This window comes from Megalobrama amblycephala, linkage group LG7 (genome assembly GCF_018812025.1).
Source record: "Megalobrama amblycephala isolate DHTTF-2021 linkage group LG7, ASM1881202v1, whole genome shotgun sequence".
NCBI classification, from domain to species: Eukaryota; Metazoa; Chordata; class Actinopteri; order Cypriniformes; family Xenocyprididae; genus Megalobrama; species Megalobrama amblycephala.
Window position 1 is genome coordinate 12,650,003 of NC_063050.1, and position 288,358 is coordinate 12,938,360.

General features: G+C 36.9%; 14 protein-coding genes, 2 long non-coding RNA genes and 1 pseudogene across 35 annotated transcripts in view; 9 read left to right on the forward strand and 8 right to left on the reverse strand.

The window, feature by feature from the left end:
* Positions 1–310: 310 nt before the first annotated feature.
* LOC125271689 (macrophage mannose receptor 1-like) lies at positions 311–2,224 on the reverse strand. The gene has a single exon (XM_048195849.1). It carries the CDS (start codon positions 2,033–2,035, stop codon positions 1,283–1,285), a length of 753 nt encoding a protein of 250 aa, XP_048051806.1. The 5' UTR covers positions 2,036–2,224; the 3' UTR covers positions 311–1,282.
* Positions 2,225–8,415: 6,191 nt separating this feature from the next.
* Positions 8,416–113,982, forward strand: LOC125271688 (sialoadhesin-like). 4 transcript variants are annotated; one of them, XM_048195848.1, is made up of 17 exons: positions 8,416–9,517; positions 9,698–10,034; positions 10,198–10,241; positions 10,526–10,690; positions 11,024–11,086; positions 11,263–11,346; positions 11,440–11,610; positions 27,822–28,073; positions 31,501–31,842; positions 49,605–49,856; positions 50,173–50,508; positions 55,429–55,674; positions 58,829–59,092; positions 59,171–59,267; positions 59,382–59,427; positions 113,186–113,457; positions 113,605–113,982. In XM_048195848.1, exons 5-17 carry the CDS (start codon positions 11,032–11,034, stop codon positions 113,636–113,638), a joined length of 2,451 nt encoding a protein of 816 aa, XP_048051805.1. In that variant the 5' UTR covers positions 8,416–9,517; positions 9,698–10,034; positions 10,198–10,241; positions 10,526–10,690; positions 11,024–11,031; the 3' UTR covers positions 113,639–113,982. The 4 variants fall into 4 exon arrangements, 3 of the variants coding, with proteins under 3 accessions (XP_048051805.1, XP_048051804.1, XP_048051803.1); XR_007185692.1 differs by lacking the exons at positions 113,186–113,457; positions 113,605–113,982 and adding exons at positions 59,621–59,890; positions 60,005–60,979 and having other exon boundaries at positions 8,417–9,517; positions 11,263–11,610; XM_048195847.1 differs by having other exon boundaries at positions 8,418–9,517; positions 11,010–11,086; positions 11,263–11,610; positions 113,605–113,971.
* LOC125271693 lies at positions 52,949–54,722 on the reverse strand. 2 transcript variants are annotated; one of them, XR_007185695.1, is made up of 3 exons: positions 54,507–54,722; positions 53,426–53,569; positions 52,949–53,227 (listed from the first exon to the last, which is right to left on the reverse strand). It is a non-coding gene; the product is annotated as an uncharacterized LOC125271693 (long non-coding RNA). The 2 variants fall into 2 exon arrangements; XR_007185694.1 differs by having other exon boundaries at positions 53,426–54,519.
* LOC125271694 lies at positions 60,873–63,349 on the forward strand. Its single transcript, XR_007185696.1, has 3 exons — positions 60,873–61,644; positions 62,168–62,224; positions 62,353–63,349. It is a non-coding gene; the product is annotated as an uncharacterized LOC125271694 (long non-coding RNA).
* LOC125271690 (macrophage mannose receptor 1-like) lies at positions 68,054–69,304 on the reverse strand. Its single transcript, XM_048195850.1, has one exon. It carries the CDS (start codon positions 69,113–69,115, stop codon positions 68,363–68,365), a length of 753 nt encoding a protein of 250 aa, XP_048051807.1. The 5' UTR covers positions 69,116–69,304; the 3' UTR covers positions 68,054–68,362.
* On the forward strand, positions 80,531–112,681 carry LOC125271687 (B-cell receptor CD22-like). Of its 8 annotated transcripts, XM_048195840.1 has the most exons (15): positions 80,531–81,632; positions 81,813–82,149; positions 82,313–82,356; positions 82,641–82,805; positions 83,139–83,201; positions 83,378–83,461; positions 83,555–83,725; positions 85,960–86,208; positions 106,549–106,878; positions 108,437–108,682; positions 108,883–109,218; positions 109,415–109,669; positions 110,087–110,341; positions 112,003–112,260; positions 112,353–112,681. In XM_048195840.1, the coding sequence occupies exons 5-15, from the start codon at positions 83,147–83,149 to the stop codon at positions 112,664–112,666; spliced, it is 2,553 nt and encodes an 850-aa protein (XP_048051797.1). In that variant the 5' UTR covers positions 80,531–81,632; positions 81,813–82,149; positions 82,313–82,356; positions 82,641–82,805; positions 83,139–83,146; the 3' UTR covers positions 112,667–112,681. The 8 variants fall into 8 exon arrangements, with proteins under 8 accessions (XP_048051797.1, XP_048051801.1, XP_048051799.1 ...); XM_048195839.1 differs by having other exon boundaries at positions 80,533–81,632; positions 83,125–83,201; positions 83,378–83,725; XM_048195837.1 differs by having other exon boundaries at positions 80,536–81,632; positions 83,378–83,725.
* A 4,158-nt stretch (positions 113,983–118,140) lies between the features above and the next one.
* Positions 118,141–124,589, forward strand: LOC125271697 (B-cell receptor CD22-like). Its single transcript, XM_048195858.1, has 7 exons — positions 118,141–120,549; positions 120,643–120,876; positions 122,839–123,105; positions 123,177–123,258; positions 123,631–123,676; positions 123,793–123,873; positions 124,142–124,589. The coding sequence occupies exons 1-7, from the start codon at positions 120,282–120,284 to the stop codon at positions 124,160–124,162; spliced, it is 999 nt and encodes a 332-aa protein (XP_048051815.1). The 5' UTR covers positions 118,141–120,281; the 3' UTR covers positions 124,163–124,589.
* Positions 124,590–135,124: 10,535 nt separating this feature from the next.
* Positions 135,125–153,517, reverse strand: LOC125273116 (adhesion G protein-coupled receptor E1-like). The gene is made up of 14 exons (XM_048198385.1): positions 153,460–153,517; positions 147,742–148,119; positions 147,599–147,655; positions 141,462–141,808; positions 139,354–139,425; positions 139,023–139,218; positions 138,236–138,352; positions 136,911–137,092; positions 136,640–136,801; positions 136,358–136,564; positions 136,048–136,280; positions 135,804–135,870; positions 135,635–135,726; positions 135,125–135,557 (listed from the first exon to the last, which is right to left on the reverse strand). Exons 1-14 carry the CDS (start codon positions 153,515–153,517, stop codon positions 135,359–135,361), a joined length of 2,367 nt encoding a protein of 788 aa, XP_048054342.1. The 3' UTR covers positions 135,125–135,358.
* Positions 153,518–162,985: 9,468 nt separating this feature from the next.
* LOC125273117 lies at positions 162,986–167,110 on the reverse strand (annotated as a pseudogene).
* A 20,612-nt stretch (positions 167,111–187,722) lies between these two features.
* Positions 187,723–223,383, forward strand: LOC125271695 (B-cell receptor CD22-like). 3 transcript variants are annotated; one of them, XM_048195854.1, is made up of 19 exons: positions 187,723–188,021; positions 188,916–188,997; positions 189,826–190,164; positions 191,865–192,098; positions 192,881–193,138; positions 193,231–193,269; positions 203,542–203,766; positions 204,158–204,239; positions 204,622–204,667; positions 204,784–204,858; positions 206,762–206,843; positions 220,369–220,710; positions 220,800–221,033; positions 221,189–221,452; positions 221,531–221,569; positions 221,686–221,779; positions 222,057–222,102; positions 222,722–222,864; positions 223,080–223,383. In XM_048195854.1, the coding sequence occupies exons 1-19, from the start codon at positions 187,968–187,970 to the stop codon at positions 223,138–223,140; spliced, it is 2,739 nt and encodes a 912-aa protein (XP_048051811.1). In that variant the 5' UTR covers positions 187,723–187,967; the 3' UTR covers positions 223,141–223,383. The 3 variants fall into 3 exon arrangements, with proteins under 3 accessions (XP_048051811.1, XP_048051812.1, XP_048051810.1); XM_048195853.1 differs by lacking the exon at positions 187,723–188,021 and having other exon boundaries at positions 188,534–188,997; XM_048195855.1 differs by lacking the exons at positions 187,723–188,021; positions 221,531–221,569 and having other exon boundaries at positions 188,533–188,997.
* Positions 194,994–202,335, forward strand: LOC125271696 (B-cell receptor CD22-like). The gene is made up of 9 exons (XM_048195856.1): positions 194,994–196,781; positions 198,293–198,374; positions 198,909–199,250; positions 199,338–199,571; positions 199,731–199,994; positions 200,111–200,204; positions 200,500–200,545; positions 201,675–201,817; positions 202,032–202,335. The coding sequence occupies exons 2-9, from the start codon at positions 198,332–198,334 to the stop codon at positions 202,090–202,092; spliced, it is 1,227 nt and encodes a 408-aa protein (XP_048051813.1). The 5' UTR covers positions 194,994–196,781; positions 198,293–198,331; the 3' UTR covers positions 202,093–202,335.
* An 822-nt stretch (positions 223,384–224,205) lies between the features above and the next one.
* On the reverse strand, positions 224,206–229,274 carry LOC125271698 (CMRF35-like molecule 1). 5 transcript variants are annotated; one of them, XM_048195859.1, is made up of 7 exons: positions 229,043–229,274; positions 226,087–226,386; positions 225,707–225,856; positions 225,591–225,617; positions 225,272–225,379; positions 225,119–225,165; positions 224,206–224,998 (listed from the first exon to the last, which is right to left on the reverse strand). In XM_048195859.1, exons 1-7 carry the CDS (start codon positions 229,083–229,085, stop codon positions 224,834–224,836), a joined length of 840 nt encoding a protein of 279 aa, XP_048051816.1. In that variant the 5' UTR covers positions 229,086–229,274; the 3' UTR covers positions 224,206–224,833. The 5 variants fall into 5 exon arrangements, with proteins under 5 accessions (XP_048051816.1, XP_048051818.1, XP_048051819.1 ...); XM_048195861.1 differs by lacking the exon at positions 225,591–225,617 and having other exon boundaries at positions 225,272–225,316; positions 229,043–229,273; XM_048195862.1 differs by lacking the exon at positions 225,272–225,379 and having other exon boundaries at positions 229,043–229,273.
* A 2,006-nt stretch (positions 229,275–231,280) lies between these two features.
* On the reverse strand, positions 231,281–241,522 carry LOC125273119 (CMRF35-like molecule 1). Its single transcript, XM_048198386.1, has 7 exons — positions 241,450–241,522; positions 239,859–240,009; positions 239,052–239,058; positions 233,701–234,118; positions 231,684–231,797; positions 231,532–231,584; positions 231,281–231,382 (listed from the first exon to the last, which is right to left on the reverse strand). Exons 1-7 carry the CDS (start codon positions 241,520–241,522, stop codon positions 231,281–231,283), a joined length of 918 nt encoding a protein of 305 aa, XP_048054343.1.
* A 295-nt stretch (positions 241,523–241,817) lies between these two features.
* Positions 241,818–250,132, reverse strand: LOC125271706 (CMRF35-like molecule 1). Of its 3 annotated transcripts, none has more exons than XM_048195873.1 (7): positions 249,884–250,132; positions 248,679–248,978; positions 248,469–248,564; positions 248,345–248,368; positions 245,107–245,211; positions 244,991–245,028; positions 241,818–242,231 (listed from the first exon to the last, which is right to left on the reverse strand). In XM_048195873.1, the coding sequence occupies exons 1-7, from the start codon at positions 249,921–249,923 to the stop codon at positions 241,920–241,922; spliced, it is 915 nt and encodes a 304-aa protein (XP_048051830.1). In that variant the 5' UTR covers positions 249,924–250,132; the 3' UTR covers positions 241,818–241,919. The 3 variants fall into 3 exon arrangements, with proteins under 3 accessions (XP_048051830.1, XP_048051828.1, XP_048051829.1); XM_048195871.1 differs by having other exon boundaries at positions 248,345–248,392; XM_048195872.1 differs by having other exon boundaries at positions 248,345–248,392; positions 248,679–248,975; positions 249,884–250,094.
* A 174-nt stretch (positions 250,133–250,306) lies between these two features.
* adgre9 (adhesion G protein-coupled receptor E9) lies at positions 250,307–268,409 on the forward strand. Its single transcript, XM_048195866.1, has 14 exons — positions 250,307–251,495; positions 253,858–254,136; positions 254,210–254,235; positions 254,372–254,440; positions 257,296–257,485; positions 265,662–265,778; positions 265,887–266,068; positions 266,203–266,361; positions 266,437–266,643; positions 266,721–266,953; positions 267,154–267,220; positions 267,305–267,396; positions 267,478–267,640; positions 268,169–268,409. The coding sequence occupies exons 1-14, from the start codon at positions 251,471–251,473 to the stop codon at positions 268,265–268,267; spliced, it is 1,908 nt and encodes a 635-aa protein (XP_048051823.1). The 5' UTR covers positions 250,307–251,470; the 3' UTR covers positions 268,268–268,409.
* An 8,502-nt stretch (positions 268,410–276,911) lies between these two features.
* On the forward strand, positions 276,912–279,496 carry LOC125271708 (adhesion G protein-coupled receptor E3-like). Its single transcript, XM_048195874.1, has 4 exons — positions 276,912–277,132; positions 277,242–277,403; positions 277,479–277,685; positions 279,019–279,496. Exons 1-4 carry the CDS (start codon positions 276,971–276,973, stop codon positions 279,118–279,120), a joined length of 633 nt encoding a protein of 210 aa, XP_048051831.1. The 5' UTR covers positions 276,912–276,970; the 3' UTR covers positions 279,121–279,496.
* Positions 279,497–280,129: 633 nt separating this feature from the next.
* Positions 280,130–288,358, forward strand: part of LOC125271700 (adhesion G protein-coupled receptor E3-like) — a 30,304-nt gene continuing 22,075 nt past the window's right edge. The window contains exons 1-4 of the mRNA XM_048195865.1: positions 280,130–280,436; positions 280,885–280,966; positions 281,864–281,920; positions 286,073–286,444. Of these exons, the coding sequence (XP_048051822.1) occupies positions 280,948–280,966; positions 281,864–281,920; positions 286,073–286,444 (448 nt within the window). The 5' untranslated portion in view covers positions 280,130–280,436; positions 280,885–280,947. The remainder of the gene's footprint in view (positions 280,437–280,884; positions 280,967–281,863; positions 281,921–286,072; positions 286,445–288,358) is intronic.

A 288,358-nucleotide genomic window follows, 5' to 3' on the forward strand; every position in this document is an offset into this window, starting at 1 on the left:
CAACATTGTTAGGATGATCTTTGATTGTGTGTTCATAGTTTTTTTTTTTTTTTTTTTTTTTTTTTGCACAGTGAAATATTTATGTAAAAATTCTGTGCAAAAAGTGGTGGTTCAAAACCCAACAACAGAGAATATGCTGCTGTGTAGTGAGAATACAATCCTGATATCCAAAGCAGTCGACCTGACCTGTCAAAGTACATGCAAATATGGGAATAGTGTACAGAAAAGCTGAACAAAACAAAGTGGAGGAACATTTGTGGTGAGGTAAACATAACATACAAGTGAGCAATTCCTGTTATAGTCCATCAGATTGTATTGTTTTGTTTATTTCCATTTATTTGGAAAGGGACAGATACAATAAACATTGACAAAACTGAGATAACAGCCATCCAGTGCAAGTATCATAGTGCTTTTAGCTAAAGCTAATTTACAACACTCATCTGTAGAAAGGGCTTTTATTGACTACAATTACATCAACACTAAAAATAAACAATAAAATAAAAATAAACATGAATGAAAGTTTGTTATTAAAACTTGCAGCAGATTTTAAATGATCAGGGAGCGAATTCCAACTTTTTGCACCTTTCACTGAATCTGAACAAAAGATGTTTTACAGAATAAAATGTTTCAGTTGCTGCCAGAAGCCGCTCTGGTGAATCTGAACCACTGCAATCTCTTGAAAAATGACATAACGGCTGAGGGGCAAAACCATTTAAACATTTGAATACAAGATTTACATACTGAAAATAAACAAAATGAGCAAAACTTACAATCTTATTTTACAATGATAATATCTTATTTGCTTCCTAGCCAAAATAAATATAAAGACATTAAATCTGATAAATTACAGACGGGTTAGTCTGAGACTAAATTGTTAATCCATATGATTTGTGAAAATATCACTGAGTTTAAAAACAACAAAGCATGATCAAAAGTTAAACAATTTTTTATCATAAAGCTAATAAGACTGAGCTTGATTGTTTTACATATCTTTTATGGCTATTAAAATCTAACTGACAATCTAAATCTTTATTTTTATAATAAATCAAACATATAATTTATAATGTCTCTGCAAGCCCATAAAAGATTTTGACTAAACATTGTTTTACAAGACAATGTATATGTTGACACGACTAAAATGAATGATTAAAAAACATTATTTTTAACAACCATACATACTACTGTAAAGCAATAGATTTCTATTGATTCATGATTTATAAATGAATCAGTATCATATATAGGCCTACATGAAGAAATGTATGTAATGCAACATGAAGCACATTTATAGCTTTTTAAGACAGACAAAGTTGAGTTTATCCTCACAATTTTTGGGTGTCCAAATATTATTTTGTCTCTCCAGAGCTCCACAGCGCAGGTTTCTGGCAGGACACTGGAGCTCCCCCTCCACAGACCAGGCTTTATATTGAAGATTGTGTCCACTGACCCAGAACCAATGACCAGCCATGAAGCGCAGGCCGGTCCACACAGAAGCTGTCTGGGATGATGTAGCGTTATTTATCACCTCTGCCATAATCATCTCAGATCTTAGACTCACCAGGTCAATGTAGTTCTGTCTGCAGTAGTCCAGGGCTTCATCCCACGTCTTGTTCTGATGCACCAGAATGGGCTCAAAGACCCGCATACAGTAAAATGGCAGAGTCGCTGAGCACGGAAGATTGTGCAGTTTATAATTATATTTTCTTACAACGCAACACTCTTGAGTGATCCTGTCTGGTTCCCCAGTGTCCCAATTGTCAATTTGTTCATCCTCACCTCCAGACCAAATCCATTTTTCTGGGTTGTTAGGACTCATGTGCAGTCCAATCCAAAAATATAAATGATTGACTTCTGGATTTCTAGAGAGCAGTTGTGCCTCTTCTTTATTGACGGTGGACAGGTCATCATGGTGTTCTCTGCAGTACGTCTGTGCATCTTTCCAGGTCATTAATTTATTCACAAACACATGTTTTCTGTGGAGACTGAAGCTCAGTCCAGAGAGACTCAAAAACAGGAGCAGAGTGACGACAGCCTTCATTTCTCCACAGATGATCTACTCAGCGCAGAGTTTGTGTGATCTCAGTGATGAAGGGGCAGTTTTTATTTCTGTGAGAGACAATAAAAAAACTGGAAGGCACTGACCAACCAGATGGCCAGACTCTTCAAGTATTTGTGTAGTAAATATCCAAACCAAATGAGCTGAAACACACACACACACACACACACACACACACACACACACACACACACAAGCAGAGATACTAGTTTTTTTGCAGAATTTGAAGAAACACTTTCATTTTGACTCTTCAGTCCTCTGATTTTTTTATTTTACTCGCCAGATTTTTATACATGGAATGCAAGAACAATGGGGGAAAAACTATAGAAATATAATATAAAATATAAATATGAAACATCATTTTTAAACATACTCTGTAATATAAAAAGAACAAATAATTAAACTACGAGCAATAGCACAAATAAACACAAAGATACAAATTAAATAAACAGCTTTTCAGGTAAATATAACAGTAGTTAGACACAAATAAGGTACAGAAATTGAATTAAGTAATCAGTAACACTTTACATTAAGGTCCCCTTTTTTTAAACATGGCATTAATGCTGAGCATTCACAAAGCTGGTGAGACGGAAACAAGTGTCAGCTGGGACAACGAAGAATCAAACAGTGTATATTTCATTCATACAGTGAAGTTAATGCAGTGTTATTTTACATTTAACACTTTACATTAAGTTACCTTTGTAAAGGGTTTATAAAGGTGTTTGTTAATGAGCAATAAGTCATTTACAAATTCATTATAAATCATTAATAATGCAGTTATAAGTGCATGAATAAAAAGGGCGACTTTAACGCAATACCTGCCAAATAGTGAGCCGTTTTTAACTCACATGTTATAAATGCAGTGTTAAATGTAAAATAACACTGCATTAACTTCACTGTATGAATGAAATATACACTGTTTGATTCTCCATTGTCCCAGCTGACACTTGTTTCCGTCTCACCTCCTTTGTGAATGCTCAGCATTAATGCCATGTTCGGAGGGTGAGGCTTTTAGTATTTGAGTAGCAAATGTTCTGTCACGAATGCAGGACAATCTGCTGATCCATTCAAACAAATACAAGAATAACAAACTGAGTGACATCCTGATACAACACTTTTAAAGCTGGGTTAGGAAGCCCAAATTTGAGCAAAACCCTTTGATCTGCCCTGAAACAGACTGGTTCAACCATGGTCAGATTCAGAGAAGAGTGTGAAATATATATTCAAATCAATAATATTGAATCAATAATCAAAATTCAGTTTCAGTGTTGTGTATTATGTTTTGATCTACTGCATCGGCGGCAGAGCTGACAAGATTCAAGAAGAGGGAAAGAGGGGGGAAAAGTCAAACATTAATAGATAAACTCATTAATTAAAGTGAAGAAAACACAGCTTTATTCAGACCTCAGTATTTGTTATTTTAAAAACAATTCTTAAAGACTTGCAAAATGCCAAGTCAGTCTTTTTGTCTGCAATGCAGCAGTCCTGAGCTGAAGAAACATGAGACCTGGACTTCATTTATAAAACGTTGATTTAAACACTAAAATCCTAAAATCCATGCCAACTTTCATATATATATATATATATATTTAAAAAAAGTGCTGTATGTCACAACTTGGGGTTTGTTAGTCTTGTTTTTGCTTGAATGCATCAGCAGATTTGCCTGAGGGGGAAATGTGACAGATCTGTGACCATTTGTTACTCAAATACTAAAAGCCTCACACCATATCAGGTTCTAACAGATGTACACATTTTTCCTCACGGCAGAGAGTCGGAGTGATTGGAAATATAAGCAGTTCATGCTGCTAACCTTTCTCAAGTAGCCTAAAGCATGATGACTGGTGCTCTTTTATATGTTAAAGGGATAGTTTTTACTCACCTTCATCTTGTTCCTGTATGAGTTTCTTTCTTCTGTTGAACACAAAAGAAGATATTTTAAAGAATATCAGCTAGACAGTTGGCGGCGTCCATTTATGTCCATAGTATTTTTTTTTTTTTTTTCTCACTGGAAGTCAATGGGTGCCATCAACTTTCTAGTTACCAATATTCTTTAAAATATCTTCTCTTGTGTTCAACAGAAGAAAGAAACTCAAACATGATTGGAACCACTTGAGGATGATTAAGAAATGACAAATGTTTCATTTTTGGGTTAACTATCCCTTTAAAGACATTAGGATTTATGAGGCGGAGATCGGAAACCACTCAGCTGCGCACAAGATTATTTATTTCACATCTGGAAAACATGTTTTTATGCATACGTTCATTCTCTGAATTACAGGAAGGATGTACTGGAAAATTTTGAGAAATGATCATACACTGTAAAAAAAAAATGTTGTTTCAATGTAAAAAAAAAAAAAGTATTCACACTGCCATAAAATGTTAAGTGTGGTCAACTTGAAATGTAAAGCTGTACTAAGTGACAACTTGGTTATTTGAGTTGACTAAACTTAACATTTTAAGGCAGCATGAACACTATCTTTCACAGCAACAAAACCACAGTCTACCAAGCAGTATTCTCATGGACACGTCTCTTTCTTAACAAACACCCCTCCTTCTTCTCAACAGACTGCCACTGTAATGGAAAGAGCAGAATTCTGCTTCATAAACAGTGTAGAATTGTGTGATAAGAACTAGATGTGATTGCACACATGTGTATTAACAACATTAATTGTGCATTAACTCTAATAAAATAATGTTAACATAAATCAGTCAACTGGCGGCCCGCAGGCCAAATCCGGCCCGGCAATCATCTTCATCCGGCTCGAGGGAACCCCAGTCTCCCTCCTCCTCTTTTCCTGGCAGTGCGGCTAAATGTGGTTAGATATGTGGCCGCAGTGGCGCCTGCAGCTGTACGGATATATACGGCTGTTTGTGACATGCATGCTCCTCCGACTGACCTGAGAAACGTTTTCCGTGCGGATATTTCAGCAATTATGTGTGTCCCGTATCATAAACCAGTGATTCCAATCATTTGTGAATGAATCATTCTTTTGTCTCGATTCTTTTCTGTGAATTGGCCAAACGCGCTTGCATAACAATCTGAAAAGATTTGGATTTAGTCTGATTGTTTCTCAGTCAGTAACATAGACTGTAAAAAACATATGGACGCACCTTCACTCTCTTCCATTGTAGTAAATGAAGCCGCCAGTGTGTCTATACAGTGTGTCATCTTGAGTCTCGAGTCTGCGCATAGTGAACTCGAAACCCGAGTCTGCGCAGTACTGAGCGCAAAGTGGAGCCGCGATATCAAGGTCCCGCCCAAACTCAAAACAACTCATTATTTCATAATTATTTTGAAATAAACAGTTATGGCAATGTAGTAATTAAAGTTAAAGCTCCAATCTCCTCCCGAAGATCCAGAAAAAAGTCAGTTGGTGCTTCCGTCACTACTTCACTCAAAGAAGCGTGATGACGTCTCACCCCCCATTTTTATAGCATCAAATAATTAACTAAAACCAAACTTATTTAAAGAACCAGGGACGTGCACAGACATTTTGGGGGGCAGGGGCTCAAGTGGAAAAAAGGGCACTTCTCATTATTATTTATTCAAAAAATAATAAACCCTTAAATATATTAAGACAACTCTGACTTCCCTCACACTCACGCAATTGTTTTATACTCCACAGATTTCTACAAAATAATCAGTTCACACAGAGACCATGGTCTTCTTTAGTATTCACTAGGTTTATCACAAGAGAAGTCAACAGCAACTATTTTCAAGTAGCTATATTTGGAATAAATGACTGGACCAAGGAGAGAGCCATAGTTTCACTAAAAACTGGTTTATTTTGCACAAATCAATAAATCGTTTTAATTTTTTTGGTGTTATTGGAATACTTCTTTCATGAAGTGGACAATTTTAAGATAGTGGTCCATTTTTGCTTCCATGTCTTTTACCCTAATGGAAAGAAAACTTTTAACCCTAACCCTACACATTTAGATTGAGTTTGTTTTAAGCCTACTACCCTCTGTCTGTTTGCATCTGTAGATTTCTTCTAAATTAACCAAAATAAGCTAATCTGTATATTTAAACACATCAAGAATTTTTTTCCCTGAACTGTTAATACATTATATATTATAACAAATGCCTACAGAGGGCGCTGAAAAAGCCTGCTGATTTTTGTTGTTAGACAGCACAGCACGATCAAAGCCAACCACCATGATTAAAAATATATTATTAGTTAAATAATAATATTCGGTCACTTCTTTGTGATAGAAATGCTACAGCCACGGTAATTTCTTCAACAAGAATATGTGGACATCAAACATGCAAAGACAGAGCAAGGTTTTAAACTTCTGTTGATGTATTATCCTTTGTAAGCGTAGATTTAAGAATAGCATTATGTAGCTAATGCTGTATTGTGATTTTTAAATAGTTTTAATAAACCATGCATCCTTAGAAAACTGTCTAATAATGTGGTTCATGGATGTGCGTCCATGGATGCTCCTCTTCTGATATTGACAGCCCAACTGATATCTTTACCATGGTTCAAAACGCAATGCATAGCACAATAAAATAATTGAAATTATAATATGACATATTTCATTAGTATCAAATCAGGCAGATGTGTTGATGGTGGTCAAACTATTAATGCAGCGTTAAATGTACATAAATAACCCTTAAATAGACAAAACTTTCAGGTTTGTAAACATAGGCTAGCCTACCTGAAAGAAATGCACGGTATGCATCCATCTAGGGCTTTTTTTCTTTTTCGCTTCTCATCGCCAGACAGCAGTTGCATTTTCGCGGGAATAGTTGTCACAAGTTTTCAGCCAGCAGCAAACTCGAGGTGAGGTGAGGTGAGGTGGGGCGCGCGGGCATGAGTGAGGGCATCTGAACTCGACAAAGCCGACCTGATACAGTATTTTTTTTAATTTGTTTTATTCAGTAAATATATTTCTTTGAAAGGGAAGCTGTGCGCAAACAGGAATATATATATTCATTTATTAAAAAAAAAAAAAAAAAAAAATCCTTCTCGAGGAAGAAAAAGGGCAGGTGCTCAAGCCCCTTTTTTGTCTATTTGTGCACGTGCCTGTAAAGAACGAACACCAGCATGATTAAAACTGCCTAATATGACAGAAATTGTCTTGGTAAAAAAATATCTGAAGTATAATTTAATTGTTTAGTTTGTCTCACGCCCCACTCGAATACATGGAGAGGCTGGGGTTTATGACCTATACTGCATCCAGCCACCTGGGGGCGATAGAGACGCTTTGGCTTCCCTTTTCAGGACTTGTGTGGCACACTTGGTCAGTAACAACAAATACAGGACAAATAGTGCTGTTTCATGCGTTTCACTAGTTTATTTTGAACTATGCAGCACGGCCCAGTGGATAACGGACGAAAGCTTAAAGGAGCCGCGTTTATTCCCGGTCACCATTATTAAACAGCGTTGCGACATCTAGTGAGAAGCGTTTCAATTCGACACACACCTCTTGTTTACAAACTACAAATCACTCGATGATTAAACTAGTTTTAAATCGGATGAAACCGCCTCAACATTCCCAACAAGACTGATGAGGAAACAAGAGAAACACTGTGTCATGAATGAAGACTTTTATATACGAAAATCACCACCCTTACAAACATTTACCATGAATGAACTGTAGTAAATTACCATGGCGTGTGCTGATCCACTTGCAGACTTTCTTTATTTTCTTGTTGGAAACAGCGTTTCTTCTCCTGTGGCGTTTATCAACTTATTCAACCATTTATCGTGTAAGGGTGGACCTCCTACAGGGCTTCAGGCTGTAAGCCGAGCGACTAAAGAAACTTTATCAGCAGGATGGTAGAAAACTGTACATTTCTTGTCTATTACCACCTACTGCAACTTATACCAATGACGGAAATAAGCGCAGTTACAATAGCAAAATATGTGGGAGAGCGTTGCTATAGTGTGACAATATTGTATTGCAATAGGGAGCACATTAATGTTAATACTAAATCTAAACTAGCACATCATTTGTAATTGAAAGGGTTTAATGACAATATCTGATTATGGTTACACTTAAAATAATTACAAAATAGATGTATGAGATGATAAAATCATATACCGATAATCGTTCCCAGCATGTATGTAAAGAGTTACACTTAACATAACTGAACTTTATTGAACACTGGCACAGTGTCAAACCCTGCTTAGAGTCGTGGCTCCTCAGTAGCGACCTCACTAAAGGCAGGCATACACTGTGCGAACTTTGCGCAAGAGTTATGCCGATGAAGACGTCTCAATCCCTTGTCAATTATTCACCAGCCTTTACAAAAAAAAAAAAAAAAGTAAAACCGACGAGCTTTCGGTGCATATTCTCTCAGAGACAACGAGAGATAAATCCTACTTCAACCTGATAACGGTATGCTATATATCATAATTTATTTTCTTAATATTTCTCTTGTGGCCCATAAACTGTATGTAGTGGGTGAAAAAATGAGAAGAGAAGTATTTCGTATTAAACAGGTTGTTTTTGAAGTGAAGCTGCTTTTCATTGACTGATTATTGCAGTCTGCGAACACATAGGCTACTGTTAATAATTTTAATTAAATGCCTTAAATTCATTTTATAAATGTCTTTAAATAATTTTCATTGAGGTGTAATTATAAGCTAATCAAATCTTGTATTATCCTCGCAGCGCGTCAGTTATGCGGTGATGCGCTATGAAATATTGCGGGCCAAATGAATTGTAGCTAATATCAATTTAATATTAAATAGGCCTACCCTATACTACTACTACTACTACTACTACTAATAATAATAGGCTAATTATTATTATTATTATTTAATATATGAATTGGAAATGCTAAATCCTCTTGATATCCATAGCTGATGCTTTTGACAATATCTCTGGAAACATATTGTCTATCGGCGCATCCCAGTACATGGGTTTATCGTGCATATTTCAAACGCATAGTGTGAGCAGTGGAGTCACGTCTCGACCATCGGACCGCATAGTGTGAGCACATAAATCGTGCGTTTTGGCTTTCCATCGCACGCGATCTACTCGTACAGTGTGAGTTGGTAACCTTGCTGAAATCGCACAGATATCGCACAGTGTATGCTCGCCTTAATCAGATATCGCTACAATGTGCAGTTACATGTATCTTCCTCTAGAGGGCGCTCAGGTCGGTGAGGCTGTAGAGGTGTGCAGTGACGCGCTGTCCGAGGTGCTGATCATTCACACAGTGTTTGTGTGGAAAGATCAGAGTCCTTGAGATGCCAGTAGACCTATAAGAGTAAACTATAAAAACATTTGTTTTTTTTTTAAATAAAGTGATTAATGATTTCAGTATAAGAAGAATGTCACTGCAACTTTGTCTTTCATCTCATAGTGTTTTTGCACCATCTTTGTAACCTACAAAGTCTTGTTCTGAAAGAGCTGGTGAAACTGGTGAAGAGCTTCTTCTTTTCGTTCAGCACATTGAGCTTCAGTTCACACGCCTCATGACATCAAACCCCAGAAACACCTTCTGTAAGAGCCCGTTTGACTTTACACTGTGAGAGCACCTTGAGCTCAATATAGTTAAACACATTCACTAAATTACAGTATAGCTGTAGGATTACAGTCAATTATCAGTTATTAAATCCTCAAAACTTTGACTCTGTTTATGTGAAATATCTGCTGATTTGTGTTTGTGTTGATGATGTTTAGATGAAGTCAAAGAGTTTCTCAAGAGCTCCAGATGTTGGATCAGGATTTATCCTGCATCAGCATAAAAAGAAAGAAAAAGAGGAAGTACAGAGGAACGTCACATTGTCTGAGTTTCGATAGTATTTCAGCAAACTCATGATGAATAATGTGTTCAGTTCAGCTCCTCTGACTACATAATGTGTGTGTGTGTGTAAATCTGCACAAGTGTCATGTGACTGTGAGGGTTTTGCACTCATTCAGAGGAAGTGAAGAGAGACAGGATGTGTGAAAACAGTTAAACTACTGCATTCAGATCATAGAGTCATTTTTACACACAAACACTGCAGATGAAAGTAAGGTAGGACAGATATATTTTACAATGCAAAAAACAAGTATTTCTACAGTTCCAAAAGAAAGATTATTGAATATGATATATTAAGTACTTGTTTCATATGTATCTCCTCATGCAAACAAAAGTTTTACATTTTTGTAATTGTAACAATCTTCCTCGTGTCTTCCAGAATGTTTCGTCTTATCTCTCTGATTTCTCTGCTTATGATTCCTGGTGAGTCTGAACATAATTCATATTTTCACACACACACTGAAGAAACCTCCATCTTTCAGCATGTTTTGTCTGTATTTCTGTATTTAATGACAGTTTAATGCCAAGAAAGTGTAGAGTTCACAGTTCTGCTAAACTGATACAGACACTTCAATGTGAACATCTTTAACTGTTCTTTCTCAAAGCAAACATCTTTCACATATTCTCTCACAAAGATTTAACAATAGTGAGCTCTACAGAGATAAAGCTTGTGTTTGACATCTGGAGACATTAACTCTCTTCTCCAGTTGTTCTTGTGTAGTTGAGATGACGGTCACACATAACCAGGAAGAGGAAGACCAACATTTAGCTTGCACTTTATAAAGTGTGAAAACTGCAGGCGTTTGACGGCTTAAACTGATGATGATTTTGTCATTTGTGCGTCGACACTGACACACTGACACTGCAGAGCGGTAAGAACATTTTCACCATTATTGTTTATGAGTTAAAATAATTCAGTAGGGCTACGACTGATATTTATCAAACTGTTTTAGGTGAATGTTGATTTGATGAAGTGATTTGAACTCCAGAAGCTCAATATCTGTTGTAGATTCATGTGTAAATATTGTGTGAAGCTCTTTAGACACACGAGGCCTGACATGAGAAACATCATCAGTTCACGTCAAGCCTTCAATGAGCCGTGAATTATTCTGAAATCATCATGTGCTTTATCTGTCAAATAGAGTTTGTGATGTTGTATAGAGATGAGGCTCATAATGTGATAATCGTCAGTTTTCTGATTGCAGAAGTCACTATGGTGTCGTCTCTCATAAAGTCTCTTCCTCTGATCGTAGTGATCATGACTGCGGGTGAGTCTTCAGTTTCACTCACTATACAGATATTTGAACAAAAGATGATTGAGATCTTCACACTTACAAACTGACATCAGTGTTTTACTGTCAGCTGACATAAAAATGGTCAAAAGTGAAAAGTTATTTGTTTAAAACACCTGAAAGTCTCTTCATTTCTCATCTCTGTGTTTCAGGGGTTGATGGTCAGCAGGATTGGGGAGTGAATTACAGCCCTTCATATGTTTGTGCATTAAAGGGAACAAAAGTGAAAATATCCTGTACTTTAAAATATCCTCATGGTCATGTGATCAGAACAGCCTTCTGGACCAAACATGTTGTAACTGATGGAGAATCACCTGATCTGTGTTCAGATCCAGAGGAGAGAGGAGGGATTCAGTGTTTGAGTGAAGATAAAGACACTCACAGCATCACTTTGACGAAAGTAACAGAAGCTGATAAACACGTCTACTACTGCAGATTTACTACAAACATTGATGGTGGAAATTGGACGGGGATTCCTGGAGTTCAGCTTGACGTCACAGGTAAAACTAGTGAAGTCTCAGAAATAGACCACAGAAACACACACACACACACACACACACACACACACACACACACACACACACACACACACACACACACACACACACACACACACACACACACATATTACCCATTCAACAAATTGAATTCACAGTGATCTAACAGTGTAACCTCACAACACACTCACTGTGTGCTCATACTATGGTCACAATGTGAGGTCACCACAGACAGAAATTCTATTGTTCTAGAATGTTCTGAGAACATTATATTAAGTTCTTGTAATGTTTTGAGCCGCTAGTTTTTGTTACCAAAATGTTCTCCTGAAAGGTAAGATAACATCCTCTAAAAAACATTCTAAACATGTTTAGTGATAACATTGATAGAACATCATCCCCTCACATTCTTATAAAGTTTTAGCGGGAAGTTTCCCAGCAGAGACTGGACTCCAACATTGTTCAGATGTCAAATTTTGGTTAAAAGTGAACATCGTGTTGAAGTCAAGCTCCATCGCCATTAAACAACTCCAAAAACAGCATTAGCAGCTTCAATTATTACAAACAAGATGGACTTTATTTTCATCATATGTGTACAGAAGTTCTTACTGACATTAAAATAGGTTTAGATGTTGAAGTTTGTTTGAAAGTAATAGTGTGGTTTGTGGTTAGACTTGTCGTTTTTAATGTTAGTTTTTCTCTGACTGCTGTAACTGTTTGTTATTGCAAGTGATCAAGTATGTTGGCTACTCTGGAGGATTCAATATATATATATACTGAGCACAGTAAGTTTTAAATGACTTCACCAAGACAAACACAAACCTCAAGAATCAGTGTTTGAATCTCAATAACAGTGACATTCTTCATGCCGCAATGCATTCTGGGTGCATCATACAAAACTCATCAGTGGCTCCCAGAATGCATTGCGGCATGAAGCACGTCATCACTGTTGAGATTCATACGCTGGATCTTGATGTCTGAGTGTGTCTAACTGAATCAGTAGTTCAAAATGTTTAGTGTGTTTTTAAAAGCATACAGATTTTCTTATTAAATCACTGGATCTCATGCTGTAGAAACATGTAATCAATTAAATGAAATAAACAATATATAATGATCTAGATCAGCTGATCAGAACACTACATGATTATTATATTTGTATCATCATCAGCATCTTCATCAAGTAGCTAATATCATCTGATCACATTTTCTCTTGCTTTTCTTGCTATAACAAACAGTTACAGCAGCCAGAGAAAAACTAACATTAAAACATCAACTGAATAAAACTAAATAAAACACTGACCACCATAATGGTAACATCAAATCAAACTATTATTTTCAATAAATCATCAACATCTAAACCTCTGTTAATTTTCAATAAGAACTTTTGTACACATATAACAGAAATGAAGTCAGTCTGGTTAGTAATAAGTGAAGCTGGTAATGCTGTTTGTGGAGTTGTTTAATCAGATCTTCAGAGATTTAATGTCTTTTATCTTCAGTTGATTTCATCTTTTTTCTGTTCTTGTTGTTTCTCTTTCCTTCATTGATTCTGCTTGTTAACAGCAGGTGTTCATCAGTGTCTGAATTCACTCACTTCTTTTCATTCACTCTGTCAAGTGAACTATATTAGTGAACTAATGTAGGGAATAGTGAATGAGGGTATAGGGTGTGATTTAGAACACAGCCTCTGAGTGTCGACTTTGAGCGCTGTTAACTCACAGTATATTGCTGTAGTATACTTTCTCGAAAATGTCAAATATTACCCAGAATGCATTGTTTTCTATGGTATATTTCTGTTTTCATGGAAAATAGCATGTTACTGTCTTTTTACAGATTTTTTTTAACAGTGTAGCAGTATTAGTATCAGTGAGAGTGGCCTTCATTCATATGAGGGTGCTCAACCACCAAAAAAAAAAAAAAAAGGAGAGTAAAAAAGTCTGAACTGCTAGTTCTGTAGTTGAACTGCTGTTCTCAAAAACTCTCATGCAAAGTCAAGATTTTCACTCAGTAATAAACTGCACTAAGTTTTCTCATCAAACAAAAAAGTTGTGAGGGAATGTTTTCTGATGTCTGAAGAACATCACCGTTCACATCTTCACATTTTGTGTTCAGTTTAACTGCTATTAAACATTTGCAAGCAGGATTTTTTTGTTGTTGCAATTTTTCTCCTTTTGCGTTCTGAAAAAAAAGGAGGTTGTGTGGCTTTAGAACAACACAAGGGTGACTGATTATTATTGAGTCTCACTTTAAGCTGACAGTGAATCAGTTGTTGTTGTTGTTGTTGTGTCAGACCTGCAGGTGGAGACACAGCAGAGAGTGAAATTGGGAGATTCAGTCACTCTGACATGTAAAAGCAGCTGCTCTCTGACTGAACAAACAACATTCATCTGGTACAGAAGCAGAGAGATATTAACTGATCGAACAGTGAATCAGCTTCATCTTCAGTCAGTCAGTCGTTATGATGCTGGAAACTACAGATGTGCTGTAAGAGGAAATGAACATCTTCGCTCTCCACCTGTTTATCTCAAAGTAGATTGTGAGTACAAACTGATTCATTAACAGTGAAATATTTCACACACTTGGAATTTCTAAATTCCATTTATTGAATATGTAAATCTATTGTAGGCCCACAGAAATTGGGAAAATAATATTTAGTAGTGTGTTGTAAAAAGTGCAGAAGAAAATGAAAGTTTTCTGTGTTTGTTGCTGAAACTGTCTTTTATGGAGTCAAATTAATGCCTTAAAGTTTTGCACAAAAATAAAGTTTTGCAAAACACAAAAAAGAATTGAGCAATAAAAAAATGTTTTGCAAACAAAAATAAAGAATTGCAAAGGAAAAATAAAGTATTGAGCAGAAAAAAATAAGTTTTGCAAACAAAAATAATAAATTGCAAAATAAAATAACGTAGTGCAAAAATAAAAATATAATCAATTACAAAAATCAATGACAGCTGTAATCCTATTTTATCTTTGCCACATATTTTTCATGCTCAAACCTACTAAATCATTTGCAACGCTCATTTTATTCTGCGTTTCAGTCAAGCGTGCGCTCACGATACTGGTTTTCTTTTGCGCTGCATTTTTCTGTGCGGTTCTCTTTATGGCACTGGTTTGACGTGGGGGTGGAGTCAAGAAACGGGGGCACGCCCCCGCGAAATGCATTGGAGGGGAACGTAATCAGCGACAGGTGAAATAATTCTTTGACATGGTTAAAAATAATGAATGGTTTGTTTTTGTTGGTTTGTTTAGCATATGTTGTCGCCAATTACGACCCCCTCCAATGCATTTCTTATAGTAATATGACCTGTTGTGCTCTGTCTCACTGCCTGTATCCACTTTTGTGTCCTTAAACATTCGTTTTTTGGGGTCGACAGCTTATAAAAACTTATTTCTGGGTTTTTTAGCTTGTTAGCTGTACACCTTGTCACACAGCAGCTTTTAGGCATTGTTCTGTTTTTTGTAATGAGTCAGAAAAGACAAGGAGGCAGCCTCACGCATTACAAAGTCAATAGAGACGGTTGGATTGTTTTTCCCCCGGTGGGCGTGGTTTTCAGATTATAATAAATGCGCTCTGTCTCTATGCTTGATCTGTTCTGTTGCGATCTGCGTCTCCTGCCGATGACGTGTTTCGCGGGGGCGTGCCCCCGTTTCTTGACTCCACCCCCACGTCAAACCAGTGCCATAAAGAGAACCGCACAGAACAGTGCAGCGCAAACGAAAGCCGGTATCGTGAGCGCACGCTTGACTGAAACGCAGAATAAAATGAGCGTTGCAAATGATTTAGTAGGTTTGAGCATGAAAAATATGTGGCAAAGATAAAATAGGATTACAGCTGTCATTGATTTTTGTAATTGATTATATTTTTATTTTTGCACTACGTTATTTTATTTTGCAATTTATTATTTTTGCTTGCAAAACTTATTTTTTTCTGCTCAATACTTTATTTTTCCTTTGCAATTCTTTATTTTTGTTTGCAAAACATTTTTTTATTGCTCAATTCTTTTTTTTGTTTTGCAAAACTTTATTTTTGTGCAAAACTTTAAGGCATTAATTTGACTCCATAGTCTTTCCTTATCTCTGTGTTTCAGGGGTTGATGGTCAGCAGGATTGGGGAGTGAATTACAGCCCTTCATATGTTTGTGCATTAAAGGGATCAACAGTGAAAATATCCTGTACTTTAAAATATCCTCCTGGTCATGTGATCAGTACAGTCTACTGGACCAAACCTGCTATAACTGATGGAGAACTACCTGACCTGAAAAATGACCCAGGAAAAATAGGAAGAGTTCAGTATCACAGTGAAGATAAAAACACTCACAGCATCACTTTGACGAAGGTAACAGAAGCTGATAAACACGTCTACTACTGCAGATTTACTACAAACGCTGCTGGTGGAAAATGGACGGGGATTCCTGGAGCTCAGCTTGACGTCACAGGTAAAACTAGTGAAGTCTCAGAAATAGACCACAGAAACACACACACACACACACACACACACACACACACACAGAGATCATTTGTTATGTAACTGCCACCTTATTCATTCTTTATCACACTGAAGTGAGTCTGAGTTCACACTGTCCGTTTTTGGGAATGACGACTGGATTTACTTGTGTGAGTGTGGAAATGTCCCGTTCTCACAGCAGCTTACAGTAGCGCCTCAAATACTGTCTGTATGAATGAGAGTCAAGCCGTATACAGTGCTGTGTAGTAACTGATACATGTGACCAGAGGGTGGTTTCAAAAAACAAGATTAGAAAACAAGCCAGGGAAAACTGTGAAAAAAGCTGGGGAACTAGCCTGGTCCAGAGCAGGCTAACCATCAGGCTAAACTGAGCTCCTCTAACACTGACCAATAGGAACGCAATGATATTACAGCTGACTCTCTCACATACAGTTGCAAGAAAAAGTATGTGAACCACTTGCAGAATCTGTGAAAATGTGCAAAATTTTAACAAAATAAGAAAGATCATACAAAACGCATGCTATTTTTTTATTTAGTACTGTCCTGAGTAAGATATTTTACATAAAAGATGTTTACATATAATCCATAAGACAAAAAAAAGCTGAATTTATTAAAATAACCCCATTCATAAGTTTGTGAACCCTTGATTCTTAATACTGTGTGTAGTTACCTGATGATCCACGACTGTTTTTATGTTTTGTGATGGTTGTTCATGAGTCTCTTGTTTGTCCTGAGCAGTTAAACTGAGCTCTGTTCTTCAGGAAAATCCTCCAGGTCCTGCAGATTCTTCAGTTTTCAAGCATTTTTGCATATTTGAACCCTTTCCAGCAGTTACTGAATGATTTTGAGATCCGTCTTTTCACACTGAGGACAATTGAGGGACTCAAACACAACTATTAAAAAAGGTTCAAACATTCAATGATGCTCCAGAAGGAAACACGATGCATTAAGAGTCGGGGGGTGAAAACTTTTGGAATTTGAAGATCAAGGTCCAAATTTTTGTATTCGCTTATTTGTCTTCATTGGGAAACATGCAAGCATCTTCTGTTGCTTCCGAAGATGCTTGCAGTACTAAATGAAAAAAAATAAGCGAAATAAGAAAAATTTGGACCTCTGATCATCCTGTTCAAAAGTTTTCACCCCCCGACTCTTAATGCATCGTGTTTCCTTCTGAAGCATCATTGAATGTTTGAACCTTTTTTAAAGTTGTGTTTGAGTCCCTCAATTGTCCTCAGTGTGAAAAGACGGATCTCAAAATCATTCAGTAACTGCTGGAAAGGGTTCAAATATGCAAAAAATGCTTGAAAACTGAAGAATCTGCAGGACCTGGAGGATTTTTCTGAAGAACAGAGCTCAGTTTAACTGCTCAGGACAAACAAGAGACTCATGAACAACCATCACAAAACATAAAAACAGTCGTGGATCATCAGGTAACCACACACAGTATTGAGAATCAATGGTTCACATACTTATGAATGGGGTATTTTAATAAATTCAGCTATTTTTTTTTTTTTTGTCTTGTGGATTATATGTAAACATCTTTTATGTAAAATATCTTACTCAGGAGAGTACTAAATAAAAAACAACATATTGTATTATCTCCCTTATTTTGTTAAAATTATTCACATTTTCACAGATTCTGCAAGTGGTTCACATACTTTTTCATGCCACTGTAAAATTATTTGACTTTACTAACCACTATCAGTCCAATATATATATATATATATATATATATATATATATATATATATATATATATACAGTGTTGGGGGTAACGCATTACAAGTAACTGGAGTTACGTAATCAGATTACTTTTTCAAGTAACTAGTAAAGTAACGCATTACTTTTTCAATTTACAACAAAATATCTAAGTTACTTTTTCAAATAAGTAACCCAAGTTACTTTTTCACATTTATTGACTGACATGTTGTCCCCATGTTGAGAGGAATACAGTGCAAAGATATTGTGTGCGCTGTGTAAGCAATGATGGTTATTGTAGTTCTAGACTAAATGTGAACATGCATTTACTCATCTCACTTGCACAAAAACATTCAGTATTCCTCAAAATGAATAAAAACAGTGAAATGCAATCTCAGAATTTTTGCAAACCTGTAATAATTAACTATATTAAATTACACAAATATACTTTATGTATTTAATCTCAATTATTAACCAATGTCTTTGCTGCTGACCTTCAATTCAACCATACTAATAAGCAAAAAATACTTTAGATTAGATTTAGAAATAAGAACTAGAACTTCCTTCTCCTGTATCCTATTCTTCTTAAATCCAGAACGACAGAACATCTGAAAGGTTTGTTTGAGCTGCGCCCTCTACTGTACAGGTGTAAATATGCTTTTCCTTCAGCCTAAGGCTTATTAATTTCACTTTTGGTGTGAAAGGGCCTTTTTGCCAAAAATAGAACTTTTTTGTTGTTATTAAAAAACAAACAAACAAGCCCAGCCCCGGTGAGAAAAAGTAACGCAAAAGTAAAGTAACGCATTACTTTTCATAAAAAGTAACGAAGTAACGCAATTAGTTACTTTTTTAGGGAGTAACGCAATATTGTAATGCATTACTTTTAAAAGTAACTTTCCCCAACACTGTATATATATATATATATATATATATATATATATATATATATATATATATATATATATAATTAAAATAATAATAAAGAAAAACATAATTAAATTAAGTTCACGGTTCTCTGATGTCAGTTAATGGTCACATGACATACAGGTAAACAAATAATAAATTTCTTCTTTTATTAGTAAGTGTTTTATTTTGAATTTTGCATCTGAGCATCTGTGGGATCCTCAAACAGAAGGTGGAGGAGCGCAAGGTCTCTAACATCCACCGGCTCCGTGATGTCGTCATCAGTGGAAGAGGATCCAGTGGAAACCTGTGAAGCTCTGGTGAACTCCATGACCAAGAGAGTTACGGCAGTGCTGGAAAATAATGGTGGCCACACAGAATATTGACACTTTGGGCCCAATTTGGATATTTTCACTCACATCAGGGATGTACTCACTTTTGTGGCCAGCGGTTTAGACATTAATGGCTGTGTGTTGAGTTATTTTGAGGGGACAACAAATTTACAAGCTGTGCACTCACTACTTTACATTGTAGCATTTCTAGTGTCATTTCTTCAGTGTTGTCACATGAAAAGATATAATAAAATATTTACAAAAATGTGAGGGGTGTACTCACTTCTGTGAGATACTGTATATACCTTTAATTTGGAGAAGGAGAAACTGGAGAAGTGTCTTTAATGCATCAGACATGTGTCACTTTGCTCACAGCTGATTGGTCCAGTTTCAGTTTGAGATGTCTTACCCAGAACACACGGTTATGAACGCCCGTGAACGCATTTTAATGATGGGTTCATTAATGATGAGTTCATTATTATTCTTAATAAAAAACACAACAACACAAAACAATACAAATGACAAACTCGCTTAAATAGGCGCTTTTACATTTCTCTTTGAAACCAAATTTTCCTCCATCATCTTGTCAGTCAAAGGTGAGGCGAAATGGGCAAAGTGAGGTGCGACTCTCGTTCAGCCCACTTTGAATTGAGCAGACGCGTTTAGTTCTGTAACTGAATAGTCACATGCAGAATAAAGAAATAAAATATTAAGTTTTATTTCAATATTATTTAGTCTATTTGTTTGATTTTTAATGATTTAATTATAATTTAATTAATTGCTTGTCATCAACTTGCAATTCCCTCGCAAACCCCCGTTTGGTAAACCCTGTTTTGTTATTTTAAATTCATTCCTTGGTGACGCGTCATGCAGCCAAGCTACATCGCGTTTATTTTGTTTTTCTTTTTTTATTTAAAATATTCACAAACTTGTTAACTATATCATGAATTATAAGATATTTTCCGATTGTCAAATATGTGGAAGTGAATGTGTTTTGTTTAAACGCCTTTACTGATCAGGTTAGTTGACAAAACAGAGGATCTGTCGGATTTACATTACATAAATTCATCCATTTTTCCCGAAATAAACGTAAGTGGCTGGTGAACTGGGATAAGAGAGTAAACTTTGTTTCACACGCATTGTATCTGATATGAATAAACAACTTTGTCAAATTATAATTTAAAGCATTATCGCAGCTTCCATATGAGTGTATGGAATCTGCATTTAACAAACTATAAATGTCGTTTTTATATATAGCCTAGACCTCATTCAGACGTCTGAAACCTCAAATAAACATGTGGTTGAAAACTGAATAGTTGTGAAATATGAAAAGCACAGAGCGCGTCAATCTCTGGCTCAGCGAAAGCAGGTTTGAATTTAGCAGTGGCGTATTGAACGTTCTCATCACACCGGTGTTATGTTAACGTTAAAAAAAGTTAAAATAGATCGGGTGAATGGGGACAAATTGAAACTGAGGGGGCACAAATCAGATCTGCGGGGGCAATGCCCCCCTTTGCCCCCTCGTGGCGCCAGGCCTCTATGGGCAGAGTAATGTATGGCCAGGCTTATTAACTTTATTAATTGCTTATCTCCTGAAGTGCCATTTTTCAGCATGCTATTCAGCACATGCTTTCCTCCCATTTCACTGGATAAGGTTGGAGTGTAGGGTAGGTTTAGGGTTTAGCATTGGCTGTAGCATTGCGTAGGAAATCAGCACTGTGATTGACATGACCAATGAAATCTTTAGAATTGGCTGCAGGGTGGAGTTTATGCTGAACTGGATTGTGGGAAAAAAAACATGCATGTGTGTCATGTGCCTCTCTGTCAATTGGAGGAAGTTACGCCCTATTTTGGAGCTCCAACAAATATTAAGAAATCTCAAGGCTGCAGCGATACTCTTCTAAAAAACTGACTACTTTCTTGGTGCCTAAAACCCAGGGTTGGCAGAAACTAAACTGAATACCTGGCTAGCCCTGGTTTACATTGTTATAACTTTGTTATTATTCTAAATTGGTTGTTGTTGTTGTGTCAGACCTGCAGGTGGAGACACAGCAGAGAGTGAAAGAGGGAGATTCAGTCACTCTGACATGTAAAAGCAGCTGCTCTCTGACTGAAAAAACAACATTCATCTGGTACAGAAACACACAGAGATTCACTGAAGGAATTGTGAAAGAGAATCAGCTTCATCTGCAGTCAGTCAGTCGTTCTGATACTGGAAACTACAGATGTGCTGTAAGAGGACATGATCATCTGATCTCTCCACCTGTTTATCTTAAAGTTGAATGTGAGTACAAACTGATTCAAGAGTCTGTGTTTAAAGATTCTTCATGAATCCAAGGTTGATACATCAGTAAATATAAAAGTCAAAACATAATACAGAAAACAATACATAATGGCTCACAAGAATGATTTAAAAATATATTAATGAATAAAGACAAAGAAAAGTAACGGTAATCAGGTAGGGCAGCTAGAGAAACACCTGTTCAAAATGACAATGGAGAACATTAAATACAAGATTATTTAACAGCCAATGAGAGAGAACGCCATTGAGGCCAGTTTATCAGAAATCCCTGATGATGTCACACTGCTCCCATGGATTGGGGATCCTCTCTCACGGCCACCTAAAGACTCAAAATAAATATTACACAGACACTCTTTCAGGTTCATCTGTCTCACGTGTGAAATGATCTTCATGATCTTCTTGTTTCAGGGGTTCAGAGAGCTGCTCTGCACTCAGTTTCTGGGATCATGGCGGGATGTGGAGGATTGATCTTCATCATCATCATCATCATCATCATCATTGTGTTCATAAAGTGAGTGAATGTTGAGCAGCTCCTGAATTAAATTACTTAAAAAAAATGAACATGAATGAAGAATTTGTTGAACTTTGCACAATCAAAAATTTTAAATATAACATGACATTTTTAGTACTTTCTTTTATTTATTTTTTCTTCAGGAAGAAGAGGAGAGATGGTGGAACTGAAATTATTGGACAAAATCAGGCAAGTTTGATGATTCATATCTGAATCTACAATGACATGGATATTATATTTAACTAGAAAATACAAGACTTGTAAGATCATGTACTGCTGCTTGACAAATATTTGACATGAAGACAATCTGTAACTCACAGTCACATGTGTTTCTGAATGATTGATCTGTTGTTATATTTCTGTGATATTTTATGTGATGAAACTGCAGGAGGATCGCTCTGACAGATCAGCAGAAACGGCTCTGACCAATGACACTGCACTGTATTCACTCGTATCAGCCAATCAGAGGGATGATCTGTATGCCAACGTTAAAGCAAAGAAACCCGAACGCTCCGGGAGAAAACAAGCAGAAACAGACTCTGGAGATGTTGGAGAGGTTCAGTATGCCAGTGTCCATCACTTCAAGAACAAAGACATGAAGAAGACTGAAGAGAACGACTGTCAGACCATTGAGACGCATCATCCATCTGAAGCCAACAGGTGAGAAACCATTCATTCATCTGAACCCCAATAAAACATGATCAGTGCTGAATCAGAGCTCACATTTTGTTGAGATGTTGGATTGTCATCTGCTGGTGGGACTTTCTGAAATGCCATATTGATATATTTATTTCTCCCCAGATCTGAGGACATCATCTACAGCTCAGTCAAATGAAGAACATGTGATCAGAGCCACAGTCTGTTAATGTTGAGTCCAGGTCATGTTTCCATCTCCCGCTCCTTTTGATTTCACCAATTTACACTTTTATGGGACCATTTTGCTGTCGCTGCCTGTTTAGCCCCATCCACAGATTCATGCATCTATGCAGAAACCAAACGATAAAGATGGCACCAAAGACAACAAGACGCTGTGCAGTGCCAAGTTCTGGAAAAATGTAGTTCCAAACGTAGGATCGGGAGGAGCCTCAACATTCAGACCTGTCAATCATCATTACGAGTGTTTATAAAGGCTTTTAGGATAGATTTTAAAGTCCTACTCATCACATACAAAGCTCATAATAGACAAGGACATAACTATATTACTATCTCTCTCATGAATTATATTCCACCAATAACTTTACTGGAGGTCCAGAACTATTAACGAAAGAAAACTGGTGATGCGGCCTTTGCTAATTATGCCCACAAACTGTGGAAAATCAAGCTGAACACGCAATAATCTGAGATGAACAGCTGCTTCATCACGGACACATGAACAGCAGAAGACATTTGTGAGTTTAGTTTAGACTGAATGTAAATATCACTTCATCCAGGACTGTTTTTTGTTTTCTGTGTAATAAAGTATCACAATATAATATGAAAAACCGCTTCAGTGCATGAGTGAACTGTCTGAATGAATCAAACTGAATCGCAAACAATTTCAGGCATTTTTTTCCCAAAGCCGAATTAGATCAATAGCAATTAATTCACAAATGGCGTGTTCTGATTCAAAACAGCTCATAGAAAACACACATTATATGATTGCTGAAATTAAAAGCAAAAATGTAAAAAAACTAATGATAAAAATTCAAGGGTCAAGAGCCAAACTAAAACAAACACTGATCTCCAAACGATGAGTTAAATTAAATAATTAAATCTCAATATCTAAATCTCTGTTAATTCATAATAAGAGTTTCTGTTAACGTGTGACAGAAATAAAGTCAGTCTGGTTAGTATAGGCTGTAATGCTGTTTTGGAGTGGGAAACTTCCCGCTAACAGTGTTTCACTGAACATTATTAGACTGTTTTTAGAGAATGAAAATCAATTTAGTAGAACAAAATCAAAACTTGCCACTAAAAAAAATACTAGAACAAAAACATTTCTAGCTGGGTTTGCTTGATCTTAAAAGACTGTATTTATTTTAAAATAATTTATATCTTTGTTCAAATTTCAATAGCATGTGTTGTGCTGTAGTTCTGTGAATAAAACCAACATCTAAATCTTCTTCTAGAAACCAGAAACTCATTGGGATAGAAGAATACATAATGTTTAACTCATTTATTACCAGGTTTGAATTTAATTCAATGGTGTGTGTCCTGAATTACATGAGAGAGTAAAACTTGCATGTAAATGTTGTTCTATAACAAGACACACACTTTGAAAATTGACATGTCAAACCAGTGGCGGCACAATGCCGGGGCTTGACCCACCAGAAATCTGCTCTACTCTCAGTGTAACTTTCATTAGAAATAATAAAGTCATTAAAAACCTTAAAAAAAAAACCTAAAAAAAACCCTAACAAACAAACAAAAAAAAACAAGTATTAATAAACGTGCCTTTAAAAATGTTTTTTAATGGGGAAGTCAATCACACGCTCAGGTACGGCACACAGGAATAGCTATTATATTAAACTCCTCATCAACGGTGATCATTTGAAAAACAGAATTTAGAAAATCTTCCTTGTATTTCATTTTCTTCTCACTCCGGCACAGTGGGTGGTTACATGAGAATACCTGGACTTATTTGTAATATTATGTTCATTGTTTGTTTTAATACCAGTGTCTGATCTTGTTAGTTGTGTTTTATGCAATCAGGGAAAAACTGAGTTTCAAGTCACTAGGATTCATTTTCACCTTCAGTATTTTAAACTTTAAGAGCAAAATGACCACATTTTAAACATTTTATCATCATTTACTCAATGTTTCTGAAGTGTGACATGATAACATATTTTATATGAATATGTAACAGTTAAATGTGTTTTAGCTTATTGTGTAAGATTTAAGCCTCATTCTTACTGAAATCATCCAATGAATTTTATAATAAATAGATAAAATAAACATATTTTACAGTCAGTTGGTTTTAAGTTTACATAAAATATTTGTTTTGTTTTTGCTTCCCATTTTGCTTTGGCCTCAAAAGTGGATTAGATGAATTTGGCAGATGTTAATCTCCCATCCTGACTGTGTAACACGTGACTCGTGCATTTAAATACATTATATTTATAATTCATATGACGTATCATCATATATTCTATTAACATGATTGGTTTATAAACACATAGTGAACAATACAGAAAAAATACAACTTTGATAACCTTTATTGCTTCTAAAATCAGCATGTAAAAGAATCAGATGAAAAAGCAGCTGCTGTAATGGGCAATAATGTGCACTACATCTTTTTAGCCACTAGATGTCAGTAAAGTCAATGGAAGTCTAGAAAAGGTTTGAGTAATGAATCTAGTTCCTCCATTTTGAGAGGCTGTTCACAGCAGAGCCATGGGTGGAGCGTGAAGTCCAGCTCCTCCTCTCTGAATGTAATTTGGTGTAATGGGCGGAGCTAGAAGGTCAAACCACACCCTAACCCGACCCATTACTCCATCCCTCCACCCATTAGATCCACAGAGCTGGAGATGGAGGTCATTTGGCTCTCCAGTGAGCACCACTTGTCCATTTTTGGGAGTTAAATAGATCCGTTAGTGATGTACTAATGTTTTTGAAGACTATTTTTCCTGTATCTGTCATCAGTCTGGTGTCTCAGTGCTTGTGTTTTCTGTCAGAAACTGGCACTGACCCACTTAAACACAATGTAGTTGCTGATAGTTAAGACTGTTATTCATGGGTGTGTGTGTCACCCACTGCTGTATGTGTTAAACACAGAGTTTGTGTGAGAAAGAGGAAGTGAAACTAAGAGTGGTAAAGCTTGACCTCTGATGCTGCTCAGACGCTCCTGCAGACATGATGAACATCTTTAACTGTTCTTTCTCAAAGCAAACATCTTTCACATATTCTCTCACAAAGATTTAACAATAGTGAGCTCTACAGAGATAAAGCTTGTGTTTGACATCTGGAGACATTAACTCTCTTCTCCAGTTGTTCTTGTGTAGTTGAGATGACGGTCACACATCACCAGGAAGAGGAAGACCAACATTTAGCTTGCACTTTATAAAGTGTGAAAACTGCAGGCGTTTGACGGCTTAAACTGATGATGATTTTGTCATTTGTGCGTCGACACTGACACACTGACACTGCAGAGCGGTAAGAACATTTTCACCATTATTGTTTATGAGTTAAAATCATTCAGTAGGGCTACGACTGATATTTATCAAACTGTTTTAGGTGAATGTTGATTCTGATGAAGTGATTTGAACTCCAGAAGCTCAATATCTGTTGTAGATTCATGTGTAAATATTGTGTGAAGCTCTTTAGACACACGAGGCCTGACATGAGAAACATCATCAGTTCACGTCAAGCCTTCAATGAGCCGTGAATTATTCTGAAATCATCATGTGCTTTATCTGTCAAATAGAGTTTGTGATGTTGTATAGAGATGAGGCTCATAATGTGATAATTGTCAGTTTTCTGATTGCAGAAGTCACTATGGTGTCGTCTCTCATAAAGTCTCTTCCTCTGATCGTAGTGATCATGACTGCGGGTGAGTCTTCAGTTTCACTCACTATACAGATATTTGAACAAAAGATGATTGAGATCTTCACACTTACAAACTGACATCAGTGTTTTACTGTCAGCTGACATAAAAATATGGTCAAAAGTGAAAAGTTATTTGTCTAAAACACCAGAAAGCCTCTTAATTTCTCATTTCTGTGTTTCAGAGGTTGATGCTCTGAAGGATTGGGGAGTGAATTACAGCACTTCATATGTTTGTGCATTAAAGGGATCAACAGTGAAAATATCCTGTACTTTAAAATATCCTTCGTGGTCATGAGATCAGAACAGCCTTTCTGGACCAAACCTGCTGTAACTGCTGATGGAGAATCACCTGATGTGTGTTAAATGATCCAGGAGAAGAGACAGGAAGAGTTTCAGTATCAGAGTAAATATAAAGACACTTCCAGCATCACTTTGACGGATGTAACAGAAGCTGATAAACACGTCTACTACTGCAGATTTACTACAAACACTGCTGGTGGAAAATGGACGGGGATTCCTGGAGTTCAGCTTGACGTCACAGGTAAAACTAGTGAACTCTCAGAAATAGACCAGAGAAACACACAAACACACAAACACTTTCTTTTGTTACTGAATCTGACGAATGACCTTCTTTATTTGTTGGAACACAAAAGGAGATATTTTATAAAATGTCCTGATCGCTCTTGTTCATATAATGACAGCAAGCCGGCAGAGGCAGTGTGATGCTTTGGGCAATGTTCTGCTGAGAAACCTTGGGTCCTGCCATCCATGTGGATGTTACTTTGACACATATCACCTTCCTAAGCACTGTTGCAGACCATGTACACCCTTTCATGATCACGGTATTTCCTGGTGGCTGTGGTCTCTTTCAGCAGGATAATGCTCCCTAGATTTCTGCTTCATTAGGGCCCAAAAACATCGTATCATTGAAACATTCATTTGCCGTTAAGTTGCTTTGAAACAATGGCTGTGTTCACACTCTCAGTTTTGGGAATGACAACCACATTTACTTACAGGTGTGAGTCTGGAAATGTCCCGTTCACACAGCAGCGTCTCGAATACTGTCTGTATGAATGACAAATTAAGCCCATATTCTCTTACCAGTAACCACAGTGACAGTCACCGAAGTAATGTCAAAGTTGGTGATGGTTAAAACTGAATTTGGTTATCACTCCCATAAATAACCAAACTGTGTGTGTACATAACTGTAATAAGGATTCAAATACAAGATTGACAGCCGTATTCTGTTGCTGAGTGAACATGGCCTACATGAACTGTGAAAAGATCTATACATGAGAGAATTATAAAACATGAATTTAAATGAACAATCATGAACAGGATGTTTTTTTCCTCCTTTGGTGTCCTGGAAAAGAAAGTCGTGCTGCCTTACATCAAAACCATAAATAATGACTGGATTTTTATTATTGTGTGAACTCTCACTTTAAGCTGACAGTGAATCAGATGTTGTTGTTGTTGTGTCAGACCTGCAGGTGGAGACACAGCAGAGAGTGAAAGAGGGAGATTCAGTCACTCTGACATGTAAAAGCAGCTGCTCTCTGACTGAACAAACAACATTCATCTGGTACAGAAACACACAGAGATTCACTGAAGGAATTGTGAAAGAGAATCAGCTTCATCTGTGGTCAGTCAGTCGTTCTGATGCTGGAAACTATCAGTGTGAAATAAGAGGACATGAACATCTGCTCTCTCCTGCTGTTTATCTTCATGTTGATTGTGAGTACAAACTGATTCATTCACATCAATGAAATATTTTACGATTTTTTTTTTTAATTTTTAAATCCCAACAAGTTATGATAACTCATATTAATTTTGGAAGCCGATTGCCTCTATCCATTTAAGTAACCATTAATTATGAGAACTGTGAACATATTTCATTTGAGTTTACTATGAAAAGTATTGTCCTAATATACAGTTTATCTCCATTCAAATACTTTCATTAGCTGAAATTTATACCTGCTAATGCTAAAAATATTAATAAAAAACTTGTATGCTGAACTAAGTCGGATACATTTTTATGCAAAAAGAAAGAAAACATGCGCATAAACTGCAATGGAAACACCAAATAAATTCCTTGATGCAAGTCATAAAAACCATAACTTTGTGATAGGACGGCATAACTGGACCAACCAGTAGGGTTGCCACCTTCAATACAGAAAAATAAGGGACGCCTGCCGCAGCGGGGGCCACACCCCTCTGGGCCACGATGACCACAGTCCCGATGGCGTGCCAGTGGTGGTATATCATAACTTAAAATATGTTTTCATAAAAATATTAAGATTGATACCATTGGACATTATAATAAGATATCTGCTATTGAAATCAGTGTGAACAGATGCAGTCTCTCACTATCACAACTTAAGTGGTCATATTGAATACACAGCTATGACAATAATAAACATAGGCCAACAAAGTGTGACTGAGACCACAAAAAATAAGCTTTTGGAGGAACTTGTGAGATGTGAACCATATTTTATTAACTTATTAAATTAACAGATCCATAACTTCGTAATTATAAATTAAACAAATTGTAAATTGTCATTTGTTGTGAACAAAGATTTTGGCTAAAATATTTGTCATTGTTTGCAGTAACACCATCCAAACAGTGAAACCACACCTAAATAACAGTAAATGACATAATATCTACAAACATTTCTTATTTAAGTAAAACACTTAACAACATTTTTATTATTGGTAAGTAAATATATTTATGTATTTATTTATTCCATTTTATTGTCTATTGTTAATTCTATAGTATTGAATGATGCAATTATTTAAATTGTTTAAGCATAACAAATAGTTGTTTATTTTATTCACATAGGTACTATATTTTGATTAAATATGTATTAAATATATATCTCTTATCTCTTATTAAAGTAATGCTTATGTGTCTGACTGTACAAATTAACCTTAATAAACAAATCATACCATAACATGATTAATGTACATTATTAACATTATTTCTTAATAGGCAGCATATGAAATCTAACGTTATCAATCAAAAACTTGAGTTGATAAAAAACAAAACAAAAATAAAACATTACACTATCTGCCTCAGGAGAGAACCGGCGAGACGGCGTCCCGCCCTCCTCTGACTCTGATTGGCCGTGATTCACGGCCCGTGAACCTGAAACAAACCAATCAAACCATGATGGCAGCGAGTATTACCCAATCAGGGGCAGAATAGGACACGTCTTCACACAATGATTTGCATGGGATGCTGCATAATATGGACCTATGTAAAATACGGGACAAATCGCGTCCCGTATTGATTATTTGATACGGGACGCGTCATTTTGGCTGTAAATACGGGACGAATCCGTATTTCACGGGACGGGTGGCAACCCTACCAACCAGCCGACTGATCTAATTTCACTGCATCTGAAATGCTGTTTTGGTCGTTCTGTAACGCCTGAACAAATCTGTGGTTTTGTGTAATTTTTGTGTAAAACACCAGCATCTGAATGCAAGATATCATGACAGCGTTTATTGTGTTTCATCTGCGCACTCTGAGGCGCAAATTATTTATTATATATGAAAATTATTATATGCAGTGGCTTCTACTGCAGCAACTTCCATTTTTCTTAGTGATAGCTATTTAGCGCCAGTTTATCAGGAAGTGATGATTTTGTTTTCTTCGGCTCACTGGATGTTAAAGCTGCTGTAGGTAACTTTTGTAAAAAAATTTTTTTTACATATTTGTTAAACCTGACATTATGTCCTGACAGTAGAATATGAGACAGATAATCTGTGAAAAAATCAAGCTCCTCTGGCTCCTCCCAGTGGTCCTATTGCCATTTGCAGAAATACACCGCTCCCGGTAAGAAACAACCAATCAGAGCCAGGAGGAGTGTCTTAGCAGTGTCAATCAATCAAGCTCGCGTGCGCGCTGATCTCACCCCTCCCATGCACAGCGCCAGCGCATACAGGCTTCAAGATTACCGGTGTGCCGCAGCTTTGCTTATGGCGGAAAAACAATCCAAACTGTCAATTCCTCGAGTGGCACCTGCTCATAAAATAAAGACGGGTAAACGGAAAAAGACATATGACGATGATAAAAAAGCCAAAAAGAAAGAATTAGATAGAGCCCGAAATAAAACGAGGGTAAATATCGGAGCGGCTTTTCCGAGGTGGAGGGAGCTACGTGTCCTGAACGGATTAAAAACCGATGCAGAGTCAGCCACATTTCTGCTTGACAAGTAAGTATCCCTGCTTGATTTGTTTAATTTTTTAAGAACTACACAACTAAGATAATTTCAAAACAGGACTGACAAATTATGTATGGCGTGGTTTCTTGTAGATTTCAGGGTGGTCCTTTGCATATAACATCGTTTTATTTCGCCATAAGCAAAGCTGCGGCACACCGGTAATCTTGAATTTGACGCCTGTACACTGTGCATGAGAGGAGTGTGATCAGCGCGCACGAGAGCTTGATTGATTGACACTGCTAAGACACTCCTCCTGGCTCTGATTGGTTGTTTCTTACCGGGAGCGGTGTATTTCTGCAAATGGCAATAGGACCACTGGGAGGAGCCAGAGGAGCTTGATTTTTTCACAGATTATCTGTCTCATATTCTACTGTCAGGACATAATGTCAGGTTTAACAAATATGTAAAAAATATTTTTTTACAAAAGTTACCTACAGCAGCTTTAACGCTGCTTTATTCGCAAATGTTTTATGAGATATTCCAAATTTGCGTGTGAGAAGGAATAGCGACTGTAGAAAGCAAAAGCCAAATCCCAGACATTTTGGGAGATATAGAAATCCTGGCCAGATGCGTTTTTGGGTCCAAAAAGAGGACATATCCAGGGAAAAAGAGGACATATGGTCACCCTAGTTATCCCCCTAAAACTCAGACACAACAGAAACCCTTTTAAATCCCAATAACATTAAACACTATCAGATCTGTCCCTAGATTGATCTTGTGCAAAACATAAAATAACACTTAATTTGAACATTTACTCTCCTTTCAGAGGGTGAAGCAAAGCATGCTGGGAACTAGAAACAGTTTGAGTCCTGCACACCCCTACTAGACACAAACTGAAATCTCTGATAGTGTGTTTGAAAGTGCAGAAGAAAATGAAAGATTTCAGTTTTTGTTGCTGAAAGTCTTTAATTATTTTCCTCATTTCTGTGTTTCAGGGGTTTATGGTCAGCGGTATCAGGGAGTGAATTACAGCCCTTCATATGTTTGTGCATTAAAGGGATCAACAGTGAAAATATCCTGTACTTTAACATATCCTCAGAGTTATAAGATCAAAACAGTCATGTGGACCAAAACTGTTACTGATGGAGAATCACCTGATCTGTGTTCAGATCCAGAGAAGAGAGGAGGGATTGAGTGTTTGAGTAATGATAAAGACACTTCCAGCATCACTTTGACGAATGTAAGAGAAGCTGATAAACACGTCTACTACTGCAGATTTACAGATTATTGGAATAAAAGATGGACAGTGATTCCTGGAGCTTGGCTTGATGTCACAGGTACAGTGACCTTGCAGAAATAGGAACATTTTTATGTAAGGCCCGCCCAATCGGCCCAACGACGGTTTCCCACAGGACGGGGAAGGTTTCTTGTGCGTTCAGTCTTTTCAGCGTGGCAAAGTAGTTTAATTCCAAGTAATCTTTTATCTGACTCCATGTTATTATGACCTCGAATTTAGTTTAGAATGTCAGTTGATTATTGGTCATTTGTATAATAATTTGGCTTTACATTTGAATATTCTATTTAACTCTTTACTCTTACTGTACTTGTTCATTCGGTTCTCAGAGTTGCACAGGGTCCTTGCACTGGCCATTCATTAATATGCGGGCCCATGATCACAAACTCGCCAGTCTTGGTCACTAGACAGAGGTAATTGACTATACTGTTTAGAAGGCCGCTTTCATGCTTGCTCTATCTAAAAGTATTTGTTTAGTCCCCATAGATCTGTATACACTTGAATTAGAGTAACACTAACTTCTAGTCAGAGGTCACAACCACTACTACAGATAAGCCGACCAATATTACTTCTCTGATAGTAGCTTTGGTTTAGTTATGCCATGGTTTCCCATGTACACTTAGCTAGAGTAACATTACATTAAACAGAGGTAAGGCTCACCCTATTTAGGCTGGTCGATCAACATTTTGTTGTCCTAAACGGAAATTCCCTTTTTAGCCTTTACAGTCTAAGTACACTTGAACTAATGTTGAGCGTTAGAATGCCAAACTCTTAAAACCTTTAATACCTTTGATTTACTTCCATGTAGATGAGACCATTGTACCAGTTACACTGAGACATTTCAAACGATACAAAACATGTATAGCATTCTGTGATGATTGTTCACATTACACCATATATATTGTGGGTGAATTTCAGGTCATCTCTGCATGTAGAGAGAAGAGATGGGGGAAGAGGGGGTGAAGGAAGGCAAATGTAGATTAAGGCAATGCTGAGGTGTGATTGCATCAGTGTGATTGCATCGCGGATGGGGATGCTAATTTTGCAAGAGAGAGTTCAAATGTTAATTTCCTTTGTTTTCTCAAAGAGTAGCCCTTTCTTGGTCCAGGCACTCCGACATCAGTCTTACATTTATTATCTTTTGAATAAACTATCATCTGTGCCACAGAAACATAAAGCTTTATATTATATGAATGCTGTCTGAAGTGCTTCGGTTTAGTGTTTTAATATTATTATATTAGTATTATCACAATGAATCAGTTGTTGTTGTTGTTGTGTCAGACCTGCAGGTGGAGACACAGCAGAGAGTGAAAGAGGGAGATTTAGTCACTCTGACATGTAAAAGCAGCTGCTCTCTGACTGAACAAACAATATTCATCTGGTATATAAGCACATACAGATTCACTGAAGGAATTGAGAAAGAGAATCAGCTTCATCTGCAGTCAGTCAGTCGTTCTGATGCTGGATACTATCAGTGTGCTGTAAGAGGATATGATCATCTGATCTCTCCTGCTGTTTATCTTAATGTTGAATGTGAGTACAAACTGATTCACTAATATTTACTGGTGGACAGTAACGACCAGCTAACAGAATTTTGTTATAAGAATGTTCTCCAAATATTCAATATCTGGGAACATAAAAAAAAATCCAATTTTCTTGATGTTAGAATAACATTTTTTTTAAAAGGTATATTAAGGTGAAAGAACTCAAAAATTAAAATTACAGGTGTCCTTGAATTAAATATTGAATTTACCTCGGCATAGCTGAATAACAAGAGTTCAGTACATGGAAAAGACATACAGTGAGTCTCAAACTCCATTGTTTCCTCCTTCTTATATAAATCTCATTTGTTTAAATGACCTAAATGACGTAACAGTCGGGGTGTACGCCCCCAATATTTGCATATGCCAGCTCATGTTCAAGCATTAGACAAGGGCAGAACGTCTGGATCTGTGCACAGCTGAATCATCAGACTAGGTAAGCAAGCAAGAACAATAGCGAAAAATGGCAGATGGAGCAATAATAACTGACATGATCCATGATAACATGATATTTTTAGTGATATTTGTGAATTGTCTTTCTAAATGTTTCGTTAGCATGTTGCTAATGTACTGTTAAATGTGGTTAAAGTTACCATCGTTTATTACTGTATTCTAGGGCTGGGCGATATGGCTGAAAACTGTATCACGATATCAGTGTTTCATATCGGTCGATATCGATAATTATTGATATTTTTTATGACCCATTTAAAATATGGACCAGGAGAAAAATATATTACATTTAAACATTTTTATTTTAAACTTAACCTTCCTCTGATCATAATCCCCTCAGTTATTAAGACAGAAATGTCAACAACCATGGAAAACTCAAATAATTAAAATGTAAACATAAGTCTAAAGTAGGGTGACTGACCACCCGTCCCGCATTTTGCGGGACAGTCCCGAAATTAGGAGCTTTGTCCCGCAAGACATAAGTAGTGTCCCGCATTTCATTTATGTCTATAATTTTTTAATCCCTGAAATTACAATACCACAGTAAGAAATATAATAAAAACTGTGAGAATTTATATCTATTAAATCTATTTGTGCCGTCATATTCTAGCTGTGAAAATAACCAACCAGCGCAATCATAGAGAGAGGTTTTCCCGCTGATGACAACTGAGTGGACAGCGCAAAGAGCAGGCCTCATCAGAGTCAGTAAACACAACTACACCAGAAAGGATTTCATCTTCCGTACTGGATAAGAACCTCAAGAGCTGCTCAAAGCTGCCCAAATCGATGATTTAAAGCATGTAATCATCCATCCTGATGTTAAATATTTCCAACGAACGGCGGCGATCAAGCGCCACACACGGAAATGGTCGAGCACCTACAGAAAAATGAGATATTCTCCATTTGTTTTAACCAATACAAAATTGCAAAATTCAGACACGACTTTCTTCTCACGTTAATATTTCATTTAATGCGAGTTCTATGGCGTTATTATATTGAAAAATGTCGAGCGCGCATTAAATGCGCGAGCAATCTCTCTCACAGGCGGATTCCCTTCCACAAAACTGAACGCGCGCGCTCTCGCTCAGATATCAAATCTGCGCGCTCAAACTTTTGTCCTCCTGCATGTGCAGCCGTGAATCTAGAATGGTCTTCTCTCCAGGATTTAATGTTGCCATAAGCGCAACATTATAGTGTGGGCACCCACCGGCAGAAACATTAATCGGCGCATATGCCAAGTTTGCCAACACAATGTAAATCAATATTTACACAGTGTAATGTAAATTTATCTGTCTCATGTGTCCCGCAAAATCACATCTACTGTCCTGCAACAGATCAATAGTCAGGTGGTCACCCTAGTCTAAAGTCACAATGAATACTTTTCCTCTTTTATTTACAATTGCCTCGCTCGCTGCTGCACTCATTTTCTGCTTATCAGTCGCCGGTTACTGAAGAGGAATCCAGCATGAGACAATGATATGGCGCAACCAAAATTGATACTGTTACATGATTGGCTGTTAGCGTGTCACTCCTTACGTTTCTAGGTTACCATAGAGCGAGTGCCTTTGTTAATGCAACCAAACATGCTTTGCAACATCTGTTTTCTTCAGTGCCCAAGGAAGTCGACCGGAAGTTGAAGTCGGCCGGGTGCCGCCATCTTGTAGCAGAACTTCACTTGCGTTAGCATCCCCATTGACTCCCATTCATTTTGGCGTCACTTTGACAGTGAATAACTTTACATCTGAGGCGTTTAAAGACTCCATTTGTCCATTATTTATTTCTAAAGATACACAACAATGTATAAAGGGCTCCATTACCTTCTATGTTACATTATGGCCCCGTAGAAACAGTTTTTTGTAAAAATAGGCTAACGATTGCGTCATAACCACTCGACTCTCTGTCGCACAGTAGAGAAATTACCGTACAGACAGGAGGAGAAGCTCGCAGGCAATAGTATGCATTAACTTAATATGGCGTACTGGCGTTACATTTTAAAATACTATACAAAATAATTAATCAGAATACTTACTCCTGCTCACTCACGCCAAAGAACTCCCCGCTCAAGCTCGCCGTCTCTGCAAGATTAACGATGGCAGTTTGCACGCACAGCTACTAGAAGATTTACATCTGTCAGACAGGTTGCTGACGTCATCAAGCTTAGTTTGAGTCTGCGCGTCAGAAACGGAAGTGCTAAAAATCGCTAAAAATGGGCTTCACTTGTCTCAATTGAGTTCCAATGGGGTCGCTGTGTCCATTTCTTTTACTGTCTATGGTTTTCTTCCGACGAAGAATAAAAAATATGGAACGTTTTATCGAACACATTTTTTATTGATATCGATCGTTATCGTTTTATCGCCCAGCCCTACTGTATTCACGGAGACAAGAGAGTCATCGCTATTTTCATTTTTAAACACTTGCAGTCTGTATAATTCATAAACACAACTTCATTCTTTATAAATCTCTCCAACAGTGTGTAATGTTAGCTTTAGCCACGGAGCACTATCAAACTCATGCAGAATCAAATGTAAACATCCAAATAAATACTATACTCACATGATCCAATGTATGCATGCAGCATGCATGACTAACACTTTGTAAAGATCCATTTTGAGGGTTTTATTAGCTGTGTGAACTTTGTTTATGCACTGTTTAAGGCAAGCGCGAGCTCCGGGGGCGGGGGGAGCACGAGAATTAAAGGGGCCGTAACCTATATATCGGTGCATAGTTAATGATGCCCCAAAATAGGCAGTTAAAAAAATGAATTAAAAAAAAATCTATGGGGTATTTTGAGCTGAAACTTCACAGACACATTCGGGGGACACCTTAGACTTGTATTACATCTTTTAAAAAGAAGTTCTAGGGCACCTTTAAACATTGTAGGAACGTTGATTTGTAACATTCCAAGAACATGAAAATGTTCAGTTTCCTTAATGTTAGTAGAATGTTATTTAAAGGTTAGTATGATGTTCCTGAAACATTCTTTCAATCATTCAAACACCTGCTGTGAACAAGCACTGAAACCTTATTCTGAAATGAAGAAATCATCACATGCTCTGAAAAGCAAAAGCAGTGTCCAATTTATGAATGAACTGATTCTTTTCAATGAACCTGATAAATTACTTCGCACCAAAAAATTCTTTCACGAATTGAACTGATCCACAGATGTTCTCGAGTCAACAACTCATTGATTTGTGTGTTTCCACAGGTGGGGTAAAATGCCCCACTCTGACAAAGCCATTTGCTTTATACATTTAAGCAGTTTTAGCTTAAATTGAAAAAGACAAGCCAAAATAGCAGTAGATAAATATGAATGTTTATTTATAACCATACCAGTCAATATTGTAAGTTGATGCTAGTTGAGTTAGTTGATGCTAACTGTCTAGCTATATAGATAGACTTCACATGAAGTCAGTTTTCTCTCAGGTACTTCCCCAGTTAAGGCTTCATAGTGAATACTTCAACATCACACTTGTCCAGTGGTGTATAAAGTACTCGAAAACCATACTTGAGTAAAAGTATAGATATCTTACCAGAAAATGACTGAGTCACAAAAAGTCAAAGTCACAATTTAGAATGTTACTTGAGTAAAAGTTTTAAAGCATGTGATATTTTTTTTTCTTAAGTACGAAAAGTATTTTTTTATATATATATTAAACACTTAAACACTTATATTAAATACTTAAGTATTGAAAGTAAAAGTACAGGTAAATGTAAAATATAAAAGGAGCAAAAAAAATATATATATTAAAAATTGTTCTATACACAGTTTGAGCAAGATTGTGTTCAGTTTTAACTCTCTTACATTTTGTTTCTTTGTATTAAAAAAATGGCTAAATGTTTATTATAATTTTAAAATATAAAAAATACTATTATTAATTATATATTGATCGTTCATGCTAATTCATAGTTCATTATAACTAATGTAAGAGACATCTTCAAAATGTTAAAATATAAATGTTGAAATTAAAAATGAACAATACTTTTATTAACCTTATTTAATGTTACAAATGGACTCTTATTGCAAAGTGTTACCATTTCATATAAATCCAAACAGTCATGCTTAAAAATTACCATCTTTACACACAAAAGCTCCCACCCTTTTCTCTCTTTATTTACTTCCTTTGGGCTCCATCTTTAGGAAACATGGTGTTTCTTTCCATTGTTACGCAGATGATATGCAAATCTATCTGCCTGTAACAAGGAAAGAAACATGTGCTCTACATACTCTATTAGCGTGTCTATACGATGTTAAATCATGGCTTTCCAAAAAATGTTCTTCTCCTGAACTCAGATAAAATAGAAGTTATTGTCTTCAGCCCCTCTGACTCCAGAACACAAAATCCAATTGATCTTGAGTCATTAAATTAGTTTATCTCTCCCCAAATGAGGAATCTGGGAGTGGTAATTGACAACTGCTTGAAATTTGACAAATAAGTACTGTTGTTGGTTCAAGTTTTTTCTATCTTCGTTCTCTATCGAAAATCAAATCCTTGCTTTTGGAGGGCTCTTTAGAGACTGCAATCCATGCCTTCATTACATCACGACTGGACTATTGCAACTCCCTATATTACGGGATCTCAAAGACCCAAATTTCTAGATTACAAGTAATTCAAAATGCTGCAGCTAGATTTCTGAATAGGCGTAAAAGATTCGATCACATTACGCCCCTCCTGAGATCACATTGGTTACCTACCCATTACAGAATTGAGTATAAAATCCTACTACTTGTTTATAAATCTTTGAATAATCTAGTTTCTTCCTATCTGACTAATTTACTTCACCCTTACACTCCTGTGAGAGGACTAAGATCGGAGGGAAAATTACTCCTAAAAATCCCCAGAACCCACCTAAAGACAAGGGGTAATCAAGCTTTTAAAGTGGCTGGCTCCACACTCTGGAACAATCTTCCTAATTTTAACTTCCGCATTTTGTATGTAATATGTAGGCATGTGTGTGTATGTATGTATGTGTATAATATTTTTGTATTGACTTCCAGACATGTTGATCTGGTTTATCAATGAAGAAATGTTTTCTGGAAACACCCAAAATTGCTGATAAAGAAGCAACTCAACAGAAGTCAAGAGCTCAACTAAAACAAACATTGATCTCCATGGTGACAACCTCAAACATTTTTCATAAGATAACATCTAAACTTCTTTTAATTCTCAATAAGAGCTTGTAGACGTATCACAGAAATAAAGTAGGTATGTTAGTAAGAATTGAAGCTGGTTGTGGCGTCATTTCACCAGAAGCCAGCGTATGGCAGACCCTGATGACGTCATCCAATCTTACTCCGTCGACATGACAGTCCCACTTTCTTCACACAACTTTTTCCAGCACTTAGTTCAAAGCTCAAATAATATGATTTTTGTTCATCCTGCAAAGATTGTACTCGTTTGTAAAACTAAAAGTCAATCAATCAAAAATCGCAACCAATCAGAACACAGTGTGCGCAGGCTCTCGTGGTATTTGCATGGCACCAGAGATTAAAGGTGCCCTAGAATGCTTTTTCACAAGATGTAATATAAGTCTAAGGTGCCCCCTGAATGTGTCTGTGAAGTTTCAGCTCAAAATACCCCATAGATTTTTTTAATTCATTTTTTAACTGCCTATTTTGGGGCGTCATTAAATATGCGCCGATTCAGCGTGTGTCCCCTTTAAATGTTCGCTCTCCCCGCCCCCAAGCTTGCAACTCTATAATACATTGCATAAACAAAGTTCACGCAGCTAATATAACCCTCTAAAGGCATCTTTACACAGAAAAAGCGGCACAGAAACCAACTCTGAAGCGGCATAAAATCACAAAAATGTGCATTTACACAGACTGTTTAATGCTCCTCTGAAGCGGCATAAATGCATTTACACAGGAATTAAAATCGCGGGAAACAATGCTTTGAACATAAGTTTTTCAAAACTAACAGTTTTAACAAAATTAATTTAAAAATAATTAAATAATAAACAATGAAATATAACTCGAAATAAAAAAAAAATATGAAAATTTAAAGTAGTAAACTGCGTGCTATATCTCACGCTTTGATGTTTGTCATAATACAAATTGAACGATGCAACAAAAAATTATTCATTATTACACCGGGTAGTTCACAACAGGATTAAAAGAGGTCGAACATTTTTTTTTTCTTTTTCAAAGAGACAGAAACAACAAATGATGCTAGCATTTGCGTATATCAGGCAGCAGCAGATCACCAGATAGACCGTCGTGTGTGGGTGAAATATCGTCCTCAAGGAGATGATTTTTGGAATATAATATAACAGTAGCCTACACAATCACAGTGACGCCGATTGTGTTAAGCATTTACCTTATCTGGGAAAAATGTAGCAGCGCGTTGATCTGACAGTCTCCTCATGGGAAGATTACAAACGGCGAAAGCCAATTGATGCCCCCGGAAGCTGGTAATGCTGTTTGTGGAGTTGTTTAATCAGATCTTCAGAGATTTAATGTCTTTTATCTTCAGTTCATCTAAGGCTGTGGCTGAAGAAAGTTGTAGTTTGGAGAATATTTAGAGAATGTTCTTAAAATCAAAGTCTGTTAGCTGTGTTGACACCAGTTTAGATGTAGATTTGCTCTTTTTTCATCGCTGTTTTATATATATATTTCATGTAGATCCTCCAAAGAGTGTCTCAGTGTCCATCAGTCCGTCTGGTGAAATAGTGTCAGGAGATTCAGTGACTCTGAACTGCAGCAGTGATTCAAACCCTCCTGCTCTGAACTTCAGCTGGTTTAAGGAGGATGAAACCTCAGCTGTTGGATCTGGACAGAGTTTCAGCATCTCCAGCTTTAGCTCCAGTTTCAGTGGACGCTTCTACTGTGAGGCTCAGAATAAATATGGATCTCAGAGATCAGCGTCTGTTTCTCTCACTGTTAAAGGTATTTTCTATAAACAGACACTCTTTCAGGTTCATCTGTCTCACGTGTGAAATGATCTTCATGATCCTCTTGTTTCAGGGGTTCAGAGAGCTGCTCTGCACTCAGTTTCTGGGATTGTGGCAGGATGTGGAGGATTGATCTTCATCATCATCATCATCATCATCATTGTGTTCATAAAGTGAGTGAAGTTTATCTGCTCACTAAATCTATTCACTAAAAAATCTACAAAAATCAATCTCACATCTAAAGTAAATGGACTCTATTTAAATCCTTTTCTTTTTTAAATATATTTTTACTTTTTTACTTTTTTAATAGTTTTCTGTCTGTTTTCAGGATGAAGAAGAGGAGAGAAGGTGGAAATGAAGACGTGAATCAAAAGCAGGCGAGTCGACAAACACACTCCATCTACAACTGAAACACAGTGTGATTGTATTGTTGTATTGAACTATGAATACAATAGTGTACATGAAGCAATATAAGTGTAGAAATCTCTCTCTATAGATGGCTGACGCGAGTGACGATACATACACAGCTCTGGATCCAGCGTCCAGAACATCTGCTGACATTTACAGCACAATCACAGTCAGTAAATGTCTCCAACACTTTTTACAGTCAGATTCAGCAGATCCACACATAAACAGGCTGTTTGTTGATCTGTCTCTCACAGTCTGTTCAGTCCAGAGCTCCTGATGACACCTACACGGCTCTTGAGCTTCAGTCCAGATCTTCTGAATATGAGACTCTAGCAGTGACTTCAGCAGATCCACATTAAACTCTCCTCACTGTATTACTGCTAATATGAAACAACTGAAGCTCCTCAGAAACTGCCCATCATTATCAGCTCATGAACATCATTTCATCATCAATAACATTCTGATTTATTAAACTGTGTATATTGTAATTGAGCTTATAAGAGTTTGCAGAATATTTTTTTTTTCTATTAGTCTTGTAAATCTATATTTTAGCCTGCATGTCACATTTTATGTTTGTGCTTCATAAGCAAATGCATTTTAGGAGAAAATTTGTGCAATTCAAATATTTAAAGTAACATCATAATAACTTGTAATCATACTTTAGTTTCTGCTTCACTGGAGTATTAAAATTGAATTTATGTTTGGTAATTTCACAGCTAAGCAGTATTTTCATGTTAAACTCAGTTCAGTCTGAATCTGATTGTATTAAAGTCTCAGTTTCTCTGTCATGTCTGACGCTCTGTTGACTGGATTTTATTCTACTGTATCTTTACTGGAGGAACTTAATCATTTTTGTAGTGTTTAAAAGACTGAGATCTCAAATAAACATTTCTCTCATAGCTGCTGTTTATTTTATTATTATAACTGACATTATAACTGATATTTCATGTGTGACATCTAGAGTCATACTAATAAACTCAGCCAACAGGTTTTATAAAGTGGACAAAATGTAAAAGTTTGAACAAAATGTAAATACTCAAACAGTGAACCAGAATAGTTAATAATTAATATTAATTGTAAAGTTACATCAGCAGAGACAAGCGATTATCACATGAAGAAAGAGAAAGATTATGAGATCAAATAATATACATGCATGAATCTTGCACAGTAAAACCAGTACCATGGATCAAGAAAATTAACCAGTTTTTCGATTACATCCCGACTTCAAACCCGTTTCTCTCCCTATGATAATGTGGTGCAGTTACATGTATCTTCCTCTAGATGGCGCTCAGGTCGGTGAGGCTGTAGAGGTGTGCAGAGACGCGCTGTCCGAGGTGCTGATCATTCACTCTTCAACTGCTGGAAAGATCATCTGTTACATAAAAAAGAGGGGCACAAACATGTCGGACTCGATTAAGTTCCCTCGGACTGCTTAATAAAACACTTCTATTAAAAGCAGAGTAAGTGGAGTTGAGTTGGTGAAGACGCCGGAAGTATTTTCACACAAGTTTAGGTATTTCCTCCAGTTTTGACTGACAGCATAAGATTAATAAACTTCAATTTACAGACTTTCAATTTACACCTTCTGTGAGTCTTCTTACCAATGTATCTATCATCATGTGCATTGGTATCTTGATCTCTGTAGCCAAACATATTTGCTTGAGTTTGACTGTATATATAGCAAAAACGGAAAGAGAAAGAGGAAGGAGCACATTGACGCAGAGAAGTGTTAAATGTTCTCCAGTGGGTCACATCTGTAGCTTCAGCAGGATTTCAGTGTTCTATTGTATTCTCTGTGTTCGAACGAATGCATCAGAACGCGTTTGTGTTTTTATTTGAACTTGACACGCGTCTTAATAACAGTTGTGTTCATGTGTTCATCTAACGCACGTGTACACTAGAGTCATGTGACTGGAGGAGGAGCATTTACACCCAAACTGAGGAAATGAAGAGAGACAGGAAGTCAAACAAACTTTGAAATAAAGTTCTCACGGTCCAGCCTGATCGGTTCTCTTTCATTTGATCTTATTTGAGTCCTGCAGGTTCCAGTAAATCAAGGTAGGACAGTTCTCTGAATATTTCAAATAGATTAATCTACAGTTTCAGAGCAGACTGACTTTGACTGATTGTTGTTTCTCTCTGATGAAAATGATCAATGTTTCTGAAATCACACAAAAACACTTCAGTCTTACATGTGTGTGATTTTAATCATCTGCTCGATGTCTTCCAGAATGTTTCGTCTTTTCTCTCTGATTTCTCTGATTGTGATTCCTGGTGAGTCTGAAGCAAAACCTTATTAGAAATGATTGAGTTCTTGCTCTGATTATAAACATGTTGAATATCCACAATATCATGTTGCTGTTGTTTTAGTATTATTATAGTGATGAATATGCATTTTAAAATCTGTATTTGCCCGTTTTATATTTTCCAGGGATTTGCAGTCAGAGATGGGAGGTTCAGTACTCAAATATGTTGAAATATGTCCTAAAGGGCTCAACAACAAGTTTCGCAGGCACTTATAGACAGCCAGATCTTCTCACTGTGACTGAGACATTTTGGACCATAAACCCAGTTAAAGACAAGGAATTAATCAATCTGTTGACTCTTCCAGATTACAGAGACAGAGTTCAGTACTTCGACAATAAAAACAAAACAGCCTTTCTCACTCTCAGTAATGTGAGACATGATGAAGGATGAAGGAATGTACTATCTCAGATTCATGACAAATAAAGAAAGAGAAAAATATCTTGGTTATCCTGGGATTGAGCTCAGAGTCACAGGTACAGTCAAACTGATATTGCACTGACAGATTTGACTCTGTTCTTTCATATAAATATAAAATCTGTTTGTCTGTGATTTCAGAGCTCAGAGTGGAGATTCCTGAAGAAGTCGTTGAGAAAGATTCACCTGTTTTATTCTGTAACACCACCTGTATCCTCTCAGGAACAGACTTTATCTGGTATAAAAACGGCAAGCGTTTATCAGAACGGAGCGGCACGAATCAGCTGTTGCTGCAGTCGGTCAGCAGTGATGATACGGGAAACTACAGCTGTGCAGCGAGAGATCAGGAACATCTGCCGTCTCCTGCCGTCACTCTCAGCGTCAGATGTACCGCACACTTTCACCTTTCAGTTCAATCCAGACTGATCAAATGATCGACTGTAAGTCATTCTTACTCTTTTTCAGATCCTCCAAAGAGCGTCTCAGTGTCCATCAGTCCGTCTGGTGAAATAGTGTCAGGAGATTCAGTGACTCTGAACTGCAGCAGTGATTCAAACCCTCCTGCTCTGAACTTCAGCTGGTTTAAGGAGGATGAAACCTCAGCTGTTGGATCTGGACAGAGTTTCAGCATCTCCAGCTTTAGCTCCAGTTTCAGTGGACGCTTCTACTGTGAGGCTCAGAATAAATATGGATCTCAGAGATCAGCGTCTGTGTCTCTTTCTGTATCATCTGCAGGTATTGATTTGTGCCGTTGGCTCTTATGCTGGTGTCTTTATCAGTCGTGTGAATGATGTTTCTCTTCACTCAGGTGGACGGACCGCAGGTCTCTATGCAGCTGCTGGAATCGGGGCTGCGCTCATCTGCATCTGCATTATTGTTGTAGTAATAAAGATCATAAGGTACGAGAAAACTGCTGTGGAACATACATATTTATAACTTATATAAATCACAAGTCATATTAATTACTTTTATGACACTTTTATGTCATATTTTCACTTTTAATCTTCACATTTCCATGACATTGATACTGTATGTTTCTATAAATCTTGTTCTTCTCTCCAGTAGAAAAACAGGAGATTCTGGTGTCAGAGGTGGCGTTTCAAAACAGGTGTCTGTTTTCAGCACTTTTTCAGGCAATTATCCCAATGGGTGATAACAAAATTACAACATATTCCTGGATCAACATTCCCATCAATCATTCAGATTTGAGGAACAAGTTTACAGTTTATGTGAAGTTCAGGCTTAAGATCAGTGTTAGGAGCTTCTACATCAGTGTTATTCACCATCATTTCCCTCTGATTTTAGGGATAACTTATAGGTAGGGTTAAGTTTAGGAATAGGGATATGGTTAGGACTACATTTTTTAGTCAGGAATTTTGCTTCATGTCTTACGTGGCAGAATCCCAACATGATGATCTGGACTGTGTTTATTCAGGAGAACAGCAGCGCAGCGGTGACGGATCAGATGAGCACGAGTGATTCAGGCGTTCAGAATGACGTGATCTACTCAAGCATCGATCACAAGAGACCCAGGAAGCATCAGAGCGCTGGAGATGAAAACGAGCTTCAGTACGCCAGCGTCCATCACCACAGAAACACAGGGAACACGAGTGTGAAGGCTGAAGGTCCGTCTGGAGATGTGAGGGATCTCTGTCCTGCTGACTCTGTCAGGTGAGGCGCACTTCATTATTTACACTTCACTCGATACGGTTTCAGATGTGAACGAACCCTAAACTCAGAGGAACAGTGTTTCATGTGTACGCATTCATCTGGTTCATCTTATTTAGTGTTTTTCACATTTATTGAACAGATCGGATGATTCCTCTGTGATCTACAGCAGCTTCAATGTCGCATGAAGAATTTGAGCATCTGATCACAAACATCTGAACTGCTGAAAACATGAAATTTCTGTCATTAATTACTCACCCTCATGTCGTTCCACACCTGTAAGACTTTCGTTCATCTTCAGAACACAAATTAAGATATTTTTGATGACAGAATGCTGTCAGATTTAATTTCCATTGTAACTGAAACTTTGACGCTTCAAAATCAGTCGCTTGGTATAATGAAGAGATTTAATTTAGGCTTTTACTTGCATGTAAACATTGATGAGCGAACACAAGCAGAAGCTCAACTGAACCTGAATGACGCACAAGAACAAACCTGTACAAACGTTGTGTAACCAATGAGGTTCATTCTCGTGTTTCGCATTTCTGAGAAGATTTATACAGACGAGTCCAGATGTGAAAGCAGCTGCAGTGATGGGCAGTAAAGTGCACTTCATCTTTATGGCCACTAGATGACAGTAAAGTCAATGGAAGTGCAGAAAAGATTTGAGCAATGAATTCAATTCCACCATATGTGTGTATATATATATATATATATATATATATATATATATATATATATATATATATATATATATATATATATATATATATATATATATATATGTATCTGTTGTTGGTCTGATGTTTCAGTGCTTGAGAAACTGGCACTGACCCACTTAAACACAATGTAGTTGCTGATGGTTCAGACTGTGGTACGAGTGTGTGTGTCGTCCACCACTTAATGTGTTAAACAGAGTTTTTGTCAGAAAGAGGAAGTGAAACTAAGAGCTGTAAAGATGCTGCTCAGACGCTCCTGCAGACATGATGAACATCTTTAACTGTTCTTTCTCAAAGCAAACATCTGACGAATGACCTTCTTTATTTGTTGGAACACAAAAGGAGATATTTTATAAAATGTCCTGATCGCTCTTGTTCATATAATGACAGCAGGTTTCTTCTTCAAAAAATTGCAGAATTGTCTTAAAATCATGTGACTTTTGACTGATATTTGACACTGATATTCAAGTGTTGTGAAGGTGTGCAATATAATCGAGAAACAAAGTAACAAACCACAATGTAATGTCGTATTTAGCACAAATCTTCACGTCGGTCAGGGTGAACTGCTGTTCTCAAACACTCAAACATGAAAGATCAAGATTTGTACTCAATAATAAACTGCACTGGTTTCTTTCTCATCAGAGATTGTCGTTTGCCTTCAGAACACATGAATATACGCACGAGTTTCATACGAGTGTTTTGATGTTTTCGTATTCTTATTAAATCTTGAGGAAGGTCATCATTCACATCTCATTTTACTGTTTAACTGAACAAGTGACTTGTATTATCTTAGAGCCATATATTATTGTCATTTATTAGACTCTGAAATGCTTAATTCTGATTGGTCAGTTACAACATTGTCAGTTATAGAGGGTATGCATTGACGTCACTTTCCCGCGGGAACACGCTCAGCTGGACTGAGTGGCAAAAGAACCTGCTGCATGACTGGATTAAATAGGGAAAACTGCGAAAACACGAGTAAAACAAACAATTGCACTAAAGGTTTGGCTCGAAAGTGTTTCTTATAACATGTCAAAGAAACCTAATCCATGGATATTGACATGCAGACAGGAGTCGTGTTTCCTGACATTTTTATGTGCCTGATTTCGACGTCGGGGAAATACATAAAGCAAATCTGCCTGTGAATATTTCATATAACCACAATATAGCAGTGGTGTGCGGTCCATATAAGCTGTGAATGCTCTACCCAAGACATTTGTGGACTTGGCACAACTAATATTAACATTAAAAGAAAATATTATTAAATCCCTTGTTTGAGGTGTACCATAAAGCCTACAGGATTGGTAATGCATGTAACTGTCCGTAATTTATTTATTTGCCAAACGACGGTAATTTTCCTTAAATCTGCCAGTTACGGAGACTTCCGGGTAATCTGATCTAGTGCAGCTTTTTTTAAAAAGCCAGCCTTTATGGAGACAAAAGTGGTTAAGGCAATAAGAAGTGAAGCATCAGCAGGAAGAATGGGTAAATTTTGGGATCCTGACACTCATTAAGCCCACGTGTGCAGTAAACATTTAGTCACTGATAAGTCAAATATCCAAATGTCAGTTTTATATATTATATGTCCTGTCGTTTATTACGTTCCCCTCCAGTGGACGTAGTTCTCAGTGTAATATAACATGTCACGCTCTGTCTCAGTCGCCTGTATCCACTTTTGTGTCCTTAAATGCTCGTTTTTTTGGGTCGACAGCTTATAAAAATGTGTGGGTTTTTGGTTCTGGGTTTTTTAGCTTGTTTGCTGCACACTTTGTCACATAGCAGCCTTCAGACTTTGTTCTGTTTTTTGTTATAAGTCAGTGACAATGACAAGCAGGCAGCCTCACGCAATACAAATCAATGGAGACGGTTGGATTGTTTCCCCCCGGTGGGCGTGGTTTTCAGATTATGATGCGTGTCGCTCTGTCTCTATTCCCCGATAATGTCCGTCGTCAATAGAGTGCCCCAGGGATGACGCGTTTTTGTAGGCCAACCCGGAAGTTAGCGGCGCGCGGGTTCCCTCGACTGAAAGCCTATTCATTTTTCCCATAGACTTTTGGAAAATCGCAGAAAATAAGCTCTGTGTTTAACAAAGGGTTATGACACTTACACGTTTTGTCTATCAAGATAATCTTTACAAGTTAACACAACATTTATAGATTTTGAAGCCTAAATAAAGTCGTCAGATATAAAAGGCTAACAGTAGGCTATAAACGGACTACAGCACACCATGGTCGCGGATCAACGCCGTCACCACCAAGCGTCCTCAAACTTTATTTAGAAAACAACTCTATTTAAAAACATGCTCGCTGATTATGATCTGCGCTGTGTATGAATACTTATCCACTTTTTCATGAGAAATGCTGTCCAAATGTCCCGTTTTTAATGATGACGTCTAAAGTCCCCGCCAAAGGAAGTAGTCCCTTTTAACAATTTGTTAGCAACCGCCGATTTGAAAACGCAGTAAAAGTTTAAAAAATCACAAGTGGGTTATAACTGGTGTGTTTTATGTCATAGATCAAAACGTGAAAATATTTAGAGGCTTTGTTAACCACAGACCTTATTTCAGGCGATTTAGCAAAAACCCATTCAAAAAACCCATAGACTTTATGGCGTTGGAACCGGAAGTCCTAAAATGCTAACTCGCTTCCGGGTTTTGCCTACAAAAACGCGTCATCCCTGGGGCACTCTATAGCAACACTGTAATAGTAGACCTACGGTAATATTGTTGAAGTGATTTTGTTGTTTCTAGAATGATTGTTTGTTCACTGTAATGGATTATAAGATAATAATCAGAAATAATGATGAAATTTAAGTTAGTTATGATTTTAAAAGTTTCTTCTCAAATCAATATTTCATGTCTCCATCATTATTAATGTGGTGTAAAGCTGTGTAATAGCCTAAGTGATATGACTGTACATTATCTTTAAATGTCCATCTTGTTTGATCTTGTTTGTTGGTCTCGGCTCAAAGCTGATGCTATTTTGTTTTTCTTCACAGAAGCTTTGTGTTTAATGAAGTGATAAAATATTTCAATTTAAATCAATATTTTGTGTCTAATTTTTATTTTTTTTAAATTTTATTTACTTATGTGTCAAGTATCTGTGAAATAAGTGGGATAATGTAGATCCAGCCGGTTGTTATCCCAGAATAATCCCTGACTGTCACACGTCCTGATCACCCTGATGAAGATTATTTTGCAAAAACAACCGGCTGGATGTACGAGCAGGATGTTTTTTTCTTTTTTTTCAATTTTCTCCATTTGTGTTTTGAAAAAAAAAAAAAAAAAAAAAAAAAAAGATTTGCAGCTTTAGAAAAAAACTCATAAATAATGATAAAAATGACTGATTTTAATTTGTGAACTCTCTAAACTGACAGTGAATCAGATGTTGTTGTTGTTGTTGTGTCAGACCTGCAGGTGGAGACACAGCAGAGAGTGAAAGAGGGAGATTCAGTCACTCTGACATGTAAAAGCAGCTGCTCTCTGACTGAACAAACAACATTCATCTGGTACAGAAACACACAGAGATTCACTGAAGGAATTGTGAAAGAGAATCAGCTTCATCTGCAGTCAGTCAGTCGTTCTGATACTGGAAACTACAGATGTGCTGTAAGAGGAAATGAACATCTGATCTCTCCACCTGTTCATCTTGATGTTGAATGTGAGTACAAACTGATTCATTAATATTAATTAAATAATTAAATATTTCACACTATAATTACGAGAGAACACAAAAGCATTGAAATATATTTTTTTCCTCCCATGTCATATTTTTTTTCCATCACCATGTCCCTTTAGGCGCTCCGTAGAGTACATAATTTCCTTTCCGAACATAGTATTCGGCTTCAGACTCATCCATTCTAGACACCAACTGAAATCTCTGATAATGTTTTATAAAAAGTGTAGAAGAAAATTAAAGATTTCTGTGTTTGTTGCTGAAAGTCTCTTTAATTATTTTCCTCATTTCTGTGTTTCAGGGGTTGATGGTCTGTGGGATCCGGGAGTGAATTACAGCCCTTCATATGTTTGTGCATTAAAGGGATCAACAGTGAAAATATCCTGTACTTTAAAATATCCTCAATATCATAAACTCATAAAAGGTTTCTGGACCAAACCTGTTGGAGAATCACCTGATCTGTGTTCAGATCCAGAGAAGAGAGGAAGAGTTCAGTGTTTGAGTGAAGATAAAGACACTCACAGCATCACTTTGACGAATGTAACAGAAGCTGATAAACACGTCTACTACTGCAGATTTACATATAAATGGGATAAAAGATGGACAGTTATTCCTGGAGCTTGGCTTGATGTCACAGGTAAAGTGAACTCCAAGAAGTAGAAACATTTTTATTATCTTTTGAATAAACTATCATCTGTGCCTCAGAAACATCAAGCTGTTTATTATAACTGCTGTCTGAAGTGCTTGAGTTTAGTGTTTTAATGTTATTTCAGTATTATCACATGATGCTGGGGGTTTTCCAGAAGCAAGTTTAACTTATCGTCACATAAACCCTGAACTCTCGTTGATTAACACACCTTGATACTCAAGGTCTGGAGTAATTCAGCAACCTGCACTGAAAAAATGTTTTCATTCATCCACATAAAAAAATTAGGTTAATGGTTCACATCTATATTTTATAACTTGAGCCAATAAAAAAATAAATTCATATTATTTCTTAAATTATAATTTTTGTTTTGATTAAATCTATATCTTTTTGTTTAGATCAAAACCAGAATTTAAATTAATTGACTTTCTTCAACAAGAAAAATATACTTTGAGCCAGGTTTTAGAAAATAGTTTTCAAAGGCATAGAAAATATTGTTTAGAGCAAGTTATTAATTTTCATTGGTTCAAGTTATTGTCACAGTTCCCTTCTGTCCTGGACTCCATTTCCCATCATCCTCCTTGTTTCCACACCTGCATTCACTTCCTCGTCATCTCCCCATCATCACTGATCACCTGCACCTGGACTTCATCATCTGCACACCCTTTATAATGGACTCACTCCCTTTTTATTGTTAGTAAAGTGTGTTTTGGTTGTGTTCCTTCTCCTTCGTTTAATAAATAATCCTATTTTGTAGAAGTCCGTGTAAGCTTCGTCTCTGCAACAACCTACACCGTAACAGTTAAAAAATATAGATGTGAAGCATTAACCTAATTTTTTTTTTAATTGGATGAATGAAAATATTTTTTCAGTGCAGAGTATGAAACTCAGAGATAACGGTGACCATATGAAGACATTCTCAACCTAGAGCGAATCCAGGAGTCACCATGGAAACGGACTCTAAGAAGAAGTTTTCCCAGAGATTGTATATAATGGGGAGATAAGAGGGTCTGTATCTCTTACCATTGGAGAAAGCGTAACGGCTAACTTAATCACGTGTGGCTCCTCTCAGCCTATCATGTAGTCGCAACATTCCCTAGTCTGCCTTCTCTTAAAAAAATACATTTTTATCAAGCTAAAATCTGCATATAGTTCCCAACGAAAGTATAGTTTAGTGTAAAACATGATGAAGATTGGCAAACAGGCTGTCGATTAATTAAATGATTAGCTATTTCCCCACAAAAGCTGCACTGTTAAAAAATTACTGTAAATTTTACAGTAAAATACTGGCAGCAGGGTTGCCAGCCAGTTACTGTAATTTTTACAGTAGTTTATTGTAATTTAATGTACAGAATTTTACTGTAAACGAGAATACAGTAAAATTCTGTAAATTAAATTACAGAAACACTACTGTAAAAGTTACAGTAACTGGCTGGCAACCCTGCTGCCAGTATTTTACTGTAAAATTTACAGTAATTTATATATTTTGTATACTGCATTTTTACAAAAAATATATTGTATACTGCATTTAAAGGGATAGTTCACCCAAAAATGAAAATGTGATGTTTATCTGCTTACCCCCAGCGCATCCAAGATGTAGATGTCTTTGTTTCTTCAGTAGAACACAAATGATGATTTTTAACTCCAAACGCTGCCGTCTGTCAGTGGTACAATGCAAGTCAGCGGGAACTTCGGACTATAAAAGTAAATAAAACACGACAGACAAATCCAAACGAAACCCTGCGGCTCGTGACGACACATTGATGTCTTAAGACACGAAACGATCGGTTTGTGTGAGAAACCGAACAGTATTTATATCATTTTTTACCTCTAATACACCACTATGTCCAACTGTGTTCAGCACTCGATTCGTGAGGTCTGATCGCGCTCCGACAACGACAGTGATGTCTCACGTACATACTTCAATGAGTGCTAAACATCACTGTCGTTGTCAGAGCGCGATCAGACCTCACTAATCGAGTCATCATCAAAAATCATCATTTGTGTTCTACTGAAGAAACAAAGACATCTACATCTTGGATGCGCTGGGGGTAAGCAGATAAACATCACATTTTCATTTTTGGGTGAACTATCCCTTTAACATACTTCTTTAAATAGCAAATACACACATTTATTAAAAAGCTGTATTTTTCACATTAAACTACTTGAATGTGTGTATTTGCTACATTTAAAGAATATGTAAAATGCAGTATACAATATTTTCCCTATTGCTCACTTAATGACTGGCAGCTGAATTATAAATTTAAACTATTAACTGCATAAGCTTTAAACAAATTTGAACTGCATGAAGTGTTGTGTAATGTATAACTTAATTCACAAAAAAATAATAGTAATAATTTTGAGGTCAAAATGTAATATGTAACTTTCAAATTTACATGAAAAATGCCATAAAAAGTGTATTTCGAATTTATTTTTTATTTAGAAAATCATTTTATTTTTTAAATGGACATAAAATTGTCATGAAAACATTTTTAAATTACTTATTGGCCATCATGGCCCTTCACACAAAGAAATATGCAAACTGCGTTATAACTATAACTTGAGCAACATGGTCATATAAAAACATTTCTTAAAAACCAGATCACTTTCATCACTTTATGAACAGACCAACATGGCCAAACAACAAGTCCAACAAACTTGTGATCAAAAATGCTCCAGATGATGTTCCATCCCAGGATTCAAAGAGAGGCTAGAAATATTGAAAGGAACAAAGAGGACAATACATTAGATATATTAAACATAATAATACTTTCAGAGACTGATAGAGGGATGACAGATACAGTCAGTGACAGATAGAGGGACGATAGATACAGTCAGATACAGATATAGAATAATAACAGTGTATAATAAAAGGAAAAATCGATCTTGGTGTGTGTGTATTTCTTACATTTCAGAAATTCCACTGAAAATCTATCACTTTGCACTGAAGAGTGGCAACATGTAGGTTGACCGCAACCCGTTTCTTCTGAACTGTCTGGCTTGTTAGATGGCACTTTTCCTTTCGTCTTTGTTCCTCTCTCCGGATAAATACCTACGAAGTGCATAAAGGGTCAGGAAACAGACATTTCAGATTGGTTTTAGCTTTTGAGGCATGTAATCATGTTTTGGAAATTGTACCAAGTGGTAGAGCAGTAGCTATCACAACTCCAGTCCTGAAGACCTACCTCCCAGAAAGTTTTAGATGTCCCACTAATCAAAACACCTTATTTAACTAATTTGTTTGCCAGCATCAAACAGAGAGACATCTAAAACATTCAACCTAAAAAATAAATGTCTAATCTAGTTGAGAAACACAGTGTTAAAGGCCTCAATGGATATAAAATGAATATCTAAAAGGCAGGTACACGATGATCAGTTTGTTCAAGTGTCAACAAACACACATATTGTAAATAGCACATTTCATTTCAAGTTAAAAAAGATTTCGTTTTGGTATGGTAATAAATTAACTATAGTACAAGGCAAACCTTATCAAACAGAGATGTTAAAGTGTTTGCATTACCTTAAGTTAGCAAATGTCCACAAATGCATCACATTGGTTATGTTAACAGCATGAAGCAGCACCATTTTGCGTGACACATCCTCCGTGAGCGGCCTGATCGCGTTGCGACTTGCGAGGCTTTTTCGTTTCGGCCCGTGTTAACAGATGACTGTCTGCCTGTACAAATGTGATTTCCGCCATAAAATAATCACAACCAAATGTGCTGATGAACACGAAGTTCCCGTGAATTCCAACTGTTTGTAATTATTAAATTTTGGCCCATAGCCGAATTATATCCTATAGCGCCGGGGAATGTGTGAGATCTTACCGCGACCGCGATGAGGAAGAACCCCGCGCAAGTCTGCTTCGCGCCCCGCGGACGGAGGATGCGTCAATCCGGGGTTAACGTTACCAATATGAATCGCGAATGTAGATACATACATATAGTTACCAAAGACTGAGGGGGAAAATGAAATAATAAGTCACTTACCACAGTTGTAAGTCAATCCTCTTGCTGCTACACGAATCTCGACCGTTGAAGATCCCACAATGCCTCTGTATATTTGAAATTTACAGCAATATTCTGTAAATTTGATTTAAACCGCCACGCCCCCGGAATGCATTGCAGTTTACAGCAATATGCTGTATTATCAAAATACAGCCAGCGGCTGTAAAATATTGCTGTAATTTTTACAGCAATTCATTACAGTGTGTTTATTCAGCATAGTGAAGCCTCTCATCCACTGACATCCATTCAAAAACAGCCTCTGGTCTCATTCCCTGTGTACCGCCGGGGGTCAGAGCGTTAGCTTTAGCCGTTACGCTTTTTTTTGCTAAAGCTTGCAGGCTTGCCTTCCAGTGGCTTTGAGTGTTCCATAGAACTTCTTTCTTCTTCTTTTGTTTAATGGCAATTTACATTCTTAGTGCATATCGCCACCTACTGGGTGTTTTTTACATATTTTTTTAATCTTATCTTTTAATTTTAATCTTTCATGAATCAGTTTTTTATTACTGTGAACAATAATTATAATGTTTGTTTGATGCTAAATATATACATTAAAAAAAGATGAATTGACCTAAAAAAACAGTCTGTGCTTTCAAAGTTAATATGGCTGTATACGTTTTTATGAATGCACATCTATGATCATCATGCGCTGAACACCTCTGAAAGAAACTAACGCTGAAACACGAGCTGCTCCAGAGCAGGTTTTGTTCAGAGAGTAAGTTATTTATGGTTACTTACATACCCTGAAAGTGACCTTTCTGGAACTGAAAGCTGAGGTTATCCGTTTACTCTGAGTAAACTTACCCGGATATGTTGGATAACCTGCTTTCTGGAAAACTGCCCTGATGTTGTGATGATGACAGTCAATCAGTTGTTGTTGTTGTTGTTGTTGTTGTTGTTGTGTCAGACCTGCAGGTGGAGACACAGCAGAGAGTGAAAGAGGGAGATTCAGTCACTCTGACATGTAAAAGCAGCTGCTCTCTGACTGAACAAACAACATTCATCTGGTTCAGAAACACACAGAGATTAACTGATCGAACAGTGAATCAGTTTCAGCTGAAGTCAGTCAGTCGTTCTGATGAAGGAAACTATCAGTGTGAAATAAGAAGAAATAATCATCTGATCTCTCCTGCTGTTCATCTTCATGTTGAATGTGAGTACAAACTGATTCATTAATATTAGTGAAATATTTCAGTTTGATAAATTCAGACCCAATCATACAGACTTCCTGACATTTTTGTTTATTAAACATGATTTATTTGTATTAACTGATTAAAATGCAAAATTAATGCAAAGCATGAATCTGTTTAGTGATTCTTTTTATGAATCCTGGGTTGAAAAATATAATATTGTTTTATTGACTTTAGACTAGAGGTCTACAAAGAAGACCCGAGACCCGAGGACCCGGGACCCGACCATTTCAGTCTTGTGTCTGACATTTAATTACACGTTTTATATTGCAAATTCTGGTAATAATAACATATAAAGAATGTGTAAATGATGGTAATTAAATTACGAGCACATGACGTTGCTGTTACGTTGCCAGTAAGTCATGGAATGACCATTATATTAGGAATAGAGGACGTATCTGGAACGTCCTTGGTAATCTTGTAACGTTAGGAGAACGTACTGACGACGTTGTGATATGGTAATTTGATGGTAATATTATTACGGGCATACAACGTTGTAGTTACGTTACTAGTAAGTCATGGAATTGCCAATATATTACGAATAGAGGACGTATCTGGAACGTTCTTGGTAAACTTATAACGTTAGGAGAACGTACTGACGACGTTGTGAGATGGTAATCTGAAGGTAATGAAATTACTGGCATGCGACGTCGTAGTTACGTTGTCAGTTAGTAAGTCATGACATTACCAAAAAGTACGAATACATTACGTAACTGTTACGTCGTGTGTTAGCTGGGCGGGTTCGGGGCTATATTTTAAATGGTCAGCCGGGTCCGAGCCGGGTCCTAATCTATTATTTCGGTTCCCGGGTCTGATTAACATTGTGTGTATACCCGAGCCGATTTGATTCGGAGATCACCCGGCCGTGTTGGGAGTCAGTCAGCGCTGTGCGTATTTTGTAACTTGAAAAGTATGAGCCGGGAAATAAGGTGAAAAAACACGAGTGACCGCAGCCATCAGAAGCAGAGCGGGCGGAGTTAATGCAAGCGAACGGTGATCATCGAGTTTTACTATTCCTATCGTGTGCAACAGTAATGCAAACAAACTTCAAATCTCAAGAATTGCTTGTAGCCTTGCACATTCGCATTTAAATAACATAGCCTATCAACATAGCCTTCAAATCATTAACAAAATATGAACTATCACACGAACTTCTGTGACGCTTAAAGCGTATGTTTCAGGTTGCTCCAGCTAACGCGCATGTCTCATGCGAGCGCACTTTCTTTCTCATGTTTTTATAATAACATTATGCCATCTTGTTATATCTAAAGTTTTGGTCAGACTCGGCTCAGAAAGCACAGAAATGACCGCAAATAAGTAATGCTAACGTCAGCGGCCATGTCATTGAACAAGCAATTGTTATTATAGTTCAAAAGGACAAACAGTCAAAGTTATTTTATTATGTGAGTTGACTCGAGTCACGAGATACAACGAAATAATGCAAAACTGCAAAGTCGCATTGGTCATCGTGACAGCAAGTGAACTTTTAAAGCTGGAATAATGAGTGGATTAAGCATTTCAATCAGCAAGAGTAATAAAGAGGAATAACGGATGAACTTTCTTGGCAAGTGCATCACAGTCAGGTACAAGGGAGAAAGCTATAGCCTACTAATATTAGGTAAGACAACACGTTTTATTTTCGCAACTTGTTTATTGACTTATTAATAGCAATTTGCTGTGGAATAGACCTATGTGCCGATCGGGTCCAGACGGGTCCGGGTAGTACATTTATGGCATTTCTCGGTTCTGCACGGGTTCGGGTCCAACTTTGAAAATAATAGTCGGGCCGGCCGGTTCCGTGTAGCACATTTACGGGTCTCTTCGGGTTCGGGTTAGCCTGACGTGGTCATACTCAATTCTAGTCAGAATATGAGTCTGATACTGCTCCATTGGGCTTTGATTATGGGGGCGTATTTCAACCGATCCAGGAAAGACCTCAATTGGATAGACCTACAACCAATCAGAGCTACAGAGTAAGTGACGTATGTTGAGCGACGCATAGTTGTCAACAGAACTCTTCTTAGCGACCATCGGGGCCAGCTGATAAATCAAACTTTTGCCGAATCCCGTAGGAAGGACGGCAAAGGCATCTTTCCCATCGACAAATGCCTTGATCGCGGTCCTGTTCCTCTTTTAAAATTAATGCGCTGTCGATATCTTCTATAACGGACGCGATGGCGGAATCTACACATCTCAGTTCTTCAACAGCCATCATTGTTGTAAACTAATTGACCTTTCGCAAAGACTCGCCCCCCTTAGTTACTGTTGCTTTGTCCGACAAGCCGTGGCGCTGTCACGCCACACAGAGTGGAAAATACATCGCGGAGCAAAGAGGAAACTGACAACACATCGACAGACGAGACAGAGCAGGTTACTTATGATATTAAACAAAGTCTCAGCTTTCAAACTGTGTAGTTATTAAAAAATTCAAACAATAAAAAACGTTTTGTGGCTCTTTAATGGGTTGTGACCATGATCGTGACAGATTGCTGTAGCGCCTCAGCTCAAGAGGCTCGTGAACCGATCATCTCTTTCTACTAGTCCATTTATAGCATCAAATAAACATGAATGAACATGAGAATGAATGTTGTTTCAAACGCGGAAAGACGTCAATATGCACAATTTTTCAAGTTTAACTCCACCGATGTTAATCTTCTAACTCCTGACTGCTTTGTCGGACAAAATGGCGGATGCGGTGTTCTGATTGGTTAGATCGCTTGTCAATCAAACTCCCCAAGCGCTCTTTGATGACGTAGGTGGTTACGTAACCGCAGATAGCCTGTCCATCATCGATTAAAGCCCGCCCTGGCAATTTGATTGGCTCGGCCTTCTGGGAGCCGAGCATAATTACTCCACAATGGATCGAGTCCAGACCGAACTTCCCGTCCAAAAAATGTTGTGGGCGGGGTTCGGGCTGGCACCCAGGCTAGGTTCGGGTATGAATTTTTGGACCCGTGAAGACCTCTACTTTAGACCAGTTCAGATGTAGATTTGCACCTTTTTCATCACTTTTGATTTCTACTTACAGATACACTTCAGTAATCGTTAATAATGATTATGGAAGGTCATGGCATTAATAAAATAATTATTTTTCTGTTTTATATATATTTCATGTAGATCCTCCAAAGAGCGTCTCAGTGTCCATCAGTCCGTCTGGTGAAATAGTGTCAGGAGATTCAGTGACTCTGAACTGCAGCAGTGATTCAAACCCTCCTGCTCTGAACTTCAGTTGGTTTAAGGAGAATGAAACCTCAGCTGTTGGATCTGGACAGAGTTTCAGCATCTCCAGCTTTAACTCCAGTTTCAGTGGACGCTTCTACTGTGAGGCTCAGAATAAATATGGATCTCAGAGATCAGCGTCTGTTTCTCTCACTGTTAAAGGTATTTTCTATAAACAGACACTCTTTCAGGTTCATCTGTCTCACGTGTGAAATGATCTTCATGATCATCTTGTTTCAGGGGTTCAGAGAGCTGCTCTGCACACAGTTTCTGGGATCGTGGCGGGATGTGGAGGTTTGATCTTCATCATCATCATCATCATCATTGTGTTCATAAAGTGAGTGAATGTTGAGCAGCTCCTGAATTAATTACTTTTGCAAAATTTGTTGAACTTAAACCACTATAAATGAAACTTTTCAGTACTTTCTAAAAAAAAACATTTTTTCTCCAGGAAGAAGAGGAGAGATGGTGGAGCTGAAGTTATCAGACAAAATCAGGCAAGTTTAGTGATTCATGCCTGAATCTACAATGACATGGATATTATATTTAACTAGAAAATACAAATATTGACAAATATTTGACATGAAGACAATCTGGAGAACAACGTACAAGTAACTCACAGTCACATGTGTTTCTGAATGATTGATCTGTTGTTATATTTCTGTGATATTTTATGTGATGAAACTGCAGGAGGATCGCTCTGACAGATCAGCAGAAACGGCTCTGACCAATGACACTGCACTGTATTCACTCGTATCAGCCAATCAGAGAGATGATCTGTATGATGACATTAAAGCAAAGAAACCCGAACACTCCGGGAGAAAACAAGCAGAAAGACTCTGGAGATGTTGAAGAGGTTCAGTATGCCAGTGTCCATCACTTCAAGAACAAAGACATGAAGAAGACTGAAGAGAACGACTGTCAGACCATTGAGACGCATCATCCATCTGAAGCCAACAGGTGAGAAACCATCATTCATCTGAACCCCAATAAAACATGATCAGTGCTGAATCAGAGCTCACCTGCTGATGGGACTTTCTTAAATGCCACATTAATATATTTATTTCTCTCCAGGTCTGAGGATGTGATCTACAGCTCATGCAAGTAAAGATCGTGTGGTTTATTGATGCTGGAGAACTGGATTTGAGTCCAGCACAGGTCATGTTCTCATTTCCCTCTTCTCTTGATTTCACCTGCACATTTATGGGACTGTTTTTCTGTTTGGATATGGATGGATTTAGATTTATAATCAGCTCTTTTATTATGATCTTAATTGATTGTCAGTATCACACACACACACACACACTGATACCTGTAATAGTCAAAGGTCTTTTAGCTCTCGCTTTGTACAGTCAGAGCAGAACAGATGTTTCCTCTCGTCTCGTCAAACTGTGTGATTTTATTGATAAATTCATTAAATCTGAACATTGTCAGAAAGTCTCATTATGACATCATTCTCATGACAATATAACACATTTTACACCAAACTCTCATTACTGTAATGTGCCGGGTATTGTATTTTTCATGTTTTTCACATCTGTAATACGGTAAAAAAAACTCTTTGTGTACTATGTTAACTAACAAATTTAATGAAAAATTAAATGAGGAAAACATTGTAAATCCATCTTCCAAACCGTGTTTTTGCTTTAAATCATTATGGTCTGTAATAATTATTTATATTTTAGAGCTGTCAGGACAAGGTTCACAAAACATGTTGATAATGCCAATCTTTACACCAGTTTCTACTTTGTCTATAAATAGGCTAGCCAAGTTATAATAACTTACATTTACCTGCTCACATTTTTCAGATCCATATTTATTTTCTTATTGAGAGTTTTGATGTCATTAGTGACATTCACATAAGGCGATCACCTGTAACCATGAACACATCGGTAATTACCAAAATAATGTTCCTCTGTACAGTGTTGTCAACTATTTCAATGGAAAGCAGCTAAAGTCACTCAAAAAGTCGCTAAATGCCGCTAATGTCAGCATTATGTTCTGTTCAGTGTGTTTTTTCCTGTCAAAATAAACTGACCTAGTTTCCAAGTCTGTGTCAGTTTCATTTTGTTCACCTGGTGTTCATTAATTACCTCATTAGTTCCCTCATTTAGTGTGGTTTATTTTCTCTCTGTGTTCAGTTCTTTGTCCCGTCTTGTCAATGTTAAGTGGTTGTGTTTTCCCATTCTCCTGTGATTCCCCTGCTGGATTTAATAAAGACTGTTTGTGTTTTGATATTCTCCTGTCGTGTTTATACCCAGCCACACGTGACTTTACATGTGTTTTATTCATAAAGCATGAGAGGAGAGCACTGGGACTGTTAGGCTGCGTCCGAAACCGCCTACTTCTCTACTATTTAGTAGGGGAAAAGCAGTAGGCGAGCGAATAAGTATGTCTGAAGCAAAAAGAGTAGGTGAAAATTACCTGCGTGACGTACTAATTCTCGCGAGATTCGGACGTGCGCCTACTTAAAGTGCGTCCGAAACCGCCTACTTACCTAATATATAATAGGGGAAAGCAGTAGGCGAGCAATAAAGTATGTCAGAAACCTCAGTAATCATAAAATAGTAGTCGAGGAGTTCCCGAATGGCCTACTGCTTCCGCCCAGATTCTGAAGTATTCCTTGCTGGATACTTTTCTATCCCAGCAGGCCACGGGAGAGGATACGTCATAATCGAACACGGAGGAGAAAAGCGGCGCGGATGCTGTCAAATGTGAGTATTGAAAACCAAAAACACATTTGCTGAACTACTGTAGAGTAAACTGCTGAATGTGTAAAGATGCTAGACACTATTGTTGTGATTTTGCAGTAAAAATACAATTTATTATGTATAGATAACGGGATAAACACACCTTAATTCTCCAAAGTGGATTTACATATTCTAAACCATATACATCTTAAAGATGCTTACTAAATGTTTATTTAACATCTGACACGAACATCTTCTTCAAATATTATGACTTATGAGTGCTGGATTATGTATTATGAGTGATGTGTGTGTGCTATTATTCACTGTTGTCAACACTGTTTACATTACATGAATGAAAATAATGTAAATAAACAAATCTACAGTAACTACACATAAGTTTAATCTATTTTATTTGTCCATTAGTATTGTTAATAAATTAAGGAACATTTGTATTGGATAAGAAGTGAGTTAACACATCATCAACATGTGAATGTAGATTTGAGCACATAAATCTCAGAGGAAACGTGAATCTTGTCTGATGTTACAGGGACAGATGATCACGTGTGTTTATCCGGTGGAGGAATGATGCCATCAAAGGCTTTGAGTGAGGATACTACAGAAATGAATACAAAGTGTATTTAAATCTAAAGTCTAGTTTATTTTAATTATTGGAATTTAAACAGACTTATTACAGCACTTTTCTGATTCTTGATGTCTGTGCATTTGCTTCAGAGCTTTTGTGGAGCAGGACCTGCAAGAAAAGCTGACGACAGTATTTGTTATAAAAAAAAAGAGGAAAACCTGAAACAAAATAAAAATATATATAAAGTAAGTAACAAAATATAAAGTAAGATCATTTTGTTATTTCTAATACAGTGAATGCCCTCAGACTGGTGAGAGCACTGAGGATGGAGAGCCACAGCAGATCCTGGGAATGGTTCAGTGTTATGGACGAGATCCTCCATCACTCCTCCTTCCAAGTGACTCGACCAAGGACACACTGGAGGAGACGCTGCAGAGATCGAACCAGCAACCTTCTGCTGACCAGCTCAGTGGTTTAGACCACCACACCACAAAACTAATGAAGCCATGACAAGAATTAGCAATTGAAAAATATGAAATGAAATATGCAAGAAACAGAATGCTGACATGAATTAATTGTAAAATGTTTTAATCTGCTGATGGAGAGCACATGAATGTTTGCAGCAGCAGATTGTCCCACACATCTTCTCCCACTACTGCTCCAAGGTTGAGGGGTTCAGGGTTCCATCATCATCATCATCATCATCATCATCATCATCATCATCATCATCTTCAGCAGTGAGGAACATGATGATGAAGGTGTTCATCAGCTGCTTGATCAGAATACAGCTGCAGAATTGGCACAGCTGTGTTGAGATGACAACAGGACTGTAAATACCTGATTGTTAGATCAATACATTTGAATAAAGCTTTGTTTCGTGTGTTGTTGACTTGTATATGCATTTATTTGTCATTATTACTTTTATTAATTCTTTACTTATTAATTATGCTATTATCAGTAAATGTATATATTTTAATAAGCAATGAATTAATGCATGAATTGACTGTAAATGGAGATGTATTCACATCAGCTGTATTTGTCTAGTGTGTGTTCATGCACAGCTGTCATATAACTAAACATTACATTTTGCTTGTTTTATTAAAGAAGTAAAATGAAAAGTAATATAATTAAGTTTTGGTCAGCATTTATCATCATTATTGTGTGTAAGTGTTGGGGTGTGTTAGAAAAGCAGTTAATTCTGGTGTAATCTTAATTTTAAGTACTTTTTACTACTTTGAGTATAAAATCAGTCTTCTCCAAAGACGAGATCTTCGAGCAGCTGCTGATGTCTTCTTTGGCTGCAGACATCGCTAACACTGAGGAAAACCGCACTAGGGTTCAGTTACTGGTGCTGTGAGGTGTTGGTGCACCTGTTGCTCATATCTTTATTTTTATTGCAGGATCTACAATTTACATACAAGAGCATGGAAAATACCATAGTGTATCTTTAACAATGAACAATAATAATGACAACAACAACAACAACAAAAAAATATGGGTTTGTATACATCATAGTTTGCGATTATATACACAGACATAAAGCATGATGACAAGATTAAATATTTTGAATACATCATAATGCATAAAAGTTATTTATTTTTAATTTATAAGCCTGAGGGATGAAACTAAGCTAATTCAACAAGAAAAAGAGGAAAACAAATATGCCACCTTTGCTTGTGGATGGACATTTTTGCATGTAAAATAAAGAAATTAACAATATATTCACGCGAATTTGGGTTTTTGTAACAAAAAATAAATCACATTAGTCATATCTTTTAAGTTGTTGCGCTTGCGATAACGTCGTAGGTCACATGATAACGTCAACATGGCGGATTATTCTCGGATCTCATTCATACTCAACGAGATTTGGCTGTTAAGTACCTACTCTTTTAGCGCTCGTTAAGTAAGTACTTATTGAAATTAAGTACCTACTCATTGAGTAGGCGGTTTCGGACGCAGCCTTAGTCGTCTTTTAATGCTGCACACAAACACACACAGGATGTAACAACTTGCCTCCTTAAACTTTCTAACACTGCTCTCTAGTGGGAACTTTTATGTAATAGCATCAATAATCACAGACGAAGTTACTTTAATAGCCTATATGTACCTGCATATACTACATTCCCCCCCTTTTTATTACATTTAAGAGAAAATGCAGGAAAAGAAAAATACTGATTCACCAACATGTAATAAAAAAAGTAAAAGTATGACCACTCAATTATTATACAGTTCAAAACAACTGGAATAATAAACAGCACCTGTTTACATGTTTGTTATTGTATCTTTCAACAAAAAACACTCAGAACACAAACATAATTTATTTTCTTAAACTTCCCTTTTTCTTCTTCTTCTTCTTCTTCTTCTTAGCCCATTTCAAAATCACTGAATCTAATTGGCTTTTTCACAAGCCTCCTCACTCCTAGTACAATATCCTTGCTCAGTGTTTTCATCCACCACAGTTTGATCTTGCACATTGTCCTCCTGGATTGACCGCTCTGTATCATCTCTTCAACTTCCTCCACAACATCTGGTAGAGCTTGTTCTTTGCTTGCACACAAGTGTCTGCTGTTCCTTCTGTATGTTGACCAGAATCCGTCACAATGTTGAAGGAACGTGTCTCCGGCCTTTGTTCTGTCACCATTGCCGGCTTCCAACCCTGTGATGTTTCCACCCTAACGACTGATCAACAGTAAAGAGAAATGACCTGACCTTTGAGCTTGAATATATCCACACCCTACTTGTACCATGGAAGCTCTGGCAGTTCATGGGGTTTCAATGGCTCTTTTTGGTTCTTTGGCATTAGCTGCTGGCACACTGTACATCTTTCAACCATGTTCTGGATCTCTACAGACACACCTGGCCAGTACAAGTCTCTCCTCGCATGTTCCTTGGTTGCGTTGTACTCTTTGATGAGTAGCATGTAGTCTTTCCAGTATTACTGGCCGCATACCTCTTGGGATGATGAATTTGTCATTATCAGTCCGTCACAGATTCTTATCATGTCTTTGAAGGGCCAGTAACTCCTCAGATCTTTGTCGAGCTGTTTCTTGTGGACAGGCCATCCTCGCTGGTGCACTTCTCTTAGCTTTGAAGATGTTTCATCTGCTTTTGTCTCTGACTTGAGCCTTTCAAGCATTTCAGTGCCCATGACCTCAGTGGCTTCCATTGCATAAACTACTCTCTCCTCACCATCCATGTTTTCATCATGCAGTCTGTCTTCAGACAGAAATGCCCTAGACAGAGCGTCGGCTATCAGCATGTGTTTTCCTGGTGTGTGGCTCACCTGCAGATTCTAGCGCTGCAGCTGCAGAAGCTTTCTTTGCAGACGGGCTGGAGCTTGACTCAGAGGCTTTGTGAAATTTGCCTCCAGCGGCTTGTGATCAGATTGTAACAATCACAGATGCTCCAAAAACGTACAGATGGAAAAACCACCGTCGAGCAACTCTATAATCTGCGAGTAATTGCGATCAGCATCTGTCAGTGCTCTTGAGGGATATGTGACTGGGCGTTCCTGTTGCAGTAAACATGCACCGAGGCCATCTTTTGATATGTCACCTTGAAGCACAATTTGCTGGTCCGGGTCAAAAAACCTGAACACGAGAGCCTCAGTGAGTGTTTTTTTTAATCTGTCCAGTGCTGCATCATGCTCAGGCATCTGCAACCATTGTGAGTCTTTTCTCAGCAACCGTCTTAATGGAGCCGTCAAAACTGCTTTGTTTCTTATGTACTGTAACAAGTATTTTGTCATGCCCAGCAGTCTCTTAGGTCTTCTGGAGCGGGCATGTTGGACAATTGCTTCTACCTTTTCACTGTCCAGTTGAACACCCTCTGCACTCTTATTATGTGGCTCATGTATCTCACTTTTGTGACTTTGTACTGTATTTTGTTCGCATTGAACTTGATGTTCAGTTCTTTGGCTGTCCATCACTTTCTGTGTGCTCCTTCTCATCAACCGCTGCAATGATCATATCATCAGCAATCACACTAATTGTGAAAAAAACTAATCACACCACTAATGTCACCAAAAGCCTCACTGAACACCTCACTGGAGGATTTTAGGCCAAATGGAAGACATTTGAACCTGAAGCGTCCCCAAGGTGAGTTAAAAGTACACAGCAATGATGAAGCTTTGTCTAGCTTAATCTGCCAGTACCCATCCTTTTCGTTCAAAATTGTGAACAGTTTGTTAGCGACCAGTTTGCTCTGTACATCCTCTGGTGTTGGTATGGAGTAGTGCTGGCATCTGTTTAGTTCACGAGGATCAAGACATAAGCGAGCCATTTTTCTTTTCAGTTTCCACCAGACTGTTGACCCATTTTGTTGGCTCTGGCGCAGTGACATCATTCTGCACTAACTGATCCAGAGTTTCTTTAGTCTGTTCATTATGGCCAGGGGAATCTTTCTACATCCATGAACCACTAAGGAACCTCTGGATCAATGTATATGTGTAATTCTCCAAGCCCTTGGAACACCTCTGTGTGGCTTTAAGTCAGTTGTAGTTGTTTCATTTTCTGAGAGAGCAAGCATGATGTTAAACCAACATCACATTGTAACAATGATTCAATGCCATTTCCATTGATAACATTGATAACTAATTGTTGTCATTGAAAACTAAAAAAGTAGTGCTTGAAATGAATTTCATTTTACAGATCTGTACGAACGCTGTAAGGAGATTCATGTTCATTTTGCTTAAAATTTCAATATTATCTTACGCAAAATTAATAAGTTGCCATTATGTGTCAGCAAATGTTTCCCAAGCTATGAACAAGAGTAAAATATTGTTTTACTCACTTCTCTTATTTCATGTTGAGACAGATGTTTTGTTCTAAGATAAGGATTTTTTTTTTTTTACTATCATGCAAGATGTTTATAAAAACAACATTGTTAGGATGATCTTTGATTGTGTGTTCATAGTTTTTTTTTTTTTTTTTTTTTTTTTTTTTTGCACAGTGAAATATTTATGTAAAAATTCTGTGCAAAAAGTGGTGGTTCAAAACCCAACAACAGAGAATATGCTGCTGTGTAGTGAGAATACAATCCTGATATCCAAAGCAGTCGACCTGACCTGTCAAAGTACATGCAAATATGGGAATAGTGTACAGAAAAGCTGAACAAAACAAAGTGGAGGAACATTTGTGGTGAGGTAAACATAACATACAAGTGAGCAATTCCTGTTATAGTCCATCAAATTGTATTGTTTTGTTTATTTCCATTTATTTGGAAAGGGACAGATCCAATAAACATTGACAAAACTGAGACAACAGCCATCCAATGCAAGTATCATAGTGCTTTTAGCTAAAGCTAATTTACAACACTCATCCATAGAAAGAGTTTTTATTGACTACAATTACAACAACACTAAAAATAAACAATAAAATAAAAATAAACATGAATGAAAGTTTATTAAAACTTGCAGCAGATTTTAAATGATCAGGGAGCGAATTTCCAACTTTTTGCACCTTTCACTGAATCTGAACAAAAGATGTTTTACAGAATAAAATGTTTCAGTTGCTGCCAGAAGCCGCTCTGGTGAATCTGAACCACTGCAATCTCTTGAAAAATGACATAACGGTGAGGGGCAAAACCATTTAAACATTTGAATACAAGATTTACATACTGAAAATAAACAAAATGAGCAAAACTTACAATCTTATTTTACAATGATAATATCTTATTTGCTTCCTAGCCAAAATAAATATAAAGACATTAAATCTGATAAATTACAGACGGGTTAGTCTGAGACTAAATTGTTAATCCATATGATTTGTGAAAATATCACTGAGTTTAAAAACAACAAAGCATGATCAAAAGTTAAACAATTTTTTATCATAAAAGCTAATAAGACTGAGCTTGATTGTTTTACATATCTTTTATGGCTATTAAAATCTAACTGACAATCTAAATCTTTATTTTTATAATAAATCAAACATATAATTTATAATGTCTCTGCAAGCCCATAAAAGATTTTGACTAAACATTGTTTTACAAGACAATGTATATGTTGACACGACTAAAATGAATGATTAAAAAACATTATTTTTAACAACCATACATACTACTGTAAAGCAATAGATTTCTATTGATTCATGATTTATAAATGAATCAGTATCATATATAGGCCTACATGAAGAAATGTATGTAATGCAACATGAAGCACATTTATAGCTTTTTAAGACAGACAAAGTTGAGTTTATCCTCACAATTTTTGGGTGTCCAAATATTATTTTGTCTCTCCAGAGCTCCACAGCGCAGGTTTCTGGCAGGACACTGGAGCTCCCCCTCCACAGACCAGGCTTTATATTGAAGATTGTGTCCACTGACCCAGAACCAATGACCAGCCATGAAGCGCAGGCCGGTCCACACAGAAGCTGTCTGGGATGATGTAGCGTTATTTATCACCTCTGCCATAATCATCTCAGATCTTAGACTCACCAGGTCAATGTAGTTCTGTCTGCAGTAGTCCAGGGCTTCATCCCACGTCTTGTTCTGATGCACCAGAATGGGCTCAAAGACCCGCATACAGTAAAATGGCAGAGTCGCTGAGCACGGAAGATTGTGCAGTTTATAATTATATTTTCTTACAACGCAACACTCTTGAGTGATCCTGTCTGGTTCCCCAGTGTCCCAATTGTCAATTTGTTCATCCTCACCTCCAGACCAAATCCATTTTTCTGGGTTGTTAGGACTCATGTGCAGTCCAATCCAAAAATATAAATGATTGACTTCTGGATTTCTAGAGAGCAGTTGTGCCTCTTCTTTATTGACGGTGGACAGGTCATCATGGTGTTCTCTGCAGTACGTCTGTGCATCTTTCCAGGTCATTAATTTATTCACAAACACATGTTTTCTGTGGAGACTGAAGCTCAGTCCAGAGAGACTCAAAAACAGGAGCAGAGTGACGACAGCCTTCATTTCTCCACAGATGATCTACTCAGCGCAGAGTTTGTGTGATCTCAGTGATGAAGGGGCAGTTTTTATTTCTGTGAGAGACAATAAAAAAACTGGAAGGCACTGACCAACCAGATGGCCAGACTCTTCAAGTATTTGTGTAGTAAATATCCAAACCAAATGAGCTGAAACACACACACACACACACACACACACACACACACACACACACAAGCAGAGATACTAGTTTTTTTGCAGAATTTGAAGAAACACTTTCATTTTGACTCTTCAGTCCTCTGATTTTTTTATTTTACTCGCCAGATTTTTATACATGGAATGCAAGAACAATGGGGGAAAAACTATAGAAATATAATATAAAATATAAATATGAAACATCATTTTTAAACATACTCTGTAATATAAAAAGAACAAATAATTAAACTACGAGCAATAGCACAAATAAACACAAAGATACAAATTAAATAAACAGCTTTTCAGGTAAATATAACAGTAGTTAGACACAAATAAGGTACAGAAATTGAATTAAGTAATCAGTAACACTTTACATTAAGGTCCCCTTTTTTTAAACATGGCATTAATGCTGAGCATTCACAAAGCTGGTGAGACGGAAACAAGTGTCAGCTGGGACAACGAAGAATCAAACAGTGTATATTTCATTCATACAGTGAAGTTAATGCAGTGTTATTTTACATTTAACACTTTACATTAAGTTACCTTTGTAAAGGGTTTATAAAGGTGTTTGTTAATGAGCAATAAGTCATTTACAAATTCATTATAAATCATTAATAATGCAGTTATAAGTGCATGAATAAAAAGGGCGACTTTAACGCAATACCTGCCAAATAGTGAGCCGTTTTTAACTCACATGTTATAAATGCAGTGTTAAATGTAAAATAACACTGCATTAATCTTCACTGTATGAATGAAATATACACTGTTTGATTCTCCATTGTCCCAGCTGACACTTGTTTCCGTCTCACCTCCTTTGTGAATGCTCAGCATTAATGCCATGTTCGGAGGGTGAGGCTTTTAGTATTTGAGTAGCAAATGTTCTGTCACGAATGCAGGACAATCTGCTGATCCATTCAAACAAATACAAGAATAACAAACTGAGTGACATCCTGATACAACACTTTTAAAGCTGGGTTAGGAAGCCCAAATTTGAGCAAAACCCTTTGATCTGCCCTGAAACAGACTGGTTCAACCATGGTCAGATTCAGAGAAGAGTGTGAAATATATATTCAAATCAATAATATTGAATCAAGTAATCAAAATTCAGTTTCAGTGTTGTGTATTATGTTTTGATCTACTGCATCGGCGGCAGAGCTGACAAGATTCAAGAAGAGGGAAAGAGAGGGGGAAAAGTCAAACATTAATAGATAAACTCATTAATTAAAGTGAAGAAAACACAGCTTTATTCAGACCTCAGTATTTGTTATTTTAAAAACAATTCTTAAAGACTTGCAAAATGCCAAGTCAGTCTTTTTGTCTGCAATGCAGCAGTCCTGAGCTGAAGAAACATGAGACCTGGACTTCATTTATAAAACGTTGATTTAAACACTAAAATCCTAAAATCCATGCCAACTTTCATATATAATATATATATATATTTAAAAAAAGTGCTCTATGTCACAACTTGGGGTTTGTTAGTCTTGTTTTTGCTTGAATGCATCAGCAGATTTGCCTGCATGGGGAAATGTGACAGATCTGTGACCATTTGTTACTCAAATACTAAAAGCCTCACACCATATCAGGTTCTAACAGATGTACACATTTTTCCTCACGGCAGAGAGTCGGAGTGATTGGAAATATAAGCAGTTCATTCTGCTAACCTTTCTCAAGTAGCCTAAAGCATGATGACTGGTGCTCTTTTATATGTTAAAGGGATAGTTTTTACTCACCTTCATCTTGTTCCTGTATGAGTTTCTTTCTTCTGTTGAACACAAAAGAAGATATTTTAAAGAATATCAGCTAGACAGTTGGCGGCATCCATTTATGTCCATAGTATTTTTTTATTTTTTTTTCTCACTGGAAGTCAATGGGTGCCATCAACTTTCTAGTTACCAATATTCTTTAAAATATCTTCTCTTGTGTTCAACAGAAGAAAGAAACTCAAACATGTTTGGAACCACTTGAGGATGATTAAGAAATGACAAATGTTTCATTTTTGGGTTAACTATCCCTTTAAAGACATTAGGATTTATGAGGCGGAGATCGGAAACCACTCAGCTGCGCACAAGATTATTTATTTCACATCTGGAAAACATGTTTTTATGCATACGTTCATTCTCTGAATTACAGGAAGGATGTACTGGAAAATTTTGAGAAATGATCATACACTGTAAAAAAAAAATGTTGTTTCAATGTAAAAAAAAAAAAGTATTCACACTGCCATAAAATGTTAAGTGTGGTCAACTTGAAATGTAAAGCTGTACTAAGTGACAACTTGGTTATTTGAGTTGACTAAACTTAACATTTTAAGGCAGCATGAACACTATCTTTCACAGCAACAAAACCACAGTCTACCAAGCAGTATTCTCATGGACACGTCTCTTTCTTAACAAACACCCCTCCTTCTTCTCAACAGACTGCCACTGTAATGGAAAGAGCAGAATTCTGCTTCATAAACAGTGTAGAATTGTGTGATAAGAACTAGATGTGATTGCACACATGTGTATTAACAACATTAATTGTGCATTAACTCTAATAAAATAATGTTAACATAAATCAGTCAACTGGCGGCCCGCAGGCCAAATCCGGCCCGGCAATCATCTTCATCCGGCTCGTGGGAACCCCAGTCTCCCTCCTCCTCTTTTCCTGGCAGTGCGGCTAAATGTGGTTAGATATGTGGCCGCAGTGGCGCCTGCAGCTGTACGGATATATACGGCTGTTTGTGACATGCATGCTCCTCCGACTGACCTGAGAAACGTTTTCCGTGCGGATATTTCAGCAATTATGTGTGTCCCGTATCATAAACCAGTGATTCCAATCATTTGTGAATGAATCATTCTTTTGTCTCGATTCTTTTCTGTGAATTGGCCAAACGCGCTTGCATAACAATCTGAAAAGATTTGGATTTAGTCTGATTGTTTCTCAGTCAGTAACATAGACTGTAAAAAACATATGGACGCACCTTCACTCTCTTCCATTGTAGTAAATGAAGCCGCCAGTGTGTCTATACAGTGTGTCATCTTGAGTCTCGAGTCTGCACATAGTGAACTCGAAACCCGAGTCTGCGCAGTACTGAGCGCAAAGTGGAGCCGCGATATCAAGGTCCCGCCCAAACTCAAAACAACTCATTATTTCATAATTATTTTGAAATAAACAGTTATGGCAATGTAGTAATTAAAGTTAAAGCTCCAATCTCCTCCCGAAGATCCAGAAAAAAGTCAGTTGGTGCTTCCGTCACTACTTCACTCAAAGAAGCGTGATGACGTCTCACCCCCCATTTTTATAGCATCAAATAATTAACTAAAACCAAACTTATTTAAAGAACCAGGGACGTGCACAGACATTTTGGGGGGCAGGGGCTCAAGTGGAAAAAAGGGCACTTCTCATAATTATTTATTCAAAAAATAATAAACCCTTAAATATATTAAGACAACTCTGACTTTCCTCACACTCACGCAATTGTTTTATACTCCACAGATTTCTACAAAATAATCAGTTCACACAGAGACCATGGTCTTCTTTAGTATTCACTAGGTTTATCACAAGAGAAGTCAACAGCAACTATTTTCAAGTAGCTATATTTGGAATAAATGACTGGACCAAGGAGAGAGCCATAGTTTCACTAAAAACTGGTTTATTTTGCACAAATCAATAAATCGTTTTAATTTTTTTGGTGTTATTGGAATACTTCTTTCATGAAGTGGACAATTTTAAGATAGTGGTCCATTTTTGCTTCCATGTCTTTTACCCTAATGGAAAGAAAACTTTTAACCCTAACCCTACACATTTAGATTGAGTTTGTTTTAAGCCTACTACCCTCTGTCTGTTTGCATCTGTAGATTTCTTCTAAATTAACCAAAATAAGCTAATCTGTATATTTAAACACATCAAGAATTTTTTTCCCTGAACTGTTAATACATTATATATTATAACAAATGCCTACAGAGGGCGCTGAAAAAGCCTGCTGATTTTTGTTGTTAGACAGCACAGCACGATCAAAGCCAACCACCATGATTAAAAATATATTATTAGTTAAATAATAATATTCGGTCACTTCTTTGTGATAGAAATGCTACAGCCACGGTAATTTCTTCAACAAGAATATGTGGACATCAAACATGCAAAGACAGAGCAAGGTTTTAAACTTCTGTTGATGTATTATCCTTTGTAAGCGTAGATTTAAGAATAGCATTATGTAGCTAATGCTGTATTGTGATTTTTAAATAGTTTTAATAAACCATGCATCCTTAGAAAACTGTCTAATAATGTGGTTCATGGATGTGCGTCCATGGATGCTCCTCTTCTGATATTGACAGCCCAACTGATATCTTTACCATGGTTCAAAACGCAATGCATAGCACAATAAAATAATTGAAATTATAATATGACATATTTCATTAGTATCAAATCAGGCAGATGTGTTGATGGTGGTCAAACTATTAATGCAGCGTTAAATGTACATAAATAACCCTTAAATAGACAAAACTTTCAGGTTTGTAAACATAGGCTAGCCTACCTGAAAGAAATGCACGGTATGCATCCATCTAGGGCTTTTTTTCTTTTTCGCTTCTCATCGCCAGACAGCAGTTGCATTTTCGCGGGAATAGTTGTCACAAGTTTTCAGCCAGCAGCAAACTCGAGGTGAGGTGAGGTGAGGTGGGGCGCGCGGGCATGAGTGAGGGCATCTGAACTCGACAAAGCCGACCTGATACAGTATTTTTTTTAATTTGTTTTATTCAGTAAATATATTTCTTTGAAAGGGAAGCTGTGCGCAAACAGGAATATATATATTCATTTATTAAAAAAAAAAAAAAAAAAAAAATCCTTCTCGAGGAAGAAAAAGGGCAGGTGCTCAAGCCCCTTTTTTGTCTATTTGTGCACGTGCCTGTAAAGAACGAACACCAGCATGATTAAAACTGCCTAATATGACAGAAATTGTCTTGGTAAAAAAATATCTGAAGTATAATTTAATTGTTTAGTTTGTCTCACGCCCCACTCGAATACATGGAGAGGCTGGGGTTTATGACCTATACTGCATCCAGCCACCTGGGGGCGATAGAGACGCTTTGGCTTCCCTTTTCAGGACTTGAAACCTCCTACAGGGCTTCAGGCTGTAAGCCGAGCGACTAAAGAAACTTTATCAGCAGGATGGTAGAAAACTGTACATTTCTTGTCTATTACCACCTACTGCAACTTATACCAATGACGGAAATAAGCGCAGTTACAATAGCAAAATATGTGGGAGAGCGTTGCTATAGTGTGACAATATTGTATTGCAATAGGGAGCACATTAATGTTAATACTAAATCTAAACTAGCACATCATTTGTAATTGAAAGGGTTTAATGACAATATCTGATTATGGTTACACTTAAAATAATTACAAAATAGATGTATGAGATGATAAAATCATATACCGATAATCGTTCCCAGCATGTATGTAAAGAGTTACACTTAACATAACTGAACTTTATTGAACACTGGCACAGTGTCAAACCCTGCTTAGAGTCGTGGCTCCTCAGTAGCGACCTCACTAAAGGCAGGCATACACTGTGCGAACTTTGCGCAAGAGTTATGCCGATGAAGACGTCTCAATCCCTTGTCAATTATTCACCAGCCTTTACAAAAAAAAAAAAAAAAGTAAAACCGACGAGCTTTCGGTGCATATTCTCTCAGAGACAACGAGAGATAAATCCTACTTCAACCTGATAACGGTATGCTATATATCATAATTTATTTTCTTAATATTTCTCTTGTGGCCCATAAACTGTATGTAGTGGGTGAAAAAATGAGAAGAGAAGTATTTCGTATTAAACAGGTTGTTTTTGAAGTGAAGCTGCTTTTCATTGACTGATTATTGCAGTCTGCGAACACATAGGCTACTGTTAATAATTTTAATTAAATGCCTTAAATTCATTTTATAAATGTCTTTAAATAATTTTCATTGAGGTGTAATTATAAGCTAATCAAATCTTGTATTATCCTCGCAGCGCGTCAGTTATGCGGTGATGCGCTATGAAATATTGCGGGCCAAATGAATTGTAGCTAATATCAATTTAATATTAAATAGGCCTACCCTATACTACTACTACTACTACTACTACTAATAATAATAGGCTAATTATTATTATTATTATTTAATATATGAATTGGAAATGCTAAATCCTCTTGATATCCATAGCTGATGCTTTTGACAATATCTCTGGAAACATATTGTCTATCGGCGCATCCCAGTACATGGGTTTATCGTGCATATTTCAAACGCATAGTGTGAGCAGTGGAGTCACGTCTCGACCATCGGACCGCATAGTGTGAGCACATAAATCGTGCGTTTTGGCTTTCCATCGCACGCGATCTACTCGTACAGTGTGAGTTGGTAACCTTGCTGAAATCGCACAGATATCGCACAGTGTATGCTCGCCTTAATCAGATATCGCTACAATGTGCAGTTACATGTATCTTCCTCTAGAGGGCGCTCAGGTCGGTGAGGCTGTAGAGGTGTGCAGTGACGCGCTGTCCGAGGTGCTGATCATTCACACAGTGTTTGTGTGGAAAGATCAGAGTCCTTGAGATGCCAGTAGACCTATAAGAGTAAACTATAAAAACATTTGTTTTTTTTTTAAATAAAGTGATTAATGATTTCAGTATAAGAAGAATGTCACTGCAACTTTGTCTTTCATCTCATAGTGTTTTTGCACCATCTTTGTAACCTACAAAGTCTTGTTCTGAAAGAGCTGGTGAAACTGGTCAAGAGCTTCTTCTTTTCGTTCAGCACATTGAGCTTCAGTTCACACGCCTCATGACATCAAACCCAGAAACACCTTCTGTAAGAGCCCGTTTGACTTTACACCGTGAGAGCATCTTGAGCTCAATATAGTTAAACACATTCACTAAATTACAGTATAGCTGTAGGATTACAGTCAATTATCAGTTATTAAATCCTCAAAACTTTGACTCTGTTTATGTGAAATATCTGCTGATTTGTGTTTGTGTTGATGATGTTTAGATGAAGTCAAAGAGTTTCTCAAGAGCTCCAGATGTTGGATCAGGATTTATCCTAAATCAGCATAAAAAGAAAGAAAAAGAGGAAGTACAGAGGAACGTCACATTGTCTGAGTTTCGATAGTATTTCAGCAAACTCATGATGAATAATGTGTTCAGTTCAGCTCCTCTGACTACATAATGTGTGTGTGTGTGTAAATCTGCACAAGTGTCATGTGACTGTGAGGGTTTTGCACTCATTCAGAGGAATTGCCATAAAATGTTAAGTGTGGTCAACTTGAAATGTAAAGCTGTACTAAGTGACAACTTGGTTATTTGAGTTGACTAAACTTAACATTTTAAGGCAGCATGAACACTATCTTTCACAGCAACAAAACCACAGTCTACCAAGCAGTATTCTCATGGACACGTCTCTTTCTTAACAAACACCCCTCCTTCTTCTCAACAGACTGCCACTGTAATGGAAAGAGCAGAATTCTGCTTCATAAACAGTGTAGAATTGTGTGATAAGAACTAGATGTGATTGCACACATGTGTATTAACAACATTAATTGTGCATTAACTCTAATAAAATAATGTTAACATAAATCAGTCAACTGGCGGCCCGCAGGCCAAATCCGGCCCGGCAATCATCTTCATCCGGCTCGAGGGAACCCCAGTCTCCCTCCTCCTCTTTTCCTGGCAGTGCGGCTAAATGTGGTTAGATATGTGGCCGCAGTGGCGCCTGCAGCTGTACGGATATATACGGCTGTTTGTGACATGCATGCTCCTCCGACTGACCTGAGAAACGTTTTCCGTGCGGATATTTCAGCAATTATGTGTGTCCCGTATCATAAACCAGTGATTCCAATCATTTGTGAATGAATCATTCTTTTGTCTCGATTCTTTTCTGTGAATTGGCCAAACGCGCTTGCATAACAATCTGAAAAGATTTGGATTTAGTCTGATTGTTTCTCAGTCAGTAACATAGACTGTAAAAAACATATGGACGCACCTTCACTCTCTTCCATTGTAGTAAATGAAGCCGCCAGTGTGTCTATACAGTGTGTCATCTTGAGTCTCGAGTCTGCGCATAGTGAACTCGAAACCCGAGTCTGCGCAGTACTGAGCGCAAAGTGGAGCCGCGATATCAAGGTCCCGCCCAAACTCAAAACAACTCATTATTTCATAATTATTTTGAAATAAACAGTTATGGCAATGTAGTAATTAAAGTTAAAGCTCCAATCTCCTCCCGAAGATCCAGAAAAAAGTCAGTTGGTGCTTCCGTCACTACTTCACTCAAAGAAGCGTGATGACGTCTCACCCCCCATTTTTATAGCATCAAATAATTAACTAAAACCAAACTTATTTAAAGAACCAGGGACGTGCACAGACATTTTGGGGGGCAGGGGCTCAAGTGGAAAAAAGGGCACTTCTCATAATTATTTATTCAAAAAATAATAAACCCTTAAATATATTAAGACAACTCTGACTTTCCCTCACACTCACGCAATTGTTTTATACTCCACAGATTTCTACAAAATAATCAGTTCACACAGAGACCATGGTCTTCTTTAGTATTCACTAGGTTTATCACAAGAGAAGTCAACAGCAACTATTTTCAAGTAGCTATATTTGGAATAAATGACTGGACCAAGGAGAGAGCCATAGTTTCACTAAAAACTGGTTTATTTTGCACAAATCAATAAATCGTTTTAATTTTTTTGGTGTTATTGGAATACTTCTTTCATGAAGTGGACAATTTTAAGATAGTGGTCCATTTTTGCTTCCATGTCTTTTACCCTAATGGAAAGAAAACTTTTAACCCTAACCCTACACATTTAGATTGAGTTTGTTTTAAGCCTACTACCCTCTGTCTGTTTGCATCTGTAGATTTCTTCTAAATTAACCAAAATAAGCTAATCTGTATATTTAAACACATCAAGAATTTTTTTCCCTGAACTGTTAATACATTATATATTATAACAAATGCCTACAGAGGGCGCTGAAAAAGCCTGCTGATTTTTGTTGTTAGACAGCACAGCACGATCAAAGCCAACCACCATGATTAAAAATATATTATTAGTTAAATAATAATATTCGGTCACTTCTTTGTGATAGAAATGCTACAGCCACGGTAATTTCTTCAACAAGAATATGTGGACATCAAACATGCAAAGACAGAGCAAGGTTTTAAACTTCTGTTGATGTATTATCCTTTGTAAGCGTAGATTTAAGAATAGCATTATGTAGCTAATGCTGTATTGTGATTTTTAAATAGTTTTAATAAACCATGCATCCTTAGAAAACTGTCTAATAATGTGGTTCATGGATGTGCGTCCATGGATGCTCCTCTTCTGATATTGACAGCCCAACTGATATCTTTACCATGGTTCAAAACGCAATGCATAGCACAATAAAATAATTGAAATTATAATATGACATATTTCATTAGTATCAAATCAGGCAGATGTGTTGATGGTGGTCAAACTATTAATGCAGCGTTAAATGTACATAAATAACCCTTAAATAGACAAAACTTTCAGGTTTGTAAACATAGGCTAGCCTACCTGAAAGAAATGCACGGTATGCATCCATCTAGGGCTTTTTTTCTTTTTCGCTTCTCATCGCCAGACAGCAGTTGCATTTTCGCGGGAATAGTTGTCACAAGTTTTCAGCCAGCAGCAAACTCGAGGTGAGGTGAGGTGAGGTGGGGCGCGCGGGCATGAGTGAGGGCATCTGAACTCGACAAAGCCGACCTGATACAGTATTTTTTTTAATTTGTTTTATTCAGTAAATATATTTCTTTGAAAGGGAAGCTGTGCGCAAACAGGAATATATATATTCATTTATTAAAAAAAAAAAAAAAAAAAAATCCTTCTCGAGGAAGAAAAAGGGCAGGTGCTCAAGCCCCTTTTTTGTCTATTTGTGCACGTGCCTGTAAAGAACGAACACCAGCATGATTAAAACTGCCTAATATGACAGAAATTGTCTTGGTAAAAAAATATCTGAAGTATAATTTAATTGTTTAGTTTGTCTCACGCCCCACTCGAATACATGGAGAGGCTGGGGTTTATGACCTATACTGCATCCAGCCACCTGGGGGCGATAGAGACGCTTTGGCTTCCCTTTTCAGGACTTGTGTGGCACACTTGGTCAGTAACAACAAATACAGGACAAATAGTGCTGTTTCATGCGTTTCACTAGTTTATTTTGAACTATGCAGCACGGCCCAGTGGATAACGGACGAAAGCTTAAAGGAGCCGCGTTTATTCCCGGTCACCATTATTAAACAGCGTTGCGACATCTAGTGAGAAGCGTTTCAATTCGACACACACCTCTTGTTTACAAACTACAAATCACTCGATGATTAAACTAGTTTTAAATCGGATGAAACCGCCTCAACATTCCCAACAAGACTGATGAGGAAACAAGAGAAACACTGTGTCATGAATGAAGACTTTTATATACGAAAATCACCACCCTTACAAACATTTACCATGAATGAACTGTAGTAAATTACCATGGCGTGTGCTGATCCACTTGCAGACTTTCTTTATTTTCTTGTTGGAAACAGCGTTTCTTCTCCTGTGGCGTTTATCAACTTATTCAACCATTTATCGTGTAAGGGTGGACCTCCTACAGGGCTTCAGGCTGTAAGCCGAGCGACTAAAGAAACTTTATCAGCAGGATGGTAGAAAACTGTACATTTCTTGTCTATTACCACCTACTGCAACTTATACCAATGACGGAAATAAGCGCAGTTACAATAGCAAAATATGTGGGAGAGCGTTGCTATAGTGTGACAATATTGTATTGCAATAGGGAGCACATTAATGTTAATACTAAATCTAAACTAGCACATCATTTGTAATTGAAAGGGTTTAATGACAATATCTGATTATGGTTACACTTAAAATAATTACAAAATAGATGTATGAGATGATAAAATCATATACCGATAATCGTTCCCAGCATGTATGTAAAGAGTTACACTTAACATAACTGAACTTTATTGAACACTGGCACAGTGTCAAACCCTGCTTAGAGTCGTGGCTCCTCAGTAGCGACCTCACTAAAGGCAGGCATACACTGTGCGAACTTTGCGCAAGAGTTATGCCGATGAAGACGTCTCAATCCCTTGTCAATTATTCACCAGCCTTTACAAAAAAAAAAAAAAAAGTAAAACCGACGAGCTTTCGGTGCATATTCTCTCAGAGACAACGAGAGATAAATCCTACTTCAACCTGATAACGGTATGCTATATATCATAATTTATTTTCTTAATATTTCTCTTGTGGCCCATAAACTGTATGTAGTGGGTGAAAAAATGAGAAGAGAAGTATTTCGTATTAAACAGGTTGTTTTTGAAGTGAAGCTGCTTTTCATTGACTGATTATTGCAGTCTGCGAACACATAGGCTACTGTTAATAATTTTAATTAAATGCCTTAAATTCATTTTATAAATGTCTTTAAATAATTTTCATTGAGGTGTAATTATAAGCTAATCAAATCTTGTATTATCCTCGCAGCGCGTCAGTTATGCGGTGATGCGCTATGAAATATTGCGGGCCAAATGAATTGTAGCTAATATCAATTTAATATTAAATAGGCCTACCCTATACTACTACTACTACTACTACTACTAATAATAATAGGCTAATTATTATTATTATTATTTAATATATGAATTGGAAATGCTAAATCCTCTTGATATCCATAGCTGATGCTTTTGACAATATCTCTGGAAACATATTGTCTATCGGCGCATCCCAGTACATGGGTTTATCGTGCATATTTCAAACGCATAGTGTGAGCAGTGGAGTCACGTCTCGACCATCGGACCGCATAGTGTGAGCACATAAATCGTGCGTTTTGGCTTTCCATCGCACGCGATCTACTCGTACAGTGTGAGTTGGTAACCTTGCTGAAATCGCACAGATATCGCACAGTGTATGCTCGCCTTAATCAGATATCGCTACAATGTGCAGTTACATGTATCTTCCTCTAGAGGGCGCTCAGGTCGGTGAGGCTGTAGAGGTGTGCAGTGACGCGCTGTCCGAGGTGCTGATCATTCACACAGTGTTTGTGTGGAAAGATCAGAGTCCTTGAGATGCCAGTAGACCTATAAGAGTAAACTATAAAAACATTTGTTTTTTTTTTAAATAAAGTGATTAATGATTTCAGTATAAGAAGAATGTCACTGCAACTTTGTCTTTCATCTCATAGTGTTTTTGCACCATCTTTGTAACCTACAAAGTCTTGTTCTGAAAGAGCTGGTGAAACTGGTGAAGAGCTTCTTCTTTTCGTTCAGCACATTGAGCTTCAGTTCACACGCCTCATGACATCAAACCCCAGAAACACCTTCTGTAAGAGCCCGTTTGACTTTACACTGTGAGAGCACCTTGAGCTCAATATAGTTAAACACATTCACTAAATTACAGTATAGCTGTAGGATTACAGTCAATTATCAGTTATTAAATCCTCAAAACTTTGACTCTGTTTATGTGAAATATCTGCTGATTTGTGTTTGTGTTGATGATGTTTAGATGAAGTCAAAGAGTTTCTCAAGAGCTCCAGATGTTGGATCAGGATTTATCCTGCATCAGCATAAAAAGAAAGAAAAAGAGGAAGTACAGAGGAACGTCACATTGTCTGAGTTTCGATAGTATTTCAGCAAACTCATGATGAATAATGTGTTCAGTTCAGCTCCTCTGACTACATAATGTGTGTGTGTGTGTAAATCTGCACAAGTGTCATGTGACTGTGAGGGTTTTGCACTCATTCAGAGGAAGTGAAGAGAGACAGGATGTGTGAAAACAGTTAAACTACTGCATTCAGATCATAGAGTCATTTTTACACACAAACACTGCAGATGAAAGTAAGGTAGGACAGATATATTTTACAATGCAAAAAACAAGTATTTCTACAGTTCCAAAAGAAAGATTATTGAATATGATATATTAAGTACTTGTTTCATATGTATCTCCTCATGCAAACAAAAGTTTTACATTTTTGTAATTGTAACAATCTTCCTCGTGTCTTCCAGAATGTTTCGTCTTATCTCTCTGATTTCTCTGCTTATGATTCCTGGTGAGTCTGAACATAATTCATATTTTCACACACACACTGAAGAAACCTCCATCTTTCAGCATGTTTTGTCTGTATTTCTGTATTTAATGACAGTTTAATGCCAAGAAAGTGTAGAGTTCACAGTTCTGCTAAACTGATACAGACACTTCAATGTGAACATCTTTAACTGTTCTTTCTCAAAGCAAACATCTTTCACATATTCTCTCACAAAGATTTAACAATAGTGAGCTCTACAGAGATAAAGCTTGTGTTTGACATCTGGAGACATTAACTCTCTTCTCCAGTTGTTCTTGTGTAGTTGAGATGACGGTCACACATAACCAGGAAGAGGAAGACCAACATTTAGCTTGCACTTTATAAAGTGTGAAAACTGCAGGCGTTTGACGGCTTAAACTGATGATGATTTTGTCATTTGTGCGTCGACACTGACACACTGACACTGCAGAGCGGTAAGAACATTTTCACCATTATTGTTTATGAGTTAAAATAATTCAGTAGGGCTACGACTGATATTTATCAAACTGTTTTAGGTGAATGTTGATTTGATGAAGTGATTTGAACTCCAGAAGCTCAATATCTGTTGTAGATTCATGTGTAAATATTGTGTGAAGCTCTTTAGACACACGAGGCCTGACATGAGAAACATCATCAGTTCACGTCAAGCCTTCAATGAGCCGTGAATTATTCTGAAATCATCATGTGCTTTATCTGTCAAATAGAGTTTGTGATGTTGTATAGAGATGAGGCTCATAATGTGATAATCGTCAGTTTTCTGATTGCAGAAGTCACTATGGTGTCGTCTCTCATAAAGTCTCTTCCTCTGATCGTAGTGATCATGACTGCGGGTGAGTCTTCAGTTTCACTCACTATACAGATATTTGAACAAAAGATGATTGAGATCTTCACACTTACAAACTGACATCAGTGTTTTACTGTCAGCTGACATAAAAATGGTCAAAAGTGAAAAGTTATTTGTTTAAAACACCTGAAAGTCTCTTCATTTCTCATCTCTGTGTTTCAGGGGTTGATGGTCAGCAGGATTGGGGAGTGAATTACAGCCCTTCATATGTTTGTGCATTAAAGGGAACAAAAGTGAAAATATCCTGTACTTTAAAATATCCTCATGGTCATGTGATCAGAACAGCCTTCTGGACCAAACATGTTGTAACTGATGGAGAATCACCTGATCTGTGTTCAGATCCAGAGGAGAGAGGAGGGATTCAGTGTTTGAGTGAAGATAAAGACACTCACAGCATCACTTTGACGAAAGTAACAGAAGCTGATAAACACGTCTACTACTGCAGATTTACTACAAACATTGATGGTGGAAATTGGACGGGGATTCCTGGAGTTCAGCTTGACGTCACAGGTAAAACTAGTGAAGTCTCAGAAATAGACCACAGAAACACACACACACACACACACACACACACACACACACACACACACACACACACACACACACACACACACACACACACACACACACACACATATTACCCATTCAACAAATTGAATTCACAGTGATCTAACAGTGTAACCTCACAACACACTCACTGTGTGCTCATACTATGGTCACAATGTGAGGTCACCACAGACAGAAATTCTATTGTTCTAGAATGTTCTGAGAACATTATATTAAGTTCTTGTAATGTTTTGAGCCGCTAGTTTTTGTTACCAAAATGTTCTCCTGAAAGGTAAGATAACATCCTCTAAAAAACATTCTAAACATGTTTAGTGATAACATTGATAGAACATCATCCCCTCACATTCTTATAAAGTTTTAGCGGGAAGTTTCCCAGCAGAGACTGGACTCCAACATTGTTCAGATGTCAAATTTTGGTTAAAAGTGAACATCGTGTTGAAGTCAAGCTCCATCGCCATTAAACAACTCCAAAAACAGCATTAGCAGCTTCAATTATTACAAACAAGATGGACTTTATTTTCATCATATGTGTACAGAAGTTCTTACTGACATTAAAATAGGTTTAGATGTTGAAGTTTGTTTGAAAGTAATAGTGTGGTTTGTGGTTAGACTTGTCGTTTTTAATGTTAGTTTTTCTCTGACTGCTGTAACTGTTTGTTATTGCAAGTGATCAAGTATGTTGGCTACTCTGGAGGATTCAATATATATATATACTGAGCACAGTAAGTTTTAAATGACTTCACCAAGACAAACACAAACCTCAAGAATCAGTGTTTGAATCTCAATAACAGTGACATTCTTCATGCCGCAATGCATTCTGGGTGCATCATACAAAACTCATCAGTGGCTCCCAGAATGCATTGCGGCATGAAGCACGTCATCACTGTTGAGATTCATACGCTGGATCTTGATGTCTGAGTGTGTCTAACTGAATCAGTAGTTCAAAATGTTTAGTGTGTTTTTAAAAGCATACAGATTTTCTTATTAAATCACTGGATCTCATGCTGTAGAAACATGTAATCAATTAAATGAAATAAACAATATATAATGATCTAGATCAGCTGATCAGAACACTACATGATTATTATATTTGTATCATCATCAGCATCAGCATCAAGTAGCTAATATCATCTGATCACATTTTCTCTTGCTTTTCTTGCTATAACAAACAGTTACAGCAGCCAGAGAAAAACTAACATTAAAACATCAACTGAATAAAACTAAATAAAACACTGACCACCATAATGGTAACATCAAATCAAACTATTATTTTCAATAAATCATCAACATCTAAACCTCTGTTAATTTTCAATAAGAACTTTTGTACACATATAACAGAAATGAAGTCAGTCTGGTTAGTAATAAGTGAAGCTGGTAATGCTGTTTGTGGAGTTGTTTAATCAGATCTTCAGAGATTTAATGTCTTTTATCTTCAGTTGATTTCATCTTTTTTCTGTTCTTGTTGTTTCTCTTTCCTTCATTGATTCTGCTTGTTAACAGCAGGTGTTCATCAGTGTCTGAATTCACTCACTTCTTTTCATTCACTCTGTCAAGTGAACTATATTAGTGAACTAATGTAGGGAATAGTGAATGAGGGTATAGGGTGTGATTTAGAACACAGCCTCTGAGTGTCGACTTTGAGCGCTGTTAACTCACAGTATATTGCTGTAGTATACTTTCTCGAAAATGTCAAATATTACCCAGAATGCATTGTTTTCTATGGTATATTTTTTTTAACAGTGTAGCAGTATTAGTATCAGTGAGAGTGGCCTTCATTCATATGAGGGTGCTCAACCACCAAAAAAAAAAGGAAAGTAAAAAAGTCTGAACTGCTAGTTCTGTAGTTGAACTGCTGTTCTCAAAAACTCTCATGCAAAGTCAAGATTTTCACTCAGTAATAAACTGCACTAAGTTTTCTCATCAAACAAAAAAGTTGTGAGGGAATGTTTTCTGATGTCTGAAGAACATCACCGTTCACATCTTCACATTTTGTGTTCAGTTTAACTGCTATTAAACATTTGCAAGCAGGATTTTTTTGTTGTTGCAATTTTTCTCCTTTTGCGTTCTGAAAAAAAAGGAGGTTGTGTGGCTTTAGAACAACACAAGGGTGACTGATTATTATTGAGTCTCACTTTAAGCTGACAGTGAATCAGTTGTTGTTGTTGTTGTTGTGTCAGACCTGCAGGTGGAGACACAGCAGAGAGTGAAATTGGGAGATTCAGTCACTCTGACATGTAAAAGCAGCTGCTCTCTGACTGAACAAACAACATTCATCTGGTACAGAAGCAGAGAGATATTAACTGATCGAACAGTGAATCAGCTTCATCTTCAGTCAGTCAGTCGTTATGATGCTGGAAACTACAGATGTGGTGCTGTAAGAGGAAATGAACATCTTCGCTCTCCACCTGTTTATCTCAAAGTAGATTGTGAGTACAAACTGATTCATTAACAGTGAAATATTTCACACACTTGGAATTTCTAAATTCCATTTATTGAATATGTAAATCTATTGTAGGCCCACAGAAATTGGGAAAATAATATTTAGTAGTGTGTTGTAAAAAGTGCAGAAGAAAATGAAAGTTTTCTGTGTTTGTTGCTGAAACTGTCTTTTATGGAGTCAAATTAATGCCTTAAAGTTTTGCACAAAAATAAAGTTTTGCAAAACACAAAAAAGAATTGAGCAATAAAAAAATGTTTTGCAAACAAAAATAAAGAATTGCAAAGGAAAAATAAAGTATTGAGCAGAAAAAAATAAGTTTTGCAAACAAAAATAATAAATTGCAAAATAAAATAACGTAGTGCAAAAATAAAAATATAATCAATTACAAAAATCAATGACAGCTGTAATCCTATTTTATCTTTGCCACATATTTTTCATGCTCAAACCTACTAAATCATTTGCAACGCTCATTTTATTCTGCGTTTCAGTCAAGCGTGCGCTCACGATACTGGTTTTCTTTTGCGCTGCATTTTTCTGTGCGGTTCTCTTTATGGCACTGGTTTGACGTGGGGGTGGAGTCAAGAAACGGGGGCACGCCCCCGCGAAATGCATTGGAGGGGAACGTAATCAGCGACAGGTGAAATAATTCTTTGACATGGTTAAAAATAATGAATGGTTTGTTTTTGTTGGTTTGTTTAGCATATGTTGTCGCCAATTACGACCCCCTCCAATGCATTTCTTATAGTAATATGACCTGTTGTGCTCTGTCTCACTGCCTGTATCCACTTTTGTGTCCTTAAACATTCGTTTTTTGGGGTCGACAGCTTATAAAAACTTATTTCTGGGTTTTTTAGCTTGTTAGCTGTACACCTTGTCACACAGCAGCTTTTAGGCATTGTTCTGTTTTTTGTAATGAGTCAGAAAAGACAAGGAGGCAGCCTCACGCATTACAAAGTCAATAGAGACGGTTGGATTGTTTTTCCCCCGGTGGGCGTGGTTTTCAGATTATAATAAATGCGCTCTGTCTCTATGCTTGATCTGTTCTGTTGCGATCTGCGTCTCCTGCCGATGACGTGTTTCGCGGGGGCGTGCCCCCGTTTCTTGACTCCACCCCCACGTCAAACCAGTGCCATAAAGAGAACCGCACAGAACAGTGCAGCGCAAACGAAAGCCGGTATCGTGAGCGCACGCTTGACTGAAACGCAGAATAAAATGAGCGTTGCAAATGATTTAGTAGGTTTGAGCATGAAAAATATGTGGCAAAGATAAAATAGGATTACAGCTGTCATTGATTTTTGTAATTGATTATATTTTTATTTTTGCACTACGTTATTTTATTTTGCAATTTATTATTTTTGCTTGCAAAACTTATTTTTTTCTGCTCAATACTTTATTTTTCCTTTGCAATTCTTTATTTTTGTTTGCAAAACATTTTTTTATTGCTCAATTCTTTTTTTTGTTTTGCAAAACTTTATTTTTGTGCAAAACTTTAAGGCATTAATTTGACTCCATAGTCTTTCCTTATCTCTGTGTTTCAGGGGTTGATGGTCAGCAGGATTGGGGAGTGAATTACAGCCCTTCATATGTTTGTGCATTAAAGGGATCAACAGTGAAAATATCCTGTACTTTAAAATATCCTCCTGGTCATGTGATCAGTACAGTCTACTGGACCAAACCTGCTATAACTGATGGAGAACTACCTGACCTGAAAAATGACCCAGGAAAAATAGGAAGAGTTCAGTATCACAGTGAAGATAAAAACACTCACAGCATCACTTTGACGAAGGTAACAGAAGCTGATAAACACGTCTACTACTGCAGATTTACTACAAACGCTGCTGGTGGAAAATGGACGGGGATTCCTGGAGCTCAGCTTGACGTCACAGGTAAAACTAGTGAAGTCTCAGAAATAGACCACAGAAACACACACACACACACACACACACACACACACACACAGAGATCATTTGTTATGTAACTGCCACCTTATTCATTCTTTATCACACTGAAGTGAGTCTGAGTTCACACTGTCCGTTTTTGGGAATGACGACTGGATTTACTTGTGTGAGTGTGGAAATGTCCCGTTCTCACAGCAGCTTACAGTAGCGCCTCAAATACTGTCTGTATGAATGAGAGTCAAGCCGTATACAGTGCTGTGTAGTAACTGATACATGTGACCAGAGGGTGGTTTCAAAAAACAAGATTAGAAAACAAGCCAGGGAAAACTGTGAAAAAAGCTGGGGAACTAGCCTGGTCCAGAGCAGGCTAACCATCAGGCTAAACTGAGCTCCTCTAACACTGACCAATAGGAACGCAATGATATTACAGCTGACTCTCTCACATACAGTTGCAAGAAAAAGTATGTGAACCACTTGCAGAATCTGTGAAAATGTGCAAAATTTTAACAAAATAAGAAAGATCATACAAAACGCATGCTATTTTTTTATTTAGTACTGTCCTGAGTAAGATATTTTACATAAAAGATGTTTACATATAATCCATAAGACAAAAAAAAGCTGAATTTATTAAAATAACCCCATTCATAAGTTTGTGAACCCTTGATTCTTAATACTGTGTGTAGTTACCTGATGATCCACGACTGTTTTTATGTTTTGTGATGGTTGTTCATGAGTCTCTTGTTTGTCCTGAGCAGTTAAACTGAGCTCTGTTCTTCAGGAAAATCCTCCAGGTCCTGCAGATTCTTCAGTTTTCAAGCATTTTTGCATATTTGAACCCTTTCCAGCAGTTACTGAATGATTTTGAGATCCGTCTTTTCACACTGAGGACAATTGAGGGACTCAAACACAACTATTAAAAAAGGTTCAAACATTCACTGATGCTCCAGAAGGAAACACGATGCATTAAGAGTCGGGGGGTGAAAACTTTTGGAATTTGAAGATCAAGGTAAATTGTATTTTATTTGTCTTCTGGGAAACATGCAAGCATCTTCTGTTGCTTCCGAAGATGCTTGCAGTACTAAATGAAAAAAAATAAGCGAAATAAGAAAAATTTGGACCTCTTCATCCTGTTCAAAAGTTTTCACCCCCCGACTCTTAATGCATCGTGTTTCCTTCTGAAGCATCATTGAATGTTTGAACCTTTTTTAAAAGTTGAGTTTGAATTCCCTCCCTGGAAAGGGTTCAAATATGCAAAAAATGCTTGAAAACTGAAGAATCTGCAGGACCTGGAGGATTTTTCTGAAGAACAGAGCTCAGTTTAACTGCTCAGGACAAACAAGAGACTCATGAACAACCATCACAAAACATAAAAACAGTCGTGGATCATCAGGTAACCACACACAGTATTGAGAATCAATGGTTCACATACTTATGAATGGGGTATTTTAATAAATTCAGCTATTTTTTTTTTTTTTGTCTTGTGGATTATATGTAAACATCTTTTATGTAAAATATCTTACTCAGGAGAGTACTAAATAAAAAACAACATATTGTATTATCTCCCTTATTTTGTTAAAATTATTCACATTTTCACAGATTCTGCAAGTGGTTCACATACTTTTTCATGCCACTGTAAAATTATTTGACTTTACTAACCACTATCAGTCCAATATATATATATATATATATATATATATATATATATATATATATATATATACAGTGTTGGGGGTAACGCATTACAAGTAACTGGAGTTACGTAATCAGATTACTTTTTCAAGTAACTAGTAAAGTAACGCATTACTTTTTCAATTTACAACAAAATATCTAAGTTACTTTTTCAAATAAGTAACCCAAGTTACTTTTTCACATTTATTGACTGACATGTTGTCCCCATGTTGAGAGGAATACAGTGCAAAGATATTGTGTGCGCTGTGTAAGCAATGATGGTTATTGTAGTTCTAGACTAAATGTGAACATGCATTTACTCATCTCACTTGCACAAAAACATTCAGTATTCCTCAAAATGAATAAAAACAGTGAAATGCAATCTCAGAATTTTTGCAAACCTGTAATAATTAACTATATTAAATTACACAAATATACTTTATGTATTTAATCTCAATTATTAACCAATGTCTTTGCTGCTGACCTTCAATTCAACCATACTAATAAGCAAAAAATACTTTAGATTAGATTTAGAAATAAGAACTAGAACTTCCTTCTCCTGTATCCTATTCTTCTTAAATCCAGAACGACAGAACATCTGAAAGGTTTGTTTGAGCTGCGCCCTCTACTGTACAGGTGTAAATATGCTTTTCCTTCAGCCTAAGGCTTATTAATTTCACTTTTGGTGTGAAAGGGCCTTTTTGCCAAAAATAGAACTTTTTTGTTGTTATTAAAAAACAAACAAACAAGCCCAGCCCCGGTGAGAAAAAGTAACGCAAAAGTAAAGTAACGCATTACTTTTCATAAAAAGTAACGAAGTAACGCAATTAGTTACTTTTTTAGGGAGTAACGCAATATTGTAATGCATTACTTTTAAAAGTAACTTTCCCCAACACTGTATATATATATATATATATATATATATATATATATATATATATATATATATATATATATAATTAAAATAATAATAAAGAAAAACATAATTAAATTAAGTTCACGGTTCTCTGATGTCAGTTAATGGTCACATGACATACAGGTAAACAAATAATAAATTTCTTCTTTTATTAGTAAGTGTTTTATTTTGAATTTTGCATCTGAGCATCTGTGGGATCCTCAAACAGAAGGTGGAGGAGCGCAAGGTCTCTAACATCCACCGGCTCCGTGATGTCGTCATCAGTGGAAGAGGATCCAGTGGAAACCTGTGAAGCTCTGGTGAACTCCATGACCAAGAGAGTTACGGCAGTGCTGGAAAATAATGGTGGCCACACAGAATATTGACACTTTGGGCCCAATTTGGATATTTTCACTCACATCAGGGATGTACTCACTTTTGTGGCCAGCGGTTTAGACATTAATGGCTGTGTGTTGAGTTATTTTGAGGGGACAACAAATTTACAAGCTGTGCACTCACTACTTTACATTGTAGCATTTCTAGTGTCATTTCTTCAGTGTTGTCACATGAAAAGATATAATAAAATATTTACAAAAATGTGAGGGGTGTACTCACTTCTGTGAGATACTGTATATACCTTTAATTTGGAGAAGGAGAAACTGGAGAAGTGTCTTTAATGCATCAGACATGTGTCACTTTGCTCACAGCTGATTGGTCCAGTTTCAGTTTGAGATGTCTTACCCAGAACACACGGTTATGAACGCCCGTGAACGCATTTTAATGATGGGTTCATTAATGATGAGTTCATTATTATTCTTAATAAAAAACACAACAACACAAAACAATACAAATGACAAACTCGCTTAAATAGGCGCTTTTACATTTCTCTTTGAAACCAAATTTTCCTCCATCATCTTGTCAGTCAAAGGTGAGGCGAAATGGGCAAAGTGAGGTGCGACTCTCGTTCAGCCCACTTTGAATTGAGCAGACGCGTTTAGTTCTGTAACTGAATAGTCACATGCAGAATAAAGAAATAAAATATTAAGTTTTATTTCAATATTATTTAGTCTATTTGTTTGATTTTTAATGATTTAATTATAATTTAATTAATTGCTTGTCATCAACTTGCAATTCCCTCGCAAACCCCCGTTTGGTAAACCCTGTTTTGTTATTTTAAATTCATTCCTTGGTGACGCGTCATGCAGCCAAGCTACATCGCGTTTATTTTGTTTTTCTTTTTTTATTTAAAATATTCACAAACTTGTTAACTATATCATGAATTATAAGATATTTTCCGATTGTCAAATATGTGGAAGTGAATGTGTTTTGTTTAAACGCCTTTACTGATCAGGTTAGTTGACAAAACAGAGGATCTGTCGGATTTACATTACATAAATTCATCCATTTTTCCCGAAATAAACGTAAGTGGCTGGTGAACTGGGATAAGAGAGTAAACTTTGTTTCACACGCATTGTATCTGATATGAATAAACAACTTTGTCAAATTATAATTTAAAGCATTATCGCAGCTTCCATATGAGTGTATGGAATCTGCATTTAACAAACTATAAATGTCGTTTTTATATATAGCCTAGACCTCATTCAGACGTCTGAAACCTCAAATAAACATGTGGTTGAAAACTGAATAGTTGTGAAATATGAAAAGCACAGAGCGCGTCAATCTCTGGCTCAGCGAAAGCAGGTTTGAATTTAGCAGTGGCGTATTGAACGTTCTCATCACACCGGTGTTATGTTAACGTTAAAAAAAGTTAAAATAGATCGGGTGAATGGGGACAAATTGAAACTGAGGGGGCACAAATCAGATCTGCGGGGGCAATGCCCCCCTTTGCCCCCTCGTGGCGCCAGGCCTCTATGGGCAGAGTAATGTATGGCCAGGCTTATTAACTTTATTAATTGCTTATCTCCTGAAGTGCCATTTTTCAGCATGCTATTCAGCACATGCTTTCCTCCCATTTCACTGGATAAGGTTGGAGTGTAGGGTAGGTTTAGGGTTTAGCATTGGCTGTAGCATTGCGTAGGAAATCAGCACTGTGATTGACATGACCAATGAAATCTTTAGAATTGGCTGCAGGGTGGAGTTTATGCTGAACTGGATTGTGGGAAAAAAAACATGCATGTGTGTCATGTGCCTCTCTGTCAATTGGAGGAAGTTACGCCCTATTTTGGAGCTCCAACAAATATTAAGAAATCTCAAGGCTGCAGCGATACTCTTCTAAAAAACTGACTACTTTCTTGGTGCCTAAAACCCAGGGTTGGCAGAAACTAAACTGAATACCTGGCTAGCCCTGGTTTACATTGTTATAACTTTGTTATTATTCTAAATTGGTTGTTGTTGTTGTGTCAGACCTGCAGGTGGAGACACAGCAGAGAGTGAAAGAGGGAGATTCAGTCACTCTGACATGTAAAAGCAGCTGCTCTCTGACTGAAAAAACAACATTCATCTGGTACAGAAACACACAGAGATTCACTGAAGGAATTGTGAAAGAGAATCAGCTTCATCTGCAGTCAGTCAGTCGTTCTGATACTGGAAACTACAGATGTGCTGTAAGAGGACATGATCATCTGATCTCTCCACCTGTTTATCTTAAAGTTGAATGTGAGTACAAACTGATTCAAGAGTCTGTGTTTAAAGATTCTTCATGAATCCAAGGTTGATACATCAGTAAATATAAAAGTCAAAACATAATACAGAAAACAATACATAATGGCTCACAAGAATGATTTAAAAATATATTAATGAATAAAGACAAAGAAAAGTAACGGTAATCAGGTAGGGCAGCTAGAGAAACACCTGTTCAAAATGACAATGGAGAACATTAAATACAAGATTATTTAACAGCCAATGAGAGAGAACGCCATTGAGGCCAGTTTATCAGAAATCCCTGATGATGTCACACTGCTCCCATGGATTGGGGATCCTCTCTCACGGCCACCTAAAGACTCAAAATAAATATTACACAGACACTCTTTCAGGTTCATCTGTCTCACGTGTGAAATGATCTTCATGATCTTCTTGTTTCAGGGGTTCAGAGAGCTGCTCTGCACTCAGTTTCTGGGATCATGGCGGGATGTGGAGGATTGATCTTCATCATCATCATCATCATCATCATCATTGTGTTCATAAAGTGAGTGAATGTTGAGCAGCTCCTGAATTAAATTGAAATGAACATGAATGAAGAATTTGTTGACCTTTGCACAATCAAAAATTTTAAATATAACATGACATTTTTAGTACTTTCTTTTATTTATTTTTTCTTCAGGAAGAAGAGGAGAGATGGTGGAACTGAAATTATTGGACAAAATCAGGCAAGTTTGATGATTCATATCTGAATCTACAATGACATGGATATTATATTTAACTAGAAAATACAAGACTTGTAAGATCATGTACTGCTGCTTGACAAATATTTGACATGAAGACAATCTGTAACTCACAGTCACATGTGTTTCTGAATGATTGATCTGTTGTTATATTTCTGTGATATTTTATGTGATGAAACTGCAGGAGGATCGCTCTGACAGATCAGCAGAAACGGCTCTGACCAATGACACTGCACTGTATTCACTCGTATCAGCCAATCAGAGGGATGATCTGTATGCCAACGTTAAAGCAAAGAAACCCGAACGCTCCGGGAGAAAACAAGCAGAAACAGACTCTGGAGATGTTGGAGAGGTTCAGTATGCCAGTGTCCATCACTTCAAGAACAAAGACATGAAGAAGACTGAAGAGAACGACTGTCAGACCATTGAGACGCATCATCCATCTGAAGCCAACAGGTGAGAAACCATTCATTCATCTGAACCCCAATAAAACATGATCAGTGCTGAATCAGAGCTCACATTTTTGTGTTGTTGAGATGTTGGATTGTCATCTGCTGGTGGGACTTTCTGAAATGCCATATTGATATATTTATTTCTCCCCAGATCTGAGGACATCATCTACAGCTCAGTCAAATGAAGAACATGTGATCAGAGCCACAGTCTGTTAATGTTGAGTCCAGGTCATGTTTCCATCTCCCGCTCCTTTTGATTTCACCAATTTACACTTTTATGGGACCATTTTGCTGTCGCTGCCTGTTTAGCCCCATCCACAGATTCATGCATCTATGCAGAAACCAAACGATAAAGATGGCACCAAAGACAACAAGATGCTGTGCAGTGCCAAGTTCTGGAAAAATGTAGTTCCAAACGTAGGATCGGGAGGAGCCTCAACATTCAGACCTGTCAATCATCATTACGAGTGTATATTTAGGATAGATTTTAAAGTCCTACTCGTCACATACAAAGCTCATAATAGACAAGGACATAACTATATTGTCAACTCTCAAATATATTATATTTCACCAATAACTTTAAGATTGTCTAATGCAGGTTTACTGGAGGTCCAGAACTATTAACGAAAGAAAACTGGTGATGCGGCCTTTGCTAATTATGCCCACAAACTGTGGAATATCAAGATGAACACGCAATAATCTGAGATGAACAGCTGCTTCATCACGGACACATGAACAGCAGAAGACATTTGTGAGTTTTGTTTCATATTGTGGACTGAATGTAAATATCACTTCATCCAGGACTGTTTTTTGTTTTCTGTGTAATAAAGTATCACAATATAATATGAAAAAACGCTTCAGTGCATGAGTGAACTGTCTGAATGAATCAAACTGAATCGCAAACAATTTCAGGCATTTTTTTCCCAAAGCCGAATTAGATCAATAGCAATTAATTCACAAATGGCGTGTTCTGATTCAAAACAGCTCATAGAAAACACACATTATATGATTGTGGGAAACTTCCCGCTAACAGTGTTTCACTGAACATTCTTAGACTGTTTTTAGAGAATGAAAATCAATTTAGTAGAACAAAATCAAAACTTGCCACTAAAAAAAATACTAGAACAAAAACATTTCTAGCTGGGTTTGCTTGATCTTAAAAGACTGTATTTATTTTAAAATAATTTATATCTTTGTTCAAATTTCAATAGCATGTGTTGTGCTGTAGTTCTGTGAATAAAACCAACATCTAAATCTTCTTCTAGAAACCAGAAACTCATTGGGATAGAAGAATACATAATGTTTAACTCATTTATTACCAGGTTTGAATTTAATTCAATGGTGTGTGTCCTGAATTACATGAGAGAGTAAAACTTGCATGTAAATGTTGTTCTATAACAAGACACACACTTTGAAAATTGACATGTCAAACCAGTGGCGGCACAATGCCGGGGCTTGACCCACCAGAAATCTGCTCTACTCTCAGTGTAACTTTCATTAGAAATAATAAAGTCATTAAAAACCTTAAAAAAAAAACCTAAAAAAAACCCTAACAAACAAACAAAAAAAAACAAGTATTAATAAACGTGCCTTTAAAAATGTTTTTTAATGGGGAAGTCAATCACACGCTCAGGTACGGCACACAGGAATAGCTATTATATTAAACTCCTCATCAACGGTGATCATTTGAAAAACAGAATTTAGAAAATCTTCCTTGTATTTCATTTTCTTCTCACTCCGGCACAGTGGGTGGTTACATGAGAATACCTGGACTTATTTGTAATATTATGTTCATTGTTTGTTTTAATACCAGTGTCTGATCTTGTTAGTTGTGTTTTATGCAATCAGGGAAAAACTGAGTTTCAAGTCACTAGGATTCATTTTCACCTTCAGTATTTTAAACTTTAAGAGCAAAATGACCACATTTTAAACATTTTATCATCATTTACTCAATGTTTCTGAAGTGTGACATGATAACATATTTTATATGAATATGTAACAGTTAAATGTGTTTTAGCTTATTGTGTAAGATTTAAGCCTCATTCTTACTGAAATCATCCAATGAATTTTATAATAAATAGATAAAATAAACATATTTTACAGTCAGTTGGTTTTAAGTTTACATAAAATATTTGTTTTGTTTTTGCTTCCCATTTTGCTTTGGCCTCAAAAGTGGATTAAGATGAATTTGGCAGATGTTAATCTCCCATCCTGACTGTGTAACACGTGACTCGTGCATTTAAATACATTATATTTATAATTCATATGACGTATCATCATATATTCTATTAACATGATTGGTTTATAAACACATAGTGAACAATACAGAAAAAATACAACTTTGATAACCTTTATTGCTTCTAAAATCAGCATGTAAAAGAATCAGATGAAAAAGCAGCTGCTGTAATGGGCAATAATGTGCACTACATCTTTTTAGCCACTAGATGTCAGTAAAGTCAATGGAAGTCTAGAAAAGGTTTGAGTAATGAATCTAGTTCCTCCATTTTGAGAGGCTGTTCACAGCAGAGCCATGGGTGGAGCGTGAAGTCCAGCTCCTCCTCTCTGAATGTAATTTGGTGTAATGGGCGGAGCTAGAAGGTCAAACCACACCCTAACCCGACCCATTACTCCATCCCTCCACCCATTAGATCCACAGAGCTGGAGATGGAGGTCATTTGGCTCTTCGTTGAGCACCACTTGTCCATTTTAGGGAGTTAAATAGATCCGTTAGTGATGTACTAATGTTTTTGAAGACTATTTTTCCTGTATCTGTCATCAGTCTGGTATCGCAGTGCTTGTGTTTTCTGTCAGAAACTGGCACTGACCCACTTAAACACAATGTAGTTGCTGATAGTTAAGACTGTTATTCATGATTGTGTGTGTCACCCACTGCTTCATGTGTTAAACAGAGTTTGTGCGAGAAAGAGGAAGTGAAACTAAGAGGTGTAAAGCTTGACCTCTGATGCTGCTCAATCGCTCCTGCAGACATGATGAACATCTTTAACTGTTCTTTCTCAAAGCAAACATCTTTCACATATTCTCTCACAAAGATTTAACAATAGTGAGCTCTACAGAGATAAAGCTTGTGTTTGACATCTGGAGACATTAACTCTCTTCTCCAGTTGTTCTTGTGTAGTTGAGATGACGGTCACACATCACCAGGAAGAGGAAGACCAACATTTAGCTGCACTTTATAAAGTGTGAAAACTGCAGGCGTTTGACGGCTTAAACTGATGATGATTTTGTCATTTGTGCGTCGACACTGACACACTGACACTGCAGAGCGGTAAGAACATTGTTACCATTATTGTTTATGAGTTAAAATAATTCAGTAGGGCTACGACTGATATTTATCAAACTGTTTTAGGTGAATGTTGATCTGATGAAGTGATTTGAACTCCAGAAGCTCAATATCTGTTGTAGATTCATGTGTAAATATTGTGTGAAGCTCTTTAGACACACGAGGCCTGACATGAGAAACATCATCAGTTCACGTCAAGCCTTCAATGAGCCGTGAATTATTCTGAAATCATCATGTGCTTTATCTGTCAAATAGAGTTTGTGATGTTGTATAGAGATGATGTTCATAATGTGATAATTGTCAGTTTTCTGATTGCAGAAGTCACTATGGTGTCGTCTCTCATAAAGTCTCTTCCTCTGATCGTAGTGATCATGACTGCGGGTGAGTCTTCAGTTTCACTCACTATACAGATATTTGAACTAAAGATGATTGAGATCTTCACACTTACAAACTGACATCAGTGTTTTACTGTCAGCTGACATAAAAATGGTCAAAAGTGAAAAGTTATTTGTTTAAAACACCTGAAAGTCTCTTCATTTCTCATCTCTGTGTTTCAGGGGTTGATGGTCAGCAGGATTGGGGAGTGAATTACAGCCATTCAAATGTTTGTGCATTAAAGGGATCAAGAGTGAAAATATCCTGTACTTTAACATATCCTTATGGCTATGAGATCAGAACAGCCTTCTGGACCAAACCTGCTGTAACTGATGGAGAATCACCTGATCTGATAAATGATCCAGGAAAAACAGGAAGAGTTCAGTATCACTGGGAATATAAAGACACTTACAGCATCACTTTGACGGATGTAACAGAAGCTGATAAACACGTCTACTACTGCAGATTTACTACAAACATTGATGGTGGAAAATGGACGGGGATTCCTGGAGTTCAGCTTGACGTCACAGGTAAAACTAGTGAACTATCAGAAATAGACCAGAGAAACACACACACACACATCAAACACCAACCAACTAAGCAAAGTTCTGTCCAGTAGACGTCTTTTCAACATCTTTGTCACAAAAGTCGTACGTTGAAATGACATCCACTGAGGAGACAGAATGAAAGTTTTTATGACGTCTTTTTTTGACGTCATCTGAACATCCAATATAAATGTTCATGGAACCCCCGTACAAGGTGTAAAAAATAAAATCTCAGCCACGGATCCATCCATAGGCAGTAAAACACACGTTCACACCTCTAGTCAATTTATCATCTGTAATTCACACATCTTTGGATTGTGAGGGAGACCAGATCTGAAGGAAAGGTTTTCCGGCTCAGCTGAGACTCGAACCAGAGACCTTCTTGTTGTGAGGAGACTGTGGCCACGTTTACATGGACACTTTTTTATCATTCCTATTAAATTAATTCTGATTGAAAGATTTGGTGGAGTGTTTACATGAGATGTTATCTAATCCAATATGTTGGCGTTTTCAATCTGAATGACTTTGTGACATGCGCACATTAGCGTATGTCCTGTTTGCCGCCTTTTATTTCTGTCAAGATGGAGTTCCATGATTTCTTATGAATGCTATTTTTATGTAAAGTGTTGCTCTTAATCTCAATTCTACCCCTCCCTCCTCCAAACAGCAGAAGTGTGTGGATGAAGGTCCATAATAATGATACACTAAGTTCCTTCAGTGAATTTAATTAATGTGTTTCAGTTTTACTCGTTTAATTTTCATTGTTGAGAGTTAAAATATTCAGTGTTGGTTCTGGGAACGTAAAAAACGTCCAGTTTTCTTGACATTAGAGGAACGTTTTTTATAACTTATAATGTTCCTCAAACGTTCTTTCAACTTAATTAGGGCCCGGGCACCGATGGTGTGAGGACCCTATTGTAATTGCTCGGTCAAATATTCTTCTTCTCCGAAATGAATCGCATTTTTGAAGGCCTAAACATGCTCAAAAACTCAAGAAACTTTGCACACACATAAGTGAACGTGAAAATTTATGTCTGATTTGAGTTTCAGAATTACGTGTGGCAAAATGTTTCCATAGCGCCACCTACAAAATTTCAATTAAGTGCCTTACGCGCTACGTAAAATAAGTATGAAATTCAGTAGAAACATGTAACAGCCCAATACCTACAAAAAAGTCCCTGGGTGCAAAATCTGTAAACCCAACAGGAAGTGGGATATTTTGAGTTTTCTCTGCAAAATTTTTGCAGTTTTGACCATTTCCAGACATTGTACTTTAATGAACTCCACCTAGAGCTTTAATCAGATCAACATCATATATGGTCAGTCTAATCTTAAGGCCTTAGTAATGCTAATTTGTGAAGGTCTTGAGTTTTCGCTGAAGGGCGTGTCCGTGGCGGTCATGTTTCGCCATGAGAGAGGAAGCTGTAGTAACTCAGACATGCAGTGTCCAATCTGCCCCAAACTTTACATGTGTGATAAGAGTCCTGACCTGAAGACATCTACATACAAATATTCAGTTAGTCATAGCGCCACCTGCTGGCAACAGGAAATAGCACGCTTTACACTGTAATTCACTCCCAGAAACACATTTAAAAATGCCATTAAGTGCCAAAAATGCTAGTAACACTTTAAATCATGCAACACTTGGAAGTTGTTGTAAACCAAAATTCACATGTTTAATAATAATCCTGGCCTGAAGACATCTTCATGGCAACATTCAGTTATAGTCAAAGACGAACCCTTTCATCGCTGCTGGCAGCTTTAATTTTGATTTGAAAATTCAACATTCTAGGAACGTTGTTTTGTAACATTCAAAGAACATGAAATTGTTCAGTTTTCTTAATGTTAGTAGAATGTTATTTAAAGGTTAGTATGATGTTCCTGAAACATTCTTTCAATCATTCAAACACCTGCTGTGAACAAACACTGAAAGAAAGAGAAATAAGAACACAAACTACAACTTTCTTCAATCTTAGATGAACTGAAGATAAAAGACATTAAATCTCTGAAGATCTGATGAAACAACTCCACAAACAGCATTACCAGCTTCACTTATTACTATTCTGATTACTAAATTGATCAATTAGCATTTATTGAATTGAAAGCATTTATTGTCGTTGTATTTGCCTACAATGAAATTAAGAGCACTGCTCCTGACTGATGTTTGAAAACCTATAATGACAACAAAACAGGCTCTAAACTAAACAGTACAATTTTATAATTATATATGACAAATGACAATCAAAAAAAAAAAAAGAAGAAAAAGAAAAAATTCACTCTTCGGGGTCATGGCCCACATGCTGCAATGAATTACGGTCCTTAGGTGGGCCGTTTCTGTTTGCCAGATCTGAGCCACAAGCAGGCCGCAGCAATGCCACATGTCAGTCAAGAGCAAAGACCTTATTTGAGCCACAAAATCTATGTATATTAAATATAGAGTCATCATAAGCCTGATAACAAACTGAATCTTCAGTTGAAATCTTCTGTCTGTTAAAATCTTCTAAGTGATTTCTGCAGGAACTCATGCTGTAGTATTGCAGGGTTTGTAAACACATCAATGGAACAACACAACTGTTAGATTCAAATGACATCAGGGGCCTGTTTCAGAAAGGAGGTTAAATGAAAACTGTTAACCCTGAAATGAGGGACACTGGGTTTTCTGTTTCAGAATGGGAGGTATGTCAAACCCGAGAAAGCAGTGAAAGTCAAGCCCATTTCTGAAAGAGAGGTAACTTCTACTCAGAGTCAGTTATCATGGTAACTTACTCCGTGAACCTAACCTGGTCGGGAGCAGGTTTTCTTCGGTAAACCCAGAGTTTTGTTCGGTCTCCTCCCCCTTTTTTAAAGTGCAAGTGATGTTTAAATAGTTCATTCATTCACGCTGCAAAAATGCTTTTCTTACTTAGTATTTTTTGTCCTATTTCAAGTACAAAAAAAAAAATTCCTTTAAAAATTCTTAAATCAAGATGGATTTTTTTATATAAGAAAATGATATAAGATATTTAGTCATGTTTCTAGTCATATTTAGTGCATTTTACTTAAGTAAAATGATCAATATCTGCCAGTGTTGTAATAAAAATAATCTTAATGCAAACAGAAGACCAGATTTTTCTGAGTGTCTATTACTAAGTGCAAATTTACAGTAGCTTCACCCACCAATGTCACACAAGGTTAAAAACAACAGATGTGTTTAATGGCTTCAGTGGTGTAGGCAGTATGTTGGTAGCTGACTTGTGAAGCGATTGACCGGGTTTTAATCCGCCTTCTGCCGAGCTCGATCTTCTCCCTTTTCCCATCACATATCACATCAGAAAGGCAATTATTTTCAATAAAAATGTACAACAATACTAAGGTGCAAATAGTATCTGCCAGTATAAAATATGAATAGCATCTAATTACTATTTACACTTATTGCAAAGAACTACTACTTTTAGCCTACATGATAAATAAAACAACATAATTTGCAAAATAAAAAAATTTAATAACTTTTTTTTTGCTTATGGGATACCATAAAAATGAATATTAGTTCAATAACTTTCCGTTCTGCCAGTTTTCACTTCTGATATTATAACAGTGATAAAAAATTAAACTTGCATTATCTCAGAAGTATGCAGACATCCTTTTGTCACGTGCTGTTGCCATGGTGAATCGTAATATCGGAGCTCCATTGATCATGACTTTTCATAGTCGTGGTGCACGTGCTTAACTCAGAGTCGATTGAACTAACTCAATTCAGCTTTTCTGACACTGAAAATTCAGAGTTTCCCATTTCAGGGTAAGTCACCTCAGAGTTTGTTGAACCTCCTTATTGAAACGGGGCCCAGGCCATTTCATGATGACTACAAAACAATCTACAAACAACCATCATCACCTGATGTCATTTTACTTTAGCTTCCTTTGCTACTGCAAATGTGTTTCACAAACACACTGTCACAACACCAGCCAAAAAAGACAAATGTGAAATAAGAGTTAAGAGCCCAACTAATGGAAACACTATTCACTATTATGGTGACTTCAAATGAAACACATTAGAGTTAAACCATTGTTAATTCTCAATAACAACTTTAGATGTCTAAAGCCTGGGATACACTGCACGATTTTTGGATGTCCCAGATGAAAGATTGCCACCGTGAAACAATCGTGACGATTTCTGTGATCATGGCTCTTAATCGGTGGTCCTATGTCGAACAGTGAGAGAGGGTCAAGATGTTTTCCCGGTCTTGTGACCAAAGATAGCCTACAATCATTTTCTGACAGTGTGAGAAACTCAGCATGATCATCGCACAGTGTTTGCTGCTACAACCTACGTCTACTGACCAGCCAATAAAAATTCAACATGAAATCAACGCGACATGGCACTAAAACTTACACTTGCTTACCTCAAGCTCTTTTCCCTTCTTCTTTCGCCACTTGAAAAAACTACAAAAACTACAACTGCTAAAGTGTGATTCAGCACGGTCTTTTTGTTCACCACTATCGCATGTTTTATTCTTATATAGAAACTTGTATCGTAGCCTACGAGTCAATAGGTGTCATCAAAGTACAGTCTACATGCATGTCGTACCCAAGTTTAGTAGATCCATGTCGCACAGTGTGATAAAGTAATGATCTTATAGGATTGCTAAAGTCGTGCAGTGTATCCTGGGCTTAACATAAATAAAGTCGATCTGGTTAGTAACAAGTGAAGCTGGTAATGTTTTTTGTGGAGTTGTTTAATCATCCTCTGTTGAGATCTTGAGAGATTAAATGTATTTCATCTTCAGTTGATTTCATCTAAGGCTGTGGCTGAAGTCAGTTGTAGTTCTTGTGTTTCTGCTCGTCTCTTTTTCTGTTCTCTTCTTTCCTTCAGTGATTCTGCTTGATAACAGGCTTATTAAGGCTGAGATGACTCTATATTTAATATACACAGATTTTGTGGCTCAGATAAGGTCCAGTTCTGGTTTATTTCTTTGCTCTTGGCTGACATGTGGCATTGCTGCGGCCTGCTTGTGGCTCAGATCTGGCAAACAGAAGCGGCCCACACAAGGACCATAATTCAGTGCAGCATGTGGGCCAGATCATCATGCCACATGTGCCAGATGTGGGCCGGATCTGGGCCAACATAATGTTGCTATCTGGGAAGTTACCATAGTATTTCACATGAATATCCCATTTAGTGCATTTATTTAAAGTCCTGATAATTAGAATATAGAAGAGATTAGAATAAAATAAATAGATGTAATTGAATAACGTGACTGGAATAGTATTTTAACACGGACCTTTGCCTGCATTAGTGCATTTTTGAGTTTAAAGTCCAGATTTCAACTGGAAAGAAACTGTCCTTTAATCTTGTGGTCCTTGTTCTTAAAGGGATACTCCACCGTTTTTTCATATTAAACTATGTTATTCCCTTAACTAAGACGAGTTGATACATACCTCTCTCGTCTCAGTGCGTGCACTAAATCGCTCTGTCTTGCGGCGAAACTTTGTTAGCACTTAGCTTAGCCCAGTTCATTCAATAGGGGCCAAGCAGAGAAGCTACCAAACACCTCCACGTTTTCCCTATTTAAATACAGTTACTCGAGTAGTGTAACTCGACCTAGGACGGTGACACAAAACAAAACGTTGCACTTTTCTAAGCGTGTAAAATGGATAACTATATTGTATGGCGGAATACCATAGCAAGTGCTCGGGAGCACTTTGACTTGGCGCAGTAATATCTTCACTCGTGAAAAGTCCTCTCACCGGCCCCCGCTCCCTCTCCTCCTCCCTCTCATTTCCGTCAATAGAACCAACGTGACTTTTACCACCTGTGCTATTAGCAAACTGCAAGATATCATTTGCAATGGCGGACTTTGTAGATGATTATGACTTGTTTGTAGCAGACCCAGAGCCATATCTGTTTGAACCCGAGTACACGGAGGAGGAATTAGCTCTTATGGACCGTGAGAGGGAAAAAAGATACGAACCAGAACAGACCGGAGCCGGCGAAAGAACACGGCAAACAGCAATTGGTGGTGCAAGTGTGACTGTTGCGAACAGCAACGGTGTTTTTGGATTCTTGTTCAAAGCAGCTAACCAAGCTCTCCGCTGTATGTGGTGAGTTGGAATTCTGTGAAACATGACGGCACTATATACCTTCTCCTTGTTATCACAACCCTTTACGATGCACGTTATAACCATGATTGTCCACAAACTATCTTCCTACAACCTGATACTTCGTCAACTCTAATCAAACTATTACTACTGGTGCAGGTCACGTTGGTTCTATTGACGGAAATGAGAGGGAGCGGGGGCCGGTGAGAGGACTTTTCACGAGTGAAGATATTACTGCGCCAAGGTCAAAGTGCTCCCGAGCACTTGCTATGGTATTCCGCCATACAATATAGTTATCCATTTTACACGCTTAGAAAAGTGCAACGTTTTGTTTTGTGTCACCGTCCTAGGTCGAGTTACACTACTCGAGTAACTGTATTTAAATAGGGAAAACGTGGAGGTGTTTGGTAGCTTCTCTGCTTGGCCCCTATTGAATGAACTGGGCTAAGCTAAGTGCTAACAAAGTTTCGCCGCAAGACGGAGCGATTTAGTGCACGCACTGAGACGAGAGAGGTATGTATCAACTCGTCTTAGTTAAGGGAATAACATAGTTTAATATGAAAAAACGGTGGAGTATCCCTTTAAGGATATCTTTCTGAGGGCAGAATAAACAGGTGGTGCCCTGGTGTGATGTATGATCCTTGATGGTGTTATTGGCCTTTGAAGGATAGTGGGAGCGAGCAATGCTTTCCAGGGAGAGTAGTGAGCAGCCAGTGATTTTTTAGGCTGTATTAATTATCCTTTGGAGATCTGCCTTTTCTCTGACATCGGGATCTGATTGGCAGCTTATGCAAAGATGATGTTTTTCCACAGCCAGGAACAGCACAACATCTGTGTGGCTTCACAGTCTTGTTATTATCACAATCTTATCGTAAACAACTGCCTACTTTAGATCCACTGCTGCTCATTGGCTGAACACATGTGGGCGGGGCCAACGATGCAGTGATGTAAAAGAAGGTGTTGTTGATTTGCTCCAGAGGCAGTCGTATGCAAATGATTGTGCCCCTGTGACGTCACATGCCACCTCAGATTCAGACGAAGTATTTTTACAGCTTGATTATATAAATGCTTTTTTATTGATGATGAGGACGTTTTAAGTTATGGATCCTGCATGGTGTATTAATGATACAAAGACCTCTTATATGCCAAAAGATCAAGGAAAATTTGATTTCTCATGGCGTTAATATGCTGTAAAGATGCTCTGAAACAATATGCATTTTTATGTTTTTTTTTCCCCCTTTTTGTGTTCTGAAAAAGAAAGTCATTTAGAACAAAAAATAAATAATGATAAAAAAATATTTTTTTGAACTCTCACTTTGCTGACAATGAATCAGTTGTTTTTGTTGTTGTTGTTGTTGTGTCAGACCTGCAGGTGGAGACACAGCAGAGAGCAGAAGTGGGAGATTCAGTCACTCTGACATGTAAAAGCAGCTGCTCTCTGACTGAACAAACAACATTCATCTGGTACAGAAACAGAAAGATATTAACTGATCGAACAGAGAATCAGCTTCATCTGCAGTCAGTCAGTCAGTCGTTCTGATACTGGATACTACAGTTGTGCCGTTACAGGACATGATCATCTGATCTCTCCTGCTGTTTATCTCAAAGTAGGATGTGAGTACAAACTGATTCATTAATATTAGTGAAATATTTCACACACTTGGAATTTCCAAATTTCATTTGGAAGGTACAACAATCTTTGGTGTGTGTTGAAAAAAATACAGAAGAAAATGAAAGATTTCTGCTTTAATTATTTTCCTCATTTCTGTGTTTCAGGGGTTGATGGTCTGCAGGATCGGGGAGTGAATTACAGCCCTTCATATGTTTGTGCATTAAAGGGATCAACAGTGAAAATATCCTGTACTTTAACACATAATTATAAACTCATAAAAGGTTTCTGGACCAAACCTGTTGGAGAATCACCTGATCTGTGTTCAGATCAGGAGAAGAGAGGAGGGATTCAGTGTCAGAGTGAATATGAACACACTCACAGCATCACTTTGGTGAATGTAAGAGAAGCTGATAAACACGTCTACTACTGCAGATTTACAGGTTATCAGAATAAAAGATGGACAGTGATTCCTGGATCTTGGCTTGATGTCACAGGTAAAACCAGTGAACTCTTGGCTTTATGCATTTATTATATAGAGTAGTGCATAAGTGAAGTTCCTAAGTGTAATTTCAGGAGGAGTGAATCCATCTAATCTTTTTAAATGAACTGCCGGAGCATAAGCAGCGGTTCACCTTGCTCCGGCATCATCTGTATTGTAATCTCTCTTCCCCCCATCTCCACCAACATAATTCAGACATCTTGCTACAGACTCATCTTCTAAGCATTAGAAATCCCACTGGAGGGTTTATCTAAGCTCGAGTTGAAGCTGCTTCCTCGAGCCCCTCCACTGCAGACAGCAAACAAAATACTGTAAATGACGGGAAAATACAGGGAGAGACAGGAATGAAATGAGGACATGGTCCAGGGCACAACAGCTCTTTAATGAGTTTGTTTGCCCATATAATCTTTGGGGTATTAGGTTAGCTAATTTGGCTTTCTGTCCACTGAGGAGGGGCTCGATGAAGCAGCTTCAACTCGAGCTCTGATACACCCCCAAAAAGTGCTGAATAAATTTGGGACAGCAAGTTGGATTTAGCATGGTCCAAAATATAGTAGTATACAGGATATCCAGCAGATGCTTGATGACCCCCCAAAAAGGAGTGAAAGATTGAAGCGGTATGAAGAATAGAGGTGAGAGGTGTCGAGTGGCACTAGTGTTTCCTGTGCTGGAACAGCTGAGACTGAAGAGAGGTAAGCAGCTGCTTATAAACTCTGGCTGTTGACTGGAAGATCCTCCCTAAATTACGTTCAGGAACTTCACTTATATCAGAGAAGTTTGTCAGAAGTGATGAAACTGACAACATTAAGCATTATATTATGTAACTGTTTCTGTTTCATGTTTTTTATATTATCATTTTAATATTATCACATGATTCTAGGGCTGGACGATTAATCGAAAAGTAATCGAAACCGAAATTCAAATTTTCCCATGTCGGTTATTTCATTTTTTTAAATCCTGTTAATACTTCCCCCTTAAAACACTCAAGCTGAGCAAACGTGAAGATCGCACACACTGAGAGGAATGCAGAAACTAGTTGTCCTGTGATTATCACTAAAGTAGCTTAGAAACTCAAAACTTATAGCATATATTTTTCTACATTTGAAGGAACTATTTACAACCCACAGCTTCACAATTAATAGAGAGACTGTGTGACTAATTCACACATGCAATCACTCGTACTGGTACTGTGCTAATTTATCTTTATCTGATTTACAACGAGCAGAAATATGTAAGAAATGTTACAAACATAGATAAAATAACTGCTGATAGTGAGCTGTGATGTCAGATCGCTCTTTCAATAGGAAAAAATATCCCACCTTTAATAGTCAATAATATTTACAGTACAAACCATGTCAGTGAGCTATGAGGGCAAAAAAAAAAAGAAAAAGAAAGAAACAAACAAAATAATCGTTCATTAATTGTAATCGAGGTAAAATGTTCAGTTAATTGAGGTTTTGATTTTAGGCCATAATCGTCCAGCCCTACATGATTCTGATGTTGTGATGATGACAGTCAATCAGTTGTTGTTGTTGTTGTTGTTGTTGTGTCAGACCTGCAGGTGGAGACACAGCAGAGAGTGAAAGAGGGAGATTCAGTCACTCTGACATGTAAAAGCAGCTGCTCTCTGACTGAACAAACAACATTCATCTGGTACAGAAGCAGAGAGATATTAACTGATCAAACAGTGAATCAGCTTCATCTGCAGTCAGTCAAACATTCTGATGACGGAAACTACAGATGTGCTGTAAGAGGACATGATTATCTTCGCTCTCCACCTGTTTATCTTAAAGTTTATTGTGAGTACAATTTAATTAATAATAATGAAATATTTCACACTTTTTAAAACCCAACAAGTTAGAATAACTCATTTTAATTGAGGAAGCAAATTGCCTCGATCCAGTAAGTAACCATTAGTTATATGAATACTGTGAGAGAGAGAGAGAGAGAGAATGTTAGTTGCTTGAAAGACTTTATTTTCCTAATTTCTGTGTTTCAGCGGTTGATGGTCAGCAGGATTGGGGAGTGAATTACAGCCCTTCATATGTTTGTGCATTAAAGGGATCAACAGTGAAAATATCCTGTACTTTAAAATATCCTAATAATCATAAGCTCATAAAAGCTTTCTGGACCAAACCTGCTGGAAAATCACCTGATGTGTGTTCAGATCAGGAGAAGAGAGGAAGAGTTTGGTGTCACAGTGAATATGAACACACTCACAGCATCACTTTGACGAATGTAAGAGAAGCTGATAAACACGTCTATTACTGCAGATTTACAGATGATCAGAATAAAAGATGGGCAGTTATTCATGGAGCTCGTCTTGATGTCACAGGTAAAACTAGTAAACTCACAGAAATTGACCACAGAACATTTTTATGAACTTTTAAGTAAACTACTATCTGTGCGTCAGAAACATCAAGCTGTTTATTATAACTGCTGTCTGAAGTGCTTTAGTGTTTTAATGTTATTATTTCAGTATTATCACCATGACAGTCAATCAGTTGTTGTTGTTGTTGTTGTTGTGTCAGACCTGCAGGTGGAGACACAGCAGAGAGTGAAAGAGGGAGATTCAGTCACTCTGACATGTAAAAGCAGCTGCTCTCTGACTGAACAAACAACATTCATCTGGTCCAGAAACACACAGAGATTCACTAAAGGAATTGAGAAAGAGAATCAGCTTCATCTGCAGTCAGTCAGTAGTTCTGATGAAGGAAACTATCAGTGTGAAATAAGAGGAAATAATGATCATCTGATCTCTCCTGCTGTTCATCTTGATGTTGAATGTGAGTACAAACTGATTCATTAATATTAGTGAAATATTTCACAGATTATTCAGAATTTAGTTCAGATTTGTTTGATAATTTCAGACCCAATCATAAAGACTGCATGACATTTTTTGTTTATTAGACATGATTTATTGTTATTCATTTATCATTATGCAAAATTAATTGAAAGCATGAATCTGTGTTTAATGATCTTTTTCATTAGGGTTGATAAATCTGTAAATATAAAATTGTTTTATTGACTTTGCACCAGTTCAGATGTAGATTAGCACCTTTTTAATCAAAATAGTCATGATCAAAATAGATTTCTACACAGATCGACTTCAGTAATTTAATAATGATAATGGAATTAATGGCATAAATATATATATATATAAATAATTATTTTATTTTCTGTTTTACATGTATTTCATGTAGATCCTCCAAAGAGCGTCTCAGTGTCCATCAGTCCGTCTGGTGAAATAGTGTCAGGAGATTCAGTGACTCTGAACTGCAGCAGTGATTCAAACCCTCCTGCAGAAATCAGCTGGTTTAAGGAAGGAAAGTCTGTAGGATCTGGAAGAATCTTCAGCATCTCAAACATCAGCTCTGATCACAGTGGAGAATACAAGTGCAGATCCAGAAATAAACATGGAGAGGAAAACTCTGATACTGTGATGCTGAATGTCACGTGTGAGTGAACGCTTCTGCAGAAACTGACAATAATTTAATAATAATTGTAACAAATTACAACAGATGGATAAATTAGCTCAAATTATGTCTGAAATATATATATATAATTAAATCATAACACGTTATGATCAATTATAATATAAATCAACCAAAAAGGGAATTATGCACATATATTGTGAATTATTTACAACGGATTTTAATTAATTACATATATGGTTCAGGATTAGTTCCAGTTTAATAGTTAATTTAGAAAGACTGGTCTAGTTTGTCCAGCAAACTATCAGTTTCCTTATCGACTATTATAAAAGGGAATTATTCCTCTGGCCACGAGAAATAACTTCCTATTACAGCATTAAAGTGTAAAGCAGTTTGCAGAATCGAAACGTAGAAGTGACTTGATTTGCTGAATGAGCAAAAGAAACAATCAAGCATGAATATAATGGATTTAATATATGAAACTAAGAAAACATAGGCTAAATATACACAAAGAATATACAGAAGCGAAAGTAAAGACAGGAAAAGAGAGAAGACAAAGAGTAGCAAAACTTGCAGACAGTCTTTAAGAGCCAGCAAAGCATCAGTCTCACTTGGAAGATAGATAGAAGCGGTACTTGCATGAGTTTGCGTGCTGAGTTTCAAAAAGATACATGTGAAGATTCGGTGCATCCGTGGCTGCAGTTCGTTCTTCCGTCTCCGCGGGAAGTTTGAACTCCCCAGCTAACAGAATTCTGTTATAAGAACGTTCTCTAAATATTCAGTGTTGGTTCTGGGAACATTAAAAACATCCAGTTTTCTTGACATTATAGGAACATTTTTATAAGGTATAATGTTCCTCAAACATTCTTTCAATTTAATTTTGATCTAAAATTCAACATTGTAGGAACGTTGATTTGTAACATTCCAAGAACATGAAAATGTTCAGTTTCCTTAATGTTAGTAAAATGTTATTTAAAGGTTAGTATGATGTTCCTGAAACATTCTTTCAATCATTCAAACACCTGCTGTGAACAAACACTGAAAGAAAGAGAAATAAGAACACAAACTACAACTTTCTTCAGCCACAGCCTTAGATGAACTGAAGATAAAAGACATTAAATCTCTGAAGATCTGATTCAACAACTCCACAAACAGCATTACCAGCTTCACTTATTACTAACCAGACTGACTTTATTTCTGTCACACGTCTACAGAAGATCTTACTGAGAATTAACAGAAGTTTAGATGTTTAGTTTGAGGTCACCATCATGGAGGTTGGTGGTTGCTTTAGTTGAGCTCTTGACCCCTGATTGTGATGAATGTGACTTACAGAGAGTCCTGGTATGTTCTTCTGAGTGTGCGCGTAAGTGTATTGGAGTTTGACGACGTCTGGAATGTGGCCACATGGCTTGCAGTAATTTGATCTGAGTTGATCGCGATCGTTTGAAGTCACAAAGAAGAGATTCGTGGTTGTCAGTGGTCCATTGACACGGCCATAAAATGTGTCAAGTGGGTTAATGTCAGCCAGGTCGGAGTTAATGTGAGATTTACAAACAAAGTTCAAGAAGTTAAAACTTTATCGAAATTTACAGACTTGCTAATCTGATCCTGTGCAGATGCTACATAATCTACTTCCAGTGAGTTTTGTGATTGTTGATGAGACCTTTTTTTTATTGTCTTTTCAGATCCTCCAAAGAGCGTCTCAGTGTCCATCAGTCCGTCTGGTGAAATAGTGTCAGGAGATTCAGTGACTCTGAACTGCAGCAGTGATTCAAACCCTCCTGCTCTGAACTTCAGCTGGTTTAAGGAAGGAAAGTCTGTAGGATCTGGAAGAATCTTCAGCATCTCAAACATCAGCTCTGATCACAGTGGAGAATACAAGTGCAGATCCAGAAATAAACATGGAGAGAAAAACTCTGATACTGTGATGCTGAATGTCATGTGTGAGTGAACGCTTCTGCAGAAACTGACAACAGATCCTCTAGTTCCAGTGAGTTTTGTGATTGTTGATGAGACATTTTTTATTGTATTTCAGATCCTCCAAAGAGCGTGTCAGTGTCCATCAGTCCGTCTGGTGAAATAGTGTCAGGAGATTCAGTGACTCTGAACTGCAGCAGTGATTCAAACCCTCCTGCTCTGAACTTCAGCTGGTTTAAGGAGGATGAAACCTCAGCTGTTGGATCTGGACAGAGTTTCAGCATCTCCAGCTTTAACTCCAGTTTCAGTGGACGCTTCTACTGTGAGGCTCAGAATAAATATGGATCTCAGAGATCAGCGTCTGTTTCTCTCACTGTTAAAGGTATTTTCTATAAACAGACACTCTTTCAGGTTCATCTGTCTCACGTATGAAATGATCTTCATGATCATCTTGTTTCAGGGTTTCAGAGAGCTGCTCTGCACACAGTTTCTGGGATCGTGGCGGGATGTGGAGGATTGATCTTCATCATCATCATCATCATCTTGTTCATAAGGTGAGTGAATGATGAGCAGCTCCTGCATTAAATTATTTAAAAAAATTAACATGAATCCAAAATTTGTTGAACTTAAACCACTATCAAAAATATTAAAAGTTTCTTTCAATAAATTATTTTTCAGTACTTTCTAAAAAAACATTTTTTCTCCAGGAAGAAGAGGAGAGACAGTGGAGCTGAAGTTATCAGACAAAATCAGGCAAGTTTGATGATTCATATCTGAATCTACAATGACATGGATATTATATTTAACTAGAAAATACAAGACTTGTAAGATCATGTACTGCTGCTTGACAAATATTTGACATGAAGACAATCTGTAACTCACAGTCACATGTGTTTCTGAATGATTGATCTGTTGTTATATTTCTGTGATATTTTATGTGATAAACTGCAGGAGGATCGCTCTGACAGATCAGCAGAAACGGCTCTGACCAATGACGTTCCACTGTATTCACTCGTATCAGCCAATCAGAGGGATGATCTGTATGCCAACATTAAACCAAAGAAACCCGAACGCTCCGGGAGAAAACAAGCAGAAACAGACTCTGGAGATGTTGGAGAGGTTCAGTATGCCAGTGTCCATCACTTCAAGAACAAAGACATGAAGAAGACTGAAGAGAACGACTGTCAGACCATTGAGACGCATCATCCATCTGAAGCCAACAGGTGAGAAACCATTCATTCATCTGAACCCCAATAAAACATGATCAGTGCTGAATCAGAGCTCACATTTTTGTGTTGTTGAGATGTTGGATTGTCATCTGCTGGTGGGACTTTCTGAAATGCCACATTAACATATTTATTTCTCCCCAGATCTGAGGACATCATCTACAGCTCAGTCAAATGAAGAACATGTGATCAGAGCCACAGCCTGTTGATACTGATGGGAGACCTGGATTTGAGTCCAGCACAGGTCATGTTCCCATATCCTTTGATTTCATCTATTTACACATTTATGGGACTGTTTTTCTGTTTAGATATGGATGGATTTAGATTTATAATCAGCTCTTTTATTATGATCGTAATTGATTGTCAGTATCACACACACACACACACACTGATACCTGTAATAGTCAAAGGTCTTTTAGCTCTCGCTTTGTACAGTCAGAGCAGAACAGATGTTTCCTCTCGTCTCGTCAAACTGTGTGATTTTATTGATAAATTAATTAAATCTGATCATTGTCAGAAAGTCTTTAGTTTTATTATGACATCATTGTCAGGACAATTTAGCACATTTCAACTCTCATTACTGTAATGTGTCGAATAATGTATTTTCTATTACTGTAATACTGTAAAAAATACTGAAATTCTCTTTTGCAATGATGTTATTAAATTTAAAGCTATACTATACTATGTAACTTATTTTTGTTCAAATTTAATAAAATTTAAATAATGGGGGGATACATTGTAAAACCATTTTCCAAACCGTGTTTTTGCCTTGCATTAAAACATTATGGTAATTATTTATATTTCAGAGCTGTCAGGACTAGATTCACAAAACAGTGTTTTTGTTGATAATGCCAATCTTTAAACCAATTACTTTGGTCTGTTTGCCTATGATTATCTTAACCAAGTTATAATAATTCCCAGCTACCTGCTGATAAGACATATTTTCATATTTATTTTGTTATTGAGAGTTTTGATGTCTTTAATGACATTCACATAAAGCGATCACCTGTAACCATGGACACATCTGTAATTACTAAAACAATGTTCCTCTGTACAGTATTATGAACTATTTTCAATGGAAAGTAGATAAAGCCAGCTCAAAAAGTCTGGAAATTTTATAATGCGCCATCTGTCGGCACATCTGTTTTCTCATCTAATCTGTGTTCACATACTGTATTTTAATATAATACATAGCCTGATGTTCAATAAAGCTGTTCTCATTTACATATAGTGACTGACTACGTTAACCAGCTGTCCAAAAAGCCACTAGATTTAACGCTAGTTGCTTTTTTTAAAATCTAAATTAAAATCTAAATCTAAATTGGCAACACTGCCCCCACAAGTTACTTGTAGTTTTATGCTTTAACAGCTAGGTGGCCAAAATTTACATACATTTTTAAGCAATTACTTAACTTTAAAATGATTAAAGTGTTAAAAATCTTTCTAGTTTCCTTTCTTGCATATTAAGAAACAGAGCACACTTGTAATTTAGAATTGGGGTTAGCATGTACTGACTGAATGCCCTAATGGCATTGTGGTGCCAAACTTGTACAGTGTAAAACGATGTGTTAGAATGTTACAGCTAGATGCTTAAAAACCGACAGCCAATCATGTGCCTCATATTCACGTGCTTTGGACAGTCACGGAAAGACAGTGTGTTATATAACAGTCCTTTCAGCGTTTGATGATGTCAACGGCAATGTAAAATGCACCAATAGACCACTTTGGAGCAGACGTCACAATTACGTCACTTGCAGCTGCGCGCGCATACTGGTTGCAGAAAAATAGCGGTAGCAATTGAAGGAAAATGTGCAAAATCCACAGAATAAGAGAAAAATGTTTTGTTGTGCCTCTGGATGTTGGAATCGGAATGCAAAAAATATAGTCTTCATTTTTAAAGAAAACCATCGTTGAAAACGTCCTTTGAAGCTAAATGGAGACGTTTCACAGACTGGACTGATGACACCTGCAAGGATTAGTCTACTATTAAAGCAGGAATTTGATGTAAACAGTAAGTCTACATAATTCACACATGCAGTTCAGAGGACATACATACATAGCAGTTACACGGCATGAAATAATTATAATTAAAATAATTTAAACCTATAATATTTTACATAGATAACTTTTAAACATAATAATTTTTATTTCACAATTCTACTTTTTTCTTCTTCTTGCATTTGTGTGTTTATTACTCCCAGTTTGGACTTTATAACTCACAATTTTGAGTTTATTTCACAATTCTGAGGGGGGAAAAGTCAGAATTGCGGGATAAATTGCAATTCAGAAAAGACAGAATAACGAGTATATCTCACAATTCTGTTTTTCTTTGTAAGAAATGTGAGATGTAAACTCAGATTTGCGAGAAATAAAAGTCAGAATTGTGAGATAACAACTCGAAATTAACTTTTTTTATTCTTTTATTTCGTGGCTTCCATAGACTTCTACTGCTCAACTGTCATTTTCTGCAACCAGCTAGGCTCCGCCCACAAAAAAACGTCATCGCTGTTTGCAAACACCAAATTGGTCTATTGGAGCGAATAAGAGACCATTTCATTCTTACCTTTATAGTCTGAAAAGTTAATTCAGAGAGAAAAAAACTTTTTAGTACTTTTGGCAGTGTAGGATTTCATAATTGCCGTAATTATGATTTCAACTTGTAAAAAGCTTCCACGTCCTCATACAGCTCGTAATTACAATTTGTAAGCTGGAATTTTCTGAGAGCCCCTACTTGTACCATGTGACCACTGTACCACCTGACCTCTGCAGATTTATTCAGGCGTTGATAGTGTTGCCACATAAACGCATTATTCCCAGTCGACATTAACGGCTCCAAGTACAGCGTCACATGTTGTCATCTTGAAATTACAGTAATTGTGACATGGCGTGAAAGCAGCATGTGTAACATGAGGACACACAATGCTAGAGCAGGTCACGTGCAGCATTCTGATACTGCAAATATGCAAAAGGAACTTAACCCAGGGTTGACATCGATTTTTTACTGTCTGAGCCAGAGAAAGCAAGTGAACCACACAGTATTGTTTTTTCTGTGTTACAAATATCCAAATTATCACTGAAGTACTTAAATAAAAGTTTATAGTTTGGATATAAACTCAGAAGTCTACATTAGCAATTAAAACAGAGCAAATCACTTTTTAAAACTAACTTGGCGTTTCAAATAACGATTGTGTCAAGTACATTATTACGCCACTAGGTGGCGACAAGTGACAGTAAAAATGTATTTGACATTGAAAGATTCATTCAAAAAAATTGTTGAAAAATATTGATTCATACAATAATAGAGAGGTGCAGGTATGACATCACTGTAGGCCAAAATACAGAAACAAATTAGCATTTTAGCACTTCTGGTTCCATCGTGCCGAAGTTAATGTTTTTTTTTATGGGATTTTGGTTAAATGGCTGAACAAGGTCTGTGGAGAACACAAGCTCAAGACACTTTCAAGTTTTATTCTACGAAATAAAATGCATCAGTATTAACCTGTTTTATACTCTTTTTTTAACCCTTATAGGGTCTTCAGGGTCTTTTTGACCCCATATGACATTTGCTAAAATAATAAAAAAAAAACAAAAAAAAAACAGAAGTTCTCTTTGTCCAAATGGCACGATTTTTTTCATTTAGCAGTTTTTGAAGGATTTATAATAATTTTTAAATTTGAATAAATTAAAAAAAAAATTTTTAAAATAGATTTTTATATAAAAACAGCTTTTTATGTAAAATTCACTTTATAGAAGACCCACATTTCTACCTTTCATTCATGGGGAAAACATGGATAATTTGACATGGTTTAGTGTAAGATTTTTGCCCATCTTTTGGAAAATGCAGTTTTAAAAGTAAAAAAAGATCACTTTTACCAGAAGATGCTGCAGAGCTCCACTATGTGCTATTTGACCGACTGAAACACATCTTTTCACAAGTATTTTTCAGTTGGATTCATAAAATATTATGAAATCACAATTGTAAAAAATAAAAATGACTTTTTGTCAAAGTTCAGCATTTTTTGTACTAAAAAAATATTTTTTTTCAATATTGTTACATTATGAGACCCCGCTTAGAAAATGGACAAAATTCATCCTCAAAATCAACATTATTGAAAGAAAAAAAAGCTAAACTTTGACAAAAAAGTAATTTTTATTGTTACAATTGTGATATAAAGTGAATTTTACAAAAATGCTCTTTTTTGTATAAAAACCTATTTAAAAATATTTTTAATTTATTTATATAAATTTATAATAATAATAATAATAATAATAATTTATGTAGTGCTTTTCTGGGTACTCAAAACGCTTTTACATATGGAAGGGGGAATCTCCTCAACCACCACCAATGTGCAGCATCCACCTGGATGATGCGACGGCAGCCATATTACACCAGAACGTCCACCACACACCAGCTTATTGGTGGAGAAGAGAGAGTGATGAAGCCAATCAGTGTATGGGGATGATTAGGACTCCATGATGGACAGAGGCCAATGGCCAAATTTGGCCACGATGTCGGGGTTACACCCCTACTCTTTTCGAAGGACATCCTGGGATTTTTAACAACCACAGAGAGTCAGGACCTCAGTTTAACGTCTCATCCGAAGGACGGTGTTTTTTGACAGTATAGTGTCCCCATCACTATAGTGGGGTGTTAGGACCCACACAGACCACAGGGTGAGCACCCCCTGGAGGTCTCCCATCCAGATACTAACCAGTCTCAGCCCTGCTTAGCTTTAGTGGGCAACCAGTCTTGGGCTACAGGGTGATATGACTGCTGGCCGATGGTGGTTAAATGGAACTACAGAGGACGTTGGGGACATTAAATGTCATGACGCCGAACAGGTAAACTCAGTCCGCTTTTATAGCCTCCTCATGCTCATAATTGTACTCTTATAAACTCAAATTTTCTGGGAAAATGTTTTTATATAAAAACTGAAAGAGTTTTCAGAAGCTAGTGATGGTGGCCCTAGTGTGGTTCGTTTATAGCCCTCCTTTAAGGTTTTTACTTCTGCCAACTGCATTTAGTCTTCAAAATTCACAAAAGTTGTGTTTATCTATGAAAATGAACTCAATGGACAAAACATGCAGATATCATAAACTTTTGCTGATCGCAGAGCTTGTTTTTTGCGATAATCCAAAAGCTTAAGGAAAAATCCTTTTGGGTGTTTGTCAAGGGAACCAGTGTGATACGAACTGCCAGTTGGCCTATAAAGTGACGTCATGCACCACTCTATAAAACAAGTGAAGTAGTTATGAATTTATGAGTACTGAGTCATTGAATCATTCACTTTAAACAATTCAATTAAATGAAATAGTTTTAAATAGACTGCAGCAATTAATATTTTGTCCTCTAGAGGCTCTAGTAAATAATTTGTAGTTGTCTGTTCAGAATCATGATCTCTATTTGAAACAAACAAAAAATCTTCTCATTTTATCCAGAATCATGCAGCTCTAAAACAAAATTGTGTACTTCGTCCACCACTGCCCTATTATGTGTACAAGGTTTTTTTAATCTCATGAAACTTTAGTCTTATTATGCATTGACACAGGAAATGTGATCATTTATAACCCCCACTTAATACATCTGTTCAGTCTTCAAACTCACAATTTGCACTTTGAGTACTAATGAAGAAAGCTACTGCAAACAAGGTATGAGAGTTTTTACATATTACTTGATGAATTTGTAAAATGTATAGGGGTGTGAAAGAGAACAAATTTTGGGGCATTTTGTTTTTCCCCCTTTCTTTACCCATGTTATACCAAACAGGACCTTAGTGGACCCTTATATCTCAGAGGACGCTGCACTTTAAGCTTGGCAAGTAAGTGCAGGAGACAAAATGATGCAAACATGCAGTATGTAATATTATGATGAATATTTTTGGTGCCAATGTAAGAAGCTTTAAAGCCCTCATTTATTAGTGTTCAAATCCTGACTTTTCATTTTTGCACTAATTCTGACATGAAGGACAAATGGTTTTGGCAATAGTCGCTTTGTCATGTCCAGTGTAGACAGTCTCAAACCGGTGTAGACAGGCTGTTTTATTTCTGCAAAAAAAAAACAAAAAAACAAGTGCAGTCTAGAGCAAAAGACATAAGCTTGATTGAGACTAATTCTTAGCATGCATGAGCAATGACCAGCTCAGCAGTGCAACACCTCGACGCCACTGATCTTATCAGTCGTTTGGTGTTGGCGAGTCACTAAAACTATTTCTGAGCAGCACTTTTTTTTGTTTTTTGTTCTTTTTATACTTAAACAAAGACACTTTCAGAAGCTTTATTGTGAGTTTTGCAGTGTATAAAGTGGATGTGTGTATTTATGTTTGTTTATAGAGCCGTGATGGTTCCCGTGGTGATGAGCACCAAAGTGACTCTTCATTCCCTAATGTCTCTGCTCTTGACTTCTGGTGAGTCACAGATGTTATAGAGCTTGTTTTGTGTTTTTTAAAGCATGCATTAACTATCTATTCTACAGTCCACCTATCAGAAACACTCTCTGCCTGTCAATCATTTTTGCTGACTTTGGGTTGGTTGGCGAGAGAGGACATGTGGTTACGCCTTTAAACTGTTGATGTGTTCGCTTTTCACAGTTCTGTGTCAGCGTGATCATTTCTGCCACACCCTTCAGCAGGACCTTTTACACTTCTCACACTGTGCCATCTCTCCAGCAACAAGTGATAGATATTATTAAGCTGCATTTACACAACTCATACTTGACCATTTGTCTTCTATGTGTTTTGTGTGTTTCAGGAGTTTTTGGAGAAAACTGGAATGTGACTTATGAAAATAATTCAATATGTGCTGTCAAACGATCCACAGTAAACATGTCATGCACATACAGATACCCTCAGCAGTATCCACTGACAGAAACCTTTTGGATCAAGAAACCAGATGAAAAGATTAAAAGTTTAAAAGAATATCAGGAGTATAAAGACAGGGCTGAATACATTGAAGACAGACAAAACAAAACGGCTGTTCTCAGACTGCACAACGTCACTGAAGATGATGAGAAAGAGTATTGTTTCAGATTAGTAACTGCAACTGAAGGACAAAGATGGTTTGGTCAACCAGGAATTCAACTTAAAGTTTCTGGTAATCCACTTCTGTCCTTCATTTCAATTATTTATTTATTTAACAAACTGTTAGTAGTTTTAGGTCATGGTTAGAAGGATTTGTGTCCTCCAGCCCTTCAGGTTCAGGCTCCACAGCAGGTGCTGGAGAAACAAACGGTCAATCTGACATGTAGAACTACCTGCGATCTGACAGACAGATTCATCTGGTACAAAAATGGACAGGCTTTAAACTTCCACAGAGATATCCTGCAGCTTCAGTCAGTCCGCAGTGATTCTGGCAGTTACAGCTGTGCCGTCAGAGGACAAGAACATCTGCCCTCTCCTGCTGTCAGCCTCAGCGTCATGTGTGAGTAGGTCTAGGTCTGTAAACAACAGCAGTAAAGTGTTAGAAGAGTTTCCTGCATGTCTTTAACCTGAAAACCCAGCCAATCAGAGAGCAGTTTGGCTGTTTAGCTTTGTCTCGTCTGCCCCCTGCTGGAGGAAGCTGTAACTACACAAAGATAAGACACCCATCCATTCATTAACCATGATTTCTAACTGAAACATAGATACTGCAAATATTTTATTATAGTATAGATGTTTTTACACAGTCTAATTGTTTTTGTAAAGCTCTTGAAAGTGGATGTATAGCTTTCTTCAGGTCCTGGTGTGAATCAGGGCATGTGGTTGAAGTTAGCAAAATGGCTTTAATCCTTTTAAATCAGTTAAATCTTTTAGCTTTGTAACTGTATAGAGGTACAGTTTTGAGAGTTATAATTAACATTTTCAATTAATTACAAAAGAATTAAAATATACTCAATGTGGAGGAAAACATCCCCACCTTGCGGTGAACATGTGAACTCAATAAGAATAAACAATTAATCAATTAAACACATTAGAACATCACATTCCACAACACACCTGCACAATGGAGACGCATAAAGTGGAAATAAGGAGCACAAGGAATTAGGTAAATTTTCAATAAAACAGATATTTATGTGTTTTGAACACTTCTAACTGATTATTCCCGCCTGTGTAACTTACCCACAGCATCTCTCATAACTCTATTGGCTGTCCCTATTCATTCCACTCACTAAATGCCATCATTTACCAGATAGATGGCGCTGTCACCATTTATGCAATAATTTAACAATATATTTACACGCGTTACACTTACAATAGCTTTTAAAGGTGCCCTAGATTCAAAAATTGAATTTACCTCGGCATAGTTGAATAACAAGAGTTCAGTACATGGAAATGACATACAGTGAGTCTCAAACTCCATTGTTTCCTCCTTCTTATATAAATCTCATTTGTTTAAGCGACCTCTGAAGAACAGGCGAATCTCAACATAACACCGACTGTTACGCAACAGTCGGGGTGTACGCCCCCAATATTTGCATATGCCAGCCCATGATTGAGTCATTACACAAGGGCAGCCAGTATTAACGTCTGGATGAAAGGCATTAGACAAGGGCAGAATGTCTGGATCTGTGCACAGCTGAATCAACAGACTAGGTAAGCAAGCAAGGACAATAGCAAAAAATGGCAGATGGAGCAATAATAACTGACATGATTCATGATAACATGATATTTTTAGTGATATTTGTATATTGTCTTTCTAAATGTTTCCTTAGCATTTTGCTAATGTACTGTTAAATGTGGTTAAAGTTACCATCGTTTCTTACTGTATTCACGGAGACATGAGCCATCGCTATTTTCATTATTAAACACTTGCAGTCTGTATAATTCATAAACACAACTTCATTCTTTATAAATCTCTCCAACAGTGTGTAATGTTAGCTTTAGCCACGGAGCATAGCCTCAAACTCATTCAGAATCAAATGTAAACATCAAAATAAATACCATACTTACGCGATTAGACATGCTGCATGACGAACATTTTGTAAAGATCCATTTTGAGGGTTATATTAGCTGTGTGAACTTTTTTTATGTTGTTTAAGGCAAGCGCGAGCTCTTGGGGCATGGAGCACCAGATTTAAAGGGCCACACACCCTGAATCGGCTCATTTCTTCTGAATCGGCTCATTTTGAAACTTCACAGACACATTCAGGGGACACCTTAGACTTATATTACATCTTTTTAAAAAAAGTTCTAGGGCACCTTTAAAATCTAGATTCTAAATCTAAACTCTGTTGTTTTGAAATGCAATCAATAGTTTTTGTAATACCAGATGAATAAAAACATTTATGACATTTTTTTCCTTCAAGTTCAATTTTGGGAAAGCGATTCAGTGCAGTATACAAATGTATCAGTTTTTGATGATGGAGGTATGAACAATAATAAAAGCATGTTGTTTTACCTCTAGATTCCCCCCAAAATACATCAGTGTCCATCATCAGTCCGTCTGGTGAAATAGTGTCAGGAGATTCAGTGACTCTGAACTGCAGCAGTGATTCAAACCCTCCTGCTCTGAACTTCAGCTGGTTTAAGGAGGATGAAACCTCAGCTGTTGGATCTGGACAGAGTTTCAGCATCTCCAGCTTTAGCTCCAGTTTCAGTGGACGCTTCTACTGTGAGGCTCAGAATAAATATGGATCTCAGAGATCAGCGTCTGTTTCTCTCACTGTTAAAGGTATTACTCTTTCTGAAGTGAAGCAGATGATGAATCTTTTTGGATGTTTTAAATATATATATATATTTCAGAGGTAGGACGTCTGGGGATATTATACATATCCATTGGAGTGATCTGTGGAGCTGCAGTGATCATCATGCTGTTGCTGATTTGGTAAGATGTGTGTTTGGTGTTTGATATGCAATTAACTGCATTTATAACAAATTTATTTATTTATGTTTCAACGTCCAGTAGGAAAACTAACTTCAGTTTGTTCCACAAGTCTGACACCTGCAGAAATACAAAATATTGTGCAGACAAACTATACAGACTTGAGTCAAATACCCCCCAAATTACAACCTTTACAACCTTTGTTGGGTGTCTAACCTCAAATAATTTTTTAATTGCTCTCTTATAATTTTTTTTATTACTCTCCATGAAAATAGCCAAGGATACTGGCATGCTATTAAAACACCAACCAAACAAAACTTTGTTCAACAAGAACATATTAATTCTATCTACTGTTAACATATTCATTGTTTTTAGGAGAAGCAGGAGGATGAAAAAGAGAAACGACACAATGGAGTCTGAGGTGAGAAAAAGTACTTATTATCATTAGTTGAACAAGTAACTCCAAAATTCATGACTCGTGCTGTTTTTAGACATTAGTTATTTATTATCTCTCTATTCTGTTTTTTAATGGTGAAGATGAATCATTCCAGCCCTCATCATGACAGACGTAAAGCTTGTGATGTTGAGTTGAGTGAACCGGTGTATGAGAATGTAAAGGTAAGTATTCCTCGTTCATAAAAGACTAAACTCTCCTCACCTTCAGCCAGAAGTCATTAATGCTCTTCAGTGTCAGAGTGAAAATATCAGACATCTGTTGACTAAATATGGAAATTCAAATAAGAACAAGCTTTTTTTTCAAATTTAAACAGAATTTAATTGAATGTTTTAGTTTAAGATTTTATACCACATTATACCAAGCATAAATTTGAAGTAAATTAATTATTAATGTATTAATTCACAGTCTTTCTTTCTTTCTTTCTTTCAGAATGACAGGAAGAATCAATAGAAAATGAGCTTAAGAAAAGACACAGCTTCGTGGATTTAGAGATCATCGCCCCCTAGCGGTGAACCATTGCAATATTGAAATCAAGTGACTGTTAGTTTGGTACACGCTCCAAACCACTGGTTCGAAACAAATGATTCTCAAATGCTTTAAAGCTTCACAAAGTGTGTTTTGAAACTTATACATTTTTATGGCATTAATCCATTCTAACTTATTTTTGCTTGTGAAAAGAGAAAAACAGTTGCTTTTCTGTTTATAATTAGAAGAATAGAAAATATGCTTTTCTGGAAGCTAAATGTAGACCGTTCTAGTCTGGTTTGCTGAGGAAGGAAAGGTAATGTTGTGCAGTGCTGTTGCTGGAATTAATTGTTCATGACATTTGATCTGTTCTGAACTATAAATTGTAATTAAATAATGAACTGGTCATGTGCACATAGTTTTATTCTATAAACACACATAAAATACAAAGTTTATGTTAAAAAATTATCTTTTTTATTTAGCCAAAGCTTAGTCAAATGTTTCCCTACATTTAATTCTCAGTAGTCAAAATATGCCATCAGGGGCGCAGGAGACATTTTCAAAGTGAGGGGGACCAAACTACTTTCCGGGGCCGGGGGGGGTGGGGGGGGGGGGGGGGGGGCGGTTGTTATGACAACTCCTTACCTTAAAGTGTCAAATTTCTCGGTTTCTGAATGGACGGTTTGGCTTGATTGACAAACGCTAACGTTCGGGCATGATTTATATACCATCGACCTGTCCTAAAACGTTAGCACGCTTTGATCGATAGTTTGGAGATCGCGTGTTTCTCTGTTCGAGAGCGCATTTCCTGTTCACATCCACGTCAAAACAGCTGATTATTTACGAACGGAAGCTCACAGAAACGTGAAAATGGTCTCATTTGAAAGAAAATATCCTAAGCTAAAAGATGATATAGTGTGACTAATTGAAGCATTCCTTATCAAAAGTGTGGGAGTCAATTTCTGTCTTTTCAAAACTGCAGGGGTCCTGACCCCCCGTCCCCCGTGCCAACAGCGACCCTGTATGCCATACATTTGTTCTAAATTAAACCAGGAAAAGAAAAATACTTTTAACCCTCTACCGCACGCATTATGATAAATTTATATAAAAAAAAATTTGACTCTTTTTCTTTTCTTAGAATGGCTTAACTTGAAAAAACTTGGAAAAAAAATTTATAAAAAAAAATTACATAAAGTAAAATTTAAGGTACTTTATGTTGCCATATGGCAACAACACGCAATAGTGGAAATAACTTAAAGGTCCCGTTTTTCGTGGTTTTTTGAAGCTTTGATTGTGTTTATAGTGTGCAATATAACATGTGTTCATGTTTCGCGTGTAAAAAAACACAGTATTTTTCACATAATTTACTTATCTGTATACCGCTGTTTCCACTGTCATAAAAACGGGCTGATGACTTCCTTGTTCTATGAAGTCCCTCCTTCAGAAACACGTAACGAGTTCTGATTGTGCCAGCGGTTCCTGTGTTGTGATTCGACAGCTCTGAGCGCTCCTTGCCCGAAAAGGTCACGCCTCTTACCATAACGTGGAGATGCACGCGCTCAGTGTTATTGTAAACATGCCTTTAATTTTACCCTATCAATGTGAGCCGGAATCAGACCCGGTGATTGGACTGCGGGATGAAAATAACATCGTTTCGACGACATGGCGACAAACGCAACTCTTGTGTATTCCTGTGGGCGGAGGTTAGTCAAAAAACTGTTTTAGTGACGTCATTAAAGAAGGAAGTAGAGGGATGTAGTCCAAACTGGCCGTTCAATGTAGGCGACTTCTGTTAAATAAAATATCTCGCTTGGCATTGAACTTTGAGCTTTAAATTTTACAGATTTTATTTATACTCTAACAACAACATTACACACGAACTAAAGTTTGAAACATGGGATCACGAAGAACGGGACCTTTAAAATAAGTGTAAGTGTATATAGTTAATATTTTTCCTCACAAATGTTGTTTATATTGAATAAATTGGTGCTATTATAAGCTTTAGCAGTAAATATAAATAACACCTTATACTTATTTTCCAACATCTTGTGCTTTTATTTATGGAATTTATTATTTTGCTGAATAATGCTTTATATTCTTTGAATTTCATTACGTTTTTCATGAATATTATTTAAATTGCAAATGTAGACAGTTAAAAATAAATCTAATACTGTTCATCATGTATCATAAAACATTGACATAAAACCAAAAATATTGTAGTTCATGAAAATTCAACATTACGCAATCTTATGAGAGGAAGGTTATGAACATAAACCCCCCATAATCCTTTTTTCTGTATGAAAGTTCAAAAAGCAGTTTTTTTCAGAGGTGAGGCACAGGTACACATCACATTTGGTGCACTTCACCCTAACAATACACTTACATCCACTTGCACCTGCCTTTTTGAGACACTGTGGTAGGCCAGTGGTAGGTCTGGGCCAGTATACTGGCTGTGGTGGCAGATCTCCGATGTTGATTTAATCCATAATATAAATGCCATGGCAGTCCTTAACATACGACTAATCAACATTATATCTCTAGCATTAATGTTGTTATAGTTACAGCTTAACAGACTGCAGCTGGCCTTTGCTAGCTATCTAACCTATTATAATAATGTCATTCCATTATTGCACAGTGTTGCCATATGGCAACACAGACATTTTATCGATTTACCAAAAACTAATTTCATAATTTTTTTTTTTTGAGTGGTGAATATGTCATCATAACTTACCTGAGATGATGTTAACAATTTTTTTTGTGAATGTGACATGGGCGGGTCCTTGTTTGTTACTGACGTTTTAATTTGCTTTCAGCAACTACATACAAGAGACGGCAGTCTGTCAGAAAATCGCGCCACAGAAAAAAATTGCATGTCATGTGACTTAACTAAAGCACATAATTGGCTAAACTAAGGTCTTCTCTTACCAACAAAAAAAACGAGAATGTTCTGTTAAAGAGACAGTGGCAAGGAAATGAACACAAAGTGTATGTTGCCATATGGCAACACTATGCGGTAGAGGGTTAAGTACTTTGTACTTATAGTTCATTTGAACCCATAGTGTACTACAAGTGGTAACTAAATATATATTTTTAAATACAGAGATAGTATATTAAAATGACATTTTAGTTCATATGTCATGGTGTCTCAAAATAGCACAGTTGAGTACACTTAGATTTTCTTAAGATTATCTTAAGTACTAAAGAAGAATTTTTAGTATATTAAGTACAAAATTAGTGCGCAAAAAAGAGCACTTTAAGTACATTATAGAAATGTACTTTTTTCACCTGGGTTACCTCACTGATCATTCCCATTTTGTTTCTTTGGGAAACAACATGGTCTGCCATGGTGCCAGCCCAGGGTCCCATATTGTTTAGCATTTATATGCGTCCTTTGGGGGTAAATCATTAGTAAATATGGTTTGGGGTATCGCTTTTATGCTGATGATAATACCCAAATTTACATCAGCTCCATATCTGATCCTACTGTCAGCTCTATAGTTCTCTCATAGTGTGTGCAGGAAATAGAAACATAGATCACCATCATTTTTTTAAAGGTGCCCTAGATTCAAAAATTGAATTTACCTTGGCATAGTTGAATAACAGGAGTTCAGTACATGGAAATGACATACATTGAGTCTCAAACCCCATTGTTTCCTCCTTCTTATATAAATCTCATTTGTTTAAACGACCTCCGAAGAACAGACGAATCTCAACATAACACCGACTGTTACGTAACAGTCGGGGTGTACACCCCAATATTTGCATAATGCCAGCCCATGTTCAAGGGATTACACAAGCCAGTATTAACATCTGGAGCTGCACACAGCCGAATCATCAGACTAGGTAAGCAAGAATAACAGCGAAAAATGGCAGATGGAGCAATAATAACTGACATAATCCATGATAGCATGATATTTTTACTGATATTTGTAAATTGTCTTTCTAAATGTTTCGTTAGCATGTTGCTAATGTACTGTTAAATGTGGTTAAAGTTATCATTTATTACTGTATTCACGGAGACAAGAGCCGTCGTTATTTTCATTTTTTAAACACTTGCAGTCTGTATAATTCATAAACACATCTTCATTCTTTATAAATCTCTCCAACAGTGTAGCATAAGCCGTTAGCCACGGAGGACAGCCTCAAGAATAAAACGTTAACATCCAAATAAATACTTTACTCACATAATTCGAAGCATGCATGCAGCATGCATGACGAACATCTTGTAAAGATCCATTTGAGGGTTATATTAGCTGTGTGAACTTTGTAAATGCGCTGTAATATAGTCGACAGCTCATGTGGCAGGGAGCACGCAATTTAAGGGGGCGGCGCAGAGTGTAAATCAGTGCATAGTTAATGATGCCCCAAAATATGCAGTTAAAAAAATTAATTAAAAAAAATCTATGGGGTATTTTGAGCTGAAACTTCACAGACACATTCAGGAGACACCTTAGACTTATATTACATCTTGTGAAAAAGCGTTCTTGGGCACCTTTAAAACTGAATTGTTCTGATAAAGTTCTACTCATTGGCACACCAGCGGCTATTCACAAAGGTAACAATTTTAATTTGATTATGGATGATATTGTCATATTTCCATCTGCTCAAGCTCGTAACCTTGTAGTGATTTTTGACACTCATCTGACACTAGACTCTGTATTACAAAATCTGTATTCAATCATCTCAGAAACACCGCAAGAATTAGGCCTTTCCTCACTCCACCTGACACTGAAACACACACCCTCGTCCAAGGTGGCACCACGACTGAGCCCTCGTCCAAGATGGCGCCACGACTGAGCCCTCGTCCAAGATGGCGCCACAACTGAGCCCTCGTCCAAGATGGCGCCACGACTGAGCCCTCGTCCAAGATGGCCGCCACGACTGAGCCCTCGTCCAAGATGGACGATATGATCCACTCGACATAGGATCCATTTAGCAGGCTTTATTGAAGTACTCGTGGTCGTACAGGCAGGGGTCAGAATCAGCAAACACAGCAATGTAGAACAGGCAGAATCGTAATCAGAGGCAGGCAGAAGATCAGGGTCACAAGCAAGTATCACAGTCCAGGAAACAGGCAACAGGTCAAAAGGTAGGCAGCGATGGGTCAATGCACGGTAAACAGACAGGAATGGCAACGGGAGAACAAACAGGGTATAAACGCTCAGAAATGACAGCCGGGGCAATAATCAAGACTTCGCGTAGGTCTGAGTGAAATGGCAGCTTAAATAGCAGTCCTAACAAGCTGCAGCTGGATGAGGATCAGAGTCCAAGGAACGGGGCTTGTGGGAGATGTAGTGTGAGTCAGTATAGGTGAGTGACTGGATGCGTGAATGTCAGTATTCCGGTGATGGAGCCCTCTGCTGGCCAGTGGGAGGAATCACGGGGTTCGTCTCCGTGACAGAGCCCCCCCCCCGCGAGCGACTCCTGGCGCGAGGTGGTGCACGACGTCGGGGTCTACCACGTGGTCGAGGGGCCGGTCTCTCTGGGTGGTTGCGGTGGAATTCGTCGATCAAGTTGGGGTCAAGTATATCCTCGGCGCTGACCCAGGATTGCTCCTCTGGACCGTACCCCTCCCAATCGACCAGATATTGAAGGATGCGTCCCCGACGTCTGGAGTTAAGCAGTTCTCGCACCTGGTACGTCTCCTCTCCCTCCACTAGCACGGTCTGGGGACTCTGCTCACGGGACCTCCCCTCTCCCTCCTCACTGGGGTCAGCAGCGGGCTTGAGCACAGTTCTGTTCAACATGTCCCTGAATACGTCGTTGATGAATGATTGGAAGATTGAAGGACTATTGACCAGGCCGAACGGCATAACCCGGTATTCGTAGTGCCCATTGGTTGTGGAGAAAGCCGTCTTCCATTCATCCCCCTCTCTGATGCGAATAAGATTGTACGCGCAGCGTAGATCCAGCTTGGTGAAGTACTGGGCAGTACGCAGCTGTTCGAGGGCGGACGGCACCAGAGGAAGTGGGTACCGGAATTTTACGGTGATTTCGTTGAGACCTCGGTAGTCGATGCATGGTCGAAGACCTCCATCCTTCTTCCGCACGAAGAAGAATCCAGCGGATGCGGGTGAGGTCGATGGTCGAATAAACCCCTTTTCCAACTCCTCCACGATATAGTTAGACATGGCCTCCGATTCTGGTTGGGATAGAGGGAAGATGCGGCCTCTGGGTGGTGTGTGGCCTGGGAGGAGGTCAATGGCACAGTCGTGGGTGCGGTGTGGTGGTAGGATGCTAGCTTGCTCCTTACTGAATGCGGTGGCGAGGTCATGGTATTCTTCGGGCAGGTTGGGGATGACTGGGAGATCCGGTTTGAACAACACGGCGTGAACAGGCATGGGTGTGATGGTGGACAGACATGTTTTCTGACACTGGGAGCTCCATTTGGTAATTTGTCCCTCTCTCCACGAGATATGTGGATCATGGAGCCGTAGCCAGGGTAATCCTAGAATTATGGGAGCGTTTGACACAGGTAGGACGTAGAATTGAATGCGTTCATTATGAAGTAATCCTGTGGACATCGGAAGTTCCTGGGATAGTTGATCAATCAGTCCAGTTCCCAGAGGGCGACCATCTATCGTGGCTACAGAAAGAGAGGTGGAACATGGAATGAGAGACACGTTATGGGTTCTGGCGAATTCCTCTGATATGAAATTACCAGCTGCGCTGGAATCTACCAGAGCAGCGGTAACCACCCGGACTCCATTCATCCATAATGTGATCGGAACAGTTACACAGTTAATTGGACTGACAGAGCTTATGGTAGCACTCACCGACTTATTTACTGCAGATGGACGTGAGGGGCATGAGATCCGCTGATGACCAGGCAGTCCGCAGTACAGACACAAACGATGAGTGAGACGCCGATTTCTCTCCTCAGCGGACAGGCGGTAGGTGTTGACTTGCATGGGTTCGGAGGTTTCCTCGAAAACCGTTGATCTGGCCGCTGAGACACGTTGTGCGTCAACACGACGAGCACGCTGCAGGTTATCGATGGAAATAGCCAATTCGATGAAGCTGTTAAGGTCTCTGCCCTCATCTCGGCATGCTAGTTCCGTCTGCAGTTCATGACTAAGGCCCTTTCGAAACAGAATCTTTAGCGTGTCACTCACCCAGTTAGTCTGCGCTGCCAGTGTGCGAAAGTTCATGGCGTATTCCGCTGCCGTTAGTTTCCCCTGAGATAATTCCAATAAGCGTTCTCCAGCTCCTCTACCCTCTCTGGGGTGATCAAAGACCTCACGGAAACGACTGAGAAAGTCATTAAACGAAGCGAACGCTGTGCCGTCCGTGCGCCATACAGCGGTAATCCAATCCAAAGCCCTTCCCGTCAATAGTGAGCATACGAAGGCGATCTTACCCGTCTCCGTGTTGTAAAGAGTGGGTTGTTGTTCCACGAACAGAGAGCATTGAAGCAGAAAGCCTTTACACTTGGTAGCGTCACCATCAAACTTCTCCGGGAAAGCCAGGCGAGGGTTAACGTGCGACGGCGTCTCTGCCGCGTGGGTAATGGCGACCGCCGCGGGTGGTGGCGTCGCAGCGGCGGTGCTAGCGGCCGTGCTGTGGAGACTTTGAACGGCCTTGACCAACTCCTCTGTTATAGAAGTCAAGCGGTTAAGCTGGTGTTGGTTGGCAGCAATCTGACTTGCCTGAGCAGCCATGTTGGCACACAGATGATCGTAAGCCGCTGGATCTTGTGAAGGCGAAGTCTTCTGTAACATTTCATCACTCGACATAGGATCCATTTAGCAGGCTTTATTGAAGTACTCGTGGTCGTACAGGCAGGGGTCAGAATCAGCAAACACAGCAATGTAGAACAGGCAGAATCGTAATCAGAGGCAGGCAGAAGATCAGGGTCACAAGCAAGTATCACAGTCCAGGAAACAGGCAACAGGTCAAAAGGTAGGCAGCGATGGGTCAATGCACGGTAAACAGACAGGAATGGCAACGGGAGAACAAACAGGGTATAAACGCTCAGAAATGACAGCCGGGGCAATAATCAAGACTTCGCGTAGGTCTGAGTGAAATGGCAGCTTAAATAGCAGTCCTAACAAGCTGCAGCTGGATGAGGATCAGAGTCCAAGGAACGGGGCTTGTGGGAGATGTAGTGTGAGTCAGTATAGGTGAGTGACTGGATGCGTGAATGTCAGTATTCCGGTGATGGAGCCCTCTGCTGGCCAGTGGGAGGAATCACGGGGTTCGTCTCCGTGACAATAATAAAGAGGTAAAAGAGACTAGATGTGCATTTTCAGAAATAAATACTGATGCTTTACTTTTCCTCTCTTCCATATTGTCACATAACATGATGTATATAAACTGGCAAGATCAGGAATTCTTCAAGGAGACAGGCTTTAATAACATATACTCAGGAAACAGGATCAAATTAGTAGAAATACACATATACATAGACTCTAACATGAACAAGAACAGACGTAGACTGAGGGAGAACACGGACTAAATACATGGAGCAAACAAAGAAGCTTAATGAGTAAATTAAAAGGGCTCTGCCTAATTTCTTCCTCTGTGTATTCCGGTTCAAAAAGGTAGGGCAGGGCGAAAAACTCATCTTCTCCTCGAAGTTCAAAATCGTCCGACATTGTTGTTTTACCTTTTTTTGTAAACGGCGTTTGACTTAGTATTTGCACGTTCAACTTGTAAACACCGACTCGGTACTTCCGCCTACATCAAGCATGACCTTTTCAACGTAATTGCGTATTACGTGACGTCACGAACGCGCATCGAAGAACAGAGCAAGGTGAGCATTTGTGCTTATACAAATGCTTTTTTATTTTTTTTTAAATGACTGATCGTTTGGCAAGATAAGACCCTTATTCATCGTCTGTTATCGTTTAAAGCTTTTTGAAGCTGCACTGTGTAGGAACTGTGGACGAACCAGACAAATGAATCATTCAGATGATTCTTTCAAAACATAATTCTAATTCAGAATTGAGGTTCCGGCTCCGGCCCATCTGCAGATAAAGCCAGGCTGATTACTTTTACGACACATGCTTCCTGATAGTAGAAGAAGCGACATACCAAAGGGTCACCCAAGAAGACAGAGAGACAATCCAGACCCTTTTGTTTCCTTACTTCACAGGAAAGCCAAAGAGACTGTTGAACAAATAAAATTGCTTCAAAATTGTTCCAACAATTTTAATGGACTTATCAAACATCTTTTAACTACATACATTTTGCATTATGTGTCCACAAGTACTACCTGTAAACAGTTAGGCTTTAGAACACTCACAATTCATGTAAATGTGTTAACTCTTGACTGAATGACTGAAAGTATGCCTTATTTGGACTTAATTTGATTTTTTCCCCCTTTCCTATATCCTGACTTGAATGAAATCTGTTTAAAATGTATTGTATTCCATTTAATAGAAATTATGTTAAAATGGCACTCTCTGCTGAAGCAGAAACAGGACGTAACACTTATGTTTTATTGGGGGCAGAGGAAGGCCCGCTTGAAACAGGACAATGTCTGATTGGCCAGGACTCCTCAGAGGTGTGACAAACAACTAAGTTTAAATGATCATATTGCAAGATAGTGAAGGGGGAGAAGTTGGTTAGTAAACGAGAAAGGAGTTGGTTCTGTTCTGGTAAGAGAAGTCAAGACAAGTACCAAGAACAATGGAGTAACAAGAAAGAACAGACAAGCTGCTCATTCAAGCCATCCGACCTTCACTCACTTTTCTTTTCTTTTACTTAATTTTCCTTTACCGCTGAAAGTCTTGTGTTCTAAGTTTTGCCGCAAAAGTTCAACCAACTACTTCTGCCGCTTCAACTTTAACTCCAGCGACAAAGAGACTTCCCTTCAATTTTTCAGCAAGCTCAAACGTGATTGGGTTCTACCGAACACAACACGGACCTTGAAGACCCTGCGACAAATCATCGACTTGGAAAACCCTTCTCTACACGCCAACGAGGGATATTCACATTTAAAGTCAACACAAGCAAGTACCTCCAGATTAAACTGAACTGGTGCATTTAAATTGATTCAGGGTTCGTTCAGGTCAGATCTTTGAAATGCATTGATAGGAATTCTGTTAATCAGATCACTCTCTCTCTCTCTCTCCCTCTCTCTCAAAACTCTTTCTCTCTCATTTCCTTCTTACTGCAACGCGTATGAATGTATGTGTGTGTGTGTGTGTATGTGCGTGCCTTTGTGTTAGATTAGTTTGTGTTAGAATAAATAAAATCTCTTGTAGATTTTAAAAAGAAAGTGTCTTGTATTATGTGCTTTATGATTTAATGTCTTAAACTGTCGATTTCAAGTTACCGTGCTCTAATCAGTGTTTTCACGATTGTTGGATATTTATATCCGTTACAAGAGCTTATTACGGCTCGAGCAAATGAACGCTGGACGAATCAGTTGCTCAGTCGTAATCTAAACAACTCTTTATTCATTTGAGCTAATTTTACTTCCTAGGGTGTTTTCCCTACAACTGAAACTGTCATTTGGACCTTGAACCGTTTGGTGCCCATTGAAGTCCATTATATGGAGAAAAATCCTGGAATGTTTTCATCAAAAACCTTAATTTCTTTTCGACTGAAGAAAAAAAGACATGAACATCTTGGATGACATAGGGGTGAGTAAATTATCAGCAAAAGTTTATTTAAAAGTGAACTAATCCTTTAAGCTAGTCTAGAGTGCATGTTTGAGCTGTTTTAACTGAAAGAAACTTGTACTGACAAGTCTAAAAATTTTGTCAGTGCCATTGTTTTGTCTCAAGATTCACAACATTAATGTTTTTTTTCTAGGGCATGTTTATAGAAGCTACTTAAATACCCTAATTGAAATAAGGCCTAATCCTGGCTTAGCCTAAGCCCTGTCTGTGAAACCAGGCCATTCTGTTTCTGGAAAGAGTGAAAGACAAACTTTGAGAAAGCCTAAAAATTTATTGTTTTATAAGCTGGGAGTTTGAAATGATTAATGCCATGCATTCAGACAGACAGTAGATCAAATGAATTCGGTGTCCTTTTGAATTTTAGAATTTCTGACAGCTGTTTGATTGAACAGTTTTGGCCCATTTGAACATTCCATCACAGGAAGGAAATGGAACAATAGTAACAGATTAAACAATTTCCTCTGACATTCCTCTATAAAATACATGGATTTCCAAAATAAAACAGAACCTGCATGAAAACAACTGTAATAGTCTTTCATATTCTGATTTCTCATGGATTATGATGGTAAATTGAGTGATGTCTGACCTCATTATTGAGGACACAATAGACCAGGAAGATGAAGGTTCCCTGCTGGGAGTTCAAGATCAGGAAGAGGATCTCCAACACCTTACTGTCATTAGTGAAGAAACCCAGAATCCAGGAGCAACCAAGAACCACAAACTGAGCCAGTGTTTTAAATACCATAATCCTGTAGAGGAACAGAGAGAGTTAATGTCTTTATTTATTATATATTTTATGCAGGGTTTAAATCTGAATGTTTGTTACTTGGTTTGTTTCATCTGTGAAACTTCAGCATTCAGATTTTTGAGAGTTGAGTTCAGATTGATGAAGATGTTGATGAAGAGAATCATGTTTAACTGAAAAGTAGAAAAAGAAGAATTAATCACCTTATTTCCCCTTTATTAAAATAATGAAAATGACGAAATGTGCTTACCGCTAGTATGACACAAACAGGACCCAGAAAACTCCAGATAAAACCTTTATCCATTTTAATCCAGCAGCTGTTTAGAGGAAAACACTAGATAGATCAAAAATACTATTTTTTGGTGTTAATTTGAAATATTTCAATTTTTAATCTTGTAGGTGACTTTGATATATATTTTATTTTATCAGATGGTAGAAATGTCACATTGCTGCTTCATTTTCTTCCAATCAAATTAACTAAAACACCAACTCACTGTTTGCTACCGTAGCCTTCAGGAAGCAGCCCGACAGACACGGCCACCACAACCAGAGCAACCGTATATCCAATCACACACAGGAATCCACTGCTAAGCACCTCCCTCTTTTTGGAGCTGATCTGTGATAGGTTCTTCACACAGATGAAGAGCAGCACAGCTTCAATGAACATCCACACAAAGCCGGAGAGAAAGAGGAACTGCAGCACCCCTGATATCACGGCACACAACACCTGGAGACCAAGAGAGACGGTTATGATGATTCTCAGTGAGGCTGTGCTGAACTGTAGGGCTCCTTCATCATTCTCACCTGATGACGGCGTATGAGTCTCAGGAACTGTTGTGTGAGCAGGAACAGAAGGTGAGCCAGCAGAAGACTGATGCAGATGTTGATTCGAGCCACATTATTCACTCCAGGACTCCACTGACAAAGGGCAAATGTCAACAGAGCCAAACTGAAGAACACCAGCCCCACGATCACACACACCAAATTCAACATCTCCAGCAGTGAATCGTTCTGAGAAAACATGTCAGAGTACATGAGTGCCAAATCTGTGCTGTTCTTCAGTGGTCACTATAAATGTTCTCGTACCTCTGGTGGTCTGCTGGTTTGCATGATGAGAGCGAATGTCGACAGATGAACACAGGAACACACAGTGTAGCTGCTGTTGGTCTCTAAAACAGAACAACCATCTACAATCCACTCGCTGATATTCCAGTACACACAGGACAGAGAACCGCTGGGGTCGAACTCCTGCAGAAAGAAGAAAGATCATGCAGAAAATATTACAAAACTGAATATTAGATGTTTTCAGATGTTTATCAGTTCTCAGGTTGGACAGAAACACATTTCAGTCTCTCACTCTGATGTGTTTGAGGGTGAAGTTGACTGGTTTGGTGAGTTTAGTGTTGGTGGTTTTGGGAAGAGTAGCTGAGATCACAGTGGACATCATGGTTTTAATCGTGTCATTTGATGTGTTGAAGAAGTCAGGCTTCAGTAGATTCTCCATTGTGTTGTAGCTCATGAAAGCCACAGCAGCTGATCCTGTGTGACAGAAACAGAAATGCAAAACTACCCTTACAAAAAAGTAGTATACTTCAAGTTAATTTTATTAAGTATACTTAAGTAATGTTGAAGTATTTTTTTTGAAGTATACTTTATTTAGTAAGTATAGTAGTATCAATGTACTAGTAGTAAACTTGTAAGTGTACTATTTTAATACCGCTTGGGACTAAAGTGGCCCAACTGAAGTGTTTAAGTGTACTATAAGTGTAACAGTAGTAAAACTTTAAGTACACAACCAGTTCACAGCTATGTTTCTCATTTGTACTACTGCATCTGTACTACAAGTATACTAGTAGTTTACTATTTTAATACTAGTAGTACATTTTTAGTATATGAAAATACACATTGAAATATACTCAGTAAACTACTAGTTTGGTGCAAGTATACTTGTAAGTTTTCTTTAAGTGAACATGACATCCCACTTACAGTTTACTTTTTGTGTATTATTTTTGAACTTTAAGTATACTACTATGTTCCTATTTAGGTATTATTTTTATATCGAAATATGTTTAACTGTACTTTAACTCTTTCTATTTTAAAAACATTTTATTCTAGCTTCATGAATCATTTTTGATCAACACTGGGTAAGTTTCTTTTCTTTTCTTTTTTTTAAAAAGGAAACATTTTAAACAAAAAGCTGAGATGTGGAGTAGAATGAGTCCATAAACACCCCCAAATCTTCATAGTCCTCCTCTTTCAGTAACAATAGGCAGTTTTGATTTATATGCTGTTTTAATGTTTGATGATTTTTACATTTGTTTATTTTACATTTGTGTGAGTAATCTTCTATCGCTTGTTTCAGCTTCTTCTTCTCCTGCATTTTGATCCAGAGATTCTGTACTCTTTCAGAATATACTTAGACTTTCTGTCAGTATAAGTCAAGTATACTTAAGTGCAATTTTAGGTATATTTCTCAGAAGTACATAAAGTATATTTCTGAGAAGTTTGTAAAAAGTAGACTTATTTTTAGTTTAAAAGAAGTATACTAATAGCACACTTGAATGAACTTATTTTTCATAAGGGTATGTAAAAACAACAATGAAAACAAAACCTATAAGTGTAGATTAGTGGTATGATGTCTCTTTCTTTTCTTATTAAATCAAACTAAAACATTTCACATACTTGTTTCACTGTTGTTAGCGATCCCAATGAGATCAATGTCCACAGAAGATTTTGTCGTGTCAAGTCGAGGGATTTTATCTAAGGTGACCTGTGGTCCAACCATGAAGACTTGTCCCTCTTAAAATAAACATTCTGTTATGTGCTATATTAATTTATTTACTAATTTATATATATATATATATATATATATATATATATATATATATATATATATATATATATATATATATAAAGTAAATTTCAATCATTCCATTTGCACAAACGACAAACAAATAAAATGACTATTCACTTTTTTTCATCTCTGATGAAGTTTAAACACTTCAGGTTTACTTTCATTTATTCTGCTCAGTGAATAAATGTAAGCACTATTAACTGTTAGGTCATCAGGAGGTCAAAGGTTAGATCTTACAGTACACTGTAAGTTTCTTTGTTTCCAAATCCACATGTCCAAACTGTCCTTAAAATCAAAGATTTTTTATGTTTTTTCAGGATGTGTTATTTTCAGGACACAACCATTCCATCTGGTGTGTCTAATTTGACGAGCTTCTACCAAATGATGAATAAATTTGCACTAAAATTCTGACCTTTGACATCAATGACAAAAGATAGAAAAAGTGTTTTCTGCTCTCTTTTAAAACATTTGTATCTCTTCACAATTATATACAGTAGTTACTGAAGCTGCATTAATTATTGTTGCCGTCGGTCACCTGCTGCTCTCAAGACTATAAAAACTCCCTGACATCATATATAATTTTTCATCATCAATAATAACTGTTTCTCCACTTACCTACAGCTGCAAGAGTAAAACTGATATTGTCACTTGTGTCTGTCGGCTTCACCAATGTAGAGATGAGTTTCTCACTGGTTTTTAACATACTGTTTCCTTGGGAGGCGAGTTTAGCTGGGCTGACTGATGATGATGATGATGACTCTAAAATCTTCTCTGAAGCGTTGAAGGCCATGGTCAAAATGTTGGTCACAGTCTAGTTTATTGATCACATAAATAAAGTCACAGTAAATGTCAACAGAGCTAAGAAGTCAGCACTGTTTTGTCACTCATCTATTATCTACAGTCTGTAACTGACAAATATTTTATCATTTTTCTCTTGAAGACTTACAGTCACAGAGAGCACTTGAGATGCAGAGATGTTCTCGATCTGCTCAATTAGATTTTGGAAACAGTTCTGACTCTGAAATCACAATTGTGAAAGCAGTATTTGTTGATTTTGATCATGTTTTTCAATATTAACAGGGAACCAAACATGTATTGTTACTGTACTGAAGAACACTGTGAAGATCCTTCAGTGATGTTATATAGACACACAACACACATGTATCAAAAATAAATAGAAAAGCACATTCATATTTCACATAACAGTTATGCACATTTAATTGCACTTTGTACTAATTAGCTGTTTATAATCCAAAGTTGTGAATTTCACTTGAGCAAAAAATAAAATATTGCATAAAATATCACCATTTCCATTCCATGTGTTCAATAGAACAAAATGGCCACTTCCTGAAAAACTGGCTCAAAACATCAGTAATAAAAATGGAAGCTGCTGCAACCAGAGATGAAACACAATAATAAAACGCTGTCATGTCATCTTTTGGATGCCTGATGTTTATGATTGAGTGTTACAGGTCTGGGAGGTAATTATACCAAATGGCTATTGATAGAAGCTGTGAGTTCAACTCTAAAAAAATCAATTTCAGAAACTCAACTTACGTCACATCCAGCTGGCAGTGTTATATTTATACCTGCAATGAGAGAAATCAGCATGAAGACAATAATACAATACAGCTGTGAAACTTTGAAAAATAACCAATCTCTTAAAGTCCTTGAATCCATTTGTAGTGTTTCATTATTTTGAACTTAGTCCAGAGTGAATGTCAGTCATTGTCTCACTTTAAGGCTGTTATGATGTTGCTCCATTAGGAGCAGAACTCATGTTACCAGCCCATAAAACTATCAGTAAGAAATCACTGTGTTAAACAATATTAAAGGTGCCCTAGAACCCTTTTTCACAAGATGTAATATACGTCTAAGGTGTCCCCTGAATGTGTTTGTGAAGTTTCAGTTCAAAATACCCCATAGATTTTTTATTATTCAATTTTTTAACTGCCTATATTTTGGGGCATAATTAGAAATGCACTGATTCTGTGCGTGTCTATATACATTGCATAAACAAAGTTCACAAAGCTAATATAACCCTCTAAATGGATCTTTACAAAGTGTTAGTCATGCAGCATGTCTAATTGTGTGAGTACAGTATTTATTTGGATGTTTACATTTGATTCTGAATGAGTTTGATGGTAGCCCATGCTCAGGCTAATGGGGCTAAAGCTAACATTGCACACTGTTGGAGAGATTTATAGAGAATGAAGTTGTGTTTATGAATTATACAGACTGCAAGTGTTTAAAAATGAAATTAACGACATGGCTCTGGTCTCCGTGAATACAGTAAGAAATGATGGTAAATTTAACCACATTTAACAGTACATTAGCAACATGCTAACGAAACATTTAGAAAGACAATTTACAAATATCACTAAAAATATCATGATATCATGGATCATGTCAGTTATTATCCCTCCATCTGCCATGTTTTCACTATTGGCCTTGCTTGATTACCTGCATAAATCTGTTGATTCGGCTGTGCTGCTCCAGACGTTAATAATGGCTTGTCTAATGCCTTGAACATGTGCTGGTATATGCAAAATTTGAGGCGTACATATTAATGATCCCGACTGTTGCGTCACAGTTGGTGTTATGTTGAGATTCACTGTATGTCATTTCCATGTACAGAACTCTAATTATTTAACTATGCCGAGTTAAATTCAATTTTCAATTCTAGGGCACCTTTAATAGATTAGCAGCAGTCAGAATCAGTCACATTATAAAAAAATTGTATGCAGTGATCTGCAACTGCACATTTCACACTTTCTTATCCCTTGTCTTTACCTAGAAACACACTCACACACATCTGTTCAATTCTACAGATCCACAAACATTCAGCCAAAACACAATCCAACAGAGGAAACATCAGACTACATTACCAGCTGAGGTCGTCTCTGGTGTGACTGTTGTATCAGTGCTGCTAATGTTAGTAACAGCTGAAAAAAAAAAGACTGATGACTATGAATCAACAAGCACACAGTAAAAAGTGCTTGTGTACATATAATTACCTGCACAGTATGTTGAATTACAGAGAGTTGGACTAACCAGCTCATAGACATAGTAATTGCCTGGACAGGCTTTGACTTTAATGGGAAAAGACCCAATATAGCAGCAGTAATTTTTCCAGTGACCACAGACATCTCGAGTGACGACTCCATCATTTACTGTTGGGTGTCCACCACGTATCCACAGTGGGATATCAGTGCCACAGCTATACTTCTCAACACACGTGTCTGGGATCTGAGCTCTCTGACCGTTAATGAAGAGACGATACCAGCCGCTCCAAGTGACAGAGTAGTCACACATATGGGAGTTTGGATATTGACTGATGTTGGCTCTCCATGGATCGTCCAGCACAGTGTAGTTGTAGCAGGGGTCAACAGAGAGATTAACTGTAATGAAAAAAGAAAGAAAAAAATTTGACTCTATAGGTCAAAAAAGAAGCCATATCTAAATATGATCCAGAAGCGCAGACATTTTCTCTGGGCCAAGGCTCATTTAAAATAGACTGTGGCAAAGTGGAAAACTGTTCTGTGGTCAGACAAATCAAAATTTGAAGTTCTTTTTGGAAAACTGGGACACCATGTCATCCGGACTAAAGAGGACAAGGACAACCCAAGTTGTTATCAGCGCTCAGTTCAGAAGCCTGCATCTCTGATGGTATGGGGTTGCATGAGTGCGTGTGGCATGGGCAGCTTACACATCTGGAAGGGCACCATCAATGCTGAAAGGTATATCCAAGTTCTAGAACAATATATTGTAGCAATCTGTACAGTTATTAATCAATTTATGGGTTAGATATAAGAATGTAATTAATCATAAAGCTTTATGTTTAATTATGATGCACATACCGACCCAAGGGGGAATTAAACATATATTGTGAATTAATTACAACGAATTATAATCAATTACATATATGATTAGTTCTGGTTTAATAATTATTTAGAGAAACTATCAGTTTGTCCAGCAAACCGGTAAGATTTCCACTGACTATTATAACGGAAATGTTATCCTCTGGGCACGAGGATAAATTCCTATGATAGCATCAAAAATAGAGCGATTGTATTAGAATCGAAACGTTAAAGTGACCTGGTTTTTGTTGAATGAGCAAAAGAACAAAAAGCATGGATATAATGTATTTAATATATGAAAACTACTAATACAGAGGTTATGCGTCTAAATATATATACAAGAATATACACATATATACAAGAGCGGATGTAAAGACAGGAAAAGAGAGATGGTCAAAGAATGGCAAATTACAAGTTAACCCTTTGAAAGCCAGCACAGAAATCAGTTTAAACGAATTTCAGGAAATTAATATGTGCGTATTGGTTCAAGTCGATGTGCAGTAGAGTTTCAGTGCGCTTGGCTTGGTTGGTCCTTTCCGAGAGGGTTTCTCCAGGTCGTTGCTTTTATGGAAAACCAAGCTAACACACCTCCTGAGTTGGAACGGCCAATAGATGTGTAGCACTATTTGGCGGGCAAAGTTTCTTTGTCTTGTCTCCTGGCTGAATTTGCATAATTTAAGAGTATCAGTTTGGGTAGTACTTTCTTCACAGTACCATTAAACAAATAGAACAATGCATTTGACAGCCATGTGATATACATAGGTGAATGAGACGTGGAAATAGCTTTAAAACGAATCTAAACTTGACATATAAGAAAAGCATGTAGAAGTAGTTATGGTTTACAGACAAAATTCCATCATTAAAACGAACACAAGCATACATGCACTTGACATACGTGACGGGTACACTTTGGCACAGTCATATTTTAAGAACAGCTGTACATACAATCTCTAAGCATGTTTGTGTGTTTTTGTGTGTGTGTGTGTGTGTGGTGTGTATTGGAATGTGATCTGGCACCAGGGTTGGGAAGGTTACTTTTAGAATGTATTTCACTACAGATTACAAAACAGATTAAAAAGTAATCTGTAACGTATTTCGTTACATTACTCAAGTTTAATAACTTAATCTAAATACTTTGGAATACTTTGAAATACTTAACACAAAGGACCATATTAACTCGATGCTCTGTTTTAAGTTTACAACCTGTAATTAAAAATGACCTCTACCCATCAGGATTTGGTTTTCCACTAAATTGTATTTTTAACATCAGTTAGCCTACAAAATATATATCTGCAGTGTATTAGACATAACCTATGTGTTGGTAAAGAATTTCAATATCTTTTAAGAAAATATATAAATATAATTCTTTTAACATCACATCCATATATAATTACTATTGATATATCATTCCTAAATTATATTTTTATATTTGTAAAAATGTGCATCAGAGGGATAACAAAATATTAAATAACAATAAAATAATGTTAGTAATATAAGTTGTTTTATAAGTGTATAGAGTTTAATTGACACAGTGGTTTAAATTGTTTTATTAACAATTTAAACCACTCTATCAATTACAACATTTTTTAAAATAATCCTTTATTTAATTCTTTAAATTATTATTAGTGATGCACCTATTTTGATTTTTCATAGCCAACAGAAGCAAATTGGCTGATTCTGATACTGGTTGCAGATTATATTTTAAAGTAAATTTATTTGTTGTTTATTTGTTCAAAAAATGTGTAGCTCTTTAATATTACAGGCAAACACTGGATTTTTATCACAATCTTAACAAAGATGTTATGAACATGAGCATGATCAGTTGTTTTCATTTAAATTATTGTATAATTTTAAGATTAACAGCAAAAACAGCATGGTCTGACTATAGCTTTGTGAAATTATGCTACATAAGACACCTGCATGAAATGTAAATTCACTCTCTGACAGTAGATGGCGCTTATGGAACAGCAGTGATATAGCGTTTCCATGGTTACCACTATATACAAACTAAGCAGTTGTGCTGGAGATAAGAGCAAAAGCCATCAAAACTTTTCTGAAGACAGTTCCCTTCAGAGATACATTCATATCAACCCCAATTTAATATTTAGATTATTCTTCCTATATTTGGCGAACAGTGAGCTTGTGCATGTATTTTCTCTGTTGGCGCGTCCGTTTTCAGCGCGTACACGTGTTAATGTTCTGTTGACAGGCTTAGTAAATATTTCCTGAAATTTTGGGAAATTATTACAAAGCTGTTTGTTTGCAAGCCCGGAATAAAGATCAAAATAAAACTAAAAAACTTCTGGATTTATGACCAGTGGACTACTGTATCTCTATTTTGTTCATGAACCATGAACTCGCGCACGCGCCATATACCTAAACATTTGGAGTGAATTATTAAGATTTAAAGTTTGTCTGTAAAGTCCACAAAGAAATTGGCTTTATAAAACATTATTTAACGCATGATTAAGTGGATGTTAATTCTATGAGGAGTGTGTGTTATTTTTCAAAGACCTAATAAATTCTTATAAATATTATACGTAGGCTAATGATAACCATACAAAGCTCAACGTAAATAGGAAAATAAGGAGTAAATAAGGAAAATAACATTTTCGAAGACCAAGAACAGCTTAGGCCTACCTCAAGATGCTTTTTCAGATTAGATGTTGAATCCTTTGAAGCCGATAGAAGTTTTGTTGCAGGTAGACATAGCTTGCACTGCACTATGATGTTACTGTACGTCCTTTTTCATGTTTATAAGTAAAACTGTCTTTGAATGTCCACTAGAGAAATGCATTATTCCGTTTCCCTGTCCATTTTCTGCATGCGATCTCATGTCTGCACTCTGCAGGTTGCTAATATCTGAACAGGCTGCGCGCGGGGTTTTTTAAATCAGAGTCGGAGAATCATCAACATTGGCTCGTTGGTTAAAAATCCTCAAACAGCTTACGTTAATAGCCAATGAAATTAAATAAATGACATAAAAATTCAAAGTAATCCCTTTGGTAATCCAAAATACTTTTTGAATGTAACTGTAATTTGATTACCATCTATTTAAAATGTAACTGTAACGAAATACAGTTACTCAAATTTTGTATTTTAAATACGTAACGTCGTTACATGTATTTCGTTACTCCCCAACACACTGTCCTGCAAAATTAATTTCCAACCAGCTTCAACACGTTTAAAGAAGATCTTCAAACAGTCCTGAACACCTTGTTTAGCTGGTTCAGGTGAGCATTTGTCAAACTCTGGAGGACAATGGATCTCCAGGAGCAGGATTAAAGTTCAGGGCAGTAAAGCATTCAACAGCTGAGGCACTTCTCATTTCTTATTTGTGCATACTTGTTTCCTTTCCTCGCTTCCTTTCCTTGCATCTTAGATCTTAGGATGTGAGGGAAGGATTCACCTGTGTATCCTCACTCAGGACTCCTCAGGAAGCTTCCTCGCTCCTCATTCCTCGCCTCCTTTGGGTGCAATTAGAGAATTGAGATGCCCTTCAAGATGGCTGAGTTCAATCAGTTTCTGGGTCACAGACTGGACGATGGAGGAGCGAGGAAACGAGGAAGCATCAGTTTGAGGATTGAGAAGCACCTTTGTAACATCCCCTGTTTTGTTTTGTGTTCCCTGCGATTTTGTCTATGGACTTTTAGTTTTTATTGTTGTCCTGTTCCTGTTTTATGTTTTAGTCTCACAGTTACTTTGTAGTTTTCTTGCATGTTTTGTTCCTGATTGTTCAAAGGTGTGTCTTGGTAATCAGTTTGCTCTTGTGTATACAAGCCCTAGTGTTTCCTGTGTTCTTTGTCAGGTCTTGTCCTTCCATGGTTGTGACGTTAAGGATGAGTTCCTATGGTTTCATGACCCCTAGAGCTATGAAATACTCTTAACATCTTAACAATATCTCTTAGCATTATGGGTTACATTACCTACAGTACAACTCTTTTTATTTAAAGATCAAAGTAATATGATTTGTTACTTCTGTACTTTTGTTAAAAAAAATTAAAAAAGCTGTAAAAAACTCATCTGATATGAATCATTTGCAAATCATTTGTAACACTAAAGTGATTTGTGTAAGATTGTCCAAAACTATTTAAAAAGTCAAAACACACTTAGACATCAGCACTCATCACACAAACCTCAACAATGGTGACAATCCAAAAATTCAGCTGCATAATTTATTCATGCTGCAATGCATGCTGTTTTTTTTTTTTTTTTTGTACTTTCTTTACTTTCTTTTAAAATAACATTTCAATTCCAAAAGAAAATTGCTGACAAAGAAGCAACTCAAAAGTCAAGGGTCAAGAACTCAACTAAAGTGAACACTGATCTCTGTTATGGTGACCTCAAATTAAACATTTTCAGTAAGATATCCACATCTAAACCTCTGTTAATTCTCAATAAGAGTTTCTGTAGATGTGTAACAGAACCAACACTGAATATTTAGAGAAGGTTCTTATAACAAAATTCTTGTTATTCTAACTTAGATTGAAACAAGCCTTCTGTTTTATCACTCAATACACTGAAAGATAATAAAAAAAGTAACTTGCGCAGGAAACAAAGTCTTTCACTGAGTTCCCTGCTCAAATCCTTGGTATGTTTTATGAATAGAATTGGTTGCAAAGTGTATAGAATTGTGATTTTATTGTGGCATAGAGCTTGCAATTCTTTAGCACATGTTGTAATTGTTGATTATAACTAATTGTTGCTAGAATTATAGCATATAGATTTGACTGTACCAATCTTTTTAAATGACCATAAATTACTTTAAAAGCAATAAATGCAGTTGAAGCGTTTATAAAAAAAGATTGGAATAGTAAACAATTTTCAAATTTGGATTTCGTAGGAACAGTTATGTTAATAAGATAATATATGCTGCATGAAGATAGAACAGGTATAGTTTAGTTTGTTCTCAGGGGGCGGGGTTTATGTAAATTTTAGGGTTAGCGATGTCACCAACCCGGGAAGAAGCTTGTTGTAGTCCCTACCAGCCATTTGTTGTAGTCCTTAAACAGAGAATTCTTTAAAAGAAAATATCTCCCTTTGCATTGAACTTTGAGCGCCGTAACTTTGCAGATGTTTGTGCTCTAACAGCAACATTACACACTAACTAAAGTTAAAAAAAAAGGAAAATAATGAACCACCTCTTTAACTTTAACAAACCGTTTAGTGGCCGAGAAAGGAATGGCAACATTTTAGTTGTGCTGTGGCTAGATTCTATGGTTGTTAATTTATTTTTGCTTCTTAAATTTAATTTTAGTTGTGCACTGCTGAGCCACCATTCATTCATCAGACTAGAAAATAAGCCAATAGAGACAAAGTGTGTTACATTACCTGTTGAGATGGTCACTGGTGTCACAGATTTAGAGCTGGTGTTAATGCTGCCAGTGTCTGAAAGTTTGGATGAATAGTGATTAATGAACAGAAACATAAATATCATGAATGTGTAGAAAGAGCTCATATACATATATAACTACCTGCACAGTATCCTGAACAGAACACAGCTGGACTAACCAGCTCATAGACATAGTAATTGCCTGGACAGGCTTTGACTCTAATGGGAAAAGACCCGAAAAAGCAGCAGTAATTGTCCCAGTGACCACAGACATCTCGAGTGACGACTCCATCCTCAACTGTTGGGTGTCCATCAGGTATCCACAGTGTGGCAGTAGTGCCACAGTACCACTTTGCAATGCACGTTTGTGGAATATGAGCGCTTGTGCCATTAATGAAGAGACGATACCAGCCGCTCCACATGAAAGATGTGTCACACTTATATTGTACATCTGTATAATTGATGGATCTCCATGGATCGTCCAGCACAGTGTAGTTGTAGCAGGGGTCAGACAGATTAGCTGTCAATGAAAAAATAGTTTTAAAAATTAACATTCTTTTTATTTTATTCTAAAATCTAACTAGAAGTGCTGCTGAAGACATTTACATCTCTATTTATTGTTAGAAAAATATTACACCATGAATAGGAAGCAGAGCTGCCATTCCAACAGCAATTCCAGAGCAACATTACAAAATGATTTTTACAGCACGAATGAGCATTACTAGCTGCCGTTCATTTACAGTATCCTTTAAAAAAATATAGACAATATTACTACAATCACCAGAAACAATGTTCATTTCCCAAGATTTATTGTTACAATTCTTGTTTCGTTTTCCCGTTTTGTGTTTTAGGACTCTTATGTTTTTATTTTTATTATTTTTATTATTATTTTTATTTCTGTTTTTCACTTCATTCCACTTCCACTTCCATTACTCTTGTTTTTCACTTCCTGTGTTTGCCCTTTTCCCTAGCTCCTTGGTTTGTTTCCATAGTTACCCTTGTTTGTTGTTATTCTGATTAATTACCATCACCTGTCCCTTGTTATCTTGTTTATTTAAAACCTAATGTTTGTCTGGGGGTATTTCAGAAAGCAAGGTTGACTTACTGATACATACACCCTGAACTCCTAGTTGATTAACCCAAACCTTGCTTACTCGTATGTTTGGTTAGAGAGAAGCATGGCCTCCTCTTGTGCTAACCTTGTGTTTAGAGTCTGGGTTGGAAAACTGTTGTTTTAAGTTCATCCAAGGAAGTGTTTTATGCTCATTTTGTGTTGTTAACATTGTATATATCTTGTATTTGGTGAGTACTTTTTGTTCATCCCAGATCCACAATGTTGATCATTCTCTTTCTACTGGGTTGAGACAAAAAAATCTGAATGCAAATCTAAATGTGAGATGACAATATAATAAATGAATATATTTTTTATATGTATGTGCTTTATATATAATATATTACCCTGAAAGTTAAATCTGTTTTTGGAACCTGTCTGTAAACCTGCTTTCTGGAATACCCCCGCTGTCAATGGAGGCCTCACTGAGCCACTGGATTTTATCAAAAGTATCTTAATTTGTGTCCTGAAGATGAACGAAGGTCTTACAGGTGTGGAACAACATGAGGGCGAGTGATTAATGACAGAAATTTAATTTTTGGGTGAACTAACCATTTAATAGGTGTATTGTGTGTTGCTTTGGTTCAGTTTTTTCCCCAATGTCTGGATTTACTTTTTGTCAGTTTTCCTGTGCTTGGAATTACTTTTGTTGTTTATGTTAATCAAATTATATTGCTACATTTATGCCCTACTTGTTGTCTTCTCAGAAACATCACACCTTTCATTTACTTTATATTTTAATAAGGATCCAACTTTAATTCTCTGAAGACATGAAGGATGCAAATCTACTGACACGCATATCCAGGCAAAAAGCCAACAGATCAATTTAAAGAACAACACATTACCAACTACAGTCGTCTCTGGAGTGACAGCTGAAATGGCCAAATGAAGTCTCAAGACATCTGAAAATTATAATTATACAAATTAATTAACAAATCACAAAAGGCACAATTAACTAAGTCAAGTGACCTAAAAAAAAAAGAAGAAAAGAAGACCAAACACTTTCAAATGCTTTAACAAACATGTAACGCAAACAGCATAATTACATATGCAGCTTTCTCTCATTCTGTGTCAGCATACAGAAGTGAAGTGTAGCAGTCAATGTGAAGCAACAAAAGCAAAAACACTATTTAAGTATAGTATATAAATATACCACATAACACTATATAGTTTATACTTACACAACAAGATGATAGTCCGTGCTCTTATAAAACCTGTGATGAAATATGAAGATTTTATTATTATTATTATTATTATTATTAACAAAAACAATGTATTGGATTATACTGCATTTTTGAGTTTGAGAAAACTAGATTCATATATTCTGTGTTCATAAATAATTTTTGGGTAGCATGAAGTAGTCTTAATCATGACAAGAAAAATCACCTTTATGAAGAGGAAGCCATTGACAATGATCAAGTTTCCTTTACAGTTCTGAGGAAAAACAAAATGAGAAAAAAACAAATGAGCTTTGGCACTGATGCATGACATGTTTGTTTCTCCTCTGTTTTAAACACACATGGAAAATTCCACTGAAAAGTTGCTATTGAGGAATTTTGTTTTATGGTAAGCAATTAAATACTGAATGAAATTTTCCAAAAACATAGTAAGCCTAAACAGATTGCAGAAATGTCATCTCAAAACCAAAATACTTTAAAAATTGTAGATTTATGAGTACACTGAGAAAAAAAAAAAAAAAAAAAAAAAAACTTTAGAATTTGCCAGTGAAGTTCATAAATAATTACAAAGGATTAAGTAACACACTGAATTAAAAAAAATTTTTTTGAAGACTGAACTAGTATTTTCTTGTAAAACACACTGCAATGATCTCTTTATTTTTACAACTTTGAATTTAATGTCTTTTATCTTCAGTTCATCTAAGGCTTTGGCTGAAGAAAGTTGTAGTTTGTGTTCTTATTTCTCTTTCTTTCAGTGTTTGTTCACAGCAGGTGTTTGAATGATTGAAAGAATGATTCAGGAACATCATACTAACCTTTAAATAACATTCTACTAAAATTAAGGAAACTGAACATTTTTGTGTTCTTGGAATGTTACAAATCAACGTTCCTAGAATGTTGAATTTTAAATCAAAATTAAGGGTAACACTTTATAATAACGTTCAGTTATTAGTCACTTATAAATTATTAGATAATGTTGAACAAATCATTTACAAAACATGAAAATACATTCATAAATGATTAATAAGTGATATACTAACATTTTATGAATGTTTTATTAATTTGGTTATAAGTCATTTATAATTTATTAGTTAATGATCAGTGATTAGTAAATGAGTATTAATAAATTAGTAAATGATCAGTATATGATTTATTGATGAAATTGTAAGCTGGTCTGTGTTCAAAAGCACAAACATGCAGGTATGCTAAAGCACTATTTTTAAGAGGAGTAATTTATTTGTTTTGAAGTGGATAAACATTTATAAATGCCTTACAGTCAGGTGATTTCAGTGGGTTGTGTTAAATCCTTTCACTCATCAGCACAGACTTGTGTTCTGTGTGTGGGATCTAGTGATGAAGTGAACCTCTGAACCGGTTTTACCTTCTACTGAAGCTCACATCAGGTGCACAGAGTTAAACAGTCCATGTGTGTCAGAGAAGACAGCTGTCTATACCCTCACCAGTCAGCACTCACACTGCAGTACACACTACAAAGTGTTCAACATCTGTTATAGATGATGTGTAAACGCATGAATAAATCATTTGCAAAGCTTTCTGCATTCCCTGTTCTAGTGTAAACTATTCATCACTTGTAAATGTGTTACGTATCATTTGTAGATCTTTCTTTCCTATTACAAATTATTTGTATATGTATACAAGTCATTTACAACACTTTCTGCATCCCCTATTCTAAAGTGTAAACTATTCATCAGTTATAAATGTGTTACATATCATTTTCAGATCTTCCTGTTACATGATCCATCTCATTCCATCACTTTACCCAAGCCTAAACTTTACATTATTTAAAAAAACAAATAAATAACACTCTGCCACCGTTTAACCAGCACTTAATCATTTACCTTAATTTTTATTTTGTTTTTCATGGAACAGCTCCTCACCATAACATGAAAATGCACCATAAACTGATAATAAACGTAGTCCATTATTTTGAGCATTTTAGTCTTCAGAAGTCATACGATGCCATCGTGTGAGGAAAAGATTCTTATAATGTATAATGGGTCCGTGTACGTTTTGATAGTTTGTTTTCCAATTTGAAATGAAATACGCAGAAACGAGAAAACGGTCGTTTCCCGTTTTTTCGTTTGTTAAAAAAAACGGAAAAACGAGATTTTGACTCGATTTTCGTTTTTTTCGGGTCACGGATAGAAAACGGAAACACGACTTCAAAACTCGTTTTCCACATGTGGGCGGTCATTACACGCCCCTTTCAGCCGATTGGTCAATCAAATCTGAGCCAGTGACGTCATCTTCAGTTCGTTCAACAAAATAATAGTCATCTGCCGCTATATCAGTATGTCATAAATCGGCTTTCTTCTGTGCAACCTAACGCGTATTTCACAGAAATATGTTTGCACAGATAAAAAAAAGTTTTAAAAAACACATATTTTTTTTTACATATATTTGACCATAAATGTCTAAGTATTAAGTTGTTTCCGCTTTTATAAGAAAATTCAAGAGAACGCGTCGGCGCCTCACGCACACACAACATCAGTTTTAGGAACTTGACACCACAGCCTGTTAACTGTCAAAATATGTACATTCAACCAAATATATAAAACGTTATAGGCCTACTGCTCATTTTAAGTAGTCTGTGTAGGCTACAATAAAAGCGTTTAAATAATAAATATAGTTTAGCCTCCAAATCGTGAATATTGAAACATTTGGATTTGTGTCAAATTAGAGAGGTAGTTATAACGCCGGTTTCTGTTTCAGTTCAGCTTTAAATTAATTCGTTTTGGCTTAACATTTATATATTATTTTTGTCATAACTAAAAAGGCTATGTAGCTGTAATTTTGATCTTTAATGTTTGATCTTTACATATTCCCTCAATCTTTTAACCAAAGGGTTATTAACATTTCAGCAGGCAATTAGGCTATATAAAATAAATAAATAGAGATGAGCGATTGTTCGTTTTTCAAAATTGCTATTTATTTATTGTGATTTATTCTATTTATTCAAAATAGAATAAAATAAAACCTGTAGGTTTTTTTTTTTTTTTTTTTTTTAATCTCTGCTTTTCATCCGCTCCTCTGTGTGGGTAGTTTCACTATTAAACTACAAACAGCATTACAACAGTCTGTGTGCTGATTAACATTTCTGAAATAAATATTTCTGTGAAATACGCGTTAGGTTGCACAGAAGAAAGCCGATTTATGACATACTGATATAGCGGCAGAGGACTGTTATTTTGTTGAACGAACTGAAGATGACGTCACTGGCTCAGATTTGATTGACCAATCGGCTGAAAGGGGCGTGTAATGACCGCCCACATGTGGAAAACGAGTTTTGAAGTCGTGTTTCCATTTTCTATCCTTGACCCGAAAAAACGAAAATCGAGTCAAAATCTCGTTTTTCCGTTTTTTTTAACAAACGAAAAAACGGGAAACGACCGTTTTCTCGTTTCTGCGTATTTCATTTCAAATTGGAAAACAAACTATCAAAACGTACACGGACCATAATGGTTATATTACGTTAATAATCGTACCAATCCGCCGTTTCATAACTTTCAAAATTGGCACTTCTAACAGGTTTGCGGCAGTGACGTCAAACCTCGCTCCTTATTGGCTGTCACATTTGATTTGCGACTACCATAGAGTGTTTGCGACATGCCGAATTTGAGTTGCTGTGTTGAGTTTAGCACAATGCTTTGGAGGATGGACATGCAGATCAGGGGAATGTTTACACTTTAATTTCATTCTGTAACTCATACAAAATTATTTTTTGCTGTCATTTCGCTGTCATTTTTTGTCATACTGCTTTTTGTAATGTTTTAAATAAATTATTGTGACTAACGTACATTTATCTGCCTGATACACTGCGTATATTGTCAAAATGGTTATGCTTAAGGTTATATGGTGGAGTAGGGAGCTTAAAATTATTCATTTTATACAACAGTATATCAACTAAGATAACAGTCACTGTAAATATATCTATATTGCGTTTTTATTTTTGTGAAGTGGCTAAAAAGTGGTCATGTTTAGGTATAAGGGGTGAGTTAAGGCCTCGGTATACTTCAAACTAAGTTCTTTTTCGTTCTTCGTTTAGGGATAAAATAAAGTTCGAAATGCATGACCAGCGATATCCCAGCAAACAAGGGACGTCCCCCGGACGTTGTGAACGTCCATTAAGGTCCGCGTTTGGTCCGCTTTGTAACGTTCGCTGACTGACGTTCGGAGGACATTCAAGTCCTTGCCAGTTTGCGAAAGTCCTACTGACGTCCCTCATCTGGTATTTCCATAACAACACTTGTAAAAAAAAAAAACAGCGTTGCCTTTTATCAACAGACCTTACACCTTGAAACTCAGACAAAGGGCAAATGAAACTAAACCTACTGGATTTAAAGGAGGTTGTGTTCCTTAAAAATCCCTTTAAACATAATAATGGATTTACAGAAACCATGATTGTTTTGTTGTGCAGGTTGATATTATGGTTTTACTTCAAGTAAAAATAGTAGTTGAATTCGGGTCATTCTACAGAAAAGTCCACTTTTGGTATGACAAAATGTCTTAAAATGTATTTCTTTTTCTAACGTTTAAACTTAGACCACATTATTATATTACACATTGACTTTATGAATACAAATGACAGCTTTATGATTTATTATTATTATTATTATTATTATTATTTTGTGCATTTAAAGACAGCATGTACCATTTTTTTGTCACTGGTGTTACCATACTTCTCTGGCATTTTAAACATTTTTATGAAATGATATTTCTCATTTTTTTTCAGCACATGCAGTCAGAGTTACAGAAAAAAAGATAATGAAAAAAATAAGGAAATTATGTGTTTTTTTTGTTTTTGTTTTTTTCAATCAGGTTAGTTAAAAGTGATTGAATTATGCTAATTTAATTATGCATGTATTTGCTATAACAATGGAAATATTTGAAAAACAGTTATAAACAAGTAATGCAATCCTTTACATCTTAATTCTTGAGTTTAGCAGAATTCAATGAATGTAAAAGTATTATCATGTCACATATGACACATTTTATTTAATGAGACAGACAAAAAACAGTAACAACAGTGACACAATGAATCACCAGTGACAGATACGACCAAAGATAGCCTACTTATTCTTCAACTATAATCAAGGAGAGGAGACTAAATTTTTTACATTTTTTATACAATCAAAGACTTTTCATTGACACTTAGTGAAAGCAGTCAGTAAAAGATCATAAACAACATTTTAAAAATGTCTGTAAAATACGCTGTCCGTAAAGTCGCTGCTTCTCAGCTTCTCAGTTTAGCCAAATACCCTCAATTTAGCCATATCTGACCAAAGGAGGATTAACAATGGGAAAAAAAGTTAGAATCACATTATTTAGTGCTATTTTATGCAAAATAACTAAATAAATAGCTTTGAATAAAGTTTTTTTTTCTATAAACAACACCAGTGACAGTAACACCAGTGACATTTTTCATGAAAAATGCATTTTATGGCTGCTGCAAGGTATCAATCCACATGTTGTCAATCATGGTATATTCACTAAATTAAGTAGTTTAATCCATTTGTATTCTAGTTTTTAAAAATTCCCTAATAATAAAGTAGGTCACACCAGTGACTTCAACTAAAAGCTTCATATGAAATTATGATTTTCTAATTAAAATTTCTGATAACTGAAAAGAGATAGTGGACTTTCCATGTGTCTTTCTTCATGGATCTTCAGGAAATAGGAAGAAGGTAGTCAATTGATGTCAACAGTGTGATTTTTATTTCAAAATAAGAGATTTTTGTTAAAGGTAACACCAGTGACACAACACCAGGGTTTTTTTTTATATATATATTTTATAATATTTATTCAGTATTTGTTTTTGTTTTTTTATGTCATTTACATAATATATTTGACAGTTATGCATACATTATTGTATTTAAACCCTGGTTCTGAGCTCAAAATAAAGCACTTTCCCACATGACTGTGGGGACGAGCACTTCTGTGCTGTTTGGAATTTTTATAATTAAAAAACAAATACTGCCACAGTGATGCGCAAGAAGGTTTAATTGTTCAAATATTGTTTCATATTAAAATATATAATAAAAAAAATGTTTTCAATATAAAAAAATTGTTTTCAAGTGTAATATTTCTGTAAAGGGACAGAAAAGTTGACTTTTCTGTAGAATGACCCATTCATTGTAAAATGAAGTAAATATTAAAAATGAACAACTTTCATGTTAGCCTATGGGAAAAAATAATGGAGTAACTTCAACCTACTAACTAATTAAAGATGTCATCAGATCATGTGTGCTTTCAGCAGTTATCATTTTAAACATCAAAATCATGATGCCCCCCAATAGTAGGCTACTGAATATAAGATGTGGGATAATATAAGAATGGGACATTTTATCCAAGTCATCTCAATGGTAAAAAGTGTCCCAATCCCCCTGAACTGGAGCTCTAAAATAATGTTATTGACTTCAACTGATGAATGCAGCCAAAGAAAAGATGAAGAATGGAAAAGCACTTTGCTGGCAAAGAAATGGGAAAATAACACAGGTAAGACAATTCCTATACCCATAAATACCTGTCAAACATGGTTTTATTAAAGAAAAGTTATTTTAAAAAAATTACTTTAATTTTTACACATAAGAAAGGTATAGCATGTGGCAAAAAGTGTAATATAGCCACACTGTGAGATACAAGCAAGTGACGATCGAGTGACGTCATTCTTTAGGTTACGCGCATGTATCCATGGCAACGCTCGGCTGCGTCGACAGTTGACGGTCCTGCCGGTGATTTTCTCAGATGAGGCCTTGAGTTTTCTCTTTCGTCGGTCGAAAAGGTATTTTAAATTTTAGTTTAGCAGACATTAGCTACCATAACCACTGTTTATCTTGTAAAGTTTAAATTATATGACAAGATTACATTTACAAACGTTTGCTGAAGTTGTTGTCCGTCGCGGCTGACCGTTACGGCCTATCTTCAAATGTACGCTAATCTTGGTCTCACGAATCCAAATTGTCAGTAACAAATGTTTCTTAATAGACAAACGATACCTGAAACATTATTGAATGTGTTCATTTTGTCGTTTTAGGTTAGAAGCCATCGAAAAAACTGCCATCGGACTACCACAGCTGACAACGAGAGACGCGCGTGCACTGCATAACACACACACACACACACACACACACACACACACACACACACGGAAAGAGCACAACAATTATGAAACTGCTCATTTATTATAAATAAATAAATGTATTTTTCTCCTTACAACGTGTTTGTGTTCTTTTGTTAACCTAGAAGTAAAATAAAAAACAATAAGAGGACTTAATCGAAAGTCCCCTAAACGTCCCGAATGGCCGCTGAACGTCCTGTGAACGTCCCCGTGAACGTCCGGAGGACGTCTTTGCGGACGTCCCCGGGACAGCCAGAGGACCCTACACATGGACGTTCGGGGGACGTTCGCAGAGGCCATTCAGGGGACGTTCTGGGGACCTTTTTTTGTTAGCTGGGATTGTAAACGAACATCTGACGCCACCCACACTGCTGAGAGTGACGTTTAGATGAATATGTAAATATGTGCAATGTACTTTCTTCTCAGCAACAAAATAAACACAACAAAAATGAGAAAACAGCAAGCATTTATTATAGAAAGCATAAGAAAAACGTCTAATCATAACAACATGGGTATGTTAGCATGAGCTCTGCAAATTAGCACTCCAGTCACGTCTATATGTAGCACTTTATTCAACAGATTGCTTAAAATCAAGCAGCTTTACAGTATCATAAATGAAAAACAGTGTTAGTGCCTCATTTTTTTTACAAGCACAACTTCATTTTGTACTATAAAGCGGCTATCCAGTGTGTTCATGTTTTCATCCGCGGAGCTCTTACCTCGACAAACTCAAACACACAAAATGATTCAGAGGCGCGTTCCACGCGAGTGAATGCGGAGCTTCAGCGCACACCTCCTATTACATTATCGTCACTGACAAATGGTAGTACGAAGGTGTTTTGCAGTTGGAGCGAACTTTTCCTGAAAGTTCGCTTTGGCAAGCTGTTTCAAACTTCCAAAAATAACACAAAACGAACTTCGTTTTAGCCTGATTTTGTTCGAAATTATGTCACATCAGTTCATTCTTCGATTTTGTTTGAAGTATACCGGGGCCTTTAGAGGCTCAAAGATATCTATATAATAGTAAAATATATTTGCATAAAAAATATTTTAATTTTTATATAAAAATATATAATTTGAATATCAGGATTCATATAGATTATTATATCCTGTAACTGAAATGTATACTTTGCATACGGCAAATAAATGGTAAATTTACAAATTGCAGTTTGTACAAAATTTATAAAGAAGATCTGCAAATGATATATAAAACATTTACAAGTGATGAATACTTTACACTTTAGAATAGGGGATGCAGAAAGCTTTGTAAATGATTTATTCATGCATTTACACATCATCTACAGGTGCTGGTCATATAATTAGAATATAATCAAAAAGTTGATTTATTTCACAAATTCTATTGAAAAAAGTGAATATTATATTCATTCATTACACACAGACTGATATATTTCAAATGTTTATTTCTTTTAATTTTGATGATTATAACTGACAACTAAGGAAAATCCCAAATTCAGTATCTCAGGAAATTAGAATATTACTTAAGACCAATACAAAGAAAGGATTTTTAGAAATCTTGGCCAACTGAAAAGTATGAACATGAAAAGTATGAGCATGTACAGCACTCAATACTTAGTTGGGGCTCCTTTTGCCTGAAATACTGCAGTAATGTGGCGTGGCATGGAGTCGATCTGTCTGTGGCACTGCTCAGGTGTTATGAGAGCCCAGGTTGCTCTGATAGTGGCCTTCAGCTCTTCTGCATTGTTGGGTCTGGCATATCGCATCTTCCTCTTCACAATCCCCATAGATTTTCTATGGGGTTAAGGTCAGGCAAGTTTGCTGGCCAATTAAGAACAGGGATACCATAGTCCTTAAACCAGGTACTGGTAGCTTTGGCACTGTGTGCAGGTGCCAAGTCCTGTTGGAAAATGAAATCTGCATCTCCATAAAGTTGGTCAGCAGCAGGATGCATGACGTGCTCTAAAACTTCCTGGTATACGGCTGCGTTGACCTTGGACCTCAGAAAACACAGTGGACCAACACCAGCAGATGACATGGCACCCCAAACCTGACTGTGGAAACTTTACACTACACCTCAAACAACATGAATTGTGTGCCTCTCCTCTCTTCCTCCAGACTCTGGGACCCTGATTTCCAAAGGAAATGCAAAATTTACTTTCATCAGAGAACATAACTTTGGACCACTCAGCAGCAGCCAGTCCTTTTTGTCTTTAGCCCAGGCGAGACGCTTCTGACGCTGTCTGTTGTTCAAGAGTGGCTTGATACAAGGAATGTGACAGCTGAAACCCATGTCTTGCATACGTCTTTGCGTAGTGGTTCTTGAAGCACTGACTCCAGCTGCAGTCCACTCTTTGTGTATCTCCCCCACATTTTTGAATGGGTTTTGTTTCACAATCCTCTCCAGGGTGCGGTTATCCCTATTGCTTGTACACGTTTTTCTACCACATCTTTTCCTTCCTTTCACCTCTCTGTTAATGTGCTTGGACACAGAGCTCTGTGAACAGCCAGCCTCTTTTGCAATGACCTTTTGTGTCTTGCCCTCCTTGTGCAAGGTGCCAATGGTCGTCTTTTGGACAACTGTCAAGTCAGCAGTCTTCCCCATGATTGTGTAGCCTACAGAACTAGACTGAGAGACCATTTAAAGGCCTTTGCAAGTGTTTTGAGTTAATTAGCTTATTAGAGTGTGGCACCAGGTGTCTTTTTATTATTGAACTTTTTCATAATATTCTAATTTTCTGAGATACTGAATTTGGGATTTTCCTTAGTTGTCAGTTATAATCATCAAAATGAAAAGAAATAAACATTTGAAATATATCAGTCTGTGAGTAATGAATGAATATAATATACAAGTTTCACTTTCTGAATGGAATTAGTGAAATAAATCAACTTTTTGATGATATTCTAATTATATGACCAGCACCTGTATAACAGTTGTTGAACACTTTGTAGTGTGTACTGCAGTGTGAGTGCTGACTGGTGAGGGTATAGACAGCTGTCTTCTCTGACACACATGGCGTGTTTAACTCTGTGCACCTGATGTGAGCTTCAGTAGAAGGTAAAACCGGTTCAGAGGATGACTTCACTAGATCCCACACACAGAACACAAGTCTGTGCTGATGAGTGAAAGGATTTAATATAATCCACTGGAATCTATGGAGGAATATTCGGTGCCGGGAATCTCTCTCTCTCAGCTCAGATCAAGCATTTCTTCTCCATCTCTTCTTAATGACGGCTATGAAGATGATAACAATCTGTTGGCTAAAGCCTGAGCCACCTACTGTTGCGCAATGGATACAAAAGTTAAGACAAGTTTATTTAATGGAACGGTTAATTAAAAGTCACAGCTTTTGAAAGAAGATGGGGTCCAGCTATTGACTTTCTGAAATAATTTTAATATAGTGCTTTTTACAATTGGTAATTGTTTCAAAGCAGCTTTACATATTAGAAGCACAGAAAAAAGAGAAGTGGTTAAAAATAAGCTGTACAAGCAAGCGTGGTAATATGTAACATATACAAGATGGTGCTACATTAAGCCAATGTCGGCTGACTCCCAGGGGTGGAAAAACCCCCCTAGGAGAAAAACCCAGCGTGCTAACACTGGGAAAAAAGTCCTAGGAGGGAAAAAAACCCTTGGAAGATATATATAATATATGTATATGGATATGGAGATCAAAATCTGAATTATACATTTTTATTATAGAGATTAAAAATAGATTATATATAAATATATGTAAGCGGATACGGAGATTTAAAAATCTGAAATATAGATGCAGCCAGAACTGGATCTGTAGGCCCATTGTCTCCTGGGCTACGTTGTAGTCAGGTCCAGACACAGGTTCTCCATCTGATCTGGATACGGCCTGGATCCAGCACCCGGCAAACCTCAGGATAAGCAGAGAGACTGATATTAGCGTAGATGCCATTCTTATTCTGATGTACAGGTATATCTAGTGTTATAGGAAATTTTCTCAGTTCCGGCCGACCTAATTATTGCAGCGTAACAATCCTTTAACGGATTTGAAAAAATGTTAATGTATTGATAATGTGTTATGTGTATGCAAGAGCAAAGAGATGTGTTTTTAGTCTAGATTTAAACTGACAGAGTGTGTCTGCTTCCCGAACAATGCTAGGAAGATTGTTCCAGAGTTTAGGTGCTAAATAGGAAAAGGATCTGCCGCCTTCAGTTGATTTTGATATTCTGGGTATTATCAACTGGCCTGAATTCTGAGATCGCAATAGACGTGAAGGACTATAATGCACCAAGAGCTCGCTTAGATACTGGGGAGCTAAACCATTTAGAGCTTTATAAGTAAGTAGTAAGATTTTAAAATCTATACGATGTTTAATAGGGAGCCAATGTAATGTTGACAGAACTGGTCTAATATAGTCATACTTTCTGGTTCTAGTAAGAACTCTAGCTGCCGCATTTTGGACCAACTGTAGTCTGTTTAAAAGCCGAGCAGAACAACCACCCAGTAGAGCGTTACAGTAATCTAGTCTTGAGGTCATGAATGCATGAACCAACTGTTCCGCATTTGTCATTGAGAGCATATGTCGTAATTTAGATATATTTTTTAGATGGAAGAAGGCGGTTTTACAGATACTAGAAACATGACTTTCAAATGAAAGATTGGTATCAAAGAGCACACCCAGGTTCCTAACTGAGGACGAAGATTTAATGGAGCACCCGAGACGCATTTGAGACGGATTTAAATCCGATCGCTCAAACCACTTCAGGAGATGGTCTGGGACGCATTCCAGCTACTGCATCACACATCGCCGCGGATCTCTTCAGCAAGCTGACGCGCAAACTGCCGCATATGAAAGTGAAAGTAAGTCGCAGACGCGTAACACACAATTATCTTCATTAAAAGTATTGAGACCTTACCAGTGCTGTTGCCGCTCTCTCCTATTGCATTCTTTGATTTTGAAATTAGCTGATAGTCAATAAAATGCACTTCATATTTCTTGCTTTCGGTGACATGAACTCTATTAAATCTGCATATATCGCAGGAACTGAAGATCTGATTTATCCATTAACCTGCACTTAACCTTTTCACTTGCATTTTGTTTTCATATTAAGACCGATATCGTGATGTATCATTACAGGATTGTCTAGCAATATATCGATTATCGCAGAATCACTGACTCGTGTTATATCGTTATCATGAGCCATTTATCGTGATCGTATCGTATCATGAAGTACCCTCCGATTCCCACCCCTAATGTACATACATGTTGCTCACATATAATGGTAGCCTAGTTCGTGCTGAATACAGTGTAATAACAGTTTTTACATTAATATGTTTATAAGCAACTGAAAAAAAAAAAAAAACACTGGACAACTTTTTCACCATTATTATACTGTTTTGATTTTACACTTTGTAAGGCTTCATGACCTTTGGCTCATGTCTCATCTGGACATTTGTGCTGACTCTGTTGTTTGGAGAACTGCTCTCCACCATTGAGATCTGGTGACTTTGTTCATACATTCTTTCACGAGTTCACACTTACAAATAAGTCAGGTAAATTAATTGGTAAACGTATTTGGCGTGCTGTCCGGGGAGAGGGCTCAGAGCTCGGTAATCGGCCCGAACACAGAGTACCCCCCCAAAAATGCAAAAGTTAGCTACGGACAGCAGCCGGGAACTATAACTGTAACCCCCCCCAAAAAAATATAAATAAGGCTGATGTGTGCAAGGAGAAGCTGTCTGCGGGATCGGGAGGGTTCTATCTGACGGGAGTTCAATACTCACTGCAATTGGGCAGGTAAGCCCCAATAAAGGGTTTAGCGAGTTGGTTTAACTGATAAGGGTTTGGTGTGCTTTTTTGATGTGGAAGCGGTTAGATCTAATGTAGCTTTTGAAAGCTTCGGATGACCAATGACCGAGAGCTTGAATCTGTTGCTGGGAGAGACCTTTTTGGGCCGCTGTGGTCGCTGCTCCTATGCGAAAAGAGTGGCTTGAAAAGTGTTCCGCTGGGATGCCAGATTGGATCAAGATCAATTTGAGATGTTTTTGAAATAAAAAATGAGTGACTGGGTGGTTTGAATCATCTGTGAAGAGTGGATCTGAAGGGGATTTGGTTTGTGAATTCCTGAAATGGAGGTAGGACTGGAGGGTTTGGTATGGTTGTATGGGTGATTGGAGGTTGAAGATGTAAATGCAATGGCCTTTTTTGGTCTGGTCTGTTTTACTCTGTTTGATAAAGTAGGAGATGGTTTCATTATCTAACAAGCATAGATCTGAAATGGTGGGATGAATTTTAGGATTAAAATTGGAGGTAATGGCGAGTTCGGAGCATCTGAGAAAACCAAAAAAAGCCAAAATGAACATGGCGTCCAGAGTGCGAGCAGTGTTAATAGAATGATATCCTAGACGGAGAGTAAGGATGCATCTGGTGAGTAAGTCTAATGTTAGAGGTTGTCTAACATCTGGGCAGGTAGGATGGGTTTTTTGGATGCCTTTAATAAGCAGTGATGTCTGCGCGTTTGTTATTTCAGAGGAGGGTGAGCCGAAAATTAATTTGTGAAAAAACTGGATTCCACTTAAATAGCCTTTAATGGAACCAACCTGGAGGCTCTTGGCTGTGTTGAGATAAGAGATGAAGGACGTAATGGTGAGCAGAGAGAAATCTGGGAACGGTAAGTTGTAAATTAGATGAAAAGTTTTAAAACATCTCCAAGCTGTTAAATATGATTGGAGGGTTCGGGAGGAAAAAGCTTGAAAGATTGAATTGAGAGAAGTGTCAAGCAGTGGTCTCAGAGAGTGGTTTATGGGAAGATTAATTCTGAATAGTGAGTTACTGGCGTCGGGTTGGGGTCCACTTCTGGAGCCAGCTGTCTGAATTTCTGGAAAGCAAAGCGTGAGAGAGAGTCAGCAATTAGATTTTTTGACCCGGGTACATGCTTAGCTGTTATAATAAATTGGTCGCAAGCTGCTATCCAAATAAGGCGTCTTAGGAGTGGCATCATAGCGGGTGCATGCGAGTGGGTTTTATTGATGCAATGCACAGTTGCTTCATTGTCGCAGTAGATGATTACGTTATTTGTGGACCATTCTTTCCCCCACAGAAAAGCTGCGACGACGAGAGGATAAAGTTCAAACAACGCTGAAGAGGCTGGGAAATGCGTCGCGTCTAAGAGCTGAGGTGGCCAAGTAGATGAGAACCAACGGCCTTGATAAAATCCGCCGAAGCCAATGGAGGGAGCTGCGTCGGTGTAGAGCTGAATATTGATTGGGAGAGACACCAACGTATTATAGAAAAAGGATAATCCGTTCCACTGTTTAAGGAAAGTTATCCATAATTTTAGTTCATCACGGCATGGATTAGTTAGGGAGATTTGGTCTTCTAACACAACGACGGAGGATGCAAGAGAGAGGAGATGTGAGATGAAAGGGCGGCCTTGTGGGATTATGCGCATAGCGAAGTTTAAGTGGCCGAGCAGAGACAGAAGTTTGCGCTTTGAGCAACTTGGGCTGTCTAGCAACGTGGAAGAGACCAGAATTATTCTGTCGATTTTCTCTTTTGGTAGAGAGGCCTGGAATTTGATGGTGTCCAGATTTATGCCCAGGAATTCAATGGAAGTGGCTGGGCCACTGGTTTTGTCCTGGGCGATCGGAACACCCAGCTCGGAAAAAAACCTTTTGGACTGTAGTGAGATGCGCTGCTGGGATGGCATCAGGAGGCGTAATTATTAAGAAGTCATCAAGCAGGTGAATAAGGTAAGGGATTGCGTAGTTGCTGGAAAGAATCCAGCAAATTGCTTCAGACAGCACGTCAAAAATCTTGGGGCTGCTTTTGCAGCCGAAGGTTAGGCGGACAGCGAAGTAATGTTTTTCATGCCAATGGACGCCAAATAAATGCCAGGAGTCTGGGTGGATGGGCATCACTTTAAATGCTGAAGTAATGTCGACTTTGGCGAGCCAAGCGCCACGACTGGCGTTTTTGATTAATAATATTGCTTGGTCGATGTCATGGTACTGAAGAGAAAATTCTTCGAGTGGGATGAGGCTGTTTATGCTTGGAAACGGAGAATTGTGCGGGGCTGAGAGGTCGATTATTAAACGTTTTTTACCGGAGAATTTCCTTGTAGCCACTCCAATAGGGCTGATGCGAAAGGAGGATTATCAAAAGGTCCGATCATGAAGCCTGAATTAACTTCCTTATTGATCAATTTGTCCACTGTGTCGGGTTCTGTAAGAACAGACTGAAGATTATCACAAATCATATTTTGTGAGGGAATGCTTTGTAGACCTGGTTCAAAACCATGTTTGAGACCAGACAGCAAATATTTAGTAAATTCGGGATCGGGGTGCTGAGACAATTCTGATGACAAACGGAAAATATTCACAGGAGTCGACAAGTAATTTTTTGAATTTTTATTGGTAGATTTATGTACAGCGCATACAGTGCGGGTGTGGGCGCCGCCACAGTAATTGCAAATATGCAAAAAACGACAGCGATTTCTTAGGCAGCCGCCAGTATTAAAGTGGTTGCAGACCTGACGTCAGGAGAAAAAAGCTGAGCCTCTTCCGAATGAGTCGAAGTTTGTAGTAGCTGGCCGTGGAACGTAACTTGTTGATTTTTCTTGGTTAGGGACTGGAATAGGAGGAATTGACAGATTTACTTGGGGACAAGTCATGGTGGAATGGGTGAGCAACCTACAGACTGTGCAGGAAATATTTTGAACGCCCAGGAAAATTTTATTGTGGAGATCCATGTCCAGCGCGCCCAGTAGGGGCACTGATTCCACTGGGCGATACGAACGGCGCATTTTGCTGAAAACAGCTTGTGGTCAAGTCAAGTCAAGTCACCTTTATTTATATAGCGCTTTTTACAATGCAGATTGTGTCAAAGCAGCTTTACATTGATAACTGGTACATAATTTTTGCTGCACAGCAGCTCTTAAAGAATAGTGACAATGCAGGCAGATCAAAGCACTGTTGAATAAATGTCAAGAATACTGTTGAATATCAAATGTCAAGTCAAATGTCAAGTGGTAAGTGTAAAAATGAGATCCCCCATAGGATAACGCGAACTTTGCCACTATCGCGAGATAGTCATTCAGCTCGCGTCTCCTAAACAGCACAGATGATTTCTGTGAATCTACTGAATACGATGCAAAATTCAGAAAATGAAAGGATTCGGGATGAGGAATTATTTGGATTTTTTAAAGTGACTGAAAAGTCACCACAATGGAAGCAAGGAAAGGAGTGATGATAGATCGATGTCTGCACCTGATAGAATCTGTGCTCCAATGTTGCCGGCGACAGGGGGCAGATCCAAAGCGATGGCGTTTGGAGGTATGGGCATCTGTGTAGCTGTAAACAAAGAAAATTGTGATTTTGAAGAGAATGTTTTGAGGGAGGAAATCCGGGGCCGACATTGAAAATGGAAGCAGCCTCGCACTTGAGACGGCACCTGGAGCTTGGGAAGCGACAGGGAAGGAGAGAGAAGGCTGAGGTGGAGGGTAAAGTGGCTGGGCCTGCGCCGCTAACGGAGGCATCCTCACGCTAGGGGCTGCTGTAGGCCACAGCTGGGGAAAAGGGTTAGCCAGAGGGGAAGGAGAAGGAAAAGTTCGGGCCTGCGATTCTGGCGGAGGCAACCTCACGTCAGGAGCCGCAGGCCACGAATGTTGAGGAGAATTCGAGACTGTGAGCAGTAAAGGCAGCCTCACGCTAGGGGGAAGACAACCGCTGGTAGAGGCGGGTAATTCCGTACAGGGGGCGGTGCTGGAAAAACCCACGGAACGAGGCTGAGTAGAAGGAGGAGGGTGCGGCCTAGCAGCGGCAGAATCTGGGGCCCGGCCCAGGCTCGCTGAAGGCCTGCTGCCCCTACCTGACGATTGGCGTTGTACCGGTCTTGCTGTAGAGGAAGACTGAGTTTGGGAGGTACGTGGTTTTTTACCTTTGCTGCTTGTAGTCGTTTTCTTAGAGGGAGATGGGGGTTTAAAGGGAGCGCAAGTTGACTGCAGGCTTGAATATAATTTATATAACTCGGATTTATTCATCCGTCTCGAGAAATGGACATCCGCACTAATCAGAGCTTGCCTTAATCCCAGCACTGTCCATTTCTCGATTGCAGGAATGGTTGGTTGGGCCATAGAGTAGGAGGATGATGATGATGATGACGACGATGAGGAAGAAGGTGTGTGTCTCACTGGTGGAGGAAGGGCTGGTCTAGCCGCCTTGGACTATGGATAGTGGAGCGAATAAGCTGGCGGCCTTGCAATGGAGTCGGAGACTCAGCGACGGCACCTGGCGGCGTATGGCTGCTCCTTGGGATGGCGGGATTCAGCGAAAGAGTCTCATCATTGGACGGGAAGAGTTCGATTTCAGACATTTAGGTGAACCTATTCTGGAAACTGTCAAAGATCCTTGGGTGAGTTTGACTGTGATTATATATAGGACTGAACTCATGCCGATTGGGTAGATATGTTGATTACAGATTGTTGACAGCTGGTTGAGATGATGTAATGAGATGACGTAAGGATTGTGTAGCTTATTTGACTTGTTCCTCCCGAACTACGTTAGTAAAACATAATTTGTTTAGCTCACAGGCAGCATTTAAAAACAACATGGTTACCTTTACTGGGAAATCTACTCACCCTCAGATAAAAGTTGCTATATTTTCACATATTTACAATATTTGCAGGGGACTTTGTCTAAACCTGATTCCTATGGCAAAGCTAGCCGTTATGTAGGCAGATGCCCGCGCCTGCGAAGGTGGGAAATGCACTCATTAATTTGTGCACTTACGCTGCATCGCCATAGGCTCATGCAGTTCCAACTCACCCGCCAGTCAGCTCGCGCATAGCACTGCTCAGCTTTTGGCTTGTGCAGTTGCACTGCGGTTAGCATACACTAAAACCAGTCTAAATCTAAAACCAGCTGACACTTGAATTGAACACTTCAAACACTTTTATGCGAAAACCTTTAAATATGCTACATTAAAATAGCATATTTATAACTTCATAAAATAAATTTTGAGCTTGCCTGCTCTGTAAGTTTACAGAGTTGCTGACACTCTCCATATGAAAGCAGTGATTTACACCTTTATTGTCCTGCACCCCCACAGTGAGGCTTACTGAACTGTCCCTTCCAACCCCCATAGGCAATCCAGTGTCTGCTGCAGACTACTAAAAATCCGCAAATGTCCAAAAGTCATCTTCACATTTAAACAGATAGGCCTATATACAGTGCATCCGGAAAAAAATTCACTGCGCTTCACTTTTTCCACATTTTGTTATGTTACAGCCTTATTCCAAAAGGGATCACAGTCACTGTTTTCCTGAAATATCTACAAATAATACCCCATAACGACAACATGAAATAAATCTGTTTGAAATCTTTGCAAATTTATAAAAAATAAAATAAAATAAATAAATAATAAAAAAATCACATGTACATAAGTATTCACAGCCTTTGCTCAATACTTTGTTGAAGCACCTTTGGCACCAATTACAGCCTTAAGTCTTTTTGAGTATGATGATACAAGCTTGGCACACCTATTTTTGGTCAGTTTCTCTCATTCTTCTTTGCAGGACCTCTCCGGCTCCTTCCGGTTGGATGGGGAGCGTCGGTGCACAGCCATTTTCAGATCTGTCCAGAGATGTTCAATCGGGTTCAAGTCTGGGATCTGGCTGGGCCACTCAAGGACATTCACAAACTTGTCCTGTAGCCACTCCTTTTTTATCTTGGCTGTGTGCTTAGAGTCTTGTCCTGTTGGAAGACAAACCTTCGTCCCAGTCCAAAGTCCAGAGCACTCTGTCGCAGGTTTGTCTCTGTACATTGCTGCATTCATCTTTCCTCGATCCTGACTTGTCTCCCAATTCCTGCTGCTGAAAAACATCCCCACAGCATGATGCTGCCACCACCATGCTTCTTGTTTCATCAGACCAAAGAATTTTGTTTCTCATGGTCTGAAAGTCCTTTAGGTGCCTTTTGGCAAACTCCAGGCGGGCTGTCATGAGCCTTTTACTGAGGAGTGGCTTCAGTCTGGCCACTCTACCATACAGGCCTGATTGTTGGAGTGCTGCAGAGATGGTTGTTCTTCTGGAAGGTTCTCCTCTCTCCACAGAGAAACGCTGGAGCTCTGTCAGAGTGACCATTGGGTTCTTGGTCACCTCCCTGACTAATTCCCTTCCCCCCAGATCCCTCTAGGAAGAACCCTGTTGGTTCCAAACTTCTTCAGATGATAGAGGCCACTGTGCTCAATGGGACCTTTAATGCTGCAAAAATTGTTCTGTACCCTTCTCCAGATCTTTGCCTCGATACAATCCTGTCTCGGTGGTCTACTGACAATTCCTTGGACTCCATGGCTTGGTTTGTGCTCTGACATGCACTGTTAACTGTGGGACCTTATAGAGACAGGTGTGTGCCTTTCCAAATCATGTCCAATCAACTGAATTTACCACAAATGGACTCCAGTCAAGTTGTAGAAACATCTCAAGGATGATCAGTGGAAACAGGATTCACCTGAGCTCAATTTTGATTGTCATGGCAAAGGCTGTGAATACTTATGTACATGTTATTCATTCATTCATTCATTCATTTTTTTATTTATTTATTTATTTTTAAATAAGAGATAAAGTTAGCTATATTTGTGTTAAGCCATATTAAAGGTCCCGTTCTTCGTGATCCCATGTTTCAAACTTTAGTTAGTGTGTAATGTTGTTGTTAGAGTATAAATAAAATCTGTAAAATTTTAAAGCTCAAAGTTCAATGCCAAGCGAGATATTTTATTTAACAGAAGTCGCCTACATCGAACAGCTAGTTTGGACTACATCCCTCTACTTCCTTCTTTAATGATGTTACTAAAACAGTTTTTTGACTAACCTCCGCCCACAGGAATACACAAAAAAAGGGGGCGTGGTCTTGTTGCGCTCCCACGGAGAAGAGCAAGAGTTGCGTTTGTAGAGTGTGTTTGTCGCCATGTCGTCGAAATGCTGTTATTTTCATCCCACAGTCCAATCACCTTTGTTTGGCCTTCCCAGGGACACTGTACTTAGAGATCAATGGTTAAAATGTATGTTTAACTCGGTTCCCGAAATTATAATCCACATGTAAAACTATGTGCAGCACATTTTGCTGAGGACAGCTTCCTCAATCTCAATCAGTTTAATGCCGGATTCGCACAAAGATTATTCTTGAAAGATGGAGCAGAAGCTGCTGTCAAATCACAACACAGGAACCGCTGGCACAATCAGAACTCGTTACGTATTTCTGAAGGAGGGACTGCATAGAACAAGGAAGTCATCAGCCCGTTTTTATGACAGTGGAAACAGCGGTATACAGATAAGTAAATTATGTGAAAAATACTGTGTTTTTTTACACGTGAAACATGAACACATGTTATATTGCACACTATAAACACAATCAAAGCTTAAAAAAAACACGAAAAACGGGACCTTTAAGACTATGCTGAGGCTGTTTTAATGGTCAGTCATTAGCATATGAAATGTCTTAATTCACACCTGACAGTCATCAGTCCTCACAGTCCTTTCATGATAAGAATATAATCATTGTGTAGTGGCTTAATTCACTGATCTTATGACTGAGTTTAATATAAGCAATATCTTAATAACATTGTTTTATTGAGATTCATGTAAAATCCAACAGTATTAATCATAAAATCTGAATGAGTTTTAAAGGTGCCCTCGAATGAAAAATTGAATTTATATTGGCATAGTCAAATAACAAGAGTTCAGTACATGGAAATGACATACAGTGAGTCTCAAACTCCATTGTTTCCTCCTCCTTATATAAATCTCATTTGTTTAAAAGACCTCTGGAAAACAGGCGAATCTCAACATAATACTGACTGTTACGTAACAGTCGGGGTGTACGCCCCAATATTTGCATATGCCAGCCCATGTTCCCAACATTATGAAAGGCATTAGACAAGGGCAGGCAGTATTAATGTCTGGATCTGCACAGGTGAATCATCAGACTAGGTAAGCAAGCAAGGACAATAGCGAAAAATGGCAGATGAAGCAATAATAACTGACATAATCCATGATATCATGATATTTTTAGTGATATTTGTAAATTGTCTTTCTAAATGTTTCGTTAGCATGTTGCTAATGTACTGTTAAATGTGGTTAAAGTTACCATCGTTTCTTACTGTATTCACGGACACAAGAGCCGTCGCTATTTTCATTTTTAAACACTTGCAGTCTGTATAATTCATAAACACAACTTCATTCTTTATAAATCTCTCCAACAGTGTAGCATTAGCCGTTAGCCACAGAGCACAGCCTCAAATTCATTCAGAATCAAATGTAAACAATATAACAGTATACAATACTCACATAATCCGACGCATGCATGCCGCATGCATGACGAACACTTTGTAAAGATCCATTTGAGGGTTATATTAGCTGTGTAAACTTTGTTTATGCACTGTCCAAGGCAAGCGCGAGCTCCGTGGGCGTGGAGCACGTTTATAATGATGCCCCAAAATAGGCAGTTAAAAAAATGAATTTAAAAAAATCTATGGGGCATTTTGAGCTGAAACTTCACAGACACATTCAGGGGACACCTTAGACTTATATTACATCTTTTTTTAAAAAAGCACGCCTAATCTCGTCATAGTATATTTTGGAGAACAAAATTGCCACCTAATCACAATATGTTATCAAGTAACTTGCAGTTAGTGAAGGCAGGATATTAGAGAGCAAGATCAAGTCAGCCGCGAAGATGTCAAAGAAGAAGAAGCATGTGTCTACTGTACATTTAACAAGGATCTTTAAAAAGAGTTTATCAAGTTATTATGCACAGTAAGTTACACACCAGAAGTGCTCTCTCAGACAGGGCGCGATCCCAAATTCAGATCTCCTTTCGCCTATTCAGATACAGACACAGTTGTCAAAATGCCCATCATGTGGAGTATCTCATGTAAATACTGTCGGTTACGGCTTGAGTGAACGCAAACAGCTTTTTCAGAAACGGATAGGGATATGTGTATGTATATTAGATGACATTTAGTCTTAAAGTGACTAAATACCAGCCTGCACAGTAAATTCCCGGTGTTAAATTAAAGTCCAGGCCTGGTCCTCTCTCGTCCTTCACTGTTGTCGCTCCTCCTTTTATGCTCCCAGAGCTCCTCCATGAGAGACTCAAGGACCGTTCCCTCACGGCTCTCGCCCGCCCTGCTCGTCATAGGCATGAACTCACCTTTAAAGTAACACTGAAGCAGTGTTGGAGATTATTAGATACTTAAGTGATTGATAAGTGATGATTGTTTGATTATTGAAGACACCTGATGATAACGAGCAGAATCACTGAAGGAAAGAGAAACACAAGAACTACAACTGACTTCAGCCACAGCCTTAGATGAAATCAACTGAAAAGACTTCAAATATCTCTTATTAGAAACAGACTAACTTTATTTCTGTAGTTCATCAGTTCTTTTTGAGAATTAACAGAGGTTTAGATGTTGATGTTTTATTGAAAATGTTAGGTCACCATTACGGTGATCAGTGTTTATTTTAGTTGGGCAGTTTGACTCTTTGCTGAAATTTTTTAAAAATATTTTATTTAATTTGTAATTTGTTGTATTTGCCCTATTGTTTGTAATTTGCTTCTTTGTTGTTTTATATAACAAAAATAAAATATCTATATAATCAGGGGTGGAAATGGGGGGTAACGCGGCGTCCCTGGAGTGAATTTCGAGGGGGAACGGCATTCCAGTTAAAATATAGGTTTGATTTTTTTATAGAAATTAAGTGATTTCTGTATTTATTCACTCAATAGCCTACGAAAATGAAACCGATTCAGCGCAAAAACATAGCGCAATCCAAATTGCATGATTAATCATAAAAAGATAGCAATCTGGATTCAAACACCCATGCAATCTTACTCAGTGCTCGAAGTGGGCCGGTACACACCGGCAATTCTCTATTTTAATCTGCACCGTACCCACGCTTTGTCTTGCGCACCGCCACTTCTCGCATGTTGCCGGTACTCTAACCACCACACCGAAACATATAATCGGGCTGTTAATTAAGTGTATAAACTGCGCGTTCTGAGCTTTTATAAGCATAAGTCGCGTACCGCGCGCGAATCACCGCAGGCGCATTCACCAGCACGCTCCAAAACTGTGATAAGATTTGTGCGAGCTGTTCCTATGATAAAATGTAAAACCCATTTGAATTCTATTGAGAATGTAGTAAAATGCTATGGAGAAAGTCAAACATGATCTAAAGATAGACACTAAAAAGACTGATGAAAACAGGGGAAAACATGATGATGATCCTGCAAGCTTTTTAAACTTCTCATGATCACCTTTCCTAGAATTTATCACGTTCTATTGTTTTTTTTTGTGTGTGTTTTCTTTGTTTTTTTTTTGTGGTACACGATAACTTGTTTAAGAATAACTAACTTGTTTAAGAATTTAGAATATATAATCTATTAAGGCAGTAGATTTAAAAAGAGAGAAAAAGTTAACATTGCCCTAAGCATGCAATGAGGAGCCATCAATGGTCTAGCTGTAATTATATCCTTAATGTAACAAATGCTATGGTTAAACAATTACAATAACTACTTTTTCATAAGGCTGAGGCCAAATACTACTTAGAATCATGATTTATTGATTTAAACATTTGTTTTCCTCATGTGTAAAATGTGTTCTATTAATATGACAGATATGCCCATTAGGAAAAACCTGCATGGCTGTATTCTAAGAATTAACATGTTTGGTGAATTTTGCTATCTGGATGGAAGAGCTAGGAAGTCTTAGGGAGTTTTTTGTTGTTGTTGTTGTTGTTGTCCGTCAGAGTGGATCTAAACGGATCTATCCATCAGAGCGGATCTGAATGGATCTTCCTCACACGACAGGACCGCTACCTGTTAAGGCACTTCAAACTGATAAACAAAGTTTCAGTCTCCCCTTTTGCCAAGACACCTCAAACTGCACCACACAGCCCTAATCCCCCTTCCGGAGATATCTTATCTATGCAACGCAGTTCAAATTTTCCCTTTGGAAATTTTTCCCTTTGGAAAGTGTCCTGACTGTAATCCAGAGATATCTTAACCATGCACTACAGCTCAAATTTCCCCATGGTTTGTCCCCTTATCCAAATTTACTAAATTTTAACCTAATCACTTTCTTCCTAATTCTCCCAGCTCTTTCAACCAGACAGCAATATTTAAAATGCATTAAAAGTCAGAATAACAAGATGATACATAAAAGATATAAAATACATTAAAAATGAAATAAAAACAGGAAAAGGAATTAAATAAAAAGATAATACATATAAAATAAAGTGCAAACAGTTCGGACATAGCATAGTGCTCAATCAGCAAATGCATAGATAAAAAGATATGTTTTGAGTCTGGATTTGAATGTGGCTACTGTTGGAGCACACCTGATCTCTTCTGGAAGCTGGTTCCAGCTGTGGCTAGCGTAACAGCTAAAAGCAGACTCTCCTTGCTTTGAGTGAACCCTTGGTATTTCTAAATGACTTGATCCTGATGATCTGAGTGATCTGTTAGGTTTATATTCTATGAGCATATCTGCAATGTATTGAGGTCCTAAGCCATTGAGTGATTTATAACCAAGTAACAGTACTTTAAAATCAATTCTAAATGCAACTGGAAGCCAGTGCAAGGACCTGAGAACTGGTGTGATGTGTTCATGTTTCCGGGTTCTGCTCAGAATCCTGGCAGCAGCGTTCTGTACGAGCTGCAGCTGTCTTATGGTCTTTTTGGGAAGACCAGTGAGGAGCCCATTACAATAATCCACCCTGCTGGTGATGAAAGCATGAACAAGTTTCTTTAAGTCTTGACTTGAGACAAAGCATATAATTTTTGCAATATTTTTGAGATGATAATATGCTGATTTAGTTATTGTCTTTACATGGCTACTGAAACTCAGGTCTGACTCCAAAATCACACCAAGATTCCTGACTTGATTTTTAGTTGTTTGACCCCTAGAGTGAAGGTACATTTTCACTTTGAGAACTTCATCTTTGTTTCCAAACGCAATGATTTCAGTTTTGTCTTTGTTTAACTGAAGGAAGTTTAGGCACATCCAATTTTTAATTTCATCAATGCATTGGCACAGGGAGTCAATGGGGCTGTAGTCGTTAGGTGAGAGGGCTAGGTAAATCTGGGTGTCATCTGCATAGCTGTGATATGCAATTTGGTTCTTTCTCATTATTTGGCTCAGTGGCAGCATATATAGGTTGAACAGGAGGGGTGCAAGAATTGAACCTTGAGGGACTCCGCATGTCATGGATGTCCACTCAGACTTATGGTCACCGATACTCACATAATAACCTCTCCCTTCTAAGTATGACCTGAACCATTTAAGGACCATCCCAGAAAGCCCAACCCAGTTTTCGAGTCTGTCAAGAAGAATGTTGTGATCGACAGTGTCAAACGCAGCACTGAGGTTGAGTAGAACTAGCATTGATAATTTACCTGTATCTGTGTTAAGGCGAATATCATTTATTATCTTTATGAGTGCTGTCTCTGTGCTGTGATGCGGTCAGAAACCAGATTGAAAGTTGTCAAAGTATCCATTCAAGCTTAAGAACTTGTTCAGCTGATTGAAAACAACTTTTTCAATGATCTTGCCTATGAAAGGAAGATTTGAGATTGGCCTGTAGTTTCTCAATATGGTGTTATCCAGATTGCTCTTTTTCAGGAGGGGCTTGACAATTCCAGTTTTCAGGGATTTTGGAAAAGTCCCAGAGAGAAGTGAGGCGTTTACCACTTCTAGGAGATCTGCTTCTAAACAGTTAAACACGCTTTTGAAAAAAGATATGGGAAGTGTGTCAAGGGCGCAGGTTGATGTTTTAAGGTGCTGTACTGTTTCTTCCAAAATTTTACCATCAATTGCTTCGAAAACAGACATAATAGGTGCTTTCTGATGTTGTGATCTGATCTGTTTTACCCCAGTGCAGCTCAAGTATGTGCTGATCGCCTTTCTGATATTATTAATTTTCTCAGAGAAGAAGGAAACAAACTCACAGCATTTGCTGTCTGAGATCATTTCACTGGGAATCTGACTTGGGGGGTTTGTTAGTCTCTCTACAGTAGCAAAAAGAGTGCGGGTGTTGTTTAAGTTTCTGTTTATAATATTTGAGAAGAAGGTCTTTGCCTAATTCCACATTGAAAGCATGAAGAATATCTTTATAGATGTTATAGTGGATTTCAAGTTTTGTCTTTCGCCACATGCACTCAGCTTTTCTGCGTTGTCTTTTCATATTTTGCACTGCTGTTGAGTTTCTCCATGGTGCATTTTGTCTGCCACTTTTCTTCCTGACTTTCACAGAAGCAATGTTATCAATAACATTCTGTACTTTTGAGTTAAAAGAATATTTTTTCACTGAAGAAAGACAGTCTTGCAGGTTTGAAACGACAAGAGGATGAGTGGCTGAAAAATTCTGGGTGAACAATTAAACTTCGCCTCAACTGTTCAGAATACAGACATCTGAACTAAAGAAGCGGTTGTTGATTTAAGTTGCTTCTCTCCAAAGATAAATCAATCACACTGTAGTTTTATCAATATAAATGAATGCATGAATGACCAACTGATTTAAGAATTCTAGAGGTTTCAAGAGAAAGAAAAGTAAGTTCTCCCAAACGGATTCTAATATGCAACTACTGTACTGTTACTGTAGATCTAACCCAAAAATCATGATTTATTTGTTACATTAAACACTTTACTCCACCTCCCAAACAGATCAAGACACATGAAGTGGTGTGAAGGATAAACAGTATCGGATTCACTGGTCATTACATCAGCATACAGACAAAAAAAAAAAAACACTGTATAGTCCAGTTTATTTCTCTTTATCCACAAACCAGTTCAGAGGACGAGTTTCCTTTACAGTTAGAGAAAAACAATTAATTTCATTGATGCATAACTTTAAAACAATGTCTTGTTTTGTTTTCTCTTTGTTTCAAACACACATGAAAAATATTCCACAACATTTATGAATTTGCATTAGAGTAAAAACTGAGGAGTTTTAAACAGTTAATATCAAAGCATAATGCAATAAAGGATTAAATGATGCCCCTGTATTTTCTCTGAAATTAACATATACAAATCATCTTAGAATCACAAGCGGTTTCCCAAAAACATCAGGGGCCTCATTTATAAAATGTTGCGATGAAACCGTCCTACATTTGATCTTACAATCATTTCTCAGATATGCGTACGTGCGATTCATAGAATGAACGTGCGTAAAAGACAGTTGCATAATTACTCAACTATAACTAAACACAAATTAATTATAACTACACAACTGTAACTACAAACACATCAATACATGTTTTATTTTACTTAAAAAAAGATCTTACCTGATATAAACTGATATACAGTGATCCTCACCCGACATGAATGATTGAACAAGATATGTCTGTGTGTTGAGATTTATAGAGGAGTTATCTGTCCATCATTCTCGTAAGTCCACTGTTACCTCGTCATATTCAAATTTAAATACAAATATATGATTAACAATAGTTCACATGTCCATCTTCTATGCAGTGTATTTCCAGTAACTGTCTACAGCATTATATGTGTATTTCCATATCATGTTTTTTATTAGTTTTAACTCAGTGACTCCAAGTGGACTGTGATGTTGCTGTGACATTGACAGCTGATAATTGTTTGTTTCTCAGCTCAATGCGACCCGTAATGGACAATCCAAACATTTCCTTCTTAACATCCTCAATAAGATTGACATTTCAAATCTCATCCATCTCTCAAACTATATTGTCTTGTGTCATAAATACAATTTGTTCATAGACCTTGTGATCAAAAAATAATTCAGCTGCATAATTTATTCATGCCGCAATTCATGCTGGAAACCACGAATGTGTTTTGTATGCTGGCATGAAGCCAGAATGGTGAATTGTTGCGTTTCATATGCCGAATGTTGATGTCTGTGTGTATAAATGACACAAAACATGTTTTAAACATAACAGTGTTATTTATAATAATAATAATAACAACAACAACTTTATTTTATATAGCGCCTTTAAAGCAGCTTCTCAAAGCGCTGTACATAAGAACATAAAATCACAAGTAGTACAAAGAACATAAAATCATAAGTAGTACAAAAAAAAAAGTACAACTAAAAGCAACTTAACAAAATTACATAAAAGCTTGCCTAAAAAAGAATGTTTTTAAACTGGATTTAAAAATGTGCAAGGATTCTGCATTTCGTATCTCTACAGGCAAGGAATTCCAGAGTTTAGGCGCAAGATTTGAAAAAGCCATCACCCATAGATCTCAGGCGAGTTACAGGGACGGTTAAAAGACCAGCATTGACGGATCTAAGATTTCGAACTTGGGTGTAAGGTGTCAATAGGTCAGTCAAATATTGAGGTGCCAAATTATTTAATGCTTTGTAAGTCAGTAGTAAAACTTTAAAATCAATACGGAATTTGACTGGCAGCCAGTGCAGTGATTTAAGAACAGGTGTAATATGCTCTCTTGCACTGGTTCTAGTCAAGATGCGTGCAGCAGAGTTTTGTACCAACTGTAATTTGTTGAGAGTAGTCTTGGGAATTCCAGCCAGCAAAGAGTTACAGTAGTCAATGCGAGAAAAGACAAATGTGTTAATTAGCTTTTCTGCCACAGTAAAAGTTAACATTGGGCGCAATCTGGCAATATGTCTGAGGTGAAAGAAGAATACTTTAACAGTGTTTCTAACCTGTAAGTCAAATGTTAGGTTGGGATCAAATATCACCCCAAGATTATTTAATTTGTCTTTAAACTGTACAATGGAGTCATCCACCTGTAAGGATGGTGGCTCCATTCTGCGTAACTGATGTGGTGAACCAATAAGCATGACTTCGGTCTTATCACTGTTAAGGCAGAGAAAGTTCTCAGACATCCACTTCTTTACCTCAGAGATACATTGAGACAGAGTAGAGATATCAACATTTACATCTGATTTTGAATGTACATATATCTGTGTGTCATCAGCATAAAAATGAAAGTTAAGACCAAGCGACCTTAAAAGCTGACCAAGGGGAAATATATACAGACCAAATAGTAATGGACCAAGTATTGATCCTTGAGGTAAACCTGATTTCATAACTCACACTTCAGATCTTGAACCCCCCAATACAACAAATTGTTTACGGTCAGAGAGATAAGACTTGAACCAGTTCAGAGCAATCTCAGAAACACCAAAAACATACTCAAGACGTGAGAGTAAAGTACAATGATCAATGGTATCGAATGCTGCACTGAGATCAAGTAGAATCAATATAGATATATAACCAGAATCTGAGGCAATTAATAAATCATTTAAAACCTTTACCAGTGCTGTTTCAGTACTGTGCAACTTACAGAAACCAGACTGAAGGGGCTCAAATAGTTTGTTAACAGTCAGATGAGCTCTTAATTGAGAAGCCACAACTTGTTCTAAGATTTTAGAAAGAAAAGGAAGGTTGGAGATGGGTCGAAAATTTGTAAGGTTCTCAAAATCAGTGTTATTTGTCTTTGGCACAGCAATTTTAAGTGCAGCTGGCACCACACCAGTACTCAGAGAATCATTGACTATACTCAGTACAGCAGGACATAGAGATTCAAAACATGACTTAAACAAACAAGTTGGTATGGGGTCAACAACAGAAGTGGTTGCTTTCATACTTGAGACAATGTTACACAGAGACTGTGAGTCTAAAGTAGGAAAGCTGGAAAGTGGAACACCAGTAAATACATAACCATTCGATGTGTTAACAGATGACACTTGTACAGTGGCAATATGATTACGTATGTCCTCAATCTTGCTGCTGAAGAACTGTAAAAACCTGTTGCAAAGATGAGCTGAAGCTGGCACATTGGACATATTATTCCTATTTAGGAGTTTGTTTATTGAAAGAAAAAGTTGCTTTGGGTTGTTTTGCTGACTTGTTATCATTTGTTAACATCATACTAACCTTTAAATAACATTCTACTAACATTAAGGAAACTGGACATTTTCATGTTCTTGGAATGTTACAAATCAACGTTCCTAGAATGTTGAATTTTAGATCAAAATTAAGTTGAAAGAATGTTTGAGGAACAATATACCTAATAAAAACGTTCCTCTAACATCAAGAAAACTGGATGTTTTTACATTCCCAGAACCAACACTGAATATTTAGAGATCGTTCTCTCTCAAGTGGGTGAACAGTAAACTGATCACTGCGGCCTCCAAGAGAGATGCATTTGCAATGAGTCTAGAATAACACAAAGTCATCACATATACAAACACTCTGGCTTTTAACATGGTGCTTCCCAAACATCATTTACATGATTTCAGGAATATACTGAGCATATTTTGTGTGTCCTTTGCACAACAATAAAGGGTTGTGTTGTTTGACAGTAAGTTGAAAACCAGTATTCAAATGTTTCAATAAAGAACAGAATTGTGTGCAAGCAGTACCCAATATAGCAACAGAAAACAGATTTAAATAAAAGGAAAACAAGAAGAACAAACTGTTGTTTAGAAGAACAAAACTCCACCATTGAGATCTGGTGACTTTGTTCATACATTCTTTGTTTAGCTTAGTTCACACAATTTAAAAACAACATGACCACCTGTAGTGGGAAATCTACTCACCCTCAGATAAAAGTTGTTTTCTTCCACATATTTACAATATTTGCTGGGGACTTAGATGTTTAAATGTTTTTTGTTAAATGTTAGTGTAACACAGTTCGTACATACGGGAAGAAGGAAGCGGGAACCGGCAAACATTCAACATAACTTTAATTTCAAAATAAACAAAACGAAAGTAATAAAACATAAAATAAAGTCCAGGCCTGGTCCTCTCTCTTCCTTCACTGTCGTCGCTTCTCCTTTTATATTCCCGGAGCTCCTCCGTGAGAGACTCAAGGCCGGCGCGCCTCGCAGGTGATGCTCATTATCACTTGCGTCACCGGCCTTGCGCCGCTCCCTCACGGCTCTCGCCCGCCCTGCTCGCCACAGTTAGCTTATTACATTTATACTGAAATTTTTTTAATTTAATTTTTACATTTTCATAATCTGTCTGTAAATGTTTGTATTTGAGATGATAGATTGCCTTTTAGGTGTATAAAAGACTTCATACATTGTGGCCTGTTTTAGAAAATCAGTTCAGTACTTAATACTGTTAAATGAAACATTATATTTCATAATTTAGTCATTCATCATCAAGTTAGCTATGTTGAATTCAGTTTTAGGTCAACAATACATGGACTTTTCCTAGCTAACAGGATTTTGTTATAAGAACGTTCTCTAAATGTTAACTGTTGGTTCTGGGAACATATAAAATGTCAAATTGTCTTGACGTTAGAGGAATGTTTTTTAATGATTAAATGTTCTTTCAACTTAATTTTGATATAAAATTCAACATTCTAGGAACGTTAATTTGAAACATTCCAAGAACATGAAAATGTTCAGTTTCCTTAAAGTTAGTAGAATGTTATTTAAAGGTTAGTATGATGTTCCTGAAACATTCTTTCAATCATTCAAACACCTGCTGTGAACAAACACTGAAAGAAAGAGAAATAAGAACACAAACTACAACTTACAAGACATCAAATCTCTCAAGATCTGATTAAACAACTCCACAAACAGCATTACCAGCTTCAATTATTACTAACCAGACTCTTAGAAAGGATGTGTTAAAACTGACTGGGTTTTAACAGGGGTCAGAAAGTAAAAGTCCTGCCATATTTTTTTTATTCCACCCACTGAAGCATTGTTAAAGTTAGTGAGATAATTAAGTGATTAACAGTGATGATTGAGCATTATTGAAGACACCTGATGATAACAAGCAGAATCACCAAAGGAGAAAATCACAATTTTAAGTCACCATCGTGGATATCAGTGTTTGCTTTAGTTGAGCTCTTGACCCTTGACTTTTTTAATAGTAGATTTTGTTTGGGCTGTTAACTAAGTTGTAACAGCCATACAAGCAAAGATGATCAGGTGGTGTTGGTTATGTTTTCAGATAATCATTATTTGATCTGAATCACTGAACTCATTTAGAGCCCAATCTATGAGTTAGATTTACATTATTGATTACAGCAGCACTGTGATTCTACAGCAGAAGATCAGCTTTATCAATATAATCTGAAAAATTTCTCAAAAGTTGTTCTGATCCAAAAAAAAAAAACCTCTTTCATTTAGAGACACAGACATCAAGAATCAACCTGTGAATCTCAACAGTGGTGAGAATAATAAAGCATGTTGCAGTGCGTTCTGGGAGCCACCAATCAAATTTCATCCATGGCTCCCAGAATGAATCAATTATAAGCTTAATTGTCTTAGTAATTTCCTTTATTGTCACTATTTGTATTTTATTTTTTTTTTCTGTTTTTTATGTGACTTTTTAGTAGTTTGTTTTCTAATGTTCAGAGTTGATCTGTTGATCAGAATATGTTGCTTGTCACCGTCATTGAGATTCACAGGCTGATTCTTGATGTCTGTGTGTGCCTAAAAAAAAAAAAATTTTTTTTTTTTTTTTTTTTGTGTGTGTGTGTGAATCAGAGCACCTTTTAAGAAATCATTTGCATTATATTGATAAAGCTGATCTTCTGCTGTAGAATCACAGTGCTGCTGTAATCAATAATGTAAATCTAACTCAGAGATTGGGCTCTCAATGAGTTCAGTGATTCAGGTCAAATAATGATTATGTGAAAACATAACCAACACCACCTGATCATCTTTTTTCTTTGCTTGTCTGGTTGTTATAACTCAGTTACAGCAGCCCAAACAAAATCTAATATTATAAAGTCAAGGGTCAAGAGCCCAACTAAAGCAAACACTGATCTCCATGATTTTGGAAATTGTGATTTTCTCCTTTGGTGATTCTGCTTGTTATCATCAGGTGTCTTCAATAATGGTCAATCATCAGTTAATTAATCACTTAATTATCTCATTAACTTTAACACTGCTTCAGTGGGTGGAATAAAACATATGGCAGGACTTGTACTTTCTGACCCCTGGACTTTACACCTCTGCTGCAGATCAAGCAGACTGCCGATACTTGCTACTGCCAGTACATACACAGACATTGCTGGAAAACATACATGAATTAAAATTTATTTGACATTGAAAGATTCATTCAAAACATTAGTTCAGAAAAAACATTGATTCATACAGTAATAGAGTGGAGCAGGTGTGACATCACTGTAGGCCAAAACACAGAAACGAATTAGCATTTTAGCACAGGAAATGTGATCATTTATAACCCCCACTTTATACGTCTGTTCAGTCTTCAAACTCACAATTTGCACTTTAAGTACTAATGAAGAAAGCTACTGCAAACAAGGTATGAGAGTTTTTAGACATTACTTGATGAGTTTGTAAAATGTAGGGGTGTGAAAGAGAACAAATTAATAGATTTTGGGGCATTTTTATTTTCATTCTTTACCCACGTTATACCAAACAGGATCTAAGTGGACCCTTATATCTCAAAGGACACTGCACTTTAAGCTTGGCAAGTAAGTGCAGGAGACAAAATGATGCAAACATGTAGAAATGTAATATTATGATGAATATGATTTGGTGGCAAGGCAGCTTTAATGTAAGAAGCTGTAAAGCCCTCATTCATCCTGACTTTTACTTTTACACTGTTTCTACACCGGACACGAGCAGCACAACACAACAAAAGCCATTAGAACCCATAATAACCAGTGAAGCTGTCTGCACTGGATGCGGTGCGTGGCACGACAAATCTGTATGATTTGACAAGAACATGCCCTCTCCTGCTGTCAGCCTCAGCGTCATGTGTGAGTAGGTCTAGGTCTGTAAACAACAGCAGTAAAGTGTTAGAAGAATGGCCTGAATGTCTTTAACCTGAAAACCCAGCCAATCAGAGAGCAGTTTGGCTGTTTAGCTTTGTCTCGTCTGCCCCCTGCTGGAGGAAGCTGTAACTACACAAAGATAAGACACCCATCCATTCATTAACCATGATTTCTAACTGAAACATAGATACTGCAAATATTTTATTATAGTATAGATGTTTTTACACAGTCTAATTCTTTTTGTAAAGCTCTTGAAAGTGGATGTATAGCTTTCTTCCTGGTGTGAATCAGGGCATGTGGTTGAAGTTAGCAAAATGGCTTTAATCCTTTTAAATCAATTCAATCTTTTAGCTTTGTAACTGTATAGAGGTACAGTTTTGAGAGTTATAATTAACATTTTCAATTAATTACAAAAGAATTAAAATATACTCAATGTGGAGGAAAACATCCCCACCTTGTGGTGAACATGTGAACTCAATACGAATAAACAATTAATCAATTAAACACATTAGAACATCACATTCCACAACACACCTGCACAATGGAGACGCATAAAGTGGAAATAAGGAGCACAAGGAATTAATCAATCCTACATAAAACACAAAATTTACCCACAGCATCTCTCATAACTCTATTGGCTGTCCCTATTCATTCCACTCAAATGCCATAATTTACCAGATAGATGGCGCTGTCACCATTTATGCAATAATTTAACAATATATTTACACGCGTTACACTTACAATAGCTTTAAAATCTAAATCTAAACTGTGTTGTTTTGTGGCTGAATTGCAGTCATTATTTTTTGCAATACCAGATGAATAAAAACATTTATGACATTTTTTTTCATCAAGTTCAATTTTTGGAAAGCGAATCAGTGCAGTATACAAATTTATATGTTTTTGCCCAAAAAACAAAGATGATATAGGTATGAATAATAAGACCATGTTGTTTTACCTCTAGATTCCCCCCGAAATACATCAGTGTCCATCAGTCCATCTGGTGAAATAGTGTCAGGAGATTCAGTGACTCTGAACTGCAGCAGTGATTCAAACCCTCCTGCTCTGAACTTCAGCTGGTTTAAGGAGGATGAAACCTCAGCTGTTGGATCTGGACAGAGTTTCAGCATCTCCAGCTTTAGCTCCAGTTTCAGTGGACGCTTCTACTGTGAGGCTCAGAATAAATATGGATCTCAGAGATCAGCGTCTGTTTCTCTCACTGTTAAAGGTCGTGCAGCTCATACTTGCATTACTCTTTCTGAAGTGAAGCAGATGAATCTTTTTGGATGTTTTAAATATATATATATATATTTCAGATGTAGGACGTCTGGTGATATTATACATATCCATTGGAGTGATCCGTGGAGCTGCAGTGATCATCATGCTGTTGCTGATTTGGTAAGATGTGTGTTTGGTGTTTGATATGCAATTAACTGCATTTATAACAAATTTATTTATTTATGTTTCAACGTCCAGTAGGAAAACTAACTTCAGTTTGTTCCACAAGTCTGACACCTGCAGAAATACAAAATATTGTGCAGACAAACTATACAGACTTGAGTCAAATACCCCCCAAATTAGGTTTTTATGTCCTGTCAGTACCTTTGTTGGGTGTCTAACTTCAAATAATTTTTTAATTGCTCTTTTATAATTTTTTTATTACTCTCCATGAAAATAGCCAAGGATGCTGGCATGCCGTTAAAACACCAACCAAACAAAACTTTGTTCAACAAGAACATATTAATTCTATCTGTTAACATATTCATTGTTTTTAGGAGAAGCAGGAGGATGAAAAAGAGAAACGACACAATGAAGTCTCAGGTGAGAAAAAGTATTTATTATTAGTTGAACAAGTAACTTCAAAATTCATGACTCGTGCTGTTTTTAGACATTAGTTATTTATTATCTCTCTATTCTGTTTTTTAATGGTGAAGATGAATCATTCCAGCCCTCGTCATGACAGACGTAAAGCAAAATCCCCAGTGTTAAATGAACACCCAAAGTGTACATATGAGTCCATCTTACCGGGTGTTAAAAAGTAACACTGAAGCAGTGTTAAAGTTAATGAGATAATTGATTGATGATTGAGTGATGATTGATAATTAGTGGAGACACCTGATGATAATAAGCAGAATCATTGAAGGAAAGAGAGAAAAAATGTGTTAATTAATGTTTTATGAATGTGTCATTTCAAGTCACCATGAAAGAGGTCAGCGTTTGCTTTAGTTGGGCTCTTGACTCTTTACCTTTTATTATTAATTTATCTCTGACTGCTCCAACTTTGTGTTTGTAAAGCACATTTGTTATGGTCAGAGAAAATAGCATCTGGTCACAATATAATTTGATGATTATGATATAATCATCATGTGATGGCCTGATGTCGTTTAGAGTCTAAATCTCTGACTGTGTGCTTGATGTGTAGCTTTAGTATTAATGATTGTAGTCCTGTGATTTTACAGCTTGAGATCCAACAATAGTATGTACTTTTTTTTTTTTTAAGACTAACACATTATGCACTGAAGCTTCAGTGTTTAAACACACACACAGACATCAAGAATCAGCATCTGATTCTCAAGAACGGTGACGATAAATAAATACAAAATACTGACAAACAGATCAACTCTGAACATCACAAAACAAGCTACTGTCACAACAAAACAACAGAAAAATAAAAGCAAACATGAACAATCTATCAGGATAATTCAGCTGCATAATTTATTCATGCAGCAATGCATGATGGGAGCCATGGATGAGTTTTGATTGGTGGCTCCCATCATGCACTGCAACATGAAGCACTTTGTTTGATTGTCACCATTGTTGAGGGTCATATGCTGATTCTTGATGTCTGTGTGTGTTTAAAAAAAAACCTTCAGATTATAAAAGCTCTGCTGGATCTCAAACGGTAACAGAGATTTACTATAAAGAAATAATATAACATCTATATCACCAGTTAATACTGGATGTCACCAATGAATCTGGCTACAACCATTATGACTGTGCTTCCCAAAACATTGTAAACCTAAATTGATCAACTTTGGCTCACAGCACTTTTGGGAAACACAGCTCAGATCAGAGTTTCTCTGGCCATAACAAATGTGCTCTACAAACACAAAGTTGGAGCAGCCAGAGATAAATTAATGTTAATAAATAGAGTCAAGAGTCCAACTAAAGGAAATGCTTTTCACCATCATGGTGACTTCAAACTAAACTTTCATTAAAACATCAACATCTAAACATCTGTTAATTCTCAATAAGAACTTTTGTTGATGTATGACAGAAATCAAATCAAACTGGTTAATAATAAGTGTAATAATGTTTAATGGCTGGAAGTCAGTTGTAGTTGTTGTGTCTCTCTCTTTTTCTCTTGTTGTTTCTTCAGTGATTCTGCTTATTATCATCAGGTGTCTCCACTAATTGTCAATCATCACTCAATCATCAATCAATTATCTCATTAACTTTAACACTGCTTCAGTGTTACTTTTTAACACCCGGCAAGATGGACTCATATGTACACTTTGGGTGTTAATTTAACACTGGGGATTTTGCTGTGTGATGTTGAGTTGAGTGAACCGGTGTATGAGAATGTAAATTAAATGTTCCTCATTCATAAAAGACTAAACTCTCCTCACCTTCAGCCAGAAGTCATTAACGCTCTTCAGACGTCTGTTGACTAAATATGAAAATTCAAATAAGAACAAGCCTTTTGAAAGGTTTTCAGATTTAAACAGAATTTAATTGAATGTTTTAGTTTAAGATTTTATACCACATATTATACCAAGCAGAAGTTTGAAGTAAATTATTTATAAATGTATTAATTCACATATTTCTTTCTTTCTTTCTTTCTTTCTTTCTTTCTTTCTTTCTTTCTTTCTTTCTTTCTTTCTTTCTTTCTTTCTTTCTTTCTTTCAGAATGACTGGAAGAGGCAGTAGATCTTAATGATTGTACAGAATAATACTTGGTATCTTAAAGGCCCAAAAAAGATCTCCTGTTTAGACGTTTGATGTCTAAAGAAACACGTGTAAATCTTCTCTGAATCACTGTGTGTTGTGAAAAGGGCCTTACAAATAAATGGTGTTGAAGTGACATTTGCATTATGAATTGTCATTTTGTAAATATTGAGAAGTATTTTATGTCAGTTAAGTTACGTACAAAAACATTTGCATAGAAACTGGAAGTTATTATAACCATAATATAAGTTAATCGGAGTAACCTGTCTAACATGTTCTGTCTCCAAACTCTCCAAACATTTGCTGAAGAAAGCTACTATGACAAGGTATGAGAGTTTTTACATATTATTTAATGAAGAGCTTGTGAAATTCCATTTAAAGACTATAAATATGACACTTAATGTTGTGATGAATGTATTTGGTAGCTGATCTTCATAAGAAGCTGAAAAGCTTTCATTCAGCAGAACTGGTATTGATGAATAAAGAACTGTCATTTGTACGGTAACAAACCTTTTTAGAAGCTTTATTACGAAACACAACATACAAGAGTCACAGTGAACCCTAACGCTCAAAATAATTAATTGGTTTGAGTAGGACAAACTTAAATTAAACAGAATAGTTCAGTCAAATTAACTTTTATGAGTATTTAGAACTTTCTTTTTCTTTCAAGTTTACAGAACTGTATATTTTAATATATATTAAATAAGTATATATTAAGTATATGTATGTATATATTATAAGTAAACTGAACTGTTTCATTGTTTTGAGTTTTATTGACTTATTTCTTTCAATTTAGAAGAATTTAATGTTGTTTTTGGTGACAAGCAGTGCATGAGGCTTGGTTTGAGAGCAAGTATGTGAAATGCTTTATATTGCTGTAATCATTCAGCAAGTGTTGTAATGTGCTATTGTTAACAAATTAGTATTTTCTGAATGAGTTTTTTGCTGAATTAATAACTAGCTAACTTTACACTAAAGATGTTTACATTAGGGTTACATAATTTTAAGCTAAATGTACTGTAATACAACCGTTTCAGTACACAAATACTGTGTACTGAAACATTTCAAGATAACACATGAGCCTCTGTTTGCTGGACAACAAAAGAATTGCATCAAATATTTGAGTTGAGTTACCTTATATTATTATACTAATGTGGATAACATTACTAACACAGCCTAACAGTGATTGTTATCTACTGTACCTAATAACATTTGTTAAGGTATCGTCTGTGAAGTTTGGTGTGGTGGTGAAGGTCAGAATGGCTCTTGTTCTTCTTCTCATCTTTCTGCTCATGAATTCTGGTGAGTCCCTGATTACAACATCACATTAAAATGTGTTTTATTTATTTATTTATTTATTTATTTATTTTCCCAAAAGCACATAAAATATCCCTTATTTAAGCAGCTCACTTAGGTAGCTTGACATTTTCAGGCAATCAAAAATCAGCCTGTCAATCACTTTGTGTGTTAATGTTTGCTGACATCAGATTGGCTTATAAGGCTTAAGCCGGGCACACATTTAACGACTAGTTAAAACATTCTAAGACTGAGCTCAACATACAGCGATTGTTTCCTGCGACTGAAGCAGATTTAAATACTTACACATGGAATTTGAACACCGACTGTAATCGCAGACTGAACGCAACTGCCTCTGACTGGACGCGTTTAAGCGCAATCAGTCATAAGTATCAATTTACATTCATAATCGGCCTTACAATAGTTAAGTGTGTGCGCGGCTTTAGAAGTCTTTAGAAGGCAGGGCTTAAAAATTTGAAATTAGTGGTATAGAAGGAGTTTGAAAAACAGTTGAAATGTATACATTAGATTATGATTCTCTTGCCTTCTTTGATCATAGTAGGTCGTAGTTTGATTTCATATTTTGGCCTTCATGTTGATGTGCCCCTTGTTCAGATTTAATATTTCTGTGTCATAATGACAATTTCTGCTTTTCTGCAACACCTTTCATAGTCATCTGCAGGACTTTTTAAAACACTTCTTACTCAGTTCACAAAAACTGATTTTTTTTTATTTAGTTATTTTATTTTATTTTATTTAGCTAAACACAAGTGTGTGTGTGTGTGTGTGTGTGTGTTGCAGGAGTTTACTGATCTTCTGTATTTTGTGTTTCAGGAGTTTTTGGACAAGACTGGAATGTGAATTATAAAGATAATTCAATATGTGCTGTCAAAGGATCCACAGTAAACATGTCATGCACATACAGATACCCTCAGCAGTATAATCTGACAGAAACCCTTTGGATCAATAAACCAATTGAGATTAAAAGTTTAAAAGAATATCAGGAGTATAAAGACAGGGTTGAATACATTGAAGACAGACAAAACAAAACTGCTGTTCTCAGACTGCGTAACGTCACTGAAAATGATGAGAAAGTGTATTATTTCAGATTAATAACTGCAACTGAAGGACAAAGATGGTTTGGTCAACCAGGAATTCAACTGAATGTTTCTGGTAATCCACTTCTGTCCTTCATTTTCATTATTTATTTAACAAAAGGTGGTGACACTTTACAATAAGGTTCATTAGTTACATTATTTAACATGAACTAATAATGAACTGCACTTATACAGCATTTATTAATCTTTGTTAATGTTAATTTCAACATTTACTAATACATTACTAAAATCTTGTTAACATTACCCACTGAGCAAATTACGTCCAGAAGACGTCTTTTTGAGGTCTTGTCTCAGGTTGAAAAGACGTCCACTGAGGGGCCAGAATGAAAGTTTTTATGACGTCTTTTTTGGACGTCTTCTGGAGATCCGATATAGACGAACACGCAGAATCACCAAAGGAGAAAAAGCACAATTTTTAAGCCACCATCGTGGAGATGAGTGTTTGCTTTAGTTGGGCTCTTGACCCTTGCTTTATTAATATTAGAGTTTGTTTAGGCTGTTAACTCAGTCATAACAGCCAGACAAGTAAAGAGAAATGATCAGGTGTTGGTTATGTTTTCACATAATCATTGTTTGACATGAATCCCTGAACTCATTTAGAGTCCAATCTCTGAGTTAGATTTACATTATTGATTACAGAAGCACTGTGATTCTACAGCACAAGATCAGCTTTATCAATACAATTCACATGATTTCAGAAAAGGTGTGTTGAACAAAAAAATGTTTTTATTTTAGGCACACAGACATCAAGAATCATCCTGTGAATCTCAACAGTGGTGACCATCAAAAAGCATGTTGCAGTGCATTCTGGGAGCAACCAATCAAAATTCATCCATGGCTCCCATCATGCATTGCTGCATGAATAAATTATGAGCTTAATTGTCTTAGTAATTTCCTTTATTCTCATATTTTATTTTGTTCTGTTTATGTGACTTTTTAGTAGCTTGTTTTCTAATGTTCAGAGTTGATCTGTTGATCAGAATATGTTGCTTGTCACCGTCATTGAGATTCACAGGCTGATTCTTGATCTCTGTGTGTGCCTAAGAGACAGATATTTTTTTGCTCAGAACAACTGTTTGTGAAATCCTTTATATTATCTTGATAAAGCTGATCTTGTGCTGTAGAATCACAGTGCTGCTGTAATCAATAACATTAATATAACTTACAGATTGGACTCTAAATGAGTTCAGTGATTCAGATCAAACAATGACTATGTGAAAACATAACCATCACCTGATCATTTCTCTTTACTTGTCTGGCTGTTATGACTGAGTTAACAGCCCAAACAAACTCTAATATTAATAAGGCAAGGGTCAAGAGCCCAACTAAAGCAAACACTCATCTCCACGATGGTGGCTTAAAAATTGTGATTTTTCTCCTTTGGTGATTCTGCGTGTTCGTCTATATCGGATGTCCAGAAGACATCCAAAAAAGACGTCATAAAAACTTTCATTCTGGCCCCTCAGTGGACGTCTTTTCAACCTGAGACAAGACCTCAAAAAGACGTCTTCTGGACGTAATTTGCTCAGTGGGTAGTTAATGCACTGTGAACTAACATGAACAAACAATGAACAACTGTATTTTCATTAACTAACGTTAATGAAGATTAGTAAATACAGTAACAAATGTATTGCTCATGGTTAGTTCATATTAGTTAACACATTAACTAATGTTTAATTAATGAACCTTATTGTAATGTATTACCTAAAAAGTTAATAGTTTTAGGACATGGTTAGAAGGATTTGTGTCCTCCAGCCCTTCAGGTTCAGGCTCCACAGCAGGTGCTGGAGAAAGAAACGGTCAATCTGACATGTAGAACTACCTGCAATCTGACAGACAGATTCATCTGGTACAAAAATGGACAGGCTTTAAACTTCCACAGCAACATCCTGCAGCTTCAGTCAGTCCGCAGTGATTCTGGCAGTTACAGCTGTGCCGTCAGAGGACAAGAACATCTGCCCTCTCCTGCTGTCAGCCTCAGCGTCATGTGTGAGTCTTTATTCATTTACAATTATGAAAACTGATATTAAACAACTGATTACAAATATCAAGGATGGAGTATCACAAATACATACAGACAATATACACTGTGAAAATTACCATGATTTTAAGGGTAAAAGGCTATAAAAATGCTACGGTGAAAAACAGTTAATTGGTTTACAGAATGTTTCCGTACTATATACGGTGAATAACTGTAATAGATCTAACGGTACAATACCACTATTACGGTAAAATGCCATTAAATTTAGTTTTTGGAAGTGCAAAATAGCAAGTCATTTTATAAATTACAGTAACACTTTATTTTACAGTGCCGTAGTTACACGTTAGATCACCTTTCTTCTGTTTGGCCTCTCTGATCAACTGGCTAATCATTGATGTATGTTCCAGACAGCCTGAAAAGCCTGGGATGCCGCCTTTCTGAATGGAAGTATTAATGTAATTATTCTGCATCATATAGGTGGTCAACCTTCTTGCAAGTACTGAGAAGAAAACTTTGCATTCCACACTCAGGAGGGAAACTGACCTGAACTGGGCGATTGTGGAGGAACCCTCTTTTTAAATTAAGCAGAATTTTTTTTTTACTGTAAAATAGACAGTAGACTAAATGCTGTCCCATAAAACCTAAAACGTTGCTACCATATTTTTTACCGTAAAGTTCTGGCAACCAAAGCTGCCGTTTTTTTACCGTAAATGTTAAAGGGATTTATATCTAGCAGTCGGTCAACACAAAATGACATATGAATAATAAGACCATGTTGTTTTACCTCTAGATTCCCCCCGAAATACATCAGTGTCCATCAGTCCGTCTGGTGAAATAGTGTCAGGAGATTCAGTGACTCTGAACTGCAGCAGTGATTCAAACCCTCCTGCTCTGAACTTCAGCTGGTTTAGAGGAGAAACATTTCTGGGATCTGGCGACACCTACAGCATCAGTAATATCAAGTCTGAGGCCAGTGGAAACTATTATTGCTCTGCTAGAAATGAACATGGATCTCAGTTCTCTGCTGCTCTGACTGTGAATGTCATGTGTGAGTCTGTCTTTAATTTTGATCAAAGCTGGATGATTATTTGCTTAATTATTTGACTTACTGAATGTCATTTTACACTTTCATCTTTACAGATCCTCCAAAGAGCGTCTCAGTGTCCATCAGTCCGTCTGGTGAAATAGTGTCAGGAGATTCAGTGACTCTGAACTGCAGCAGTGATTCAAACCCTCCTGCTCTGAGCTTCAACTGGTTTAAGGAGAATGAAACCTCAGCTGTTGGATCTGGACAGAGTTTCAGCATCTCCAGCTTTAGCTCCAGTTTCAGTGGACGCTTCTACTGTGAGGCTCAGAATAAATATGGATCTCAGAGATCAGCGTCTGTGTCTCTCACTGTTAAAGGTGAGAATGGTCTCAGTTTTGTAGGTCATTGTCTGTATGTAGTGAGTGAAGCACTGAGTTTCTCTTTCTCTCGTCTGCACGGCTGAAGAAAGCAGCTGGTCTCTGATCACAGTCACAGTGGGAATCACTGCAGCTGTTGTCATGACTGTGATTGTGATGCTGTTGATCAGAAGGTGAGAGAGACTCTGTGTCTGTACCGTCATGAAGATCACAGTCAGTTTGTGTTCATGTTCATTTCTTCTTCTCTCTCAGGAATCGAGTGACTCCATCAGAAGAGCAAAAGCACAGAGGATCACAACAACATCAAACAGTGTGACAATCTTCTCATGCTTCTTCTCATTTGTGTCCTGTCAGTTATGAAGGCAGAATTCATTCTCTCATCATTGTGTCGTCAGGTCGAGTCTCCTGTGGACGCCTACATGACCCTTGACCCCAAGTCCAGATGTTCTGAATACGACACACTGGATGTGAGTTCTTCTGCTGTTGTTGTGAAGGTGTTACATGAGATATTATTTGTGATGCATATGTTCACTTCTTCTCTAGAATATGAAGAGATCACGTGACACAGACGAGCCTGAAGATCAGGATTCTACATATTATAACATGGACAAATGATTATTATATCTTATATTAATTTAATTTTACAGTTCATTTCACATTCATTTATAATGTTGTGCTGCTAAAAATGAGAGAACATCTCAAGAGTCAAATACATCAATCTAGTGGATGTTCACGTTGACGCAGCATTGCATATAAATTGCAACTTTCTTTTTGACAAAAAGTTCTTTTGTCACTTTTTGCTTTATTTCAGTCAGTGTGAATTATACAGTGAATCTTCAGTGGGTGATTATTTAAAAAGTTATTTCTATCGGCCGTTTTCGGTGATAAATAGCGACAATTTTATTGATGATCCGTGCGATGCTGACCAAACAGAAATGTTGTTTTTATGAAGAGTCTACTGTTGCTATGGTCACACGAACGCACCTAAATAACTTTGTTGAGCTTAAATGTTCCATACGGAATTTAATTGGAGATTTAAAATAATGCATGCGGATGTTCCCAGTGTGACCATCAGGAGGTGGTCTCTACTTATGACGTCTGCATCTATTGTTACCATGAATCACCTCAGATTTTTTCTTTTTGGCTTTTGCATAAATCAAAATATCTGTGACTGTATTTGTTGTTAGAAATCTGCACAGCAAAACTCAGTGTTAAATTAACTCTCCTGTGAGTATATGTGAGACCCTACTCAAGAGCAGTGGTTCTCAAACCAATCCTGGAGTACCCCCAACCCTGCACATTTTGTGTGTCTTCCTCATCTACTACACCTGATTCAACTCTTGAGCTCATTAGTAGAGACTGCAAGATATGAAATGGGTGTGTCAGATATACTAAAAAAAAAATATATTTTTTTTTATTTGGTTCAAATGTGATTGCTTCATTTTAAATTGATTTGAAACTTTTACTTTTTGACTTAACTCAATGTTTTTATTTTGAAATAATATTTAAATCAAATAACCCAATCAAACAGGACTTTCACTTCCCATCATGCTCAGCAAAGGGGCTGAATTGGGAGAGTAAATGTTGAAATAAAGTGTTTTTGCATGCATTTCTTAATGTTCAATAAGGTTGAACCACTGTAGTTACATGCACTGTTTAAAATATAACTTTAGTATCTTTCTGGGCATTGAAAGTGTTAATTATCTTACTTGCAATGGAGGCCTCACTGAGCCATCGGATTTTATCAAAAATATCTTAATTTGTGGATGCAAATCTACTGACATGCATATCCAGGCAAAAAGCCAACAGCTCAATTCAAAGAACAACACATTACCAACTGTAGTCGTCTCTGGAGTGACAGCTGAAATGGCCAAATGAAGTCTCAAGACATCTGAAAATTATAATTATAAAAAAAAATTAATTAACAAATGACAAAAGGCACAATGAAATAATAGTCAACTGACCTAAAAAAAGAAAAGAAGAAGACCAAACATTTTCAAATGCTTTAACAAACATGTAACGCAAACAGCATAATTACATATGCAGCTTTCTCTCATTCTGTGTCAGCATACAGAAGTGAAGTGTAGCAGTCAATGTGAAGCAACAAAAGCAAAAACACTATTTAAGTATAGTATATAAATATACCATATAACACTATATAAACTAGTTTATACTTACACAGCATAACAAAGATGATAGTCCGTGCTCTTATAAAACCTGTGATGAAATATGATTTTTTATTTATTTATTTATTTATTTTTTATATAAAATCAATGTATTGGATTATACTGAATTTTTAAGTTTGAGAAAACTAGATTCACATATTCTGTGTTCATGTTCATAAAGGATTTTTGGGTAGCATGAAGTAGTCTTAATCATGACAAGAAAAATCACCTTTATGAAGAGGAAGCCATTGACAATGATCAAGTTTCATTTAAAGTTCAGAGGAAAAGCAAACACAAATGAACTTTGGCACTGATGCATGACTTCTGTTTGTTTGTTTTAAACACATGGAAAATTCCACTGAATTTATGAATTTACATGTTGAAAGAATTATATGTGAGGATAGTTTTAAACATTTATAGTTTTAAAAGAATAAAAAGTTGCTATTGTAGTAAAAGTTGAAATTCGCTCCTCATTTGCATAAAGTTGAGGTTTCTGAACTAGTATGAGTTCATGGGTGGGAAGTCACGGGTTTGACTGCTGTTCCAGTGCACTTTCACAGGTAGAAGGTTGGAAAAACATGGGTTACGGGCTGCCTGGAACGCGGCATTACACTCTTTACACTTACAATAGCTTTTAAAATCTAAATCTATGTTGTTTTGTGTCTGAAATGCAATCAATTTCTTTCTTTCTTTCTTTCTTTCTTTCTTTCTTTCTTTCTTTCTTTCTTTCTTTCTTTCTTTCTTTCTTTCATAATGACTGGAAGAGGCCGTAGATCTTAATGATTGTACAGAATAATACTTGGTATCGTAAAGGCCCAAAAAAGATCTCCTGTTTGGATGTCTGATGTCTAAAGAAACACGTGTAAATCTTCTTTGAATCGATGTGTGTTGTGAAAAGGGCCTTACAAATAAATGGTGTTGAAGTGGCATTTACATTATGAATTGTCATTTTGTGAATATGGAAGAGTGTTTTATGTCAGTGAAGTTACAAAAACATTTGCATAGAAACGGGAAGTTACTATAACCATAATATAAGTTACTCAGTAACCTGTATAACATGTTCTGTCTCCAAAATCTCCAAACAGTTGCTCTTTGTGTATTAGCGAAGAAAGCTATGACAAGGTATGAGAGTTTTTAAATATTATTTATTGAACAGTTTGTGAAATTCAATTTAAAGTCTGTTGTGATGAATGTAATTAGTAGCTGATCTTCATAAGAAGCTGAAAAGCTTTCATTCATCAGAACTGTTAGTGATAAATAAACTGTCATTTGTACGGTAACAAACCTTTTTAGAAGCTTTATTACTAAATGCAACATTACAAGAGTCACAGTGAACCCTAACGCTCAAAATAATTAATTGGTTTGAGTAGGACAAACTTAAATTAAACAGAATAGTTCAGTCAAATGAACTTTTGAGTATTTAGAACTTTCTTTTTCTTTCAAGTTCACAGAACTGATATATTTGAAGTTTTTCATTGTTTTGAGTTTTATGACCTTATTTCTTTTAATTTAGACAAACTTAAGTTTAACTGAAACTGGGCTGGGATTTGTATTTCCCAGCATGCCTATCCCATGGCACTCGAAGGGGAGAGTAAATGCTAAAATTGCTAAAAAATTGCTAAAGGTGTTTTTTTTTTGTTTTTGTTTTTTGTGCCAGATTAATGTTAAGTGGGAGATTTAGTAGATTAATGTTTTGTTATGATAATTTACAATAATTATGTGAAACAAACAAGTATGTGAAATGCCTTATATTGCTGTAATCATTCAACAAGTGTTATAACATGCTATTATTCAAATGTTAACAAATTAGCATTTCCTGAATTAGTTTGTTATAAGTAGTTAGTTTTGCATTAATGCAAATGTTTGCATTGGGGTTAAGCTATATGATAAAGCAATATTATTAGTTAAATTCAACAAGTAGAATTGAATTAGAAATAGCCAAATGAATTCCTTAGATGTCAACCATTTAAAATGAGTAAAATTTAATTTTATCAAAAATATCTGAATAACAGACAGGCGTCAAAGATGAATTAAGAACTCTTTATTTTTTATTGCCAACATTGAAGACAACTGATGATAACAAGCAGAATCACAGAAGCAAAGAGGTTTATGTTGATGCTGATTTTATTGGTAGTTGTGCAGTCTGTCAATGGAGTGACATAAACCTCTCTGATTTCATTAAAAAATATAATTATTGATCACTATTATGGTGATCAGTGTTTTAGTTGGCCAGTTTGACTCTTTGCTTTTATGTCAATTTGTGGGTTTTTGTAATGGTGTTTGCTAATTTGACACATTTTAAATGGTTGACTTTGAAGGAATTAATTTGATTAATTCTAACTCAATTTTTATATGTTGAATTGAATTAATAATATTGCTTGTAATCTGTTGCTACAATTTTATTGAGTAGATAGAATGTATTACTTTTTACAGTGATAAGATCACTGTTATTCATGTGATCTCTTAGTCACTCTTTAATAAGATAACACATGAGCCTCTGTTTGCTGGACAACAAAAGAATTGCAACAAATATATGAGTTGAGTTATCTTATATTATTATACTAATGTGGATAACATCACTAACACAGCCTAACAGTGAATATTATCTACTGTACCTAATAACATTTGTTAAGGTGTCGTCTGTGAAGTTTGGTGTGGTGGTGAAGGTCAGAATGGCTCTTGTTCTTCTTCTCATCTTTCTGCTCATGAATTCTGGTGAGTCCCTGATTACAACATCACTTTAAAATGTGTGTGTTTTTTTTTTTTTTTTTTTTTTTTAAATAAAATATCCCTTATTCAAGCAGCTCACTTAGGTAGCTTGACATTTTCAGCCAATCAGAAATCAGCCTGTCAATCACTTTGTGTGTTAATGTTCGCTGGCATCAGATTGGCTTACATGTCTTTAGAAGGCGGGGCTTAAAAAAGGGGCATGTTTTTGAAGTCAACTGAAGCAAAACAGCTGAAATTTACAAATTTAATGATTCTCTTGCCTTCTTTGGTCATAGTGGAGTTTTATTTTGATTTCATATTTTGGCGCTTATGCGCCCCTTGTTCATTTTTTACATTTCTGTGTCATAATGATCACTTCTGCTTTTCTGTTCATAGTCATCTGCAGGACTTATTAAAACACTTCTCACTCACTTCACAAAAACTAATTGATATTATTATATTATATTATTATATTATTTATTTTCCTTCTTTTTTTGTGCGTTTCAGGAGTTTACTGATCTTCTGTGTTTTGTGTTTCAGGAGTTTTTGGACAAAACTGGAATGTGAATTATAAAGATAATTCAATATGTGCTCTCAAAGGATCCACAGTAAACATGTCATGCACATACAGATACCCTCAGCAGTATCAACTGACAGAAACCTTTTGGATCAAGAAACCAGATGTAGACATCAAAAGTTTAAAAGAATATCAGGAGTATAAAGACAGGGTTGAATACATTGAAAACAGACAAAACAAAACTGCTGTTCTCAGACTGCACAACGTCACCGAAGATGATGAGAAAGAGTATCGTTTCAGATTAATAACTGCAACTGCAGGACAAAAATGGATTGGTGATCCAGGAATTCAACTTAAAGTTTCTGGTAATTCACTTCTGTCCTTCATTTTCATTATTTATTTAATCAAGTCAGTAGTTTTAGGTCATGGTTAGAAGGATTTGTGTCCTCCAGCCCTTCAGGTTCAGGCTCCACAGCAGGTGCTGGAGAAAGAAACGGTCAATCTGACATGTAGAACTACCTGCGATCTGACAGACAGATTCATCTGGTACAAAAATGGACAGGCTTTAAACTTCCACAGCGACATCCTGCAGCTTCAGTCAGTCCGCAGTGATTCTGGCAGTTACAGCTGTGCCGTCAGAGGACAAGAACATCTGCCCTCTCCTGCTGTCAGCCTCAGCGTCATGTGTGAGTCTTTATTCATTTACAATTATGAAACTGATATTAAACAACTGATTACAAATATCATGGATGGAGTATCACAAATACATACAGACATTATATATCTAGCAGTCGGTCTCCACAAAATGACATATGAATAATAAGACCATGTTGTTTTATCTCTAGATTCCCCCCGAAATACATCAGTGTCCATCATCAGTCCGTCTGGTGAAATAGTGTCAGGAGATTCAGTGACTCTGAACTGCAGCAGTGATTCAAACCCTCCTGCAGAAATCAGCTGGTTTAAGGAGAATGAAACCTCAGCTGTTGGATCTGGACAGAGTTTCAGCATCTCCAGCTTTAACTCCAGTTTCAGTGGACGCTTCTACTGTGAGGCTCAGAATAAATATGGATCTCAGAGATCAGCGTCTGTTTCTCTCACTGTTAAAGGTATTCAATATTAAGACACTCGTGCTCATCATGTTTAATGGTGAAGTTTATCCACTCACTAATTCATCATCACATGTTCAAAGACTTTAATGAAAATAAATGATCTTTCCTCCTAGGTGTTTGGAATATCCTGTATGTCATTATTGTTTGTGCCACTATTGCAATTATAGCTGTTTTTGGGCTCTTGTTTCTCATCATTTTGTGCATAAGGTTAGTGAGCAGTATATATTTACTTTAAGTATGTGCATTTTAAACATATTCCAACAATTTTCTTTTTTAAGTTTACTAAATCATAAATCCATACCCAAAATTATTCTTTTGTTTTCAGAAATCTTTAGTGCTGAGCTTGAAAATAAAAAAGACCTATTTTAATGTGACATTTTTTGGCAAGCCATTTTTTATTTTATTTATTTTTTTTTTTTTTTGCAGTGAAGACTGTCTTTTAAGTCTTTTACAGTTTTAACAACTTTAATATATGCATTTATTCTTATATATTTAACAACAGGAATAAGAGAAGAAATAATGACTCTAAAGACTCTGAGCAAAAAAAGGTGAGATTCTAGCCGAAGATAAATCACTTCATGTTTCATCGATCTTGTATCACAGACTTTATAGATCATGTCACTGCACTGACATTTCTTTGTTCTTTTCTTAAAGGGATAGTTCACCCAAAAATGAAAAATTTCCCATGATTTACTCACCCTCAAGCCATCCTAGGTGTATATGACTATCTTCTTTCTGACGAACACAATCAGAGATATATTTAAAAATATCCTTAGTCCTCCAAGGTTTATAATGGTTGTGAATGGGGGTCCGTGTTTTGAAGCCAAAAATAATGCATTCATCCATAAAAAAAGTAATCCATACGACTCCAGGTGGTTAATAAAGGTCTTCTGAAGTGAAGTGATGCATTACATTGCAACTTTGTAAATTCAAATAACTAGCCGGTCATGGATTATAAGTCTAAAATGATCATTTTGTAAAGAGAAATTTCGATATAAGAGAAGAGGAGCTTAGATCTATTTGTTTGAACTGCGAGAGGCGTCCAAGCTTCTGCTACTCCTACATCCTGCGTCATACATGTCAGAGGATTACTCATTTTGCGCAAGTGGACTTGCGCAGTGTGTGTATGGTCGTCCGCGGGAAGCTAGTTATTTGAATTTCATAAAGTTTTAAATATGGATATTTTTCTTACAAAAACACACCTCTTCACTCCAGAAGACCTAATTAACCCCCTGGAGTCATATGGATTACTTTTTTTTTAAGGATGGATGCATTATTTTTGGCTTTAAAATGTGGTCCCCCATTCACAACCATTATAAAGCTTGGAGGAGCAAGGATATTTCGTCTGAAAGAAGATAGTCATATACACCTACTGTAGGATGGCTTGAGTGTGAGTACTGTAAATCATGGGATAATTTTCATTTTGGGGTGAAATATCCCTTCAAAGGTGGTGTTAGCTCATCGATGTCAATAAAACTTTAAATTGATATACTCTGAATACTGTTTTTTTTTAATAGCCAATCAAAATGTATAAAATATCAGGGTATTAATTCACAAAAATGCATTAAGTTTTGTAGAGTTACGTGTTAACACTTATCAAACACATTATCATTACAAATGTGGAGAGCCGAATGTTTACAGCTTGCTGCAGTTCAAATATATTCATGATATTTGCAGGAATCTACAGGAAAGAGCTCTGAATCCGGAGATGGTAAAGATGCTTCTATTCAAGACTGCAGAGATAAAGACACAAAGGAACCTGAAGAGGATGAGATTCAGTATGCCAGCATTACAATTCAAAATCCTGCTACTGAAGACAAGTGAGGGAAAACTGAATTATTTTGCCTTAGCATAAGTCAGTTTTATTCGTAAAGTTGTTTTTATAGAAAATAGCATCTTAAGTATATAAAAGATACAAGTATTAAAATCAGCACCTTAAAAAAATAATAATAAAAAACCCTTTTTGGCTTCAGCATATTTTATGCTCTGAGTTTATCCTATTCTCAGTTAATTATGTATTTATCATTTTTGCAGATCTACAAGCCAAGAGAAGGATTTGTCTGTGATTTACAGCAGCGTCATGATCCAGACTTAATTTTATTTATTTTTTTTAAATTCTGGGATTGCATCTAAAAATATAAACCAGACTATAATAAGTTTTTTTCTCCCTGGCTTTAGTATTTGTGTTTCATTTAATCATGATTACATTTTGAGTGTGCATTGCTGTTTTGCTTCTTATCCCAGTCCCATCATAAATGTAATTTTGCAAAGTATAAATTTGTATTGACATATTTCCTGTGTGTTAATAAAAAAGTTTCAGACTGGTCAGGTAATATCAGATACTTCTTGTGTGAGTGAGTCTTTTAGTAAATTACTAAATAAAATGTGATGAGAAATACTAAAAGTTTGACAGCTAAACCCAGTCTCCTCTACGAAGAACGTTGGAGTGCAAATGTTTGTTTTTTATTTTATTATTATTTACATTTATTTAATAAAAAAAATAGTTATCAAGTACTCATAAAGCCATCTCCTCTTCTCATTATGAAAGCAGGCAGTAAACTGCTGTACTGTTAAACTCAACCACTAGGAGGAGCTGAAACATTGTGAGCGCGTGAGAGCAGCTGATTGAAAGAGCGCGCGCTGCACAGCTTCCCTCCTCCACATTCATTATCATCGTGATGTGCAGTTTGAGATTTCCGTATAAAATAACCAGGTTTGAACTTCTTGAAACACAGTATAGTTTCAGAAATGGTTTAATATCATGTTCAACTGACGCCTCTCGAGTTTGACTGCAGAAGGGCCAGTATAGTTTAAGTGTTATGTCGAGTGTTAATGTTGAGGTAAGTTGATCAACTGTCGGGTAGAGGTTTAATTTAAATTACCAAGTCATTAAAATTACTGGATGGAAAATTGGTTTCAAGCGAGATTATTTTGTCGCAGAGGATAAAAATAGGAAGTATCTTCGAAAATCTATTATTTAATTATTTCAGAGTTAAAGGGTTAGTTCACCCAAAAATGTCATTTATTACTTACCCAATATTAATATTGAACCACTGTACTCACATGAACCGATTTAAATATGTTTTTAGTACCTTTATGGATCTTGAGAGAGGAAGTGTCCATTGCTCCCTATGGAGGCCTCACTGAGCCATCAGATTTCAAAATATCTTAATTTGTGTTCCGAAGATTAACGAAGGTCTTACGGGTGTGGAACGGCATGAGGGTGAGTAATAAATGACAGAATTTAAATTTTTTGGTGAACTAACCCTTTAATGTTATGAAGCGACAATTTTAACTAATTATTCCCCGCCTGTGTAACTTACCCACAGCATGTCTCATTAACTCTATTGGCTGTCCCTATTCATTCCACTCACTAAATGCCATCATTTACCAGATGGCGCTGTCACCATTTATGCAATAATTTAACAATATTTACACTCCTTACACTTACAATAGCTTTTGAAATATAAATCTAAACTGTGCTGTTTTGTGGCTGAATTAAATTCCCCCCAAAATACATCAGTGTCCATCATCAGTCCATCTGGTGAAATAGTGTCAGGAGATTCAGTGACTCTGAACTGCAGCAGTGATTCAAACCCTCCTGCTCTGAACTTCAGCTGGTTTAAGGAGGATGAAACCTCAGCTGTTGGATCTGGACAGAGTTTCAGCATCTCCAGCTTTAGCTCCAGTTTCAGTGGACGCTTCTACTGTGAGGCTCAGAATAAATATGGATCTCAGAGATCAGCGTCTGTTTCTCTCACTGTTAAAGGTATTACTCTTTCTGAAGTGAAGCAGATGATGAATCTTTTTGGATGTTTTAAATATAAAATATGTATATATATATATATATATATATATATATATGAAGACTTCAGATGCAAAAGCCTCTAAGTGCCATTTGAAATTTTCTTCTAAAATTAGCATTTTAAACAAGCTCATATGTTTAGGTTCAGTAATTTCACTTAAATGTTAATTAACAGGTCCTTTTTATTGCCATTAAAGTGAAATAACTGAACATAAACATACAAGCTTGATAAAAATGCTAATTTTAGAAGAAAATTTCAGATGGCACTTAGAGGCTTTTGCATCTGAGCTCTTCATATATATATATATATATATATATATATATATATATATATATATATATATATATATTTCAGATGTAGGACGTCTGGTGATATTATACATATCCATTGGAGTGATCCGTGGAGCTGCAGTGATCATCATGCTGTTGCTGATTTGGTAAGATGTGTGTTTGGTGTTTGATATGCAATTAACTGCATTTATAACAAATTTATTTATTTATGTTTCAACGTCCAGTAGGAAAACTAACTTCAGTTTGTTCCACAAGTCTGACACCTGCAGAAATACAAAATATTGTGCAGACAAACTATACAGACTTGAGTCACATACCCCCCAAATTAGGTTTTTATGTCCTGTCAGTACCTTTGTTGGGTGTCTAACCTCAAATAATTTTTTAATTGCTCTTTTATAATTTTTTTTAATTACTCTTCATTAAAATAGCCAAGGATGCTGACATGCCGTTAAAACACCAACCAAACAAAACTTTGTTCAACAAGAACATATTAATTCTATCTACTGTTAACATATTCATTGTTTTTAGGAGAAGCAGGAGGATGAAAAAGAGAAACGACACAATGGAGTCTCAGGTGAGAAAAAGTATTTATTATCATTAGTTGAACAAGTAACTCCAAAATTCATGACTCGTGCTGTTTTTAGACATTAATTATTTATTATCTCTCTATTCTGTTTTTTAATGGTGAAGATGAATCGTTCCAGCCCTCGTCATGACAGACGGAAAGCTTGTGATGTTGAGTTGAGTGAACCGGTGTATGAGAATGTAAGTGTTACTCGTTCATAAAAGACTAAACTCTCCTCACCTTCAGCCAGAAGTCATTAATGCTCTTCAGTATCAGAGTGAAAATATCAGACGTCTGTTGACTAAATATGGAAATTCAAATAAGAACAAGCTTTTTTTCAAATTTAAACAGAATTTAATTGAATGTTTTAGTTTAAGATTTTATACCACATATTATAGCAGAAATTTGAAGTAAATTCTTTCTTTCTTTATTTCTTTCTTTCAGAATGACAGGAAGAGGCCGTAGATCTTAATGATTGTACAAAATAATACTTGGTATCTTAAAGGCCCAAAAAAGATCTCCTGTTTGGATGTTTGATGTCTAAAGAAACACGTGTAAATCTTGTCACTGTGTTGTGAAAAGGGCCTTACAAATAAAATGGTGTTGAAGTGACATTTACATTATGAATTGTCGTTTTATGTCAGTGAAGTTACATACAAAAACATTTGCATAGAAACTGGAAGTTATTATAACCATAATATAAGTTATTCAGAATAACCTGTCTAACATGTTCTGTCTCCAAACTCTCCAAACATTTGCTGAAGAAAGCTACTATGACAATGTATTTGAGAGTTTTTATATATTTATTGAAGAGTTTATGAAATTCAATTTAAAGTCTATAAATTTGTTGTAGACACTTACTGTTGTGATGAATGTATTTGGTAGCTGATCTTCAAAAGAAGCTGAAAAGCTTTCATTCAGCAGAACTGATGAATAAACTTTGTACGATAACAAACCTTTTTAGAAGCTTCATTGCTAAACTTTACAAGAGTCACTGTAAACCTTAATGTTCAGAATAATTATTGGTTTGAGTAGGACAAACTTAAATTAAACTAATTAGTTCAGTCAAATTAACTTTTATGAGTATTTAGAACTTTTTCAAGTTCACAGAACTGTGTATATATACATTAAATAAACTGAACTGTTTCATTGTTTTGAGTTTTATGGACTTATTTCTTTTAATTTCTTTTAACTTAATTCTGGCTGGGATTTCTATTTCCCAGCATGCTTTGTCCATGGCACTCAAACGGGAGAGTAGATGCTAAAATTAAGTGTTATAATGTTTTTTTGTGCAAAATTAATGTTAAATGGGAGATTTAGTAGATTAATGTTTTGTTATGATAATTTATAATAATTTATTGTGGTTTTTGGAGAGTTACCATCATGGTGACAAGCAGTGCATGAGGCTTGGTTTGAGAGTGTTATAACCTGGCTCAAAGTTACAACATAAAGAGGACACTTGACAAAATAGGTTTCAATAAAGAAAATACAAATTTATTTCAGGTTAATCAAATAATGTTTAGGGTCAAAATGTTAAAGAATAATAAAAGAAGCAACAAATCAAATAACTGTTGGAAATGGGGTTTGTGGAGTTATGGAAACAAATGGGAACACCAAAATATCAACCCACTCTTCAAACAAAGACAAAAAAAAAAAAAAATGAGAGAGAGTGAGCCCATCAAGGAGAAGCCTCTGTCCCTGCAATCTCACAAAAAAAAAAAAAAAATTAAAGTAAAAAAGGGGCAGGGCTGTAACAGGGAGCAAGTATGTGAAATGTTTTATATTGCTGTAATCATTCAGCAAGTGTTATAACATGCTATTGTTAACATGTTAACAAATTAGCTTTTTTTGAATTAGTAGCTGAATTAATAACTAGCTAAATTTACACAATGTTTACATTGGAGTTACATGATAATTTTAAGTTAAATATATGAGTGAACACAAACATTTCAAGATAACACATGAGCCTCTGTTTGCTGGACAACAAATTAATTGCAACAAATATGAGTTGAGTCACCTTATATTATTATACTAATGTGGATAACATTACTAACACAGCCTAACAGTGATTTTTATCTACTGTACCTAATAACATTTGTTAAGGTATCGTCTGTGAAGTTTGGTGTGGTGGTGAAGGTCAGAATGGCTCTTGTTCTTCTTCTCATCTTTCTGCTCATGAATTCTGGTGGGTCCCTGATTACAACATCACTTTAAAATGTGTTTTTCTTTTTTTTTCTTTGCAAAAGCACATAAAATATCCCTTATTCAAGCAGCTCACTTTGGTAGCTTGACATTTTCAGCCAATCAGAAATCAGCCTGTCAATCACTTTGTGTGTTAATGTTCACTGGCATCAGATTGGCTTACATGTCTTTAGAAGGCAGGGCTTAAAAAAGGGGCGTGTGGTTGAAATTAGTGGTATAGAGGGAGTTGAACATTTATAAAAGTTGAAATGTATAAATTAAATTATGATTCTCTTGCCTTCTTTGATCATAGTGTGGTCTTAGTTTGATTTCATATTTTGGCCCTTATGTTGATGCGCCCCTTGTTCAGATTTTATATTTCTGTGTCATGATGATCATTTCTGCTTTTTTGCAACACCCTTAAAGGATTAGTCCACTTTTAAATAAACTTTAGCTGATAAATGTACTCACCCCCATGTCATCCAAGATGTTCATGTCTTTCTTTCTTCAGTCAAAAAGAAATTAAGGTTTTTGATGAAAACATTCCAGGATTATTCTGATTAGTCCATTATATAATGGACTTCAATGGGCACCAAATGGTTCAAGGTCCAAATGACAGTTTCAGTGCAGCTTCAAAAAGCTTTAAGCGATAACAGACGATGAATAAGGGTCTTATCTTGCGAAACGATCGTTCATTTAAAAAAATAATAAAAAAGTTTAAGTTTTATAAGCACAAATGCTCGCCTTGCTCTGTTCTGCGATGTGCGTTCGTGACGTCACGTAATACGCAATTACGTTGAAAAAGTCACGCTTGACGTAGGCGGAAGTACCGAGTGTTTACAAGTCAAACGCCGTTTACAAAAAAAGGTAAAACAACTAATGGTTCTTCCATCCTGTGTTGTCAGTGCCATCAGACATACCCTTCTCCATTATATATGCGCAAGCTCAATTTTGAATCGACTCCTGATAGAAGAGCTGCACAATGGGAGTGTTTCACGTCAACAGGGAAATGTTACATATGCCTATGCTTTAATATTTCGCACTGAGGTTAGTGTACATGTAAAAATGGCACAACAGAGCAAAATGAAAGAAAAGGCTACGTTTATAATACATTTTTACACTTTATTCAAGCTGTTAAACTAAGAATGTAAAACTAAAGGATCTTTCCTGATAGCACACGTACATCTCGGAGACGTCTATTTGATGTGTGTGTTTACGTCTGGAAGACATATTTTTTAGAGTGTTTGCTCATCTGCAATATGTCTGTAGGACATTTCTTGTCAGATGTCAAATAGACGTTTAGAAGATGTCTTTAAGATGTTTATGATTTAGAATGTATGTAAAATCAGATGTTTATAAACAGCAGATGCTTTCCAGATGAAGTGATCTTTAACAGACGTCTTGCAGACATACGTGTGCTATCTGGGTTGCAGCACAGGGTGAAGTCAGTATGTTCATTAACGATGATTTGAGAGAAATATAATATACATTTAATGTAAAACAATGTACATCGCGCTCTGTGGCGCGGCAGGATTTTGAACAACTTCCTGAGTCGTAGCTGGGCGCCGCGGACAGGCGCCGAATGTCGCTGCCGGTGTGCGTACACTCATAGAAAACAATGCGTTTGAATCTTAAAGACGCGGCTCGGCTCAAAATGTAAATCCATTTTGTCTGGTAATGCAGCGAGATGGAAACAGGGACTCACTGATTCTAATGGCGGGATTGAAATGGTCCAGTCGTGGCAGCATTGAGATTCTTCCTCTGTTGGCAATGGTTGGCATTTGCCACATGTGAACCACCACGACTCGTTAGATCTTCGTCTGCCCGATGCTGGAGAGGTGTGTGTCGCCGCAGCAGTCTCTTCCATCTGCCTAATTTCTTCCTCTGTGTATTCCGGTTCAAAAAGGTAGGGCAGGGCGAAAAACTCATCTTCTCCTCAAAGTTTAAAATCGTCTGACATTGTTGTTTTACCTTTTTTTTGTAAACGGCGTTTGACTTAGTATTTCCACATTCAGCTTGTTTACACTGAGTCAGTACTTCCGCCTAATTCAAGCTGACCGTACCTTTTCAACATAATTGCGTATTACGTGACGTCACGTAACAGAGCAAGGTGAGAATTTGTGCTTATAAAACTTAACCTTTTTTTATTTATTTTTTTTAAATGACCGATCTAGATAAGACCCTTATTCAATGTCTGGTATCATTTAAAGCTCTTTGATGCCCGTTTGGTGCCCATTGAAGTCCATTATATGGAGAAAAATCCTGGAATGTTTTCATCAAAATCCTTAATTTCTTTTCGACTGAAGAAAGAAAGACATGAACATCTTGGATGACATGGGGGTGAGTAAATCATCAGCAAATGTTTATTTAAAAGTGAACTAATCCTTTCATAGTCATCTGCAGGACTTATTAAAACACTTCTCACTCACTTCACAAAAACTGATTGATATTATTATTTTTTTCTTCTTTTTTGTGTGATTCAGGAGTTTACTGATCTTATGTATTTCGTGTTTCAGGTGTTCTTGGAGAAAACTGGAATGTGACTTACGAAACTAACTCATTATGTGCTCTCGAAGGATCCACAGTAAACATATCATGCACATACAGATACCCTCAGCAGTATAATCTGACAGAAACCTTTTGGATCAAGAAACCAATTGAAAAGATCAAAAGTTTAAAAGAATATCAGGAGTATAAAGACAGGGTTGAATACATTGAAGACAAACAAAACAAAACTGCTGGTCTCAGACTGCGTAACGTCACTGAAATTGATGAGAAAGTGTATTATTTCAGATTAGTAACTGCAACTGAAGGACAAAGATGGTTTGGTCAACCAGGAATTCAACTGAATGTTTCTGGTAATGTTTCTTTGTCAGTTTTCCTGTGCTTGGATTTACTTTTGTTGTTTATGTTAATCAAATTATATTACTACATTTAGGCCCTACTTGTTGTCTTCTCTGAAACATCACACCTTACATTTACTTCATATTCTAATATGGATCCAACTTTAATTCCCTGAAGACATGAAGGATGCAAATCTACTGACACGCATATCCAGGCAAAAAGCCAACAGCTCAATTCAAAGAACAACACATTACCAACTGCAGTCGTCTCTGGAGTGACAGCTGAAATGGCCAAATGAAGTCTCAAGACATCTGAAAATTATAATTATACAAATTAATTAACAAATGACAAAAGGCACAATAAAAAAAAGAAAAAGAAAAAGAAGACCAACACTTTCAAATGCTTTAACAAACATGTAACACAAACAGCATAATTACATATGCAGCTTTCTCTCATTCTGTGTCAGCAAACAGAAGTGAAGTGTAACCGGTTAGTGTGAAGCCACAAAAGCGAAAACGCTATTTATGTAAGTATATAAATATACCATATAACACTATATAAACTAGTATATACTTGCACAGCATAACAAAGATGATAGTCCGTGCTCTTATAAAACCTGTGATGAAATATGAATATATATATATATATATATATATATATATATATATATATATATATATATATATATATATATAAAATCAATGTATTGGATTGTAGTTTGAGAAAACGTCTCAGGTTACGCATGTAACCATGGTTCTCTGAGAACAGGGAACGAGACTCTGCGCTGAAATCGTGCTATGGGGAACGCCACTCGTGACCAGTGTTCGAAATGCCAAGAATTCCAACTCCAATCCTATTGGCTGGCGACAGCCTATCAGCCTATGACGTCGAACGGCGCGAACCGTGACGTATAAATGGAGCGCCCGAGGAAGCAGTCGGACACCTTTTTGTCTTTGAGGGACTGTTCCGCAGGCACCCCGAAGCATGGCAGGGAACGGTAGAGTCTCATTCCCTGTTCTCAGGGAACCATGGTTACATGCGTAACCTGAGACGTTCCCTTTCGAAAGGGAACTCAACTCTGCGCTGAAATCGCGCTATGGGGAACGATATACCCACGCCGCCATGCTGAAGGAGAGTGCATGCCCAAGAAGTCTGAACAAACGTCCGGCAGTTACAGGGAAAAACCGGGAGCAACTCTCCAAGGTGAGCCTAAAACCTCAGCCCAAGCTGAGCCTAAAAGAGGCCTTCCGTAAAAGGCCTGCCAAGGCTGCTAGAGGCATCTGAGACCAACAACCCGTGGGGAAGTGGTCACTTAAAGGGAATGTGGCCAGGGAACCAGAGGAATCCCGGCCCATCACTAGGGGGATAAATTCACCCCTGACACCACCAAGGAGGCCGTACTAATTTAGCGAAAGCCAAACATAGTCTGGGCCAACCTTGTCTGACATACAGAATCTCCAATGCACAAACTCCGAAAGAGGAGAGCAAGTAAGAGCGACTGCGAAAGGGCAGTGAGCAACTCAAACCCACACACAGAGATGGGCATCCTGGAGAGCGGAACTCAGCTGAGCGCTATAAACCCTCGTACTGAGGGGAGTAAGACCACTCATCCTAGGATCTACTCAGCTTCTGATAAAGTGCTGAGGAGGCTGTGCACTAGAGCACCCTGGTACAGGGGAGCACAAACCAGCCTGGGGCCAGTCTGAACGGGAGACTTCACAGAAGTCTACAACCAATGACCAGCTTAGGGAGCTAAGCACAATTACGCAGTCAACCCAGAGGGAAGTACGAAGCTCAACCTAACAGACAGACCGTACTGTAGGCACATAACCATGGAGGCCGAACAAAAGCCAGCCCGAGCCCCGGCCAGCCAGCGACATAAGACCCTTTACTGTAAGTAAATAAAAACTGAAAGGGAAAAATCCAGCATGCTTACAAAGGAGGCCCTCAAGCCTACCCATCGCACGCGGCGTCAGCTAGCGGCCACTAAAGTTCTAGGAGCAAAATAGAACCAAGTCATAGACAGGGCAGCTATTTAGCTCGACTAGAGCTAAAGGAAACCAAGCTCAAGGCAGCAAATGCATAAAACCAGACCAAAATTGGTTTTAGTACAAAAGCTCACCTCGAGAGGCAAGCCACTTCAGAAATGTACTCAGTAAAAGCACCTTTTACTTTCTAAGCGAGAGAAGTACAAAGCCAAACTCCAGCGGCCTGCGAAGGCCTACAACGCGTATACACGCGGCGTCAGCTAGTGGCATCAAGACCCATCCATGGTGATGAGTCGTATAGAAACCCACACAAAGCTGTGCCAATATGCAGACAGAAAGGAGGCCCTGATGGGGGCCTACAACCTCTATGAACACATGGCATCAACCAGTGGTAGCTTCATGACTAGGGCCAGCCCGCAGGCAAGGTACTTGAAAACCCTTGGGTATAAGAAGTACACACTATGCCACAGAACTCAACGAAAGGCCCAACATAGGGCCTACTCGAACAGAGGTGGGCGCGGCCGACGGCGGCGAGAGTCAAAGACATAACTCAACCATGGAATGAGTCCAGAAATGACCAACCCGGCTGGGTTAACACAGAAGCTACAAAGGAGGCCTGGCAAGGCCTACTACTTTTCGCGCCATGTGGCGCCAGCCCGTGGTCATAACAGGGCCCAAGCTCAAGGGGGCAGGTCTAGATCCTACACGATAAGTGGGGAACTAACTTACCAAACCTGAGCTCAAGCCTGCACATTCCAACAGGCAATGTACCTCGGTACATAAAAATGCTATCACGGTCTGAGGAAGGCCAAACAGGCCTATTACCTCAGACAACGTGAGCAAAAGCCTGAGGCAGTGCTACAAATACATGAGCAAAGTCATGATCATAACCAACAGCGCCTAAACACAAGCTGTGATAAGAAAGAGGCTACAATAAAGGGCCAACAATCTTACAGCAAATGCAAGACAGTTGCTGTGGTCACGATCGACTGGGAGTAAACAGAGATAGCTATTCTAACCAGAATAAGACTCTCTACACTCAACCAGAGTGTGCAATCCAACAGGTGATGCACTCAGTGAAACACACACCCTAACCAGGGAGTACAACAAAACACCACATTCATAGATAGAGGCTAATCACAGCCTGCTATCACAGAAACAGGCATTAACCTGTGGCAGCACATGAGTAAGCTCACATATGTATGTAGGGCTAAAGCTTAGAACCCAAAGCAAACATGAATGCTTTGTAATACATTCCATCCAGACAGGATAAATGTTTCACAGAACAGAACTGGAATCTGTAATGAACCCTAGAGAATGAAAGCTAGAATATTTAGCATCATAATCTGAAACTTGAATACAATTCAAGGGGCTCATGTGAAGACATTATAGGCATGACAAAAAGTTCTAAAAAGTGGGGCCTAGCAGCACTGCATAACTCATCTTCTCGAAGATAAGGGCCTACCACCTGGGAAAAACAGCACCAGGAAGGCTAATAACAGCCTATAACCTTAGCTGTTAACCTCAGCCATAGCACCTATATTTACACATCGAAGGGGAAGTGGGCATGCGGCCCGCAACTCCCTCAGGAAGAGGCCAGAACTAGGAACTATACAACCTCACAGGGATAGTAATAATAAGGGTGATGTAACAAACAAACACCTAAACCTAGCTCTAGCCTAGCCATTAGCTAAAGCCTCCTGTGCCAAGCAAGGCTTGGGCTTCATTTTGAAACCTTCAAATATGAGGAGAAAATTAAGCACTGCAAACAAACAGTGTCAGGCGGCCAATAAGCCGTCCTGTACACAAATAACTGAAGCGACGAGTGCTAACTCAAACCAAACTAAAGTATTAGTTGAGAAGCTACTCTAACATAGGAGGCTACAAAATAGCGGCCATAAAGCGGCCTGCATATTTTGAAAATTAGCCAACCTAATGCTACAGTTATTTTGCCCAAAAAAAACCCTTCTAACTTTACTGACTACATGCTCAGGAAAGCTATACAGGAAAAACAAGGTCTACACTTTTTATAAACATAAAAATATAGACCCAGCTTACCTTCCTGCGGCTCGCAGAACGAAGATTTTCCCTCCTTATTAATGCATGAAGAAGGATTAAATCAAAAGTTCTTTTAAGCCTAAAAGCACTTTCACTATCAAGCCAGAAGGCAGCCTTTAGAAAAAATATTATCAAAGGGCCAGCCAACAGCCTAACTGTAAAAGAAGCGCCTGTGCATATATATATATGGGAGGTGAAAGAAGGAGAGGAGAGGGTAGATATAAATCGCCCTTTAAATAGCTGGGGGATCGATTATAAACGCAATGGTGTTTACAATTGATCACCCATATCACTCTTGCTTCTTCCTCCTCCCGTCTGTCTGGCTCAGATCCAAATCTGAATGGCCAGGGGGTTTTCCATGCCCTCCCGATCTCAAACGCGGAGATCAGGAGAGAATGGAAAGTCTATGGGAGCCGCAACATTCATGGACAGAAAGGAATCGTTCGTCGAGCCGTCACGCGCGGCCCCTTTCTTAACGCACTCACACGGCAGCTGCAGCCCGCCGAAAAGCACATCCCAAAAACACAGCAGCTCACATACCCAGCAGCCAGAGGAGTGCTCGCTATCGGACGAGGTGACATCAAACGCGGACATCACCATCATCCCCAGGCACAGATGCAGACACCTCCTCCCTCAGGAAGAGTGTCAAACGAGAACGGAGTGTCGCAACAGGAGAGACGCTCACAGTGAATAGACAACCACACATAGACGCCGCCCTCAAGCATCGTCTATGCGTTCGCTCCTCTCCAGACAGAAAAACACCAGAAACGTGTACATCAAGTGTCAAACCCCTGGGACACGGATGAACACATCCTCCTGGACGTTTGCAGATATAAAAGGAATCATTTCCTACCGGAGTTAGTGAAACAATGGCACGAACAAAACAGTCCCAAAAAGACAAGAAGATGTCCGACTGCTTCCTCAGGCTCTCCCTTTATACATCACGGTTCGCGCCGTTTGATGTCATAGGCTGTCGCCGGCCAATAGGATTGGAGTTGTGTGATTCTTGGCATTTCGAACACTGGTCACGAGTGGCGTTCCCCGATTTCAGCGCAGAGTTGAGTTCCCTTTCGAAAGGGAACTAGAATCATATATTCTGTATTCATATTCATAAAGGACTGATTTAAACATGGAAAATTCCACTGAATTTATGAATTTGCATGTTGAAAGAGTTATAAGTGAGGATAGTTTTAAACATTTATAGTTTTAAAAGAATGAAAAGTTTCTATTGTAATAAAAGTTGAAATTCGCTCTTCATTTGCATAAAGTTGAACTTTTGTCACATCTCCTGTCGCTTGACACGCCTACATTCTGCGCTCCATTGAAATGAATGGGATCATGCCGTTTTGTCGCTGCGTGTTGCTGGCGGTATAAACGGTGCTTGAGCGCAAGGAATTGTGGCGATATACTTTCACGACATACTTACCGTTTCAGACACATAACATTGTAATACATAATCGTGTGTGTGTTATTTATCATTATTATATTAATTTGATTGCAACGTTATATTGTCCTAAAGTCTATTTTTCACCGTGTACCACTTGCATAAACACAGTATCCGTAAGGGCTGCCATTGTTGTTTCGCGGGTTATGTGGCGTCAGAGCGCGGAACTGGGAGTCCATAGATCTAGTATGAGTTCATGGGTGGGAAGTCACGGGTTTGACTGCTGTTCCAGTGCACTTTCACAGGTAGAAGGTTGGAAAAACACAGGTTACGGGCTGCCTGGAATGCGGCATTACACTCTTTACATTTACAATAGCTTTTAAAATCTAAATCTAAACTCTGTTGTTTTGTGTCTGAAATGCAATCAATTTCTTTCTTTCTTTCTTTTTTTCATAATGACTGGAAGAGGCTGTAGATCTTAAAGGTGATAAAGAGGATCTTTTCGTCGACTGAGAAACCAAAGACTGTTACTGAGTTTTTGAAATGAGCGCATGCGTAAGAACAACCCCCCCTCCTTTCGAGGGAACGCCTCCCAAAACTCGTGCACGAGTATTGGAAAACGAGTGTTTACCACCGGCATTCGCTGTGTCGTGTTAGTGGATTCATTATGTCGGACTCACCGCAGGTAACTCATAATCTGCAGTTGTTACTCCTGTCTCCGGACAAAAACATTGCATGCGGCGCCTGTGGAGTGTGGAAAGTTACTGGAGCGTGCAGCCGCGCTCGTCTCTCACAAGGAACGTCATGGCAGTGATTGACAAGCCAGAGGGCCAATCGTTTACGTGATGATCGCGTAAACGATTGGCTGATGTTTTTAAGGCCCTACCTTGTGCACAGATGATGTATATTAATATTATTCCTTTCAGTGCACCTAATAAATAGTCTTTTATCAGTTAGTAAAGACAGTTTCAAGTAATATTGCAAAAAATGTATAAAACAAAACATCCTCTTTAGCACCTTTAATGATTGTAAAGAATAATAGTTGGTATCTTAAAGGCCCCAAAAAAGATCTCCTGGTTGGATGTTTGATGTCTAAAGAAACACGTGTAAATCTTCTTTGAATTGATGTGTGTTGTGAAAAGGGCCTTTCAAATAAATGGTGTTGAAGTGGCATTTACATTATGAATTGTCATTTTGTGAATATGGAAGAGTGTTTTATGTCAGTGAAGTTACAAAAACATTTGCATAGAAATGGGAAGTTATTATAATCATAATATAAGTTACTCAGAGTAACCTGTCTAACATGTTCTGTCTCCAAACTCTCCAAACAGTTGCTGAAGAAAGCTACAATGACAAGGTATGAGAGTTTTTACATATTATTTAATGAAGAGCTTGTGAAATTCAATTTAAAGTTTGTAAATATGCAGACACTTAATGTTGTAATTAATTATTAGTAGCTGATCTTCATAAGAAGCTGAAAAGCTTTCATTCATCAGAACTGTTAGTGATAAATAAACTGTCATTTGTACGGTAACAAACCTTTTTAGAAGCTTTATTACGAAACACAACATACAAGAGTCACAGTGAACCCTAACGCTCAAAATAATTAATTGGTTTGAGTAGGACAAACTTAAATTAAACAGAATAGTTCAGTCAAATGAACTTTTGAGTATTTAGAACTTTCTTTTTCTTTCAAGTTTACAGAACTGATATATTTGAAGTTTTTCATTGTTTTGAGTTTTATGACCTTATTTCTTTTAATTTAGAAGAACTTAAGTTTAACTGAAACTGGGCTGGGATTTGCTCCCAGCATACCTATCCCATGGCACTCGAAGGGGAGAGTAAATGCTAAAATTGCTAAAAAATTGCTAAAAGTGTTATATATATATATATATATATATATATATATATATATATATATATATATATATTTTTTTTTTTTTTTTTTTTTTTTTTTTTTTGTACAAGATTAATGTTAAGTGGGAGATTTAGTAGATTAATGTTTTGTTATGATCATTTAGAATAATTTATTGTGTTTTTTGGAGAGTTACCATCATGGTGACAAGCAGTGCATGAAGCTTGGTTTGAGGGCGAGTAAGTTATATATTTTATATGCTGTAATCGTTCAACAAGTGTTATATCATGCAATTGTTAACAAATTAGCATTTCCTGAATTAGTTTGTTATAGCTAGTTATTTTTGCATTAATAAACACGTTTGAATTGGGGTTAGGCTACGTGATAATTTTAATTTAAATGTATGAGTGTACTCAAACAATTCAAATCGACACAATTAAAATATTTGAGTGCAACAACAAAAATAATCTTCTAGTTCTGCTTATTTAAGCTTTGAATTTCTTAACATGAACATTTTGAGGCAACGTATTCGGGTTTACAGTGTAGAAATGATCACTGTTATTCATCAGATCTCTTAGTCACTCTTTAATAAGATAACACAAGCCTCTGTTTGCTGGACAACAAATTAATTGCAACAAATATGAGTTGAGTCACCTTATATTATTATACTAATGTGGATAACATTACTAACACAGCCTAACAGTGAATATTATCTACTGTACCTAATAACATTTGTTAAGGTGTCGTCTGTGAAGTTTGGTGTGAATGTCAGAATGGCTCTTGTTCCTCTTCTCATCTTTCTGCTCATGAATTCTGGTGAGTCCCTGATTACATCACTTAAAAAAAAAAAAAGTAATTTTTTTGGTAATAGCACACATCCCTTTTTTTAAGCTTGACATTTTCAGCCAATCAGAAATCAGCCTGTCAATCACTTTGGGTGTTAATGTTTGCAGACATCAGATTGGCTTACTTGTCTTTAGAAGGCGGGGCTTAAGAAAAGGGCCGTTTGTTTAAAAGTTTAACTGAAGCAAAATAGTTGAAATGTATAAATTAGATTATGATTCTCTTGCCTTCTTTGATCATAGTGGAGTTTTAGTTTGATTTCATATTTTGGCCTTTATGTTGTTTGGCCTTTATGTTTGGCCTTTATGTTTGGCCTTTAGGGGTACAATGGCTTGTCACTGGGGCTGTACCCTCAAGGGTACAAATTTGTACCCTTATGATTTGTACCTTAAGAGACCAGTTTTGTACCTTTGGTGACAATTTTGTACTTTTATTTAAGAGTACAAAAATTGACCCTTCAAAAAGGACATAAAATTGGCTTTGACAGAGTACAATCGTTGACTATAATGAGATATATATATTTTACACACACACACACACTGAATTAAAATCAGAATTTATTAAATACTCTTCATTTTCACATTTTACAACATTTCATTTGAAACACATTTTTAAACATTCCATATGAGTCCATCTTGCCGGGTGTTAAACTGAAGCAGTGTTAAAGTTAATGAGATGATTGATGATTGAGTGATGATTGACAATTAGTGGTGACACCTGATGATAATAAGCAGAATCACTGAAGAAACAAGAGAAAAAGAGACACAACAACTACAACTGACTTCCAGCCATTAAACATTATTACACTTATTATTAACCAGTTTGATTTGATTTCTGTCATACATCAACAAAAGTTCTTATTGAGAATTAACAGATGTTTAGATGTTAATGTTTTAATGAAAGTTTAGTTTGAAGTCACCATGATGGTGAAAAGCATTTCCTTTAGTTGGGCTCTTGACTTGTTTATTAACATTAATTTTTCTCTGACTGCTCCAACTTTGTGTTTGTAGAGCACATTTGTTATGGCCAGAGAAACTCTGATCTAAGCTGTGTTTCCCAAAAGTGCAGTGAGCCAAAGTTGATCAATTTAGGTTTACAATGCTTTGGGAAGCACAGTCATAATGATTGTGTTTTCTCCTTGTGAAATGGCCAGATTCATTGGTGACATCCAGTATTAACTAGTCATGTAGATGTTATATTTTTTCTTTATAGTAAATCTCTGTTACCGCTTGAGATCCAGCAGAGCTTTTATAATCTTAAGGTTTTTTTAAACACACACAGACATCAAGAATCAGCATATGACCCTCAACAATGGTGACAATCAAACAAAGTGCTTCATGTTGCAGTGCATGATGGGAGCCACCAATCAAAACTCATCCATGGCTCCCATCATGCATTGCTGCATGAATAAATTATGCAGCTGAATTGTCCTGTAATTTTCGTAGATTGATCATGTTTGCTTTTATTTCTCTGTTGTTTTGTTGTGACAGTAGCTTGTTTTGTGATGTTCAGAGTTGATCTGTTTGTCAGTATTTTGTATTTATTTATCGTCACCGTTCTTGAGAATCAGATACTGATTCTTGATGTCTGTGTGTGTTTAAATACTGAAGCTTCAGTGCATAATGTGTTATCCTTAAAAATAATAATAAAAAAAAAAGTCATTCTGCTGTTGGATCTCAAGTTGTAAAATCACAGGACTACAATCATTAATACTAAAGCTACACATCAAGCACACAGTCAGAGATTTAGACTCTAAATGACATCAGGCCATCACATGATGATTATATCATCCTCAAATTATATTGTGACCAGATCCTATCTTCTCTGACCATAACAAATGTGCTTTACAAACACAAAGTTGGAGCAGCCAGAGAAAAACTAATAATAAAAGGTAAAGAGTCAAGAGCTCAACTAAAGCAAACGCTGACCTCTTTCATGGTGACTTGAAATGAAACATTCCATAAAACATTAATTAACACCTTTTTTCTCTCTTTCCTTCAATGATTCTGCTTATTATCATCAGGTGTCTCCACTAATTGTCAATCGTCACTCAATCATCAATCAATTATCTCATTAACTTTAACACTGCTTCAGTGTTACTTTTTAACACCTGGCCAGATGGACAGCCTCTGCTAAGCCTTTTTTTTTTTTTTTAAAAGATTTTAATAATATATCAAAAAAAAAAAAAAAAAAAAAAAAAAAAAATGGCTTAGCAGAGGCTGTCTCTTGATATTGTACCTTAACCTTCTAAAAGAAACGGTACATATATGTACCTTTTAATGCTTGGGAACAAACATGTACCTTGAGGTCCAATGATAAGCCCTATGGGGTACGTTAGTGTAGATTGTACCTTGGGGGACAGAAATGGACTCCTACTGCACCCCTATTTCTGACAGTGTAGTCATCTGCAGGACTTATTAAAACACTTTTCACTTACTTCACAAAAACTGATTGATATTATTTAGCTGTTTGCAAAAACACAAGTTTTGCCATTTTTTTCCTTCTTTTTTCCTTCTTGTTTCAGGAGTTTACTGATCTTCTGTATTTTGTGTTTCAGGAGTTTTTGGACAAGACTGGAATGTGAATTATAAAGATAATTCAATATGTGCTCTCAAAGGATCCACAGTAAACATATCATGCACATACAGATACCCTCAGCAGTATAATCTGACAGAAACCCTTTGGATCAAGAAACCAGATGTAGACATCAAAAGTTTAAAAGAATATCAGCAGTATAAAGACAGGGTTGAATACATTGAAGACAGACAAAACAAAACTGCTGTTCTCAGACTGCACAACGTCACCGAAGATGATGAGAAAGAGTATTGTTTCAGATTAATAACTGCAACTGAAGGACAACAAAGGATTGGTGAACCAGGAATTCAACTTAAAGTTTCTGGTAATCCACTTCTGTCCTTCATTTTCATTATTTATTTAACAAACTGTTAGTAGTTTGAGGACATGGTTAGAAGGATTTGTGTCCTCCAGCCCTTCAGGTTCAGGCTCCACAGCAGGTGCTGGAGAAAGAAACGGTCAATCTGACATGTAGAACTACCTGCGATCTGACAGACAGATTCATCTGGTACAAAAATGGACAGGCTTTAAACTTCCACAGCGACATCCTGCAGCTTCAGTCAGTCCGCAGTGATTCTGGCAGTTACAGCTGTGCCGTCAGAGGACAAGAACATCTGCCCTCTCCTGCTGTCAGCCTCAGCGTCATGTGTGAGTCTTTATTCATTTACAATTATGAAAACTGATATTAAACAACTGATTACAAATATCATGGATGGAGTATCACAAATACATACAGACATTATATCTAGCATTGGTCTCCACAAAATGACAGGAATAATAAGACCATGTTGTTTTACCTCTAGATTCCCCCCGAAATACATCAGTGTCCATCAGTCCGTCTGGTGAAATAGTGTCAGGAGATTCAGTGACTCTGATCTGCAGCAGTGATTCAAACCCTCCTGCTCTGAACTTCAGCTGGTTTAAGGAGGATGAAACCTCAGCTGTTGGATCTGGACAGAGTTTCAGCATCTCCAGCTTTAGCTCCAGTTTCAGTGGACGCTTCTACTGTGAGGCTCAGAATAAATATGGATCTCAGAGATCAGCGTCTGTTTCTCTCACTGTTAAAGGTATTTTCTATAAACAGACACTCTTTCAGGTTCATTTGTCTCACGTGTGAAATGATCATCATGATCCTCTTGTTTCAGGGGTTCAGAGATCAGCGTCTGTTTCTCTCACTGTTAAAGGTATTCAATATTAAGACACTCGTGCTCATCATGTTTAATGGTGAAGTTTATCCACTCACTAATTCATCATCACATGTTCAAAGACTTTAATGAAAATAAATGATCTTTCCTCCTAGGTGTTTGGAATATCCTGTATGTCATTATTGTTTGTGCCACTATTGCAATTATAGCTGTATTTGGGCTCTTGTTTCTCCTCATTTTGTGCATAAGGTTAGTGAGCAGTATATATTTACTTTAAGTATGTGCATTTTAAACATATTCCAACAATTTTCTAAGTTTACTAAATCATAAATCCATACCCAAAATTATTATTTTTTTCAGAAATCTTTATTGCTGAGCTTGAAAAAAAAAAAAAAAAACTATTTTAATGTGACATATTTTGGCAAGCCTTTTTTTTTTTTTTTTTTGCAGTGAAGACTGTCTTTTAAGTCTTTTACAGTTTTAACAACTTTCATATATGCATTTATTCTTATATATTTAACAACAGGAATAAGAGAAGAAATAATGATTCTAAAGACTCTGTGCAAAAAAAGGTGAGATTCTAGCCGAAGTTAAATCACTTCATGTTTCATCGATCTTGTATCACAGACTTTATAGATCATGTCACTGCACTGACATTTCTTTGTTCTTTTCTTAAAGGGATAGTTCACCCAAAAATGAAAAATTTCCCATGATTTACTCACCCTCAAGCCATCCTAGGTGTATATGACTATCTTCTTTCTGACGAACACAATCATAGATATATTTTAAAATATCCTTAAAGCTTGGAGGAGCAAGGATATGGATATGGCAAGGATATCGTCTGAAAGAAGATAGTCATATACACCTAGGATGGCTTGAGGGTGAGTAAATCATGGGATAATTTTCATTTTGGGGTGAAATATCCCTTCAAAGGTGGTGTTAACTTTGTGGTACAACACGGGCGAAAGCTCATCAATGTCAATAAAACTTTAAATTGATATACTCTGAATACTGTTTTTTTTAATAGCCAATCAAAATGTATAAAATATCAAGGTATTAATTAATTCACAAAAATGCATGAAGTTCTGTAGAGTTACGTGTTAACACTTATCAAACACATTATCATTACAAATGTGGAGAGCCGAATGTTTACAGCTTGCTGCAGTTCAAATATATTCATGATATTTGTAGGAATCTACAGGAAAGAGCTCTGAATCCGGAGATGGTAAAGATGCTTCTATTCAAGACTGCAGAGATAAAGACACAAAGGAACCTGAAGAGGATGAGATTCAGTATGCCAGCATTACAATTCAAAATCCTGCTACTGAAGACAAGTGAGGGAAAACTGAATTATTTTGCCTTAGCATAAGTCAGTTTTATTCGTAAAGTTGTTTTTATAGAAAATAGCATATTAAGTATATAAAAGATACAAGTATTAAAATCAGCACCTTAAAAATAAATAATAATAAAAAACCTTTTTGGCTTCAGCATATTTTATGCCCTGAGTTTATCCTATTCTCAGTTAATTATGTATTTATCATTTTTGCAGATCTACAAGCCAAGAGAAGGATTTGTCTGTGATTTACAGCAGCGTCATGATCCAGACTTAATTTTATTTATTTTTTTTAAATTCTGGGATTGCATCTAAAAATATAAACCAGACTATAATAAGTTTTTTTCTCCCTGGCTTTAGTATTTGTGTTTCATTTAATCATGATTACATTTTGAGTGTGCATTGCTGTTTTGCTTCTTATCCCAGTCCCATCATAAATGTAATTTTGCAAAGTATAAATTTGTATTGACATATTTCCTGTGTGTTAATAAAAAAGTTTCAGACTGGTCAGGTAATATCAGATACTTCTTGTGTGAGTGAGTCTTTTAGTAAATTACTAAATAAAATGTGATGAGAAATACTAAAAGTTTGACAGCTAAACCCAGTCTCCTCTACGAAGAACGTTGGAGTGCAAATGTTTGTTTTTTATTTTATTATTATTTACATTTATTTAATAAAAATATAGTCATCAAGTACTCATAAAGCCATCTCCTCTTCTCATTATGAAAGCAGGCAGTAAACTGCTGTACTGTTAAACTCAACCACTAGGAGGAGCTGAAACATTGTGAGCGCGTGAGAGCAGCTGATTGAAAGAGCGCGCGCTGCACAGCTTCCCTCCTCCACATTCATTATCATCGTGATGTGCAGTTTGAGATTTCCCTATAAAATAACCAGGTTTGAACTTCTTGAAACACAGTATAGTTTCAGAAATGGTTTAATATCATGTTCAACTGACGCCTCTCGAGTTTGACCGCAGAAGGGCCAGTATAGTTTGAGTGTTATCAGAGGTGTAAAGTCCAAGGGTCACAGAGTAAAAGTCCTGCCATATTTTTTATTCCACCCACTGAAGCAGTGTTAAAGTTAATGAGATAATTAAGTGATTAATTGAGTGATGATTGACCATTATTGAAGACACCTGATGATAACAAGAAGAATCACCAAAGGAGAAAATCACAATTTTTAAGCCACCATCATGGAGATGAGTGTTTGCTTTAGTTGGGATTGAGTCGTAACAGTCAGGCAAGCAAAGAAAAAAAAAAAAAAAAAGATGATCAGGTGGTGTTGGTTATGATAGGAATGTGCAGTTTGTAAGGTTGCGTCAATACAAAATGGCTGAATTACTCTCAGTGCAAACAAATGTATTCATTGGTTAGAATAATTCATTTTATTTTAAGGATGCTGTGCTTTACATGTACAATGATACCTAATATATAGACAATATATTTTTTTAATACTAAACACAGGCTAGTCAAGTCATTCAGTAAAAGAACACCAAGTTATAAATGGGCTAAATAACTACACATTTGGGCATTTAATAAGAACAATCTAGTCATATTGCAACCCTTAATTGTTCTCTTTCACATGCAAAATTTACACATGGTAAGGTATAATTTGTTGGTGAGAAGCCCACCAGTCTACATAACACTTTTCTCTTTTCACTTTGGTATGGGGAACACATATTCACTATAAACTACGACCTTTTCCTCAATAAACTCTCAATTTGCTACTGCTACAGCTGTTGTAGCGTTTCATTATCATAACTCATGACTATTTAGGAGAATGGTCAAGTTCCTTTGCAGAAGAAATGTATATCTGCACAAATAATGGCACAATTATACATTAAAGTAACATGTTCTTAAAACTTATGTACTGCAGATATGTTTTTCCACTGTTTTCAGAAATTATTTCACAATAATGTAGAACATGTTGAGCGTTTGAACTTGAGGTTGATGCTAAAAGATTGCATATTTTTAATATATTCGAAGATTGCCATAGATATCGTCTCCTTGGCTAGTGTTGAAGTGTAGGTTCTGATATATTGGATCCGATTGGCTCATGTCGTTAGACTTGATACTGGATTTCTTTATGGTGGCGTAGGGTCTGTCGTCAGGAGCGTTCTCATAAACACCGATGGCCTGAATCACAAACACAAAGTGCAGTTCTATTGCTAATCAGCTGTTGAAATGGTTCATAAAGTAAGCAGAAGTTGTGTTTGTGGTGGCTCTGCCTCTGATCTTATGATGTACCGTACTTACCTCCTCGCTGTGACGATCATTGTGTGTAGATCTAACCGTAACACGTCCTGAAATAAAGCAGATGTTTTATGTGAAATAATTTAGTACACACACACACACACACAAAAAAAAAATTAGAGCTTTTTTGCATGTCATATTTAAACGTTCACACACTTGATTTCTTGACTCTCTTTCTCCACTGACAAGAGACCAGTCCAACTGCAAATATGATCAACATGACAACCAATCCGGCAGCACCATAGAGAATAAAATACACAGGCACTGGGAATATATGGACAGATACAGATGCATTTTTCATTTTTCATCTACATAAATTGACATATTGCATACACTGACAATCTCTATTCATCTGTTTTCAGCACCTGTATATTACAGAGATGACTTTTGGGTCATAACATTTTTATTTACTTCATGTATTGTGAACTTGATACACATAAAATGTCAACGTATCTATAAAGGGGTTGCAACTCACCTGCTTTTTTGACAGCTGGACCATGTGCTTTGACAAAGCATTTAAAGAAGGAGATTGCAACATGCATTAACACTTAAGAACAGAAATGCAGGGATTATAATAAGATGTTTGTCTACCTGTAGATGTCAGTGAGTGTGTGCCTTGCTTAGTGGTTGAAGATATGGGAAAAGAGTGTCTTGGTGTAGTCGCTTGTATTTCAGCAGTTGTCCCTGTTTGTGTTTCCATCGTCCTCAGATGAGTCACTTCTTCCAAGTTCTTTGTGTTGTCTGTTTGTAAGTTTTAGAGGAATTTCAAAGAGACATCTATTTCTGATATCATAAAGAACAGTTGTGTTGCCTAAATAGCTGTATAACCCTTCTTGATTCGCCATTTAATATGAAACAAACAGTACGGCAACCCTTCATACTGTCTCACACAGGCAAAAATAGCATAAGATTTGAGCATGTGGCAGCCACTAATAGTCTGGCAGTGTAATGAAATGCATAATATTGCTTACCTTTCTGTACTATCAGGTTGACTTTCTGATATGTGTCTATTCCAACTCTCTGCACTCCGCACCGGTAAATCCCAGAGTCTGACTCCTGTAGTTCAGTGATGGTCACGTTGAAGGTTCCTGTCCCAAAATCCTCCAGTCTGTATCTCCCTTCAGGTGACCGGTCAGATTTAACTAATACATCTCTGTCTCCACATGGATCTCTGCAGAAATACTTTATGTTGGTTGAAGCCCAGTGGTGGGAACATTTAATTGTGATGTGTCTTCCTATATATCCAGAAATTCCACCTGTACTCTTAAATTCTGTTTAAGGAAAATAGGGTTTGTACTATCAGTTCCTCTTGAAGTCTCTTCGGTTTCAGTTATTCAATTTCAGAAGTAACTTACGTACTTATTGTCTATTAACATTATAATAGGAAGTGTGATTTCTTCACAACCACTGCATGTATTTACTATAAATGCATCATATTTACAGCACAAATATAATCAGTGGAGAAATTATTTGGTCAGAGAGATCTGACTAAACAATCACATATACAGTACAGTCCAAAAGTTTGGAACCACTAAGATTTTTAATGTTTTTAAAAGAAGTTTCGTCTGCTCACCAAGGCTACATTTATTTAATTAAAAATACAGTAAAAACAATAATATTGTGAAATATTATTACAATTTAAAATAACTGTTTTCTATTTGAATATATTTCACAAAGTAATTTATTCCTGTGATGGCAAAGCTGAATTTTCAGCATTGTTACTCCAGTCTTCAGTGTCACATGATCCTTCAGAAATCATTCTAATATGCTGATTTGCTGCTCAAGAAACATTTAATGTGTACAATTGTACAAAATATTTGTGTACAATATTTTTTTTTCAGTATTATTTGATGAATAGAAAGTTCAAAAGAACAGTGTTTAACATTATAAATGTCTTTACTGCCACTTTTGATTGATTTGATGCATCCTTGCTGAATAAAAGTATTCATTTCTTTCATTTCTTTTCAAAAAAATAAAAATAAAAATTCTTACTGACCCCAAACTTTTGAACGGTAGTGTATAATGCTACAGAAGCTTTGTATTTCAGATAAATGCTGTTCTTTTGAACTTTCTATTCAACAAGGAATCCTGAAAAAAAAAGTACACAACTGTTTTCAACAATGAAAATAATCATAAATGTTTATTGAGCAGCAAATCAGCATATTAGAATGATTTCTGAAGGATCATGTGACACTGAAGACTGGAGTAACGATGCTGAAAATTCAGCTTTGCATCACAGGAATAAATTACTTTGTCAAATATATTTAAACAGTACACAGTTATTTTAAATTGTAATAATATTTCACAATATTACTGTTTTTTACTGTATTTTTAATTAAATAAATGTAGTCTTGGTGAGCAGACAAAACTTCTTTTAAAAACATTAAAAATCTTAGTGGTTCCAAACTTTTGGACTGTACTGTATATTTATGACCTTTCCTTGTGTGTTAACAGTTTGACCTCAGCTAGTTTAACCCTTTAATCAGTTTTTCTCCCATTTAGTTGAAATATTTTGGTTTTTAGTTGTTTTCACATTATGATTCTTATAGTCACACTTATGATCTATACGCATTAGGGTTAAAGCCATTTTTAACTTGTTAAAATTATTATTTGCATATGTATGAGGTTAATAATAACATCGATAACAACAACCTGTGTCAATAATAAAATGTTGTCATGTCTGCTCAGGCTGAACCCGAAGCCCAAAGTATACTTTGGTTGTCCATGTTCCACTCCGTCTCGGAGCGCGCACAGAAAGCCGCTTGGAGAACAGTATCTCTTTAAGGGCTTAAAGCAGTTTTAATATCTCTTTTTATTATCAAGCATGTCCTGTAGTTTAGAAACAGCAGACTGCATTTTACGACAATCACTGATCTAGCTGATTTGGACGTTAAAGGGTTCGCTCAAAAATGTAATTCTGTCATTAATTACTCTTACTCACCAAGACTTTCGTTCATTTTCAGAACACAAATGAAGATCTTTTTGATGAAATCTGAGAGCTTTCTGTCTGTCATCTGATCAGCTTTACATCAAACCATATAAAGCTATTATCGGCTGATAACTATCGCCACCCGATTAATTGGAGAACCCTTAAAAGATTAGTTCACTTCAGAATTAAAATTTTTGATAATTTACTCACCCCCATGTCATCTAAGTTGTTCATTTCTTTCTTTACTTGTAAAAGAAATTAAGGTTTTTGAGGAAAACATTCCAGGATTTTTCTCCATATAGTGGACTTCACTGGGGTTCAACAGGTTGAAGGTCTAAATTGCAGTTTCTGTGCAGCTTCAAAGCGTTCCCAGACGAGGAATAAGGGTCTTATCTAGAGAAATGATCAGCTATTTTAAAAAAATAATAAAAATGAAATACTTTTTAACTACAAATGCTCGTCTTGCACTGCTTGCAATGCTTCACGCATTACATAATCACATTGGAAAGGTCACACGTGACATAGGCGGAAGTATCGTGGTAGGGCGAAAAACTCCATCTCATGTTCTCCTCCAACTTCCAAATCATCTGACATTATTGTTTTACCCTTTTTTTTTGTAAAGGGCATATGACTTAGTCTTTGCCCAATTGCTTTGCAAACTCTGGATCAGTATTTCTGCCTACGTCACGCGTGACCTTTCCAATGTGATTACGTGATGCTTTGAAGCATTAAAACTGCAATTTGGACCTTCAACCCATTGACCCCCCCCCATATGAAGAAAAGTTCTGGAATTTTTTCCTCAAAAACCTTAATTTCTTTTCGACTGAATAAAGAAAGACATAATCATCTTGGATGACATGGGGGGTGAGTAAATTATCAGGAAATTTTAATTCTGAAGTAAGCTAATCCTTTAAACTTACTTGTTTTCATCAATCTCAGCAAGCTGAATTATTCCCATAGACAGTAGAGTTTCTATCACACATCTATTGATAACTTACCTGACAGAAACATCCAGAGCCAAAGAACACTGAAGAACTTCATTTTGAGTAGGGATCCTATTATGGATGACTATGAATATTGACTGTTGACTATAGGAGCTCTGTTATACCTTCAATCACAGTAGTAAACCTGTATCCCTGTATCCTCCTGTGCACTATTTCTCACATGCATACTGGTTTCAAGACACCCACACACCCATATCCAGAACCTGACCACTTCCTCTTGATTAACTTTTGGTTTGAATGGATTTTCCCCTTTTGTGCAAGACCAGGGTCAGCTTTGTTCTGCCTGTCATTGTTGATAATGTAAGGTTTGAGGTGTGCAATCTGATTCTGTGAAATAACCCCTTTCAGAGAGAGTCACATGCTTCCTGTACATTTCTCACTAGTCATTTCAGTTTCTAGAAAGTAGTGGGAATATTAAAAGCATTTAGGGTGACAGCATTTACAGTTAGGGCAACAGCAAAATTACATTTACACTAAACAACTACAATTAGAATGTGATTCAAATTAACAACATTTAAAGAGAATTTTGTTATAAGAACATTCTCTAAATATTCAGTGTTGGTTCTGGGAACATAAAAAACGTCCAGTTCTTTCAGTGCTTGTTCACAGCAGATGTTTGAATGATTGAAAGAACGATGAACATCATACGTTTAAAAAAACATTCCTCTGATGTCAAGAAAACTGGATGTTTTTTTTATGTTCTATTCTGAATATTTAGAGAATGTTCTTATAACAAAATTCTGTTAGCTGGGACTATGATTTTTTTTGTGCCTCTAGCGGTTAGAAAATAAAACTACATGCATCTTGTGGAAGAAGTTTGTTTTGGTTGTGCTTCAGTACTTCCTCTTAGTTTTAAATATTCTGCTATAATACGGAAACCTAAAAATACCCTTTAATTCCCTTAAACCCATTCACACTCAAACTTTCCAAGACTACTGACAGTCAGCTCGACTCAAAGCTGTGTGCTCAGTACAACATGGCATGAGCACTGATGTGGTGTTTTGTCATGCTACATCAATATTTTGTTGGAAAAAGTAGATGTTGCTTGTGGAAAAACACTGAGATTATTTATTCCAAACCCTGATAGTTTTTGTACCAGAAACTATGATTGAAGATAGTGAGCTTTAGTTAGCTTAGCTTCATAAACTACTATAAAAAGAATATGAATTACCCACTTTTTTTTTTTTTTTTACATTCAAGTTTATTCATATAACAGACAGTTTTGTCCAAAGCCAGATACAAATGATGAACAATTCAACAGAAGCAATATATCAATGGGCTTCAGTAACATGAGACCCTTTTTTCTTGCAAATATTCTCTTTTTAACTTGACACAGCTTCTTAAACCAGCAGCATGTTGCAAGACACATGATTTGCAGTGAACTAGAGGCAATTGACTGACTATGATTATGATTATGCCAGTAAAATGAATAATATCTTGACATCTAAAGCCACAGATTGAATTATTGAATTAGTGAATTAAATGTACTTGTCTTGAACTTCTCACCTGGGATTGGCCTATACTGCGTCCCAATTCACACCCTAAAATTATGTACTGTTTTTGTGAAAAAAAAGTACATCCTTTTGAGTGTGTAACAGAAGAGTATACAAGCTTTGGGCATACTATTTTGTCGTAATTGCATTTTTAATGGACGATCTGTCACTTAGTTATGTGCAAACTATCAGCATTGAAACTGTCCTGTCAATCATCTTGTCACAGTTAAAATCCTCCACATTCAATTAAATTTAATTTTCTACCATTTCAGAGAGAAATGTAGTTGCACGTTAAACTGCCAGTCATTTCATATGGAGAACTGTCCTCAAGTTTGCATAATGATGCATTTAAAAGTTAATGACTAAACGCATCGTTATAAAAGTTCACAATGCTGTTGCAGATGAAATATAATGTGGATAACATTTAATAAATATATTTTTATATTAATCACTTAAACCCCTTTATCCTAACCATTCTACTTAACCATTTGTCTCACACATATCCATCATGTTTGTGGTTAAAAGTGTGCACAGATCTGCACTTTGGATTCTAACCGGAAAAAAGTAGAGCATCCGGATATCTTTGGAATACTCATTTCAACATACTACGGTTTGGGACACACTAAGTCTATTTTCAAATACTATTTAGGATGGATAGTATGTGAATTGGGATGCAACACTAGAGTCTGGTACTTTGAACCATATTAATTGATGCTGCAATCAGAGATTTCCATATGCTTCATTCAGTTGGCCCAAGTTTAAATTCTGATACTGAATCTGATTGGATTTTTGTCACTTCAGTCTTGTCTTTAGATTTCATTTCTGTGCTGTTCTGTGCACCCTGAAGAAAATGGAAGCACACCATTAATATGGCTGACAGGCCTTTGTAAAAATATGTGAAGATTGGACATTCAACGAGCTCAGATGTAAAGGCATTTAGTTCCTGTTTGTGCTCAGTAACTGACACATAGATTTGCTGGCATCACTCACCTCTTCATCTCTACATTTATTGTTTCTGTTGACAGGTGTTGCTGATGCACAACCTAAGAAAAAAGTGAAAAGTATTGGCTTATTTTTATTCATACCAGGTGTTGAGTTATTTTGATAATTGACAGTGTGTCTGTGTGTATATGTGCACATACTTTCTGATGTCTTGACTCTCTTTCTGTACTGATAAACGGTGACCACTCCAACTACAAAAAGGATCACTGCAGTGACCAGACCAGCACCAGCATATTGTGAAGGGTGTACAGACACTGAGGAAGTGAGAGAGAAAATTGGTGTATATGCAGATCTACTAAAGTCTGCATTAACAGGTATTACTATACTTGTTACTATTAATTTGCTTTGAAACTTCTCTCAAGCATCAAATTATGTAGTCTGTGCCAGCTGACAGGTTAAACCATCACCATGGTGTTTACCACATCTGGTTATGATGGAATAAAGTGTGCCAGATACCATTCAGGTACATTTTCAGCCTTGGCAAAAGCTGCTAAACATACATGAATTGAGTTAAAGGGTTAGTTCACCCAAACATTAAAGTTCTGTCATTTATTACTCACTAATTTGTTCATCTTTGGAACACAAATTAAGATATTTTTTATAAAATCTGATAGCTCAGTGACAGCAAGATAATTAAAGGTGCCCTTGATTCAAAAACTGAATTTACCTTGGCATAGTTGAATAACAAGAGTTCAGTACATGGAAATGACATACAGTGAGTCTCAAACTCCATTGTTTCCTCCTTCTTATATAAATCTCATTTGTTTAAACGACCTCCGAGGAACAGGCGAATCTCAACATAACACCGACTGTTACGTAACAGTCGGGATCATTAATATGTACGCCCCCAATATTTGCATATGCCAGCCCATGTTCAAGGCATTAGACAAGGGCAGAACGTCTGGATGTGCACAGCTGAATCATCAGACTAGGTAATCAAGCAAGGACAACAGCGAAAAATGGCAGATGGAGCAAAAATAACTGACATGATCCATGATAACATGATATTTTTAGTGATATTTGTAAATTGTCTTTTAAATGTTTCGTTAGCATGTTGCTAATGTACTGTTAAATGTGGTTAAAGTTACCATCGTTTCTTACTGTATTCACGGAGACAAGAGCCGTCGCTATTTTAATTTTTAAACACTTGCAGTCTGTATAATTCATAAACACAACTTCATTCTTTATAAATCTCTCCAACAGTGTGTAATGTTAGCTTTAGCCACGGAGCACCATCAAACTCATTCAGAATCAAATGTAAACATCCAAATAAATACCATACTTACGCGATTAGACATGCTGCATGACGAACACTTTGTAAAGATCCATTTTGAGGGTTATATTAGCTGTGTGAACTTTGTTTATGATGTTCAAGGCAAGAGCGAGCTCTTGGGGTGTGGAGCACGAGATTTAAAGGGGCCGTAGCCTGAATCGGCACATTTATAATGATAGGAATAAAAAAACTATGGGGTATTTTGAGCTGAAACTTCACAGACACATTCAGGGGACACCTTAGACTTATATTACATCTTTTGAATACATGTTCTTCGGCACCTTTAACACTTTCAATGCCCAGAAAGCTACTAAAGACATATTTAAAACAGTTTATGGTTCAAGCTTAATATTATAAAGCGACGAGAATACTTTTTGCACACCAAAAAGCAAAAAGCATGTATCAAACTGCCAAAGTCACGCCCCCAGTGGTGAACCATTGACATTTCGAACACTTATGATGTAACAAAGCCTCGTTTACTGAAGTCACGTGACTTTGGCAGTTTGATACACGCTCCGAACCACTGATTCGAAACAAAAGATTTATAAAGCTTCGAAGCTTCATGAAGCAGTGTTTTGAAATCGTCCATCACTAGATATTGTTGAATAAAGTCAATATTTTGTTTATTTTTTTGGACTACAAAAAGTAGTCGCTTCTTAACATTAAGATTGAACGACTGTAGTCACATGAACTGTTTCAAATATGTCTTTGGTAGCTTTCTGGGCATTGAAAGTGTTAATTATCTTGCTGTCAATACAGGCCTCACTGAGCCATCGGATTTTATCAAACATATCTTAATTTGTGTTCTGAAGATGAACGAAGGTCTTACGGGTTTGGAAGGAAATGAGGGTGAGTAATAAATGACAGAATTTTAATTTTTGGGTGAACTAACCCTTTAAGGTTGATAAAGTCATCACCTGTTATTGAGGGCGAGAGTTTGAGGGCATCAGTGCTTGCTGTGGTAGACGGAGCTTCTGAATGTGCTGCTGGTGTAGTTGTGTGTAAATCCAAGGGTGTTTGTGTTTCTTCTTTCTGCGTTTGTGCGGATGTGGTGATGCTTTCATTTGGATCTATGTGTGGGAAAATAAAAATAAATATCATACAGAAAAGATTGAAATACATTGTAGAAATGCTGTCATTCTTACCTTCTGATACTGTGAGATTGACTTTCAGATATGTGTCTATTCCAACTCTCTGCACTCCACACCAGTAAATCCCAGTGTCTGACTCCTGTAGGTCAGTGATGTTCACAGTGAAGGAGCCATTTCCAAAATCCTCCAGTGTGTATCTCCCTTCAGGTGACTGATCAGATGAGGCCAGGACATGAGTTTCATATTTGCATGGATCTTTGCAGAAATACTTGATGTTTTTTTCTGCCCATTTATGGGAACATGCAGTTATCACACCTTTTCCACTGTATCCATGTATATTAATCACTGTGGCGAATGTGATTCTAAATTCTGTTGGATGAAAAAATGAATGTCTCAAAGTGAAATAATGCATAAATGCAGTATTTCACTTGAATTCACTTCAGTTTAGCATCACTTTTGAGTAGGGTTGGAACGACACGTTGACATAATTGATTATATTAATTAATCAATTAATCAGATTATAATGGTGCGCCACTGTAAAAAAAAAAAAAAAAAAAAAAAAAACTCGCTATATCAAATATAGCAACTTAATAGAAGGAGGTCTTAAAGAGATAATTCAGCTCTCATGTTGTTTCAACCCTGTACGCATTTCTTTCTTCTGCGGAAAACAAAAGACATTTTAGAAAATGCCTCAAATGAAAGTCAGAGGGGTCCAGTCTTGTTTAGGACACCATTGCATTCATTGTATGGACAAAAAAAGTTGAACCATTCTTCAAAAATATCTGTTCAGCAGAAGAAAATTACAGGAAGTCATGTTTGTGAAACATGAGCGCCAGTAAATGAATTACTTTGCGTGAATTAACTCAATAAAGGAGTGGATTTTTCCAACTGTTCATTTACAGTCATAAATATGGAGAGAACTGACCTGGCAGAAAGATCCAGAGCCAAAAAAACACAGAATAGCTTCATTTTGAGCTGTAATCCTGTTGTGTACGAGCTTTCCGCTTTGACTGAGTAGCCTTTGTCTCCAACTGAAAAGATTTCATTTGAAGATAATGATGCATGTTTGTGTCTTCACAGCTCTGAAATACCACACATGCATGTAGAGTTTAATGACCACTTCCTTTGTAATGCTCGAGTTGTTTTGCACTGGTCTAAGTTAGAGTTGCATGATTTATCATTAAAAGATCACAATCTTGATTCAAACACCCATGCAACAATTCTCTTGTGTCTTATAAACCTGACAAAATCACACTGGAACATTCAGATCTGCGTTGGCGCTTCCACTGACCCAAAGAGAGCAATTGTCATGTTTTAAACAGCTTCACAAACAGTCTTTTTAACTACAGAGTATCATTATTTCTGTGTTACCAATATTCAAAATAACTTTGCTTTAAATAACTATTGCATCGATTGCATCAATTAAATTGTTAACACCACTAGGTGGCGACAAGTGACTTAAAAAAATGTAATTGAATCATTCATTCAAACCAATTTTTTAAAAATAATTTGTTTGAATTAATACTGTTAATGAACATCCCGGCACGTCCATGCTGCTGAGAGCACAGTTTAGATTAATATGCTATGCGCGCCTTCCTCTCAACAACAAATATACCTAACAAATATGAAAAAAAGTGAGAAAGTGTCTGATCTGATCATAGTTATGTGGATATGTTTGCACCAGCTCTGTAATTCACCACTTACCAGTTAAGTCACATCACGTTTATTTGTAGCCTTCCACTTTATACTATGTAGCCTATTGCTTTACAGCCTCAAATATCATATCTATTGGCCCTCTATGATTGAGACATGTATTCAAGAAATGTATTAAAACAGAAAGACATATTGTTTCTGCCTCAAAGGCTGCGGAAACATGGTAGTGGGTTTGTTTGTTACGCAGTTCAATCCGCATCCGATGTTATTGGTTTTCTTCTCATGTATTAAATCCAGGCAACTGGTTGATAAAATATTGATCAAAATCCCCCCAACAATACCTTAAAAGCATCAACAAAGGCTATAGTACAATACATTGTAATTTCATGTTGGAGTGGGATTTGAGGGAAAGACATTAAGAAATACAGGGTGTGATTAGCTTCAGTAGCTTTATTAACTCTCAAAACCATAACATAATGCTTATTTACTAATTCATGCAATTAGAAAGATTTAATCATATTTAAGTCTAATCACATTTAAAGGCTATGATTATGAAGTCACAGTGATTTATTGTGGCATATTGATTTTTCAGTGGCATATTGGTAATGTTTACATATTGATAGAAGTTGCCTAAGATACAAAAAAAAAAAAAATGTTTTAGAATAGCCATACAAAAATGAAATTATACAAACTCTAAACAAAACACTAGCAAAATTAATATAAAAGGAGATAAGGAAAAGATGACTTGGCACCCCTTGTGGTCATATGAAGAAGTAACAAATACTTGTCACCTACATGCATGTATACATAAAAAAATAAAAAATAAAAATAATAATAATAATAATAATAATTTTTGATCTTCCTGAATGCCTTGGCATGTGATTTTAACCTTATACATATCAGGTTTTCACTGGTTGAGTGAACTCAAATTTCCCTTGATCTTTTGAGAGGTCAATATACTGTAAAAAACATCCTGTAAGTTTCAGAAATCAAAACTTCCTTGTTAGTCCAAAAACTAATTATTGAAACCAAGCTGCCAAACAACTTGTTTCGGATTTTGTCACATTGGCTACGTTCACACGGTCAGTTTTTAGGATTGACAACCGAATTTACTTACAGGTGTGAGTCTTGAAATGTCCCGTTCACACAGCAACTTACAGTAGTATCTCAAATACTGTCTGTATGAACGTGCAATGAGATTCAAGCACTTTTTCTCTTACCAGTAACAGTGACTGTATCTAAAACCTTCAGATGATGCACAGCTCATATCTCCCTCATAAGTTACAGAAAGTGAAACCACACACGAAACCACTTAGCAGTAGGGGTGTAAAAAAAAAAAAAAATAGATACACGCAAAAACATGTTTGGCGATACTGTATTGATTCTCAAAAACACTGTATCGATATTTATATATTTATTTATTTACATCCAAGATTTGTGGCCTTGTGTTCAGTTTAATCCACAGACTGTATAAAACCCAACCGCTAGATGGCAGTGTTATCTCAGAGCGTAAACTGACGCGGAGCCAGAGAAGCGCAAGGTGAAGGTGCGTGCATCTTCGTTCTAAAATTTGGTTGTCATTCCCGTAAATAACTGAACTGTGTGTGAATGTAACTGTATTAAGGACTCAAATACAGGACTGACACCTGTAGTTGCCTGCTGCCATGTGAACGTGGCCATTATTATGCCATAGTGTGATGAAAGAAGGGTTGCCAGGTTTTCACAACAAAACCCACCCAATTGCTACTCAAAACTAGCCCAATCGCATTTCAAGGGGGTCCCACGTTCCAGGGAGTAAAATCTGCTTTTTGGCAGGTTCCCCCTGGTAAAATTCGCATTCAGGGGCTAAATATCATACTATTTGGGGTCGCTTCAACCTGCGGACATGAAAAACAACCCGTGGCAAGAGTGTTAAAGTAGCCCAATTCCTCTGGAAAACACTGGATGAAAGACCGCCTCAATGTCTACTTCTTCATCATTGCCTCTTTAACCCCGCTCACAAATTCACGCATGACATGTAGTAGAAAATACGAGAGAGATGCAAACATAGGATTACTCCAGCAACAAAACCACAGTAATGCCTCTGAGGATTACAAGATGTTTTGAAGTTGTGGAAAAAGTTTTTGCATTGTCTTCCATTAAAAAAGCGTGGATTAACTTTATTTTTAGCGAAAAATTTGTGGTAGCCTATTTACACATGTAGCGGGGATGTTGAAAATTATTTTAATATCCAGAATAGTTACCCAAACCAAGTCTTCCAAGTGGAATGTTCAAAAGAAAGGATCAAAAACAGGATAGAAAATAGCTTATTACTTGTACATTAGGAAGTTTTACGATGTAAGCATCTCAATAACATTATAAGTGAACCTCAGAGAATATATATATATATATATATATAAATGCAGTTCATGACCCTTTAATACTAGGATCAGAGATTTTCATAGAGTTGCTGTGACCTGCCCATGTTGAAGTGTACATTCTCACAGACTGAATATCTTTGGCTCTTTGGGACTTCAGTTTTGAGAGATTTCATCTGAGTGCTCTTGTCTGTGTTAGGATGCTCATTCTCGTACACACAGTCTTCCTGCATCAAGAAAGCAAAAGCGCACTAATAATATATCTGCTGAATCATTGCACAATAATACGTTTATTTTTAAGGTCACTGAGCGACTTCTTTGGCATCACTCACCTGTTCATCTCTGCTTTCATTATGCTTGTTGACAGGCATCACACTGCCTGTGGAAATATCCAAGCAAAGAATCAGTAAGGGTTTTATTCAATTGTATTTTAAAAATGCATTGTTCAAATTTTTCTATTGTTTTAAATTATGCTGATAGTAGTGTTTATTTATGTGCTTGTACTTGCTGATGTCTTGACTTTTTTCCTGTAAAGATGAACAGCGACCAATCCAACAACAAATATGATCACTGTTATGACAGAGCCACCGACAGCATATAGTATGTACACTGTAATTTTCAAGGATGCTGAGGAAGAGATAGAAAGATTGTTTTTGTATTATTAAAAAAAGTCATTCAGTTGTGTTTTGAGTAATGTAGACCTGTGTATAGGGTGTCTTATTTTGGGCTAACTTTTCCTTAATGTCTAGGAAAATAAACTGAATTAAATAAGAATCTAATGAGGAAGTTGCCTGTTACCTGCATCAGGGCTTGCTGTGGTAGACAGAGTTTCTGAACGTGCCGCTGGGGTAATTGTGTGTAAATGTCTGGAAGTTTTTATGACTTTGTGTGGTTTTGTGATGCTTTCACTTCGATCTGGGAGAAGAAAACATTAACGTCGGTAAAAAGAGAGATACTGCAAAGAGACATCAGAATGACAGAGCCTTTCAATCATCCCATAATCTGTTCAAATACAGATACAGTATATACTGATGAGCTCAGTGTTGCCTGTTGTTGACGATGAGGTTATGAATGAATTTTTTGTTGTGGAAAATGAAGATCTTACCGCTGGTCTAATCCTAATTTAGGAGTCACTCTCATACTCTTCCTGGTCAAAAATGGCCAAAACACCTCAAATGTAACTTTTTATTTTTATTTTTTTTTTCATTAAAGGAGTCATGAATTGAGAAATCAGTTTTGCCTTGATCTTTTGATATATGAAGTCATTGTACTATAAAGATATCCTGTAAGATTCAGAACTCAAAACTTCCTCATTAGTCCAAAACTAGCTTTTATTGACACCAAGACCAGAAAACAACTCGTTTTGGATTTTATCACATTATTATGTCTTAGTGCGAGAAAAGGTCGCCTCTGCAGAAGAATATTAATGCCTACATCTACATCATTGCTTTTTTAGCTCCGCCCACCGATATGTGCATGTCATATAGTATTAAATACAAGACAGACCCAAACACAAGATTACTCCAACAACAAAACCATAGAGATGCATGTTATTCATGTTATTTAAAACATAATACTGCAAATGAAAATGTATATGTTTTTCACTTTATCGAAAATGATGAACGACAGTGTGACAAACAATGGTAGATGCATTCATAATTGGATGAAAAATGAAAAGTTGTTAAGAATGTTTCTATTTGTTTTGTTGCATGTTTGTGTATAATAGTTATTAACATGTCGATGAGGGTTTTTCTACTTCATTAAAACAATACCAAATAGATACCTTTATATACTTTCAGGTTGACTTTCTGATATGTGTCTATTCCAACTCTATCCACTCCACACCAGTAAATCCCAGAGTCTGATCCCTGTAGATCAGTGATGGTCACGGTGAAGATTCCTGTCCTAGAATCCTTTATTGTGTATCTTGCTTTTGGTGACCGGTCAGATTTAACTAAAATATCTCTGTATCCACATGGATCTCTGCAGAAATACTTAATGTTGGTTGAAGCCCAATTATAAGAACAAGAAATGATGATGTGTTTTCCACTGTATCCATATATCTTAATTTCATCTGATGCCCCAAATTCTGCTGAATAAAATACAAAAAGAGTCATTAATTGTCTAAAAAAAATCAAACATACTGTGAGATTTACATGTAAAACCTTTGCTTAAATGTCTAATTTAAACTACCCTATAGACATTTTACATTCCCAGAACATTCCAAAGGCGATCACAGTGTGGAGTTCTTTGGGTTCTAAGGGTTGGGGGATGTATTTTAGTGGACCTTCAGGATGTTCTGGGAATATTTAGGGGACTATTACTATAGGACGTTCTCTGTAGGTCTCTACACTACATTTCCATAATGCTTGCAGGACCTTTAGTCCTTCTATCATGTTTACTTAATGTTTTCAGAACCTTTGGCAACATTACAGGAACCTTTAGGGGACCATAATGATACTGCAGTATTTCTTTAACACTGGTTCTTTGTCTTGCAGATCCTTAATCAGGCATAAGCACTGTGTGTTCAAGCTTAAGACATTCAAAGATAAAATACAAAGCTGACAGACTCGCAATGCAATGAACATCATTTACAGTAATACAGGGAAGTTCTTGTAAGCTGAAGTCATGTTCTACTGTGTCATTTTGAAAGCTCTGCGTAAGGAACAATGGCTTCTGGTGCAGCACCGGAGGTAAATAGGCGGCCTGAGGAAAAATGCAGAAGTGACTGTGCATAGAGTCCATTGGGACGTATATGTCGGCCAAGACCTTTGTGATTGGTTTAAAGCAACGCCAGGTATCTAATGGTCCACAAATATAGGGAAATGACAGAGAGCAAGGATTTACTATTTGATTGTAATTTATTTTTTTATTACTATTTTATGAGAACTTTGCATTTCATCTAGGTGAAATGGCTGCTTCTTAACCAATTTCCAAATGGGTCAGGAATGCAGCGCTTTCCTGAATAAAGCATCCCCATCTAACTAGCGGAACCATATAGGAGCGTATTGTTAACGTCCCAAATGTCCTCTTTGTTACGTTCTTATGTGACCACAGAATAACCAAAATAGAACGTCCCCCTAAAGTCAAATGCGGAACCTTGAACTTTAGAACTTTCATTACCAAAAGAGGACGTTTTAAGAACATTGCTAATGTTCTGTAAAGGTTTAGAATTTTCGTCACCTTTTGAGAACTTTTAGGGAACGTTGCACAAGGTCATGAGAACGTCCCCTCCTATATGGGTATGAACTAAAGTTTTTGTATTTTCAAGATTGTGAAACACAAGGAAATGTTATGTTGTAAAATTAAGAAATATTTCAGATTCTACACTATTTCTAGGTGACTAATCGAATGTTGGTAAATAAGTGTGATTTGTGTGCATGTTGGACTAGAATTGACTTTTCTTGCTCCGAAACACAAAGGTGATTTGCAATGAGTTTAAACTAAGAACTGTGCATTTAAAAGTACTTTTTGTGCAAATTATATTTGACCGTACTGTAGAACGAGGTCAAAGTATAAAATAACAACTGACCTGACAGAAAGATCCAGACCCACAGCACATTAAAGGTCTTCATTTTCATCAGTACTCTTGAGTCTCCAGGCATCTGTATTTGTCATGACTCAAATACCGTCTGCTAAAAATGCAACCTACTTTCAGTGCAGAGTTGCTAAATGTATACCACTATTCACGCCCATCTTTAAATAGAGAAATGACTTCTTGTTTTCACACTTCAAGTGTACACGTTAACCATTTTGCACACATGTAAGGTACAGTAAGTCTTGGTGCTTGCTTTTGTAATTTGAATGAGTTTTTGGATATTGGGAATGCCTGAAGAGTATGCATAAGTACATGATAAGCCTTACTTTTGGAATAAGACTCAGACACATTCTACAGTCCAACAACCCAAAGGTATATTTTATTACACAACATTCAGATTCAGACATTCAGACCTCAACTACTTATAGCAAACTCACATTTCACAGCCTAATGATATGAACACGTTAAAGAGTAGCTTTTGAAAAATGCACAGTGTCGTAGGTTACTTTGTCTTCTGACCCAATAATTGTACTTGGTGTACAACCTTTAGCATGTATACTAATGGCTGAATATGCAACTGAATCTACACTATCAGCATTGGAATTTGGAGTTTGTTTGCAGCTGGTCTCTGGTGAAATGGTGATGGTGGAGTATAGGGGAGGATCTTGGATTTGATTGGCTGCCAGACTTTTATTGACAGTAGAATAAATGGTGACATTTGTGTATGCATCGATCTGCCGTTGACTCTTTGTGATCTCCTCGTAATCACCATCAGGCTGTGGATTCAGTGATGTTTATTATAATGTGAATAAAGAAACAAACTGACTACTTTTTTATAATACAGAAATAAGAGTATTGGGGCATTTAATTGCACTATTTAAAACATTAACTTAAACTCTACTGCTACTACTTTCTAATGAATGATGCTTTTTAAATTATATATATATATATATATATATATATATATATATATACTGTTAAGTAAGTTCACTACTGTATATATCAGTAAATAAATATACTACACAAATGTCCACTAGAAGGCAATATCTGTATATTCCCCTATGATAATGAGATTATATAGGTTCTATTCAACTTGGAAAGTTGGAATTTCACATGTTCTGCTTGAGAAAAGTGCTGTAAAATTGAACATAACTTAAAGTTGTATTTCCAACTTGGAAACTTGTGTAAATTCAACTCTTTTTGCCAAGATGTATGAATCACGTGAACACAAACTCAGTGGGTTAATTTTGAACACTGTTGGTAAACATTCATTTTTATTCAAATAAAATGCAATAATGAGTCAACATTTCCCCATTGCATGATGACAAACTAGTTTTGCAAATGTTTGCAAGGATGGGTTTGCTTGCATAGCATTGTTAATTATTCATTATTTGGTACCTAAAAGACTTTGTTGACAGTCAACTAGAAAGCTGATGGTTGCACTGCCATTTTGTTTTCTTGTGCTGTATGCCGTCTTCTGAGCTTTGTGTATTCTAATGCCTTAACAATCGGAATTTGGAGATATCAAGTAATATCCAACATCCGTGTTTGGATGAAACATCCCAGCTAACAGAATTTTGTTATAAGAACTTTCTCTAAATATTCAGTGTTGGTTCTGGTAACCTAAAAAACGTCCAGTTTTCTTGACATTAGAGGAACGTTTTTTATAAGGTATAATGTTCCTCAAATGTTCTTTTAACTTAATTTTGATTTACAATGTAACATTCTAGGAACATTGATTTATAACATTCTAAAAACTTAAAAATATTAATTTTCTGTAATGTTAGTAGAATGTTATTTAAAGGTTAGTATGATGTTCCTAAAACATGATACTTTGATTGTTAACACTGGGAGAAAGAGAAGTAAGAACACTTAAGAACTTTATAAGAACTCAATAAGAACTTTCTTCAGCTACAGCCTTATATGAACTGAAGATAAAAGACATTTCACAAGTTCACATATCCATATAATAAAATAGAGTAAAGATATGCGTATTTGGCATGCTGTCCGAGGAGAGGGCTCCGAGCTCTGAATTTTGGACCGAACCCAGAGTACTCCCCCCGGATGTGATAATGAGAGATAGAACTAGAAGTGAGGAGGTAAGTCTGCTGAATTTATACCTCTTTACATTGGTTGAGTTGATTAACTGTATGTTCTCCACCTGTGCTAATTAGGTTAATTATCTAACTGTTTCGTCAATCATTTTTTGGGTCTTTATCGACCCGGATCTATATCTAACACGGAAGGATCTCTACCTGTCGCGATAATATAAAACTCCACTGATATTAGAGTAACAATTACAGAAGACTAAAATAAATCATATTTTGTTACCTTTTGGAGCTTGAAAGGGCTCGGTTTGAGCATGTTTTATGCCATCACCACTGTCCTCGTCAGAGCTCATTTCCCAGTAAATTCAGCAAATAATGGGCTAGTTTTATGTTTGAGGTCATGAATATGAGCCCATTCGTGAATCTCAAACGTATTCTCAAAACTATATCATTTTCAACATCTTCAAAATCAATATTTCGATCGCTAACAACTTCACCAGATCAATCCAGTAACAGTTACAGTGATATTTGATTGCGTTCAGTACTTGCTTTGCAGTAAATCGCTGAGCCATTTCATGTTTTTCTTATTTCGTTTTCTGTCTGAATGAGTCGTCACTTCAGCATTGTGTATCAGACATTGCCACCTTGTGGAATAAAGGTGAATTGCACATATTCCATCATCTAAGATTCAATTATTGTTGTGCAGAAAAAAATATACGTACACTCATACACACCTCGAGTCGTTAGCGACCCTATGCAATTTTTACAAAAAATGAATACAAAATACGCATTCTTTTATAATTTTATGATTTTTTTCTTGTTATATTCTTTATAATGAACTGACTGAGGAATACCAAGAAGGTTGAAAACCTAACTTTAAAAAATGAACGAGGAGGAGGGTAGTGAATGACGTCCCGGGTCACTAAAGACCCGAGGTATGCATTTAAGGGTTAATAAAACGTCATTAAATCTCTGAAGATCTGATTAAACAACTCCACAAACAGCATTACCAGCTTCACTTATTACTAACCAGACTGACTTTATTTCTGTCACACGTCTACAGAAGTTCTTCTTGAGAATTAACAGAGGTTTAGATGTTGATGTCTTATTGAAAATGTTTGGTTTGAGGTCACCAACATGGAGATCATAATTTGCATTAGTTGAGCTCTTGACCCTTGATTTTGTTGAGTTGCTTCTTTATCAGCGATTGCAGGTGTTTTCAGAAAACATTTCTGAACATTCAAGAACATATGATGAACATTATACCTTATAAAAAACATTCCTCTAACATCAAGAAAACTTTTTTACATTCCCAGAACCAACACTGAATATTTAGAGAACGTTCTTAAAACGAAATTTTGTTAGCTGGGATGGTATAATTTAATACTTGAGCATTTCTTAGTGCAGTATGCTTTTCAAATAATCCTATAAACCAAGAAATAAATTAATATAAATAAAAACACACTATTGTAAATACACATACTTACCTCTGTGGAACATGTGGTGCCTTGGATTTCAGCTTCATCTTAAGTTGGAAAGAGGGAAACACTTTAGTAGACAGAGTATAGACTGCATTTAAAAAATGCAATGTATTGGTACTTACCATTGGAACTGTGTGACTTTCTTATGTGAATATTCCATACACATAGAACCACTGCAGATATAATCACCATCACAGACAGAGTGATGGCTGTGAATATCAGAGGACCTAAAACATACAGAGACAGCCTGTGTACGCTGTGAGCCAGACATGTCCAATTCTGCTCCTGGAGGGCACTGTCCTGCAGAGTTTAGCTCCAACCCCAATTAAACACACCTGAACTAGCTAATTAAGGTCTTAGGCTATAAAAAAAAAAAAAAAAAAAAAAAACAGATAAAAAACAGAACTGGTGCCGCGTTCATTCCGTAAGTCGAATTTGGAAGGCATAGGACATACGGCGTAAGCTTTTTGAAGAATACGGAAAGTGGAAGCACGTGCAAGGCAATCATTTGCATTTATAAAACATATACATTTACATTTTATTTTCAAAAATGACCGATCGTTTCACTAGATAAGACCCTTATTCCTCATCTGGTATCATTGAAAAGCTCTTTGAAGCTGCACTGAAAGTGTAATTTTGACCTTCAACCGTCAGGAGGCCACTGAAGTCCACTATAAGGAGAAAAATCCTGGAATGTTTTCATCAAAAACCTTAATTTCTTTTCGACTGAAGAAAGAAAGACATGGACATCTTGGATGTCATGGGGGTGAGTAAATTATCAGGAAAATTTTATTTGAAAGTGAACTAATCCTTTAATAAGCCTTTATCTGAACGGGTTCTGCTGTGCTCTAAATCACTCACAAATCTTATGATAATTTGATAATCTCCATTCAGTTTTCACACAATATTAGTTGTTTTCATGCCTTTTGCACTGCATTGCACCATTTCATGCTTTTCATCTTCAGAAAGATCTTTCTTCTTCCCCATATTGCATGAGAACTGTGACTTGCTTAATAATGTGGAACAACCTCTAAGTAGGGTTTCCATAGACCTGGCAAATTGTTTTGTCTGAGATTGATACCAGTTATCTAAAAAGACATGGATAAATAAACAAGCAAACATTTTCTTAGAAAAACTAAAACCTGAATGTTTATTCTACTGAAATCTTACTGATACGTCACTTGCATAATAATTTGGAACACTGTGTATTGCTGTGGTCACAAATACATGGAAGCTGGAGCAGCTGAATAGGTATGTGTTCTCTCTTTATGTGAAATGGTAAATGCCAGTTTGATTCAGCATGATTGATGTACACTACTGACACATTAATTTATGAATTACTGTCACTGTAACATTTTTTTATAGTAATACATTGGTCAAATATCAATGCTAGAATCCTAAGTCTTTAAGCGAAGACCAAACGTTCACTTCTGTCATGCTCATTTTGAGATCCAGCTAGTTTTCAGTCAGTTCAGTCTATGGAGGCATGTTAAAGGTTGTTTTTTTGGGGAAGTGCTGTGGGGCTATAGGCCCGATAGAGGAAACACAGCTTGATTTTGGCCTCGGTGCTTGAGGTTCGAGGCAATTGGCCCCACCCGGCACTTTGTTAGCCCTGGCTCGCACTGGCCCGACAGTGGAAAAACTGCTTTGCACAGTTACTGTTAAACGGCAAACCTTTTTATTTTAGTTTGTGTTGGAGTCTGTGCATTTGTTGACGTTAGTGGGCTTCATCTCTAAGCTAATGTTGTTGCTGTAGCAATGGAAGAGAGTCTCTCGTAGTGAATTTTAACATCATATCCTTTTGATGTTCACATGAAAACTAGTCTTCAGGCTTTCATAGACAACCTAGTAAGTCAGGGAAGGTCTTGTTTTTTTTTTGTTTGTTTTTTTTTTTGTTACGAGCTGTTCACACATTGGCAATAAAAAAAATAATTCATGAAAATTCTTACATATAGCCCCTTTAAGTTTTTTTTGTCAGCTGTTTTCAAAGCGAATGGAAGCATTTTTTTTTTTTTCTGTTTTTACCATATTTGACCAAAACACGAAATGCTCTTGTTGACATCATATGGTCAACGTGTGAACGTAATGCGTGATTGGAACTCACTGAGGTCAGAAGTGGGACAACACACCTTGGATATTCCCACATCCATCCCGACTCGATTGCGGCATTACTACCAGTATTAGACACTTCTAGACAGGTGTGTTGAGGTTAAACTCTGCAGGACAGTGGCCCTCCGGGAGCAGGTACGAACACCCCAGCTGTAAGTCACGTGAGCGTATAAGGATTTGTATGTTAAATGCAGGGTTTTTAAGTGCTGTGTGTATGATGGACAAAAGGGGTAGACATAATTATAAGCTTGCCTTGTCAGACACATTGTAAATGCAAAACGTTTCTTGTCTTGTCACATTCAGCTATGAGTTACATGAATCAAATGTATATTATACCATATTTTACAATCAAAACAGTGACATTTAAAAAAAAGTTGGATATTACTCTCGGTCGTTCAGCATTCCTCTCGTAAAACAGTTAAATATTAATGTTTTGCTGCTACTTTCCATGCACTCTTTCAGAGGTAAAACTAATGCGTTGTGCTGGAATTCATACTCGTCTTCTGTAAGACCTGCCTTCTTTGATTTGATTGGCCATCTCACTTATTTTGACATTGACGAGCGCTGAGACAGAGTAACCTAAAAACTTTAAAACTTTTTGTCATCCAAATAACAAAGAGAGCTGCGCGTAATGAAGTGCAGCAGAGTAGCATCAAGAATATAAAATACTGAAGGACAATTTGGCCATTTCTCATTTTTGGGGAGACTTTGGGGAGTCTCTCTAAATGTCTATGGTGGCTATATATCTAACATACATTTAATACAGTTGTTCTACATTTAAAATTTTTAATAAACAACTGCTATACAAAGAGTCAAAAAACATCAGCCTAACTTACCTAATGCAGAGGAAGCCACCTCTTTTCGTTAGAGGCCCCTCTCCTTTAGTTGTGGGTTTATTTAAAAAAAAACGATGAATAAATATCCATTTAGTTAGCCTGCTATTAAGAATATGCCTAAACTATAGCGGGAACAGAACGAGAAGTGTGTCATCTCGCGTTCCACCGTTTTTTTAGTATAGTATTTAAAAATGATTTAGCCCTACTTTACTCATTCTACTCACTAAAATATTATAAGACAAATAAAATGAGAAAATGTGAATTCTATAAATAATTTTTTATTTTATGCATAGTTCCCACAAAATCATAAATGTCTATGGTCTGGCAATGCCGAACAATGCCGTATATGCCGTCTCTCTGTGTGCGTGTGTGTGTGTGTGTGTGTGCAGAGAAATATTTGAAGAGAAAGACTCACCAGATTGTGTGTTTTCATAAACTGCTGGTTTAGATGAAACAACAGGACCTTTAAATTAATTTACAAGAGGAACAACATCATCTCTAATCTGTTCAGATACATAAATAAATACACATCGTGTTACCTGTTGTTGAAAATGCGTTGGTTATGTTGTCATCAGGTGACGGAGATGTGGAGGATGAACTTGCTGTTGTGGAAGATTGAGAATCCCAACTTTCCCCTGGTTCAGGAGATATGTGTCAGTTTGCTTTTTTGTGTAAGTGTGTAATAGTTATTAACATGCAGATGAGTATTTTACACTCTATTAAATCTACACCAAATGCATCATTATAACCTTTAGATACTTTCAGGTTGACTTTCTGATATGTGTCTATTCCAACTCTCTCCACTCCACACCGGTAAATCCCAGAGTCTGACTCCTGTAGATCAGTGATGGTCACATTGAAGGTTCCTGTCCCAAAATCCTCCAGTCTGTATCTCCCTTCAGGTGACCGGTCAGATTTAACTAATATATCTCCACATGGATCTCTGCAGAAATACTTTATGTTGGTTGAAGCCCATTTATGAGAACAAGAAATGATGATGTGTTTTCCACTGTATCCATATATCTCTGTAGCTGAAATCCCAATTCCTGCTTAATGGAATAAATCGCATAAAATGTGTCATACACAAGGGACATGTCATTCTCAGTTTTTTGCCTGATATTTTAATATTGAATTATTGTGATGTAGATCGGTGCATATAACATGATGGCATATGTGTGCTGTTGTAGGGACACAAAAAACAGATGTTATAAGATGTTAACTTATTTTTGACAATCTTTGATAAAACTATCAAATTCGATAGTTTTGGGTACAAGAAGTTTATTTTGTCTACACGTTGACTGTTAAATAAAAAAACATATGCAGTGGGATCAATCAAATATGACCAATATGACCACATTTGATGTGATGGACTGCCCCATGTTACGGTGTGACTTCCTTCTCTTTTATAAGGTTCCATTTGTTAACGTTAGTTAATAACAATACATTTGTTAAAGTATACGGCCAAAAAATTTGGCAGTGTCATACATTTTGTGTTTTGTAAAATGTGCTGCTTCAGTTGTCGTTGATTATTGTTTCTAGATTATTCATTTATTATTTTGAAAATTTATGAAATGCTTAGCATCCCCAGGAAAACGTGAAAAAAAAAAAAATAAAAAAAATTACAAATACTGAAGCAGCAAACTTTGCCAAACATAAAATTGATATCACTGTCAGTACTTTTGACCAAAGCTGTATTTATTAATATTTGTTAATGTTAGCTAATAAAATGACATCTGCTCATCATTAGTTCATGTTGGTTCAGGTCCATGGTTTTAAAAAATACTTTTTCTCATGATGTCTTTTGTGAAAGCAAATTGATTGTGTCTTTTGACTATACATGAAGAGTCATGAAGCATAACAAAACCAGTAACTGATTTTTAGTAGAAACCAATATGTCCTAAAGACAATGTTACTAAATGTGACAAAACAACAATATAGACACAGAGAAACTCACCTGACAGACAGATCCAGATCCCAAAAACACAGAAGGACATTTTTGATGTTTAACCCTGTTATATTTCAACAGCACCACATTATATCAGTGGTTCCTTGTTCAAGTGACTTCTTTTACTCTTAGCACCCTTGAGTGCTCTCACTGGTGTACAAAGTCGTTATCATTGTTGAGGAAGTTTAAACGCTTGTCTAAATTTACATTTTTTTTTTAAACTAGCAGAACACCTCATAAAAGTACATACTTGCAGATACTTCCTCATTTTTTAACAGTTGATGTGTGTGAACACAGTTCTGCGCTCAATGTTTGTGCTTCCTGTCAATAAGATTTGACCTGGGCAATCTGATCCAAGATCAGTGTGAAAAAGCAGGGCACGCATTGATGTCAGCACGTCTGCAGACCACAGAAGAGTACTTGCATGTAAGAGTAAAACTAATGTCAGCTTGGTCCCTTTTTTCTCTGGCGGTGGATTTCATAACTACACCATCTGACTGCAAAGAACATCTTTATCTATTGACAGCCGTTCAAAAATATCTAAGTTTGGCAACATGTTTTGCAAACATTTCATTTTATTATAGATGTTTTGGAGGCTCATAACGGTGAGAAATTGACTTCTTTTCCTTCCTGTCTGTTGCATTTGAGGTCACAGCTTGGGTTTGTGTTCTTGCTAGGCCATCAGCTTCAGTGTTGTCATTTTCATGCAGCTCCGTAGCCAGTAGTCACATGACATTCGGGCTTTGTGTCATTCTGAGAAACTCTAATTTGAATGTATGTGTATGTGTGTGTGGTTTAACCTCTCAAGCATTTCCATGTACATACTGATAAACATAATGACCACATCCTCTGATGAGCATATTGGTATTATTAACTCTCATGCAGATAAGGAACCAGTGGTGGTTGTCAGTTGTTGTGGATCACATTTAAGCCAGGTAGTTTGATCTTAGATCAGTCTGAAAGAAAAGAACCTGTTCTCTGTGGCTTTCATGTGAGCGTTAGTAAGCCAGTTGGGCACATGCAGTACAGATCAGTAACACTTCTCAAATAATTTACTGCAAACCATGGGCTGCCAGAACATTGGTGGAACTCACTGGCCCCTAACATGTTTATGTTCTGACAAAGTGCTTATGATTTGTGCGGATGAAAAAAAGAAAAACACTGGGTGGATTTTTATCATTATAGGGTGGTTGTGTAGAGACACTGCAACAAACATTTATGTCCAAACACCATGTGAAAGTGAATTTTGAATCCAATGTCCCCTTTAACCGAGTGAGATGTTGAAATATTGGATATTTTACTCTAGTTGTACTGGTTGTACACAAGACATTTTTGTACACTGGAGCATTTGAATACTTCTTTTCAACAAACAACACATCCCTTTATTGGCTTGCAAATGATGCTCGAAAGATGGTCAGAATATTCCTGAAATTATGTAAATGATGTTTGACTAACGCCCAGCGTTAAAAGCCACAGTTTTTGTATAAGTGAAGGCTTTGTGTCGGAGGCCGCAGTGATCAGTTTACTGTTCAGAGGTTGACAGTGGACATTATTTCTTTTTAGAGCATTATCAATGTAAATCGCTTTCGGATTACAATGAAAATAATCCTTCATTTGACAGGTGAGTACCCGCTATCTTAGCTCAAATACAAATGTTCATTTAAAAGTGAATGAGCAAAACTAGTTTTCAAAAGAAGTAATGCAAATTTTTGAAGCCGACAGTTTCATTGGTCAGATAAAGCAGTTGCGTCTTGGGCAGTTTGTTTGAATCCTGGCAAAAATGCCTTAAATGAATCTTTAAAAAAATTGCAAATAATGTTTATTGTATATTGCCCTTAGATTTACTATATTAGAAAGTGCAACAAACAACTCATTAGGCATAGTCTTATCAAATGTGTGCTCTCTAGCAGCTGTTATTCTCCATGGGGTTTACACAAATACTTGACTTTCCAGGAGGAAAAAACACTATCCAATAATTTTTTTCTCTCTCTACACTCTTAGAAAGGATGTGTTAAAACTGACTCAAAATGTGTTAAATTCGTACACATCAGTGTGTGAGTTTAGGCACAACCCTTGTTGTGTTAATTCTGACACATTCATTGAGTCAATGATTTTAACACAGTGAATGTGTCAGGAAGGTTAACCAGAGGTGTAGTCAAGACCAGACCCTCCAAGACCGAGACCAAGTCCATTCAAGAGGGAAGTTAATCAAGTACTTGTTTACAGTACCTGCTGTTAACAGACAGAATCATTGAAGGAAAGAGGAAAACAACAACAAATAAAACACCTGTGCTACTTCTGAACATGAAGACAAAAATTGCCATGGACTATTTGTCAAGTCCAGTCAAAAAACATCACTTACACATCAGTGCTTGTGTTTTGGGACAACACTCATTTTGTTAATTTTGACACATTCTTTGCGTGATGATTTTAACACAGTAAATGTGTCAGGAAGGTGATCTGATGTTAACAAGCAGAATCACCAAAGAAAATCACAAACAACATCATGGAGATGAGTGTTTGCTTTAGTTGGGCTCTTGTCCCTTGACTTTTTAATATTAGATTTTGTTTGGGCTGTTGTAACTGAGTTATAACAGCCAGACAAGCAAAGAGAAAAAATGATCAGGTGGTGTTGGTTATATTTTCACATAATCATTATTTGATCTGAATCACTGAACTCATTTAGAGCCCAATCTCTGAGTTAGATTTACATTATTGATTACAGCAGCACTGTGGTTCTATCAAGAATCAAGGCCTTTGCACACTGAGTCCGAAATTTGCATGCAAAACTTTCGCACGTTAAAAAATATTCGGATCAGGTTCGATTTTCTGCAAATCGATTTTTATGCAATCGGACTCAGTGTGCAAGGTCTCTGTGCATGACGATTTTTTAGGATTACTAATACGAAAAAAAACGCATGCGAAAATTTCGGACTCAGTGTGCAAAGGCCTTTAGCCTGTGAATCTCAACAGTGGTGAGAATAATAAAGCATGTTGCAGTGCATTCTGGGAGCCACCAATCAAAATTCATCCATGGCTCCCATCATGCATTGCTGCATGAATAAATTATGATCTGAATATTCTTAGTAATTTCCTTTATTGTCACTATTTTATTTTGTTCTGTTTATGTGGCTTTTTAGTAGCTTGTTTTCTAATGTTTAGAGTTGATCTGTTGATCAGAATATGTTGCTTGTCACCGTTGTTGAGATTCACAGGCTGATTCTTGATGTCTGTGTGTGCCTAAATGAGGTTTTTGTTTTTTAAATTATCAGAACAACTTTTGTGAAATCCTTTGGATTATATTGAAAAAGCTGATCTTCTGCTGTAGAATCACAGTGCTGCTGTAATCAATAATGTAAATCATCTTTTCTCTTTGCGTGTCTGGCTTATAACTCAGTTACATCAGCTCAAACAAAATCTAATATTAAAAAGTCAAGGGTCAAGAGCCCAACTAAAGCAAACCCTGATGTCCATGATGGAGACTTAAAAATTGTGATTTTCTGCTTTGGTGATGCTGCTTGTTAACATCAGGTGTTCATCATTAATATTGAATAGTCACATGATTAATGAAATATCTTGATTGAATGGTCTTGTTTTGGTCTTGGAAGGTCTGGTTTCAACAAAAACCTCTGGTCTTGAATGGTCTTGGTTTTGGAGGTCTGATCTTCACCTCTGAAATGAACACAAAGTTGTGTAAATGTGCAATATCAACACATTACAGGAGTTCTTGGCTGCACAGATTGAATTTTTGATGCTGTGAACAAATACACAGGTTGTGATTATTTTAAAACTTCACATAATATGTGTAAAACAACTGAATTCTTCCAACACATTTTTATGCAATATGGACACAAAATGTGTAAACTAGAGTGTTACACATAATATGTGTCATTTTTCTACACATTTCTTCTTAGAGTGTAGTAATCAAATATGCACTGTGGTTATACAGATTTATACAGTAACTGATGGATTTATCTCTCTAGCGCTGCTGCTGCTGATAATCACAAGTAACATTGTGGTCAAAAAATCTCAAGGAAACTGGTACTGCTCTCCTCTGGTGAACACAAGCCACTGCGCAAATGCTTCCAGTTATTTGGATTGTGGTGGACACAATTACTTTTGCACAGCGTATTCCTGCAGCTCTCAGAGTGCCGGCTGCTCCTGCAAGATCGGACCCTACAACTGCAGCAGCGACTGCAACTATGTTTCTCCAGATGTCTGTAACTGCAATGCAAGTTCTCACTCCTGCTACTGCCTGGGAGGTGTGTACAGCACTGTCCTTTGTGTGTCATATGCTGTTTTGTATTCAAATTCATCCCATTTCTTTCCTTCCAGATACAACTCAAAGCAAATTGGAATCGGTATGTGAGAACGAGCTTCTAAAAGATGGTCTATAAATTACATATTATACACTATATAATTAATATTTACTATTATATGAAAAAATAATTGTTTTCTTTCATCTGTTTGTTTTTGTTTATTTGTTTTCTGCATCAGTTAAGTGCAGAAGGCATCATGAATCTTGTTGAACAGATTGCCAATATGACAAGTCAAATGACTCCTGAAGTAAGTAATGTTTCTTGGAACTGAACCAAGGGTCATTCTCAAAAAAATATTTTTTTCCGAATTACAAAATGGTTTGAATTCAGCTCAATTCAAAACATGTTCATAAAAGCTACTTATATGTCCTAATTGAACTAAAGCCTAATCCTGGCTTAATCTAAGCCCTGTCTGTGAAACCAGGCCTATATATATATATATATATATATATATATATATATATATATATATATATATATATATATATATATATATATATATTTTTTTATGAAAACCTTTTACACAAACCTTACACAATGTAACACAGATAGCTATGTTTCCATCCAAATTGCAAATTTAACTTATGCGTAACACTGGAATAATGCATACAACATTTGTGAATAAAGCATGAAGAGTTTCCTTCCAGTGAGCTGAAGAGAACAAAAGGAAGTCACTTCCTGATAAATTGGCACTAAATATAAGAAATATATAAGAAAAATTGAAGATGCTGCAATAGGAGAAGCCACTGTATATAATACTTTTCATATATAATAAATTACAAAATGTAAGTTTGTGTTAACTTGCGTATCCTTTAATATAGACTTCTCACCTCATGAATATTACAACAGTTAAACCACTGAAAAGCCCTCGCGCTACCCATATGCGTCAGATATCAATGCAGAGAGAGAGAGAGGTGCACAAAGCTGCACAATTAATCTTTAAAAAATCGCATTCTTGATTTCATTCTCTATTTATTAAATGACAACAGTTTGCCCATGTAGGCTATATTAAACCTTTGACAAAAATGAAATTGTGAGATTGGCCAGACCCAGAGATTGGCTAAATGGATTCGAAAATGGTAAAAATCAACTGTTTAGCTCTAGGGAAGTTAGAAAATGAGCCTATTTTCAAAAAAGTGGAGTGTGTTCCTCTAACTAACATGTACTAATTATGAGCAATAAAAATTGTTCATCTTTATTAATGTTAATAAAAATACAGTTGTTCATATTGTTCATGTTAGTTTAGTGCATTAAATAATGTTAACCAGTGTTGGGGAAAGTTACTTTTAAAAGTAATGCATTACAATATTGCGTTACTCCCTAAAAAAGTAACTAATTGCATTACTTCGTTACTTTTTATGAAAAGTAATGCGTTACATTACTTTTGCGTTACTTTTTCTCACTGGGGAAAAAAAGTTATATTTTTGGCAAAAAGGCCCTTTCACACCAAAAGTGAAATGAATAAGCCTCAGGCTAAAGAAATGCATATTTACACCTGTACAGTAGGGGGCGTAGCTCAAACAAACCTTTCAGCTGTGCTGCCATTCTGGATTAAAGAAGAATAGGATACAGAAGGAAGTTCTAGTTCTTATTTCTAAATCTAATCTAAAGTATTTTTTGCTTATTAGTATGGTTGAATTAGGTATATTGAAGGTCAGCAGCAAAGACATTGGTTAATAATTGAGAATAAATACATAAAGTATATTTGTGTAATTTAATACAGTTAATTATTACAGGTTTGCAAAAATTCTGAGATTGCATTTCACTGTTTTTATTCATTTTGAGGAATACTGATTGTTTTCATGCAAGTGAGAAGAGTAAATGCAACTACAATAACCATCATTGCTTACACAGCGCACACAACACCTCTGCACTTTATTCCTCTCAACATGGGGACATGTCAGTCAATAAATGTGAAAAAGTAACTTGCGTTACTTATTTGAAAAAGTAACTTAGATATTTTGGGGTAAATTGAAAAAGTAATGCGTTACTTTACTAGTTACTTGAAAAAGTAATCTGATTACGTAACTCAAGTTACTTGTAATGCGTTACCCCCAACACTGATGTTAACAAATACAACTCTTGATTTAATGATGTATTAGTAAATGTTGAAATTAAAAAAAAGATGAATGAATGCTGTATAAATGCAATTCATTATTAGTTAATGCAGTTAACTAATGTTTACTAATGAACCTTAATTGTAAAGTTTTAGTGAATTTGTTGAGATTAGCAGTCTGTTAAACTACTTTTACAAGTATAATAAACACAAAAAAGAGTTGAGTATTGTACATTTTTCCTTTTTTTTATTGGTTGTTTAATATTTTTTCCTTATTATGAAGACACTAAAGCTCCTGTTTCAAACTGACAAAGTTTTTTTTTTTTTTTTTAATATATCACAATAAATATCATATCGAGGACTTTATATTGAGATTTTATTGTATTTTGAGATTTTGATATCATTACATCCCTAAATTATACCGAACCAGTTTGATGACAGACTTTGGCTCAGGCTTTTTAGAATGACCAAAACCACATTTCAGATGCTGTGCAATGAGATCGGTCTGCTGGTTGGTCCAATTATGTTGTGCAATCAGACTTTTTTGATGTGCATCGAGGAATTTTTTTTCAGTAAATGTGTTTCTATTATAGTTTATGTGCATGTTTTCTTATTGGATAAAATAATTATCTGACTCAAATGAGTGCATATGTTTTTTGTGCATTTATTTATTTATTTTTATATGTATGCACATCTTGGCATTTCCATCCAATATTTTTTAATGCGATATCCCAAAATGTGCTTAAAATAGGTGGATGGAAACATAGCTAATAATGACACGTTTGAAAAAAAAGTGCAATACTTGACTTAAATAATTACAAAAGTACAAAAAATATAGAGTCAAACTATTTCATGTTATTTTTAAACTTTTATGTAATAAAATTATATGGAGTTTCTTGATTATTTGAAAATTTTTCCATCACTCAAAAGTCAAGGAACGGGTTTGTCACTTTATTTTGAGAATGACCCATAGATTTGCTATTACACTCTTTTTTCCATAGAAATCATTTGCATTCTACAGGAGTATCTCTTTGGTGTTTGATTAGGTGGCAGAAAACTATTTGAAGGTTGTTGATGCTGCCCAGATAAAGGTTTCAAACTTGGCCAGCGCTGAAGATAAAGATACATTAGTGTCATATGGAAACACTTATCTGAACGCCTTTGAAAGCCTGGTGTCTGCACTGGTGAAGCCAACAGAAACACAAAACTTGCAGAATATTAGTCTCAACAATACAGGTAAAGAGCCTTGTTTACGTCCCTGTTTGTACTTGTGTGTTTGACACATTTCAGAAACAAAGCAGTGTAGGGTGTGAATCATTGTAGGGATGTCCCGATCACGTTTTTTTGCCCTCGAGTCCGAGTCCGAGTCATTTGATTTTGAGTATCTACCGATACCGAGTCCCGATCCGATACTTCTATAATACATAAAAAAGAATAAAGAAGAGCGAAAAAACAGATCCAGGATCCAGGAACAGTGCTTTTCAGGTTTTTCAGGTATCTAACAGTAGTTTTCACGTACAGAAAATGGATAAAGTAATCAAATATAAAATAACACTGCATATTATCTTTACTGTATAAAATAAATAAAGATTAATCATTATTGAAGTTACAAAAACTATTCAGTCAAGAGCAGTGAGTGATTTCTTTGTTATTTGTTGTTTGATTTAACATTAAAAACAGGCAGCAGGAATAGTTTTTTTCCCTATAAGACATGCACGATCCAGTACATATACTGTTACACATGTGCCTTTCTTTCTCGACTAATATACGTTCACTTAAGACATAACCGACTATGTTTGCTAGGATACTCGCTAAGACGGGCATGCTGACATAATTTTTGTATGAATTTGTCCGCTGAAGCGCAAGACTTGAAAGAGAACTCAGTATTTGCGCGCTGACTGAAATAAGCGTGTGCGCGTTTCGGATGAGTGCACACAAATCTTCTCACAGCGCGCGAGCTCTCGTTTTGTTCCTGAAGGTTTAAATCAGCAAGGCTTAAATGAGTTTAGTTTAAACACAGATAGCAACTTGTGCTGTTCAGGTCTCACCTGCGCTCGCGCTATCAATGGCGATGACGGCGTAAATGACTGGACATTAGAGCAGACGGCACTCGCAGTTAACAGTTTAAAAAGAGTAACGTTAACTGTTTTGTCCACGCTTTCTGATTATTGTTGTTGTAAAGTTTTGCGCATCCATCGACTGAAACATACATTATCTGAACTCTGTCTGTCTGTTTTCCACGTTGCTATTTTAAACAAACCATATTAACCAATAGATGCATCGTCATTCGAGATGGACCGCGGTGCAAGTGCGTACCGAACCGTAAGTGGAGAACCGTACGGTTCGATTTTTTACCGAGAACCGTTGCACCCCTAATACATATATATCCGAGTCCTGATCGGGAGGTAACGTCCGATTCCGATCGAGTCTGAAACCACGTGATCGGGCCCGATTTCCGATCACGTGATCGGATCTGGACATCCCTAAATCATTGTCAAATATGTTCTTCTGGAGAAGCCCAGCTCTTTCTGAATGGTTTTCTTTCATAATTGGTTGAAATCTAAAGAACGTTCCCTTTCGAAAGGGAACTCGCTCTGCATTTGCTAACGCTATGGGGAACCTCACACTTGACCCGGTGTCTGAAAGCCAAGGATCAAAACTCCAATCCTATTGGCCAGCGACAGCCTATGACGTCATATGGTGCGACACGGAAGTATATAAGGAGTGCCTGAAGAAACAGTTAGCATCTTCTCGTTTTTCGGTTCTGTTCTGTCTGATCGCGATTGTATCGACTCCGGTAAGGGAATCTATAATATGCCTTACAAATGTTTCAAGAGAGTTTTGACACTTGATATACACATTTCTGGGCGTTTTCTGTCTGGGAGAGGAGCGCACATAGACAGTGCTTGAGGGCGCTGTCAGTGTGTTTTCTGTTATTTACTGTGAGCGTCTCCCTATCAAGACGCTCCGTTCTCGTTTGGCACTCTTCCAGAGGGAAGAGGTGTCCGCATCTGTGCTGAGGCAAAGCGGCGGCTGCGATCATAGGGCTCGCAGGTGAGCTCGTTGGGAAGTTTGAGAGTTGTATTCTCTCTCGGCTTCCCTGGGGCTGACAAGGATGAGTTGTTGGATGACGATGCGTGTTGGACGTCATCGCGTCCGGCAGCAAGCGCTCCTATGGCTGCTGTGTATGCGGTGTTTTTGAGATGTGCTTCTGGCAGGCTGCGGCTGCCGCAAGGGCACGTTAAGAAAGGGGCCGCACGCGGATGGCTCGACGAGCGGTTCCTTTCTGTCCATGAACGCCGCAGCTCCCATAAGCTTTTCCATTCCTTCCTGATCTCCGCATTTGAGATCGGGAGGGCATAAAAAAAGCCCTAGCCATTCAGATTTGTATCTGAGCCCAGACAGACGGGAGGGGGAAGAAGCGAGAGTGAGATGGGTGATCGATTGTAAACACCGTTGCATTTGTAATCGATCCCCCAGCTGTAAAAGGGCAATTTATATCTACCCTCTCCTCTTCTTCTTCCACCTCCTATATATATATGTGTGTATATATATGTGTGTGTATATATATATGTGTATATATATATATATATATATATATATATATATATATATATATATATATATATATATATATATATGTGTGTATTTATATATATAGGTAGGGGTTAAATTGGGCCGGGGCCGACCGGGGCTGAGGCCCCGGCACATAGGCTTACCAGGGCTCGACATATGCTTGTTCGGGACTGCGGGACAAATGGATTTTTGATGTAAAAGAGAATTTTACTTGCCTGACCAGATAAATAGCTTGATTAAAATGTCAATAACCAAAACGCGAGAATGATTAATTTAGCTTAAGTGGTGATAGTGGTAGTGGATAATAGTGATTATTTCTGTCGGCCTGCTTTTCCAGTTTGATAGTGAGAGGATCTTTTAGGCTTAAAAGAACCCTGGATTCTATCCTTTCATGTAGAGGAAAAGGAGTATGAGGAATCTTCGGATTTTGAGCCACAGGAAGGTAAGCTGGGTCTATTTTTTATTTTTTAAAATAAGACCTTGTTTTTCCTGTATAGTTTTTTCTGAGCATGTAGTTAGTTTTGGTTTCATTTTACATACTCAGGTGCTTCTTTAACAGTCAGGCTGACGGCTGGGCCTTTGATAATATTTTTCTAAAGGCCTGCCTTTTGGCTTGATAGTGTAAGAGGCTCTTTTAGGCTTTAAAGAACCCTAGATTCCATCCTTCCTTGTCAAAGAAATTGGAAGGAGTAGTCTTTGGTCTTTGAGCCGCAGGAAAGTGAACTGGGTCTATATTTATATTTCTACCAGAAAGACTCGGGAAGTGAAGAAACGCTTGAATACCATTTATTCAAAAGTTTGTATGTAAATATCAAAGATAAATGGTTCTTTGGCGTAGGCCCCGTCCATAGTACAATCCAGAGGGTAGCAGACATTTGCAGATCCTGCATTAAGATGAAGGCAGGGGCGGAGCCTACCCCCGATGTATGGACAGGGACCGATCTGGTGGTGGTGGGGAGGATGGGGGTGAACGCCGGCGATGGCATCTGTGAACACAATAGTGGGTGGGAACAGAACTTATATACTCAGATGACGTGTAATGATTGGTTAGATAATGAGCAATGACATGCATTAGAGTCTTCCGGGTAGAACTTCCGCTAAAGCTCTCATTTCTAAATATGATGACCTTGTGTTCCTGTATAGTTTTTCCTGAGTATGTAAAAAAAAAAAAAAAAAGGGGGATTTTGGGGAAAACTGGAGTTTGATAGGTTGGCTAGAACGATGTATTGTGCAGGCCACAAAATGGCCGCCACTTAGCCACCTGTTGTGTAGAGTAGCTTTTCATCTGCTGTTTGCTAGAGTAGTTTGAGTTAGCACTCATCACTGCAGTTAGTGTCTATGTTTATGTCGGCCTTAATCGGCTGCCTGACATTATTTGCTTGTTGAGCTTAACTTTATTTCCTCCTATCTATGGAGATTCAGAGGTGAAGCCCAGGTGCTGCAATGCGTGTGGCCCCGTAGGCCCACAGCTTAGCGGCCCAGGCTAGGACAAGGTTTAGGTGTTTATTGTTATAAACCACCCTTTGTATTACTGTCCCTTGTTAGGTTGTATAGTTCCTACTTCTGGCCTCCTCCTTAGGGAGTTGTTAGGCCGTATGCCCATTTTCCCCTTGTTTATGTAGGTACAATGGCTGAGGTTAACAGCTAAGGTAGCAGGCTGTTATTAGCCTCCTTGGTGCTGTCTCTCAGGTGGTAGGCCCTTGTGTCCCCTGAGCCCCTTGAATTTCATTCAAGTTTGAGCTACGGTGCTAGCTTTTAGCTTCCGTCCTCTAGGGCTCAGTATAGATCTATAATTTCTGTTTGGTGACAACATTTATCCTCTTCAACAGATGGCATGTATTCACAAAGCATTCGTTTGCTTTGGGTTCTAAGCTTTTGCCCTACATGTATGTGAGCTTTACTCTAGTGCTGCCACAGGTTAGCACCTGTTCTCATAATAGTAGGCTGTTGTTAGCCTCTATTTAAGGATGTGGTGTTTTTTGTCCTCTCGGCTAGGGTTTATGTGTTTCACACATATGACTGTAGAAGTTGTTGGCTCTTTGTTGTTTAGCCTCCTTCTAGATGCAGCTTGTGTTTACAGGCACTGTTGGTGTATGGTCATGAGTTTTGCTCACATACGTTAGCACTGCCACAGGTTTATGCTCGTGTCCGTTTGAGGTTGTAAGCCTTGTTGGCCTCCCTTAGACCGTGTTAGCATTTCATTGTACCCTGTAATTATGTGAGTTATGGTACATTGCCTGTTGGAATGTGTAGACTTAGCTCAGGTTGTGTCAAGCTAGTTACCCACAACTGTTTGTTGGGTCTAGAGCTGGTCCCCTTTGAGCTTGGTTCCCTTTTAAGACCACTAGCTGGCGCTACGTGTTTGCTAAAAGTAGTAGGCCCTGCCAAGCCTCCTTTTTCAGATTACATGTTGGCACAGTTTGTGTTGGTCTTGTATGACTCGTTACCGCCATTGGCCACACCCACCTCTGTAAGAGTAGGCCCTAGGTCAGGCCTCTCGTAGAGTACTGCGGCAGAGTATGTACTCCTCTTGTTTAAGAGTTAAGGTGGTTTTACTGAGTACCTGGCCTGCTGGCTGGTTTGGTCATGAAACTACCACTGGCTGATGCCATGTGCTATTGGAGTTTAAGGCCCCACCAAGGCCTCCTTTCAGATTGCATGTTGGCACAGTTTTGTGTTGGTTTCTATGTGACTCATCACCATGGATGGGTCGTGATTGCCACTAGCTGATGCCACGTATTTACAAGTCGTAGCCCTTACAGGCCTCCTGTGTATCATGTTGGAGTTCGGTTGTGGACTTCTCTCACTTTCGAGAGTAAAGTTTGCTTTTATTGAATACGTTTCTGTGTGGCTTGCCTCTCAGGGTGAGCTCTTGTATTAAACCGTTCTGTTGTTTGGTTTTTCTGCATTTGTTTCTTTGAGCATGGTCTCTCCTTTAGCTCTAGTTGAGCTAAGTAGTTACCTCATTAGTAACCTGGTTCTATTTTGCGCCTAGAACTTTAGTGGCCACCAGCTGGTGCCACGTGTGACAGGTAGGCCATCTGGGCCTGCTTTGGGACATGCTGGCATTTTGTTATATTATGCTGCTGGTTGGCCAGGTGGCTCCCAGGTGACTTATTAACCTCCTTGGAAGGCCGGTTATTTATCCCGCCTGGGGCTTGAGAACACTGCCACAAGCTGATGCCACATGTCTGGCTGAGGTTATAGGACCCGGGGGGCCTTCCTTAGCGCGTGTTGGCGTATGTTGTACTCCTCTCGCTTTAGAGAGTAAAAAGGTGCTTTTACCGAGTACACTGCTCATTGGATTGTATTGGATGGACTGTTTTGTGGGCACTTACAGTTACTAAGCTTTGTGTAATGACTTTGTGTAACTACACAAAACCTTGGTAGGCTTTTCTACTGAAGGCCTCTTTTAGGCTCAGCTTGGGCTGTTGGCCGTAGGGAATGCTGTCACTGACAGCCTTGTGTGACCCGAGGGTTAGTTGCTGGCATTTCCTTCGAAACTGCTTGACATTTGTCTCAGCCATATTTTTGGCATGCACTCTCCTTAAGCATGGCGGCGTGGGTATATCGTTCCCCATAGCGTTAGCAAACGCAGAGCAAGTTCCCTTTCGTCTCAGGTTACGTATGTAACCATGGTTCCCTGAGAAACAGGGAACGAGACTCTGCGTTTTCATGCCATGCTTCGGGCTGCCTGCTGAACAGTCCTTCAAGACGATAAGATACTATCTGTGTCCCAATTCAGGGGCCACGCACTTCGAAGTGCATGAAAGGGGTGGGGTTTTGGAGTGGAGGGTTGCCAGATCTGCGCAACAAAACCATCCCAAAAGTAGTGTAATCACAGCACAAGCGTAAAAGTATCCCAATACCAGACATGGCAACAATGAGCCGAGCGTTGTTACATGGCTAGCGGCTGTGTGACAGACAGCTGACAGTTGACGTTTATGTGTGCATTTTAAAGTTCTATGACTTTCTATTGGGTTTTGACATGCTTCACTGCCGGCGACGACTGGACACTGGAACAAAAAATGTATGGTTAAACTATGTAATGTTAACCGTAGCAATAGTTAACCTTGTTTGTTTTTTTATATTAAATTATGTTAAATTTATGTTATCTGTGAAAATATATACATTCATATGTCTACATTTATTCTGTATTTAAGTCTGAATTTAAAGTACAGTACTTTATGATTTTATTCAACTGCACTCCATCTCAGAGACAAATATTGTATTTATGAAAAACAGATATTACAGTTTGATTTAGATATTGGTGAACACAGGGCATTGCTTACATTTATATGAATTCACACAGAACTCCTGTCGTCACTGGCGTGCAATGAATTGTTGGATAGTGTAGACCACGAAGTTTCTTGAAATCGGCGCTTCATTCAACTGGGAAATGGAGAGGGTGCACTTGAAGTCGCTCTCGAATTACGTCATCCCTCCTCGCGCCGCGGTGAATCGCACTTCAAAGGTTGCTTTCCCCCCACTTTTCTCAAGAACAGAATACAGTGCATAAAATGGGCACATTAAAATGTGTCGATATCAATATTATTTAAATGTAACTTTGTCAATGAAACAGCCTAATTTCTGTACAGCTTATTTTTGTGATGTAAGTTAAAAATGAAATGCGTAAGTTGTATACATTATATTTGTAAAGTAATTTATTTGTAAATGAGCCAGAGTAATTTCTAATTACTATAATTTCTCCAACGATATTTTTTCTTTTTTTACGCATGTTCACGTCTGTAAATAAAAGAATTGTTCTGTTCATTGTTTATTTCTTTTATGCAACTTATAATTTTACATGAAACATTATACATATACAACATATACAATCATTTTTTCATCATGCAAATTAAATATTTTTATATTAAAATACATCGTTCTATGCATTACATAAAATACCTTTACAACTGTTTACAACAGAACTTAGGTTGAACATCATAAACAACAACTGAGATGGAGTGCAGTTGAATAAAATCCTAAAGTACTGTACTTTAAATTCAGACTTAAATACAGAGTATATGTAGAAATATGAATGTATATATTTTCACAGTTAACATAAATTTATCATAATTTAACATAAAAAAACAAACAAGGTTAACTAGTTGCTAACGATATAAAACTAACATTACATAGTTTAACCATACATATTTTGGTCCAGTGTCCTGTGTCCAGTGTCCAAACCCAATAGAAAGTCATAGAACTTTAAAATGCACACATAAACGTCAACTGTCTCTGTCTGTCACACAGCCACTAGCCATGTAACGACGCTCGGCTCATTGTTGCCATGTCTGGGATTGGGATACATTTACACTTGTGCTGTGATTACACTACTTTTGGGATGGTTTTGTTGACCTGGCAACCCTCCACTCCAAAACCCCACCCCTTTCATGCACTTCGAAGTGCGCGGCCCCTGAATTGGGACACAGCTATAGACTGTTTCTTCAGGCACTCCTTATATACTTCCGGGTCGCGCCATATGACGTCATAGGCTGTCGCCGGCCAATAGGATTGGAGTTTTGATACTTGGCTTTCAGACACCGGGTCACGTGTGACGTTCCCTATAGCGTTAGCAAACGCAGAGTCTCGTTCCCTGTTTCTCAGCGAACCATGGTTACATATGTAACCCAAGACGTTTTTTCCTCCACTATATATAAAAAAAACTTTTGTCCATTAAAGGTTTTCATGAATGTTAAAAATTCTTCCTGGAACCATTAATGCCAATAATGAACTTTTATATTTAAAGGTAACAGGGCTTTAATTAGTAAAACACATCAGCAATATGCATACCCACAGATAAGAGATTATATCTGTTGTTTCTTTCTTGTAGAAGTAAGAGTTCTTGTGGTTGGACCAAATGCATCTGTAAAAGAAATCCCTTTGATCAGGACAGAAGAAGCTCACATGGATATTAACCTTTTTGAGATTGCCAAGAAAAGCCCTTCAAGTATGTGAGAAGCATGAACATTTTCTAAAAACACATGAAAATGCAAACAAAACAATGATTTTTTTTCTCAAATTGATGTGACTCATTTTATGTTGGTCTGTCACGCAGAATCAGCTGCTCTGACTTTCATCAGCTACAAGACAATGGAGAATTTACTGAAGCCTAACTTTTTGTTCAACACAACAAATGACACGATTAAAACCATGATGTCCACTGTGATCTCAGCTACTCTTTCCAATACCACCAACACTAATCTCACCATACCAGTCAACTTCACCTTCAAACACAAGGTGAGTTAATTTATCTGACTCCTACCAGCCACTGTTCTGATCAAGCAAAGTTTACTGTGAACCCAGAAAAAGATGTTTTGGAACTTGGAAAAATATTTTTTTCTCTGATACAATGTTGTGTCTACCCTGTGAAGTTCAATCCCAACGGTTCTCTGTCCTGTGTGTACTGGAATATCAGCGAGTGGATTGTAGATGGCTGTTCTGTTTTAGAGACCAACAGCAGCTACACTGTGTGCTCCTGTGTTCATCTGTCAACATTCGCTCTTATCATGCAATCCAGCAGACCACCAGAGGTACGAGAACATTTATAGTGACCACTGAAGAACAGCACAGATTTGGCACTCATGTACTCTGTCATGTTTTCTCAGAGCGACTCACTGCTGGAGATGTTGAATTTGGTGTGTGTGATCGTGGGGCTGGTGTTCTTCAGTTTGGCTCTGTTGACCTTTGCCCTTTGTCAGTGGAGTCCTGGAGTGAATAATGTGGCTCGAATCAACATCTGCATCAGTCTTCTGCTGGCTCACCTTCTGTTCCTGCTCACACAACAGTTCCTGAGACTCATACGCCGTCATCAGGTGAGAATGATGAAGGAGCCCTACAGCTCAGCACAGCCTCACTGAGAATCATCATAACCGTCTCTCTTGGTCTCCAGGTGTCGTGTGCCGTGATATCAGGTGTGCTGCACTTCCTCTTTCTCTCCGGCTTTGTGTGGATGTTCATTGAAGCTGTGCTGCTCTTCATCTGTGTGAAGAACCTATCACAGATCAGCTCCAAAAAGAGGGAGGTGCTTAGCAGTGGATTCCTGTGTGTGATTGGATATACAGTTGCTCTGGTTGTGGTGGCCGTGTCTGCCGGGCTTGTTCCTGAAGGCTACGGCAGCGAACAGTGAGTTGGTGTTATTTAAAGTCAATTTCATTAGAAGGAAATAAATCAGCTTGGGGCTTTTATGACATTTCTGCTATCTGATAACAGTACAGATTTGCATACACTGTATAAATACAAACATGATTAAAAAGATAAGTCAGCACCTGAAATAGTATTTTTGACAAATTAATTTAGTTATTTTTTTGTTTTCCTCTAAACAGCTGCTGGATTAAAATGGATAAAGGTTTTATCTGGAGTTTTCTGGGTCCTGTTTGTGTCATACTAGCGGTAAGCACATTTCTTATTTCTCATTATTTTAATTTATATTAAAGGGAAAACAAGGTGATTAAGTATTCATTTTCTACTTTTCAGTTAAACACGATTCTCTTCATCTGCATCACCATCAGGCTGAACTCAACTCTCAAAAATCTGAACGCTGAAGTTTCACAGATGAAACAAACCAAGTAAACATTATGATTTGATCACACCATAGAAAAATATATGTAGTCAATAGTGACACATTAACTCTCTCTGTTTCTCTGCAGGATTATGGTATTTAAAACACTGGCTCAGTTTGTGGTTCTTGGTTGCTCCTGGATTCTGGGTTTCTTCACTAATGGCAGGAGGGAGCTGGAGATCCTCTTCCTGATCTTGAACTCCCAGCAGGGAACCTTCATCTTCCTGGTCTATTGTGTCCTCAATAATGAGGTCAGACATCATTCAATTTACCATCATAATCCATGAGAAATCTGAATATGAAAGACTATTACAGTTGTTTTCATGGATGTTCTGTTATTTACATTATTATATATTATATATTTTCTTATTTTGGCAATCCATGTCTTTTATAGAGAAATGTCAAGGGAAGTTGTGTAATCTGTTACTTTTCCTTTTCCATCCTGTGATGGAATGTTCAAATTAGCCAAAACTATTCAAACTGCAACTGTCAGAAATTCTCATATAAATATGCATTTGATCTGTCTGTCTGACTGCATGACAATCCTTTCAAACTCCAAGCTTTTAAAATGACTTCAAACTTTTAGGCCTGGCTTTCTCAAGCTTTTTTCTATTTTGTCCTCTGTAATTAATTAGGCGATTTTATGATCCTGCGTTGGGGGAACTAACCCCCAACATATTTTCTTACCTGTTTATTATAATTCCACCATGTTGATGAGTTTCAGACGTTAAATTGATGTCATAAAATCACTCAGCTCTTCTCGTCTCATTCTTGTCCAGGTCAGGCAGCAGTACAGGAAGTTCTTCAGATATCTTGGATATGTCTTTTCTGTGGACGCAAACAACACTGAGGATTACAAAATTATGACCAGGAAATAAAACATACTGCTCAAGTGCCATTAATATACAGGTGATGTTGTCATGATTCCAGTCTGTATTCCCCTGTCTTGTGGTTAAGGTCTTTTAAGTTTTTCTGTTAAATTGTTTGTGTGTTCACTTATTGTGTTTACACTCTCAGAAAATAAAGTACAAAATTGTACCTTTAGGGGTACAATGGTACAAAGGTACAAATTTGTATCCTTGTGATTTGTACCTTAAGAGACCAGTTTTGTACCTTTGGTGACAATTTTGTACCTTTATTTAACTGTACAAAAATTGACCCTTCAAAAAGGGGACAAAATTGGCTTTGACAGCGTACAATCGTTGACTATAATGAGATGTATATATTTCACACACACACACACACACACGCTGAATTAAAATCAGCATTTATTAAATCCTTTTCATTTTCACATTTTACAACATTTTATTTTAAACACATTTTTGAACATTCCATATGAGTCCATCTTGCCGGGTGTTAAAAAGTAACACTGAAGCAGTGTTAAAGTTAATGAGATAATTGATTGATGATTGAGTGATGATTGACAATTAGTGGAGACACCTGATGATAATAAGCAGAATCACTGAAGAAACAACAAGAGAAAAAGAGAGAGACACAACAACTACAACTGACTTCCAGACATTAAACATTATTACACTTATTATTAACCAGTTTGATTTGATTTCTGTCATACATCAACAAAAGTTCTCATTGAGAATTAACAGATGTTTAGATGTTAATGTTTTAATGAAAGTTTAGTTTGAAGTCACCATGATGGTGAAAAGCATTTCCTTTAGTTGGGCTCTTGACTCTATTTATTAACATTAATTTATCTCTGGCTGCTCCAACTTTGTGTTTGTAGAGCACATTTGTTATGGCCAGAGAAACTATGATCTGAGCTGTGTTTCCCAAAAGTGCTGTGAGCCAAAGTTGATCAATTTAGGTTTACAACGCTTTGGGAAGCACAGTCATAATGGTTGCGTTTTCTCATTGTGAAATGGCCAGATTCATTGGTGACGTCCAGCATTAACTGGTGATATAGATGTTATATTATTTCTTTATAGTAAATCTCTTTTACTGCTTGAGATCCAGCAGAGCTTTTATAATCTGAAGAGGGTTTTTTTGAAACACACACAGACATCAAGAATCTACATAACTAAATCAGGCCATCACATGATGATAAAATCATCATCAAATTATACTGTGACCATAACAAATGTGCTTTACAAACACAAAGTTGGAGCAGACAGAGATCAATTAATAATAAAAGGTAAAGAGTCAAGAGCCCAACTAAAGCAAACGCTGACCTCTTTCATGGTGACTTGAAATGAAACATTCATAAAACATTAATTAACACCTTTTTTCTCTCTTTTCTTCAATGTTTCTGCTTATTATCATCAGGTGTCTCCACTAATTGTCAATTATCACTCAATCATCAATCAATTATCTCATTAACTTTAACACTGCTTCAGTTTAACACCCGGCAAGATGGACTCATATGGAATGTTTAAAAATGTGTTTAAAATGAAATGTTGTAAAATGTGAAAATGAAAAGGATTTAATAAATTCTGATTTTAATTCAGCGTGTGTGTGTGTGTAAAATATATATATCTCATTATACACAAGTCCGCCGCGAACTCTATGGGCGCCGCCATCTTGCCTGCCGCCATTACTGCGTGCCTGCGAAGTGTGACGGTGTGACACTTGCCGGTGCCCTCTAATGACATTTCAATTAAAGCGCATCCTGCTCATTAAAGAAAATGTCTGGTGAAAGGGAACATGGGTAGATGATGTCAGGCAGTGGCCAAAACTTACCGATAAAGGTAATTTATTGACAACATAATGTAATAATGTAAAAATGTAATGTAATGTAATTAAGAAGTGTATTAATTGATGACAACAATAAAACCGAACGCTGTCATTACTAGCTGTGTTGCTAATATGTTCACAAGCTTCAAGTTTTAAATAATTATTAGGCCATCCTTAAAAATATTCTTGTTTGCCATAACCCGACCGACCCTGTCAATTTAGGACCGACCCAATTAATTATTTTTTCCCCTTTTAGTCCGACCGACTTGCCGATTGTAATTGCGTTAAGACCCACGGATATTTTTTTTTTACTCTTCAAACAGCTAATACAAATGCAATAAAATGTGAGACACACGCAATTGACGCTTTTCACACGCTCTCACGCCACACATCCATTTTCTCACGCACAGAAAAATCGCGAAGTAAAGAGGACACAGAGACCGACAGACTAGACAGAGCAGGTTACTTATGATAGAAAAAAATCTGTCAATTTTATTACGAAATTAAAACAATAAATACCGTTTTGGTGCTTGTAAATGTGACATGCTAGAAATACAGATTAAAAAATATTACAACATCAAACGACGTTACGTATAATGTTATGTTCTTGTAAACATGTTTTTCAAAATGGATTTATGTATTCACACTTACCTTCGTCTTAGGTAAATCTCTCAGAAATGACCGAACGCTGTCAGCTAGCAGCCCCTCACACAGAACCTGTTTTGGCTGATATGTGTACTGTATTACATCTTTATTATATTTTTACTTATATCGTTAAATAAAGTTGTTATTATAATAAAAAATGCATTATATTTAAATTGTTATTTTTAAATAATACTGCCAGCTGATAGGGCTCTCTGTATGTTTACAGCATTAAGTTAGGTGAGTTGTTTTTTTCTTGAGAAAAATTATAGCCTACCTAATATTTATCCAAATGAGTCAATATTAAATCAAATCACAATAATAATTAAATAATAATAATTGAATAAAAATAATAAAAAAGTGTAGCTTACCAGAAATTGTAGCCTACCATGTAAACATTGTAATGTCACTAAACCTAATAAAATTCAGCTTAGTTACTAAAATGTTTTGACAATCACAATACACTTAATGTGATGCAATAAAATATTTTTTTTTTTTTTACATTTTTTACGACCTACCGACCATTTTTTTATTTTTTTGGCTGTTACAGCAAACCAAAATATTTTTAAGGATGGCCTTAGCCACGACCAGTTGTAGCAATAAAATACATGTTCTTACAGGTATTCAAGATTATTTTATTAATCATCTGGCATGTGATGAGCCACCTCGGTTATGTGTTTCATCCACTTTTGACGCACATCTTGGTCCTCCGCTCGACCAGGAACTCTGTGCAATCCGTATGGCAGTAAACATGGGCAGTCAATGTGCAACAAAGCTTCGTGGATTACACAAACGGTTTTATTCCAGGCCTGTAGTTTTGTGCTGTTGTTAAAACAACCAACCACACAACATGCTCTGCCCGGCATCACTGGACAGCATACATACTAAAAAAAACTATATAGCTAACATCTGCTACAGCCTACGGGACCAACACGCTACTTCTGCTACTTCCTTAGCAGCAAGGCACGCAGTAATGGCGGCGCTGCTTTACTTCCGTGTTTCGCCGGATTTGTCTATAGTCAACGATTGTACGCTGTCAAAGCCAATTTTGTCCCCTTTTTGAAGGGTCAATTTTTGTACTGTTAAATAAAGGTACAAAATTGTCACCAAAGGTACAAAACTGGTCTCTTAAGGTACAAATCACAAGGGTACAAATTTGTACCTTTGTACCATTGTACCCCTAAAGGTACAATTTTGTACTTTATTTTTTGAGAGTGTAGATCCTGGTTCCTTATCTCCTTGGGTGCTTCTCAATATTCCACCTTGTTTCCTCGCTCCTCCGTCCTCCATCCTATGACCCGGACAACGATCGAGCTCAGCAATCTTAAAGGACATCTCAATTCTCTAACTGCACCATGAGGAGGTGTGGAACGAGGAGTGAGGAGGCTTCCCGAGGAGTTATGAGCGAGGGTAGACTGGTGCATCCTTTCCGGAAGTCTTTCTCGTCGAGAAACCTGACGCACGCATACATTCTCCTCCCCCTTCATATCTGTCACAAGAATTTAAATGTATGCGTTACTTTTACAGTTTAAATAAACTTTATATCTCATATATTTCAATGGGGCATCTTGCTTTATTAATATTTATTATATTTTTTTTAAATAACCAAACTTTTAACAACATGTGGGTAGATCCCTCGAGCGCAGCTGATGATGCTTTGAAGGGACGCTAAAGGGAGCGAGGATATCATTCACTTGATCCAATTCCTCCGTCCTCGCATCTTTACCTTGCGTCCTTCCCTCTCATCCTGAAAGGGTGGAGCTAAGGACACAAGGAAAGGAAGCGAGGAGAAGAAACGAGGGTGCACAAGTAAGCATTGAGAAGCACCCCTTGCTATCCTCGTTTGTTACCATGGCCATTCGTTACCTGCACCTGTCCCTTGTTAGTCCCTTGATTTCCTTGTGTATTTATGCTCTTGTGTCTGTCATTGTTTTTGCATGTTTTGTGAAGCTGTTGTTCCTGTTCCTGGTATGGATTTTGATGTGGAATATCTTTGTTTGTGTTTTTGAAGTGAATGTTGCAACATGTGGATTTTTTCTCCTCCTCTTCTGCTGCCTCATAACAGATGTTATATTTACAGTAAAATACACAACAGAATCAAATTTTTTGATGTTAAATTTAGTCTCAGTCTATTTCTTTATACCAGTCTTTTGATAAATACTGTTAACTGTATTTAATCGTTTTAACCCACGAGATGTTTTTGGTGGAGGGTGAAAAGCATATTCTTACAGACTGAGATCACTGTTGAGCTCTGAAAGCTCCTAGAAAAGACTGTTTCTTCTGTTTATATTACTTACGATATTCATATAGCAAAACATATTTTCAGGAGGGAAGTTCACAGGATTTAAAGGTGTAGGGGATTTACCTTTTTAACTAAACAAATAACTATATATAAAATAAAAGCTGATATCTCAAAGTCTGTATTGTCATATATCTTGTATTTTTGTATTATAAAATAGGAATGATTGATTTTTGTTTTTGTTCAGGTTAGTACACGTTTCGTTGCAAAGTTATGTCTCAATAAACAGACAAAGCAAAAAGATCCATATAAAAGACTCCAGTTTGAGAAGAATATCCTAGTTTGCAAAATTAATATTTAAATCAAGCCATTTTCTGCAACATATCTGTATTTAAAGTGTAACATACAGAAATCTTAAAGGGGTCATGAACTGCATTATTCTATTATTTTATGTTTTCTGGGGTGCACTTATAATGTTATGATTTTTACCTCAAAAATTGTCATAATTTAGAAATAAAAGGCATTTTTCCTACGCTGATTTTATCTCTCTGATTTGAACGCTCTGTTTTAAGGGGCGTGTCTGCTGTGAGACTTCAATGTATACGCCTACTGCTGTGATTGGCTGACATATTTACATATGAAAATAGTTAAGTATTAATCTCTATGTGGAACTTTTTAGAAAACTGCTATTACAGTTCTCAAGGTTTACTAATCGTGAAAGTTTTGATGATAGCATTATATTTACATGAAAGGTTGATCACAGACATGTTGAGCATGTTGAGCACATGAATGCAGTGACCTCGTCATTGTAACTTGATTTATGCACACTAACGAATGCTTTTGTCATAATAGAGCAAATACAATGTAAATAAGAGATTGATCCCGTTGATTATAATGGGAGTTTTGGTGAGAGTCCAGAACTTATTCACAGTTTAAATAACAGATTATTTTCATCCTACTAAGAGAAACAATGTGAAGTTCACCATTTAGTCATAGGTTTGATTTACCGACAATAAATGATTTTGAGACAAAGACAACTGTCCACTGTAAAAAAAAAAAAAATAACTTTGACTTATCTTATTTGCACTGATACAGTTATATTGTATTTATGTAAAATATTAAGAATGTTCAACTTGCCAAATTTAATGTTGTTTAAACAAAATTTAGTTTGCATAACTTTATGAACGTATGGTGAACTTTGAAGTTGAAGTTTTCAGTACAAACGTTCCCTGTAAAATGACTTATTTAAGTTTAATTACTTAGAATATTAAGTACTTTAAACTTGACAAATGTATTTATTTATAAATAAATATATAGTGGTTCACTGTTTTTTTTTCTAGGCTTGATCATGTTTATGGGGCACAGTTTAACATATATCAATGGTTCGTTTTAAAAAAACAAAACAAAAAAAACACATATTTTTTAAAAAAGCCATATTTTTCATACATTTTACCTTTATTCTACACCGCTGTTTCCACTGACATTTGAACGGCCGGTATGACGCCCTGGTTCTATGATACCACGCCCTCGGAAATACGCAATGGGCTCAGATTGGTTAGCTGACCCAGTGTGTTGTGATTCGTTAAAGCACCCGGAAACGCCATGCCCCTTACCATTACGGGCAATAGTTGCATGCTTTCGGTGGAAATCCGTAAGGTAAATAACGGCATCAATATCGCAGTATCAATTTGAGCCCGAATCAGACCCAGATAGCAGTAATGAAGAGGGTCAAGCAGAACTTCTGCAAGCACGACTTTTAAAGGATGTTTCTGAATGGTTAGTGTTTCCTTTTGTACTTGTATTAAAGTGTTTAGATATGTTTAGGTAACTGCATTTTAAGGAAACATGGCATTCAGATTTTCGCAGTCAGTTTGTGCTGGGGGATTTCAGCATATGGTTTTGTTTTGGGGGGTTATTGCTGCTAGTTCTTGCCCAGAACAGAACCATACTGCCAATACAAACTCATATTTGATGATAGTGGTCCTGACAGAAGCTTAATTCCTTTTTTTTTTAATACACAAACATCAAGAATAAACATATGAATCAACAGTGGTGACATGCTTTATACCACAGTGCACCCTGGGAGCCACCATAGTATAAAACTGTATTTAAAACAGCAGATTTAAAAAAAAAAAAAAAACTTTTGGTCAATTATGAAATTCATCAATCAATTTACAATGATTAAAACTTTATCATCTCACCATCTTTGATTATGGCTTGTTTTACACTGTTACAAAAACCTGACATAAAAAGCCAAGTCAAACTGCCCAACTAAATGAAACACAGATTACCATAATGGTGATGATTACATCTAATGGTGATCATATGTAAACCTCTGTTAATTCTCAAAAGAACTTCAAAAGTCAGTCTGGTTTGTAATAAGAGAGATTTAATGTCTTTTCAGTTGATTTCATCTAAGGCTGTGACTGAAGTCAGTTGTAGTTCTTGTGTCTCTCTTACCTTTAGTGTTTCTGCTCGTTATCATCAGGTGTCTTCAATAATTGAACAATCATCACTCAGTTAATCACTTAAGTACCTGATTAACTCTAACAGTGTTACTTCAGTGCTTCAGTGTTACTTTAACACCCTGCGGGTGGTTCCCATATGAACACAGAGCGATGTTATTTAACACCGGGGAATTTACTGTACTGTGGGATCTAACCCAGGGTTAGATCTCCAACCCTGCTCCTGAATAGCTACCATCCTGCAAGCTTTAGTTCCAACCCTGCTATAACACACCTGTCTGCAATTATCAAGCAACCCTGAACACCTTGAATAGCTGGTTCAGTTGTGTTTGATTGGGGTTGGAGCTGAAATCTGCAGGATGGTTGGTGCTTCTTAAATGGAAGGCTGCATCCTACAAAGGCTGCATATTTTGGCAGCCACGTCATCAAATGTTGCTGAAGCCCATCTCACTCGGAAGAATCCTTGGAAAGCAGCTTTCAGTTGACGTCCTTCTTTCAGCCTGTTGCAGCCTGTTGCATTGGATGTATTCTTCGCCAAAGCCACTGGAAGGCAAGCCTGCAACCTTTAGCCAAAACAGCGTAACGGCTAATGCTAACGCTCTGCCGGTACGCAGGGAAGGAGTTTTGAACGGCGACCACTGAAGTCACTACCATTACAGGATAGGCTGAGAGGTGAGCACGTGATTAAGTTAGCCGTTACGCTTTCTCCAATGGTAAGAGATACAGACCCTCTCATCTCCCTATAATATACAATCTCTGTCCTTCGTGGCCTTAAATTACCCAAACTCCTTTGAAATTAACAAAAATAAACTGATTGAAAATAAGTCTGTACTGAGTTTATTATAAAATGTAAAACAAAATAATGTTTCCGGACATGAAAGTATAGATGTTATGTTTTGCTTTGCTGTGAATTTAACACTAAACTGCCAATAATGTAAGCCACTGGGAGACATCAGACGGCTGTCATTCACTGTATTGCATTCATAGAAAGCCAGTTAATAGAAAGATTTGTAACACAAAGTATTTTTCCAAAACTAAAACATTTTTGACATAGCTCTGGACCAAGAAGGATGCAGCCTTCCGTTTGAGAAGCATCCAGTAGCTCTCCATGAGCAGGATTGGAGACCCCTGATCTAATATTTGACCTCCTGAGATAAAAACCCAACAATAGTGAATAGTCATTTTATTTGCTTGTCTTTTTTGCAAATTGAATGATTGAATTGGACTTTAATAAAAAAATATATATATATTGTAAATAAACTAATATAGCACATAACTTCTTTATGGTTGGACCAATTGTCGCCTTAAATAAAATCCCTCGACTTAACATGACAAATTCTTCTGTGGACATCGATCTCATTGGGATCACCAAGAACAGCAATGTAAATATGTGAAATGTTTCTGTAGGATTAAAAAACCTTAGAAAGATATTTCATACCATTGTCACTAATACACATTTGCTTATTTATATATTTTTTATTGTCGTTGTCTTAACATTGCATATAAGCTTCTGTTTCTGTCACACAGGATCAGCTGCTGTGGCTTTCATGAGCTTCAACACAATGGAGAATCTACTGAAGCCCGACTTCTTCAACACATCAAATGACACGATTAAAACCATGATGTCCACTGTGATCTCAGCTACTCTTCCCAAAACCACCAACACTAAACTCACCAAACCAGTCAACTTCACCCTCAAACACATCAGAGTGAGAGACTGAAATGTGTTTCTGTCCAACCTGAGAACTGGTGAACATCTGAAAACATCTAATATTCAGTCTTGTAATATTTTCTGCATGTTCTTTCTTCTTTCTGCAGGAGTTCGACCCCAGCGGTTCTCTGTCCTGTGTGTACTGGAATATCAGCGAGTGGATTGTAGATGGTTGTTCTGTTTTAGAGACCAACAGCAGCTACACTGTGTGTTCCTGTGTTCATCTGTCGACATTCGCTCTCATCATGCAAACCAGCAGACCACCAGAGGTACGAGAACATTTATAGTGACCACTGAAGAACAGCACAGATTTGGCACTCATGTACTCTGACATGTTTTCTCAGAGCGACTCACTGCTGGATCTGTTGAATTTGGTGTGTGTGATCGTGGGGCTGGTGTTCTTCAGTTTGGCCCTGTTGACCTTTGCCCTTTGTCAGTGGAGTCCTGGAGTGAATAATGTGGCTCGAATCAACATCTGCATCAGTCTTCTGCTGGCTCACCTTCTGTTTCTGCTCACACAACAGTTCCTGAACCTCATACGCCCCCTGCAGGTGAGAATGATGAAGGAGCCATACAGCTCAGCACCAGAGGTGTATAGTCCAGGGGTCAGAGTAAAAGTCCTGCCATATATTTTATTCCACCCACTGAAGCCGTGTTAAAGTTAATAAGATAATTAAGTGGTTAATTGAGTGATGATTGACCATTATTGAAGACACCTGATGATAACAAGCAGAATCACCAAAGGAGAAAATCACAATTTTAAGTCACCATCATAGAGATGAGTGTTTGCTTTAGTTGGGCTCTTGACCCTTGACTATTTAATATAAGATTTTTTTTTGGGCTGTTGTAACTGAGTTGTAACAGCCAGACAAGCAAAGCGAAAAGAAGACCAGGTGTTGTTGGTTATGTTTTCACATAATCATTATTTGACCAGAATCACTGAACTCATTTAGAGCCCAATCTCTGAGTTAGATTTACATTATTGATTACATCAGAACTGTGATTCTACAGCAGAAGATCAGTTTTTTCAACATAAACCGAAGGATTTCACAAAAGGTGTTCTGCTCAAAAAAAAAAAAAAAAAAAATTAATTTCGAGACACAGACATCAAGAATCAGTCTGTGAATCTCAACAGTGGTGAGAATAATAAAGCATGTTGCAGTGCATTCTGGGAGCCACCAATCAAAATTCATCCATGGCTCCCCTCATGCATTGTTGCATGAATAAATTATGAGCTTAACTGTCTTAGTAATTTCCTTTTTTGTCACTATTTTTAATTTTTTTTTATGTTTTTATGTGACTTTTTAGTAGCTTGTTTTCTAATGTTCAGAGTTGATCTGTTGATCAGAATATGTTGCTTGTCGCCGTCATTTTTTATTTATAACAACTTTTATGATTTTTTTTTTTTTGGGTTATATTGAAGAAGCTGATCTTCTGCTGTAGAATCACAGTGCTGCTGTAATCAATAATGTAAATCTAACTCAGGTCAAATAATGATTATGTGAAAACATAACCAACACCACCAGATTATCTTTTCTCTTTGTTTGTCTGGCTGTTGCAATTCAGTTACAACAGCCCAAACAAAATCTAATATTAAAAAGTCAAGGGTCAAGAGCCCAACTAAAGCAAACACTCATCTCCACGATGGTGGCATAAAAATTGTATTTTTCTCCTTTGGTGATTCTGCTTGTTATCATCAGGTGTTTTCAATAATGGTCAATCATCACTCAATTAATCACTTCATTATCTCATTAACTTTAACACTGCTTCAGTGGGTGGAATAAATAAAATGGCAGGACTTTTACTTTCTGACCCCTGGACTTTACACCTCTGCTCAGCACAGCCTCACTGAGAATCATCATAACCATCTCTATTGGTCTCCAGTATACCAGTGGATACCTGTGTGTGATTGGATATACGGTTGCTCTGGTTGTGGTGACTCTGTCTGTCGGGCTGCTTCCTGAAGGCTATGGCAGCGAACAGTGAGTTGGTGTTTAAAATGAATTTGATTAGAAGGAAATAAATCAGCTTGGGGCTTTTGTGATATTTTTTCTATCTGTTAAAAGTACATTTTGTACACACTCTGTATAAACACATACAAGATTAAAAAGAATAAAATAAAAAGGTCAACACCAGAAATAGTATTTTTGACAAATTCATCCAGTTCTTATATTGTGTTTTCCTACAAATAGCTGCTGGATAAAATGAGGGTAACTATGGTTTGTTGCATGGCCATTCATTACCTACACATGTCGCTCATTAGCCCTGTGATTTCCTTGTGTACTTATACTCTGTGTTTTAGCTGCCTTGCAGAGGTGCAAAGTCCAGGGGTCAGAAAGTAAGTCCTGCCATATTTTTATTCCACCCACTGAAGCAGTGTTAAAGTTAATGAAATATTTAAGTAATTAATTGAGTGATGATTGACCATTATTGAAGACACCTGATGGTAACCAGCAGAATCACCAAAGGAGAAAATCACAATTTTTAAGTCACCATCATGGAGATGAGTGTTTGCTTTAGTTGAGCTCTTGACACTTGAAGTTTTAATAGTAGATTTTGTTTGTTTTGATTTAAATTTCTCTTTCTTTCAGTGTTTGTTCACAGCAGGTGTTTGAATGATTTAAAGAATGTTTCAGGAACATCATACTAACCTTTAAATAACATTCTACTAACATTAAGGAAACAGAACATATTCATGTTCTTGGAATGTTACAAATCAAGCCATCTTCTGCAACATATTTAATAAAAGTCTTAACTGTTACTATATCTGTGAAATAATCAGAGAATCTGATCACAAGGTCTATGCAAAATTTTTATTCACAACACGAGTCAATAATCAGAATTTGAGGGATGGATGAGACTTGAAATGTCCATCTTATTGAGGATGTTAAGAAGGAAATGTTGGGATTGTCCATGACGGGTCAAGCTGAGAAGTAAACTAATGATCGATTACCAGCAGCTGCCAATGTGTGTTAAAACTGAAGTAAATACATAAATAAAAGCTGACAGGAGATTATGCATATGGCATTATGTGTAAAGTCTTTCCACCTCTGACACTGAGGGGTATTCATTTAACACTGGGGATTTTGCTGTGTGCCAAAAAAACTGGTTATTTGAGTTTTTTTATGCATACATTTGTATATGCATTTGAATTTGAGAAGGAAACAGTGGAATGTAAAACAGTGTTTTCTTACCAGGATGATGGACTGATAACTTCTCAATATACATCTCAACACAACAAATGTTTTAGTTAAGTAGTCGGTAGTGTCGGATGAGGATCACTGTATATCAGCTTATATCAGGTAAAATCTGTTCATAATGATCTTCATCAGTCTCTTTAATCAAAAACATATTGATGTTACAGTTGTGTAGTTATAATTAATGCGTGTGTAATTTGGGCTTTGACCAGTTCAGGACTCTTACTGTAAGTCCTTCAACATTTTTTAAGGATGAAACTGTATGGATAAATGCAGAACACTTGTAGATTCCCTAAACCAATTCTCAGGTCTGATATTTATGGGAAACTTGTGTTTCTAAGATGTTTTATATATGAAAATTTATGGGGAAATACAAGAGCATAATTTGCTTTGATAATAACTGTTTAAAACTCTCCTCAATTTAAACTCTAATGCAAATTCATAAATGCTGTGGGATGTTTTTCACGTGTGTTTGAAACAGAGAAAAAAAAAAAGTTTTTTTAAAGTCATGTATCAATGCAATGGCTAATTTGTTTATTCTTTAACTGTAAAGGAAACTCGTCCTCTGAACTGGTTTGTGGATAAAGAGAAATAAACTGGACTGTCAAAACTGACAATGGCTTCATTTCATAAAGGTGAGTATTCCTCTCATCTTTAAAGGTTTGGCTCTCATTGCCCCACAAACCTTGACATGAACTCCAATACAATCCAATACAATCCAATACATTTTCACTTGTTTTATTGATGAACAGATGAAATTTATGTAATTCACTCAATCATCGTATGCAACAAATGTGAATGGAAATTGTTTCTAAACAGTTTCTAAAGTGTTAAAAACATCCTGAATGTAATCTTCTTAAATTCTTAAAAAGTTTCTTGATGAGTGAATTATTTCAATTTCATGTGCTCCTCACACAAAGCTGCTGTTTGACTTTAGAAGACGTGGAATATGACACTCAAATCATACTGTATAGACTACTGTAGTGCTGCAATGGGGCTTTTTGTCAGTTTGAACAGAAAAAGCTTAATATTTTCATTATGTGAAGAAAGATGGGTAAGGATAATAGCAAATTCTACACTCTCAAAAGGAATGTGTTAAAAACAACACAACCTGTGTTATTTCTTAACACACCTGCATGTCTAGTTAAGGACAACACATTTTGTGTTACTCATCCAGTGTGTTATTCTTAACACACTAATGTGTCATAAATAACATGTTTGTTGTTTCTCTCTCTCTCTCTCTCTCTCTCTCTCTCTCTCTCTTTCTTTTTACACATGATCAACTTAAAATGACACAAAATGTGTTAAAATAGCATAACACAAAAATGTGTTATTAATTAACACATCCTTTTTGAGAGGAAAAGATTTTTTTCTGTATTCCGTGAAAGAAAGTCGTACTGGTTTGAAACGACACGATGTCTGAATTTTCATGTTTGGGTGAACTGTTATTTTAAGTACAAGCTTGTATTTATATGTCTTTATCTGACCAATGTTCTTTGTAAGTTGTTGATTAAGTTGTATTTATTTTTTAGATGTCTTAAGACTTATCTTGGCCTTTTCAACTCTCACACCGTTGACGACCGCAATTGGTAATGTACTCTGCTGTTGACTAATGTTTTGTATGGATTCATGACTGTAGCTTTAGAAGTCTGATGCTGTGGCTGCTTCATAATGGGAATATAATCATTGTGCAGTGGCTTAATTCACTGATCTTGTAACTGAATTTAATAAAAGCAGTATCTTACAAAATTTGTTTTATTTGATTTACCTAAAGATCCAACACAGTTTTAGTCAGAAAATCTGAATGAGAATTAAAACAGATTGTACACTACTTTAACGATTCATCACTCGAATTGGGATCCATTTGCATGCTTTAATGGTAAAAAATAGTCGTACAGGCAAGGGTCGAACAGGAGCAGACAGGTGTAATACAGGCAGGCAGAATCGTGGTCAAGGAACAGGCAGATAGGTCGGGACAGGCAGATATCACTCACAGAACGTAGAAACAATCGGGGGTCAATAGACAGGCAGCTCAGGATCAGTAACGGGATACAGCAAGGTCAGTAACAGGTAATCAAACAGTAGAAAATGCTCAGAAATGTTCACCGTGGCAAAACAAGACTTCACAATCAGAGAACGTATGACAGAGTCTTTTATAGTCCGTGTGATATGAATCAGCTGGAGCGGGAATCAGTCAAGAGAAAGGGCTTCTGGGAGATGTAGTGTGTAGTGTATGTGTGTGTGTCAGAAGTGGACATTCCAGGGGTCAGAAAGTAAAAGTCCTGCCATATTTTTATTCCACCCACTGAAGCATTAATGAGATAAATAAGTGATTAATTAAGTGATGATTGAGTATTATTGAAGACACCTGATGATAACAAGCAGAATCACCAAAGAAGAAAATCACAATTTTTAAGTTACCATCATCGAGGTCAGGGTTTGTTTTAGTTGAGCTCTTGATCCTTGACTGTTTAAGATTAGATTTTGTTTGGGCAATTTTAACTGCATTAAAACCAAACAGACAAGCAAAGTTAAAAGATGGTCAGGTGGTGTTGGTTATGTTTTTACATAAACATTATTTGATCTGAATCACTGAACTCATTTAGAGCTCAATCTCTGAGTTAGATTTACATTATTGATTACAGCCGCACTGTGATTCTACAGCACAAGATCAGCTTTTACAATACAATTTTTTTTTAGAGTTCTGATTTAAAAGAAAAAAGCAGAGCTCATTTAAACACACAGACATCAAGAATCATCCTGTGAATCTCAACAGTGGTGGCCATCATAAAGCATGTTGCAGTGCATTCTGGGAGCCACCAATCAAAATTCATCCATGGCTCCCATCATGCATTGCTGTATGAATAAATTATGAGCTAAATTGTCTTAGTAATTTCATTTATTCTCACTATTAAAATTTTGCTGTTTTTCTGTGACTTTTTAGTAGCTTGTTTTCTAATGTTCAGAGTTGATCTGTTGATCAGAATATGTTGCTTGTCACCGTTGTTGAGATTCACAGGCTGATACTTGATGTCTGTGTGTGCCTAAAAGATTTTTTTTTTTTTTTTTTTTCGTGATAAGGACAACTTTTAAAAAAAAAAAAAAAATTCTGTATTGTATAAGCTGATCTTCTGCAGAATCACAGTGCTGCTGTAATCAATAATGTAAATCTAACTCAGAGATTGGGCTGTAAATGAGTTCAGTGATTCAGATCAAATAATGATTTTGAGAAAACATAACCAACAACACCTGATCATCTTTTAACTTTGCTTGTCTGGTTGGTTTTAATGCAGTTAAAACTGCCCAAACAAAATCTAACACTAAAAAGGCAAGTGTCAAGAGCTCAACTAAAACAAACCCTGACCTCGATGATGGTAACTTAAAAATTGTGATTTTCTCCTTTGGTGATTCTGCTTGTTATCATCAGGTGTCTTCAATAATGCTCAATCATCACTCAATTTATCACTTAATTATCTCATTAATGCTTCAGTGGATGAGATAAAAATATGGCAGGACTTTTACTTTCTGACCCCTGGAATGTCCACCTCTGGTGTGTGTCAGTATTCTGGTGACGGCTCCCTCCGATGGCCAGAGGAGGGAATCACGGAGCTCGTCTCTGTGACAACTACACACAAAAAAACAACAGTGAAAACAACTGTGATTTCCTCACAAACATACATAAAGAATCAGCCTATGAATCTCAACAATGGTGACATGCTTTTTGATTCTTGATGTCTGTGTGTGAGGAAGTTTTGCTGGAGTTTTAAAGTGTTTAGTGTTCAATGTGTTTTAAAACTCATTCATCTTTTCTGATTAAAACAGTTTTATCATTGTATTTCTAGAAGAGAGCCAACACAAACTTAACATTTTATTCATATAAAGCTCAATCAATAGATCAGTGAATTAAGCCACTACATGATGCTTAAATTCTTATCATAAAGCAGCTGATCACAATTCCTCGTGTCATTATTGCATAACAAAGAACTACAACAGCCGCAGAAAAACTAACACTAAAAAAGTCAAGAGTTAAACTGACTAACTAAAGCAAAGACTGACCTCGATCACGGTGACATCAAACAATATTATTTTCAACAAATCATCAACATCTAAACCTCTGGTAATTCTCAATAACAACTTTTGTAGATGTTTGTCAGAAATAAAGTCAGTCTGGTTAGTAATAAGTGAAGCTGGTAATGCTGTTTGTGGAGTTGTTTGATCAGATCTTCAGAGATTTAATGTCTTTTATCTTCAGTTGATTTAATCTAAGGCTGTGGCTGAAGTCGTAGTTGACCATGTGCTAAACATGGGTGTGCTGGTTGGGAGGCGTCCGGCCAGTGGGACCGTGACAGTTATCAAACATCTCCACAAACAGCATTACCAGTTTCACTTATTACTAACCAGACTGACTTTATTTCTGACATACATCTACAAAAGTTGTTATTGAAAATTACCAGAGGTTTAGATGTTGATGATTTGTTAAAAATAATAGTTTTGTTTGATGTCACCATTATTGAGGTCAGTCTTTGCTTTAGTTGGCCACTTTTACTCTTGACTTTTTCTGTGGATGTTGTAGTTGTTTGTTATGCAATAATGACAAGAGAAAATTATATCTACTTTATGATAAGAACATAATCAATCATGTTGTGGCTTAATTCACTGATCTAATGACTGAGCTTTATATGAATAAAATGTTAAATTTGTGTTGAATCTCTTCTAGAAATACAATGATAAAACGGTTTTAATCAGAAAATCTGAATGAGTATTAAAACACATTGTACACTAAACTCCTCGGGCAAAACTTCCTCACACACATACATTTAAAATAAGCGTATGAATCTCAACAACAGTGACATGCTTCATGCCACAATGCATTCTGGGTGTATCATGCCAAACTCATCTGTAGCCCACAGAATGCATTGCAGCATTAAGCATGTCAACATTGTTGAGATTCATAGGCTGATTCTTGATGTATGTTTGTGGGTAAATCTCACCGTAGTTTAAAGTGTTTAGTGCACAATCTGTTTTAAAACTCATTCAGGTTTTCTGATTAGCACTCTGTTGGATCTTTACACATTACTATAATTCACCCTTCTTCTGTAAAGATTTACATTTATTGTATTAGCAACAAACTCTGATCTAGCACAAAACCTCAAGACTGTATCATACTTCACACCTTTTGATAACACACTAAATAGATACAGTTACAAACATTTTGGATTTTATGTCAATTATGTGATTTAGGTAATGTAAGTGTATTTTCTAATGTGGCATCTGTAGCCTGTGTAATTATTTCAGCAACAAGGGTGATTTGAAACATGTATCTTGCATTGTTTGCTATTGAATTAACTGATTGTTAAAAGTATTAAACTGAAAGAAGATCATACTGTTGTTTCAGAGATTAAATCAAAATTTCCCATTACATATCACAATGATCTTGTGTTTTGAAATGATTATATAGAATGCAAATTTGTACAACTAAAATGAAAGCATGAGATCAGGTTTTGAAAGAAGGACCAGCACCATTACAAGTGTGATCAGTTTGGAGTTTTGTACTAAGAGTTTTGAAAGTATACACCATACTTGTGAAAATAGTACCAAAGCAAAAAACAAAACAAACAAAAAAAAAACGACTCCTGGATACATTTTATTAATAAAACACATTAACAGTTTATTAATAATATTAATAATACACATAACATTTCTAGAAACATGTTAATTTCTTGAAATATGTTCATTAACAGCTAATCTCTCTGACCCCTGCTACAACTACACTGTGCTGGACAATCCATGGAGATCCATCAGTAATACAGATACCTCCAAGTGTGACCAGTCTGTCTCCTGGAGCGGCTGGTATCGGCTCTTCTTTAATGGCCTGAGTGCTGATATGTTAGACACGTGTATTGGTCAGCGTCACTGTGGCACTCAAGTCCCACTGTGGATGAGTGGTGGTCACCCAAAAGTTGAGAATGGAGTCGTCACTCGAGCTATGTGTGGTTCAGCTTTTGACTGCTGTGGTAACCCGTCAAATCCCATTAGAGTCAAAGCCTGCCCAAGCAATTATTATGTCTATGAGCTGGTTAGACCATCTTTCTGCAATTCAGGATACTGTGCAGGTAATTATAATTACATGAGCTTTTTACATACTGTATTGTCATTTCACAAATGTTTTTATTTCTGCTCATTAAACACTATTACTTGTCACTATTACTATTATTTCTTTGCACAAACAGACATCAAGAATCAGCCTGTGCATCTCAACGACGGTGACAAGCAACATATTCTGATCAACAGATCAACTCTGAACATTAAAAAACAAGCTACTAAAAAGTCACATAAAAATTGCAAATAAATAAATAAATAAAGAGAATAAAGAAAATTACTAAAACAGTTAAGCTCTTAATTTATTCATGCAGCAATGCATGATGGGAGCCATGGATGAATTTTGATTGGTGGCACCCAGAATGCACTGCAACATGCTTTATTATTCTCACCACTGTTGAGATTCACAGGCTGATTCTTGGTGTCTGTGTCTCTAAATGAAAGATTTTTTTAAATAACAACTTTTGAGAAAATATATTGAATGGTGTGTTTGTGGATTATATTGATAAAGCTGATCTTCTGCTGTAGAATCACAGTAGTGATGGGAAGTTCGGATCATTTTACTGACTCGGACTTTTGAGTTTCGTTCAACAAAATGAACGAATCTTTTTTCGAGTCATTTCGTTCATTTAGTTTAGTGATGGGATTTATGGCTCTTTGAGGGGATCCGGATCTTCGCGATCCGTTCCTTTCAAAGAGCCGTTCAAAAGAACGGCTCTTTTGGCTCTTTTTAAATATTTAGTCAGTTTTAAGAAGCCAGCTTGGGGGCATCTCAGTTTATCCTGGAAATAATCACTGGGAGGAATGATGAGGTGAGATTTGTAGTCAAATAATTAAAACTCGGATATCACACACCAATATCTGAGTTTGAATTATTCTGAAATATTGATTATTACCTCATTTGTCATGTGTGGACTATATTCCATAGGGTTGCACAAATCCCTCTGCTTAGACAGTGACATCACTATTTTGGATTTACCTTTAGTACAAAGTGTGTGTGTGTGTGTGTGTGTGTGTGTGTAAAGCTACGTTGACTTATGTTATTCATACAATATCTACTCACAAATAAACATCAAAAACAAAGCCGGCTGCAATGAATTTCTGTGCAAAACAGCTTTTACTACAAACACTTCCACACAAGAACATTGTTATCACACAAGAACATTTTGATAGAAAACAAAAAATATTTAAAGTAGATAAAATTAGAATAAATAAAAATTTTCCACTGGAGTACTCACGTGAAGGATGCGTGCACAACTAATAACTAATATCATCACGCTATAAAGGGTTGGCCTGCGCTGGGTGCGCCCCTCCCCCTATAACTGTTCTGTCTCGCGGAGGAGCTCATTTGTGTGCATCTGTGTAAAACACGCATAGGAAAAAAGAACGACAGAAAGAACGGCTCCCCTCCAGCCGCGACTCGGCTCCCATCGTTCATGTTTATGAGCCGTTCAAAAGAATCGGTTCGTTCGCGAACGTCACAACTCTAATTTAGTTCATTTTAGCAAAATGTAATTAAAATGTTACGTGTTACTTCCCCAACACATCTACTACTTATGCAAACGTTGATCCCACTACAAACAATACAAAACTACAATGCTATAAGATTCAGAAATGATTAATTCATTACCTGGGTCTTCAGTTTATGACAAGCTGATTAAGCTCACCTCACCTCTTGTCTGACAAGTCTTCGGGTTTAAGTCATTCCTTAATGACGTGACAGGCAGTCCCATGCTAAACCAATGCAGTCTGAGCCGGTAAGAGAATTGATTAGTTCATTTCATGAGTCTTTCGGGTTTTTGAGTCGTTCCTTAAACACGTGACAGACCCATACACTACGCCAATGCATTCTGAGCCGGAAAGAGAATTGATTAGTTCTCTTCATGAGTCTTTCGGGTTTTTGAGTCGTTCCTTAAACACGTGACAGA

Bases quoted from the DNA above. Each gene is read 5' to 3' on its own strand.
- LOC125271689 (XM_048195849.1), bottom strand. From the start codon at position 2,035: ATGAAGGCTGTCGTCACTCTGCTCCTGTTTTTGAGTCTCTCTGGACTG.
- LOC125271688 (XM_048195847.1), top strand. From the start codon at position 11,032: ATGGTGTCGTCTCTCATAAAGTCTCTTCCTCTGATCGTAGTGATCATG. The intron at 59,093-59,170 runs GTATTTTCTATA...ATCTTGTTTCAG, and splicing joins TGTTTCTCTCACTGTTAAAG to GGGTTCAGAGAGCTGCTCTG. The intron at 59,268-59,381 runs GTGAGTGAATGT...TTTTTTCTCCAG, and splicing joins ATCATCATTGTGTTCATAAA to GAAGAAGAGGAGAGATGGTG.
- LOC125271690 (XM_048195850.1), bottom strand. From the start codon at position 69,115: ATGAAGGCTGTCGTCACTCTGCTCCTGTTTTTGAGTCTCTCTGGACTG.
- LOC125271687 (XM_048195839.1), top strand. From the start codon at position 83,147: ATGGTGTCGTCTCTCATAAAGTCTCTTCCTCTGATCGTAGTGATCATG. The intron at 83,726-85,959 runs GTAAAACTAGTG...TTGTTGTGTCAG, and splicing joins AGTTCAGCTTGACGTCACAG to ACCTGCAGGTGGAGACACAG. The intron at 106,879-108,436 runs GTAAAACCAGTG...TTGTTGTGTCAG, and splicing joins ATCTTGGCTTGATGTCACAG to ACCTGCAGGTGGAGACACAG.
- LOC125271697 (XM_048195858.1), top strand. From the start codon at position 120,282: ATGTCATGCACATACAGATACCCTCAGCAGTATCCACTGACAGAAACC. The intron at 120,877-122,838 runs GTGAGTAGGTCT...TTTTACCTCTAG, and splicing joins TGTCAGCCTCAGCGTCATGT to ATTCCCCCCAAAATACATCA. The intron at 123,874-124,141 runs GTAAGTATTCCT...TCTTTCTTTCAG, and splicing joins CGGTGTATGAGAATGTAAAG to AATGACAGGAAGAATCAATA.
- LOC125273116 (XM_048198385.1), bottom strand. From the start codon at position 153,517: ATGTCGCAAACACTCTATGGTAGTCGCAAATCAAATGTGACAGCCAAT. The intron at 138,353-139,022 runs GTAAGTGGAGAA...GTTTATTTTAAG, and splicing joins TTTTACTCTTGCAGCTGTAG to AGGGACAAGTCTTCATGGTT. The intron at 137,093-138,235 runs GTATGTGAAATG...TCTGTCACACAG, and splicing joins CGCTAACAACAGTGAAACAA to GATCAGCTGCTGTGGCTTTC.
- LOC125271695 (XM_048195853.1), top strand. From the start codon at position 188,847: ATGTGGATAACATTACTAACACAGCCTAACAGTGATTGTTATCTACTG. The intron at 193,139-193,230 runs GTGAGTCTGTCT...TCATCTTTACAG, and splicing joins TCTGACTGTGAATGTCATGT to ATCCTCCAAAGAGCGTCTCA. The intron at 204,240-204,621 runs GTAAGATGTGTG...CATTGTTTTTAG, and splicing joins ATCATGCTGTTGCTGATTTG to GAGAAGCAGGAGGATGAAAA.
- LOC125271696 (XM_048195856.1), top strand. From the start codon at position 198,332: ATGGCTCTTGTTCTTCTTCTCATCTTTCTGCTCATGAATTCTG. The intron at 198,375-198,908 runs GTGAGTCCCTGA...TTTGTGTTTCAG, and splicing joins CTTTCTGCTCATGAATTCTG to GAGTTTTTGGACAAAACTGG. The intron at 199,995-200,110 runs GTATTCAATATT...CTTTCCTCCTAG, and splicing joins TGTTTCTCTCACTGTTAAAG to GTGTTTGGAATATCCTGTAT.
- LOC125271698 (XM_048195859.1), bottom strand. From the start codon at position 229,085: ATGAAGTTCTTCAGTGTTCTTTGGCTCTGGATGTTTCTGTCAG. The intron at 225,857-226,086 runs GTAAGCAATATT...ACTTACAAACAG, and splicing joins CAACCTGATAGTACAGAAAG to ACAACACAAAGAACTTGGAA. The intron at 224,999-225,118 runs GTAAGTACGGTA...TTTGTGATTCAG, and splicing joins ATGATCGTCACAGCGAGGAG to GCCATCGGTGTTTATGAGAA.
- LOC125273119 (XM_048198386.1), bottom strand. From the start codon at position 241,522: ATGCCTGGAGACTCAAGAGTACTGATGAAAATGAAGACCTTTAATGTG. The intron at 231,798-233,700 runs ACCCAAAAATTA...TCACTTCCTCAG, and splicing joins CAACCTTAAAGGGTTAGTTC to TGTCTGTACACCCTTCACAA. The intron at 231,383-231,531 runs GTGAGTGATGCC...CATTTTCTTCAG, and splicing joins ATAAATGTAGAGATGAAGAG to GGTGCACAGAACAGCACAGA.
- LOC125271706 (XM_048195871.1), bottom strand. From the start codon at position 249,923: ATGTCCTTCTGTGTTTTTGGGATCTGGATCTGTCTGTCAG. The intron at 248,393-248,468 runs GTAACACGATGT...ATTAATTTAAAG, and splicing joins CAACGCATTTTCAACAACAG to GTCCTGTTGTTTCATCTAAA. The intron at 245,029-245,106 runs GTAAGTACCAAT...TTCCAACTTAAG, and splicing joins AAAGTCACACAGTTCCAATG to ATGAAGCTGAAATCCAAGGC.
- adgre9 (XM_048195866.1), top strand. From the start codon at position 251,471: ATGAAAATAATCCTTCATTTGACAG. The intron at 265,779-265,886 runs GTATGTGAGAAG...TCTGTCACGCAG, and splicing joins TGCCAAGAAAAGCCCTTCAA to AATCAGCTGCTCTGACTTTC. The intron at 267,641-268,168 runs GTCAGACATCAT...ATTCTTGTCCAG, and splicing joins ATTGTGTCCTCAATAATGAG to GTCAGGCAGCAGTACAGGAA.
- LOC125271708 (XM_048195874.1), top strand. From the start codon at position 276,971: ATGAGCTTCAACACAATGGAGAATCTACTGAAGCCCGACTTCTTCAAC. The intron at 277,133-277,241 runs GTGAGAGACTGA...TTCTTTCTGCAG, and splicing joins TCACCCTCAAACACATCAGA to GAGTTCGACCCCAGCGGTTC. The intron at 277,404-277,478 runs GTACGAGAACAT...ATGTTTTCTCAG, and splicing joins AAACCAGCAGACCACCAGAG to AGCGACTCACTGCTGGATCT.